Source organism: Lissotriton vulgaris, chromosome 1_2 (assembly GCF_964263255.1).
Source record: "Lissotriton vulgaris chromosome 1_2, aLisVul1.2, whole genome shotgun sequence".
In the NCBI taxonomy this organism is placed as follows: domain Eukaryota; kingdom Metazoa; phylum Chordata; class Amphibia; order Caudata; family Salamandridae; genus Lissotriton; species Lissotriton vulgaris.
The window spans coordinates 328,564,971-328,853,328 of record NC_141686.1 but is presented as its reverse complement, the minus strand read 5'-3'; the positions used below and the strand labels follow the sequence as shown (position 1 = coordinate 328,853,328).

At 46.0% G+C, this 288,358-nt stretch overlaps 1 protein-coding gene and 1 pseudogene across 1 annotated transcript; one reads left to right on the top strand and one right to left on the bottom strand.

Annotated features, from left to right (window-relative positions):
- Positions 1 to 56,875: 56,875 nt before the first annotated feature.
- On the top strand, positions 56,876 to 218,594 carry LOC147736652 (collagen alpha-1(XII) chain-like). Its single transcript, XM_086953798.1, has 5 exons — positions 56,876 to 56,945; positions 58,576 to 58,671; positions 64,625 to 64,816; positions 78,823 to 78,969; positions 217,193 to 218,594. Exons 1-5 carry the CDS (start codon positions 56,900 to 56,902, stop codon positions 217,801 to 217,803), a joined length of 1,092 nt encoding a protein of 363 aa, XP_086809924.1. The 5' UTR covers positions 56,876 to 56,899; the 3' UTR covers positions 217,804 to 218,594.
- Positions 163,628 to 165,682, bottom strand: LOC147736653 (18S ribosomal RNA; annotated as a pseudogene).
- Positions 218,595 to 288,358: the final 69,764 nt, after the last annotated feature.

The window sequence follows — 288,358 nt, the reverse complement described above, 5'->3', positions numbered from 1 at the left end:
ACTCCCTCCCCCCAGAGGAACCCCCCCAACATACCAGACCATGACATCGCCTTTGGAGCTCCTAGGAGGATCCTCTGACTGAATTCAAACTTAAACTAGTCTTTTTACAGCGAGTAAAGTGTAGTGCCTAATGATTTCCCTTTTCCCCCTTTATTATTATTATTTTTTTTTTTTGCACCCAACTCTAATATAGGTATCTTGTCTTTCCCTTCACTAATTTTCTTGATTTTCTCTCATTCAACCTAATAGATTATCTACCTCATCAGGCTGTGAGAAGCTGTAGGTCTTATTTTTCCACATAATTCTAAGTAGAGCAGGGAACCTCATCTGCACATGGGCTCCTAGTGATCTCAATTCTGGCATTCTAGTACCGAGCTCCCATTGTCTCTGTGCTGTTCTGGCTCCTAGATCTGACCTGATGAGATAGGGATTAGACCGGTAACGAAGGTCAATTTTTGACAGACATCTCCCTAAGATAAGCTCCTTGACACTGAAAGTTTGAAAATGTACCAATATCTTTCATGGGGCTTTCCTATCTGTGTGTCTCTTGAAGGGGTCTCTATGTACTCTTTGAATTTCCGCCTCAGATCTATATCAGGATGGTCTTTTAAGACTCCTTCCATGAGAAGCTGACAAATAAATCCCTTAATGTCTTCCAGTTCCTCGCCCTCTGGTATCTTCAGGATCCTCAAGTTGTTTCTTCGGGCCTGAGTTTTCAATCTCTCGACATCAGTAACCAGAGATCTATTTAGCGCTCTCAGGGTATCAATATCTTTTGAGTTTCCTTGTTCCGATTTACTTAATGCTACCACTTCCGTTTCCAATTTCCCAGTACGACAAATACCATCGTCTAGCTTGGACTCCAAAAGGTCGAATCTATTGTGTATTGTCTTTTGATTATTCTCAGATATCTCAAATTTAGACATCATGTCTCCCCTTAAAGAATGAAAGAGAAGTCCCAATCAGTCGATATCTTGCTCACTCAATTCTTCTGATCCTCGTCTTGATCTGGAGGTGGCAGGCTCTGGGTTCTTATCTTTATAGGGACCCTGATTCGTGGTTCCTTCTTGAGTTCCTATCAAGCCATTTAGTAAAGGCACGGCTGTTACTAGAGGTTTCTTAGGTCTGGTGTCTTGTGTATCTGATACTTTGTCACTGGCCTGAGTCTTATGGGAAGGGATTGGGGGAGGGAGAGGTAAGGAGGTGGAGGAGGAAGTAGAAAGTGGGGGGGATGCCTTGGAGCTTATATGTTCTGGGTGTTTTAATTCAACCTGTTGATGCTCTGAATCTGATGTTACCAAAGTCTCTATACCCCCAACCTCTTCACTTATTGCCCCTCCGTTTAACTAATCTGGCTGCCCGGCGTCTTCCATGTTAGATAGGCTTTCCAAGGGCCCAAACCGATTTTTTAAGGGCAATATAATAGCACTTCCCTCTATTTGTGTAGTAGAGCTCATAGACTGAGCCCTAACTTTAAAGTAGGTTTTGAGCGAGGGAGTGTTCTTCACCACCTGCTTGTCTATGTTAGACCCTTTAGGCTTTTTTACAGTAGTCGCCCTTTTGTTTTTTCCTTTTTCCTTTGCAGGGGGTGAATGGCATGGGTCTCTCTCTCTCTTCGAAGTCCAGAGCCCCTCCCTCCTTCAGCTCTTGCCGAGATCTCAGCTGATATCTGTTCTTCCTTGGAGGGGGGGTAGTTCTTGTTTTGAATAGTTTTGTTTTCAGGCTTGAGTTTAAAGCGCCTAATGCAGTTACCGCAGTTGCTGTGGCTGAGGCTGATTTAACAGACTGGTTGCCTCTGCTCTTGCCCCAATACAATGTCTGGCTCTAAGGGATTCTCCACAGTTTTTGAAGCCTCTTTAACACAATTACTCTTAACAGGGACCTCTGTTAATGCTAGCTCCATATAACCCTGCCTCGAAGAAAAAGCCAGGGGACTTTTTGTTGTTAATCCCCCCTTTACACCCCACCTTACCGTAGGAGTATAATTGTCCTGTTCTCCGGGTAAGACATTCCGTGATCCCTCACACACTGGTCCTCTGAGCCGGAGTTGAATAAGCGCGAAGCGCGACCTGACCCATAAGCTCCGCCGGCGTTCTCTCGCGCTCCGTAGTGAAGGTAATTCCTCCCTCGTCATGCGGGTCCGGGTATTCGCTGGTCCTAGCGCCGCCTGCTACAGCCCCCGCTCAAACTGCCGTTATATTCCGGGATCTTAGCGACTAGACTTGCGAAGATAATAAAATCTATAATCCCCACTGATCAAAGGGGCTTTATCCCAGGGAGACAACTAAATGAATTAACTTTTCCAAGTGATAGGAGCTATAGATTACGCTAAAGATAAAGGCATCCCGTTAGCCTTGGTCGTGATAGACGCGGCCAAGGCCTTCGATCAGGTCAATTGGAACTATCTTTGGGCCACAATGACTGCATTTGGGTTCCCCCCAGTGTTTGTAAGGGGTATTAAATCACTGTATCACAACCCAAAGGCAAAAGTATTGGTTAACGGGGCATTATCTGACTGGTTTGACATATCTCGAGGAACTCAACAGGGTTGCCCCTTATCTCCTCTTTTGTTCGATATTTTTATGGAGTTTTTTTTGTGGCATTAGAAGGGATAATGTTATTCAACCTTTTAGGATGTCTAACTTGGAGTTAAAAACTGCCCTATATGCTGATGATCTCCTCTTATATACCTCTAATCATACAGAAGCTATACCCAGGCTATTCTACCTGGCAGAGGAATTCGGAAAACTGTCAGGTTACCAGATCAACAAGGAGAAGACAGAGATAATGGGGTGGAATAATATCACTCCCATACAGGGGGTGAAACAAAAAATGCGATATTTGGGAATTTACTTAACTCAAGATCTATAGGATATACCGATAATTAGCTGGCAGACTGTTGTTAAAGACATCACTAAAACATTAACAAGATGGGGCAACCTACCATTAAATATATATGGACGAGTTAATCTCATTAAAATGACCATACTCCCCAAATTGACCTTTCTTTATAATTTCATCCCTTTACCTTTCCCGTTAAAAGATATTACTAACCTCCAGGGTAAGATTGAGTCTTTTATCTGGGCCTGTAATTCCTCCAGGATAGCCTGGAAAAAATTGAGTAGGGCTTCAAAATTGGAGGTCTGGCCTTACCGGACTTACTATTATATTGTCATGCTTTCCATTTTAAAAACTTCAGGCTACTTGCTAACACACTAGATGCATCTTCACAGGGCCGTCTGTTCCAGGCTTTATTGCACGATCTACCATATGGCCATGACTTTTTTTTATTTAAGTTTGGCGACCAGAATTTTTTTTAATAAAGTTCGTCTTAAGATCTTACAGACCGCAAAAGGTATTGGGAACTCCCTATTATCATACGTACACTCCAATCTGGGATTCACCGGGCACTCCTGCGTGTTTTCAGGATCAGCTTTCACTTCCCTTGAGAACAGCTGGAATATTGAAATGGGGGGACTTATGGGTAGACTCAGGCCTTATGTACTGGAACTCCCTAACATTACTTACAAACGGGCTACTGACGAGATTTAAATTGTACCAATTATCTGCTTGGTGGTCAAGCCAGACTTTACAGCGGGAAAAAGATACTGGACTTCTGGATGCAATTCATAGATGGGGGGATGGATTAGAGAAGTTTCGATCTGGTATAAATTGTTTACTACTGATGAAAAGAATAATTTACATCTGAACCGACAAGCCTCTGGGGGAACGTAATAGCTGAATTCCCCGAAGAGCGCAGTAAAATCTGGTCAGACTGTTTTTCTTTATCCCAGAAATTAATCAAACCAGCTAATCTAAGGCGGAATCATTTATTCACGGCCTACAGAGTTTATTGGACCCCGGCTAATTTATATAAGATAACGCAGAACAATTACTACTGCCCCCGCTGTAAACTCATAGCTGCAGATGATATTCATATATTTTTGGAATGCCCGGAGATTCAGGAGTACTGGAGAGCGATAGCTGGCTTCCTGGGTGAGGTACTATCAACAACCATTTTATGATCACCCAGGTTAGTATTTTTCGGTTTATCTCATGACTACAATATCAATAATTTACATTCACAGTTTATCTTCTATGTGGTGGTTATTGCCAGAAGAGAAATATGTAAAGAATGGAATTCAGCCGCCCCTCCCAGATTTGCAGAGTGTCTAAAAAATATAATGGAAGTCTGTAGGATGGACATGGTCGGTCGCGATGGAAACACTGAGAATGTATGGTCAAAACTGGAGGTCTGGTCGAACAAGTAAACGGTCCGATGATTATGCCAGAGGTTGTGTTGGTCCTGTCCTCCCCTGGCCTGAAGTATACCACCATAAGTCAGGGGAGTTGGATAAGGAAACAACCTACCTCTGGGACATTCCTGTCCGCTAGATACTGACCCCGGGCTGATACAGAAATGTCAGTATAAAAGGCAACAGTGAGACCCATCTAGAGCATACACAATCTGGTGGCCTTTATGAGGACAAAAAAAAAAAAAGAATGTATCTCTTTTTCACGCAAACCCTCCTCGATTCCTACTCTCATTCATAAATTCACTGTCAAACTTTTCTTATCCTCTAACCCTCCCCCCCTGCGAATATTGCTGATTTCCTCTCATCCACTATTTGGCATAATAAATACCTTTTAATCCGAGGTAAACCCATTTACTGGAATTCTTGGAGATCCAAGGGATTGCTCTGGATATTGCAGCTCTTCTCACAATCGACCTTTATGCCTTTCCATACCCTATGTTCTACCTTTGCTTTGCCCTCCTCCTTTGCTCCTAAATATCTTCTCCTCAAAGCAGCGGTCATGGAGGTCTATGCGAGACTCTTGCAGGCGACCCCTTCTCCTATTTCACCTGACCTTACTCTCCAACTTCGTTCTATCCTACAAGCTCTTCCCAAAGCTTCTGTTATTTACAAGCACCTTCATGCACCTATACTCCCCAGACCCAAGTCCAAGGTGGAGGAGCATTGGAAAAATGATCTCTCTACATCAATATTTATTTACAACAAGGGGTGGTGAGGGACAGAGTCTCTGAATTAAGCAGAAAGCTCTCACCCAGTCAAGAGATCAGGGCTAGATCCAACACCGTTTTTTAGCTCACTGCACCATCCCAGTTTCAGAACCCGGCTGTATGCAAATTAGTCTGTTCCTGTCCCAGTGCATGATGGGAACAGGGCAAACCAAACTACAAAAGCCAATTCTTACACTGGGAAGGAAACAAGCTCCCGGGGACCGGTTTCTGGCATTACAGCCGTCTTCGGCCCGGTTTGCTTGAATCCTGATGGTGCAATGAGCAAGGGTCTCACATCTGAGAATACCCTTCCACGCTTAGGGTGGACAAAAATATTTACAACAAGGGGTGGTGAGGGACAGAGTCTCTGAATTAAGCAGAAAGCTCTCACCCAGTCAAGAGATCAGGGCTAGATCCAACACCGTTTTTTAGCTCACTGCACCATCCCAGTTTCAGAACCCGGCTGTATGCAAATTAGTCTGTTCCTGTCCCAGTGCATGATGGGAACAGGGCAAACCAAACTACAAAAGCCAATTCTTACACTGGGAAGGAAACAAGCTCCCGGGGACCGGTTTCTGGCATTACAACCGTCTTCGGCCCGGTTTGCTTGAATCCTGATGGTGCAATGAGCAAGGGTCTCACATCTGAGAATACCCTTCCACGCTTAGGGTGGACAAAAATATTTACATCAAGGGGTGGTGAGGGACAGAGTCTCTGAATTAAGCATAAAGCTCTCACCCAGTCAAGAGATCAGGGCTAGATCCAACACCGTTTTTTAGCTCACTGCACCATCCCAGTTTCAGAACCCGGCTGTATGCAAATTAGTCTGTTCCTGTCCCAGTGCATGATGGGAACAGGGCAAACCAAACTACAAAAGCCAATTCTTACACTGGGAAGGAAACAAGCTCCCGGGGACCGGTTTCTGGCATTACAGCCGTCTTCGGCCCGGTTTGCTTGAATCCTGATGGTGCAATGAGCAAGGGTCTCACATCTGAGAATACCCTTCCACGCTTAGGGTGGACAAAAATATTTACAACAAGGGGTGGTGAGGGACAGAGTCTCTGAATTAAGCAGAAAGCTCTCTGGTTCTGAGCTGGGATGGGGCAGTGAGATAAATAACGGTGATGGATCAAGCCCGGATCTTTGGACTGGGTAAGAGTGGTCTGCTTAATTCAGACACTCTGTTCATCACCACCCCCTTTCTGTATCGTTTTTGGCCACTATAGGTGTGGCAGGGTCTACTCAGACATGAGTCCCTTTCTCACTGCTCCATCAGGATTCAAGCAAGCCGGGCCGAAGAGGCTGAAATGCCAGAAACCGGTCCCCGGTAGCTTGTCTCCTTTCTGGTGAAGAATTGGCTTGGTAGTTTGGTCTGCCCTGTTCCCATGATGCACTGGGCCAGGGACAGACTAATTTGCATATAGCCAGGTTCTGAGCTGGGATGTGGCAGTGAGATAAATAACGGTGATGGATCAAGCCCGGATCTTTGGACTGGGTAAGAGTGGTCTGCTTAATTCAGACACTCTGTTCATCACCACCCCATTTCTGTATCGTTTTTGGCCACTATAGGTGTGGCAGGGTATACTCAGACGTGAGTCACTTTCTCACTGCTCCATCAGGATTCAAGCAAGCCGGGCCGAAGAGGCTGAAATGCCAGAAACCGGTCCCCGGTAGCTTGTCTCCTTTCTGGTGAAGAATTGGCTTGGTAGTTTGGTCTGCCCTGTTCCCATGATGCACTGGGCCAGGGACAGACTAATTTGCATATAGCCAGGTTCTGAGCTGGGATGGGGCAGTGAGATAAATAACGGTGATGGATCAAGCCCGCATCTTTGGACTGGGTAAGAGTGGTCTGCTTAATTCAGACACTCTGTTCATCACCACCCCCTTTCTGTATCGTTTTTGGCCACTATAGGTGTGGCAGGGTATACTCAGACATGAGTCCCTTTCTCACTGCTCCATCAGGATTCAAGCAAGCCGGGCCGAAGAGGCTGAAATGCCAGAAGCCGGTCCCCGGTAGCTTGTCTCCTTTCTGGTGAAGAATTGGCTTGGTAGTTTGGTCTGCCCTGTTCCCATGATGCACTGGGCCAGGGACAGACTAATTTGCATATAGCCAGGTTCTGAGCTGGGATGGGGCAGTGAGATAAATAACGGTGATGGATCAAGCCCGGATCTTTGGACTGGGTAAGAGTGGTCTGCTTAATTCAGACACTCTGTTCATCACCACCCCCTTTCTGTATCGTTTTTGGCCACTATAGGTGTGGCAGGGTATACTCAGACATGAGTCCCTTTCTCACTGCTCCATCAGGATTCAAGCAAGCCGGGCCGAAGAGGCTGAAATGCCAGAAACCGGTCCCCGGTAGCTTGTCTCCTTTCTGGTGAAGAATTGGCTTGGTAGTTTGGTCTGCCCTGTTCCCATGATGCACTGGGCCAGGGACAGACTAATTTGCATATAGCCAGGTTCTCAGCTGGGATGGGGCAGTGAGATAAATAACGGTGATGGATCAAGCCCGGATCTTTGGACTGGGTAAGAGTGGTCTGCTTAATTCAGACACTCTGTTCATCACCACCCCCTTTCTGTATCATCCTCTCTACATCAAGGCCAGTATCTCTGTGGGACAAGATTTGGACAAAAGTTCGTAAAACATCTAGGGCGGTGTCCTTGACGCAATCTATATTTTTCATATATAACCGATTGCTTCAGACTCCTTCTACCCTCCACAAGCGATTCCCTGCCACCCCAGATGTATGTTGGTCTTGCTCCTTACCCAATTCCACTCTGTTTCATATGTTGTTCCTCTGCAAGAATGTACATGCCTTTTTAGTTACAGGTTTGGCCACAAATTAATGTTATTTTTCACACTTGTATTCCCTTCTCTCCCACCCATATCTTTTTGGGAAGTCTTTCTCCTTGTTGGGACGAGACTGATCTCTATGTTCGTATTGTTGATTTACTAGTAGCTGTTGCGTTTCAACAAGTTACTATTAATTGGAAGTATTCCTCTACCATTACTTTCAAAGCATGGTGGTATAATGTTTGCCACAATCATAGGCTTGATACTGCTTTTGTTTTTCCTGCCCAGATGGCAGCTAAACGTGCAGATTTATGGCTTCCTTTTACGATGTATTCGGATAATTGTACGACTCGTTCCTTTTGCCCGCGACCTGCTCAACAGGAGGTTTCCAAACCCCCTTGATGCCCTTTTTTCATTCCCCTTTCTTTGTTAACATAATTACCTGCATAACCTTATTTGCATTTATTTTTATTGTATAATTACTGTACCCTTTCTTTTTGCTTTCTAATGCCCATGATATCAATCAAAGCATTTATATAGCGCACTACTCACCCAGAGGGTCTCAAGGCGCTAAGGTAGGGGGGTCCGCTACTGCTCGAACAGCCAGGTCTTGAGTTGCTTAGAGATGCGGTGGCGGGGGGCGTGGCCCGAAGGCGGGGAGGCTCAGTGAGGCTGAGAGTAGGGGCAGGGGGGGGCACACGTGACAGCTGGTGGCCGTGCGGGTCGGGGGTGTCCTATGAAAAGTTTATTGTCGTTCCTTCAACTCTAAATTTATTCTGATTTTTCTTCCTACACTTTCCCTTCCCCCTCCCGTTCTTCCCCATATTTCTTTTACTGTATTATGTATTCATACCTTATATTATGATTAATAAACTTTTATTGAACTTTAAGAAGAAAGTGTCTGTTTTTGCTCCTGTAAATGGCGTCAACACCATTGTTCTACCTTTCAGGAACAGGCAGACTGTTGTGGCATTTTACTGGGAGATTGCCAATTTTTCCTATTTTTTGTGCTTTCAACCTCCTTCCAGTTTGTGGTGGAAACGGATGTTAAACCCATAATGGATCGGAAAACACTATACATTTCTGTAAACTAGAAAACATTCCATATTTAGAAAGGGGTCATTTGTGTACATTCTTCAAGGTTTGTCCTAAGAAGCTAAGGGGCATATTTACAACAGAATGGGGAAGCTTGGCGTTAAGCAAAAATTGCTATGGCCACGCTTTGTCACTCTGAAAACGCAGAGGTTTGCCGTATTCACAAGAATGCGGAGCACCCCTGCATTTCCCCTAGCGCTGGAGCTTCATTTAGCTGCCTAGCACCAACGCAGGCACCCTTGCACCCTACTGCAAGGGTGTCTGCGTTGGGGGAATAATTGTTTGTCTGCAGGAAGTTTACCCTTCCTGCACATAAACAATCCAGAATGGCAATTTGAAGCTCCTATGTCAGCTGCAGTGTGCATCACACATCGAAGTTGCAAATCCTCCATTTTTTAATGATTGTTTATGTTCACAAAGGACACCTTCCTTCACATAAACAATCATTCATGGTGTTTTGCTGTTTCTATGTGTGCAGCACAATGCAGCATGCAAGGACACAGCAAAAACAAGGAGAAATTAACCATTTCTCCTCACTTTGCCATGTTAAGTCCATGTTTTCCCTGGTCTTAATTTTGGGGCTGCCTCCTATTTATGCCACCTTTGTAAATAGAGGGCAGTGTCAACACCAATGTGTGTTGCGGCCGAACGACCACAGCAACACCCAATGCTAAGTGTAGCGTGAAAAGAGCCTTATTTACATGGCGGCGTTAAGACAGGTTAAGTGACTTAACATTGCCTTGTCAATAAGGCAAAGGGGTTTATCATCACAGGAATGTCAAAAAAAGTGACGTTCCTGTGCCGATAGGGGCTTGTAAATATTTGCAAAAAGTGTTGAAATAAAAAACATATTAAATATTAGTAGGCCAAAACAGTCATTTGTGACAACGGTTTCATTTGTAACTTCTTGTCACAATGACCGGTTTAATAAAGCAATATATCATTACATGTGTGAGGCCATTCTGGTTGCCGGGATATACATATAGAGCTTGTGGGCTTTCAAAGAACTTTAGGAATCCAGAGCCAATAGCTGAACAACACCTTGCAATGGATTTTCAATGTGTACTCGGTAAAGAGCAATTCATGGGGTAAAATTTATAGGTGAAAAAAAGCTATCAAGGCAACCTATATATTTCTGAAATGGGCACAAGATATGGAGTTTAGGGGCAGTGGTTATTTGCACATCTTGGAATTTCTGGGTTCCCGTACTAGCAGGTGAATTGTAGGGTATTTCACAAAATGTTTTCTTTCTTACACACTAGCTTACATTCGGAAGGCAGAAACACAGAGAAATAGAATAGGTAATAACACCTGTTTTACTACCCTGTGTTCCCCATAGTCTCTCCATACAAATGGTATCTCATTTGTGGCGGTAGGGCAAGTACCCGGGACAGGAAAGGCACCAAAATGCAAAATCAACATATCACATTTTTTCACTGAAAAAGTATAATTTTTTTCCAAAGTACCTAGCTGTGGATTTTGGGCCCTAGCTCAGCCAGCACCTACGGAGACCTAGCACACCTGTATACTTTGGAAACTAGATACCTGTGGGAAACCAGGATGGGGTGACTTGCATGGCTCTCACCAAGTTGTTTCACACAGCATGCCTTGCAAACCTCAAACTTTCACTAAAAAACACACACCTTATATTTCTGTGATGGAAAGTTCTGGAATCTGTGGGTAGCCACAAAGTACCTTCCACACAGCAGTGCCATACCTCTTCTGATAAAAATGATACCTCACTTGTGTGGGTGAGACCTAGTGCCCACGACTGGAAATGGCCCAAAATGCATCATGGAAACATCATATTTTTCCACTCAAAACTGATAAAATTTTTGCAAAGTGTTTGATGTGTAGATTTTGGGTCCTAGCTCAGCCAGTACCTAGTAAAACTTAGCAAACCTGTACATTGTTAAACAACTTGACAACTAGGGAAATACAGGATGGGGTGACTTGTGTGGCTTGTTACTTGAGTGAACCTGGCTTGTGTCTGTTTCTGAGGTCATTGTCAAAATGATCAACTTCGATGTATCATAATCATATGGCTGAGATACCCGCCACCCCCTCTCAACACGATCCCCAAAAGAAGGGAAACCGGAAACAGTTCTTCAAAGTTTTTTGGATGTGGGAGGGAGTGACCCTCCCGCGGCCGTATTTATTAAAACAAAAAATTAAACATTAAACGTTTCATATTATGTACAATTTCATTATCACATTTGCGATGTTTGGCTAATCTTAACATATTCTCTAATACAGAGGTTCTCCTAGCCGAACTAGCATCCTACAGAAACATTCTCTATAAACACTGAAATTGTACATCCTAACGTTTAAGGGCCAACGGCAAGGTCATAACCGGTGTCAAGATCCCTAACCAGACTTACCCCTCCCACTTGGGAAGGGCGACAGCACAGAGGCTTACCTCAAGTGCAACTACTAACAATTTCCCTTGACTTGTCGGGGGCACTTAAGACTCGACGCCATTTAAAGGTCGTTCGAATACTTGTGTGTGGTATCTAGAAGGTATCGTGGACCTCCCCCCACCCCACACAACTTACCGCATCTGCCGTCGCAGATGACCCTGGCCCCGGGAAATTCCTCAGGAGGGGGCTGTAACCCCTCCTACACAGGAAGGGGCCTTGACCGCCTTTCCTTAACTTCCGGCGACCCGCCCTTAGACGGGACCGCCTCCCCATTGAGGGGCCAATGGCCACCTCCCCCGAGCGCTCCCATCCGTGTTGGGTGACGCCCACTCATAGGGATCTACCAATTAGTGCTCACCGATCATGACCTTACCGCCTACCAAAAATAAATACGACAATTCGAACTTATGAAAACATTGGTCGCTACGACCGAAAGAGCATGCTCAAAAAGCAACACTACATCAAGTCCTTTTAATCGTAACAACCTAAATGATATTCACCATACTTTATTATGAAAAAACAACAAAACTGATACTTTCACAACCTGTAAACGAAAAAGGAAGAACATACTTAGAAAATCCACTTTATTGCACAACAACTTGCTGTCCTCAGGGGCTGGTGGGTGGGTCAAAATTGGCTCTTTGTTCTGTCCCGAGCTCACGTGTAGCGAGGAGGTGCAGCTTCGGAGCACAAGAACAAGAGGACGTCTTCTGGCCTTGCGTCTCCTTTTATCCGTCTTCAGGGCGGGCGTAAACCCGCCCCTGCCCGTCCCGAGGGCGTGGCTGGCTGCGTCAGTGTCTAGGCCAGCCCACTCTAGGGCGGGAACAGGCGCGCCCCGGCTACGCCGCTTCGGGCATACCAGCCGAGACGCGCCTCCCGCCCAAAAATGGCTTCCCGGGGGGATCGAGGCACTCCGCCATACGTTCGGGGGGACCGAGTGGTCGCCCCTTTCCATATGGCTGAGATACCCGCCACCCCCTCTCAACACGATCCCCAAAAGAAGGGAAACCGGAAACAGTTCTTCAAAGTTTTTTGGATGTGGGAGGGAGTGACCCTCCCGCGGCCGTATTTATTAAAACAAAAAATTAAACATTAAACGTTTCATATTATGTACAATTTCATTATCACATTTGCGATGTTTGGCTAATCTTAACATATTCTCTAATACAGAGGTTCTCCTAGCCGAACTAGCATCCTACAGAAACATTCTCTATAAACACTGAAATTGTACATCCTAACGTTTAAGGGCCAACGGCAAGGTCATAACCGGTGTCAAGATCCCTAACCAGACTTACCCCTCCCACTTGGGAAGGGCGACAGCACAGAGGCTTACCTCAAGTGCAACTACTAACAATTTCCCTTGACTTGTCGGGGGCACTTAAGACTCGACGCCATTTAAAGGTCGTTCGAATACTTGTGTGTGGTATCTAGAAGGTATCGTGGACCTCCCCCCACCCCACACAACTTACCGCATCTGCCGTCGCAGATGACCCTGGCCCCGGGAAATTCCTCAGGAGGGGGCTGTAACCCCTCCTACACAGGAAGGGGCCTTGACCGCCTTTCCTTAACTTCCGGCGACCCGCCCTTAGACGGGACCGCCTCCCCATTGAGGGGCCAATGGCCACCTCCCCCGAGCGCTCCCATCCGTGTTGGGTGACGCCCACTCATAGGGATCTACCAATTAGTGCTCACCGATCATGACCTTACCGCCACAGGTCCGGATAGTTGACCGGCTATCCGGACCCCCCACCAAACTCCTACCTAAAGGTCATGTTTTAACGATTTTAACCAAGCTAGGAAGTCACCTATGAGTAACTCGTTGCCCACCCTCGACAAATGCACACCATCCCCCAAATACATACTGTCATCATTAATACAACTATGCGAGATCGAATGCAATGTCTTGGAACGGAACAACCGACTCACTTTGTTATTCAATTTTTTAACGGAATGATTCAAAGCAGGGATCGAGATAGCCCCCCGCCACACTTTTCGTGGGATCATATGAGACCACGCAATTGTACACCCCGGAACTCTCCTTGCTAACCAACTTACCGTGGAAAGCATAGCCTCCAGGAGAAGTCGTCTACCGGTGGTGACTAGATCATTGCCCCCCAAATGTACTATGACTATGGACGGCGGTGACCTCATCCGCTCTAACAAACCCTCAAAAAATGCCTGAAACTGGTCAATACAGAGACCGCCCCTTCCGTAGAAGGACACTCTGTACCCGTATTCCCCAGGTACGTGAATCATATCACCTGCTTTGAATACGTCTGCGGCCCGTCTCACGTATGAGTGGCCTACAACCCACACCTCCTTTCTCTCAGCCGGTGATGTGTGACCGCTGGCCTGGTGTTGGGTCAACTGCACAGTCCGCCCTGCCGCGTAGGCTTGCGCAACTGAAAACAAACAAAAGACAAGAAGCGTGAGTACATGATTACAGCTTCACAACATGTGCAATCGCACATACCTCTTATAACAATTGGAGGACCAACGCCCCACCCGTTTCACTTGTTCTACATTAAGACCCCTGGCTGTAGCTTCTGTGGCAGCCCCTATACGAAAGGAATGGGTCCCAAATTCACCCGGGTCCAAGCCCGCTGCGGCAATGGCCATTGCAAGCACCCGCTGAAACTGAAACCTCGTCAGCGGGGTGGCGTCTACATGCCTCAACAATGTCCCCCCCCATGATGCCACCCTTCGTGCTAGGTAATCTTCTAAGCACTGAACCGGACACATGGATGACTCGGGGATCCTGCGAATGATCGTGCAGTCCCCCCTCCCATCTTGGTCAGTCTTGGACCTGAGAAAGGAGACAATCATCGCATCACCCCTGATCTGAACCTGCTCCCTGCACAAGCCCCCCGTCACATCCCGTTTGTTCCTTGCAACTAGCTCACTAACTCTCATAGCCCCGTGAAATGCCAGCATAAATGCAGTCCGGAACAAACAGGTCTCGAACGGGGACGAGCATGTGTTAGGGAGTGTGGTCAGCAACTGGGACAACCTGTCTAGACCTATCGGTCGTCTTACGTCTACTCTGCGACCCTCCAGACGTTGCCACCCACGCAGCGCTTTCTGTACCGTAAAAGACGCTGTCGGGTCCAGGATGCCATGGGCCCTGGCAACAAAGGAAATGGCGGCACGATGCCTTTGGGCCGTGGCCACCGATTTCCCAGCCCTACGTAAGGACATCAGGAAAAGTACTACCAACTCCTCCTGCCCCCAAAGTCCCCCTCTCTCTGCCCCCAAAAAGGCTAAATAGGCCTGGAACGCCCCTTCATATGCCTTCCTTGTCCTGGGTGCTAGACTCTCTCCCACGAGGTGACGAAGTTCGGGGCACCGAGAGACCAGAGAGCTTCGGGGAAGGGTGCCGGCTCCGGGTCCGCTGAAGGAAGGAAACCCGAGAAAGCCTGCATGTGAAAACGAGACAGTGCATCAGCGGCCTGATTCATCACCCCAGGGACATGTTTTGCTCTGAATACCACGTTCAGTTGCATACACGGTAAGACAATTTCTTTGAGCAGCCTCAAAATCAATTTACAACGGGCTGCCTGACTATTGATGCATTCTACCACGGTCATATTGTCGGACCAGAACACAACAGAATGATCTCTGAACCCTTCTGGCCAGGTTCTCAGGGCCACCAGAATGGGAAATAATTCGAGGAAAGCGATGTTACTTGTCAGCCCCTTCTCGTGCCACCATAGGGGCCACTTCTGTGTCGACCATTTTGTGCCGAAGATGGCGCCAAAACCTACGCTTCCTGCTGAATCTGTCCATAGCCCAAGCTCATCGGAGGACATGACTGGCTTGTTCCAGACAACTCGGCCATTGAAGTCCGCCAAGAATGCTAACCAAATCCGCATGTCCTGGCGGACCTCAGTCGATAACCTTGTGCGATGATGACCCTCCTTCAGGCCAACCATCGCTTGGGCAATTGAGCGGGAAAAGGGGCGAGCCATTGGTATCACTCTCAAGGCAAAGTTCAACTTTCCCACTAACTGTTGCAACTGATGCAGTGTAACCTTGGATGCAGTTAAACATACTTGGAGGGCTGCCCTGAATTTCGACACCTTGCTAGCTGGTAAACGGAAGCACCCCTCCCTTGAGTCCAACTCGATCCCCAGAAACTCGAGGCAAGTCGTGGGACCCATAGTTTTACCCGGTGCCAACGGCACGCCGAGATGACCCATTAACACACAGAATTCGTCTAAAGCCTGGGCACATTCGGGACTACCGGCGGGGCCAAGGAACAGAAAGTCGTCAAGGTAATGCATTACATTTCGGAAACCCGCTGTCTCAGTGAACACCCACTGCAGGAAAGTACTGAATTGCTCAAAGTAAGCACATGAAATAGAGCAACCCATTGGCATACACCTATCCATGTAAAATGACCCCTGGAACCCGAATCCCAAAAGACGCTGATCGTCTGGGTGTACCGGGAGCAACCGGAACGCTGACTCGATATCAGATTTCGCCATCAACGTCCCGTGCCCCAGGCGATTCAAGATGGCTACTGCCTCATCAAAAGATGCGTATCGCACCGAACAAACTTCTGGATCAATTGCGTCGTTCACCGAAAGACCTCGTGGAGCAGACAGATTATGGATCAAACGGAACTCACCCGGGTCCTTCTTGGGGACCACCCCTAACGGAGAACAAACGAAACCTGGTACCGGGGGTTCACTAAACGGGCCGGCGACCCGTCCCCGGCTAACCTCTTTCTGAATTTTCTCTTGCACTACCGATGTATGTTGTAAAACGGAAAGTTGATTTTTGCACGTCCCTACACCCTGAAAGTCCCCTACCGGGATGCGGAAACCATGTGTAAAACCGTTCCGTAGCACCCCGGCAGAAGTACGATCCGGGTATTCGCTGAGCCAGGGAATCATTGCCAAGGTATCAATCGGGGTTGGTAAAGGCGCCCCTCGGCCTAGCTTAGACCTGTTTGGCGCCCCCCTTACCCCCATTCTCACCCGTTCTGGCTCTGCACGATGACTCAGGATGGGACGACCCACACGTACTACACTCATGTTTGAACTTACACGATCCCGGAGGCCTGGTACATTTCCCCTTGTTGAAATTAAAACAGAAACCCTTTTTCCCTGTATTGCCTGCGGGCCTTGACTGGTCGTCGGTGCTCGTACTTGGTCGAAAGGGCGTCCCCACATTTTGGCGGGAGTAATCAACAACATTGCTCCCGACCAATGGCATTCTTAACATTCCTGATTCTTTCATTTTGTCCCAAGTTAACGAATCGTAACAATCCCAAGTCAAACTCTTGTTATGTTCCTTTTCCTTTCTGAACAGATTGTCATAACAAAACCAATGGTTACCTTGATACGTTGTCGAGTAACCCATAATTCGTGATTGGTAAACGGGAAACTCAGGGAGCAACTCGGGCCTACGTTCTCCCAAAATCGATGTGAAAATACCCCATGCATTGCCCCAGTTGCCAATGTTCTCATTAACCTTAAAGGCGGCCATTTTTGCGCGCCAAACACTCGGATGCATCAAGTCCTTCTGACTTTTCACATGCTCCACATCATAATGATCAACAAGCAGGGAAAAAATATTCACGTACTCTCCCGCCCAGATCTTTTCTTTTATAGCTAACGGCACATGTTGTCCCAATCTCTCTCTACGAGAGGGTGCTGACTCGTCTCTCTAGCTGCCTCTTTCTTCTCACGAAGCCCTTTTATCAGCGCCTGTGCCTCGGCAGCCGTGGCGCCATCACCACTATCCCCCAACCACGCTGCTAGCTGTGCTGCCAGCTCGGGGGGCATGTCTTCCTTGGATGTCGGGGAGACGACCCCCGGGATTGGATTCCCCTCTATCGGTACTGGGGTCGGCGCCTCGAGAGGGGCAGAGGGAACCGGGACGTCCCCACCGGCTGGAACCTTTCTCGGCCTCTTAGGTCTCCCTCCAGCCGGCGAAGGGCCCGAACCCTCCTCCCCATCTCGCTCCGCCAACCGTTTCTTTATGTCGGACATATCTTTAAAGAGTGCCCGAACCATCTGGTCAGTCGTCATTCTCTTTTCGCCTTTCCTGGGCATCTTCTTCGACGAAGTATCTGGAAGACAAAGAAAAAGATCAAAAACGCTCAAAATTGGCTCTTTGTTCTGTCCCGAGCTCACGTGTAGCGAGGAGGTGCAGCTTCGGAGCACAAGAACAAGAGGACGTCTTCTGGCCTTGCGTCTCCTTTTATCCGTCTTCAGGGCGGGCGTAAACCCGCCCCTGCCCGTCCCGAGGGCGTGGCTGGCTGCGTCAGTGTCTAGGCCAGCCCACTCTAGGGCGGGAACAGGCGCGCCCCGGCTACGCCGCTTCGGGCATACCAGCCGAGACGCGCCTCCCGCCCAAAAATGGCTTCCCGGGGGGATCGAGGCACTCCGCCATACGTTCGGGGGGACCGAGTGGTCGCCCCTTTCCAGTACTTCAATTGACCAATATGAATAATTTTGTAATATGTTTCTGAGTCATATGGCCTGATTTCATAGCTTTTTGGGCATCTTTCTGGGACTCTGCTAACTTTGTATGGTGCTCTACATTTTTTCTTTGTTATTCCTTAGGCTTTTCCCGCTCCCCCAATTATGCTAATTATTTTTTGGTTTCTTAAGAACCTTTGTCCATCTCATGATGTACATCTCTGTCAAAGTCTACACCCTTATTTTTTTTTTCAAACGGTACATCTATTGGAGATATCTCCTTTGCTTTCAGCTTCTCTTATCTTCTCTGCTGACGATGCACATATGTATTTGTGTACCGTCAGCACAGAGATAAAGAGAAGCCGATAACTTTTCTAAATGAAGTCTCACGTTCAAATTTTCAGAAAATAGCCTGAAGTAAGATTACTTTACTTAACTGTGAACACCATAACTACCCAATGCCCTCTAATATCAATATGTCAATGTGGATTTTTTACTAGTTTATCTAGTATGGTTGATGCAATTTGTGCATTTAGTATGTTTATCAGGCAGACTAACTACCAATTGCTCCAGCGTCATTTTAGTGCCTTATGCACTTGGGCGTTATATACACATTTCCTATAATTATATTAATCCTAAATTATCAATGGTAGCTGGCTTCATTTATCTTAAGTAAGAGCCACACAAATATCTGAAATGTATCACTTTGTTTATTGATGCTAACTGTACTTGTTTGGAATCCATTTTGATGCAAGTTAGCCTAAAGTTTAAAAAGGCCAGAGCAACATCAATTTCATTTTATTAAGTGTCTTGCCAGTGCCTTCTTTTTTCTCTACTCTGCAGGTGTCTTATCATTGCATTCATTAACCCTTTCTCTACTCGGCCTTTCCCCCCTCCCCCCAGTGCTCAGCCTAAATTTGGCTTTTGAGAATAGTTCACTCTTAGGCCTTCCAAACTTGTTTTCACAAAGGCTATCCATGCCGAATTGGTGTCCTTCTTTGTCAACATCCTGGGGACTCTAATGAATAGCCAAACGATAGTTACATTTTGGTAAAATGGTAAAAAAAGAAAACGCAGCAGAAAAAAGTGTCTAGTTTTTCTTTTGCCAATGGCATCAGCGAATATTTTGTGGTGCTAGAATCACAATCTTTACAGATTTCAGGAACAAGCAAACGTGTATATAAAAAACTATTTTTTACCAAAATGTTTTCTTTCTTACACACTAGCTTACATTCGGAGGAAGACACACAGAGAAAAAGAATAGGAAATAACACCTGTTCTACTACTCTGTGTTCCCCTGAGTCTCTCGATACAAATGGTACCTCATTTGTGTCGGTAGGGCTAGTACCTGCAACAGGAAAGGCACCAAAATGCACCATCAACATATCACATTTTTTCACTGAAAAAGTATCATTTTTTTCCAAAGTACCTAGCTGTGGATTTTGGGCCCTAGCTCAGCCGGCATACAGGGAGACCTAGGAAACCTGTACATTTTGGAAACTCAACTCCTGTGGGAATCCAGGATGGGGTGCCTTGCATGGCTCTCCCCAAGTTGTTTCACCCAGCATCCCTTGCAAACCTCAAACATTGACTAAAGAAACACATCTTATATTTCTGTGATGGAAAGTTCTGGAATCTGTGGGTAGCCACAAAGTACCTTCCACACAGCAGTGCCCTACCTCTTCTGATAACAATGATACCTCACTTGTGTGGGTGAGACCTAGTGCCCACAACTGGAAATGGCCCAAAATGCATGATGAAAACATCATATTTTTCCACTCAAAACTGATCAAATTTTTGCAAAGTGTTTGATGTGTAGATTTTTGGCTCTAGCTCAGCCAGTACCTAGGAAAACTTAGCAAACCTGTACATTGTTGAAAACTTGACAAGTAGGGAAATACAGGATGGGGTGACCTGTGTGGCTTGTTACTTGAGTGAACCAGGCTTGTGTCTGTTTCTGAGGTCATTGTCAAAATGATCAACTTCGATGTTTCAATTGACCAATATGAATAATTTTTATATATATTTCTGAGTCATATGGCCAGTTTTCATAGCTTTTGGAGCATCTTTCTATGACTCTGCTAACTTTGTATGGTGCTCTATATTTTTTTCTCTGTTATTCCTTACGCTTTTCCCGCTCCCCCCAATTATGCTAATTATTTTTTGGTTTCTTAAGAACCTTTGTCCATCTCATGATGTACATCACTGTCAAAGTCTACACCCTTATTTTTTCTTTCAAACAGTACATCTATTGGAGATATCTCCTTTGCTTTCAGCTTCTCTTATCCTCTCTGCTGACGATGCACATATGTATTTGTGTATCGTCAGCACAGATATAAAGAGAAGATGATAACTTTTCTAAATGAAGTTAAAGTCTCACGTTCAAATTTTCAGAAAATAGCCTGAAGTAATATTAATTTACTTAACTGTGAACACCATAACTACCCAATGTCTTCTAATATCAATATGTTAATGTGGATTGTTTACTAGTTTATCAAGTATGGTTGATGCAATTTGTGCATTTAGTATGTTTATTAGACAGACTAACTACCAATTGCTCCAGCGTCATTTTAGTGCCTTATGCACTTGGGCTTTATATACACATTTCCTATAATCATATTAATCCTTAAATTATCAATGATAGGTGGCTTAATTTATCTTAAGTAAGAGCCACACATATATCTGAAATGTATCACTTTGTTTATTGATACTAACTGTACTTGTTTGGAATCTGTTTTGCTGCAAGTTAGCCTAAAGTTTAACAAGTCCAGAGTAACATCAATTTCATTTTATTAAGTGTCTTGCCAGTGCCTTATTTTTTCTCTACTCTGCAGGTGTCTTATCATTGCATTCATTAACCCTTTCTCTACTAGACCTTTTCCCCTCCCCCCAGTGCTCAGCCTAAGTTTGGCTTTTGAAAATAGTTCACTCTTAGGCCTTCCAAACTTTTTTTCACATAGGCTGTCCATGACGAATTGGTGTCCTTCTTTGTTAACATCCTGGGGATTCTAATGAATAGCCAAACTATAGCTACATTTTGGTAAAATGGTAAATAAAAAACGCAGCAGAAAAAAGTGTCTAGTTTTTCTCTTACAAATGGCATCAGCGAATATTTTGTGGTGCTAAAATCACCATCCTTCCAGCTATCAGGAACGGGCAAACTTGTATATAAAAAACAATTTTTTACCAAAATTGTTTCTTTCTTACACACTAGCTTACATTCGGAAGGCAGAAACACAGGGAAAAAGAATAGGCAATAACACCTATTCTACTACTCTGTGTTCCCCTACGTCTCTCGATACAAATGGTACCTCATTTGTGTCAATAGGGCGACAGGAAATGCACCAAAATGCACCATCAACATATCACATTTTTTCACTGAAAAAGTATCATTTTTTTCCAAAGTACCTAGCTGTGGATTTTGGGCCCTAGCTCAGCCAGCACCTATGGAGACCTAGCAAATCTGTACATTTTGGAAACTAGACACCTGTGGGAATCCAGGATGGGGTGCCTTGCATGGTTTTCACCAAGCTTACTGTGATGTATCTAGGTTCCATCCTTTATATTCCAACATGGAACATGGGACATAGTAGTTCTAAACAGTGACAGTTGAAGCTGGCTTGTCGATGGATGAGGTTGTACATTAAAGATCTCCAACTTTAATCTTTTTTTGAGTCAGTGTCACTTTGTTACACTGGCGACGTTCGCGTGAAGACACGACAAATTCAACAATTGATGAAAGTGTTAATACAACAACCTCTACATCGGAAAGGAAAGGTGTGGAGTAAAAGGAAAATTATTGGAAAATACCTCAGGCCGTAAATATGACGGAGATCAAGGATTGAAGATCGTCGGAAGACAGCATTTGGCTTGTAAGATGATTGCGGTGATATCCTGTCGATTTACAGGTTGCTGGTAGGTGGAATCCGATACTTGAACGCAAGGCCTGCATGCGTTTCATATCTCTGTGTGACAAGAACTGTAAGGCCTGAATGCGTGTCACGCCTCGTTTTGGTTTGCTGTTGGAGCAATTTCCTGTGGAAGAGAAACTCTCTGCGTGGAGCTGCTGCTGGGTAAAAATGTGCCCAAGTTCCTGATGAAAGTGGATCGAATGCTGAACAAGGTCAACTTCCTTTTGTAAACAGTCCTTTTGCTCTCAAACTCAAACTTCGACTAAAAAAGCACATCTTATATTTCTGTGATGGAAATTTCTGGAATCAGAGCGCAATGACTCCCCTTTATTAGATGCTCTCCTGTTGGTAGTGAATCGTCAAATGAAAAACCTAGGGTCTTCCTTATCTCACTTTTTGGCATGCAAAGAGGTGTTGAGGGCTCTGCCAAACAATTTATGAATTCTATTTAAGGGTAGATTTAAGGAAAGTTTATGGACGTAATAGAGGATCATGTTGTGTAATACGGGGAGATGGGGATGTATGTGGGTATATATGTAATTTGGAGTAAATGAACTTATTTTCTTTTGAAAAGACATACATTTTGAATAGTAGCAGAGTTGCGGGGGGCAGACAATGGGGTTATGCTTGACTGCATCTACAGGACCATACGTCCCAAAGCCTTGTTTCAGGGGGGGATGGGGTGGGAGGGGTGGTGTGGTGGGAGGGTGGTTGAAAGGGCAGTGTCACAAGGTGGGGAAAAAAAGGAGAAAAATTCCACAGTTGTTCAAGAAACCAATAAAGAGGATCTCTTGCACGTACAAGAACAATGGGAAATGTATGGTTTAAATTGGTACTATAAGATATTATTGAAAGGAAGGCTAATTGACTAGTATCATGGCAGTTAAGGGGGTAAAAATATGTACGTGGAATGTTTCTGGGCTTAATAATTGGAGTAAAAGAAATTGTGTAGCAGCAGAACTATGTAATATTCAGCCTGAGGTTGTGTATCTCCAAGAGATGCACATACCGTGGCTGCAAAGGGGTTTTGGAAACCTTAGGATATACACTCTTAGTGGCGTCACAACAATCCTGTATGATTAAGGGAGTGGCAATCTTAGTTAAAGATAATAGGGTTACGATGGCTTGCTCACTAGCAAACAAAGATGGGAGATGGGTTATTGCATAATGTAGCTTTGGGGGCTAAGTATACACTAGGTGTTATATATGGATCTAATTTTGATGAAGCTTCCATCTTTTATGAGTTAAAAGTTGAATTAGCCTCATGGGAAGAACCGCTGATTTTATGCGGGGATATGAACATTAATTTAACAAATTCAGATTCACAGAGAGGGCCATGCGGATATCATGGGCGCATACCACGGGTATTTAAAGCCCTGTATAATTTTGTAAATGATCATGGATTGATTGACGTATGGAGCCACTTAAATCCAATGGATCCGGGGTTTACCTATTACTCTTATCCTCACAAAAAATGTGCACCCTTGGATTATTTTTTCGTTTCTGTCTCTTTAAGAGGGGGGTTGCAATTCAGACTTTACTGTGGATTACGTCTGATCACTCTCCGATTGTATTAACATTAAGTACTACCACTCAACATTCCCCCATGAAGATATTTTCATTTGATCGGAAACTCTGCCTAAATGATAATTTTAAAGATCTAGGGCCCGATTCACAGAACTAACTTAAGACAACATCCTAAACTTACTTCTTTTGGTATTCACAGAAGTTAGGATTTTGTCTTAAGTTTGTCTTAAGACAGACTTAAGACAGACTTAAGTCAGGATTTTGTCTTAAGTCTGTCTTAAGACAAACTTAAGACAAAATCCTAACTTCTGTGAATACCAAAAGTAGTAAGTTTAGGATTTTGTTTTAAGTTAATTCTGTGAATCGGGCCACATATGTCAAAGTGGATTAATGAGTTCTTCATTAATAACAGAGATTTGTTTCATTGTGCTACTGTTTGGGATTCATTTAAAGCACGCTTCAGAGGTGAGGTGCTAAGTTTTGTACTTCGACATAATTGGAAGAAAAAGGCAGAGATATAGGATTTGTATGTAAAACCTAAGGATGCTGAGGTTAAGTTAATTCAAGGGGTAAGAGTTAGGGCAACTAATATTCAAGCGCTAGAAGAAGCCATTGAATTGGTAAAGGCTAAAATACAAGGGATCTGGAATACTGAGTACGCCCGTAGATATTTAGCAAATAAAAAACAAATGCATGAATATGGGGAAGCGGTGGGCTGCTGTTTGGCTTGGCGATTACGCAGAAAGGCAGCTATGGGGCGGACTAAAAATGTGAGAGCTAGAGATGGGGTACTACTTCAGGAATCTAAAGGGATCTTATCTATTTTGCACCAAATCTATTCTGATTTATATACCCGACAGGAATCAGATTACAGTTCTTTTACTAAATTATTTAAAGGGGTTACGAAATATCTGGATCCCAGTGACAAGGTATTATTGGACGAGCCTATTTCAATGGAAGAAATAGAAGTTGCCGTGAATAGTTTGGCCATGGGAAAGGCTGCCGGGCCTGACAGTTTGCCCACAGAGATTTATAAACTTTTTTTTATTATGATTAAAATTGATATGTTGAAAACATTTAGGGCTGCACAGGAGGGATGTGTCCTTAAATCCTGGGCAGAGACCACTATAGTAGTGTTTAACAAAAAAGGGTAAGGATCCGGAATTGGTCGGCTCATACCGGCCATTATCGTTATTAAATTGCGATAGTAAAATTTACTTCAAGATATTAGCCACTCGTATATCGAGAGCATTTAGCTCTTTGGTCTCACGAGCCCAACATGGGTTTATTATAGTACGGAATACAACCTCGCATATTAGTAAAGTCGTGACACTGTTCGACATCGCGCATGTTGAAAAGCGGGATCTGGGCCTAATCTCATTAGACGCAGAAAAAGCGTTTGACCGTGTGGAGTGGGCCTACCTGTGGGAGCTAATGCGGCATTTGGGATTTGGTCAACATTTTCTTACAGCCCTCCAGATTTTGTACACTTCGCCGGTCGATAGAGTTTCTGCTATGGGAATGCTATCAGAGATAGTGAATATAACCAGGGGTACTCGACAAGGGTGCCCCTGTTCACCATTGTTGTTTGCATTGTACATCAATCCATTTATTGAACAAATGGGTTCTAATGCTTTGATTAAACCTTGTATGGTATATAATATTCTGTATTCGCATATGCGGACAATGTAGCGATTGCTACCTTGGATCCTTACTTGGCACTAAGAGATAGAACGGTTGGCTAGAATCTTTGGTAAATCATCAGGATATAAATTAAATGCTGCTAAAACGCAAGTGCTAATTTCAGAAACAGTTAATATGGATGATGTCCGAATTGAAAAAGAAGTGACATATTTAGGCATTAAAATTCGATCATCTATGCAGGAAATAGTAGAGGTCAATTGGGCTATGTTAATGCACAATATTCAAGATTCACGATGTAAATGGTCACAACTCCATCTTACATTAATCGGTAGAATCAAGGTCATTAAGATGAACGTATTAGCTAAAATATTATATTTGTTTAGAGCGGTACTAGAATTCACTACCTTTGAATTGCAACATTTACAGTCTATTTGTTCTTAATTTTGTTTGGGCACCGGGCAAACCTAGAAGGGCTATGCGTTTCCTGACTTTACCAATTGAACGTGGTGGATTAGCTATTCCTGACTTTACTTTGTATTTTTACACATGTTTCTTGTTACGAATGCGGATACTTTTGACTGGAGATAATATAGAAAATGATTCGGAGGCCCCGTTAATTTTTCAAATGTTGTTAGGACCAGTGGCACAACAGTGTTAATTTAAAGAAATAGATGGAAGCTATTTTAAGCGGACAAGGTTTAAGGTGCTGATAGCTGCCTTTAATATTTGGAAAAAAATATGCAAGTTAAGTCAAATGTGAAAATTATCCTGGTACACCCCTACTAATGCTACAAAACTTTTACCCTCCATTTTTTGGGATGGTCTAGCTATTGATTGGCGGGCTAGAGGTCTCGCTCAATTGGGCAATTTTGTAGGCACAGATGGTTCCTTATTATCTTTTGTGGATATGTCTCGATTGTATAACTTACCTAAGTCTCATTACTTTAAATATTTGCAAATTCAAGACTTTATGGTAAGGAAAAGGATCATTTTGTCTCATAATCTAGTGGTAAAGGCTGTTCAATGCAAAGTTAAGATAGGGGAGGTCTATCAATCATTACTATCATATAGGAAAGATGATTTAGAGAAACAGGCAAGTAAATGGTCTGACTTTCTGGGGGTCGATAATGTATTGATGAAAGATGTTATCCTAATGTCAAGGGAATCATTACTTTCTGCCAATTTGCGAGTACAATGCTATAAAACTTTTTAATTTGTAATAAACTCCGGCACGCATGTTTAAATGGAGAAAGGGACAAGATGGAAATGTTTTCGATGTGGGGGGGAGAATGCTTACATGTTACACATTTTTTTAGTTGTGGGCCTCTTGCGAATTTCATTGGTGATATAGAAATGTTCTTAAGTAGAATTATTGGAACACCAATTGATATTACGTCTACAATTATGCTTTTGGGCATGGACCCACAATTAGAGAAGGGTGCCCCAATATTTAAACACCACTACTTGATTTTTATTGCTATGCCTGTAGCAAGGCTGTGTTTTGCGACAGATTGGCTTCAGCCCGCAGCTCTTTCTTTTATGTGCTGGAGGACAAAGATGTATATTCTGTTCAATTTAGAGTTTAGTCTGTATTCAGTTAAAGAGGTGAAGAAACGAAAAATTGGCATTGGAATATGGGGATTGTCTGTGGAGTATATATGTGTTTAAAGTGAAATATTGGATGCCTTATTTCTTGGTTTGTTGTTACTATACTGTGGAATAATAAAAAATAAAATTATAAAAAAGGAAAGTTCTGGAAACTGTGGATAGCCACAAAGTACCTTCCACCCAGCAGTACCCTACCTCTTCTAATAAGAATGATAACTCACTTGTGTGGGTGAGACCTAGTGCCTACGACTGGAAATGGCCCAAAAATGCATCGTGGAAACATCATATTTTTCCACTCAAAACTGATCCATTTTTTGCAAAGTGTTTTAGCTGTAGATTTTGGGCCCTAGCTCAGCCAGAACCTAGGAAAACTTAGCAAACCTGTACATTGTTGAAAACTCTACACCTAGGGAAATCCAGAATGTGGTGACTTGTGTGGCTTGTTACTTGAGTGAACCTGGCTTGTGTCTGTTTCTGAGGTCATTGTCAAAATGATCAACTCTGATGTATTATAAACAGTACTTAAATTGGCCAATATCAATAATTTTGTAATATATTTCTGAGTCATATGGCCATTTTTCATAGCTTTTTGGGCATCTTTCTCGAACTCTGCTAACTTTGTATGGTGCTCTATATTTTTTCCCTGTTATACCTTACGCTTTTCCTGCTTCCCCCAATTATGCTAATTATTTTTTGGTTTCTTAAGAACCTTTGTCCATCTCATGATGTTCATCACTGTCAAAGTCGACCCCCTTGTTTTTTCTTTCAAACAGTACCTCCATTGGAGATATCTCCTTTGCTTTCAGCTTCTCTAATCTACTCTGCTGACGATGCACAGATGTATTTGTGTATCGTCAGCACAGAGATAAAGAGAAGCCGATAACTTTTCTAAATGAAGTTAAAGTCTCACATTCAAATTTTCAAAAAAATAGCCTGAAGTAATATTAATTTACTTAACTGTGAACACCATAACTACCCAATGTCTTCTAATATCAATATGTTAATGTGGATGTTTTACTTGTTTATCTAGTATGGTTGATATAATTGTGCATTTAGTATGTTTATTAGACAGACTAACTCCCAATTGCTCCAGCATCATTTTAGTGCCTTATGCACTTGGGAATTATATACACATTTCCAATCATCATTTTAATCCTAAATTATCAATGGTGGCTAGCGTTATTTATCTTATGTAAGAGCCACACATATATTTGAAATGTATCACTTTGTTTATTGATGCTAACTGTACTTGTTTGGAATCCGTTTTGATGGAAGTTAGTCTAAAGTTTGACCAGGGCTGAGTAACATTAATTTCATTTTATTAAGTGTCTTGCCAGTGCCTTCTTTTTTCACTACTCTGCAGGTGTCTTATCATTGCATTCATTAACCCTTTCTCTAATAGGCTTTTTCCCCCGCTCCCTAGTGCTCAGCCTAAATTTGGCTTTTGAGAATAGTTCACTCTTAGGCCTTCCAAACTTGTTTTCACATAAGCTATCTATGCCGAATTGGTGTCCTTCTTTGTCAACATCCTGGGCATCCTAATGAATAGCCAAACTATAGCTACATTTTGGTAAAATGGTAAAAAAATTGCAGCAGAAAAAAGTGTCTAGTTTTTCTCTTGCAAATCATCAGCGAATATTTTGTGGTGCTAAAATCACAATCTTTCCAGCTTTCAGGAACAGGTAATCTTGTATATAAAAAACAACTTTTTACCAAATTGTCTTCTTTCTTACACACTGGCTTACATTCAGAAGGCAGAAACACAGAGAAAAAGAACAGTTAATAACGCCTGTTCTACTATTCTGTATTTCCCTAAGTCTCCCAATGAACATGGTACTCACTTCAGTGGATAGGGCTTCTAGTGGAGAAGTGTGGCTCAATGCTTAGAGTGGCAGACCTTGATGCAGAACGCTGGCCAGGGACCAGGGTTCGATTCCCGCCTTGGCTGGTTTCGGGCTTAAATTCCTCTGACCGGATATTCTCGCCTCAGTGCCGATTCTAAGCATGGGTCCCACGCTGCAACTCTGGGCAATAGCTTGCTTAGTCTCCACAAAGGCCCCCTGATACACAAGGGATGCCTGGTTTCACCATGGGATGCCCAGGAGTGGACACCCCACAAGGAAAAGCCAGGAGGGGTTCCCTTGTGGTAGGAGTACAAGCGCCGGGATGCCTCCGGGTCACTGTTCGCGCTATACAAATACGCCACATTTACATTACATTTACATTTACCCGTGACAGGAAAGGCACCAAAACGCAACATGGACACATCAAATTTTTCCACTGAAAATGTACTGGGTTTTTTCAAAGTTCCTAGCTGTGAATTGTGGGCTCTAGCTCAGCTGACTCCTAGGGAAACCTAGAAAACCTGTACACTGTTTTACATTTTTTAACATTAAACACCTGGGGCAATCCAGGATGGGGTGACTTGTGTGGCTCTCAATGGTTGGTTTTATCAAGAATCCCTTGCAAACCTCAAACCTTTACTAAAAAACACATTTTCCTTACATTTTTGTAATGGAAAGTTGTGGTATCTGTGGGGATTCACAGACTACCTTCCACCCAGCAGACCCCTAAGTCTTCTGATATAAATGGTACTTAACTTGTGTGGGTAGACCTCCTAGCCGCAACATGAAAACACCCAAAATGCAACATGGATACATCACATTTTTCCACTAAAAAATCATCTTCTCTGATCATCTGTGCTGACGATGTGCAGATGTATTTGTGTATCTTCAGCACAGAGATGAAGAGAAGCTGATAACATTCTAAATAAAGTTAAAGTCTCACATACAAAATTTAGAAAGAAGCCTGAAGTAATTCTCATTTACTTAACTGTGATCACCAGGACTCTCTAAGGCCCTCTAATATCAATATGATGATGTGGATTTTATACTTGTGTATCCAGTAAAGTTGATGTAATTTGTGCATTTAGTCTGTTTATTTGACAGACGAACTAACAATTGGTCCAGAGTCATTTTAGTTCCGAATGCGTTTGTGCGCTATATTCATGTTATACGCTAATCATATTAATCAATGTATTCATTTATGAACAGTAGGTGGCTTTACTTATCTTAAATAAGAGCCACACATATATCTGAAAGGTATCACTTTGTTTATTGATGCAAACTGTACTTGTTTGGAATCCATTTTGATGCAAGTTAGCTGAACGTTTATCCAGGCCTGAGTAACATGAATTTCACTTCATTAAGTATGTTGCCAATGCCTCCTTTTTTCTCTCTTCTGCAGGTGTCTTGTCATTGCATCCATTAAATGCTAGGCATCCACCCAGTGCTAAGCCTTTTTTTGTCTTTTAGGATTAGTTCAAGTTTAAGCCTCCATAACATTTTTCACATAGGCGATGTAGGAAACTGGGTAATTGTAAATGTAGTCACCTCACTTTTGTGCCTGGTTTTTGATGCAACTTTGACTGCAGTGCACTGGGTCCCTGCTAGCCAGGTTCCCAGTGCCAGCGTTCTTCATATAAAATCTGAACCTTTTGTTTCCCATTTGGCACAGCTTCATTGCACCATGTAAGTCCCTACTTGATGGTACCCCTGGTACCTATGGCATTGGCATTGAAGAGGGACACCAAGGGCTGCAGTATGAATATTCCCACTGTAGAGGCCCCTCCCCAAGGCCCTGCACTCTTCCATTGCAGCCTGCATGCCTTGGGTACAGACAAAATGGTAGAGTTGACTTGGCATCCATCCCTGAGTGCCATGCCCACAGACGCTGCATGGGATATAGGTAAGATACCCCTCTAGCAGGCCTTAGCCCCAAGGCAGAGAGCACTATATCCTGCCAGGACATATCTGCATAAGCAGATATACCCCTGTAATATCCATGTCAATTCCTGGATATTGTAAATAAACATGGAAGCCATTGTGAGTGCATGGGCTGGACACTCATCAAGACGAGTTCCCCAGCTCCACGATGAATTCACTGAATTATGTAATGTTTGGGGCCAAACATCTTGTTGTGCTGCACTGATTCCAGTGTCCGATTTATAAAATGTTGCATGAACAGGACACCTTAGAGGGGTCCCCTGAAACTTACCAACCCACTAGTGTGCGTCTGACTAGTCCCCACCAGCCTGCCATCTCTAGATATGTTGCTGACCCCTTTAGGTGAGAGTCTCGTGTTGTGGGTCAGAAACCAAGCCTGCTCTGGGCAAAGGTGCTTCACACCTCCCCTCTGCAGGTACAGCATGGTAAGGCAGCGAGCCTCAAAGGCTTCCCATCCTCTGTTATGTGACCACTGGCAACTCCAGCTAGTGGAGTTGCCTGCCCCTTGTCCATGCCACTCTTTTTGATGGCAAGAAAGGCGGGTAAAATAGTGAGAACAAGAGGTGGGTCCACTCCCAGCCGTTGCCACACCTAAGGTGCGCTGAACTGAAATTAACCCCCTATTTCCCTTCCTTCAATCTTGAACTGCGGGCAAATAGCCAACCAGGGTCAGAGATATGCCCACCCTCCATGTGGGGGTGAACACCTAGAGAGTGTAGTCACCCTTAAGATCAGTAGTCCATTGGCTACTACATGGCACTCCCTTTGAATGCCCCTAAATGTAGTATTTAGGTGGCTCCCCTGAGCCCCGAACTTCAGTTCCTGATCACCTAAGATTATCCGTACACCAAGAAGTTGCACAAGCAGAGAAGACTGCAGAGAACCACTGACTTGGCCCAGGTCCTACCGGCTTGTCTGCAGCCCTCAATGATCCTGCACCAAAAAATTACTTGTCCTGCAGCCCAGCGTCTTCCAAAGCCTTGTCAGAACTGCCTACCTTCTATAAAGATCAAGATATCCCCAGAACAGCAGACCTGTTCAAAAGGAACCATCTTCATACAAAGACTCTGTGACCTGATGAACCGCAAAACCCTCCTCCTGGTTCCACCTCTGCACCCTATGCCTCTGGCCTGAGTCCAAGTGACTCACTCGTCCCAGTGAGGTTTCCCAGTGCTCCAGAGCCTGAGTCCACTGTGGGTTCACCCCTTCCGGACTCCTCGATGTCGCCTGCAGCCTCTGCCCGGAGACCCCCTCAACCACGATCTGCTCCAGTAAGCCGTATCCAATGCCAAAAAGTCACCCCTGCGCCCATCAGCCCTGGGCCTTGGTGAAAAAGACGAAAAGGTCTATACATCCCGAGCATCGCAACATACCTTTACAGTTATTGGTTTCTTCTGACCAGCCTCCTGGGCTGAGCTTGCAGCCCTTTTCTGAATTGTCCTTTCTACATTGCTTAACACCGGGGACCCGACGCTGTTTTGGCACCTTGAACCCGGACAACCCTATGCCAACAGTGGTGTAGTGTTGGTGCTGCTTTGGGCCCCATCCACTGCTTTCTTCACCCACTGGAGGCTGGCCCCCCAAAGTGCTGCTACATACCAGTCTCTGTCCGATTGCCTCATTCTTCATTGAGTTGTATAGGGCGCCCAACATCATATGTTCACCCTGCAACCGGCCACCCCTGTGCCATTGGTGTTGTAGTGTTGGTGCTGATCTCAACCTTGCCCAATTCTGACTTAACTCCCACAGACTGGTCTTGTAAGTCCATGCTACCTATATGTATGCTGAATGATTTCTTCTCCTCTAGGTTAACATTGCAAAATCTGAAAATTCTATGTCAGGACCGGAGGCTCCGATTATGCTTCTCATTTCTTTACTATAGAAATCTCAGCAGCCAATCAGATAACAGTAAAAGAAATAAACTCTACAATACCCATGAACACACCCTGGGTATCACATGACAACCATAGAGAATCCGCTATAAAAGGTCCATAAGAGAATACCATATCCTCTTTCTTTGCTGCTCCACAGCCAGTTACGTTTTTTACCATTGCACTTACATTATTTCATGCTTTGTTTGCATTGTGTTGATGTTGCGTTATTGCTTGCTTTGTTTGCTCTTTTCTTTGTTGTTCGCCGTGTGGTGCTTTCAGCGCATTGCGCTTGTTTCATTTAGACGCTTCAGTTCTCCGATTTCATTTCCTTTTGGGAGCGTGTGTTACATCCCTGGTTCAGGTGTTTTGCGCCCACGCTTATTTCTTTGTTGTGGAGTGGGAGTGCGGGGCTGGAGGACGCGCATATTCTTAGCGTGTTGTCCTCTTTCTATTGCGCTCAGGCGGTCGTTACCGCGTATAAGCTGCGGGCATTTTCTGTATATTTATGGCGTTTTTGCCAGATTTACAATTTCTTTAGCGTTGGTGCAGCACTGTTTATGCTCTTTTGCCCTCTAGCCTGTCGCAGCCTCAGTTTTTCGTCCAAACGTCCCCCATTACGAGTTTGGGCAGAATAATTGTGCATAGGCATTGCCTATAGTGGCTCTTGACAAGTCCTCCCCCCACGCTTAATTGGTATTGTTTCACAGTTACTTTGTATCTGTGTTGTTGGCTTGCCTGGGATATATCCACTCCCCCTTATTTTGCCTTCTGGCAATACACTTGGTTGCAGTGTTTACACTTCCTCCTGTGGGCATTATTTACACTTCTAGTGTTACTATGGCTCAATATTATGATGAGGAAGGTTATTACTATGATGAAGGGGCCTCTGGGTTCATGGTGCAAGAGATGGTTGATGCACTTGATGTGGGTGTCCAGCATTCTGTTAATAAAGCTCTGGTATACGCTATTGAGCCTTTAAAACACCATCTGTGTTTGCATGCTTTGTAGCAGGGCTGACTGCCTAACTCTTCTGGTCGTTCTTCCTCGACCACTGCAAAGGTCGCGAATCCTCATAAGTCTGACTTTGCTAAGTTAGCCAAGGCTCTCTCTAATGACCATTCCTATGGTTATTCTTCCAAAGATGCTCCGGTCTCACATTCTCGCCAGACGGACGATGGGGACACTTCTTCTGGTACGTCTTCGGACCATGAAGCTTCTTCTCCTCCTGCTAAGAAGGCTCGTAAAGAGCATTTTGTTGATGTACCTACACATCCACAACTCCTTACTTTTGATCCTACAGAAATTGTGCACCCTAATTTGTCTTTCTGGCTCCCGTCCGCGGAGGTAGCGGATTATGTCCAGTCCCATATTCGACAACCTTTTACCAAAGATCTGAGGACGCATCTGTGTTCTGAATGTCCTCGGCCAGATCTAGCTGATAAATTGGCGGAAATGCCCGAGGTCGATCCCTCCATGATGACTTACCTCAAGAAGTACGCCAAAGACCCAAAAAGGAAATTGATAGAGCATGGCGTTCTTGTCAGGAAAGTTGTTAGACTTGTTTGGTCCCCTCACAAAAATGTTGGAGCTGGTTTTAAAGCTAAGGAGTCCGCCTCCTCCATTGACCCAGATGAGTTGATTGGGTGGACTCAGAGAGCCATCTGTCAATTGGATGACGCCAATTGTGCCATGTTGTGTGAATGCAGATTATCTATTCTATTGAAGTTGGACCCAAAGTTAGCGGAATTGTCCTCTTCTGGGTCTGGGCCATTGGCTCAGGGTTTACTGTTTGGTCAGCCTTTTCTCAAAGAACTGACCAAATTTGTTGCCACTTTCAGTGGTCTAGATAAAGCTCAGTCCTCCCTTGGATGAGCTTTTTGCCCAGTTTTTGGACGATATAGGGGATGATCGCTTGGCCGTGGTTTTAACCAGGGCCCCCAGCGTGGCTCTCAGTCCCATAGTAAAAGTTATCAGGACTCCGGATATAACTACAACTCCTCCTTCTATCCCACTCGCAGAGCACGCAACAAGCTCAGGAAAGGACGGTATGGTGGAAATCAAGGGGGACATCACAATTCCTTGGCTTCAGGTGAGCTTGATCGCAGCTTCAGAAGTTTTGTTGGGGGGGCAGAATTTAATTTTTTCTCCCGAGTTGGCAGCAGATCTAAAGTGATGAAAGGATCTTAGACACTGTGAAGGGTTACAAGATAGAGTTCTTCAGTTTTCCCATTCAGACTCTGCCTCCATCGCCCCTAGGTTTTTCCCTTCAGGATCAGGCTGTCATTTCCATGGAAATAGATTCTCTTCTGCAAAAAAGGGCCATAATTCAGACCATCCGTCATCCTCAAGGCTTCACCATCAACATTTTTCTGGTTCAAAAGAAAGGGGGTGGGTCCAGACTAGTTCTCAACCTCAGGGACTTCAATGGCCGGGTTGTTTGTCGACACTTCAAGATGGAGGGCATCCATCTTCTTCGGTACCTTCTTCAGGAAGGGGACTGGATGGTCCATCTAGATCTGAAGGATGCATATGTGTCAGTTCCCATTTACGGTCATCATCGTCGGTTTCTGCAATTCCAATGGCAGGTAGTTTGGTTCGAGTACAAGGTTCTCCCTTTTACCCTCTCGTCGGCATCTTGGTGCTTCACGAACCTTCTGAGGCCTGTTGTGGAGTCTCTGAGAGCCTGGGGTGTTCATCTAATAATTTATTTGGACGACATTCTCATCATGGCTCATTGCCCTCTTCTGTTAATGACTCATTTGGAGTGGTCAATAGATCTTTTACAGTCTCTCAGATTTCTAGTGAATCCACAGAAGTCAGTTTTTGTCCTGTCTCAATCAATGGAGTTCCTGGGCTTTGATAATGATAATGAAATTTATAAAGCGCACAAATACCAAAAATGGTGTCTCGGCGCTAGAACCATGAGCAAAACCCCAACCAACACCCCTCACTGAAACAACCAGGTTTTAAGATTTTTTCTAAAGCTCATAAGAGAGCTGGCCTTCCTGATTTCTAGTGGCAGCAGATTCCACAGCTTAGAAGTGCCGTTCTGGAAACTTCATCCTCCCCAATGCAAAGTCCAAATTTTTGGCACTGTTAGAAGTTTTGCACCTGAAGAACGGAGTGATCTGCCTGGCTGGTACCACGCAAAGAGCTCCCGCATGAACAGCGGACCCTTTTGTGTCAGAGCTTTGAAGGCCACACAGAGCACCTTAAATTTGATCCGTTGCATCACTGGGAGCCAATGTAGCTTCCGAATCTCTTCTGAGATGGATTTATGCCAGGGTAGGCTCAGCAAAAGGCGGGCCGCCGAGTTTTGAACAGCCTGAAGTTTTCTCAGGCACTGTGTCTGGGCATTCAGATAAAGCCCATTACAGTAATTCAACTAAGCCTGTATCAGGGAGGTGATGACCACTTTCCTGGTTTCCTCCGTGATATGGGGAAGTACCTTCCTGATTTTTTTTATCAGGAAGTGAGAGGCAGACACAATGGCATTTGTTTGAGGGATAAACGTCAGCCTGTTGTCTATCAAAATGCCCAGATGTATTGTCTTTGCCGTAGGGATGGGCGGCTGTCATGAAAACTGATCATTGATTTGTTACATTGACTAATTTCACTTGAAATACACTCTGATTAGCATTCGAAAGAACGATTGGTTTTAGAAATGCTTGTTGGGGTTTCAGCGGTTGTTGCCTGCTTTGGAACTGTTGTCAGGTTATGAATATTCATGAGGGACACGGTGAGCAGGTGCACTGAACTGACGCTGCCTCACACGTGCAATGAAGCCTATAAAAGGCTTACAGACTGGAGGTTAAACGCTTCGCTTCAGAGCAGACAGAGCGTCACGTCAAGAGCTCCAGATTCCTCTCTCGCCCAGCCCTGCCCTTCGGCTTCCATTCGGAGCTTCAGCCTGGGAGCCTCCGTCCAACTACTCCTCACCTGCTTCACATTTAAGGATCCTCCGAGCCTCGGGGGACAGCGACCGGAGACCTTTTTCTTCCTTGTGCTTTCCGGCTTGCTTCGAGTCCTTTCCACAGTGAATCTCCTGACTTCCGGTTTCCGACGGAACGTTTTTCTTGTCGGACCAATCGGTCCTACGCCCTTTCCGGTCCCCGAATCTTAAGCGTCTTCGCCCAGGACCAAGTAAGACTATTTAATATTGACTTCGGAAGGTGAAAACAAACCTTGTCAAAAACAATTGAAGTGAATGCATAATATTGTTGAAGATTTCTTTTAATGCCAAAAACGAAATACAATTGTGAACTCGTTTGATTATAATCAAGGAATAGCAATAGCAGTGACTAAAACTGCAGGGTCTGTTAAATATATGTTATTTAAGGATTTACACGTAGAAGTGCCTAGGAGAGTAGATTGGGTTCTTGTTTGTGTTTTTCTTCTCATTTAAATCTACAGAACCCAGTGTACAGATTCAAGTTTAACAAAACAAGGTAAGGCAGAAGTTCTGCATGCAAGTTTTAGCTGTGTGATACTAACCAGTTGAAACTAGTTAAAGAAGTAAGAATCAGAGTCCTGAGAAGTGAATTGTTTAATTTGATTTCTTACTTGATTAGGATGTTCAGAAGCACAGTACACAAAGAAGTGCCATAATCCTTGCATATAGAAGTATAGGAGTGGGCTTGGCTCTTGGTTGGTATGTATACTCATAATCCAGTGGTGACTTAATAGGGAGTCTGATAACCAGGTGCCTACAACCAGGATTTTTATGATTGTTGTTGTATTTTTCTGAATACTGTTTAGCCTTTCACTGAGACTTCGCAACTCATCACAAAGCCCAGAATACTTCAGGAGAAACAGACAAGCATCTCAAGAAGAGATCCAGTGTTGTGTTTCTCTCTCACTTTCCTACCCCAATCCACTACCCTTTCCCTTCCCCACTTCCCTGTCCCTTTGGGGGCCAACTGGTTGTGTCAAGTGTCCTAATTCCTTGCCACGCTAGTTGGGTCTTAGAGGTATTGGGATTAGTCATCGTCAAGAAGGAAACTCCTGGACTCTTGCTGTGGCACTCCTGACAGAAAGCGAAGCCAATACAACTGTCCAAGTTTTCTCTTGTAGTTGACTAATCCCATGGAGGACATGGATGCCGCGCAGTTGGTAGATCTAGTGCGTAAAATGAATGATGAGATTCAAGACCTGCGTCTAGAAAACCAATCCCTTAGACAAGAGTTAGATCACACCAGGGGGGAACTGGAAAGCACTAGGGAGGGGTTTACGTCTTGGAGGGACTCCAAAAGACCTATTCTATCTCCACCTAAATTTGGGGCTCCATTTCAAGCTCAGAGCTCAACATCGTGTTTAGGTCAAGGTCAGTCTGCCCAAATCACTGTTGTTTCTCCACAGCCAGTCCCTTTAGCCAATCCATAGCAAACCTCATGTGTTTACTTCAGACACTACTAAGGTAGCCTTTATCATCTCCTACTTAGGAGGTTTAGCGGCTAATTGGGCTATGCCTTTGGTTGATAAAAATGATCCGTTATTGCACAACCTCACTCGTTTCAAGAATGCTATGTCTAGTTTATTTGCTAAGCATGTTTTCTTGCAAGCCTCTTGCAAGCCTCAGATAATGAGTTATTAGGCTTACGTCAAGGCGCTAAGGATTTAATTTCTTACGTGACTACCTTTAATCGATTTCTAGCAGAGACACAGTGGCCTGAAGATAAAAGGATATCCCTGTTTTATCGAGGGCTTAGGGACGAGTTGAAAGACTCTTTAGCACACATAGTAAACTTACCCGATGACTTTACTGAGTTCCAAGATCTAGTGATCAAGTTAGATCATAGGTTAGGAGAAAGAAGGTCAGAGAAGCCTAAGTCAGATTTCAGAACCTTACATTTTAAGACAGAAAAGAAAAGCTATGAAGATAAAAACTCTCTGGTTGAACCCATGCAGATTGGAGGCATCAAAGGACCTTTGTCCCAAGACAAAAAAGATAGGAGGAGAAAAGCTAATTTGTGTCTTTACTGTGGAAAGGCAGGCCATTTTGCAAAAGAGTGTCCTTCTAGACCTGCTAAAAAGAAACTCATGGCCACTTTGCAAGACATACCTCAGGAATCGGAAAACTAAATTTCTCGAGGAAAGGAGAGATTGTTTCCTCGGGAGATACCAAGATCAAGATCTCACAGTATCTAACTAGTATTATTAATCATGTGCCACGACACTTCACCATTAGAGTGGTTTTAATACTTACTAACCAGAAACACAGTATTCCGGTACTGATTGACTCAGGGGCTACTGGGAATTTCTTTGACCTAGAATTCGCTAGAAAATTAAATCTCACAAAAGTTCCCAAGAAAGAACCAGAACCAGTACGAGCAGTAGATGGATCAGCACTTTCGTCTGGTCTTATCAGATTTCATACACAACCTCTGCTTCTACTATCAGAAAACGGTCATACTGAATTGACTGTTTTTGATCTCATTGACACACCGGCTTTTGGGGTCATTCTGGGTATTCCTTGGTTAGAACTCCACAACCCAAAAATAGATTGGGTGAAACGCACAGTAACTCTAGACTCAACATTTTGCAAAACAAATTGCTATCAAGAGCACAGAGACCCCAAGCAACCGCTGTTCTGTGCTGCCTCTCAGTCTGTTCCAATAGACTTGCCACAGGAATTTCAAGAATTTTCAGATGTGTTTGACCCTGTAAAAGCCACCAAGTTACCACCCCACAGGGTTTATGACTGCAGGATTGATTTAATTCCGGGAGCGGTCCTACCCTGCAGTCGTATATATGCGTTGACTGAACCTGAAAATAAGTATCTACGAACATATCTAGATGAGCTTTTGGAATTGGGTTTTATTCGCCATTCCACTTCTCCAGTCTCATCTCCATTATTTTTTATAGCAAAAAAGACAGGAGATTTGAGAATCTGTATCAACTATCGTGCAGTGAATAAGGCTACCATTAAGAACCGATATCCACTACCATTAATACCGGTGCTTTTAAACCAGGTAAAAGGGTCGACTATTTACCCCAAACTAGATCTCCGTGGAGCATATAACTTAATTCAGGTAAAGGAGGGCGATGAATGGAAGACTGCCTTCCGCACTAAATTTGGACTCTTCGAGTACACAGTGATGCCCTTCGGCCTTTGCAATGCTCCAGCAGCATTTCAATATTTTATTAATGAAGTGTTGCACGATCTCTTAGACATCTGTGTCATTGCATATATAGATGACATTTTGATTTTTTCTAAAAATCCAGAGGAACATGTGTTGCATGTCAGATCAGTCCTACAAAAACTTCGGGATAACTCTCTATTTGTCAAACTGGAGAAATGTGTGATTAACACTTCCAAGGTCGAGTTTTTAGGTTACTGGTTATCCCCTGAAGGTATTGTTATGGACCCAAAAAAGGTTAAGGCAATTTTGGACTGGCCAACTCCTACAACTATCAAGGAGGTACAGAGAATGCTAGGATTTGCCAACTTCTACAGGAGGTTTATTTCTAGGTTCTCAGAAATCGTTGTACCTATTACCAGTCTTTTACAAAAAGGAAAAAGGTTTCAGTGGAATGCAGAAGCAGAAGGTGCGTTTGATATTCTGAAAAAGGCCCTCACCTCTGCGCCCATATTGAAACACCCAGATCCAGATAGGCCATTCTTTGTGGAGGCAGATGCATCAGAGACAGCGATTGGAGGAGTGCTATTGCAAAAAGATGTAGACTCTGAAAATTTCCATCCATTGGCTTTTTATTCTAGGAAGCTATTACCTCCAGAACAGAACTACACAATTGCTGAACGTGAACTTCTGGCTATCAAGGCGGTGTTCCAGGAGTGGAGACACCATCTTCTGGGAGCAAAACATACAATCACAATCTTTTCTGACCTTAAAAATCTGCAATTCTACTCCACAGTAAAAGCTTTCACACCCCGACAAATGCGATGGTTACAATTCTTTAGTGAATTTGACTTTGTTATCACTTACCGACCTGGAACAAAACAATTACTATCTGATACTCTTTCACGTTTGGTTTGTGATAAACACCAAGAGTTGGGTAGAGGTGAACAGAGTATTATTCCTGAGGGAAAAATATGCGCTGAAATTTCTCAGGGAGATTTTTTATCCGTTCTCAAGGATCTGACAAAAGACTTGGATCATAATGAATGGCTTGCTCGAAAACACACTACGATCTCTGATGGATTATTTTATCTTAAAGGTAAATTATTCATTCCAACAGAAGATTTGAGAAAACAAGTCATTAAATGGAATCACGATCTGGTTATTGCAGCCCATCCAGGCATTACTAAGACAGAAGAATTATGTCAAAGGTATTTTTGGTGGCAGGGTATGAATTCTGATATTCAACAATATGTTCAAGCTTGTCCCGTGTGTGCTCGACAAAAGTCTTCCCATTCTTCCCCTATGGGGTTATTGCAACCTTTGGAAGTACCTCCAACGCCTTGGCACACTATCAGTCTAGATTTCATAACTGATTTACCAAAATCTTCTGGTATGACTACTATTTTAGTAGTGGTAGATGGGGCATTTCATTCCTTTACCAAAACTTCCTTCAGCAGTAGAGTTCAGCAATATATTTCTGACCAACGTAGTTAAATTACATGGTTTACCACAAAAAATCATCTCAGACAGGGGCCCACAATTTCTGTCTAAATTCTGGAAACAATTGAGTGGGTTGTTGGGAATCGATTTGGCTCTATCATCGGCCTTTCACCCTCAAACAGATGGTAAAACGGAAAAGGTTAACCAGTATCTGGAACAAAGTTTGCGCTGTTTGACCACAACTCTATCCTCAGAATGGATAGAAGCCTTGCCCTTAGCTGAATTTACTTATAACAACACTGTACACTCAGCCTTAGGCTGTTCTCCATTCTATTTCCTCACTGGCCAACACCCCAGAACTCTACCGGTAATTTTCCCAGAAAAAAGGTCGGAGATGCCAGCAGTATCTGAAAGATTGGCTAGTTTACAGAAATTCTAAGAAAACGTCAAAAAGACTCTGATAAAACAAAAAGCTAGAATGAAAGGTTTTGCAGATCAGCGTAGGAAACCAGCACCCGATTATAAACCAGGAGATCGGGTTTGGCTGTCAACCAGGAACATACAATTAGAGGGACCAAGGAAATTGAAACCTCGTTTCATTGGCCCCTTTTCCATAGACAAAATTATAAATCCAGTCTCTGTGAAGTTACATCTTCCTCAAGAATATAAAATCCATCCAGTCTTCCATGTATCTCTACTCAAACCTGTACATCCAGGCACTCGTCCTGATACACCACCCCCTCCAATTATAATAGGGGATCATGTAGAGTATGAAGTTAAGAAAATCCTAGATTCTAAGCGAATTAGGGGGCGTTTGCATTATCTGATTGATTGGAAGGGTTATGAAAGCTCAGAAAGATCTTGGGAGCCAGAAACCAATGTACATGCTCCTCGGTTAATTTGTTCCTTTCATGCTTTACATCCTGATAAGCCAAGGCCCCTGAGAAGACCTTTGGGGGGGGGGAACTGTCATGAAAACTGATCATTGATTTGTTACATTGACTAATTCCACTTGAAATACACTCTGATTAGCATTCGAAAGAACAATTGGTTTTAGAAATGCTTGTTGGGGTTTCAGCGGTTGTTGCCTGCTTTGGAACTGTTGTCAGGTTATGAATATTCATGAGGGACACGTTGAGCAGGTGCACTGAACTGACGCTGCCTCACACGTGCAATGAAGCCTATAAAAGGCTTACAGACTGGAGGTTAAACGCTTCGCTTCAGAGCAGACAGAGCGTCACGTCAAGAGCTCCAGATTCCTCTCTCGCCCAGCCCCACCCTTCGGCTTCCATTCGGAGCTTCAGCCTGGGAGCCTCCGTCCAACTACTCCTCACCTGCTTCACATTTAAGGATCCTCCGAGCCTCGGGGCACAGCGACCGGAGACCTTTTTCTTCCTTGTGCTTTCTGGCTTGCTTCGAGTCCTTTCCACAGTGAGTCTCCTGACTTCCGGTTTCCGACGGAACGTTTTTCTCGTCGGACCAATCGGTCCCACGCCCTTTCCGGTCCCCGAATCTTATGCGTCTTCGCCCAGGACCAAGTAAGACTATTTAATATTGACTTCGGAAGGTGAAAACAAACCTTGTCAAAAACAATTGAAGCGAATGCATAATATTGTTGAAGATTTCTTTTAATGCCAAAAACGAAATACAATTGTGAACTCGTTTGATTATAATCAAGGAATAGCAGTAGCAGTGACTAAAACTGCAGGGTCTGTTAAATATATGTTATTTAAGGATTTACACGTACAAGTGCCTAGGAGAGTAGATTGGGTTCTTGTTTGTGTTTTTCTTCTCATTTAAATCTACAGAACCCAGTGTACAGATTCAAGTTTAACAAAACAAGGTAAGGCAGAAGTTCTGCATGCAAGTTTTAGCTGTGTGATACTAACCAGTTGAAACTAGTTAAAGAAGTAAGAATCAGAGTCCTGAGAAGTGAATTGTTTAATTTGATTTCTTACTTGATTAGGATGTTCAGAAAGACAGTACACAAAGAAGTGCCATAATCCTTGCATATAGAAGTATAGGAGTGGGCTTGGCTGGTATGTATACTCATAATCCAGTGGTGACTTAATAGGGAGTCTGATAACCAGGTGCCTACAACCAGGATTTTTATGATTGTGGTTGTATTTTTCTGAATACTGTTTAGCCTTTCACTGAGACTTCGCAACTCATCACAAAGCCCAGAATACTTCAGGAGAAACAGACAAGCATCTCAAGAAGAGATCCAGTGTTGTGTTTCTCTCTCACTTTCCTACCCCAATCCACTACCCTTTCCCTTCCCCACTTCCCTGTCCCTTTGGGGGCCAACTGGTTGTGTCAAGTGTCCTAATTCCTTGCCACGCTAGTTGGGTCTTAGAGGTATTGGGATTAGTCATCGTCAAGAAGGAAACTCCTGGACTCTTGCTGTGGCACTCCTGACAGCGGCAGGACCATTTCCACAGGCCACCAGAGATTACTCCAGGAAGGTTGCACATTGCCAAAAATCAGCACTTCCGTCTTCTCAGAGTTTAATTTAAGGCAGTGACTGCTCATCCGGATGTTAATGGTGGCCATGCAGTTATAAAACTGCACCGCTGGGGAGCTCTGTTTTTTATGGGCTGCAACCACAATCTGCGAGTCATCTGCGTACGATGTTAATGAGAAGCCGTAATCCCTGACCAGTGATGCGAGTTCCGTGACATAGACATTGAACAGCAATGGGCTCAATGATCTTCCCTGCAGAACTCCACAAGGCAGCAAATAGGGTTCCGAATTAAACCCGTCGAGTGACACAGTTGATCTCCTCTCCTGCAAAAAGGAGGACAGCAGGGCCAACACCATGCCATCCACACCTAATGTTTTTAATCGGTGGGTCAGGAGAGTATGATCAACGGTGTCAAACGCGGCGGAGAGGTCGAGTAAGATTAATGCCACAGTACCTCCACCGTCCATAACTGCTCTAATTTCTTCAGTCACCCTAATGAGTGCTTTCTCGGTACTATGTTCCTTGCGGAAGCCAAACTGAGAGTGGTCCAGCAACCCATTGTCATCAATAAACTGGGTCAATTGGATGTTCATAATTTTGACCACAATTTTGGCTGACAGAGGAAGGCGTGCAAGGGGGCGATAGTTTGATGTCATAGATGCATCTAAGGAGGGTTTCTTAAGAAGCGGGAGAACAGAGGTCTCTTTCCAAATAGTGGGAAAGCTTCCTGAGGAAACATCTTGTTGAAGATGTCTGCCAGCACGGGACTCACTAGATCTGCCAGCTCCATCAAAAAAGCTGATGAACATGACGAACATGGGTCCAAAGGAAAGCCCGATTTAGAGGCCAAAATATAGTGGTTCTCTGTATCAGATGACACAGGGGAAAACTCTAAGAAACTGCTCATGCCGGCAGCTGTCACCTGCGTGCTAGGAGCCGGCAGAGCACCAAGGCTGTCTGTGAAATTGCGGACAATATCCAATACCTTGCTTTTAAAATTGGACGCCATGTCGTCCACAAACTGTTGACTGCCCAGTTTATTCAGAGCCTTAGGGACCTTTAGTTTGTTTATAACTGCAAATAATTCTTTGGAATAGTATTTCGCTGAATCAATCTGGGCTTTAAAGTATTTGGTTTTCTCTGTGATCACTAATGCTTTATAAGACCTAAGCATAGTCCTAGAAGTCTGTTAGTCGGAATCATAGTACTTCAGACGCCAACACCGTTCCATACGGCGACAGTTCTGTTTCTCATTTCGAAGAAGATCTGAGAACCAGGGTGCGGATGGCCCACCCGGTTACCCGAGATGTGCTTGATAGGAACTGGTACGTTAATGGCATCGGATATCCAGCTATTGTAGTTATTAACTGCATTGTCCACATTGCCCGAACTCAGGGGGACGGAACAAACCAGTTTAGTTCGAAGTGCAGTTTTATCCACTTTACTCCAGGCTCTACAAGGGGCTGCCTGAGGCGTGGCTTTGTAACCCTTTCTGATCAATTCCCTCAGTTGCCAGCTCCTTTTACCCAATCAGAAGATCAGATCTATCAAGAGGGAATTGAGATTGATTTTACACAAACAGATTGTATGATTGAGATCCGTAGCCCGGATAGTCGGCCTGCTAGCTTCCTCAATCCAAGCAATAATCCTTGGTCCTCTCCACTACCGAGCACTTCAGCGACTCAAAATCTGCCATCTACAGAAAGGCCTCAAATATTCAGATCAGATTCTCGGAGGAGGCGAGGTGGGAGATGTTGTGGTGGTTAGAACACATGGAGTCTTGGAATGGTCGAGCCCTGTTCGGAGTGTCTCAGGAAGTGGGGATAGAGTCGGATGCCAGTCGGTGGGGATGGGGAGTCCATTGCGGTCAGGTAACTACAGGGGGCTGGTGGTCCCAGGACGAATTGTCTCTCCATAATAATTGTCTGGAGCTCCTGGCAGGGTCATTTGCGATTTGTTGTCTTTCACCACACACAATGAATTGTTGCATTCTTCTCCGCATGGACAATGTGTCAGCGGTACGGCATGTGAACAAATTGGGGTGGATGAAATCAAAGATTTTAGCTGAAATCACAAAGGATTTCTGGCACTTTTGTCTTCAGAGGAAAATCACAGTGATTGCGAAGTATCTTCAGGGGTGCAACAATCTGATTGCCGATTGGAATTCTCATCATCTCGGAGATTTCAGCGATTGGAGGCTTAGTCCTAGTTTATTCAGGTCTCTAAATTGACTTTGAGGTCCGTGCCAGATCTGGGGGTCTCTAGTTGGCAATGATATTCACCTTCGTCCAAATAGGGAGTCTTACTTCTGAGTCAGGATAAGGGGATTACACTCCTTAATAACCCATGCTTACCCCCTTGGTAGCTTGGCACGAGCAGACAGGCTTATCTCAGAGGCAGTGTGTTAAGCATTTGTGAATATACACAGTAATACAGTGAAAACACTACAGATGGACACAACACAGGTTTGATAACAATAAGTATTCTTTATATAGACTTAACACAAGACCACAAACAACAAAAATCCACAATACTATACTTAAGATTGCCTTAAGATGATGATAAAATATTGCTTAGTTCAAGTTGACGATCAATGTGACACAGTTCTCAACAAAGTACCTGGATGCGTAACACAAAGTAAACAAAAGGCTCGCAAAAGGGGAGATGTGTCGGTTCCTAGATGAGGCGTCATGATGTGATACAATGATCCGGTTGCGATATTAGAAGATGGCGCCCTTGACTCAGCGTTGCGATGACGATGCGTAGATGCCCTGGAAGCCTTCTGATGACTGTACTTTGGAACCGCGACAGGCCCTGCGACACGCTTCTCCGGTGATGCGATGGCAACTCTCTCAATGACGTCACGCTTCTCCGGTGATGCAACAGCAGCAGCTTTCACTAAGACATGCTTTCTGGGAGATGCGTCGGCTGCACGCTTCTCCGGTGGTGGGACGATTTCAGCTGCAGCAGCGACACGCTTCTTCTCGTTGCGTCACACTTCCAGCTTCCACGCACATGTGTGGAGTTGAGAACTGCCAGCAAGGAAATTCAGAGGGGAACTGGAAATGTAGTATTTTGTTCCTGAGACTTCGGCAGGAGGCAAGCACAGTTCAAGCCCCTAGAGAATAGTCTGTAAATGATGAAAATCCTTAAAAAGTTCCTTCTCCTATCCTTGGCAATGAAGCAACCATTGAAGGCCAACCCAGCAAACAGCACACTGGCAGAGGGGCAGTAAAACTCCTGCAGATTCCTTGGTTCTTCTCCTTGGCAAAAGGTTTCTTGTTCCAGAAGTGATCTAAAGTTCCTGGGACTGGGTAAGATAAGATTCCTTCTCTCCTTTCACAGTTTAGGGCAGAGACATCAGACAAGCCACAGCAGGTGGTGCCAGCATCGTAGAGGGAAGGCCCAGCCCTATTCAGGTCCCAGGTGCAACTCCCCACTCCCATCAAGATGCAGATGTCTCTATTCACCACCAGGCTGCCCCATCCTGTCTCCTGGAATCCCCCAGCCCTGTCACTCACAAACACAGAAAAGGAATACACAAACCTAGCAGAGGCAGGCCTGGACAGTTAGGAAAGAAAATACCTACATTCTAAAAGTGGTATATTCAAACACAGAATATTAACACCAACTTTACTAAAAGATGTATTTTATCATTCTGAGTTCAGGTATATTAGATTCGAATTTCTACCATGTTCCCTGAGTCAGTTAGGATTATAACAATGTACATAATCAACCTCCCATTCTAGCCCATGGAGAACAGGTAGCCTTGCAATAGTGAAAAATGAAAATTGCTGTAATTCAATATTAGGACATGCTACGCACATCAGAGTATGCCCTACCTTATACTTACAAGGCACCCTGCCCTAGGGGTGTCTAATATGAAGCAAAGGGAAGGTTTAGGGACTCGCAAGTGGGTGTACTTGCCAAGACTACGTGGCAGTACTAGACTGCACACAGGACTTGCAATGGCAGGTCTGAGACACACTTTACAAGCTGCTTCTGTGGGTGGCAGAACCAGTGCTGCAAGTCCAGCAGCAGCATTTGTTTTACACGCCCGGGCACACATGGTGCACTGTACTAGGGGCTGACAGGTAAATCAAATAACCTAATAATGAAATCACCAATTAGTACATCAATTTAACATAGGGAGCACTTGCACTGTGGCACTGATTAGCAGTGGCACAGTTCCCAAAGCATATAACCAGCAAAAACATATCAAAACAGAGGAGGCAAAACATCAAAAATGGAAGGGAGACTTACGCCAATTATGCCACGTCTAACAGTGATACATTTTTATTATTGATCATTGATTTATGTTTAACAAAAGAGTTAGCATCATGTTTTATGTTGTCCGGAAAGCCCGGGGAAAAGAATAGCAGGTGGTGACAGAAGCCACACTGCAGTGAGGTTACTCATCTTTTGGAATAATACTAAGAAGCTACACAAGGACTGGCAGTATTAAACTAGGGAGTGTTTCATATAGAAGTCGAGTGTGAATGACAGCAGAGAGTTCGCTGGTGAAACGTTGGTCTTATTTCTAAGTAAAGTAACACTGAAGGATTAGCAGGTTCTTCCTAGCTTGAATGAAGTGGAAACAGAGATCTTTTACTCGCAGTGGAAGAGGAGCAATTCTGGGAATCCAGAAAGAGTTGAAATTCTATCCTATGTTTTAGTGGAACAGGCAGAGTAGTGAATGTCTTTACGTTGCTACTAATGGATTTTTTGAAGAGAAAAGTAAAGAAATACGTTTTAGTATTCACTTGTGAAGTGAAGGGACAGTCAGTCGTCGGAGTGTGCTGATGTCACAGAGAGCCATTCTAGGACTCGTTGAAACAGTGGGCGTAAGACAGTAGCAGCTTGTAAAGGAGGGGTCATTAGTAAGGAGTAAAACTGAGGTCACAAAAGGCCGCACAGACATCAGTCAGACCATGAGCGTGAGCCTGGTTGGTTGTTAGATAGAAGCCTTGTTAGCATTGGTTAAGAAGAAATTGTATGTTGGATTGTGATTTGATTGCTGGTGTGAGTCGCACAGATAGTAGAGTTCAATGTTTTACAGAATATTCTTTTATATATGTATGGAGAAAAGAAAAAAATGTTGCTAATAAAGAAAATTAAGAATTTCTTCAAGAAAGATAAGCCTGTATTGACTAAAGAGGGAATTCCTATTCCGCTACCAAAAAAACCTGCTTCACTTATGATGATGGAAAGAGGATATCATACTTGTGTATGGTTGGAGAATTGGATGGAATGTACAAAAGGTGATGGAGGTCTAGCTTTTCCAGAACATGGTACGGTTAATGGGAGAATTCTTCAGAATTTGAGAATGAGAATGAATGATTTAGAACCGAGACCTAGGTTAACTCAGTACGAGGCTTTGGAAGAGTGGGAGACAGAGTCATTTGAATTTGGAAAATGCAGAGGTGGGAAATATAGACAATTTTTTTTCTCCAGATATTTACGAGTCACGCAAAGGTCAGATGAAGCAATGGAGAAGAGCTATGGTATCAGAAGGTTTATGCCCAGTATTAATGGCTGAGGAACAGTCAGGAAGCAAGTGTAAGAAGAAAACAAAACACATGAATTTGACAGGCTATGATGAATTTGTTGGAGGATATCTTAACTAAAAACCCTCCACTGTATCAAGAAGGACCCAGTAGAGTTACCCCAAGTGCAATGGTAATGGGAATATCTTTAATTCCTCAAATGTTACATGATACATCAGTTAATAGGGTGTTTCTAGATAAAGAAAGAGAAGCATTAAATAGAACTAAAGAGGAAATGGTACAAAAAATAAGTCAATTGAATTTGAATTCTGAAGCTTTGACAGTACCAGTGACTATAGGTCCTGTTAGCCCATTATATGGAGATAAAGTGAGTTGCCCAAAACCTCAATCTGTAGCAATTCTTTTGAATAATCCCAGAAAAGAGATAGTAATATCTGATGATCAAGCTAGTGAGTATGATTCAGTCACTTCCTTAATGGATCTTCCGATAAGGGAACCTTTAATGGAAACTCCGAAAAGAATAACACCTGGAAATTCGAAAGAGAAAGGGTCTGTGCTACCTTTAGGAACCAGAAGCTCGACAGCCGTAACTCCAGAAGATTTAGAAAAATGGGCACAGGGAATAGAACAACAAAGCTCAACACCAAAGATGTTATATATTTACAGATTGAAAGTGGAGTTGGAAGAAATGATAGCTGTAAATGTAGGAATATAAAGGTTGAATCTTTACAATGATGAGTAGATGAGTAGTTGTTATTTGTATGTAGGAATATAACCAGAAATAGAAAATTGTTTCATGAGAGATTGACAGAGCTTGCTTCAGAGATAGGAGTCGATATAGGGAGATCAACATTATTACAGAAACCATATCGAGTGGAGTTTACTGACAAGGATTTGGAGAATATTAATGTGTCTGGTAAAAGACTACAGATAAAAGAGTTAATAAACACTTTGCAGAAATGGGGAAACATTGACAAGTGAAGGACTAGGTGGACAAGAAAGAAGGAGGAAGCACAAGCAAAGGAAGCATCATCTGCCTTCTTACTAAAAGAATCAGAAAAGGCAGAGAGATTGTGTCTTATGAGAGAGGTTCCTGGAGGTAGGTATTTTCATGTTCCATGGAGCAGACAGGATATTTTGTTATTTACAAATGATTGTCCTAGGTTGAGAGAGAAACCTGTTGAATGGTATAAACAGGTCGAAAGATTAGTGAAAGTTTCAAAGGTTCTATTGAAAGACTTGGATAGTTTGTTTGATATTGTGGTACCTGCTGATTTATGGAATGTAAGCTCACAGTTGATTGGCCAAATGAGGAGTACCCCAGAGACTTGAAGACAGGTGCACCATCAGAGGAGGTGATGAAGAAATATCACCAAGTAATAACTTTCCTGAAAGGGAAAATCCCTCCTAAAGAAACAGATTGGGTAAAGATAGATAGAACAACTCAGGAGCCAAATGAGTCTGTACAAGCACATTATGAACGGTTGTTACAAGTGCTTAAACAGTATTGTGGTTTTGAGACCATTGGAGATAAAGATATGAGACATTTTGTGTATCGGTTTGTGTATGGTTTAAAACGGGAGATTTGTCAGATGATTCAGCAGCACATGTTGTGCTGTCTAGGAAAAATGATCAGCGACATTTTGAAATATGCCAAGTATTGCGGAGAGGAAATTGAGGCATGGCATAGAAAGTTAAAAGAAAAAATGATGTGGGCACAAGTAAAATTGGCAGAACAGCAGGAGAATAAATTAAATGCCCAGACTGATAGTCTGATAGGTGAAAGAGCAGAATCAGAATGATCAAGTAAGGAATGGTGGTAGAGTAAGAGGTGGAGTGAATGGAGAGGAAGCAAAAAAGAAGTTTCCTTGTCATGCGTGCGGAAAGCTTGGGCATTGGAGGAATGAGTGTAAGAATATTCAGCCTAATAATGGGCCAAATCAAAATTTAAATCCACAGATGCAGAATGAAGTGATTATTACTCAGCCGCAGCGGATAGTTACTCCACAGTATCAGGTGCCCCAGCTCCCATGCCAAACTTTTTGAACCCTCAAAAATACGGTGTGGACGCTGGATTTCCAGGAGGAAGTGGTAAGAAAAATACTGTGGTTACACAACATTTTTTACATAATGATAATGACGAGACAGATTATGTACAATGACGGTGCCGGAGGGGGGAGGAAGAGGAGTGTGTTCTTGGTGCATCCTTGCCGGTAGATCAGTCAGGTCCATTTATTGATGGGAAAGTGGAAGTAGTATTTTGTTCATGCATAGCAGTGATTAGGATAGTGTAGCTTAGTTCTGATTTGTGCATGCCCGTCTGCAGTGTTAGTGTTCCGTCTCTCATCAGGGGTGATTCCAGCTTCAAGGAGGAGCCTGCGTATCACTCTTCACAGAGAGCCCAAGGTTGAAGGTTGTCACTCACTATATTTTCTTCAGGGTCATACTGTGCCAGTCCATGCAAGTACCTATAGAGAACCCATTAAGAAAAAGATTTAAAACATTTAAGTGGTACAGAACGTATTATTTTTAAAAATATATATTTTATTAGATTTTATTCGTTACCCGGTACGGTCCATTAAATACAGTGTACAATAAGCATTAAAAGCATAAAAACCACTATATGTGTATCAAGGCAATAAAGAGAAAAAGAAAACACAATACAGATGTATCAACTGTGTATAATATCATAATTCATTTCACTGTTTACTGCTAGAGTGTAGCAATAGGGCTATATGCGGGAGTCTCTCCAGATTTTTAGTGGGGCCCATAGTTTTAAACCTGATTCTCTAGTTTTCCTGCCTCTTACCCTATAGAGGGCAGACTCTATATTATGGATTCCTAAAAGGCAAGAGAGCCCCATCTGGAAGGATGCGGCCTCACTATCCTTCCAGCTTGCTGCCAGTATAATGCGAAGGATAGCCACAGAGACAAAAACAAACCCTTTTTCGTCCTTATTCAGTTTTAATTTGCTGTCATACCCAAGAATCATAAGTGTAGGGGATAGGCGGATCTCAATACCTAGCAGCCCCTCCCAAAATTTCGGGATACTCATACAGGGCCCAATTCACAGAACTAACTTAAGACAAATTAATAAACTTACTACTTTTGTTATTCACAGAAGTTAGGATTTTGTCTTAAGTTTGTCTTAAGACAGACTAAAGACAGACTTTAGACAAAATCCTAACTTAAGTCTGTCTTAAGTCTGTCTTAAGACAAACTTAAGACAAAATCCTAACTTCTGTGAATAACAAAACTAGTAAGTTTAGGATTTTGTCTTAGGTTAGTTCTGTGAATCGGGCCCTGTGATCTCTGTGAGCTTTACACAATAAAAAAAACATATGTGCTAAATAGGCTGCTTCCTCAATACACCTAGGACATTTACTATCATCCCTCTTACCCCACCCAAATAGCTTAGCTGGGGTGAAATATAAGTTGAATATTGTTTTATAGTGCTGAGCTCTCAGATTTGTAGAGCGGAACCATTTCCCAGCCAAGTCCAGTGCCATTACTAAATCAACCGCCGGATCCCCTAGTTTGACTATCCAAGCTGATTTGATCTTATCAATATCGCTCTGTAGGGTTAACAATAAGCTTTTATAAATCGGATTTTGACCCCCCACCTAGAATATATTCCACCATAATGTTTTTACCCCCTGGGGAGATAGCTGACCTTCTTCTAGTTAGTGTATGTTGTAACTGCAAAAAATGTAATCCCTGAGCAGCGGGAATTTGATATTTATCCTGGATTTCTTCAAAGTTTAGCATTCTCTCTCCAGTATACAAGCCTTCAACTCTTCTAACTCCTAACCCCTCCCACAAACCCCACAGACTATCGCTGCTTAAAAACGGGAACAGGCTAGATTTCCAAAGTGCCGTATAATAATTAATTTTCGGAATTCCCAGAAGTTTCTGAATATTCTTCCAAACCTGCCAGGCACTTTCCAATATCTTGTAGCGTTTTTTGTTATAATAGCGCTTATTGGTTTTGCGTAAGAGTACGCCGGTCGTCTCCTTGCCCAATATCAGCTCGAAGATAGAGGGTGGGTGTGTAACGCCTAGTGGAAGGTCAGATATATTTTGGCACTATCTAACAAGTTGGCCATTTGATTAAAGAGACAACTCAACATATAAAATCCTAAATTATGAGCCTCTAGCCCTCCCTTACCCAATGGTAATGAGAGGTATTTCATAGACCGTTTGATTTTGCCGTATTGCCAGATGACATTAGAAAAAGCTGCTTCCAGGGGACTTAGCACATCCTCACCGACCACCAAGGGGATCGTGCGAAATAGGTACAGTATCTTGGGGAACATGGTCATCTTAATGACATTAACTCTGCCTATTAGCGATGTACAGAATTAGTTCTTTTTAGCTCTGCAGTAACAGTCTTAAGTACTGGTAGATAGTTATTCTTAACAATTGTATCTACCTTAGCGTTAATCCTAACGCCTAGATAGATTGCTGAATCCATATATATGCCATCCTTATTTTGAATATTATTTGAGCAGATTATTAGAGTTTTACATACATTGAGGTGGTAGCCTGAGTATTGGCCGAAGTCTGAGGTGATTTTTAAAAGGGCAGCCATAGCCTGCTCCGGATTGGGGTTGTTATTGCCAAGTCATCTGCATACGCCATAAGCTTGGTTTGGAAACCATTTCTGACCACAGGTTCGATACCCGCACAACCTAGGATCTTCCTAATCAGAGGTTTTATGTATAGGGCAATAATATTGGGGAGCAAGGGCAGCCCTGATGAGTTCCACAAGATATAACTATCTCCTCAGAGCTGTCTCCCATTAATTGGACTCTTGCTACAGGGTTAGCATACATAGCCTTTATAGCTCTCAAGATGTTAGGACCAAAGCCCCTCTGCTCCAATATCCCCCACAAATAGCTCCAAGCAACCCGATCGAAGGCCTTTTCCGCGTTGAGGAGGATCCCCCACGGCAGCCTGGGAGGCGAATAACGCGATCGGCCTCCTGATGTGATCAGCAGTGTCGCGCCCCGGTACGAACTTGTGCTGCCATGGCGAGACTAGACCCCCAATGATCCCCCCCAGCCTCTAGGCCAAGAGCTTCGAGTATATTTTAGTATCTGCATTTATGAGGGATATTGGGCAATAGGAGCCCGGTTCTTCCTTGACCTTCCCCTTTTTATGGAAAACGACGATGTTTGTACTTCTCCAGGAGCTCGGCACTGCACCAGAATAGAATACCCCATTAAAGAGATCCAACATAAATGGTACTAAAACAACCTGAAGGCACTTATATACCTCAATAGGGATATTATCTGGCCATGTAGCCTTTCCTGCAGCCAATTCTTGCAAAGCTTCTTCGACTTCGCTCATAGTCAAATCCGATTCTAGAATTAACTTATCTTGTTCTCCTAGTTTATGGCCAAATTATCAACACCTCCTCCTGTCGTGCCATCCCGCCCAAGTTGTGCAGTCCTATCCTCTTCCGTATACAAGTGCTGGTATAAGTTTTTAAATATTTCTGCTGTTTCCCTGTTTAATTTTAAGAGTCAAGAGCTTCCCATGAGAAACCATGGCGTACCACTCGGAGTCAGTGCCTTACATGCTCTGCACTGTAATCACTGCAGAGTATGTAAGTGTGCCAAGCGTGGTTCACTGCACTATTTTCTTAGCACAAAATGCATTCTCGCATCCATTTTTGGACGCAAGGGTGCATTTTGTGCTAAGAAAATGGTGCCAAATGCCCGTCATGGAATTCAGCGGATTCTCATGGATTTTTAATGTAACTCAGCTGTATCCTGTAGAATTAAACTCTGCCAATTCCTCCAACTTCTACCTCTTAATTAAACTGACACAGTAAATGTGTTATCTTTTTACATCAAAATGAAATACTATTTTATATTTATAATATTTTTTATTATTTGAAGCACTCTTAAATAAAATTAATTTAAGTTTGCCAATAAAATTATATAGAAAGAAACCAGAGGCTCAAAGGCGGCTTATTTTTGCAGGTTCTCATCAATCATATAAGTCAGGACCATAGAGGCAGGTTCTTTGAGGTGGTCTTCTTTAATCAAGGGGTGTGTTCTTTTTAAGGGTGGGATACTAGGGGTATGGATCAGAGTAAATTGTTCTGGTGGATCCAAAGAGTAAGAGGTAAGAGATTGGTCTGATCAGATTACTGGTGCGGTAGAGTGAGCCTGCCTGTGGGCGCGTCTGCTGAGAATGGCTTCAAGAGCAGCTCTTTGGTGTGGACCGACCAATGCTGAGTACAGTAGAAAGGTTCTGACTTCATCTATGGACATCAATTAAGGGTCACAGCGACTCCACTAGCATGCTCGTGGTATCCTGCCCTTGATGCCTCTGTTTAAGGACCTTAAGGTAGCAGCAATTGAAAGTGAATGAGGACAATCTACTTTATTATTCGGATATTAACGTAAACACGTAGATCTTTATGTATGTCAGAAATAAACAAAACTCAAATACATTAGTCATACATCTCACTTACAGGCGTACACTTATTATGTATCTTGCAAGAACTGAGCTTTTGAATAGTAACAGAAATCACAGTACATAAGGTGCCCCAGTTTTGGTGGTGTGCAGACAATAAAGTGTGAGCTGTATGATTGGTAGCTAATTTGAGTAGTATACTTTCTAGATCAACTAGTAAACATATCCAAATCAACATATTGGCTTTAGAGGGCATGAGAGAGTCATTCAATCTCACCACAATTAATAAAACAGAAGCCTCACATACCCGTGGTAAAGACAAGCAACTCTATTATTATGAGCTAAAAATGCATGTAATCATCTCACAAAAGTGAAAATGAGAAGACAGCAACCAGTGAGAGAGGTGATGATTTTGGTGTCCTCACTAACCTAGGGAGAGAACCAAGCAGATGCCTTGAAAAACAAAGAGCACATCATGCTGAACGATTGGTGGTGGTCCCATCCTATTAGGACCACCCCAAGCACAGTTCTGGGCAAAAAATACAATTCCAACCAAAGGCCCTGCAAAGCATTATGGGACACTATTCTAGGGTGCAGTGAATATTATAGTATCCAGTATCAAAACAATCGGCAGGCTCTTGGGCTCAGCTGAGAGCCAATACTATAATATTCACTAAACTCTAGAATCTCGTCCCATAATTCTTTGCTGGGCCTTTGGTTGGCACTGTATTTTTGCCCATAACTTTGCTTGGGGTGGTCGGGACAACCGCCAAATTGTTCAGCATGATATGCACTTTGTGTTCAAGGTATCTGCTTGCCCTCCCCGTAGGTAAGGGGTGACTTCAAAATTATCACCTCTCATTGTCTGATGTTTTTCAAAGTTCACTTTTGTGAATTGGTTATGTTTTTTTTAGCATGTAAAGATAGAGTTGATTTATCAAAGGGTACATTGGGTACAGTGGGTAACTCCATTGCGCAGCAGAGTGGGAATTATTGCATGAATTCCATGTTGCAACTCCCGCTAGCGGAGCGGAGTTCATTGCCCAGGGTTAATTTAAGGATTTCTCATCTGCAGGAAGGAACACTTTCAAAGCAAAAACAAGGAGAAATAAAAGTGTTTCTCCTCGTTGCGCCACTATAGCGCCTGTTTTTCAATGGCATTTGTTTTTGGCGCTGCCTCAGATTTACAGATCCTTGTACATCTGGAGCAGTGTGAAAAGCAATGGTGTTGAGGTGGAACGCCCAAAGCAACACCCATTGCACGCCCCTTTCACGCAGATACCTGTGTGAAAAGGTACCATGTTTACAAAGTGGCGTTAAGCCTCAAAAAGTGTCTAAATGCCTCTTTGTAAATATGGTGCAGGACATTGTGTCACTGGAACATCGGTAAAAGGGACATTCCGATGGTGCAATTCCCTTGTAAATATGTCCCATAGTGTCCCAAGTTAGGTGAACGAGGATTAGCTCAGGGTCCTCTCCAGTCTTTGGAGCATATTTAACTTTTTCTCTATTCAGAGCACTTTCCCTTGCACAAATGCCTCTTTTCACTCTTTCTCTCTATCCGTCCCTCCCTCTTTGCTTCTCTCTCTCTTTCTCTCCCCCACCCACCTCCCTCCTACGCACCACTGAAGATAGGTGTTGGTGATGCTGCCTCTTATCTTGACACTCATCATCTCTCCATCTCAAACAAACTGCAGCAGTAACAAGATTGTATCTGATCCTCAGCACCTCCCTCCCTCCCCCACGTTGCACATCATGGAGAGATGCATCAGCACTTTCTAGGCTGTTTCCTGTGTCTGTATTAGGCAAAAACCACCTGTCTTCAAGCTCTTCTCTTCACAGAGCCCTGTGGATTGCAGAGGATCAAATGGCTTCAACCAGTGCTCCGAGGAGGGGTGAACCTTCACCGTCAGGTAAGGCTGCCCTTCGAGCTGCTATGAGGATACAGTGTGATGGGGTCAGCTTTCAACTCACACTGGGATTGACTCAACAGTCATGGAATACACTGTGTTGTCTCTAACTGATTGTCAGTGTTTCATCTTGGCAGACACTGAGAGCCGAAGCTCTAAATATGGCGCTCACTGAGACTCATAGGCTAGTCATGGAGGTCACTGGGAGTCACTTACCATGAATGATGCACACTGATATTTACTGACTAGTCATGGATACACTGAACTGACCTGCTAGTGTTGTCGCACACTGTTAGTCAGTCTCCCATCTTGGGAATCGCTGAGTCAAAAACCACGTACTCATTGAGACTCAGAAGCTAGTCATGGTGGACACTAGGAGTTGCTGGGTGTGCCTGGTACATGCAGACAATCAGGGACTGGGTTTGGCACAAACAGAGTCACCGGCCAGACTGCAAACACGCTGAGAGTCAATGGTCAATTTTGACACACATTGAAAATTGATAACTAGACCTGTCACACACAAGGAATTGCTGTCTAAGTCAGCACACACTGAGAGCCAGTATTACACTTTGCTATACACCAGCAATCTGTGGTGGTCTTGGCAGACTCGGAAAGTCATTGACCAATGTTGGCACAGATGGGAGGCACTGATTACCCTAGCACACACTAAAATACAGTTGTGGCAAACGCTCAGTGTCTTGTCCTGGTACACACTCACTGTCATTGACTGGGCCTGACACACACACAGGGTCACTGACTAGTCCTGACAAACACACTCAGAGTCATTTACTGGACCTGGAACACACACAGAGTCACTGACTGGACCTGGCACACACAGAGTAACTTACTGGACCTGGCACACACAGGGGCACTTACTGGACCTGGCACACACACAGAATCACTGACTGGACCTGAGACACACACAGTGACTTACTGGACTTGGCACACACACAGTGACTTACTGGACCTGGAACACACACAGAGGCACTTACTAGTCTTGACACACACACTCAGAGTCATTTACTGGACCTGGCACACACACAGAGACACTTACTGGACCTGGCACACACAGAGAGTAACTTACTGGACCTGGCACACACACAGGGTCACTTACTGGACCTGGCACACACTCAGAGTCATTTACTGGACCTGGCACACACACAGAGACACTTGCTGGACCTGGCACACACAGAGTCACTTACTGGACCTGGCACACACACAGGGTCACTTACTGGACTTGGCACACACAGGGGCACTTACTGGACCTGACACACAAACAGAATCACTGACTGGACCTGAGACACACACAGTGACTTACTGGACTTGGCACACACACAGTGACTTACTGGACTTGGCACACACACAGAGTCACTTACTGGACCTGGTGCACACACACAGAGGCACTTGCTAAACCTGGCACACAGAGTCACTTACTGGACCTGGCGCACACAGAGTCACTTACTGGACCTTGCACACACAGCGTCACTGGCTGGACCTTGCACACACACACAGTCACTGGCTGGTCCTGATACACAATCAAGGACACTTGCTATGACAGGGCCGTACATGTTCACTGAGGTTGTACTTCAGGTATTGAAAGGTGAATTATAATCATGTATTATTTTATTTGCAGTTCTCTTAGAGCTCCGTCGCGTGAGGAGACAAGCTATAGCCCTGGGAGTGATGACAGCAGTGTGGACCTTCATAATCATCGTTCTTTACCGTCTGGGTAAGCAGCAGTGATCAGATCTTCATCCCCCGGACTGGTCTATGGCCCACCAATACAGCTACAAACATAGATAGTTTTGTTAGGAGCCGGTAGCAAGGATGTGGAATTGGATATACTATTCCCATTCACAAACTAGGGATGTGCAGTTTCCCACCGACAGGTTTGCGAAAGGAAATGCAATTTTTTTTTTACTGAGAGTTCAATTCATAGTATGACATACATATACAAAATAAAGTGCTTGATGCTTGCAGTGCTCAATATCGGTTGACATCATTACCACATACATAACCCATTTTAGATCAAAAAACATTGTTGAAAAATACATAGAACAGGAAATAACAAAAAGGTAGTCGCAGTTTGCACAATTTCCTTTTAACATTTCTCTTTTTTCTCTCATTCTTTTTCTTTACACAGATTAATTTTCTATGGAATTCCTGTGTTTCTCAAATTATGTAAGAGACCCTGATCTTAAAGCATATCGTCTCTCTAACTCTTTGTCTTTCTGGAGTTTATCTCTCCAAGCTTGAAAGGGGGGTATAATATCGCTGCGCCAATTTTGCTGAATTAATGATCCTGCCTCTAGGGCTGAAATCAGTAAACAATACTCTTGCATTTTATCCATCGATATGTTTGGAGATCATCCCAGGATAAAAAATATAGTAATCAATAGTTAAAACTTGCCCTGCAGTCGTTCTGTGGTACTTCTCAATTTATTACCATAGGTGCTTGATCTTTGGGCAATCTCAGACAATATGAGACCCAGTACCTCCTCCCTCCCTGGAACAACGAAAACACCTCTCCTCAATCTGAGGGTATATATTACGGAGAAGCGCTGGGGTCCTATATATTAACCTTTTTGTGTAAAATTGCATTAATCTAAAACTGGCGCCTCTAATTGTTGTTACATTAAGTTGCTTCATTCTAATCCAGACTGCTCAAGAGATCTGAAGGCCTTATTTTTTCTGCAATACATCTTGACCTTTTCATAAACAATGGAGGATTTATTTTCATTGAAGATTTTCACCCAAGTGCTTACTGACCGCTTATTTGTTTTTTCTTGTAAGGCTTCGCTTAATTCTGTTCTTATTCTTAGCACTCTAAGAATAATACTTTCTAAAAAAAATGCCTGATTTGGATATATGATCACTTGAGCATATCCCTGGAATAAAGCAGCCCAATCTCTGAGTTAAGAAGGTCTCCTACTTGTCTGTACCCCCATTCTTCTCCCATTTATTTAAAACACCAGTTTGCAACAGCCTGTCCTTCCTAATGTATAGGTCGGCCAGTCTTGTAGAACTATTTATCCAAGGGATATCATAACATTTTAACAATTGGGTTTTTTGTTTTAAAAGTCATTGGAGAACCCTGTACCGCATTTTCTTTGGGATCTAAGTTATCCTCATTGGGTCTGTGAATTTATATTCATCTAACATTTTTGCCATAACTGGAGTGTTGAGCAGTGAATATTGTGTGCAAAGTTTGCGTGGTAGTACACCCTTATGTTTGGGAGGGAGAGCCCTCCCTCCCCAGTCGAGTAGTTTAAAGTAGCTAGCACTAGTCTTGGTACCTTGTTGGACCTGGTGCTGCTGCAAACAGAAAATTAATTTATGGTAGGAGTGTCATTGTAGAAGCACCACCCGGCCTATTATTGATATTGAAGTTGATTCCATTTTGCTAGTAAATGATTAACTTTTTGTACCAGGGCAACGTAGTTTAAACTATACAACTCCTCTACTCTTTCCGACACATGTATCCCCAGGTACCTCTTGGGCCGGGAGTGATATATTAGCCTAAAGCTTGATATTAGTGTATCAACCAAGGAATTATATAGCAACATTTCTGTGTTGGCTCCATTTATTTTATAGCCACCTATCGCCTGAAAAAATCCCTAATATTTCCTTCTGGATACTCTCCGTGGGTTTTAGAAATAAAACAATGTCATCGGCGTTTAGTTTTATATTGGTCATGCCCTGTAGGGGAGCAGTATGTAATGCATTATGCCTAATGGCTATTGTCAGAGGATCTATAAATAGGGCAAATAAAATTGGGGATAAGGGGCATCCTTGCCTTGTACCCCTACTTATTTCTTGAATTAATTGTTATTTGTGCCTGCGAGCCCTTATATAAACTTCTATTTGTATAAAACTTTCTGGAAAGCCAAATTTATCAAGAATTAAAAAAGCCATACCTGTGCCGCTATGTTGTTTTTATTAAAATAATCCAATGCTTCTATAAAAAATGTCAGGTTGGCTGATAGTTGTCTACCGGCTACAAAGCCACATTGGTCCATGTGGATCAAGGATCCCACAATTTTATTGAGCCTGTTTGGTGAGAAGCTTTGTAAAAATCTTATAGTCAACATTAAGAAGACTTATTGGCCTATAGGAGTTGATATTTTCCCTATTTTTATCCTTCTTCAGAATGATAACTACCACCGCTGTATGAAAGGAGGCCAGAGGTGTGCCCCCTCTTAGTATGTAGTTAGTTAATTTAAGGAGTTGGGCATTCAATATTGAGGCGAAACTTTTGTATAGTTCTACTGGCAATCCATCCTCCCCAGTCGCTTTGCAGTTGGCCATGGAACTTATTGCTGTTTCTAATTCTTCAATAGTGAATTCTGTCGTTATTGATCCTTTATGTTCTCTGCTCAAGGATGGAATTGATAATTTATCTAGAAAGCTTACAACATGGTCAGGCAGTGTTTGTTGGTCTATCTGATATATTTTCTCATAGTGTCTGAGAAAAGCCTCCCCAATGTCCGAGGACCTGGGTCAATGTGCTTTAGATTCCCCGTCTTTTAGGGATTCAATTCTGTTTGGGACCTGTTTCTCTTTTGCCTGCCATGCAAGTAATCTCCCTTTATATTCACTTTCCTCATACGTCTTTTGGAGGTATGCTATGTTAGCTCTATCACCTAGGTAGTAATAATAATCCTGCATTTCTTGTTTTGCTTGAAACAGCTCTTGTTTTGTTGCTGGGTTTCTAACTTTATTATACTCTCTTTTTGCTCGTGCAAGCCTTAACTCAATCTGTAGTCTTTTTTTCCTTTATGGCCCTGTGTTGGGGGATTTATTTAGATGTAATTATCCCTCGTAGTGCAGCCTTAAAGGCGTCCCATACCATGCCTATCAAGGAGGTATCTGAATTGTTAATAAAAAAGCTTCTAATTTCATTTACCTCTGTGCACCAGTTCTCTCTTTCTAAGTTGATTTTATAAAAAATACCACTTCCTAGGCTTTTTTTCAGGTCCTGCCTCTGCTATTACCATTTTAACTAATGCATGGTCTGAGAACGGGTTAGGGATGTAATCGTGTGTGTGCATTATGAGAACATGTCAAACCAGTAAGAAGTCTAACCTGGAGACCGTGTTATATTTTGCAGAGAAGCATGAGAAGGCATGTTTCCTTGGATTTCTGAGGCGCCACAGGTCCACCAGGTCTAAATCCCTTTTGCAACTGGCCACAGCAATGGTCACCTGAGGCTTATTTTGTTTTCGGGCATTCTTGAAAGAGTCACCTGGTGGATCCTGAAGAAAGTTGAAATTACCCCCCCCCCCCCATGATAGGGCCAGGGATACCAGTTAAAGCCTGTTTAAGCTGGAGTAGAGGTAGAGGGTTATCGAGTACTGGTGCATAAATTGTAGCTAAGGTAAGATTTGACTGATTTAGCCTTCTGTGTACAAAAGCCCATCTCCCTCCTGGATCTGTCTACGTGACTTATACTTGGAATTGCACATGTTTACCTACGTATATTCCCACCCCCTTCTGTCCACAACCGCGTTTGGCGAACAATGGAAGCCAGCCCATTTCTGGAGAACCTTACTCGCATCCAATGGATACCTAAAGCGGGTTTCTTGTAGGAATATAACGTCCGGTAGTGACTTCTGAGCCAGCTTTCTATTTCCCTGGCTTTACATTTATTATTCAGTCTGTTGGCATTAAAAGAGAGCACTGTGAGGTCTTTACCACTTATTACCTACTAGTAATTCAGCTTAAAAAAAAGGGGCGCGCGCTGTTCTGAAAACCAACCTCTCAAAAAGTGCAGTGTGCAAACAAGGCTTCTTGGTATATCTAAAGTCTTTCCAGGTGGAGGATTTAGAGCTCATATTAGCCAGAATGAAGCAATTTGTGCATAGCCTCATCCTTTAGGATACTTTTCATCCAGTGGTATACCGTATCAACTTGGAAAGAGATTTGTGTTAGCAAAAAAAAGTGCATCAGTGTGTATAAAGTGACTCGTGCTCATAAAAACAGGTACTATAATAAAATAGGCCTCTAATCTATTGAAAGATTGTTGCCCTTATACCTCACGTCTCAATTGGGCTGATTCACTGAACTAATCAGAGACAAAATACTAAACTTACTACTTTTGGTATTCACTGAAGGCATTTAGTAGTAGTAAAGTTAGGATTTTGTCTTAAGTTGTGTATAGAGGTGGATATTTAGCGCTTCCTTTAAATTGGAGCACTTCTGGCTGTTATGGGATTGTTGTTCCATATTCTAGATGCATGGGTGGAGAAGGCCTGTTGCCTTGTTGTTGATTTTTCCACCTCTTTGTCTTCAGTCTGATAGTGTCCCTGGTGTAGGTCCACGGGAGATGGTTGGCTTATTAGCTAGATGTGCGGGGTTACCATTCGTTAAGGCTTTGTAGATGACACAGCTGGTTTTGAGGATGCTACATGCTGTGAGGTGCAATCAGTGGAGATCCATCAAGTTTGGGGCTCATTGGTCATAGTTCTTCGGGTCCATCATTAGCCGCCCTGCTGCACTGCTGTGTGAAGAATGCTCCTAAGGAGAAGCTTGTGGAGCAGAGCATTGCAACCAAGCAGATGAATGGTGGGTCTAAAGTTGCTTTCTAGTTAGTCTCAGTTAGTAGAAAGGGCTGGCCTCCGGCCCTCTTAGTTTTCTTGGGAATGTGTTCCATGAAGATGAGATCTGTGTCTAGAATGAGATGGCACCGGGTGTAAATTTGTGTTTAAATCCATCCAGGTTCTTTGTCCTTGAGCCAGGCATGACTAGTTGTGGGATGTTGTTCTTGGGTAACATCAGGATTTCTAGTTTGGTCAGATTAAACTTCAGGTAGGTGCTGTACATCCCGGTCTGGACGAAGTACAAGAAGCACATTAAGAATTGGGTGTTTGTCACAGGGGTGCCCTTCAAATACAGCTGTGGTCATGAGTGTAGTGGTGTCCTTTCATGTTATCTGTGAGTAGAGCCAGAAGGGGCTCCCTGTTGGGGCTGAAGATGATGCAGGACAATATGAAACACTGAGGCACTCCACAGGGGAGCCACATCTTTGGGGACCATCAGGGGCCCATATGAATGAACTCATGTTAGTTGGAACGGCAGGCGGAGAACCAATGAAGGGCGTCTCCATGGAAACCCATTTGAGACTAAAAGGTGTCAATTAGGATGAGGTGCTCACTACTGTGATGGAAGCTGGGAGGTTCAGTAATATCAGGAGGCAACGGTCATCTCTACGGGTAATCAGAAGGACACAGTCAATGATTTTTAGGTTAATTGTCTCCTTGCTGCAGGGCGAACTAATGCCAGATCGATAGTCAGGCAGGGGATGGTTAGTGTTGATCTTGAAGTTGGGCGTAGTCTGCTTTTTCTGTGATCGTGTTACAAAACGATCAAGACATGAATAGTGGCACATCTTAGATGCCCAGGACCAATCAGCATTGTTTGTGATGTGTCTAGTAGTCTAGATCCTAGTTATCATGGTCATTCTCTTGTATTGTTATATCAATTGAGTCAGTCACTTCTCACACTTTACCAAAGTTTACATTGACAGTGTAAAGTGCCTCTTGAGTGCTTGTTGTTATTACTGTAAACAATGTAGACCTATGTCAGTCTTGCTGAAGAGTACCTTTTCTCCTCGTTCAGTCTCACAGCTGTTTATTCTCCCATCCTGTAGTCACTCTGTCTCTCCTGGTCCTTCTGTCTTGCAGTGGAGAGAGAAATATTTTACAATCCCAAAGCGAGAAGCTCTGCTGATCTCCATCCTAATGCAAAGAGCTGTGCTGGTCTTCAACAAGCTGTTCAACATGAGGACCGGTCATTCCAGACTTCTGTAGCCTCTCTTCTGAAACCCACTCAGTGCCTCCGTCCAGCTGAAAAGAATCATATTCTATTTCAAAAAGGTATGCACTGGTAAAGTATCTATAATGAGCTTGCATTACAAGGGAGGGATGCCAGTGTGCACCAGGGATCAGTGCATAACAAGGGAGGGATGTCAGTTTGCCCAGGAATCAGTGGCTTATGAAGGTGTGAGGCGAATCAGTAGAACTGTGGGTTCATGGTAAGTTAGCTGCATACACAACATCAGAACCAACCTGCAATGCAGACATATCATAATCAGATATTACTTTATAATATAGAAACCATAGAAATTAACTGAAAAGAGCAAAGGTTAAAGTGGAGATATAGGTAGGTCTTCTAATGATAACAAAAACTAATGTTAAAAAAACAAAAAAACACTGAGATTCACCAGATATACGTACCTGACATAACTATAACTAAGGCTACGGGACCACTGCCTGCTCTCAAAAATCTCAAAGGGGAAACGGTCCTATGGGGAGCACTTCCAATTTGCGAATGGTTTACCACCTCCTTCAAGGAGCCGGTGAAATATGAATGTTTTCCAACCATAATTTACAAATCATTCAAATATCCCTTTCACACTCAGTATTTGGAAAGGACGATATAAACTTACCCTTCCAAATACCGAATTGCAAACACAAATTGCGATTTGGTAACTTGTCACGGAATCACAATTTGTGTACTGTTCATTTGTAAAAGCATTTTTGCATTCAGAAATGGCCCAATCGATTGTATCCCGTAGCATAAATGCTTCATATTCCTGTATTAGAGGCAAGTGGCTTTTTGTTTTAAGGTAGGGTTTGAGGCGTTCCAGAATCAATGCCCACAGATCTCCCACCAGTTGTTTTAAATTCTGATTGTTCATGCTACTAAGATGATTGTAGGATCCTGGTACAAGTGCAGTGTCAGGCCACCTTTGTTAGCAGTGGGACCTTTCATCCTGGAGGAAGCGTGGATGGGAGAAAGAGTCTTGATTTTGATCTGTAACTTCATAGAGAGCTAAAGGAGTACCTTAATGGCTGCTGATAGAAATTGGGTTTCTGGTTGATTGAGGTGAAAGCGCTGGTCAAACAGTAACCACAATCCTAGTCAGGGAAAGTCACAAACACACCCTAAATTAAACTGTGCTCACCCTCTGCTAGCTTAGCACAGAACTGTCAGGCTTAACTTAGAGGCAATGTGTAAGGTATTTGTGCAACACTTCAAACAGTAAAACAGTGAAAACACCACCGAGAAAAATCCACACAAAATTAGAAAAATAACTCTCAGTTTAATAAATGAAACAAGAACAAAACAATAAAAATTCAAAAGAGTAAAAGCATATCCTGCCTATACACCTCCCCCCACCCCCCAGACGGGCTCCACTGGACCGGCCCCACAAGCATTACTTGTTTCTGATGCTCACAATCATTTGATTCTTTCCATATTGTCCCCCCAAAGTACCATTCATTGTTGGGGTGCAGTTTTCCCCATACTTGGTAAGCCTTCTTATTTGGGACCGGGGCTTTCGCCTCCACTTCTGTCCCCATGCTATACTTCGGGGCTTACGCTGAGTGTTACATGTCTGTCTTGTCAGTGTGTGGTATCTTTGCATGAATCATGCTTAAACTAGTGCGTTCCACACTCACAATATAAGGGCGTTGACGGCCTCAGCATGCACTTGTTCTCAATGCACAGCATGCTATTCTTTGTTCTGTTCAATTTCTTTGTTTTATCTACTCCTTTAGGTCAGTTTTTATCCTGAAGGTATACTGAATACTAGTGTGATATTTTGTAGGGTGCGGCATAACTCACAGACACTCGTCACCGACCCTCACACGAATAGATTAGGGCGCTGGTCCTGATGAATTGGTATGATGTTTTCGACAGTAATCAGGCAAGAAAAACTGTGAGCTTCTCTTAAAACATCACCTTGTGCTTGATCGGGACCGTTGCATCCATTTCTAGCCGGCCTGATTTTAATCATAACAAGGGAGCACAGGTATTAAAATCACCTAGGGTTTTCCAAGTTATTTTTACCTCATCTCTACACCAGTCTACTCACATTATCACACCCACTCTACACCTCACTCTTCACATCGGCAAAAAATAAAAGAACTCCAGCAAACAGCCCCCCTGCTGGGCCCTTTGGGCATTGCAGCACCGGCCGAACGAGGAGCTGCCCGATGATGAAGCATGACACCCCTCGGGCTGTGAGGGCCCATTGGTTATTGCAGCGCCGGCTGAACGAGGAGCTGCCCGATGATGAAGCATGACACCCCTCGGGTGTGAGGGCCCGTTGGGCATTGCAGCACCGGCCGAATGAGAAGCTGCCCGATGATGAAGCATGACACCCCTCGGGTGTGAGGGCCCGTTGGGTATTGCAGCGCCGGCCGAATGAGGAGCTGCCCGATGATGAAGCATGACACCCCTCGGGTGTGAGGGCCCGTTGGGCATTGCAGCGCCGGCTCAACGAGGAGCTGCCCGATGATTAAGCATGACACCCCTCGGAGGGGGTGAGGGCCCGTTGGGCATTGCAGCGCCGGCCCAACGAGGAGCTGCCTGACGATGAAGCATTTATTTATTTATGCGTTTTTATATAGCGCAGACTTTACCCGAAGGTGTCAGAGCGCTTTACAATAGGAACAGAACTGATACATGAGAACATTATAGGTGAACAAATTACAAAAGCAAACGCTAAGTTACATGAGGCAAAAGTGACAATTGTGAGCAAACAAAATACACGAGGTAGCAAACGGTGCATTACAGGAGGAAACAGTGACATGTTTGCAGGTTACAAAAGCGTACAAAACAATTAAGTGAGTGTAATCAGACTATGTGTCGCACTCACTAAGGTGCTATAAGTGTGCAAGGGGGATTTCCTCACCAAGCATACGCTAGCATTTTGCTGCGAGTGTGATACCTGTTGTACCGTCATCAGCCTCCGGATGACGGTACAACAGGTATCCCGCAGGCCCTGACCAAGAATCCCGGTCAAAGCAACTTGCAGCATCACTCCAGGGAGCATTCACAGCAAAACACTAGCGTATGCTTGGTGAGGGAATCCTCCTCGCACACTTATAGCACCTTAACGAGTGCGACACATATTCTGATTACACTCACTTAATTGTTTTTAACCTGCACTTGCACTATCTACGGTCCTGAGGAAAGCCAGCATTACTAAAGGCACTGGCTGAAACATGTCGACCACAACTGGATGTAGGAGGTCTTAATTTTACCACCACAACGTCCACCTGCCTTGTTTTTAACTGCTAACGGAGGCCCAGGTATTAAAATGTAATTCACCCTCGGGTACTGGGACCACCGTCTTAGCCATTTTAACTTCACTTCACACTAAACCACACTGCACTTTCAGTAACATACCTGCTCCGCTGTAATCAGGCATCGAAGCACACCCGGGACACACTAGGTGTCACTGGGTGGGCCCGATGATGAAGCATGCCACCAACCAGGTTGGTGGGTGAGGGCTTTTTTTTTTGTAATTTTTTTTTTTTTTTGTAAAACCTTTGGGTGAGGGCTTTTTAAATACACCCAATGGGTGCCTGCTGATAATACCGTCCAGAGTCCAATAATACGGTCACATTTAGCTAGTCCTTGTTGATAACATATAAATCCCTGGGGATACGGACTAGCTTTCTAGTCCTCTCTCTCTCTATAGATACACATACAAGGCACTTCCATAGTCATGGATAATGGACATTTTCTATACTAAAAGGTCTTCCTTCAGATAATAGAGAGGACAGGAATTAACTCTGGAAGTGTCTTTGAAGGAGGAGAACTTTGAGGTCAGTTTTGAAAGCCTGGGAGGAGGTGGTGGTCCGGAGCTGAGGCGGAAGTGAGTTCCAGATTCTCACTGCGTTGCCTGAAAAGGATTGTGCCATTGATCTTTCCTTCTTGAAAGTGGGAGGTTCAAACATTAGATTTTCTGCATTTCGTGATGGCCAAGAGCCTCCAGAGAGTTTCAGTTTATTCGGCAGGTAGCAAGGAGAGGAGGAGTGCAAGGCTTTGAGGGTAATGCAGGCAGTCTTGTAGATAGATTTTGCCACGATGGGAAGCCAGCGGAGGGTGGATAACATGGGTGTGATGTGGTCACTTCTTTTGGCCCCATAAATGAGACGAGCTGCTGAATGGAGAACAGACTTAATAGGGGAAAGGTGGGATTTGGGGAGGCCAGTAGGAAGAGAATTGCAGCAGTCTGGAGAGGACCATCGATTGGACCAGGGTTTTAACCTCTTCGACGCTGATGACGGAACCGCTCCATCATCAGCCGCGGTGGCGCTGTGCTGATGACGCGCGGTTCCGTCATGGCCCGCCCGACGCGCCTGCGCGCACTGATTTTGTGCCTGCGCGGCGCGTTCTATTGAGCGGGCGGGGCCATGACGGAACCACTCCGTCATCAGCACAGCTCACCCGAGGCTGGTGACGGAGCGGTTCCGTCACCAGCGTGTGAGCGCCGTGCGCCCCCCCGCCCCCTTAGCACTGTGGCGGAATAGCCGCCGCAGCGAAGGTGTTAAGGTCATGCTCCGGGAAGAAGCGACCAATCCCCAAAGAAGGCGGAGTTGGTATCGAGCAGACTTTGCAATTGAATTAATGTGGGACAATAGATTGAGTTTTGTGTCAAGTATGACACTAAGGGATTTTGCGCTGTCGACAATGATGGGTTTATTGTTCAGTAGATTCATCTGGTCCATCCATGATTGAACCGGGGGAGGAGAAAGTGAGGAGGAGAGGAGGAGGAATTCCGTTTTGGATGGATTAAGAATCAGTTGATGCCTTGACATCCAGTTTTGAATGGAGTCCAGAGTAGAGCTTAAGATGGAGCGATCGTGAATAGAGCCAACCTTGAGGTAGATTTGAGTGTGGTCTGCGTAGAGATGATAGTGGACCCCGGATTTACTTAGGAGATTTCCCAGTGGTTCCAAGTAGGGATTGAACAATGTGGGTGCAAGTATAGAGCCTTGAGGAACACCTTGACCCACCGCCAAAGAAGATGAAAGACTGTCCGCTATTTTGATCATTTGGGATCTATCAGAGAGGAAGGAAGCAAACCATTTAAGCACAGTGGCCTCCATGCCCATTCTCTGTTGAAGAGTGTTGAGGAGGGTGTTGTGAGTGACAGTGTCAAAGGCTGCAGAAAGGTCATGGAGAATAAGAAGACAAGACCCCCCCGAATCAAGTATCCGCAGCGCGTCATCAATCCCTTGCAGCAGGGCTGTTTCAGTGCTGCAATTTTGGATGAAGCCAGACTGAAAATTGTCAAGAAGATCATTGTGCCTGATATGACGAGAGAGTTGTTTCGCAACACATCTTTCTGTGATCTTCGCAAGAAAGGGTAGGTTAGTGATGGGACGGAAGTTGTTGAGGTCATTCGCATCAGCAGTGGGTTTTTTCTTAGCAGAGGGGTGACCTGCCCAGTTTTGAATGGAACAGGAAGGGAGCCTTGACAGAGGGAGCGGTTGACCAGAGTGGTACAATAGGGAAGAGAATGGGTATAAAAGTCAATGGCAATGGCAATAGAGATGGGGTTAAGAGAATAGTTGTAGGGCTTTGTTTCGAGGATGCACTTGAGGAGGACTTCTTCAGACATGGGGTCGAAGTTCTGCCAAATGACTAGTGATTTGCGTTCCTGTGGAGGAGTAGTATGAGCGACCTGATCCACAAGTGATTTCACTTTTTCGTCGAAGAATACAGCGAAATCCGCAGCTTTCTTTGTAGAATCTTCCAACTTGGAGGTTGGGGGAGAGCAGTTAGTATTCTTGATGAGATCAAATAGTTTTTTGGGTCTATTTTTGGCTGAGTCAAGGAGGGTTCTGAAGTGGGATGCTTTCCCAAGGAAGATGTGCTTGTCGTACTTGGATCTTGCTGAACGAAGCGTGGCCAAATTATCGGTGAGGGCGCTTGCCTCCATTGTTTCTCCAGGAGTCTTAGAGTGCTTCCTTTCTTTATAGAGGGATTTGTTGAACCAAGGTGCTGAGGGAATGTGCCTTTTCTTTTTGCTTCGGAGAGGAGCGACGTTATTGATTTCCACTGCAAGGACTGAGAGGCATTGGGAGTCGAGAACGTCAACATCTAGGTTTCGGGTCTAGCCTTGGAAGTGACAGCAAAGCTGATTCACAGAGGGAAACTGTGTCAATTTTTTTAGTGTCACAGAACCAGGAGATAGCCCTTTTAGGTTGGCCAAGAGTTATAGAGTAGGTTAAGAGAGAATGGGATGAGGAGGTGGTCAGACCAGTCTACGTGAATAGGGGTAGTGATAGAAAGCATGCCTGCTTTTGGAAATAACAAGGTCCAGGATTGAGCCCTTAGAGTGTGTTGATTCTGTGCAGTGTTGGATAAGATCGTTTGTAGAGAGGAAGGTGGCCAGCAAATTCACGGAAGAGTCTTGCAGAGACCCCCAGTGGATATTGAAGTCACCCACGAAGGTCTTATTGTCACTTTGCGAGTATTGGTCACTGATGAAGTCAGTGAGTTCCTCCATAAACGAAGGGCCACTGCCAGGTGGGCGGTAAATGACATGGAATCTGAGGGGTGAGTGGTGGTGTAGTTGAAGCTCAAGAGATAGACATTCAAAAGAGCGGACGGCGCTGATGGGAGAAGCCTTAAGTTGAAGGGAGTTTCTAAAGATGACTGCAACACCTCCCCCAACTTTGATAGGTCTGTTATTCCTAAAAATAGAATAGCCTGTGGGTAATAGGAGATCAAACATAGAGTGAGAGGTATCGTTGAACCCTTTCTCTGTTAGGAAGAACATGTCACTATTGTGAAGGGTGATGGGGTGGTGAGGGCCCATTGGGCATTGCAGCGCCGGCCCAACGAGGAGCTGCCCGATGATGAAGCATGACACCCCTCGGGGGTGTGAGGGCCCATTGGGCATTGCAGCGTCGGCCCAACGAGGAGCCACTCAGTACAGTACGCTGGAATGTTCTGCGGTCTGTGGGGCCATGGGGCGTGGGTACAGAGGGCAGCCAGTGGCCACTCTCTGAGCCACTCAGTACTGTACGCTGGACTGTTCAGCGGTCTGTGGGCCGTGGGGGGTTCGTACAGAGGGCAGCCAGTGGCCACTCCCGGAGCCACTCAGTACTGTACGCTGGAGTGTTCAGCGGTCTGTGGGGCTATGGGGCGTGGGTACAGAGGGCGGCCAGTGGCCACTTCCGGAGCCACTCAGTACAGTATGCTGGAGTGTTCAGCGGTCTGTGGGGCCATGGGGCATGGGTACAGAGGGCGGCCAGTGGCCACTCCCAGAGCCACTCAGTACTGTACGCTGGAGTATTCAGAGGTCTGTGGAGCCATGGGGCGTGGGTACAGAGGGCGGCCAGTGGCCACTCCCGGAGCCACTCAGTACTGTACGCTGGAGTGTTCATCGGTCTGTGGGGCCATGGGGGGTGGGTACTGAGGGCAGTCAGAGGGCTGTGTGGCTGTTGGTGAGTTGGCACATAGAGCAGCCATGGACAACACCCAGACCCACTGTGCACTGTCCACTGCAGTGTTCAGCAGTCTTTGGGGCTGTGGGGGGTGGGCATAGTGTGTGGGACATTACACGGCTGGTTCTGGAGCCACAGGACAAAGGATCCACCCTGCACCAGAGTGCGATGCGGGATGTACAAAAGGTTGTAATGTGCAAACTTTTTGTTCATTAACTTATTAATATATGAAAATGTATTTCTATCGCACAAAACAGCTGCTTCAAAAGAGAGCGTCTTGGCGCTAGGCAGAGAATTAATAATGACAAGGAAAGCACAGTCAACCCTTCTAGCTATCTATATTCCATTGAAAGGCAGGTTTTGAGGTTAGCCTTGAAGACTGGCTCTATTTCTAGACAGCGAGGCTGGCCCCCAAAGAGTTCCATAATTTAGCTGCCTGGAAAGAGAAAGAACTACCCCTGATCCACTCCTGGATATTGTAGGAATATTAAGTACTATTTTTAGAATATTAATGCACTCTATATAATCTATTTAACAGTCTGATTGGTTGTCCCAAATACTGGACATTTGCATAATCCAGCCTAGAAGTTGCTAGGGCATGTACAATATCTTTCCGTGCATCAGCTGGAAGAAATTGTAGAATCTTTCTCCTCCCCAGTCGGCTAGGACGCCGGCCACGGAGTACCGACGGACAGAGCGGTGCTTCATTTTCCCCTGAGCCACTGCCAGGTGGGGTGAGGCGATTCTACCTTACAGATTAAGTGAACAACACTAACTGTAATGGCATTTGGATCATACAGGTGACTCCTTGCACTTGTTTTACCTTTTCTGTTGTCACTTTATGATTTTTTCACTTTGTGCAGTAGCACTAGCCTTATTTTCCTGGTCCTGATGAAAGCAAGGACGCAATAGTCCATGTTTGCTGAAACATGTCGACCTTACCTCAGACGGTCTACCTAATTTGACTGCCTAAGGTTATGTATTTTTTAATCTTGGTATTGAGAGCATACACAGAATAAAGGTTGTTCCGTGCCCTGATAACCAATTTTAACACATTTTCCTGTTCTGGTTTCTTTTTTCACTCACAGTTATTTGCACTGCACACCCCAGTCCCATATTTTCTCTCCACTCATTAAGATAGAGTGGTAGACCACACTGTATTTGGAACAACAGAGGGGACCTCCTAACCACCAGGTCATCTTTTGATTGTAAAACTAATTTTCCCAGACGGGTGGTCCGGACAAATCCCAAATGATGAAGGGCGGACCCGTATGGTGACTGATGGGTATTTTCCTCATCCCTTGAGAGCCTTTGTGCCGATCAATTTGACCTCTAGTTGAATAAGGCACTGCGGTCTGTTAGGTAGATATCCTACACCTTTGAACTCCTTTTTTTGATCTCAGACCCTCTGGTACCTTTCGTTATAATCGAATCTTTCTTAAGGCCTTTAATGAGGGAAAGCCAACTGCAACAGCAGCTTGCACCTGTGGTTGGAAGAATAGTTCTGCGTCTAGTTTAACCCCCACATTTCTGGCTACTGAGGTTAGCATCAGGGCGACCATCAACTCTATAAGCCACTGACCCCAACACCACCCTCAGAGGAACACTCGTCTACAGACCCCCAGGACCCAGGCCACAGTTCAGCAACACCATCGCCGACCTCGTCAGCACCCACGCACTCGCCTTCATGGACTACATCCTCCTCGGGGACCTGAACTTCCACCTCGAGAACAACAAAGACGCCAACTCCGCCACCCTGATCGACAGCCTCGGCCTCAGACAACTCGTCACTGCTCCTACCCACGCCACCGGCCACACGCTTGACTCCATCTTCTCCACAAGCACCCACGTCTCCTTCGACCGCTCCACCGAACTCCACTGGATGGATCACCACTGCATCCATTACACCTACAGGATGCCCACCACACACCACCACACCCAACAACTGCCCTGCCGCTGCTGGTGCTGGAACAAAGTCACCAAAGACCAGCTGCCCATCACCCTCTCCCAGAACCCACCCACTGACCCCACCAACCCAGACTCCACTGCCCGCAACCTCAGACAGTGGATTAACGACTGCGCCAGCACCCTTGCCCCGCTCAAGAAACCCTCCAACAGCCGCACCAGCAAGAAAGCCACCTGGTTCACCGAAGAACTCCAGACCTCCAAACAAGTATGCCGGAAATTGGAGAAGAAATGGCTCCACGAACAAACACCGGACAGCCACGCAGCCCACAAGGATGCCACCCGCAGACATCACCATCTCATCAGATTAGCCAAGAGATCGTCCTTCAAAACCCGCCTGGACAACAACGCACAGGACAGCAAAGAGCTCTTCAGCATTGTGAAGGAACTCTCCAACCCCAGCGCCAATGCCAACGACATCCAGCCCGCATTGTCTATGCAAATGCAGGGGGGTACCACAGGTACCCACCATGTGCACCCCCCACCTCGCCTTCACCATGACCAAGTATAGACTGCATGCTTTTCCGTGGCGGCATTGCTGCCACGGAAAGGCATCTGACACAGCCCATTCTGATATGGCTGGTAGTGTCTGATAGACACCACCACCATATAAACCCTTTTCTGCCCCGGTCGCAAGGCGACCGGGGCGGAAAAGCAGCGGACGATGTTTCCGTCCGCCGCAGTCCCCCCCGCCATAGTAACATGGCGGGGGAAATGGGTGGCGGACATCCTAAAGGGCCCCTAATTTTCTCCATCCGTTGTACCACACACCACTCTGGCAATCGCCCCATCCCCAGCCCAATACACTAAGTCCTGTCTGGGAGTGTTGTGTGGCCTAAGGCCTGCTTTGCACGCATGTTATGTTCTAGGGGTGCAGAGAGCTTTTGCTGATCCTGATGTGATTTACTCTTACTGAGCGGAAAGGTAATGGGGTCCCCAAACAAGCCTAAGAGACCTTCTTTAGTTTTATAAACATAGTTCTTATATAGGGAGGGTGTAAAAACTAGGCACTATAAGACCCGTTTGCACAATCATTGTAATATGATTTCTCCTTTTGTATTTTATGGAATTGTAACAATGCTGACCATATTATTTCTAATCATGTTGGCTAAGATACTGCAACTGAGATCACGTTGTTAAAATAAATAATTTAACCTTACCCTTGTCTCTAATTTACTCCTGTTGTCGACTGGTATGAGAGTATAACGAAAGAGTGTTCTTACTTCCCACCATTCCTGAGTTTGTTCTAAGTCGCATTTTCTAGGTTGTCTAATCATTGGTTACTTTGCTATATGACGAAGAGCTAATGTGACACTGATGCTAGCTGGTTGGGGTTTTTCTAGGTACTGAGGTGAGTTTCTGGTACACCACAATTCACTGATGTCCTGGGTCTCTGTGCACAGTTCTGTGTATGAGCAGGATCCTTGCAACAGGAGGTGGTCACACCTCTCTGTGACAGGACACCTTTTGTTCTACCTTTCCCGGCTCAAACTCAGCTCAGCAGCTGGAGGGCAGAATCGTGCCTGAGGTCGGCAGCAGCACTAGCTTGCAGTTAGACCCTGAAAGGCTGGTACTAGGAATACAGGGAGACATCCAAGTGGAGCCCCAGTACATGGGATTCTACATCCACACTGGAATTGGTGTTGGGCAGTATTCCAACATGTTTGATACCAAACATGACCAGATTCGTTGCAGCCAGTATATAGTTAGTCATCTTGTATTTGACTTGATGTTCACTATGTATATTAAATGGCGGACCCCACTTACAAAGCCTGGAGAATAGACTCCAAGGATTGTAGGGGATGTCCTGCTCATACAGGGAACCCTCACACTTATAACCTAGCACCCTCCCTTCAGGGCTGAAAGGCCTGCTTTAGGGGTGGCATAGGTTTTTAGTGCATTGACCTCAGATATAAGGAACATTATATCTGTTGTGAGTGGTGCTAGCAGCAACGTACACAGGCTGCAATGGCAGGCCTGTAGTCACAGTTTAGGTGGACTCCCATGGGTGTTGCATTGCTTGCTGCAGCCCAGGGGAGACCCCTGGTGCACCTATGCCCTGGGTACCTCAGTTCCATATACTAGACTTACATGGGTACACCAGTAGTAGCCAACTGGGAAGGTGCCAAAGTACTTACCATTGTCAAATTTAGGGAGGACGCACAGTGGCTGGTGTCTTGATTGGCAGGATCCCAATCAGACTCTTCACAAAACAGAGCAACACCAGCAAAAAGTGGGGGTGACCATGAAAGCAGATCCTACCTTCCTACCAGCAAAGTAGCTGTTCTGGACATATTCTGGTTTCAGACGGGTGTAGATGGGCTTGCCATTGGTGCGCTGTGCTAAGGAGTTCATTTTATGGGTCAAGAAGTTCCAGTAACCCCGCCCCAACTTCAAGAACCAGATCATGTACTGCTCAAATATATCCTGAGGGCATGGCTTATATGTACTGAGACAGTTAATGCTGGTGCATTAATCTCATTAGCTGAAAATGGCAGCTCTGCAAGCAACCTTTTTAAAGTTAAGGTTGTTTTCTTTATTTTGTTTTCTGGAAGTGGGTACATATTTTCATTTATTTAATTTGTATTTAAATACTAGCAGCCCGTCCCGACCTTGTCCGGGAGCAATCAGGCTTCAGGGCTCCCGCCCGCCCCGATCCCCGCCCGCCCAGACATTGTCCGTGGGTCCCCCGGAGTAGCAGCCCGTCCCTACCTTGGCTTCAGGGCCCCCGCCCGCTCCGACATTGTCCGTGGGTCCCCCGGAGCCTTACCTCATCCGCCGCACCTCCCCGCGCTCCTGAGTTCACAGGTCCGCCGCTCCTCCCCGCCTGTCCGCCGCTCCTCTCTGCTCCTCCCAGACTGTCTGCCACTCCTCACCGCTCCTCCCCGCCTGTCCACCGCTCCTCCCCGCGCTCATGTCCGACGCTCCTCCTCCCGCTCCTGGACGCCGCTCCTCCCCGCGCTCCTGATGTCAGCAAGCACGTCGCGGCCGGCGCTACTTCCATGGGACAACTTTTTTTTTTTTCTCGTACATTTTTTAAATAACTTATATTTTTTATTTTATATTGCCTATGTGCATCTGCACACCCTGACAATTACAACGATGTATCGGGTGTGTGGATTGGCGCTTTGGTTCCCGAGTTTACCCGCCTCAAAGGTTCAAAGTTCTTCCTTTATAATAGTAGTATAGATCAGTATTTAATAACCTAAATATCATATAATTAAATAACAAATATGCACTATTCCATATATGTTAACATTAATGTATATTTCATTATATTTGTATCCATTTGAATTCATTTAATATTTTTTCCTATGGGATTTAATTTTCTATGGAAGGGTGTTGCAATACCAGTGGTTGGCCATCAGTAGTGCTGGATATACTTCAAAAGTGTAAGTTACTACAAAAGTGGAAGTTATTACAAAAGTGCAGAGTGTGAATACCACAAAGTAGGTACCTTACTCAAAAGTTCAAACCTACTTAAAAGTAAGTTAACTTTGCGAATCAGTACTGTATTTTGAGAGGGACTCTCTGCCCAGATGAAGAGAGGTGTTGTAGCCGAAGAAGTGTCTTATGGCAAAGATGCACGGCAACAGGACATCTCTACTCTCAATATGATAATAGGGTTAATATTAATATCACCAGAATATCAACTTATACACAAGCAAAAACTGGAATATAATTCTATCTGCTTTGCTGCCGATGTGTGAGGTGTGGACATTGCATCTCACCCCCTCTTTGTCAATGAAAGTTTTCTAAAATTGTAGCCACATTGCTGGTCTTGAATGATGTCCCGGCCTCCTTCACTCTTCCTGTCTATTTCTCTCTCTCTTTATCTCTCTCTTGATTCCTCCATCTCTCTCACTCTTCATCCTCTTTCTCTCTATCTCTATCTCAGCCTCTCTTTCTCTATCTCTTTCGGTCTTTCTAGCTTCTTTTTTTCTCTCATTCTGCCTCTGGTTCTCCTCCACTCTCGTCTTCTTTCTCTCCGAAGTTTCTTCTTCTCTCTTCTTTTTTCAGTTTCAGTCATTAACCTTTTCTCTATCCTTTCCCTTCAACCTTGTGTCTATGGACAATATAGCCAGGATTCAAAAAACACTTTAGGGCTGATTTAAAAAAGCATTTATGAAGAATGGAATTTATAATGGGATAATACTAAAAGAGTAATATTTTACAGTTTTGCTCTCACTCTCTTCCCCCTCTATCTCTCTATTTCTTGATCTACCTGTATCCCTCTTTCTCTTGCTTCCTCTATTTCACCCCTTTCTTTCACTCTATCTGAATTTCACTCATTCTCCCATCTCACTCCCTGTCTGCCCTTTCTCTTGCTCTGTGTCGTTCATGTTCTCCTAGTCTTTCTCTCAACTCTTTGTCTCTCTCTCTCTCTCTCTCTCTCTCTCTCTCTCTCTCTCTCTCTCTCTCTCTCTCTCTCTCTCTCTTGCTCTTTCTCTCTCTCTCTCTCGCTCTCTCTCTCTCTATACTCAGCTTTCCCCTATGGCTCTCTTGCGTTCACCTTAATTTTACTCTCTTTTCTTTTCTCTTTACCGCTCTCTGCCTGTAGCTCTCTTTCTTCCGAGCCCTCTAATTTCTTCTCTCTTTCTCTCACATTCTCTCTCGGTCTCTTCCGCTTTAAATCAGTCCCTCTCCTTTTTCCCCTCTAGCAGTGACCCAGTGTGACCAACATAACAAACAAGGAGGGCCCGGTGGACAGGACCACACCTGTGTAAGACACGAGCCTGGAACTGAAGATTCCTCTTCCTGGATGGGTTTATCCCCCTACCTGAGACAGACACTATGTTTCCATGCAGGTAAGTGGACTTCATTTCAAAATGTTAAATTGTTTGTTGAATTAAAAAATATAGTACCAGAAATTAAACTTTAAGCCCCCTCACAGGAGTGTTATTAGGTTTAGATATATTTTCTTGCCAGGTCGCCTGCCTTTTATATATATCAAAAAACCCATTGAAATGAGAGAAATGTCCAGAACAAAAGATCTCAGAGAAATGTGAGCTAGATGGCAAATAAAAAAAGTAATAAAGAAAGGGAAATATTCCAACTGATTAGAAAACTGATAACATGGCATAACAGAAACCATGAATATCTAATGGTGAAACACTGTAAACCCCTGACTCAGAGATATCCAATGTAGGTCCAAGAGGGCTGGATCCATACCATAGGATAACTACATGAGATACCTTTACATACACTCAAACCATTATACCATAGGATAACTGGATGAGATGAATGTCTGACATAATATCGACAGACAGAATATCGAACTGCAAAAATATCGGAGCAAAAATATCGACAGCAAAAATATCGGAATCCTATCTTCATTAAGGTAAGTACAAAAATATCGAAAAAATAATATCGTAGTACAAAAATATCGGAATCAAAAATATCGTTTTTTAAAATGTATTAATAATAATGTAAAAATAATTTTAAAATACATATAATTTTACAAATAATAAATAAAAATATTAAAACAAAATTAAAACTAATACATATACATTTAAAATAAATAAAACACTTAATAATTTAATGTAATTGTAATTTTTTTCATGTAATTTATTTGATTTAATGTAATATTTTTTTGTTTTTACCCTGTACGCCTGTACCCCAAAAACCCCAAACTGACCCTGAACCCTAAAAATATCCCTGTACCCCAAAAACCCAAAACTGACCCTGAAACCTAAAAATACCCCTATACCCAAAAACTGAAAACTGACCCTGAACCCTAAAAATACCCCTTTACCCATGAACTGAAAACTGACCCAGAACCCTAAAAATACTCCTTTACCCAAAATTAATTAATATTATTTAATTACCAATTAATTATTAATTAACAATAACAATAAAGTAAATATATTAGCACATTTGCTGTAATTAATTTAATTTAATAATTAATATTATTTTTCCCAATTAATTAATTAAGACTAACAATAAATTATATATAAACAAAATTACTATAATTAATGGAAATAAATAATTAATATTAATTAATTACCAACTAATTAATAATTATAAATATGTACAAAATTATATTAATTAATTAACTAATTAATAGAAATGAATTACCAATTAATTATTAATTAAAATATGTACAAACATATATCAATTAATTAAATAATATTAAATTACTTCCCACCCTATTCCCCTATAAACCCATAAGCCGCTACAGAAAATATTTATCAATTAATCAATTAATTAAAAATAATTAAAAATGATTTATCAATTAATTAATTAATAATTCCTACTAATTAATAATTAATTTAACATAATTAAATTACTTCCCACCCTATTCCCCTATAAACCCACAACCCGCTACAGTAGTAAAATACAATATTTAATTAAATTACATTAAAAATAAATAATAAAACATAATAAATACAATATAATATACACTAAATTTATTTAAAAATTGATATTAGTAACATCGAAGTTATTAATTTCGATATTATTGACATCGATATTTACAACTTCAATATTACTGATATCATACTAATATTGATATTAAGACTGTCGATATTACTTATTTATTTATTTATTTATTATAGAGTTTTGTATAGCGCGAACAAGACCCGTGGGTATCAGAGCGCTTAACATGAAATAAGAAAAGGAAACAAGGTTAACATATGTATAAGCAGTTAGCAAGCAATCGCAGTGAGGTAGATGACATATATATACGTAGCACATGTGACATTAGCCTAAGTAAATATGCTGTGATTAAATAATAACAAAACATGTATATATAACAAATATGAGGTAGCACGGTATAAGTTCATGTATGAGGTAGCACGGTATAAGTTCATGAGAGATGCTGTTCTCCTGTTCAAATCAAATCTCCATTCATATTGGCCATTGGATTGTTCCCGTATCGTGGGATACGTATTCCATTATAGAATTATCTGTGCCTCCGATTTTGGTGGCGGACCAGATCTGTAATACGGCAGAATTATAGCAAATCCATGTTTAGTGATCTTCGCTAAGTAATGATGGCGTGCCTGATCTGTACTAGGCATAATTATAGCAAATCCATGTTTAGTGATCTTTGCTAAGTAATGAATCTATTCATCAGCAGGCTCTTCACTTCCCGTTTGAATGTTACCAGATTCTGGATTTTCCTGATGTTCGGAGGGAGTGAGTTCCATATTCTGGGGGCCGCTCCTGAGAACGCTCTGTCATAGGTTTTTTTCTTTCGGAAGAAGGCTGGTCGTAGTAGCAGCTCCCCAGCACTCCTAGTTGGTCGGTTGCTACTGGACAGCTGGATTTTCTTTGCTAGATATCTTGGGGTGTTGTCGTGTAATGCTTTATGTGTGATACATGCTATCTTTATTTGGATTCTTGCTTCATATGGTAGCCAGTTTAATGCTTTCAGGTGCGGGGATATATGGTCATATTTCCTAGTTCCGGTGATAAGTCTTGCTGCAGCGTTAAGGCAGGCCTTCAGTGGTGCTGTGGACATTTTTGGTAATCCAGCCAAGGTAGTGCACCCATATTCAATTCTCGAGATAACTAGGGATTGGATTGCCAATTTGAGGTCTGACTCTGTGAGGAATGGTTTCAATTTTCTTAGGTAGTTCAAGTGAAAGCGGGCACTTTTCGCCATTGAGTTAATGTGGGCTTTCATGTCTAGATTCTCATCTAAGAAGATTCCTAGAGATTTGGCTGAGTTGACAAGGGTAGGGGTGCATTTTAGCGCAGTCACGACTTTCATCCATTCCAATATTTCTGTATTTCTCTTTGGTGGAGAGATTAGTAGGAACTCTGTTTTATGTGCATTCAACTTCAGGTGGTTTGCCGTTAACCATTGAAGTGTCATTTTTAGTGTCTCATTCATTAATTCCAATTCTTTTATGGATCCGATCTTTACGTAAATTTGCGTGTCGTCAGCATACATGTGATAGGATATTTGAGATTTTTGGAGAATTTCTGTGAGTGGCTCGACGTATAGGTTAAACAGATCTGGGGATAATGTCGATCCTTGGGGGACTCCAATTGTGGTAGGGCAAGGAAGGGAGATTGATTGGTTAACCTGGAAGCGCTGTGTTCTGTTCTGTAAAAAGGACTCGAACCATTTCAGCACTATTCCCGAAATTCCCATCCTGTCCCGTAGCCTGGTCAGTAATGCTTCATGATTTACCGTATCAAATGCCGATGACAAGTCAAGGAGAATCAGTAGGCATGCTTGATTTTGGTCAAGGGCCTGTAGTGCGTCATCGGTAATGTGGAGAATCGCTGTTTCAGTGCTGTGCCCTGCTCTGAATCCTGATTGGCATTCATCTAGCAAGGAGAATTTGTTGATGTGTTGGCTCAGTTGGTTCTGCACACATTTCTCGGTCAACTTGGCCAGTAGAGGGATGTTGGTTACTGGGCGAAAGTTATTTGGATCTGAAGTATCTGCTGTGGGTTTTTTGATTATGGGAACGACTTGACCAGTTTTTAGGCAGTCGGGAAGGATCCCTTGTGACAGTGACGCATTTATTATTTCGGTCCATATTGGAATCAGGATATGATTGATTTCTTTTACGCATTTTGCAGGCAGAGGGTCTTGGTGGTGGTTGTTAGGTTTGATTCCTGAGAGCGTCTTGGCAATCGTGTGTTGGTCATACAGTTCGAATCTTTCCCAGCTCGCCTTGTTTTTTGCTATAGTGCAATCCGCTGTAGAGCTGGCATTGTTAATAGACCAGGGTTCGTTGGGAAGGTTCAACGCCGAGTTTTTAAGCTCTATTTCGAGTGCTTTGGCCTTTTCGGTGAAAAATGTGGAGAAATCATCACAGCTTAGGGATGTTTTTGAATTTTCTTGCACTGTTTTGGCTAGTTTGTTTGATTGCTCCTTTAGGATTTCAAATAGTTTTCGTGGCCTGTTTTTGGCATTATCCAGTTCTGCTCTTATAAATTCCTTTTTTGAGTTGATGATCTTCTTATTATATTGTTTCCTTGTTTTTCTAAGGGCTTCCAGTTCAGGAGATGATGGGTGTTGCCTCCATTTTCTTTCGGCCATTCTCAGTTTGCGTCTATCTTCATTTAGTGCTTCGTTAAACCACGGGTTTTTGGTCTTTTCTGAGACTCGTTTCAATTTTAATGGCATGGTGTTATTAACGATATTTTCGACAGTTGTTATGTAGTGTTCCGTCAGATCGTTAACTTTTTCCAGGTTGTTGGGTGGCTTTAAGTCTCTTTCACAGCTTTCGACCAGTAGTTCCATATTCGCTTCTTTTGTGTCTCGAGTCCATTTTTTGGTCTTGACAGGTTGCCTGGTCCTACCTTTTCTCGTTGCGGGTATCATGAAATTTATAGCGTGATGATCAGACCAGTCACATGGTGTTATGGCGTGGATTGTTGCCACTTTGTTTCTTGAGATTATCCAGTCTAACGTCCCTCCTTTAGAATGTGTGGGCAGTGTGCATGCTTGAGTGAGGTTTAGTTCAGTGAGGAAATCTTTAAGCATGTTGACCTGTTTGTCATTGCAGTTCTCCCAATGCAGGTTGAAGTCGCCTAGGAATATGTTATTGGCAGCGTCGTTAGAGTTGGCTGTTATGATCTCCATTAATTCTGCTATAAACTTTGTGTTATCTCCTGGTGGGTGGTAAAAAGTATCCAGGTTGCACCATTGAGTGTTAGTTGATCTTATGTTGAGACCAAGATACTCACAGGATTCAAGTGGGTCGGCCTGAATTTGTTTAACCTCTATGTCAGATCGATGAATACAGGCTATCCCTCCCCCTAGCTTTCCGTGTCTATCCAGTCTCAGAACGTTGAATTGCGGTGGTATCAATAGATCCATGGTTGGGGATGAGGATTCCTTAAGCCAAGTTTCTGTAAGGATTGCCAGGTCGATGTCCTTGTTGAGGATGAGGTCCGCTACGTCCGATGCATGTTTGGTCGCTGATCGGCAGTTGAGTAGTAGACAGGATAGATGTTTTCCTTTTTTACTAGCATTCACATTTTCGGCTTCGTTTGGTGTTAGCTGTATGTGCTGTAAGTTGTGGGGGTTGGATGTTCTCTCGTTTTTTCTCGCTATTCGGTTAACGTCTAGTGGGACTGTTTGTATTCTCTCTTCCTCCTTGTGGTCCGATAGGTCATATGTTCGGATTAAGGCCAGCGTTTCCTCTTTAGATAATGATTCCGTTCTGTCTGGTCGGTTGTCTCTCTGTTTTAATCGCATGTTCATCTCGATACTCTTTCTGTGTGAGGAATGTACAAGATTTTGGATATCTGTGACTTTGGCGTGAATGTTCGCCGTCCTCTCTTCGATTTTTTCTATCGCCTGTGCGGTATTCCTCGTGGCTTGTGTTAGCATGCTCACAAGTTTCTGAAGCCTATTAAAGTCCTTCTTGATCTGGTGGGGTTTCTTTGGGGCGGCCGATCTGTACATCCGCTCAACTCTTCTCCTTTTTGGCATGGTTCTACGTTGCACTGCCATTTTCTCTATCTTCTCTTTTTGATTGTCTATTCCATCTCCATTAGGTGTGTCGTGAGTGTTGGCTATGTTCTGAGTTGGTAGGATCGTGTTAGAGGTTGAGGGTCTGTGAGCCGCTGGTGTTGTATTAGCGTGGAGTGTAGAGAGGTTGGTGTAGTTAGATAAGTCCTGTGTTGATGGGAGTTCGTTTGTTGATGTAGGTGTGTACGAATTTAGTATAGTGCTGGCGAGGGATTGGGATGTAGGAAGGCTGATGTCTTCTGTCTCATCCAATTCCTGGTTGTTGGGTGGCGCTACCCTCATTGTCTCAGCCTCTTCAGTCTCATCCCACTCCTGGTTGTTAGGTGGCGCTACCCTTACTGCCAGTGTATGATCTACTTGAGGGGTCTCATGGTTCAGGATTGGGGGCGATTCTTCTCTAAGGCGCTGATTTTGTTCTTTGTTTGTTTGATAGGTAGACCTCACATTTCTTCTGGTCGTGTTCTCTGGTAGAGGCCTTAGTAGACCCGTTAACTTTACCTGGGTAGTCTCTAGTGTTGACGCCGGTGCATGATGGCTCCTGGTTCTAATTGCGCCTCTGATTGTGATATCATGAGTGTTTAGAGTGTCTTCTGGTGGGGTTAGGAGAAGTTGATTACTCGGGTCGTCTATTGAGTCTTTTATTGCTAGGAAAGTCTTGGCAAATCTCTCCAGATCTCGGTTTGCTGCTTGTATCAGCACAGTTCCAGATTTATATATCGTTATGTTAAGTTCGGCTCTACATCTTGGTGAAGGTGCGGTTGACATTTTTAAGCCGTGAGGAATGTTTTTCATAGTTTTTATGGTAAGCATCCTAGTGAGGGCATTCCGCCATTTAGTTGCTCTGGATGTATAGAATATGAGGTCATTCATTTTCGTACCATTGGTTGCATTAAAGTATAGGTCTGCGAATAGTATGTCCGGGTTTTTCCTCAGGTAGTCGTGTTTAAACTTCTTGGCTGCATTTTTAGTTAAATTATTGGGATATTTTATACTCTGGGCACTCAAGCCAGTGGATTCTAGGTATCTTTCGCTCATTTTTGCTCCGTTCTGTATTTATTATTCCGTTTTATTCCAGGTAGCCCCACTGCTTATGTTATTTATTGCTACTTTTAATCCCAGATCTAGAATTTTTCCATTATAGTTTCATTGAGTAATAATGGATAAGGCTTCTCTTTTCCATAATTATTCCTCATTTACCTCTAATAGTTATACTTTCAGAGTGCTTATTAATTAATTCGCCGGTTGGTATTTGTTCTGCTCTATGCTGGATGTAGAAACTATCCTTGTAAGATGGCTGCCGTTATGTTTGTTATAATATAGGCAGGGAGTCCTTTCTCACTTTCCAGTACTTTCTCTGGTCCAGCTTCTCTCCTTGATTGGTTCACTTTCCCTAGCTTTCCTCTAGTAGGTTATATTTGATTGCTGTTGCCTGTAGACTTGCAGAGATTCCGCTTTTCTGTTGGTTGCCCTTAGTTCAGCTTATCCCACAAGTGTGTGCTACTTAGGTCAGATCCTCTGCGCTATGTAAGTAGCTGTTTATTTGTTATTGTCCGCAATTGGCCGCCATTTTAAGGTCAGGCGGGGCGGACTGTAGACCTTTCTCGTTTTCCCGGTCTGTCTTGAAGCGGCGGGGGGGCGTGGGGGGGGCGATGACTGGGCGCCGTGTCAGCGCGAGTGCCCTCACCTCCTCGTCTCCGCGCTCGATCCTCGCTCCCCGTCCTGGGTCCCGGTGAAGCCGCCTCGTCCCTCTCACTGATCGGACCCGCCTGCACCGCTCCGAGAGTTCTCCGCTCTCCGCCCGCTCCGCCAGCAGTCTCCCAGGCGTCCGCTGATGCTGTCCCCGCCCGGGCGCCTCCGAGTCTCCTCTCGGTCTGGATGATGTCAGGCTGCTACCTCTCCTACGGAGGTAATCATTTTCTTCATTCTGCTTCCGAGTCCTAGGTCGGCAGTCTTGGCAGGTCTTGGTCGGCAGTCTTGGCAGGTCTTGGGCTGTAAAGTCGGGATATACAGGGATTTATGCCCGAATTGGCGATCCCAAATCCCGGAGCCCTTGCCTAGGACTCCTGGTCAGCGGCCATCTTTGCTTAACCTACCTTACCTTCGATATTTTGTCCCATCGATATTGAAACTTCGATATTTTTGTATATCGATATTTAAAAATTGATATTTTGTCTGTGTACCAGATGAGATACTTTTACATACACTCAATCAATTATACCATAGGATAACTACATGAGATACCTTTACATACACTCAAACCATTATACCACAGGATAAATACATGAGATAACTTTACAAACACTCAAACCCTTATGCCACATGATAAATACATGAGATACCTTAATATACACTCAAACAATTCTATCATAGCATAACTACATGAAATACCTTTACATACACTCAAACCCGTATACCTTAGGATAACTACATGAGATACCTTAACATACACTCAAACCATTATACCATAGGATAACTACATGAGATACCATTACATACACTCAAAGAATTCTATCATAGGATAACTACATGAGATAACTTTACATACACTCAAACCCTTATACCACAGGATAACTACATGAGATACCTTAACATACACTCAAACCATTATACCATAGGATAACTACATAAGATACCATTACATACACTCAAACGATTATATCATAAGATAACAACATGAGATACCTTTACATACCCTCAAACTGTTATACCATAGGATAACTACAAGAGATACCTTTACATCAAGATATTCAACAAGATGGCTGCATCATAGGAGCTCAATACGAGAGCTCCTCGGGTTCGGGATAACTTAATATAGTTTAAATCCCGATTAAACCCCCCCCCCCTCAAGGACACTTAGATAACAGCAGAATAACAACTGAAGCAAGGAATAGAAAAATAAAGTTACCACGACCTACCCTGGTAGGAAGACACTGAAGTCCAGCGCGACAGCTCCTCACCGGACTTTGAGACTGCCACGATCATCGAATGCTGAGGCCATCGGAGGACAAGGGAAGGTGACTATCGACTGCTGAGGGCACCGGAGGACACGGGAAGGCGACTACAAAACGTTTCATCCCGGCATGACCGATAGCCTCGCATCAACGTATCCATCGATGTACACAGATGAGCAGATTGCCACGCTGCCCCTGGATGCTCGGCGCCCCCCTTGGGAATACTGCTACAGCCCCTAGATCTCCTCCGCGTCAACGATAAAGCGGAACGAAGAGAGGAGAATGCGCTGTTCACCGACGCGGCACTGAACGGAGGTGAGGGACGGCAAGGAGGCATGGGTGAATGTGAAGCACTTGGGAAGAACTCAAAGGGACCCTGCACCCCCTAAAATAACGCAAGCGGGGGCTGAAAGAAGATCTATCAATACTACTAAAGGATAGTGAGATTGAAGGAAATAATTTTCGAAGCGGCGCACCTGACTTTAAAATGGCGGCCCCTCAGGACAACTTGATTACCCTCCTTAGGAAAGGATAGGTAGCTCTTGCTGATTAAAGAGAGAGCACTACTAAATGGCAACTACTCGGAGGCAGGTACAATAGAAAGAGGACCAACGAATTAATGGACAGCTAGAAAGGACCCTATTCCAAATCCTAAACAGAGGATGAAAAGTGAAAGAAGACAATTCTAAGAGTAGAAAGAGAGAAAGTATTCATCCCAGAGAAGGTCGACTAAAACGGCAGACATCTTGGAAAGGCCATTTTAACACCATAAGTTCACAACTAATGCTAGTTAATCAATTATATAAGGAGAGCCATTTCTAGTGGATTACAGAAGAATCTACATGGAAGAGGAAACTATAAAATTAATCTTTTACAATTACTAAAGATAATTTTATTGCTATAATTCGTGATAGAAGTGTGATAATTACCATTAGTGATGAATGCTAAGAGAATTACAATACCACTAGGAAAAAGGCAGCCTTATTCTACAACGCCAACACATATCCAAGATGGAAGACAATTACCTGGAACGAATAGGCAAGAATGCTTACAACATACTATACCCTTCATATCTCTCCAAAAATGCAGCCAAAAAATGTAAGCATAACCTCATGAGGAGAAACCCTGACACATTGATCTCTGACACTTCCTTTTGTTTGGTTAAAGGGATCATTTTAAAAGATTTGATTTTCTTAACCAGAAGAAGGGCTAAATGGCGCAATACCTTTACAAACCTGCTATACATTAAAGCCACTACCAACATCCCACATGGAACAAAATTCATGACCAGGGTATCACCTAAACTCAGAGCGGACATTTGCATAACCATCTTTAAGAATGGAATAGTATTGATCCAAGCCTCTAACGACGATCTGGAAAAATTTGAGAACATCTTCAATACCATAAAAAGAAATGTGTAGAACATGAAGCCACCCCTTCACCAGAGTAGATCAGAAGACAACCCCGTCCCTCCCGACACTCTCTCTACAAGCAGCTCAACAACTAGAGACCACCAGGAACCGGAGCAAGCCACACAAAGAAAAGACGCTAGGCATTTTCACGCCAGAATCGGTCAACGGACAACCCTTTCTCAGCTAACAATAACCCTATAAGCAGTAGCCTAATCAAAGTCCAAATGGACCCGAAACAAATAAGAGACACTTGGCTGGGACAAGTCCAGAATACGCCAACAGACAAACCAAGCTCAGCCGACACCAACACTATAAACATTACTCCAACCAGAGAACAACAGGAAACAAGACAAACCAACACCCCATCGAATAACCCACGGGATCCAGTCCCTCAACCTAGAGCCATAGACGAAATTGAAAATTCGTTAATCGAGAATAAATCAGAGAGAACACAAATCATAAATATTAACAGTTATAACTGTGGCTCAACAAAACATGATAGAACGACTAACCCAGAAACCAATGAGAGAGATAATAATCGACCGAAGGGAAATATCAAAAAACCAATGATACAGTGCTCTAAACGGAAACTCAGGAACAGAAACAGTGAAAATGGGAACTTAGGAAAAATTATTCATACTATGGCACCCAAGGTCATGAGAAATATATGCGAGACCCAAGCACTAATCAGCAATCTAACAAAGGATATACAAAGCTCCATGATAGGGATAGAAAAACTTTATGATATCACAAAGAATACACAGAATGAAGTAAAACTCATCAGAGAGCTAGTAAATACATCCATAGGGATAAACAACATGAGATCTCTACCTTTGACAGACAGACAAAACAGACCAGATAGGAACCAAAATAATGTAACCGAAGAATACATAACAGCACTACTCCAGGAATATAAATCATCAGACCCCATGAGAGCACAGGAAATCAAAAGAGTAGTGATAGACACTAACAGAACATCCACAAGGAAGGAAAGGAAATCAAACCTCAACAACCTACAACAAATCCAAATAACCACGGAACCGTTAAACATGACCTCAACCAGAACGGAGAAATCTCTAAAATGTCTGTTACTCAACTGTCGATCTGCGGCGAAACATGCTTTGGACATAGCAGACATCATCAGAAAACAAGAAATAGACATAACAATCCTGACTGAAACCTGGTTATCTGAATCCTCATCGCCAGTCCTGGGCCTTCTGGTACCACCGCACTACAACATATCAAAACTAGACAGGCAGATAAAGACAGGGGAGGTATTGCCTGTATCCATAGATCGACTCTAGAAGTTGGCCAATATCAATCTGACCCCCTCGAATCATGCGAATACCTAGGGCTCAACATAAGAGCGGCAAACAAACAGATCTGCAATCTACATGCCCTATATCAACCTCCAGGAAACAATATGAACTTCATTGACCAACTGATGGAGATCATCACTGCTAACGCCAACTCCGACATTAATAATATATTCTTAGGTGATTTCAATCTTCGTTGGAACGACAACAACGACAAACAGGTCAACGCCTTTAAAGAATTTTTAAATGATCTAAAACTATCCCAAGCTTGTCTTTAACCTACTCACTCGAAATGAGCTACACTGGACTGGATTATCTCCAAGAACAAGGACATCGTAACCCTCTCCATTGAATAGTGCGACTGGTCAGATCACCACGCTATAACCTTCCAAATACCTTCACGGGAGAAAATAAAAACATCTCAAACTACCAAAATGAAAAGATGGATTAGAGATACCAGGGACTCAAATTTGGATCTGCTAGCTGAAATTTGCAAGAGAGACTTAAACCCAGCTGAAAACTTAAAAGATGTGAACGATCTAACGAACCACTACAACACCACAGTAACAGAAATAGTCAATGCCACCATATTTAAAAAGAGTTACAGAAAAAAAAAATCCATGGTTCAATGGAATATTGAATGAAGAAAGACGTAATTTGAGAAGAGCAGAAAGAAAATGGAGACAACACCCTTCCTCCCCTACACTGAAATCACTTAGAAAAACCAGAAATGAATATAACAAGAAAATCATCAACACAAAAAAGGAATTTATCAGAACAGAATTGGATAACGCCAAAAACAGGCCACGTAAATTATTCGAAATCATAAAACAACAATCCAACAAGCTGGCAAAATCTGTCCAAAAGGTCACTAAAACACAACTAAGTTGCAATGAATTTTCTACCTTCTTCATTAACAAAGCCAATAAGTTGGAAGAAGAATTTAGGACTGCCGCAGATAACATTAAAGACAACACGCCTCCAGCACTATCTGACCCGAATTATGCAAACAAGTCGACTAAAAACAAAGCACACTGGAACACTTTCAAATTATTAGACCACTGAGGGTGGTGGGTTCTGCTCGTGATCAATGGCCATGCCCGGAAGGTCCCTTTTCATGCATACAGTGTAGATTTCAAGCATCTCATACCGACATTTCCATTGGATGCGCGGTTAGGAAAACACCAGCGTTTAAGGGCTGGAAAAGTTTTCTTCTCAATGTACGCTCACTGGCCAAACACTACCTTGAGATATGGGATCTTATAAACGCAGTTAGTCCTGAAATTTGTTTCTTAACAGAAACTTCGTTAAAACCGCATACCACCCCGGCAATAACATTAGGAATTCCGGTAGGATATAAAATCCTAAGGCTCGACCGCATAATTAAAACCGGAGGCGGAATAGCCATAATATATAAAGAAGATCTGAAAGTCTCCATAATCGAACAGAGTTGCTGCCCATCGATGGAAGTGATGATATTTAAGATAAAGTCAGGCTCTAAAGAAAATTGGAAAGGAGCTCTGATTTATCGTCCGCCTGGGCCAAGTAATGGATTTACCCTATCTCTAACAGAACTATTAGCACAACATCTTAAAGCTAAAGAAAACTTTCTCCTATTAGGCGATTTTAATTTTCATGTTGACATCCCCGACCCCCCTGAAACTCTGTCCCTGCTCTCTGACCTTTCCCTCTTAGGATTTCAGTTACAAAATAATGGATCTACTCATATAGGAGGCCACACTTTAGATCTAAGTTTTTTCTAATGGTCCACGATATGTAGCCGCTCTCCGACTCGAGTTAACTGGTCAGACCATTGCCTGGTTGAATTTACCCTCCCTGGCTTAGAAAAACCTGTTAAAAATGTATCCGCCCCCCCCGATATGGCGCTGACAATGGTATAGGGTTATTCTAGAAGAGATCCAGAAAGTATGGAAAGAACCGCTTATTACAGCAACAGACAATGCGGAGTCAACTCTTTCCAAATATAATACAGCTCTTAAAGAAGCTGTCAACCTCCTAGCTCCGCTGAAACTTATGAAATAATATCCGACATCAAAGCAGGAGGTATGGTACACGGAACAGCTGAGATTAGAAAAGCAGGGTTGTAGGAAATTGGAAAAAGTATGGAGAAAGACCCACACTGAAGAAAGTCGGAAAAACCACTCAGAAGCCTTAACTTCCTACTATTAAAACATCAAGCTAGCTAAAAAGAACTGTTTAACATCACAGCTAGCAGAAGCAGGGAACTCCTCTAGAGAGCTGTTCAGGATCTTACAGACCTTTGTGAAGCCCTTGGCCATTGAGAGTCCTGATGAGTTCTCCCAATCCCTTATGCAATAACATTTCCCTTTTCTTCGAAAATAAAATAGATGCCATTTACCGAAAGATTACAATGGCCAAGAGCTCTAGGGTTAGCACTAAATGCACTCTGACACCTTCCGAATCAAACTAGGCTGACTGGTTTTCCTGAAACCAGTCAAACTGAAATTCTGTCCCTGATAAGTAACATCAAAACTGGCTCCCCGTTAGACCTCATTCCAGCTAAAACAACGGCCTTAATAGGCAATCTATTGTGCCCTATGATACAAACGTTCATCAATCTCTCTCTTAAAAGAGGGACAAATTCCTCAAGACTGGAAAAATGCGGTAGTAAATCCCATCCCTAAAAACACGGCCCTGCCATGGACAGAATTGTCCAACCTACGCCCCATCTCCCTATTACCATTCCTAAGCAAACTGGCCGAGAAGCATGTGAAAACTCATGTGTCAAAATTCATCGAGGCTGCACGGGGTCTGGACCATTCTCAATATGGGTTCAGACCCAACCACAGCACCGGATCCACGCTCCTCTCCGTGGCAGATAACATCAAGATGACACAAGATAGAGGAGGCTCCATGATTCTGGTGCTGTTAGACCTGTCTGCTGCCTTCGACACTGTGTCACATGAGATTCTTCTCGGCCGTTTGCAGAGAGTGGGGATTGGAGGTGTAGCTCTGTCCTGGCTGGAGAGTTTCCTCACCGGCCGCTCACAAAGTAGTGGCTCACTGGTCAGAGGCGGCAGACCCGAGAGCAGAGGACGGCCCGGGACCAGGGTTCGATTCCCGGCGCGGCAGGTTTCTGGACCAGGGTCAGCGGACTCGATAATTCTCTCGCCTCGGTACCCACTCTGATCAGCGATCACACTCGGCAACTCTGGGCATTAGCTTGCCTCATCTTCACTAACGGCCCCACCAGACCGCCGGGGATGCCTGGTCTCACCCTGGAGATACCCATTAAGGGACCATCTCTCAGGGAAGCCAGGAAGGGTTTCGCAGTGGTCGAAGCGCCTAGGGACCCTAGGGGTAAGTAGTGTGCTATATAAATGCCTATACACAAAGTGTCAGCTCGGGCTCCTATCGTTCCATCTGCAGGGAGCTCACCAAGGGGGTTCCACAGGGCTCATGCCTGAGCCCCACAATATTTAATGTGTATGTGGCCCCCCTTGCTGACATTGTGAGAGCATATGAGTTTACCCCAGTGTCGTATGCCGACGACACCCAGCTCTTGTTTCCCTTCCAGACTCTTACCCCAGAAATTAGGAACTCCTTTGCTGAGGGCATGAGAGTGGTATCCAACTGGATGGCTTCCAACTGCCTCCAGTGCAATGTGGGCAAGACAGAAGTCATGCTCTTTGGGAAAGCTAATCTCCTATGGTCACCAGACTGGTGGCCTTTGGAGTTAGGACCCATTCCTTGCCCAAAGCAATCAGTCAAGAATCTGGGAGTGCGACTGGATCAGAACCTGGTTCTAAAAGAACACGTGAACCTGGTGACTAGATCCTGCTTCCGGACAATTGGTCTCCTAAGAAGGGTTTTTCCCTTCCTATCAGATATCTATAGAAAGACCCTAGTCCAGGCCCTTGTAATAAGTCGGTTGGATTACTGCAATGGCCTCCTCATCTCTGCGAATGAACATGTACTCAACCGACTTCAAGTGGCCCAAAACACCGCGGCCAGACTCGTTCTTATTATCCCCTAGAGAACACCATCTAGGCCGCTCTTAGAAGAGCTTCACTGGTTGCCTGTACGCCAGTGAAGCAAGTTCAAGATTTGCTGCATTATAAATAGGAGCCTTTTTGGATCAGGTCCTCATTACTTGACCCAGAAATTTCGAATTCACACACTGGAACGCCTTTTGCGCTCCAGTAGTCAATTTCTACTAAAAATTCCCCTCATTAAGACGGTCAGGCAGGGTGGCCGAGCACTCTCTTACGTAGGGCCTTCCCTCTGGAACACACTCCCTATTGACATGCGACAAAACACCAATCTTCTTTCCTTTAGGAAAGCACTTAAGACACTTTTTTTCCGGGAGGTATACCCTCCTGTCTGCAAGTCCCAAAGGCATTGTTTCCGGCACCCACAGCGAGCCAAGTGCGGAGATACCCCTTCGGGTGTCGAGTCCAGCGCTATAAAACCAAATAAATAAATAAATAAATAAGGAAATTGCTAAAACACTTGCGACCACGAAACCCAACAACCATTTTAACGACCCACTACCATCGAAATGCATGACAGAAATCAGCCATACTATGATTCCAATATGGACAGATATCATAAACGCCTCACTCACACAGGGGTGCCTGCCAGAAAGCCTGAAGACTGGACAGGTAGTCCTGATCATAAAAAAAACCCACAGTAGACCCAACAGATCCAAACATCTATCGCCCATTGACCAACATCCCTTTTCTTGCTAAACTCATAGAGAAATGTGTACAGAATCAGTTGAGTAAACATATCGACAACTTCTCATTGCTAGATGACTGTCAATCGGGATTCAGAGCAAATTCATAACACGGAAACAGCAATCCTACACATTGTCGATGATGCTCTTCAAGCTCTAGATCGCAATCAATCCTGTCTACTCATCCTCCTAGATTTGTCAGCAGCATTTGACACAGTTAACGATGAAAAATTACTGAACAGACTTCACGACTGGATGGGAATTTCTGGCACGGTACTGAAATGGTTTGAATCATTTTTAAAGAACAGAATTCAGAGATTCCTAGTAAACCAAGCACTATCGCCAACATGCCCTAACACGCTCGGAGTACCGCATGGATCCACCTTATCTCCTTCACTGTTTAACTTATACATCGAACCTCTCACAGAAATTCTGCGGAATTTGAAAATATCCTACCACATGTATGCAGATGACATGCAACTTTACATCAAGATTGCTAGCCTGGAAGACATAACCACAATGAATGACGCCCTCAAAATATCGCTAAAATGGTTAACTAACAATCATCTCAAGCTCAACGCTAAAAAAACAGAATTCTTACTCATCACACTATAATAAAATCATTCCTCAGTGAAAGAATGGTCCAAAATGATTACAGCATTAAATTGCATCCCAACTCTAGTTGACTCTGCAAAATCTCTCAGAATCACACCGGATGAGAACCTTGATATGAAAACACACATTTAATCTATGGCAAAAAACGCCCATTTCCACTTGAACTATCTGAGGAAGATGAAATCCTTTTTATCGGAGACGGACTTGAAACTAGCTGTGCAATCACTGGTTGTCTCTAGGATAGAATATGGGTGTACCACACTTGCTGGCCTACCTAAAATCTCTACAGCACCCCTAAAAGCTTGCCTCAATTCACCGTCAAGGCTCATTACAGGGTCAAGGAAATGTGATCATATCTCGCCTCACTTAAAGGCCTTAAACTGATTACCGTACATAGCCAGAGTACAGATGAAAATGGCATGTATCACCCATAAAGCGATTCATCACAATACACCTAAATATCTAGCCCACAAAATAGAAATCTCAGGAAGAAACAGACTTGTCAGGAGTGCCAATTATCTACTCCTGAAACCACCTATCTTTAAGAAGAAAAAAACATATGAGAGGACATTCTCAGGCGTAGCTCCCAGGATATGGAACTCCCTTTCTGCAAACATCAGAAAAATTACAAACACTATAACATTCAAGAAAGAAATCAAGAACTTTCTAATGAGCAAGTTCCTCCCATAACAAGACAAACGCTACCGAAGACTTGTGACTGATTGTATGACCGTATACCCAATATGGGAATAGGATTTGACTGAACTCCAAAGAAAAACTACCTCAGAACATTGTAACTTAAGTCTCAATGAATACCGTCCCTTTATTGTTTACCCCTATATCAGCCTTTTGGATACTAGGTCTAAAAAGCCATTATTAAGTCTGTACGATCTTATTGCTGTATATACATTGTATTTGTAACCCATACCATATGATGTTAAGCGCTCTGATACCCATGGGTCATGTCCGCGCTATAGAAAACTGTAATTAAATAAATAAATAAATAAACCATTATATCATAGGATAAATACATGAGATACCTTTACATACACTCAAACTATTATACCAGAGGATAACTACATGAGATACCTTAACATACACACAAACAATTCCATCATAGAATAACTACATGAGATACCTTAACATATACACAAACAATTCCATCATAGAATAACTACATGAGATACCTTAACATACACAAAAACAATTCCATCATAGAATAACTACATGAGATACCTTTACATACACTCAAACTATTATACCATAGGATAATCCCATGAGATACCTTAACATACACTCAATCAATTCTATCATAGGATAACTATATGAGATCCATTTACATACACTCAAACCATTATAATTTAGGATAACTACATGGGATACCTTAACATACACTCAAACCATTATACCATAGGATAACTACATGGGATACCTTGACATACACTCAAACCATTATACCATAGGATAACTACATGAGATACTTTTACATACACTCAAACCATTATACCACAGGATAAATACATGAGATACCTTTACATACACTCAAACTATTATACCATAGGATAATCCCATGAGATACCTTAACATACACTCAATCAATTCTATCATAGGATAACTATATGAGATCCATTTACATACACTCAAACCATTATAATTTAGGATAACTACATGGGATACCTTAACATACACTCAAACCATTATACCATAGGATAACTACATGGGATACCTTGACATACACTCAAACCATTATACCATAGGATAACTACATGAGATACTTTTACATACACTCAAACCATTATACCATATGATAACTACATGAGATACCTTTACATACACTCAAACAATTCTATCATAGCATAACTACATGAGATACCTTTACATACACTCAAACCATTATGCCACTGGATAAATACATGAGATACCTTAACATACACTCAAACAATTCTATCATAGCATAACTACATGAGATACCTTTACATAGACTCAAACCCTTATACCTTAGGATAACTACATGAGATACCTTAACATACACTCAAACCATTACACCATAGGATAACTACATGAGATACCATTACATACACTGAAAGAATTCTATCATAGGATAAGTACATGAGATGCCTTTACATACACTCAAAACCTTATACCTTAGGATAACTACTTGAGATACCTTAACATACACTCAAACCATTATACCATAGGATAACTACATAAAATACCATTACATACACTCAAACAATTCTATCATAAGATAACGACATGAGATACCTTTACATACACTCAAACTATTATACCATAGGATAACTACATGAGATACCTTTACATACACTCAAACTATTATACCATAGGATAATCCCATGAGATACCTTAACATACACTCAATCAATTCTATCATACGATAACTATATGAGATCCATTTACATACACTCAAACCATTATAATTTAGGATAACTACATGGGATACCTTAACATACACTCAAACCATTATACCATAGGATAACTACATGGGATACCTTAACATACACTCAAACCATTATACCATAGGATAACTACATGAGATACTTTTACATACACTCAAACCATTATACCATAGGATAACTACATGAGATACTTTTACATACACTCAAACCATTATACCACAGGATAACTACATGAGATACTTTTACATACACTCAAACCATTATGCCACTGGATAAATACATGAGATACCTTAACATACAATCAAAAAATTCTATCATAGCATAACTACATGAGATACCTTTACACACACTCAAACCCTTATACCTTAGGATAACTACATGAGATACCTTAACATACACTCAAACCATTACACCATAGGATAACTACATGAGATACCATTACATACACTGAAAGAATTCTATCATAGGATAAGTACATGAGATGCCTTTACATACACTCAAAACCTTATACCTTAGGATAACTACTTGAGATACCTTAACATACACTCAAACCATTATACCATAGGATAACTACATAAAATACCATTACATACACTCAAACAATTCTATCATAAGATAACGACATGAGATACCTTTACATACACTCAAACTATTATACCATAGGATAACTACATGAGATACCTTACCATACACTCAAACCATTTATTTATTTATTTATTTATTTAGCCGATTTTTAAAGCGCGCAAATACCCGTGGGTGTCTCGGCGCTGGGTTGCAGAACTCTCAGTGAATGGAGGTTTAGGCAAGGAATAACCATGTCTTTAGTTTTTTCCTGAAGTTAAGGAGGGTCGGTGCACACTTGATGTGTAAAGGAAGTGTGTTCCATAATTTAGCTGTGGCTACAGAGAAGCATTTGTCGCCCCAGTTGGCCCTCCTTGTGCGGGTGACTATGAGTAAGAGCGCTGAAGATGACCGTAGGGTTCTTGTGTGTTCAAGCGGTCGAAAAGCATTTTTTAGAAATAAAGGGCCGTGATTATGAATAGCTTTGTATGCAATGCATAAAGCTTTGAATTTGACACGGCTCCTCACCGGTAGCCAGTGTAGCTGTCGGATGTAAGGGGAGACCGATGCAAATTTGGGGATGGATAGCAGTGTCCTGGCTGCTGCATTTTGCACTGTTTGCAATTTGTTGAGGACTTTCTGTTGTGCATTGAGTAGCAGTGCATTACAGTAGTCCGTTTTGGAGAACACTAATGTACTGATCAGTGTTTTACCAGCATGTGAAGGTAGATATGGAATCAATTTTTTTATCCTTTTCATTATGTGGAAGGATGAGGAAGCCACCGCATTGGCATGTTGCTGGAATGATAGTTTGTTATCAAAGACAACACCCAGATTGCGTACCTTCGTCACAGGTGCTGGGGTTGTCCCATCAGATGGGGCCACCATTGTGGGGACCATGTAGGTTGCAGCCTCCCGAATGTCATCACTTCTGTCTTATCAGAATTAAGTTTGAGACAGTTGGATGACATCCAGGAGCTTATTGCCCTCATTCCCGCTTGGAAATTGGCTGCCACCGAGATTCCATCGTCGTATATCGACAACACCAGTTGGGTGTCGTCAGCATATGTAGTGAGGGAGATTCCGCAGGATTTTATGACCCTCGCCAAGTCCGACACATAGATGTTAAATAGTGTCGGACTTAACGAGGATCCCTGCGGTACTCCGCATGGCAGAGAGAAGGTATGAGATGTAAAATTGCCCAATTTTACTGTTTGAGGGCGGTTTGACAAAAATGAGGCCAGAAGGTCCTTAGCTTTGTCTGTAATTCCTATGGCCTCGACACGGTCGATCAAGGTGGCATGGTCGACCGTGTCGAAGGCCGCAGACAGATCCAGGAGTACAAGAACTGCGGCTCCTCCCTTATCCATGGTGGACCTGATTTCGTCTGCTGCCTTTAGCAGTGCCGTCTCTGTTCCGTGGCCCTGGCGAAACCCAAATTGGGTGTCATCCAGTAGATTGTTGAGATGGATATAGTTTGACAGCTGGAAGTTCATGATCTTTTCAAAGATTTTTGCAGGGAACGGAAGGCAGGCAATTGGCCTATAGCTGGCAGGAAGGAGAGGGTCTAGATTGGGTTTTTTCAGCAGCGGTTTAATTATGGCTTTTTTCCAAACCGAGGGGTAGACACCGGATGCAAACATTGCATTACAGATGTTAGTTAAAGGTGGAGCAATCACTTCCGGGATGAGGTTAAGAATGGCTGGAGGGCATGGGTCTAAAGGTGAGCCGGATTTGGTTCGAGCTACCAAGGGTTGGATGAGTTCACAGGTAGTGGGTTCGAAAGCTGCGAATATGGGGGCTCTATCAGCAGTGGTGTGCGAGGAGATGCGCGATGCATCAGGTGTGAACGTGTTGAAGATGGCTCTAACTTTGTCCTCGAAAAAATTAGCCAATGCATCAGAGAGGGCTTGTGATCCATCTGACTGGGATGCCAGTGGATTAGATAGGTATGTAACTACTTGGAATAGTTTCCCTGAGGAGTTTTTGGCCTGGTTAATTTGATTAGTATAGTACGTGGTTTTCTCCATTTTTATGAGTTTTTTATAGTTGGAAAGTGCGCTTTTATAAATAATCCTATCAGGAGTGTTGAAATTACGACGCCACTGTCATTCTAAATTTCTGCAGTACTGGCGCTGAAGTCTGAGCGATTCAGAAAACCAAGGGGCTGAAGGAACTTTTCTACTACGGTGGGAGGTTTTGGTCGGTGCTAATATATTGCAGGCTTCGATCAGATTCTCCACGTAGGTATCTGAGGCTGCTGTGGGATCCTGCTCATTAGGCAAAGGACTGTCCTGTATCATCTGGGTGAGACGTTCGAGGTTTATATTTTTCCAGTCTCTGAAATTGGTGGGTTGGGGAGGAGTCAGGAGGGGGGGGGTGGGCTTAATGGAAATAGAGAAGCATACAGCGTAGTGATCTGTCCAGACTAAAGGAATGACCTCGGTAATGGAGATCTCAGGGTTGTTGGTGAAAAGTCCATCCAACGTATGTCCTGCTTTGTGCGTAGGTTCCTTAACAATTTGTGTGAGACCAGCTGTCTCTAAATCTCCAAGTAGTGTGATGGTGTCTAGGTCTTCTGAGACTTCGAGGTGAAAATTGAAATCGCCTAGAACGGTGAACTGTGGCGATCCAATTGACATCTCGATTATATGATCCAAGCGAGAAAGAAATTTAGCTCTGGATCCTGGGGGGCGGTAGATCAACATACCTTTAAATGTAGATTTACTGGAGAGTCCTATCGAGAAAAGGAGTGCCTCGCATTCCAAGTAGGTTGTGTCTGCTGTAGTTATTTTAAGGTGGTTTTTGTAGATAATCGTGATTCCTCCACCCTTCCTTATGGGTCTGTCTAACTTACACACACAGTAGTTGATAGGTGTAGCGTCTCTGAAGTCAGGGCCAGAGGCCTCGTCTCCCCAAGTCTCGGTGATAAATAGTATATCTAACTGATGAGACTCAATGAAATCAGCGATTTCATGTTTGTGTTTTGGCAGGGATCTTACATTTATAAGTGCTGCTGTCACTGGTGGGGAGAGTGTAACCGGAGTAGGTAAAGTCTCTGTGCAAGTGGGGCACTTGAGAGGTCCGATCCTAGGATTTTTATAGTTAAAGTGAGGTAGAGAGTGGGTGAATCTACTTGTTTGCTTGATGCTGTGGAGTTGGGCCGAGGTATACGTTATTAAAGAGGAGCTGGTGACGGGATAAGGGAGTGATGGAACAGGGGGGATGGCCCTATGCCCGGTCTCGGCGCGGACGAGCGCAGACGAGCTTGCCTTATGCGCGCCTTCGGCGCGCATTCGTCGCGCCCGCTGTGCTCGTCCGCTGCGCTTCCGGATCCGGTACATTGTACATAGGAGAGGTTAGGGGGCGTGGCTTGCGCAAGATGGGCGTGGCTTTAGCCCAAGAGCGGCGTTGCTGAGGCAACCCTGGTCCGCGTCAGCTAGGAATCAGCTGGGCGGAAGGGTGCTCGTAGCGGCAGTAAGATTCAGTAAAATCACACAAGTATTACACAGAGTAAAAAGCAATTGTTAAAAGGATAGAATCTCCCGGCTTCCACCTCAGGAGAGAGTTTTGCAACACGCGTTCGTGGTTCAGCGCGCGTTTTTATGCAGCGAGGCTAGGGGGCGTGGCCTGCGCAAGATGGGCGTGGCTTTAGCCGAAGAGCGGCGTTGCTGAGGCAACCCTGGTCCGCGTCAGCTAGGAATCAGCTGGGCGGAAGGGTGCTCGTAGCGGCAGTAAGATTCAGTAAAATCACACAAGTATTACACAGAGTAAAAAGCAATTGTTAAAAGGATAGAATCTCCCGGCTTCCGCCTCAGGAGAGAATTTTGCAACACGCGTTCGTGGTTCTGCGCGCGTTTTTATGCAGCGAGGCTAGGGGGCGTGGCCTGCGCAAGATGGGCGTGGCTTTAGCCAAAGAGCGGCGTTGCTGAGGCAACCCTGGTCCGCGTCAGCTAGGAATCAGCTGGGCGGAAGGGTGCTCGTAGCGGCAGTAAGATTCAGTAAAATCACACAAGTATTACACAGAGTAAAAAGCAATTGTTAAAAGGATAGAATCTCCCGGCTTCCGCCTCAGGAGAGAGTTTTGCAACACGCGTTCGTGGTTCAGCGCGCGTTTTTATGCAGCGAGGCTAGGGGGCGTGGCCTGCGCAAGATGGGCGTGGCTTTAGCCGAAGAGCGGCGTTGCTGAGGCAACCCTGGTCCGCGTCAGCTAGGAATCAGCTGGGCGGAAGGGTGCTCGTAGCGGCAGTAAGATTCAGTAAAATCACACAAGTATTACACAGAGTAAAAAGCAATTGTTAAAAGGATAGAATCTCCCGGCTTCCGCCTCAGGAGAGAGTTTTGCAACCATAGGATACCTATGTGAGATACCTTTACATACACTGAAACCATTATACCATAGGATAACTACATGAGATACCTTTACATACATTGAAACCATTATACCACAGGATAACTACATGAGATAGCTTAACATACACTCAAACAATTCTATCATAGAATAATTACATGAGATACCTTAACATACACTCAAACCATTATACATTAGGATAACTACATGAGATACCTTTACATACACCCAAACCGTTATACCATAGGATAAATACATGAGATACCTTTACATACACTCAAACAATTCTATCATAGGATAACAACATGAGATACCTTTACATACACCCAAACCGTTATACCATAGGATAAATACATGAGATACCTTTACATACACTCAAACAATTCTATCATAGGATAACAACATGAGATACCTTTACATACACTCAAACTATTATACCATAGGATAACTACATGAGATACCTTAACATACACTCAAACCATTATACCATAGGATACCTATGTGAGATACCTTTACATACACTGAAACCATTATACCATAGGATAACTACATGAGATACCTTTACATACATTGAAACCATTATACCACAGGATAACTACATGAGATAGCTTAACATACACTCAAACAATTCTATCATAGGATAATTACATGAGATACCTTAACATACACTCAAACCATTATACCTTAGGATAACTACATGAGATACCTTTACATACACTGAAACCATTATACCGTAGGATAACTACATGAGATACCTTTACATACACTCAAACCATTATACCATAGGATAAAAACATGAGATACCTTTACATACACTCAAACCATCATACCATAGGATAACTACATGAGATACCTTATCATACACTCAAACCATTATACCACAGGATAACTACATTGCATACCTTTACATACGCTCAAACAAATCGATCATAGGATAACTACATGAGATACCTTTACATACACTCACACCATTATACCATCGGATAACTACATGAGATACCTTTGCATACATTGAAACCATTATACCACAGGATAACTACATGAGATAGCTTAACATACACTCAAACAATTCTATTATAGGATAACTACATGAGATACCTTTACGTACACTCAAACCATTATACCATAGAATAACTACATGAGAGACATATACATGCACTCAAACCATTATGCCATAGGATAACTAAATGAGATACCTTAACATACACTCAAACCATTACATCATAGGATAACTACATGAGATGCCTTTACATACACTCAAACCCTTATACCTTTGGAAAACTACATGAGATACCTTAACATACACTCAAACAATTCTATCATAAGAAAACAACATGAGATACCTTTACATGCACTCAAACCATTATACCATAGGATAACTACATAAGATACCTTAACATACACACAAACAATTCTATCATAGAATAACTGCATGAGATACCTTTACATACACTCAAACCATTATACCATAGGATACCTACGTGAGATACCTTAACATACACTCAAACCATTATACCATAGGATACCTACGTGAGATACCTTTACATACACTGAAACCATTATACCATAGGATAACTACATGAGGTACCTTTACAAACATTGAAACCATAATACCTTAGGATAACTACATAAGATACCTTAACATACACTCAAACAATTCTATTATATGAAAACTACATGAGATACCTTTACATACACCGAAACCATTATACCATAGGATTAATCCATGAGATACCTTTACATACACCCAAGCCATTATACCATAGGATAGTTACATGAAATACCTTAACATAAACTCAAACAATTCAATTATAGGATAACTACCTGAGATAACTTTACATATATTCAAACCATTATACCATAGGAAAACTACATGTGATACTTTTACATACACTCAAACCATTATACCATAGGATAACTACATGAGATACCTTAACATACACTCAAATCATTATACCATAGGATAACTACATGAGATATTTTTACATACACTCAAACAATTATACCATAGGATAACTACATGAGATACATTGACATACACGCAAACTTTTATACCATTGGATAACTACATGAGATACCTTTACATGCACCCAAAGCATTATACCATAGGATATCTACATGAGGTACAATTACATACACTCAAACCATTATACCACAGGATAACTACATGAGATACCTTAACATACACTCAAACAATTCTATTATAGGATAACTGCATGAGATATCTTTACATACACTCAAACCAGTATACCATAGGATATTTACTTGAGATACCTTTACATACACCCATACAATGATACCATAGGATAACTACATGAGATACCTTTACATACACTCAAACCATTATACCATAGGATAATTACTTGAGATACCTTTACATACACCCATACAATGATACCATAGGATAACTACATGAAATACTGTAGTGAAGTTCCTAAATTCCCAATAGGCTCTGTGCATTGGAATAATATATGCTATTGAATTGACGTAGGACTTAGGTCGACTAGGTCTCTATTGAATATATTAGACTTAATTGTATGATAGGATAACTACATGAGATACCTTTACATACACTCAAACCATCATTCCATAGTATACCTACATGAGATACCTTTACATGCACCCAAACTATTATACCATAGGATTGCTACATGAGATACCTTAACCTACACTCAAACCATTATACAACAGGGTAACTACATGATATACCTTAACATACATTCAAACTATTATACCATAGGATAATTGCATGAGAAACCTTACATGAGATAACTTTACATATATTCAAACCATTATACCATAGGAAAACTACATGCAATTCTTTTACATACACTCAAACCATTATACCTTAGGATAACTACATGAGATACCTTAACATACACTCAAATCATTATACCATAGGATAACTACATAAGATATTTTTACACACACTCAAACAATTCTATCATAGGATAGCTATGTGAGATACCTTTACATACACTCAAAGCATTATACCATAGGATAACTACATGAGATACCTTGACATGCACCCAAAGCATTATACCATAGGATAACTACATGAAATACCTTTACATACACTCAAACCATTATACCACAGGATAACTGTATGAGATAACTTTACATACACTCAAACCATTATACCATATGATCACTACCTGAGATATCTTTACATACACTCAAACAATGATACCATAGGATAACTACATGAGATACTGTAGTGAAGCTCCTATATTCCCAATAGGCTCTGTGCGTTTGAATAATATATACTATTGAATTGATGTGGGACTTAGGTCAACTAGGTCTCTATCGAATATATTAGACTTAATTGTGAGTGCCAGTTAGCTCAGAGGTCACTAGAAACTTTCTCGAATAAACAAGAACGGATTAGTTTCTGACAACCACATAAACATAACAGCTTTGTTTCCCCAAGATAAAACGTATCTTCAGAGTCGTGGAAACAATAGATTGATATTGTACACAGTCAATCGTGCATGCTGCGTTTCACCAGAGGTGCAGAGAAATAGAAAGATGGGTGTTTTCAATAAAAGATATTTATTGAACAGTCTTCTTTCTCATGCAGAAGAAATGAACCGCTAAAATCGTTATATTGGCTGTAAAGTATAATGCGTACAGCAAGAAGAGTATTATAAAATAATACTGTAAAAGCATGGTATGGTTTCTAAGCCATAAAATACATACATAAATAACAATGACTAAAAAAGCACTCAACTGGTGCTTCTAAATTACGCCTACCGCAATGTACCTAACCTAGGTCTAGTAGGAGGGAAGAAGTGAGGTGTAGCATAGGTTTAGTATTCATTGCTGAGAATCGATCCAAGATTTCTCTTAGGGCCTAATCAGCTCTGTACCTTGGTTTAGAATGAAGGCGGTCTGGTATCTCTCTGTCTCATGACTCGATTTCCCAACACCCCGCAAGGGAATCTTGTAAAAACTGGAGCTGGATTTCTTGGCAAGAGAATAGACAGCGTGTCTCTCAGTGGTTCTGCTGGAGGGTCGGCTTCCTTCGGCACTTGCTGGGGCGAACTGTGTCGGGTAGGTAGAAAGTCGAACTGCTCCAAACCACCGTGTGTTGGCTTGGGCAAGTGTGTGCATATTTATACCTTGAAGGTGCTGAGTTTGACGTAAGGTTGGACATAATAACGTTATCAAAGACTTGCAGTTCTTTGAAAACTCCATGAGTTCTTGGACATATTAATATACAAGCAAGTTTTCCAAGAAATCGTTGTGTATTTTTGGAAATAGTGGAAGTAGCCATGCCGTATTTAGACTGCATGGGCTAAGTCTAAATATTGTTATGATTTCTATGCCTATATAAGGACAAGGGGCCCGATTCACAGAATGAATTTAAGACTCAATCCTAAACTTACTACTATTTTGGTATTCACAAAATGCACTTACTACTTCTGGCATTCACAGAATGAACATACTACTTTTGTATTCACAGAATGAACTTACTACTTTTGGCATTCACAGAATGAACTTACGACTTTTGGTATTCACAGAAGTTAGGATGTTGTCTTAAGTTTGTCTTAAGACAAACTTAAGACAAACTTAAGACAGACATAAGTTAGGATTTTGTCTTAAGTCTGTCTTAAGTCTGTCTTAAGTTTGTCTTAAGTCTGTCTTAAGTCTGTCTTAAGTCTGTCTTAAGTTTGTCCTAAGACAATAATAAGAAGAAATCCTAACTTCTGTGAATACCAAAAGTCGTAAGTTAATTCTGTGAATGCCAAAAATAGTAAGTGCATTTTGTGAATACCAAAATATAAGTAAGTTTAGGATTGAGTCTTAAGTTTATTCTGTGAATCGGGCCCAAGGTGATTTATACCTATATATGGGCATCAATCGGGAAAATTACACTAGGGCCTCTAAAATGCCATACAACTCCCACTCCACTTTATTATTTTTGACATTACTAACTTCTAAGGAATTAAAACATATCTAAAGCATGTGTTTACAATCCCACCAAAAAATACATAAAATGCATTTTAAATGGTTTGCACACGAAAAATGAGCATGTGAACTGAACGCATTTGAAAGCAATGATTTCATCTGAAGCATATATTATGATATAGTAAATGCTAACTAAATGAATCATGAAAATAAATTTATGAAATGGCTCTTAATTACAGGATAAAAGGTCGAGACCATACCATAGCAGAATATATAAACTGTTTTGTTTTGAGGACAAGGTCAAATATTGTCTCTAGTAAGTATTCAAAGAACTTTGTTCTCTAAGAATAGTTCTACTTTAAGCAGATTACTTTGTGCCCCCAAAAAAATTCAATTTTGGGAAAAAGTCAAATCAGATTTGTAGATAAAATAGAGTTCCCAAGTTAGAAGTTTTGTTTTGAAAAACGAAGGTCGAATTCACAGTTGATAGAACGCTGTGTGCTAATTTCAAAAGTTATTCTCGCTGTTAGGAGAAAACATTAAATCTTCTAAGTTGGCGAAGAAATCGTCTACCACAGGAGGTGAAAGTTGGTCTACTATATTAAGTAGATCAATCGTACACGGATGAGAAGCATCGCCGTCAGCGTCATCTGCATTAGGATTGTTCACAGTAGATGGTACCTGTGTGCCTGTTGGACAAGGCATCTTACCCTTAGCTGGAATTGCCGGTGAGACCTCAATGAATGCGGTCATCAGGATTGGTAGCCGTTGGGGACAACATGATGCATGAGCCGTTACAGAACCAAGCAAAGCGTCAACAGCCGTTGGCAGCGCTGATGGAAGTGTCAGACAAACGCCCAACGCGCATTCTTCTCCGCAAAGCAGGCATCGTAGAACAGGTAAGATGCAATCTTGCCAGATTGGTCTGAACGAAAGGAACCAAGTGGTATTCAGATCTCTCAAATGAGCCTAGCCAAGAATCTGTGTAATTCGGTCACGATGCTGCATGGCCAGAGGAGTGTTCTCCATGGTAGTCTGGGTATCGCTGGTGACATGTTTAAGATACGACCTAACATTTCTGCGAAATGTATAGGGCAATTTGTGGATAAAAGGGCATGTATCTCCACAGAAGACCTTGCAACTTGTAGTTCATACGTCTCTTTGGACGAGGTCAGTGGCACCGTTTTTTGTAAAGGAATGGCTTTCATTTTGCTTAAAGTATCAATTCGTATAGAAGAGATGTTCAGTGAAGGCTATAGTGGCGACTCCCCGTCTGTCTTGCTTTTAGGAAACAATACTTGCATACAACAAGTGACCCTGGCTGACACACTAACGAGATAGGCTATTCCTGGCATCATTCCACAACAGCTGTGATCATTCATCATTATGTAGCTACCATTGGATAGCTGCCTAAAAACTGGATCTATCACTGCTGCTGGGGAACCCTGCAGGTGGCAAGAAATGTTGGTCGAAGAACCATTGCATGTTCCATGTAAATTAATACCCTGACACAAAAGTGTACCACTTAGTGCATTTGTGCAATTTTTACCACTAAGAAATACCTCCTTTCCCCCACTCCAACATTTGTGTGTGTATGGTAAATCCCAGGTCGACTTTATGTACTATTTTCCCAACCTTTCATCCAGGTCTGCTGGTATATGTGTTTCAAGCAATACTGAAACTGGAAAATAGTCACTGGTATCGTGATGGTGCCATGTATTATCCATTCCACGACTGGTTTCTCAGAAACAGTTTATGGTAATCTTTTAAGTTTTTCTATACTCAGCACCGTATAGTCTGCTCCCCTCTGTGCCAAAGAGATTTGTTTATCTGTAAGGTTAAACCCAGTAAACAATGACGTGGTGTTGATTAGACACAATGGCATGTAGCCTGAACGGAGATTTTGTAACGTCCAGCCTAGCAGCATTATAGAACGCAATTGAGTCTGTCCATGTTGTACCATGAGCAAGTCCAGTTCTATTATATCTATGGCAGACAATACAATGCTGTCCAAAGAATAAATTCTGGAGGACAGAGTCGTTAACTCATTGTCCACTACAGAGACAACTTTCTCTAAATGAATACAATCAATTTCACGTATTCTTTCTGCAGTTTCCATTTGCATGACTTTTCATGCTTTATTATAAGCGGTGTATCTACCGGCGTATATGAAATGATTATGACGTGGCTTACGAGGTCCTAGTAAGAAGTCTCTCAAATCATCGCCATCTTTAAGTAAAGTTAAGTGTTGTTTTATTTCTGGAAGTGTGGATCTCTGTAGCCACTCAAGGCATAGTTTTCCTACACTGTAAGTTGTTATTATCGCTGGATGTTGTCTCTAGGCATATCTTGGATCTGGCCTATTCACTGTGAAGCCTTTTGTTTTGTTCAGGAATCTATCTTGACAGTTATTCGTGTCTGTGGGCCAGATTAACCATTTTTTCCAAACAGGATTAGTTCTGTTGTAAAATATGTTTTAAGTCTACCTCCTCATCTGTAGTGCCATTACTATCAGGTGTGGGTTTAGGTATTGACAGTTTGTTTAAATCTTTTATCTTAGCTATGCCAAGACAAGAAGTTTGTTGAACAGTGTCATTTAAAAACATTATTCGTTCTTGGATGATGCAGCCTCTAAATAAGGGTTCTAATCTCTGCACCTGCCAGTCTTTTGTGCCCCAGGCAGTTTTTGTCTCAATCTTGTCTCTCCAAAACTCAACACCTAACGTGGACAGCTGAGCATAAAAGGCCGCAGAATAAATGTGCTTGGTATTAGTCAACATACTTTTCATTCCTGTCTTATTCACATGTTTAAAGTAAAACGTCTCTGTATTTGTGACATTAAAACCTGAGAAGGATGGAAACTTTTCATAGAATGTTTTTGAGCTACCCTTCGGTGGCGTTGGACAATGTTCCCATGGATTACAGGAAAAAACATTTCTACGGTTTGCAGATATGTGCAAATAATGATTACCATAATGATTAAAACAATACATTTGTTCATAATCTGATGAACCTTCTAAGTATTCATGTTTTGTGAATTTTGCAGACATTTCAAAGTCTGACATCATATTATTGACAGTCTCAAAGTCCCAATCATCAGAAAATGTGCTGGGTAAAATGAAGTCACTCAAGGAAACCTTGAATTGATGTGGAATCTTCAACATGCAAACACAAAAGGTAATGGACCGAATGTGGATCAATGTCACACACTCATCCCAGTCCATAGATCTGGGCCCAAATCCATCGTTATTTTGCACTCCAGACCACCCTGGGTTAGACAATGGCGATATGCAAATCAGCTCTGACCCTGTGCCTCATGGAAACAGTCCAGTCCGAACTACAAAAGCCATGTCCTTCCCAGAACGGAATCAAGCATCCGAGGACCGGACCGGTTTCGAGGTAACACCTCTCATCAGCCCGGCTAGCTTGACTCCAGTGGTGTGGAGTGCCTGGGACCCACGTCTGGGCATCCCCAGCGCACTTAGGGCGGAATATGCAAACACAACAGGTGATGGACCGAATGTGGATCAATGTCACAAACTCATCCCAGTCCATAGATCTGGGCCCAAATCCATCGTTATTTTGCACTCCAGACCACCCTGGGTTAGACAATGGCGATATGCAAATCAGCTCTGACCCTTTGCCCCATGGGAACAGTCCAGTCCGAACTACAAAAGCCATGTCCTTCCCAGAACGGAATCAAGCATCCGAGGACCGGACCGGTTTCGAGGTAACACCTCTCATCAGCCCGGCTAGCTTGACTCCAGTGGTGTGGAGTGCCTGGGACCCACGTCTGGGCATCCCCAGCGCACTTAGGGCGGAATATGCAAACACAACAGGTGATGGACCGAATGTGGATCAATGTCACACACTCATCCCAGTCCATAGATCTGGGCCCAAATCCATCGTTATTTTGCACTCCAGACCACCCTGGGTTAGACAATGGCGATGTGCAAATCAGCTCTGACCCTGTGCCCCATGGGAACAGTCCAGTCCGAACTACAAAAGCCATGTCCTTCCCAGAATCTTCAACAGCTCAACCAGAACCATAGATGTCATAATCAGTTCTGCCCCATGCTATACCACCTGGTATAGGAACGGCTGTGATGTTTACTGATGACAGGTCTCTTTGTTCATGATGAGAGGATTTGTGTGGCTTCAGGAGCAAGTTGATGTTCTTACTTGCTGTGTCCTTTTTACTATATTTTCCTTCTATCAGTTTTCTCACACTTAAAACAAGAATGAGCCAAAGTAGGAGAAAAATTACCCCTAACACAATCCAAAATTCAACCCATGGTGAAACCAGGTATGTTTTTTCTAGTTGATGAAAGAGTTCTGTTATTTTTTCTTTGAAAGTTTTATTTGCTAACTTTGTTTCAGGCTCACTGGGATCCTCAGAAAACGTATCAAAGTTGATGAAATAGCCAGAGGCAGTTCTGTCAATTGTTGCAAATGCATCCTGATTTTTTTAAATCCCTGGAGCTGCTTCATCCTTTGTCATATTAGTATAGTCAGTTGCTATCTCATTGTAGACAGGTGATTCTTGACAAACTGTTATTTGGGTCTCAAGAGGTATAAGTTCCATGGCATTATTGCATAGTCCTTCTTTTCTTACTGCAAGTTTATCAAAGGTGATGAGTCTTTCAGTTTGAACCTCTTGGATTGTAGAAAGATTTGGTTGTCTACTACATCTTTGGAGCCCACTGGGCCTACTACTTATTATCGGCCACAAGATGTGGTTTTACCAGGTCGATGGATACGGACCGGTTCTCCTTTCTTCCAGCAAGGGGCGGCAGTAACACTTTTCTTAATCCGTGGATTTCTAGAACAGGTACTGGTTTTCTGTGAGAAGGCCCAAATTCCTTCTTGACCGTGATCTTTTCTCTGACTAGATCCCCAACCTTTGGAATCCAGACAGGCCTTGCTGTGACAGGTGGTTGTTCTTCAGTGGTCGTTGGCTTCTGTAGTGTGTTGCTCAGACTTTTTCTTGTTTCATTGAAGTCCTGCAAAACAGCCAAACAGTCTTTGATATCAAAAGGTTTTTGTTCAACCACTGAAGTGTGACGATCAAGATCCTGGACAAGCATTCTAGTACCAAAAAGGATTTCATATGGAGTGATTCCACCAAGAGAATTTCTTGGCAGATTGTGTAGCGGGAATTCCGTTCTCCTACAGAACTGTGCATAGAGACCTTGAACCTCGGTGAATTAGGATGGCCCAAAACTCACCTCAGTACTCAAAATCCCCTTACTGAGCTAGCTAAAGTGTCTCATTGGTCATAACAAACTCCCAATGCTTAGACAGACCAGAACATGAACTTAGATTACCTCAGGTATCGTGGAACACATGAACACTCTTTCGTTATATAATCATTACAAACCAGAACGTGGAGTAAAAAAGGACATGTGCATGTTTGAAATATTTATTTACTAATGCAAGGTTCTTAAACGCAGTATCTTGAATAATACTAGCAAACATATTATAAGCAACAAAGTTATCAGCATAGTTATCAGTCCATAAAAGGTGAATGGTGACAGCCTATTAAGATGCTGTAATGAATAGGAATTAACAATACCTAATTCACACCCTCCCTATTTAGCATAGTATTTTATATCTATGAAGGTCTCATTTGGGTTTAAGCAGGGCGGGCCCATACCTCAAAATCTCAGTGGGAGAGGATCACATCATCTTCCACCAGCTCTCTGCATGCGAAGCACCATCAAGTGTTTTTCGTGTGTGTGCAGCACAACAATATAAAACCCGCCTAGAGCCAGATTTTGGCAGCAGCATGTGTGTTATGTCTATGGACGTGCTAAGATCATTTCTCACAACAACATCGTGTTTAGGTATCCTTTTAGCCTTCAGCACTCACTGTGCAGACAGTGTACCGAGCAAAACAGATATCAGAGCAATAACACATTATTTCTCAAGTAAATCACAAAGCTCTTCTGGGTTGAAAGCTAAATCAACAATTGTGTCGTGTGCAAAATGAGGTAGAAAGGTAAAATGGCGTTTAAGCATTGTAATGAGCTCATGCTAACTTAACACAGTATATAGAAAAGAAGTAGCTATATGACAATTGTTAAGACTATGTTGAACACTTATTAGATGTTTGACCCACCCGTCACCCTAGCCCAATACCCTAGCTGTTATAGATTGCTTTATGTCCCGTTTTCTTCGTTCCACTACCGCATTTCCCTCAGGATGGAATGGACTTGAGAACCGCAATGCAATGCTCAAGCTGGCCATGGCCTCTTTGTAAGCTCGAGAGATAAACTCAGGACCCTGGTCAGAAGGTAGCGTGCTGATTCGGGCAGAAGCTGAGCACTGGGGCCACATCCAAATGAATCTTGAGCAGGAATCCACTTGGACCATGATATATTTATAGTTGCCATCCCTTTTTAGGGGACCACAGTGGTTCAGGTAAACAAACGCTAATGGTTTATCTGAAATTAGAAGGGGCGTCTGCGCCGGACGTTTGACTGTGGAAAACTTCATTTGTTGGCAGATTTCACATTCAAGTACATAGTTTCTAGTTTGTTTCCTCATGCGTGGCCACCAGTATCTCTGTTTTAATAATGATACTGTGGTGGAAACATCTGCGTGTGCAGAGGCGAGCCCTTCATGTGCTGCTAAAATTGGTCCTAATCTATGTTCCATTTTTGGAATTACTCTATCCCCCACTCCAGGGATTCGAGCAAAAGGAACATTATTTGCATCAGTTATATATGAGTACTTGAGTGGAAAGCCTTTTGGGAGTGTTTTACCACTGTCTTTTACTGAAGCAGTGACAGCTTGCATTATTTTGCAATCTTTTTTTATTTTTGAACGAGTGATAGCACAGCTGCCTTCGCGGCTTCATCAGCCAATGAATTCCCTGCAACATGAACGCCATCATGTTGATGACTCAGTGTATGAGTTTTTTGTAGTTCTTTCTGTAATAGAACTACTTGTTCCCAGAGCAACTTATGCTTGATTGTGCCACCTTTTGCGTCTTTGAAACCGTTTTGAACCCAGTTCTGCAAATATTCATTGTAAGATTGAACGCAGTAATATGAATCGCACTCTATGAGTGTGAGGAATTCGCGATCAGTATTTTCAAGCGCCATCTTGAAAGCCTGTAGTTCAGCTCGCTGAGCTGTACAGTCTCCGAGAGATTGAGTTTTTGTGACCATGGGTCGAAATTTTCCATCGCGCCAGCGACCTTTAACAATCGCTGTTGAATTTGGGGGTTTCTGGTTGGCACAGGTCAGAACTTGTGACAAGCAGGGACCCTCTCCTCTAGTCAGGGCAATGGACGTACTCTTTAAAATAACCCCTGCTTACCCTCTAGGTTGCGTGGCGTGAGCAGACAAGGCTAATCTCAGAGTGTTATTGGTTAAGCATTTGTAATCACACACAGTAACTCAGTGACAACACCACACCAGGGTGTGTATCAAAATAAGTATCTTTTATATGTTAAAAGACTTAGCACAAGATCCACATAACGTTTTAAATTAGGCCACTATACTATTTAGGCAAAGGAGATCTTAAAAATGCGTTATTCAATAGTCTGTGCTCGGCGTACTCTTTAGCTCAGCCCAGCGATGAAACCAACAGAGTTAGGTGCGCACGGAGGACGCTTCAGTCCGGTGCGCGTTGAACACAATTCAATTCAATTCAGATAGTTTATATAGCGCGCTATATACCCAGAGGGTCTCAAGGCGCTTGGGGAAGGGTGGGGAATTATTTGTCGAATATCCAGGTTTTAAGTTGCTTTCTGAATGCTAGGTGGTTTTGAGTGAGGCGAAGGTGAATGGGAAGTGAGTTCCAGGTTTTAGCCGCCAGGTAGGAGAAGGATCTTCCTCCCATGGACGTTTTGTTGATGCGAGGTACAGCAGCCAGGGCTTGGTTGGAGGAGCGTAGCTGGCGGGAGGGTGTGTAGAAGGAAAGTCGTGTGTTGAGGCATTCGGGTCCAAGTTCGTAAAGTGCTTTGTGTGCGTGGGTTAGGAGGCGGAATGTTATCCTCTTGTTGACAGGGAGCCAGTGGAGGTTTTTCAGGTGACCAGAAATGTGGTCATTACGCGGGATGTCTAGTATGAGTCTGGCTGAAGCGTTCTGGATGTGTTGGAGTTTTTTCTGAAGTTTTGCGGTGGTACCGGCATATAGGGTGTTTCCGTAGTCCAGTCGGCTTGTAACCAGTGCGTGGGTGACCGTTTTTCTGGTTTCGGTGGGGATCCAACGAAATGTTTTTTTGAGCATGCGAAGAATGTTGAAGGAGGAAGATGAAATGGCGTTGACTTGTCTGGTCATCGAGAGTGAGGAGTCCAGAATAACGCCCAGGTTCCGTGCGTGGTCCGTCGGGATGGGTGCTTTTCCGAGGGACTCTGGCCACCAAGAGTCGTCCCAGGCAGAGGGGGAGGTGCCTAGGATAAGGACTTCTGTTTTGTCGGAATTCAGTTTCAGACGGCTGTGCTTCATCCACTCGGCTACTTCTTTCATTCCTTCATGCAGCTTGGTTATTGCGGTGTTAGGGTCTTTGGTGAGTGAGAGGATCAGTTGAGTGTCATCAGCGTAGGAGATGATGTTGAGGTTGTGTTGGCGTGCGATGGCCGCGAGGGGGCTCATGTATACGTTGAAGAGTGTGGGGCTGAGTGAAGATCCTTGTGGCACGCAGCAAATGACTTCAGTGGCCTCTGACTTGAATGGTGGGAGGCGGACTCTCTGAGTTCTTCCGGCAAGGAACGAGGTGATCCATTCCAGTGCGATTCCGATGTTTCTGAGGCGTTGTAACAGGGTGCTATGACAGACTGTGTTGAAGGCTGCGGAGAGGTCGAGGAGGATGAGGGCGACTGTGTCTCCATTGTCCAGTAGAGTTCGAATGTCGTCTGTTGCTGCGATGAGTGCGGTCTCAGTGCTGTGTTTGGCTCGGAACCGGACTGTGATGAGTCGAGGGATTTGTTGGTTTCAAGGAAGGCGGCGAGCTGGTTGTTGACAGCTTTCTCGATGACTTTGGCCGGGAATGGAAGGAGCGAGATGGGGCGGTAGTTTTTGAGTTCGGTGGGGTCCGCTGTGGGTTTTTTCAGAAGGGCGCTGAGTTGAGCGTGTTTCCAGCTTTTCGGGAAGGTGGCGGAGTTGAGGGAGCAGTTGATGACGTCTCGGAGGTGTGGTGCTATGATGGAATCTGCTTTGTTGAAGATGTGGTGAGGGCAAGGGTCTGTGGGGGATCCTGAGTGGATGGAGTTCATCAGGCGGATGGTGTCCTCAGTGGAGATTGGGTTCCAGTCATTAAGGATGTTCAAGGGGGGTGAAGGTACGGCGGAAGGTTGGGTGGGTTGGTCTCCGGGTTGGTTGTCGAAGCTGTTGTGGATGTCTGCGATTTTGTCGTGGAAGATCAAAGCTAGGGAGTCGCAAAGGGCTTGAGAGGGAGTGATGTCGTTGGAGTTGGCAGTGGGGTTGGTAAACTCTTTGACGATGTTGAATAACTCCTTGCTGTTGTGTGCGTTGTTGTCAAGTCGGTCTTTGAAGGTGGCTTTCTTGGCAGTCCGGATCAGTTGGTGGTGTATGCGGGTGGCGTTTTTGAAGGCGTCCCTGGTGCTGGTGTTTGGGTCTTTTTTCCAGGTCTTCTAAAGGGAGCGACAGAGTTTCTTGGATTTCTTAAGATCATCATTGAACCAGGGGGCGTTTTTGTTGCCTAGTTTGATTTGACGTTTTTTTTTATGTGCTAGGTTGTCGGCGCTGTTGGTTAGCCATTGAGTGAGGTTAATGGCTGCTTGGTTGGCGTTCGAAGAGTGGACAGGGGGGTTTTGAAGAAGCGATGAGGAGATCTGGTTGATGGTGATTTTGTTGCAGTTTCTTCGCAGAGTAAGTTGAGGGTGGTTGTGGGTTGTGGTCTTTTTGTAGACAAAGTGAACGCAGCTGTGGTCCGTCCAATGGAGAACTGTGGTGTGACTGAAGGAGATATGTTTGCTGGAGGTGAAGATGGGGTCGAGTGTGTGACCTGCATTGTGGGTGGGGGTATTAACAAGTTGTTTGAGTCCGAGGTTGGCGAGATTGTCCAGAAGGGTGGTGGTGTTGCTGTTGATGCTCTTTTCCAGGTGAAAATTGAGGTCTCCCAATAGAATGTAGTCCTCAGAGGGGAGGGCTTGTGGGGTGATAAAGTCAGTGATGTCTTCACAGAATTGTGCACAGGGTCCTGGTGGTCTGTAGAGGAGGGTGCCTCTGAGTGTGGTCTTGGGGTCAGTGTGGATCTGAAAGTGAAGGTGTTCGGCGCTAGCAAGGTTGACGTCAGAGGTGGTTGAGATGCGGATGGAATTCTTATGGACGATAGCGATGCCTCCTCCTGTTTTGCTTAGTGCGGTCTTTTCGGATGATTTTGTAGCCTTCCGGGATGGCGATGGTGATGTCTGGGGCTGAGGTGGCGTTCATCCATGTTTCTGGTAGGAAGGCGACGTCTGGAGAGATGGTGTCTAGTAGATTCCAGAGGTCGATGGCGTGTCTGTGTACCGAGCGGGTGTTGAGCAGGATGCATTTTAGGTGGTTGGTGTCAGATCTCTGCCTGGTGTTCGTGGATGGGGAGTTGGTTTTGGTGCTGTCAAACTTGCAGGAGTTGCATGTGAAGGGTCCATGGGTGTGTCCAGGTGCGGCTAGGGCGCAGTTGGGGAGACGGACGGGGTTAAGGGCTAAGAGGGTGGAAACGTCGTATGTAATGCAGGTGGGGTGGATGGTACGGGGGGCAGGGGGTCTGGCGCTGGGCGCGGGCTTGGCGCGGACGGGCGTAGACGGGATTACCTTTGGCGCACCTTTGGCGCGGCCGCAGCGCGTGGACGCTGCACGTTGGGACATCAGTCTTAAATGGAAGGTGGAGGTGGAGGGGCGAGGGAGGGACAGCTGGGAGGCCGAGGGCGGGGTGTAGGTCCGAGCAAGATGGCGCCACAACAAACGTGACGATGCAAATGGCTGCTAGCAGAGTAACCAGGTTGGATTGGACAGTACTACGCTATGCAGGCATGCGTTCACAAACAGACAAATGAATAAATTTATCAAGGCACAATGCGGATTTGCTGACTGCGCGCTTCACCTATGTTAATGTCTGGAGTACGGCAGCAGCAGACAGCAACAAGCGTGTTAGAGTGAAGTTACTTCTATCAACTCGATTCTGCAGCTCACCTGATTAATGGCCGCTTACTTTGAGAGTGCGAGCGATGTGATGAGGGAGCAAGCAATGAAGGCAGCACAGTTCCAAGTTAAGAGCAGTGCAAGGCAGAAACTAATAATGCAGGCGCTACGATGTCAGATCACTAGAAGCGGCACAGGTACAATTTATGAGCAATGCGAGGCACAAACAATTAATTAATGCAGGCGCTACGATGTCAGAGCACTACAAGCAGCACAGTTACAACTTATGAGCAAAGCGAGGCACAAATCAATCTGAAACCCGAGCGCTACGATACCACTGCAGACGGGTGGGGAGCTGCTTGGGGGAGCGGCCGTCTCTGGAAGAATCCGGACGGTCACACAGCGTACGATGCGGGCACAGTTCCTTTTACCTGGGGGATGTCCTCCTTGTTGTGTTGCAAGCCTTGGCTCGTAGGGCTCAAGGTCGCGTTACTGAAAGGGGACGATGCTTTGTTGATTCAGGGGGCACTTCTTTGCGGCGTCCGTGCCGTACCTGGAGAGGGGGCGCCTGAGTACGGTGTGAGGCGGCAGTACGCTTCAGAGGTACGAGATGTACCCAGCTGCTCTACGTGCCGCCGCCTGTTGATGACAGTGGCAGGGGGCGCATCGATCAGGACGATGTGAAGGAGAGAAGCAAAGCCCAAAAGCAGAGTCAGGGCCCTGCGTTGCAAGCTACAGCTCGAGGATGGCAGAATTTGCGTTGCTCGGGCCAGGCAGATCCATTCGTTGCGAGCTACGGCTCTAGGATGGCAGACGTCACGTTGCTCGGGTCAGGCAGGTCCGTTCGTTGCCAGCTACGGCTCGAAGGTGGCAGAAGTCGCGTTGCTCGGGCCAAGCAGCTGGGCTCAGGGTTCTCAGAGTACACAGTGAGTTTTTACGAGGCGCACACAGCTTTCTCCTTCAGCGCTGCAGGGAAGGAGGCGCTCTCAGCAGCTTTTCTCCAGGTAGTTGGGGTCTAATGGTCCTAGGACTCCGTTCAGGGAGCAAGCTCACACACAAGCACTTGGAGATCTTTCAAAAATGCACATGTTGAATAAAGTCACTTTAGTCTTTTCCTCTCCTTTCACAGCAAGGCAACCACTGCAGGCCAATCCCCCAGGTCAGGGACAGTACGACTCCTGGCAGCTTTCCCAGTTCATTCTTGTCGGGCAGATATTCTTCTTGTTTAAGCAAGATCTGCTTTCTTAGGAGCAGGGCTCCTTTATTTATACTGCATTTTTTTTGTTCTTTCAGGCCAGGGGGCCTTTGCCTTGTTCAGTCCAGTTCTTGAGCACTTTGTTGTGGTGACTCTGGCTTGTCTTTTCAGTGTGCAGGGCAGAGACATCAGACGCTCCACAGGAAGTGGAGCCAGCATTGTGGTGCTGAGCACAGCCTTTTCAGAGTTAAGGGGCACTCCTCCCACCCATCCTGGTGTAATCTTCCTATTCACCACCTGGCAGCCTCAGCCTGTCTCCTGGAATTCCCAAGCCCTGTCACTCACAGAAACCAGACAGCAGATACACATCAGAGCAGAGGCGGTCTGAAATGGTTAGGCAAGCAAATACCAACTTTCTAAAAGTGGTATTTGCAAACACAGAACATTACAATAAACTTTACTAAAAGATGTGTTTTATTATTCTGAGTTCAGGCATACCAAACTCAAATTTCTACCATGTTCCCTGAGTCTGTTAGGAATGTGGATTGTGACAATTCCAACAGCCCATTATGAGAACAGGTAGCTTTACAATAGTGAAAAACGAAAATGGCTGTAATTCACTATTAGGACATGCCACACACATCAGGGCTTGTCCTACCTTTTGCTTCCAATGCACCCTTTCATAGGGGTGACTAATATGAAGTTAAGGGAAGGTTTAGGGACTGGCAAGTGGGTGCACTTGCCCAGTCAGCATGCCAGTACCAGACTGCACCCAGGTTCTGCAATGGCAGACCTTAGGCACGTTTTACAGGGCTGCTTCTGTGCGTGGCACAATCAGTGCTGCAAGCCCACTAGAAGCATTTTGATTTAGAAGTCCTAGGCACTCCTGGTGCACTTTACTGGGGTCTGACAGTAAACCAAATAAGCCAATCATGTAAATCAATCAACATATAAATTTTTATTTAGGGAGCACTTGCACTGTGGCACTGATTGGCAGTGGCGCAGTGCTCTGAGCAGCTAACACCAGCAAAAACACATGAGGCACAGTAACAAAAATGGAAGGGAGACCCACGCCAATGGCGCCAGGTCTAACAATCGTGAATGCAGCACTATAAGCTTGTTTGCCCCCAATCACAGGCTGTGCTGATCCGTCTGTATAAATTATACATTCCTACTGTTCTAGAGGCAGAATGTCAATAGGCAGAGGACATTCCTGTTCGTATTGTAGAAATTCCAGTGTTTTCAAGTAAGGGTCAAAAACATATTCAACGTCTGTTGCAGCAAGAGAATTAACCCATTGTATCCATGTTGGATGTAAAGCTTTTGCATATGGAAAGCTCGCTTTTGTCACTGCCTCTAAGGCAGGTACAGGCGTAATGACCATTATGCGTTTTCCCTGTGCGAGGGCTCTCTCGTTTGCTACTGCAGTTTGAACCGCTGTCAGAATTTTTTTTGTTGAGGTGAATTTCATTTCAGCTTGTGTGTACAAGTGTGATTTATAAGCTATTGGTACCTTTTCAACTTCATTAAAGGTCAGGTATGTGAATCCGCATCTCCCTGGGATGATTCGGATTACAACGTTGCGTATGTTTACATGTGTCTGTAAATGTGTTGTTTCCAATATGTCTGTTTGCACTGAACGCAAAATTTTAGGGTGTTTTTGAGTCCAACTAGTTGGTTTGAAATCAGGTTTTGTTAGTTCGTAGAGAGGATTCACCCTTTCTGCGTAATTTAGAATGTAAGAGGCATATTATCAAGGGTGACAATAGGGAATTATCGCCGCTTTAGCGCCCGTTTTCGGCCGCTAAGCACAATAATTCTATTGCCCTATTACCAAGTTGTCGCTAACTGCTGTTAGCGACAGCTTGTAGGAGATAGCAAGCGGTTTGGGGCCCGATTGGCATATCAGCAATATTTATCGCTAATGACATGCAAAGTGGGCATCCCCAGCCTGTTAGAGACAGAAAGCAGTCACTAACCTCGCTATCGCCTATTATCAACACAGGCATAGCTCTGGAAATATTTGTGCTAAGCGCGAATATCTCCAAAAACTAACACCTGCTCAGACCAGTTCTTAGCCATTATATCCAATGGGAGGTGGATATAATGGCTAAGACCCTGTTACCGATAATGCTTGAATATCGCTGTATTCTCAGCGATATTCATGGATTTTGACGCTATCGCCTGGAATTTTATCGCTTTTGAGATAAACATTGCTAAGAGCACGTTATCTCAGCGATAAAATCCAGTGATGCGCGGCAATAAAAAAATTGACGCTAAGCCTAGATAGGGATAAATATCGCTATTTGTTAATAATATGCCCCTTAGTTCTTCCAAAATTCTGGAAACTTAGAATTGACTGTAAGTTTTTCAGCATTTTTGGAGGTTGGAGCAGCGCACACTTTTCTAAAAAGTTGGCTGCCGGGCTTTTGCCTTCACTTGAAAGTTCATATCCTAAGAATAGGACGTTGAGGTGGGCAATTCATGACATCTTAAAATTGAATTTTACCCTTCATAGGCGAACCCAAGTAAGTCATCGTCTGTAAGATAGATGTCATCAACATAAGATAATGCCTCATCATCATACGTTTGTAGTAACTCTGTTACTCTGGCTGAAAATAACCCTGGACTATTTTTGAATCCCTGTGGGAGATGGCTAAATTTACGCTGTGTCCCCATTATTGAGAAAGCGGTCAAGTACCTGCTTTCTGGTGCAATGTTTTGACAGAAGAAACCGTTAGAAATATTTAATGTGGTTTTATATTTTTTACGTACGATGTTATTCATCAGTGCTGCACTATGTGAATTTTGCACTGCAAAGGTTTTGCAACAAGAGCTTAAGTGTCTGTATTCCAAAACTAGACGATATGTATTGTCTGGTTTGGAGACAGGAACAAAGGATTGTTCATGGACGAGGTGCATGTTTCAATCACCCCTTGGTATTCAAGTTGATTTAAGGTCTCCCTGACCTGTTTTTTAGCTTCCTACTTCACAGGATATTGCCTTTGCATTGTTGGTTGAGTTTTTAATTGGATTTTATGGAGAGGAGAGTCCTCATCCCATCCCACATGATTTTTATATAATGCTGGAGCCTGGGCTACTGCCCATTTTCTGGCATATGTGTATTTTTTATGAATTATAACATGATTTGAGAAGGCTGGCATAATGACCTCTTCGCCATGTGGGCACTCCCTTGCAAATTCTGGTGGCCAGTCTTCTTCAGCTAGAAGAATGTCATAACCCTTAGATAGCTTCTCCCAAAAGAGTGTTTTTATTTTCCTAGTTATGTCCTCCTCCATCCGGAGTGTTATTTCATATAACTTATGAGGTACACTAACCCTGGTATCGGCAGTTTCAACTTGAATGCATTCATTCAAGTCCACTGCCTCCAGATGATCATTCAGGATCTTGCGAGCTATGGTAACCTCTGCTGCACTGTCCAGCATTGTCTGCCCACTCACCGTTCTTGAGTTGTGTCCTCAAGATCCTCGGCATGTCTGATTTTTACACTTGCTACCTCCTTCTTGGTGAATTGCTGTTTCTTTTTTTTGGAACGTGTTGATCGTCATTGGACTTCACGCGTTCTTCCTTGTGTTCCTATCGTCGTCTTCTTTCTGATTTCTGTGAGGAAGTCTGAAAGGTACGAGAGGAACATGTATCAGTATCTAGATATCTATCAGGTTTTCTCAAATTATCCCTATTCCTGAGGTTATACCTCTTTAATCGTGTTTTAATCGTCGCGCGGGTCATAAACCCGTTCCGACTGCACAGGTAACGGAGACGCAGGACGAGAACTTTGAGTCCGTTGTTGTTGCTGTTGCTTACCCTGTTTTTATTTTCTAGGCCAATTTTGTTTTATGGACTTGGGCTGAACGTTAGTTTCCGAAACTGGTCCCTGGGGCTACTTTTTCTCCTTAACAGAAAAAATCTGAAGCCCCTTGGCATTGAGACCCACGGTTTTATAAGTCGCCACAATGATCCTCGCTAACTGTCGGGGTTTCTCGGCATCGGGAAGCGCCGCTAACGCGTTAGCCACCTGAAAGTTCACTGCATCTCCCTTGACATTCACAAGGATTAGATCACAAACTACATCAAAGGTGCCACACAGGGGCATGCCCAATTCAACCGCAGACTCCGGTCCGTGATCATCTTGAAAACGTTTAAGGACCGAAGACAGCACAGACATAGATGGGGTGCCATAGCACCGCGCATAGACCGCTGCAAAAGTCTTTCCCCAAGACTCACAGTCAACGAGCTCAGGGGCCAAATCTTTCGGCAAACTTAGCATAAGAATCCGGTGTTTTTCACCCAGAGTCGTCTTAGGAAATATAGGTTCCAGCTGGTCAAATTTCTCGGCAAGCCAGAAAGGAAAATCATCCTTATCCTGGGGCTTCTTGCCCATGACCGAATTCACCATGACAGGACTGATTTTTAAACCGCCATGTCCGGCCGGAAGCGCCGCACCCCCCAGGGCTCAACCCGGAAGATTACCGCCCATGTAATGCACTAAGGCTCTAATCACGGCAATCGCAACTACATGTAGTCGTCTGAGTTCAGCCACGTTACAATTGCCGTGTAGAGGATGAGTGGTAAATCCAGCCAATAAAGGCCAACTAGCGCCTGGAATGGACAAAGGACCTAACCTCGGAGTGTGGGGTAGGGCGCCACCAAACCAAACTCCATGCTGCCAAACATCAATAGGAACTTCCTGTGCCCTGTACGGAGTATACTCATTAGGTACAGCCGTGGGAGTGAACGTGTGGAAAACTGCCGGAAATGTCACCCACGAATAAAACAGTTCATATGGATAAGCATGTTCCGCACTCACCACCATTATCTTAGCCAAACCTTCCAAAGGAACATTATAAGCCCGCAAATGGTCCCGCACCGCAATGCGACTATGATGCGGAATGTCCACGGCTTGGGCCATGACATCACAAGAAATATGAAACTTCGTAGCACAACTGGGTATTAATTCAAAGAAACCGTTTTAGAAAGAATCAAGCTTGAAAAGACCTATTGCAAAAATCGGTAGGTTTTTCCGACACCACAGTTTTCTGGAAACAACAGTGAAGGGGTTAAGGTTTGAATGATATACTACTCGAGCGTCATGATATAAGGCCAACAACGTATGGGCGCCATGTACCGGGAATTCCGTTCTCCTACAGAACTGTGCATAGAGACCTGCAACCTCGGTGAATTAGGATGGCCCAAAACTCACCTCAGTACCCAAAATCCCCTTACTGAGCTAGCTACAGTGTCTCATTGGTCATAACAAACTCCCAATGCTTAGACAGACCAGAACATGAACTTAGATTACCTCAGGTATCGTGGAACACATGAACACTCTTTCGTTATGTAATCATTACAAACCAGAACGTGGAGTAAAAAAGGACACGTGCATGTTTGAAATATTTATTTACTAATGCAAGGTTCTTAAACGCAGTATCTTGAATAATACTAGCAAACATATTATAAGCAACAAAGTTATCAGCATAGTTATCAGTCCATAAAAGGTGAATGGTGACAGCCTATTAAGATGCTGTAATGAATAGGAATTAACAATACCTAATTCACACCCTCCCTATTTAGCATAGTATTTTATATCTATGAAGGTCTCATTGGGGTTTCAGCAGGGCGGGCCCATACCTCAAAATCTCAGTGGGAGAGGATCACATCATCTTCCACCAGCTCTCTGCATGCGAAGCACCATCAAGTGTTTTTCGTGTGTGTGCAGCACAACAATATAAAACCCGCCTAGAGCCAGATTTTGGCAGCAGCATGTGTGTTATGTCTATGGACGTGCTAAGATCATTTCTCACAACAACATCGTGTTTAGGTATCCTTTTAGCCTTCAGCACTCACTGTGCAGACAGTGTACCGAGCAAAACAGATATCAGAGCAATAACACATTATTTCTCAAGTAAATCACAAAACTCTTCTGGGTTGAAAGCTAAATCAACAATTATGTGTCGTGTGCAAAATGAGGTAGAAAGGTAAAATGGCGTTTAAACATTGTAATAAGCTCATGCTAACTTAACGCAGTATATAGAAAAGAAGTAGCTATATGACAATTGTTAAGACTATGTTGAACACTTATTAGATGTTTGACCCACCCGTCACCCTAGCCCAATACCCTAGCTGTTATAGATTGCTTTATGTCCCGGTTTTTTCGTTCCACTACCGCATTTCCCTCAGGATGGAATGGACTTGAGAACCGCAATGCAATGCTCAAGCTGGCTATGGCCTCTTTGTAAGCTCGAGAGATAAACTCAGGACCCTGGTCAGAAGGTAGCGTGCTGATTTGCGTATGTGCCGATAAAGACTCGCAAATCTTTTATAACAGTTCGGGCAGAAGCTGAGCACTGGGGCCACATCCAAATGAATCTTGAGCAGGAATCCACTTGGACCATGATATATTTATAGTTGCCATCCCTTTTTAGGGGACCACAGTGGTCCAGGTAAACAAACGCTAATGTTTTATCTGAAATTAGAAGGGGCGTCTGCGCCGGACGTTTGACTGTGGAAAACTTCATTTGTTGGCAGATTTCACATTCAAGTACATAGTTTCTAGTTTGTTTCCTCATGCGTGGCCACCAGTATCTCTGTTTTAATAACGATACTGTGGTGGAAACATCTGCGTGTGCAGAGGCGAGCCCTTCATGTGCTGCTAAAATTGGTCCTAATCTATGTTCCATTTTTGGAATTACTCTATCCCCCACTCCAGGGATTCGAGCAAAAGGAACATTATTTGTATCAGTTATATATGAGTACTTGAGTGGAAAGCCTTTTGGGAGTGTTTTACCACTGTCTTTTACTGAAGCAGTGACAGCTTGCATTATTTTGCAATCTTTTTTTATTTTTGAACAAGTGATAGCACAGCTGCCTTCGCGGCTTCATCAGCCAATGAATTCCCTGCAACGTGAACGCCATCATGTTGATGACTCAGTGTATGGTTTTTTGTAGTTCTTTCTGTAATAGAACTACTTGTTCCCAGAGCAACTTATGCTTGATTGTGCCGCCTTTTGCGTCTTTGAAACCGTTTTGAACCCAGTTCTGCAAATATTCATTGTAAGATTGAACGCAGTAATATGAATCGCACACTATGAGTGTGAGGAATTCGCGATCAGTATTTTCAAGCGCCATCTTGAAAGCCTGTAGTTCAGCTCGCTGAGCTGTACAGTCTCCGAGAGATATAGTTTTTGTGACCATGGGTCGAAATTTTCCATCGCGCCAGCGACCTTTAACAATCGCTGTTAGATTTGGGGGTTTCTGGTTGGCACAGGTCAGAACTTGTGACAAGCAGGGACCCTCTCCTCTAGTCAGGGCAATGGACTTTCTCTTTAAAATAACCCCTGCTTACCCTCTAGGTTGCGTGGCGTGAGCAGACAAGGCTAATCTCAGAGTGTTATTGGTTAAGCATTTGTAATCACACACAGTAACTCAGTGACAACACCACACCAGGGTGTGTATCAAAATAAGTATCCTTTATATGTTAAAAGACTTAGCACAAGATCCACATAACGTTTTAAATTAGGCCACTATACTATTTAGGCAAAGGAGATCTTAAAAATGCGTTATTCAATAGTCTGTGCTCGGCGTACTCTTTAGCTCAGCCCAGCGATGAAACCAACAGAGTTAGGTGCGCACGGAGGACGCTTCAGTCCGGTGCGCGTTGAACACAATTCAATTCAATTCAGATAGTTTATATAGCGCGCTATATACCCAGAGGGTCTCAAGGCGCTTGGGGAAGGGTGGGGAATTATTTGTCGAATATCCAGGTTTTAAGTTGCTTTCTGAATGCTAGGTGGTTTTGAGTGAGGCGAAGGTGAAAGGGAAGTGAGTTCCAGGTTTTAGCCGCCAGGTAGGAGAAGGATCTTCCTCCCATGGACGTTTTGTTGATGCGAGGTACAGCAGCCAGGGCTTGGTTGGAGGAGCGTAGCTGGCGGGAGGGTGTGTAGAAGGAAAGTCGTGTGTTGAGGCATTCGGGTCCAAGTTCGTAAAGTGCTTTGTGTGCGTGGGTTAGGAGGCGGAATGTTATCCTCTTGTTGACAGGGAGCCAGTGGAGGTTTTTCAAGTGACCAGAAATGTGGTCATTACGCGGGATGTCTAGTATGAGTCTGGCTGAAGCGTTCTGGATGTGTTGGAGTTTTTTCTGAAGTTTTGCGGTGGTACCGGCATATAGGGTGTTTCCGTAGTCCAGTCGGCTTGTAACCAGTGCGTGGGTGACCGTTTTTCTGGTTTCGGTGGGGATCCAACAAAATGTTTTTTTGAGCATGCGAAGAATGTTGAAGGAAGAAGATGAAACGGCGTTGACTTGTCTGGTCATCGAGAGTGAGGAGTCCAGAATAACGCCCAGGTTCCGTGCGTGGTCCGTCGGGATGGGTGCTTTTCCGAGGGACTCTGGCCACCAAGAGTCGTCCCAGGCAGAGGGGGAGGTGCCTAGGATAAGGACTTCTGTTTTGTCGGAATTCAGTTTCAGACGGCTGTGCTTCATCCACTCGGCTACTTCTTTCATTCCTTCATGCAGGTTGGTTATTGCGGTGTTAGGGTCTTTGGTGAGTGAGAGGATCAGTTGAGTGTCATCAGCGTAGGAGATGATGTTGAGGTTGTGTTGGCGTGCGATGGCCGCGAGGGGGCTCATGTATACGTTGAAGAGTGTGGGGCTGAGTGAAGATCCTTGTGGCACGCCGCAAATGACTTCAGTGGCCTCTGACTTGAATGGTGGGAGGCGGACTCTCTGAGTTCTTCCGGCAAGGAACGAGGTGATCCATTCCAGTGCGATTCCGATGTTTCTGAGGCGTTGTAACAGGGTGCTATGACAGACTGTGTCGAAGGCTGCGGAGAGGTCGAGGAGGATGAGGGCGACTGTGTCTCCATTGTCCAGTAGAGTTCGAATGTCGTCTGTTGCTGCGATGAGTGCGGTCTCAGTGCTGTGTTTGGCTCGGAACCGGACTGTGATGAGTCGAGGGATTTGTTGGTTTCAAGGAAGGCGGCGAGCTGGTTGTTGACAGCTTTCTCGATGACTTTGGCCGGGAATGGAAGGAGCGAGATGGGGCGGTAGTTTTTGAGTTCGGTGGGGTCCGCTGTGGGTTTTTTCAGAAGGGCGCTGAGTTCGGCGTGTTTCCAGCTTTTCGGGAAGGTGGCGGAGTTGAGGGAGCAGTTGATGACGTCTCGGAGGTGTGGTGCTATGATGGAATCTGCTTTGTTGAAGATGTGGTGAGGGCATGGGTCTGTGGGGGATCCTGAGTGGATGGAGTTCATCAGGCGGATGGTGTCCTCAGTGGAGATTGGGTTCCAGTCATTAAGGATGTTCAAGGGGGGTGAAGGTACGGCGGAAGGTTGGGTGGGTTGGTCTCCGGGTTGGTTGTCGAAGCTGTTGTGGATGTCTGCGATTTTGTCGTGGAAGAACAAAGCTAGGGAGTCGCAAAGGGCTTGAGAGGGAGTGATGTCGTTGGAGTTGGCAGTGGGGTTGGTAAACTCTTTGACGATGTTGAATAACTCCTTGCTGTTGTGTGCGTTGTTGTCAAGTCGGTCTTTGAAAGCGGCTTTCTTGGCAGTCCGGATCAGTTGGTGGTGTATGCGGGTGGCGTTTTTGAAGGCGTCCCTGGTGCTGGTGTTTGGGTCTTTTTTCCAGGTCTTCTCAAGGGAGCGACAGAGTTTCTTGGATTTCTTAAGATCATCGTTGAACCAGGGGGCGTTTTTGTTGCCTAGTTTGATTTGACGTTTTTTTTTATGTGCTAGGTTGTCGGTGCTGTTGGTTAGCCATTGAGTGAGGTTAATGGCTGCTTGGTTGGCGTTCGAAGAGTGGACAGGGGGGTTTTGAAGAAGCGATGAGGAGATCTGGTCGATGGTGATTTTGTTCCAGTTTCTTCGCAGAGTAAGTTGAGGGTGGTTGTGGGTTGTGGTCTTTTTGTAGATAAAGTGAACGCAGCTGTGGTCCGTCCAATGGAGAACTGTAGTGTGACTGAAGGAGATATGTTTGCTGGAGGTGAAGATGGGGTCGAGTGTGTGACCTGCATTGTGGGTGGGGGTATTAACAAGTTGTTTGAGTCCGAGGTTGGCGAGATTGTCCAGAAGGGTGGTGGTGTTGCTGTTGATGCTCTTTTCCAGGTGAAAATTGAGGTCTCCCAATAGAATGTAGTCCTCGGAGGGGAGGGCGTGTGGGGTGATAAAGTCAGTGATGTCTTCACAGAATTGTGCACGGGGTCCTGGTGGTCTGTAGAGGAGGGTGCCTCTGAGTGTGGTCTTGGGGTCAGTGTGGATCTGGAAGTGAAGGTGTTCGGCGCTAGCAAGGTTGACGTCAGAGGTGGTTGAGATGCGGATGGAATTCTTATGGACGATAGCGATGCCTCCTCCTGTTTGCTTGGTGCGGTCTTTTCGGATGATTTTGTAGCCTTCCGGGATGGCGATGGTGATGTCTGGGGCTGAGGTGGCGTTCATCCATGTTTCTGGTAGGAAGGCGACGTCTGGAGAGATGGTGTCTAGTAGATTCCAGAGGTCGATGGCGTGTCTGTGTACCGAGCGGGTGTTGAGCAGGATGCATTTTAGGTGGTTGGTGTCAGATCTCTGCTTGGTGTTCATGGATGGGGAGTTGGTTTTGGTGCCGTCAAACTTGCAGGAGTTGCATGTGAAGGGTCCATGGGTGTGTCCAGGTGCGGCTAGGGCGCAGTTGGGGAGACGGACGGGGTTAAGGGCTAAGAGGGTGGAAACGGCATATGTAATGCGGGTGGGGTGGATGGTACGGGGGGCAGGGGGTCTGGCGCTGGGCGCGGGCTTGGCGCGGACGGGCGTAGACGGGCTTACCTTTGGCGCACCTTTGGCGCGGCCGCAGCGCGTGGACGTTGCGCGTTGGGACATCAGTCTTAAATGGAAGGTGGAGGTGGAGGGGCGAGGGAGGGACAGCTTGGAGGCCGAGGGCGGGGTGTAGGTCCGAGCAAGGAGGCGCCACAACAAACGTGACGATGCAAATGGCTGCTAGCAGAGTAACCAGGTTGGATTGGACAGTATTACGCTATGCAGGCATGCATTCACAAACAGACAAATAAATAAATTTATCAAGGCACAATGTGGATTTGCTGACTGCGCGCTTCACCTATGTTAATGTCTGGAGTACGGCAGCAGCAGACAGCAACAAGCGTGTTAGAGTGAAGTTACTTCTATCAACTCGATTCTGCAGCTCACCTGATTAATGGCCGCTTACTTTGAGAGTGCGAGCGATCTGATGAGGGAGCAAGCAATGAAGGCAGCACAGTTCCAAGTTAAGAGCAGTGCGAGGCAGAAACTAATAATGCAGGCGCTACGATGTCAGATCACTAGAAGCGGCACAGTTACAATTTATGAGCAATGCGAGGCACAAACAATTAATTAATGCAGGCGCTACGATGTCAGAGCACTACAAGCAGCACAGTTACAACTTATGAGCAAAGCGAGGCACAAATCAATCTGAAACCCAAGTGCTACGATACCACTGCAGACGTGTGGGGAGCTGCTTGGGGGAGCGGCCGTCTCTGGAAGAATCCGGACGGTCACACAGCGTACGATGCGGGCACAGTTCCTTTTACCTGGGGGATGTCCTCCTTGTTGTGTTGCAATCCTTGGCTCGTAGGGCTCAAGGTCGCGTTACTGAAAGGGGACGATGCTTTGTTGATCCGGGGGCACTTCTTTGCGGCGTCCGTGCGGTACCTGGAGAGGGGGCGCCTGAGTGCGATGTGAGGCGGCAGTACGCTTCAGAGGTACGAGATGTACCCAGCTGCTCTACGTGCCGCCGCCTGTTGATGACAGTGGCAGGGGGCGCATCGATCAGGACGATGTGAAGGAGAGAAGCAAAGCCCAAAAGCAGAGTCAGGGCCCTGCGTTGCAAGCTACAGCTCGAGGATGGCAGAATTTGCGTTGCTCGGGCCAGGCAGATCCATTCGTTGCGAGCTACGGCTCTAGGATGGCAGACGTCACGTTGCTCGGGTCAGGCAGGTCCGTTCGTTGCCAGCTACGGCTCGAAGGTGGCAGAAGTCGCGTTGCTCGGGCCAAGCAGCTGGGCTCAGGGTTCTCAGAGTGCACGGTGAGTTTTTACGAGGCGCACAGCTTTCTCCTTCAGCGCTGCAGGGAAGGAGACGAGACGCCTACGGGTATTTGCAAGCGCTCTATAAATATCATTAATAAATAAATAAATAAATAAAATAAGGAGGCGCTCTCAGCAGCGTTTCTCCAGGTAGTTGGGGTCTAATGGTCCTAGGACTCCGTTCAGGGAGCAAGCTCACACACAAGCACTTGGAGATCTTTCAAAAATGCACAAGTTGAATAAAGTCACTTGAGTCTTTTCCTCTCCTTTCACAGCAAGGCAACCACTGCAGGCCAATCCCCCAGGTCAGGGACAGTACGACTCCTCGCAGCTTTCCCAGTTCATTCTTGTCGGGCAGATATTCTTCTTGTTTAAGCAGGATCTGCTTTCTTAGGAGCAGGGCTCCTTTATTTATACTGCATTTTTTTTGTTCTTTCAGGCCAGGGGGCCTTTGCCTTGTTCAGTCCAGTTCTTGAGCACTTTGTTGTGGTGACTCTGGCTTGTCGTTTCAGTGTGCAGGGCAGAGACATCAGACGCTCCACAGGAGGTGGAGCCAGCATTGTGGTGCTGAGCACAGCCTTTTCAGAGTTAAGGGGCACTCCTCCCACCCATCCTGGTGTAATCTTCCTATTCACCACCTGGCAGCCTCAGCCTGTCTCCTGGAATTCCCAAGCCCTGTCACTCACAGAAACCAGACAGCAGATACACATCAGAGCAGAGGCGGTCTGAAATGGTTAGGCAAGCAAATACCAACTTTCTAAAAGTGGTATTTGCAAACACAGAACATTAAAATAAACTTTACTAAAAGATGTGTTTTATTATTCTGAGTTCAGGCATACCAAACTCAAATTTCTACCATGTTCCCTGAGTCTATTAGGAATGTGGATTGTGACAATTCCAACAGCCCATTATGAGAACAGGTAGCTTTACAATAGTGAAAAACGAAAATGGCTGTAATTCACTATTAGGACATGCCACACACATCAGGGCTTGTCCTACCTTTTGCTTCCAATGCACCCTTTCATAAGGGGTGACTAATATGAAGTTAAGGGAAGGTTTAGGGACTGGCAAGTGGGTGCACTTGCCCAGTCAGCATGCCAGTACCAGACTGCACCCAGGTTCTGCAATGGCAGACCTTAGGCACGTTTTACAGGGCTGCTTCTGTGCGTGGCACAATCAGTGCTGCAAGCCCACTAGAAGCATTTTGATTTTGAAGTCCTAGGCACTCCTGGTGCACTTTACTGGGGTCTGACAGTAAACCAAATAAGCCAATCATGTAAATCAATCAACATATACATTTTTATTTAGGGAGCACTTGCACTGTGGCACTGATTGGCAGTGGCGCAGTGCTCTGAGCAGCTAACACCAGCAAAAACACATGAGGCACAGTAACAAAAATGGAAGGGAGACCCACGCCAATGGCGCCAGGTCTAACAATCGTGAATGCAGCACTATAAGCTTGTTTGCCCCCAATCGCGGGCTGTGCTGATCCGTCTGTATAAATTATACATTCCTACTGTTCTAGGGGCAGAATGTCAATAGGCAGAGGACATTCCTGTTCGTATTGTAGAAATTCTTGTGTTTTCAAGTAAGGGTCAAAAACATATTCAACGTCTGTTGCAGCAAGAGAATTAACCCATTGTATCCATCTTGGATGTAAAGCTTTTGCATTTGGAAAGCTCGCTTTTGTCACTGCCTCTAAGGCAGGTACAGGCGTAATGACCATTATGCGTTTTCCCTGTGCGAGGGCTCTCTCGTTTGCTACTGCAGTTTGAACCGCTGTCAGGTGAATTTCATTTCAGCTTGTGTGTACAAGTGTGATTTATAAGCTATTGGTACCTTTTCAACTTCATTAAAGGTCAGGTATGTGAATCCGCATCTCCCTGGGATGATTCGGATTACAACGTTGCGTATGTTTACACGTGTCTGTAAATGTGTTGTTGCCAATATGTCTGTTTGCACTGAACGTAAAATTTTGGGGTGTTTTTGAGTCCAACTAGTTGGTTTGAAATCAGGTTTGGTTAGTTCGTAGAGAGGATTCACCCTTTCTGCGTAATTTAGAATGTAAGAGGCATATTATCAAGGGTGACAATAGGGAATTATCGCCGCTTTAGCGCCCGTTTTCGGCCGCTAAGCACAATAATTCTATTGCCCTATTACCAAGTTGTCGCTAACTGCTGTTAGCGTCAGCTTGTAGGAGATAGCGAGCGGTTTGGGGCCCGATTGGCATATCAGCAATATTTATCGCTAATGACATGCAAAGTGGGCATCCCCAGCCTGTTAGAGACAGAAAGCAGTCACTAATCTCGCTATCGCCTATTATCAACACAGGCATAGCTTTGGAAATATTTGTGCTAAGCGCGAATATCTCCAAAAACTAACACCTGCTCAGACCAGTTCTTAGCCATTATATCCAATGGGAGGTGGATATAATGGCTAAGACCCTGTTACCGATAATGCTTGAATATCGCTGTATTCTCAGCGATATTCACGGATTTTGACGCTATCGCCTGGAATTTTATCGCTTTTGAGATAAACATTGCTAAGAGCACGTTATCTCAGCGATAAAATCCAGTGATGCGCGGCAATAAAAAAATTGACGCTAAGCCTAGATAGGGATAAATATCGCTATTTGTTAATAATATGCCCCTTAGTTCTTCCAAAATCCAGGAAACTTAGAATTGACTGTAAGTTTTTCAGCATTTTTGGAGGTTGGAGCAGCGCACACTTTTCTAAAAAGTTGGCTGCCGGGCTTTTGCCTTCACTTGAAAGTTCATATTCTAAGAATAGGACGTTGAGGTGGGCAATTCATGACATCTTAAAATTGAATGTTACCCTTCATAGGCGAACCCAAGTATAATGGTGTTCACTCTGCTCAAGTACCTGTCCAAGTCATCGTCTGTAAGATAGATGTCATCAACATAAGATAATGCCTCATCATCATACATTTGTAGTAACTCTGTTACTCTGGCTGAAAATAACCCTGGACTATTTTTGAATCCCTGTGGGAGATGGCAAAATTTACGCTGTGTCCCCATTATTGAGAAAGCGGTCAAGTACCTGCTTTCTGGTGCAATGTTTTGACAGAAGAAACCGTTAGAAATATCTAATGTGGTTTTATACTTTTTTATGTACGATGTTATTCATCAGTGCTGCACTATGTGAATTTTGTACTGCAAAGGTTTTGCAACAAGAGCTTAAGTGTCTGTATTCCAAAACTAGACGATATGTATTGTCTGGTTTGGAGACAGGAACAAAGGATTGTTCATGGGCGAGGTCCATGTTTCAATCACCCCTTGGTATTCAAGTTGATTTAAGGTCTCCCTGACCTGTTTTTTAGCTTCCTACTTCACAGGATATTGCCTTTGCATTGTTGGTTTGAGTTTTTAATTGGATTTTATGGAGAGGAGAGTCCTCATCCCATCCCACATGATTTTTATATAATGCTGGAGCCTGGGCTACTGCCCATTTTCTGGCATATGTGTATTTTTTATGAATTATAACATGATTTGAGAAGGCTGGCATAATGACCTCTTAGCCATGTGGGCACTCCCTGACAAATTCTGGTGGCCAGTCTTCTTCAGCTAGAAGAATGTCATAACCCTTAGATAGCTTCTCCCAAAAGAGTGTTTTTATTTTCCTAGTTATGTCCTCCTCCATCCGGAGTGTTATTTCATATAACTTATGAGGTACACTAACCCTGGTATCGGCAGTTTCAACTTGAATGCATTCATTCAAGTCCACTGTCTCCAGATGATCATTCAGAATCTTGCGAGCTATGGTAACCTCTGCTGCGCTGTCCAGCATTGTCTGCCCACTCACCGTTCTTGAGTTATGTCCTCAAGATCCTCGGCATGTCTGATTTTTACACTTGCTACCTCCTTCTTGGTGAATTGCTGTTTCTTTTTTTTGGAACGTGTTGATCGTCATTGGACTTCACGCGTTCTTCCTTGTGTTCTGATCGTCGTCTTCTTTCTGATTTCTGTGAGGAAGCCTGAAAGGTACGAGAGGAACATGTATCAGTATCTAGATATCTATCAGGTTTTCTCAAATTATCCCTATTCCTGAGGTTATACCTCTTTTCAGAGGGCTCCTGTTGAGGAGACCTTCCTCTGGACTGAGAACGTTTATCTTTAGGAAGTGTTTGTTTAGTGCTTTCCCACTTCTTTTTAGGAGTAGTGAGATTATTTTTAATAAACAGCTTTTTAGGATTTTCTCTTTGTTGGAGTTTTACTGGTTTTCCACCCAAACTTTCTCCACCTAGTTCTTCATAGGATTTTTCAATGATTCTTGCAAGTTCATATGGTTGCTCAGTAATATCTTTTAGTTTTTGGCGGATTGCCACGGATGCTGCTTCACCTTTAACGTTAGCTATTAATATCGCCGAGACCTGTTTGAAATCTTTTAGTGATTTCATACTAAGATTCAAGGCAGGTTCTGGTCCGTATTCATTTTGAATCTGTTTCAGGACGTCTGGTATTACCACCATAGATGGAACACCATGAGTTTTTGTGTAGATTGCAGCAAAGACTGTACCCCAAGTGTCACAGTCCTCCAGGTGTGGTGCGATCCCCATTGGTAAACAGATTGTTAGAATCCTGCGTTTCTCATGAGGTGTACTATCGGGAAATACTGCCTCAATTTGAGTAATTTTTTGAGCTAACCAGAACGGAATTTGTTTCCGTTTTGCGGGTAATTTATGAATGACTGATTGTATAGTCTGTGGTGTCATTTTGTTTGTGTTCCCCTGATGAGGGATGTGCTTTGGAATCCTTATAGCAGGTTGGACTGTAAGATTCCGCATGAAATATTGAACCAATTGTCTATGGATTTTGATGAACTGTTTTAGCTGAGCTAACAGTTCTGGACCTGTTATTCTTTCAATGTCAGGATGTGGTGTATAGCTGGATAGTACGGGCCATGTTGCTCCTGATCTACCTAGTGGACCGAGCCGGGTAATGTGATTTTGATGTTGTAGGGCGCCTTTAAACCAGAGCTGATGCTCTTGGTAAGTTAGTGGAATTTCAATATCCTCGAAAGGAATGTATTCCACTGGAGGTTCCTCTACTTTGCAGTAGTGGAACTCATGTGTTACTGGATTTGCTGTAGGAAACAGAATCAATGAATAGAATACCTCTGCCGATATTCAAGTGCCTCTATGACAAATATTACCTTACCACCTCTCGATGATACGCCATTTGTTATAAGCTTTATAGTGATTGTTTTCCTAACGTTTACCGGGATGATTATAGCATCCGGGTCATCTTGTTGGGGACCTGTAACGTCTAAAAGTGGTTGGGCTGCTACTGCAGCTCTATCCCTTTCGTCGTCACTCGTTTTGTTGACCGAAAGTTTTCAGAGCAAGTTTCAAGGAAGCAAAGATAAGGTGCACAATATTTCGGAATACTTTATCCTTCAACGTTGAACAAACAAAAAAACAAATATATAGGATTTTTCGTCCTACTCAGTTATGACGGATATTTAATCCTTTCACCCACTCAGACGTCTATTGGAGTATTTTACTGGAAAAAGGGGACTCTGTGAAAAGCACGACTGAGTTACTCTAGTATCTAGCATTAAATTAGGGCCTTACCAAACGTTTGGCGTCATGTAGAGTAGTTCTTATATTCCTGCGTATTGGAATAATATATAATATAGAATTGACGTTGGACTTAGGTTGACTGGGTCTCTATCGAATATATTAGACTTAATTGTGAGTGCCAGCTAGCTCAGAAGTCACTAGAAACTTTCTTGAATAAACAAGAAGGGATTAGTTTCTGACAACCGCATAAACATGACAACTTTGTTTTCCCAAGATAAAGTGTATCTTCAGAGTCGTGGAAACAATAGATGGATATTTCACTCAGTCAATCATGCATGCTTTGTTTCACCAGAGGTGCAGAGAAATAGAGAGACAGGCATTTTTAATAAAAGGTATTTACTGAACAGTCTTCTTTCTCATGCAGAAGAAATGAGCTGCTGCAATCGTAATACTGGCTGTAAAGTATAATGCGTACAGCAAGAAGAGTATTATAAAATAATACTGTAAAAGCATGGTATGGTTTCTAAGACATAAAATACATAAATAAATAACAATGACTAAAAAAAGTACTCAAAAGGTGCTTCTAAAATACGCCTACACCAATGTACCTAACCTAGGTCTAGTATGAGGGAAGAAGTAAGTGAGGTGTAGCATAGGTTTAGTATTCTTTGCCAAGAATATATCCAAGATTTCTCTTAGGGTCTAATCAGCTCAGTACCTTGGTTTTGAATGAAGGAGTTCTGGTATCTCTCTGTCTCATGACTCGATTTCCCAACACCCCGCAAGGGGAGCTTGGAAACACTGGAGCTGCATTTCTTGGCAAGAAAAAAGACAGCGTCTCTCTCAGTGCGTCTGCTGGAGGGTTGGCTTCCATCAGCACTTGCTGCTGTGAGCTGTGTCGGGTAGGTAGATAGTCGAACTGCTCCAAACCACTGTGTGTTTGCTTGGGCAAGTGTGGGCATATTTATACCTTGAAGGTGCCGACTTTGACGTAAGGTTGGACATAATAATGTCATCAAAGACTCACAGTTCTTTGAAAACTCCATAAGTTCTTGGACAAATTAATATTAAAGCAAGGGGGAAGTCCCTGACTGCTGAAGTCGAGTTTTCCAAGAAATCGTTGTGGATTATCGGAACTAGTGGAAGTAGCCATGTGATATTTGGACTGCATGGGCTAAGTCTAAATATGCTTATGATTTCTATGCCTATATTAGGACAAGGTGATTTATACCTATATATGGGCATGAATCGGGATAATTACTCTAGGCTCCTAAAATGGTATACAACAATACCTTTACATACACTCAAACCATTATACCACAGGATAACTACATGAGATACCTTAACATACACTAAAACAATTCTATCATAGGATAACTACATGAGATACCTTTACATGCACTCTAACCATTATACCATAGGATAACTACATGAGATACCTTTACATACACTCTAACTATTATACAATAGGATAACTACATGAGATGCCGTAATATACACTAATACACTAAAACAATTCTATCATAGGATAACTACATGAGATACCTTTACATACATTCAAACCCTTATACCTTAGGATAACGACATGAGATACCTTAACATACACTCAAATCATTATACCATAGGATAACTACATGAAATTACTTTACATACACTCAAACCCTTATACCATAGGATAACAACATGAGATACCTTTACATGCACACAAACCATTATACCAAAGGATAACTACATGAGATACCTTTACATACACTCAAATCATTATACCTTAGGACAAATACATGAGATATATTAACATACACTCAAACAATTCTATCATAGGATAACTACATGAGATACATTAACATACACTCAAGCAATTCTATCATAGGATAACTACATGAGATACCTGTACGTACACTCAAACCATTATACCGTGGGCTAACTACATGCGATACCTTTACATACACTCAGACCATTATACCATAGGATAACTACATGAGATACCTTAACATACACTCAAATCATTATACATGAGATACCTTTACATGCACTCAAACCATTATACTATAGGATAACTACATGATATAATGGCTTGCGTGTATGTAACGGTATCTCATGTAGTTATCCCATGATATAATGGTGTGAGTGTATGTAATGGTATCTCATGTAGTTATCCTATGTCATAATGGTTTGAGTGTGTGTCAATGTATCTCATGTATCTTATATGTGAGTTCACTTGCCTCTTGTGTGCATAAAAGGACAGGCACAGATCAGAGAAGCTCGTGGTCACAGGAACTGCACAGGGATTGAGCTCGTGAAAGTCAATTGTGCAAAGGCCTCCATCAAGCATCAAAGCTAATTTTCGACAATAGATATGGGGAGAGCGCACACCTACCGAGCCTCGACAAAACACACATTTTTGGGGGTGTTGATTAACTTTACCATCACACCAAAGAGCGCCGGGGTCCCTCGAGTGACCTGTCCATCGATTGGGTAAAGGGCGCGAAGACGGTGCACACACCACTAGTGTGTGTTAGGACGGGGCTTATATGCAAGTTCACATGCCTCTTGTGTGTATAAAAGGACAGGCACAGATCAGAGAAGCTCGTGGTCACAGGAACTGCACAGGGATTGAGCTTGTGAAAGTCAATTATGCAAAGGTCTCCATCAAGCATCAAAGCTAATTTTCGACGATAGATATGGGGAGAGCGCACACCTACCCAGCCTCGACAAAACGCACATTTTTGGGGGTGCTGATTAACTTTGCCATCACACCAAAGAGCGCCGGGGTCCCTCGAGGGACCTGTCCATCAAGTGGGTAAAGGGCGCAAAGACGGTGCACACACCACTAGTGTGTGGGGGCCAAACGGACGGGGCTTATATGCGAGTTCACATGCCTCTTGGGTGTATAAAAGGACAGGCACATATCAGAGAAGCTCGTGGTCACAGGAACTGCACAGGGATTGAGCTCGTGAAAGTCAATTATGCAAAGGCCTCCATCAAGCATCAAAGCTAATTCTCGACGATAGATAAGGGGAGAACACACACCTACCCAGCCTGGACAAAACAGTAAACAGTCACACATCATCCTGCAACTATTTTAGGATGGCGCCGGCAAGCTGCCAGCGCCATCCTAAAATAGTTACTAAATTAGCTTCATCAGGGCACTAATAGATAAAATAAAGCAGGTGCTCGAGCACCTGCTTTATTTTACCTATTAGTGCTTCCTGTTGAAGCTAACTTAGTAACTATTTTAGGATGGCGCTGGCAGCTTGCCGGCGCCATCCTAAAATAGTTAAAAGTTCAACGGGCTTGAACTTTTGCCCCCCAAATCCGCCGCTTGGGGATCTTGCGGATTTTCAGTAAATTCGTGGGAGTTTGCGGATCGCGGATTTACCGAAAATCCGCGAAATCCGCGAGCGGAATGGATTTTCTGATCATCCCTACCAGCAACATCACCATGAATAACTGAGCGCTCTTGCGCAACACACAATGCAGTTTGTGATGATTTTTAGCGCTACTCACGTTATCGGTGGTAAATTATAGTGCAAGCTGCATATTTTACTCCTATTGGCAGAATAAGCTGGAATGTCATGGAGTTTTCTGTAACTCTGCTAGTTGTGCCCCCCTGGGGAGGTGTGGTGCAGCGGTCAGGGCAGCAAACTTAAGAGCAAAGAGCTCACGATACGATCCCTGGCCCAGCACCTTGTGAATCTGGGCAATAGCTCACTTAATTTCCACGACGGACCCCAGCGCCTTTGGACCCATAAGGGTGAGTAGTTTGTGCTTTACAATTACTGGATTCCCGATTTTATTTTACCGCTAATTTGCATACACTGAAACAAAGACCTAGTGGGGATGCAGCTGGGATTCAAGGTATTGGGTTTAACATTTTTACAATAAACATTTTTACATTACACACAATTCCAATTGGTGGAACAGGGCCTTAAATTGATTTGTCCGGAATCACAATTTTTTTTGCTAAAACTGGAATAGGATCATATGTTTCCAGGCTACTATGTCAGAAAGCTAGCCACAAGGTCACATCCCCTCTCCTTAGACACTTTAGGATCACCGTACCTCACACTGGGAGCCTTTCATAACTACTGAAACCAGGGCACCTGTCAAGCTATGACGAGGGGCCCTTGCAGATGTCAGCAGAGACCTGTGAAAAATGGGATAACAAATACAATGACTGGGAAACCCAGCATTTATGGTTACAGGGTGTATTGAATTCTAGGTTTAAAGAAAGCAATGCTTAAATTCTGTAGCGTTTTATATACTGTAGGTTGATAGACATTTATATTTGTGATTAATCTCACCTTTTACCCAGCCTAGTAATCTAGAGTTGATTTAATCTGTACATTTTTCAAACATTTCTTTAAACTTCAATAAAGATGCTTTTACTTTACTATGACTGTATCATTACATTTTGTTCCTAGTTCTGGTTTAGCTGATGACATTGAGAACTAGAAGTTTGAAGAATTTCTAACATTGGTGTCAGATAACATAGCCAAGGACAATGTCGATTCAGAAAAGGGGGTGGTGATGAACAGAGTGTCTGAATTAAGCAGACCACTCTTACCCAGTCCAAAGATCAGGGCTTGATCCATCACCGTTATTTAGCTCACTGCACCATCCCAGCTCAGAACCTGGCTATATGCAAATCAGTCTGTCCCTGGCCCAGTGCATCATGGGAACAGGGCAGACTAAACTACCAAGCCAATTCTTCACCAGAAAGGAGACAAGATGTGAGTCCCTTGCTCATTGCACCATCAGGATTCAAGCAAGCCTGGCCGACGACGGCTGAAATGCCAGAAACCGGTCTCCGGAAGCTTGTTTCCTTCCCAGTATAAGACTTGGCTTGGTAGTTTGGTTTGCCCTGTTCCCATCATGCACTGGGACAGGAACAGACTAATTTGCATGTAGCCAGGTTCTGAGCTGGGATGGTGCAGGGAGCTAAAAAACGGTGATGCATCAAGCCCTGATCTTTGGACTCGGTAAGAGTGGTCTGCTTAATTCAGACACTCTGCTCATCACCACCCCCTTTTTTTGTATCATTTTGCCCACCATAAGCGTGGAAGGGTATACTCAGATGTGAGTCCCTTGCTCATTGCACCATCAGGATTCAAGCAAGCCAGGCCGACGACAGCTGAAATGCCAGAAACTGGTCCCCGGAAGCTTGTTTCCTTCCGAGTATAAGAATTGGCTTGGTAGTTTGGTTTGCCCTGTTCCCATCATGCACTGGGACTGGAACAGACTAATTTGCATGTAGCCAGGTTCTGAGCTGGGATGGTGCAGTGAGCTAAAAAACGGTGATGGATCAAGCCCTGATATTTGGACTGGGTAAGAGTGGTCTGCTTAATTCAGACACTCTGTTCATCACCACCCCCTTTTCTGAATCATTTTATCCACCATAAGCGTGGAAGGGTATACTCAGATGTGCGTCCCTTGCTCATTACACCATCAGGATTCAAGCAAGCCTGGCAGATGACGGCTGAAATGCCAGAAACAGATCCCCCGAAGCTTGTTTCCTTCCCAGTATAAGAATTGGCTTGGTCGTTTGGTTTGCCCTGTTCCCATCATGCACTGGGACAGGAACAGACTAATTTGCATGTAGCCAGGTTCTGAGCAGGGATGGTGCAGTGAGCTAAAAAACGGTGATGGATCAAGCCCTGATCTTTGGACTGGGTAAGAGTGGTCTGCTTAATTCAGACACTCTGTTCATCACCACCCCCTTTTCTGAATCATTTTGTCCACCATAAGCCTGGAAGGGTATACTCAGATGTGAGTCCCTTGCTCATTGCACCATCAGGATTCAAGCAAGCCTGGCCGACGACGGCTGAAATGCCAGAAACCGGTCCCCGGACGCTTTTTTCCTTCCCAGTATAAGAATTGGCTTGATAGTTTGGTTTGCCCTGTTCCCATCATGCACTGGGACAGGAACAGACTAATTTGCATGTAGCCAGGTTCTGAGCTGGGATGGTACAGTGAGCTAAAAAACGGTGATGGATCAAGCCCTGATCTTTGGACTGGGCAAGAGTGGTCTGCTTAATTCAGACACTCTTTTCATCACCACCCCCTTTTCTGAATAATTTTGTCCACCATAAGCGTGGAAGGGTATGCTCAGATGTGAGTCCCTTGCTCATTGCACCATCAGGATTCAAGCTAGCCTGGCCGACGACGGCTGAAATGCCAGAAACCGGTCCCCAGAAGCATGTTTCCTTCCCAGTATAAGAATTGGCTTGGTAGTTTGGTTTGCCCTATTCCAATCATGCACTGGGACAGGAACAGACTAATTTGCATGTAGCCAGGTTCTGAGCTGGGATGGTGCAGTGAGCTAAAAAACGGTGATGGATCAAGCCCTGATCTTTGGACTCGGTAAGAGTGGTCTGCTTAATTCAGACACTCTGTTCATCACCTTCCCCTTGTCTGAATCAAGGACAATGTCAGCATCAAATTATCTTGAAGACTGTAACTAATCGAGCTCTAAACATCACTGAACTTGATGTCAGACCAATAGGAATTCGCTTGATCAGATGTGAGTCCCTTGCTCATTGCACCATCAGGATTCAAGCAAGCCTGGCCGACGACGGCTGAAATGCCAGAAACCGGTCCCCAGAAGCTTGTTTCCTTCCCAGTATAAGAATTGGCTTGGTAGTTTGGTTTGCCCTGTTCCCATCATGCACTGGGACAGGAACAGACTACTTTGCATGTAGCCAGGTTCTGAGCTGGGATGGTGCAGTGAGCTAAAAAATGGTGATGGATCAAGCCCTGATCTTTGGACTGGGTAAGAGTGGTCTGCTTAATTCAGACACTCTGTTCATCACCACCCCCTTTTCTGAATCATTTTATCCACCATAAGCGTGGAAGGGTATACTCAGATGTGAGTCCCTTGCTCATTACACCATCAGGATTCAAGCAAGCCTGGCAGATGACGGCTGAAATGCCAGAAACAGATCCCCGGAAGCTTGTTTCCTTCCCAGTATAAGAATTGGCTTGGTCGTTTGGTTTGCCCTGTTCCCATCATGCACTGGGACAGGAACAGACTAATTTGCATGTAGCCAGGTTCTGAACTGGGATGGTGCAGTGAGCTAAAAAACGGTGATGGATCAAGCCCTGATCTTTGGACTGGGTACGAGCGGTCTGCTTAATTCAGACACTCTGTTCATCACCACCCCCTTTTCTGAATCATTTTGTCCACCATAAGCGTGGAAGGGTATAATCAGATGTGAGTCCCTTGCTCATTGCACCATCAGGATTCAAGCAAGCCTGGCCGACGACGGCTGAAATGCCAGAAACCGGTCCCCAGACGCTTGTTTCCTTCCCAGTATAAGAATTGGCTTGATAGTTTGGTTTGCCCTGTTCCCATCATGCACTGGGACAGGAACAGACTAATTTGCATGTAGCCAGGTTCTGAGCTGGGATGGTACAGTGAGCTAAAAAACGGTGATGGATCAAGCCCTGATCTTTGGACTGGGTAAGAGTGGTCTGCTTAATTCAGACACTCTGTTCATCACCACCCCCTTTTCTGAATCATTTTGTCCACCATAAGCGTGGAAGGGTATACTCAGATGTGAGTCCCTTGCTCATTGCACCATCAGGATTCAAGCTAGCCTGGCCGACGACGGCTGAAATGCCAGAAACCGGTCCCCAGAAGCATGTTTCCTTCCCAGTATAAGAATTGGCTTGGTAGTTTGGTTTGCCCTGTTCCAATCATGCACTGGGACAGGAACAGACTAATTTGCATGTAGCCAGGTTCTGAGCTGGGATGGTGCAGTGAGCTAAAAAACGGTGATGGATCAAGCCCTGATCTTTGGACTCGGTAAGAGTGGTCTGCTTAGTTCAGACACTCTGTTCATCACCACCCCCTTTTCTGAATCATTTTGTCCACCATAAGCGTGGAAGGGTATACTCAGATGTGAGTCCCTTGCTCATTGCTCCATCAGGATTCAAGCAAGCCTGGCCGACGACGGCTGAAATGCCAGAAACCGGTCCCCAGAAGCTTGTTTCCTTCCCAGTATAAGAATTGGCTTGGTAGTTTGGTTTGCCCTGTTCCCATCATGCACTGGGACAGGAACAGACTACTTTGCATGTAGCCAGGTTCTGAGCTGGGATGGTGCATTGAGCTAAAAAATGGTGATGGATCAAGCCCTGATCTTTGGACTGGGTAAGAGTGGTCTGCTTAATTCAGACACTCTGTTCATCACCTTCCCCTTGTCTGAATCAAGGACAATGTCAGCATCAAATTATCTTGAAGACTGTAACTAATCGAGCTCTAAACATCACTGAACTTGATGTCAGACCAATAGGAATTCGCTTGATAAAATGTGGGAGACGACTGGGCCTTGTTCAACAAAGGTAGCATTTCCTGTTTGTTAACTAGGGTATTCCAATCCACCCAGATATCACTATTCAAGCCCCTCAAATCCACACATATCCTGTTGGAGCCATCAGTTTGCACTATACTATGGGAGAAAGCTATTCCAATGCTTCTTTCAATTCAATCGGTCCTATTTTGCCTCACTGGTCAAATTTAACCTTCAGTGATTTGATATAAAAGGTCCTTCTAGACCACAAGTGTTTCCTCAACACAATCCAGAGAAATCTTTCAGGATTCCTAATTAAATTATGATACGCAGGGATTATGTTAATCTAAATCTCCTAACTCTGAACCCGTCAGACTGGAACGATCCGCCTTTGGGCTGCAGTCAATTCCAGAACCGATGTAAAATTAGAACACATATACATCTTCACCTAGTGTTTCCTGTTTTGATCTATATCCTATAAATTAATCAGTAGGTTTTGGAACTCTAGAGAGTTTTCAAATTGGGGGTTTCTAGTTGGCAGAGGTAGGTATCTTTGACCAAATAGGGACCCTTGCTTCTAGTCAAGGAAAGGGGGGTACACTCCTGTATAACCCCTGCTGACCCCCTTTATAGCTTGGCACGAGCAGACAGGTTTACTCCAGAGACAGTGTGTAAAGCATTTGTGAACAAATACAGTAATACAGCGAAAACAGCACAAATGGACTCCACACCAGTTTAGAAAAATAAGTAATCTTTACCAGACTTAACACAAGACCAAACAACAAAAATCCACAATACTTTAATCAGTAGGGGTGGGCAGAAAACTCTGTTCCGCTCCGCGGCCAGCAACCCCGGCTCTTCGGCCCGGTACCTGCTTCTGAAAGCAGCCAGGCCAGGGAGAACTTCCCCAGGCCCCGGTGGACCACCATCCCCAGTGCCTGTACCCTCGGCTGGCTTGCAGGACGGGTGGGCTCCTGCTCCCCGGGGCCCGCCAGACGGAGCTGGAGCCCAGGGCCCAGTCCCAGCTTCGGAACCCTAGCCAGGCCGGGGAAAGCCTCCCCGGGCCCCGGTGGAGGCTTTCCCCAGTGCCTGGACCCTCGGCTGGCTTGCAGGACATGGGATACTGGGATGGAGCACAAGCCCTGGGCCCAGTCCCAGCTTCTGAACCCTAGCCAGGGTGGGAAGAGCCTCCACGGGCCCCAGTAGACCCACTTACCCAGCGCCTGGACCCATGTCTGGCTTGCAGGACAGGGGCTCCGCACCCTGGGACCCTGGGATGGAACACAAGCCCAGGGACCGCCGGACGGAGCTCACGCCCAGGGACCGGTCCCAGCTTCTGAACCCTAGCCAGGCCGAGGAGAGCCTCTCCGGGCCCTGATGAACGCCCGGACCCACGGCTGGCTTGCAGGACAGGGGGCTCCTAAACCCCAGGGCTCCCCGGAAGGAGTTCAATCCCCAGGCCCGGGTCCAGCTTCTGAACCCTAGCCAGGCCGGGGAGAGCCTCCCCGGGCCCCAGTGGACCCCCATCCACAGTGCCCGGACCCTTGGCTGGCTTGCAGGTTGGGGGCTCCCACACCCTGGGACGGAGCACAAGCCCCGGGCTCGGTCCCAGCTTCCAAACCCTAGCCAGGCCAGGGAGAGCCTCCCTGGGACCCGGTGGACCCCATCCCCAGCACCCGCACCCTCGGCTGGCTTGCAGGACAGGGGGCTCCTGCACCCTGGGACCCTGGGATGGAGCACAAGCCTCCGGCCTGGGCCCAGCTTCCGAACCCTAGCCAGGCAGGGGAGAGCCTCACCGTTACCCGGTGGACCCCCTTCCCCAGTGCCTGGACCCTTGGCTGGCTTGCTCCTGCACCCTGGGATGGAGCATGAGCCCAGGGCCCGGTCCAAGGTTTCGAACCCTAGCCAGGCCCAAGTGCAGCTCCCAAACCCTAGCAGGACAGGGGGCTCTCTCACCCCAGGGCCCGCCCGCCGGATGGAGCTTAAGCCACAGGCCCGGGTGCAGCTCCCAAACCCTAGCCAGACCAGGTAGAGCCTCCCTTGGAACCAGTGGACCCCCGTTCCGAGCACCCAGACAATTGGCTGGCTTGCAGGACAGGGGGCTTTCACACCCTGGGACACTGGGATGGAGCACAAGCCCCGGCCCGGGGCCAGCTTCCGAACCCTAGCCAGGACGGGGATAGCCTCCCTGAGACCCGGTGGACCCCCATCCCCAGCGCCCGGACCCTCAGCTGGAACCAAGGAGGGTTAGTTCTAGGCCACATCCTCTCCCCGATGGCCTGCGGGGAACCCATTTTTCTTGACTATTATGTCCCCACGTAGTGGGGATTTACAGAACTTTGGGGACGGACAAAAGTTGAAGTTAGCCCGGCCAGCCGCCAGGCTGGCTATCTGGTCACCCAGCCCGCAGGGCCATCTGGGCACCCAGCCCACTGGGCAATCTGATCACCCAATCCGCAGGGCCATCTGGTCACCTGGCCCGCAGGGCCTTCTGGTCGCTCAGCCAGGTGACCAGATGGCCCGAGATGACCCAGCGCATAGATGACCTGGGAGGGTGCCATACCCAGTCACCCTTGCAGTCCAGCAAGGGGTGGCCAGGCGCACCTAGGCGGCCGCTCGTGAGGCTCCTTCCCCAGGGTTGCTGCTCGCCTCCCTGCCCGACTGAGGCAGGAGCAGCGGGAAGGAGAGGCCAGCTGGCCCAAGCCATCTGGTCACCCTGCCGACCCGCAAGTGATGGTGGCCCCTCATCTCACACCCCGGTGGGGCAGGGACGGGAGGGAGAGGCCCCTGTGCCAGAGGGCACATGGTGGAGACAGCCTCCCACAAACCCGCGTTACCCCCTCCGGCGTGGTGGCAGAGGGACCCACCCGCGGGTGTGGTGGAGGAGGGCGTCGACGGGCGCCCACGCCCGGAGAGACAAAAGCTTGGCACAGAGGATGACTTTCAATAGATCACAGTGAGGTAGCTGCTCTGCTACTTATGAAACCCTGACCCAGAATCAGGTTGTCTACGAATGATTTAGCACCGGATGCCCCACCTACATGTGGTGCATGAAGGAAAATGGAGGCGGCCCCCTTCCATCCTTGCTACATTCCCCAAATGAGTGGCTCTACGCAACGGCCCCCCGAGAAAGGCCACTATCCCAGGCCAACCGAGGCTCCACTGCACTGCGGTATCGTTATGGTTAATGGGGGATTCTGACTTAGAGGCGTTCAGTCATAATCCCACAGATGGTAGCTTCGCCCCATTGGCTCCTCAGCCAAGCACATATATCAAACCGTCTGAACCTGCGGTTCCTCTCTTACTGAGCAGGATTACTATTGGAACAACACATCATTAGTAGGGTAAAACTAACCTGCCTCACGACGGTCTAAACCCAGCTCATGATCCCTATTAGTGGGTGAATAATCCAATGCTTGGTGAATTCTGCTTCACAATGATAGGAAGAGCCAACATTGAAGGATCAAAAAGTGACGTCGCTATGAACGCTTGGTCGCCACCAGTTATCCCTGTGGTAACTTTTCTGCCACCTCCTGCTTGAAAACCCTAGCCAGACCAGGTAGAGCCTCCCTTGGAACCAGTGGTCAGAAGAATCGCGAGGCTCTGCTTTCACGGTCTATATTCATACTGAAAATCGAGATCGCAACACAAAGATTTGCATACAAAGACTTATGGACGCCACGGTCGAATACTCAATAAAGAACGAGCTGCAGATAAATAATAAGAAAACAAAAATTCTAGTGGTCCGTCCAGGAAGACCTAAGAAGCTGACATGGGTCTTAAACTCCGAAAGTATCACAGAATCCAAGTGCCAAAAGTATCTAGGAGGTCTTTTCGATAACAACAACATATCCAAAACTCACCTAGAAGAGCAAAAAAAGAAGGGTGTGGCACTAGCATTCCCACTTAAGTCCATTCACAAGAAGCTTTTTGGCCCAACATTCGCCCCAACTCTGCAGGCAGCACAGGCAAGAGTTATTCCTACACTAACATATGGAAGCGACGTACTAAAAGGGCTCGATAGCGGCCAATTGGACAAAATCATTGTGAAAATCTTCAGGACAGTGTTCCAGCTACCATCCTTTACGTCTCCTGCCCAAATCAGTCTGGAACTGGGCACCTGTATCCAATCATTGGCCAGATTAATGAGTTTACTAATGTGCTGCCACAAACTGAGGTCATCAAAAGAAGGCAGCTTAGCGCAACACCTATGGACAAATTTGCTCATGAAACAATGGCGGGCAGGGAACGATTACTGGGTAAGAGGACTCAAAACACTAAGCCTGAATGAAGTATGGGACTTACAAGTTAGCCAAAACAAATTTAAAAGGCTAGCAAAAATAAGTCTAAAAAGACTCTCCTTTACTAAAAGATAAGGCAAGCATCGCAAGCAGAAGCCATGGCTGGATGACTCTAAGATCGTACGACCAGCTGAAGCCTCAGGGGTATCTAATTCTGCAATTCACCGCACGCACCAAACTGTGCTTTCTTAAACAAAGAATGGGAGTTATTAAATTGTCCAGTCATCTTCCCAAATGGAAAAGAGAACAAGTTCAGCAATTCTGTCGGCTCTGTGGAAACCAAAGGGAAGACATTACACATATCCTTTGCCTGTGTCCAAGCCTGTTGAAGGAAAGAAGGTCCCTTTTACGGAGAGGCTGGATTAACAACAAGGTTAGATCATGCAGAGCCTGCTTCGATCCAGGGGAACATCAGCCTAAACTGTGCCCCCCTAGTAAGGTTTAGGGAACAAGCTGCAACAAAACTAGGGGAGGTAATTTCATCAGCAGCAGCTCCCACCGGAAAAAACCCCGGTAGCAACCCCATGTAGGACAAGAGGGGCTCAGTGCACAGGTCAGCACACTCCGGGACTTGACTTGCTAACACGGTCATCATTCTCAACGAGCCAAAAGGGCCAAACCTAATGTGCTGGCGGAAGTGCAATTTCGATTGTGCAGCCAGCACAAATGGGCGGCATGGGGGCCTATTACCAAGAAAGTGGGTCTACTTTTAATTTTCGGAACTTTACAACATTGCCTCAAAGGGTTACATCTAATGAGTCGGCGAAAGGGCAACTATAATCATGCACTCCGCAAACATGGGCGACACCGAGGTGATTTTTATAACGAACTGAGGTTTTTTTCCTTCTTTTTAAATGTGCAATAATTTTTTATCTTTTGTAACTTGCAAAGGTTTTTCTTAAATCATGCAATAAAGTTATTATTATTATTACATAAGCACCAGTCATATTACAGGAGGTAATGTAATGTAATGATGTCTTGTAAATGAATCACCCCACATGGGGTATCTCAGCGCTGTAGACTGCTGGGGAACCCGTCCTGGCTTTCCCTGTGAGATGGTCCCTACTGGGTATCTCAAAAGTGAAACCAGGCATCCCCGGCGTATGTGGGGGGGGCCGTTGTGGAGATGAGGCAAGCTAATGCCCAGAGTTACCAAGTGTGATCCATGGATAGAGTAGGCACCGAGGCGAGAATTATCGAGTCCGCTGACCCTGGTCCACGACCCTGCCGCGTCGGGAATTGAACCCTGGTCCCGGGCCATCCTCTGCTCCCGGGTATGCCGCCTTTAACCAGTGAGCCACACCACTCCAGGTCTTTTTTAGGCATTGACAGAATGTGCGATTCTCCTAGAATCGCGGAATGTTGAGGCTGAGACTAGAACCTGGTTCTCCAGTTCTCAAGTCGGCAGATCTGGTTCTTACACCACATGTTCTTCATTACAGGCATTTCTACTGAAAAGATCAAGCAAACCTTTGCCATTCTGCTCAGTGGGAGGTTTCTATCCTCCCTGACCTCGCCTTAGGACTCCTGTGTTATCGTTTGACAGGTTTACTGCCCCAGTCAAAGTCTCCACCTGCCATTGTCCCCGGAGCGGTTCGTGCCCAGCGGACGCCAGGCGCTTGGAGCCTAAAGCGAGAGCACCACGGGTCTCGCCTCACCGGGTAAGTGAAAAAACAATAAGAGTAGTGGTATTTCACCGGCGGCCCGAGGGCCTCCCACTTATCCTACAGCTCTCAAGTATCTTCACAGTGCCAGGGGCGTGGCTTGGACGCCGATCGGGATGGCGGCGTGAGCTCGCAGCTCCGCGCGGAATCCCGCTAATTCTCCTGATTTCTGCACCCTGCGCGACCCGTGGTCGACACTCCTGCCCTACGAAGTGTAGGGGGACCACTGGGCGTCGGTAGAAAGTTGCTGGGGGACTGCTGGCCCCGAGGAGACCCTGATGAGCGACGGCTGAGGTGTCGCCGAGAGTGAGAAGAAAATGGCGGCAGAGCGGACGGGCGGCTCCGGACGTCGACATTGAGCGGCCTTGGTGCCGACTGGTGGAGGGCTCTGCAGCCGAGAGATCGAAGCAGTAGGGGCTGTGGCGACAGTCCTGAAGATTGGGGGATAGGGAACCCGGCTCCGCTCGGACTTCGAGGACACTTGCTGGCCGCTATCCCTCCCTTTTCCCTTCCTCCTCCAGGCTCACGAGGGGGCAGGTCGGATGGTGCTCACCCACTTGGCCCTTGGAGCTGCGGGCATCGGCGGTGGCACTCGATCCTGCTCAATATTGGGAAGTTTGCGCCGACCCACGAGTGCCGGGACTGGACGGGTCTCCTGGCCTGTGACGCAGCACCCTAAGATGGTGGCTACGGGAGGGCCGGTGGCCGTGGAACGCGGACAGGGGGACCTGGCAGCGCTGTCCCAGGTGGGCGAGACCCCCCCGCCGGAGTTGGACCAGGAGCAGCGGCTGAATCGACGCTTGGATGCCATACTGGACGCAATTACCTCGACCAAGGAGGCGTTGCAGCAGGACATTGCGCAAGTGGCCACGGGGCTGGGACTATTGCGAGCGGACCATGCGAAGCTGGCGGATAAGGTCAAGGACCATGATCAGCTGCTACTAGACCTGAAACCGTCGGTAGTGACCGCGGAGCATAAGATCACGGACATCCTGGCCCGGTTGGACTCGCTGGAACGACGTGCGGAGGATGCCGAAGGCCGCAATAGGAGGAAAAACGTGCGGGTCGTAGGCCTGCCGGAACGAATTGAGGGGGAGGATGCGGTGGCCTACATGGAGGACTGGTTTCGAACTGTGGTGGCGCCGGAGGGGCTTACTCCTTTCTTTACCCTGGAACGAGCCCACGGTGTGCCAGCTCGCCCGCCAGGGCTTGGCCGCCCCCCCGACTGATGGTGGTGCGGCTCCTCCATTATAAGGACCGGGACCTCCTCATCCAGAGGGCTCGGACGTCGGGCCCGTTTGGGGTAGAGAACAGCAGGGTTACAATCTTCCCGGACTACACCCAGGCGGTCCAAAAGAACAGAGCGTCGTTCCTGGCGGTGAAGAAGGAGCTGCGAGAGGAGGGCATTCAATACTCCTTGCTCTTCCCGGCCAAGCTGCAGCTCATCCTGGATGAGACCACGCACTTCTTTCAGACTCCGGACGAAGCATGGCAGTGGCTGGAGTCGTACAGAGCGGGGACGGATAGGTCGCACAAAAGTAGGCGAGATCGGCCTAAACCGCTTCAGATCAGACAATCGCAACGCATCCGGTCCCGCAATAGGCGCCAGCGGGAGAAACGGGAGGCCCAAATGGCTGCGGAAAAGAGAGATGCGCTCGCAGCGACGGCGGCCATCACGGGGTCGCAGCAGGAAAGTGAACTGGTGGAGACGGACTCTGGCGGCGAGGGCAGCAGGACAGGAGAGGACCTTTCGGAAGCGGAAAGCTCGAAGGGGGCGGTGGTGACCCCCCAGACTTCTGATGGGATATTTCACAGTTGAGGTTGTGTTGGGACTTGGACAAGATCTGATGGTAGGGTGGTATCCTGTTGGCGATGGGTGGGTTGCTGGGTAGGGTGCCACGTGGGCAGGACGGGATGGGAGCGCGGGGCGCGGACTCCGCTAGCTGGGGTCGGCGATAACTCACCCCCCTAGGGCCCTTAAGGCCTTCTGTGGTGGAGACCACAGGTTAGGAGAATGTGTGGTTGGTTTGAGGTTTGGATCGGGGCTGACACTGGGTTTGTAGGCTCTGTCCTGGGGAGTGGGGTTTGGGGTGTTTTTCTTTTCAGAGTTTGTTTCGGGGGGGCAACTGCTTTGGTGGGGATGTGAACTGGCGTTGTTTGACCTGGACTGTTCGCTGCTGGTATGGGGACGTTACCTAGCTTAAAATGCCTAACGTGGAATGTCCGGGGGCTACGAACCATGGTCAAGCGCCACAAGGTGCACGCATATCTGGTGCGAAGGGGGGTCCAGATTGCTATGCTACAAGAGACCCATCTGACAAAAAAGGAATGTGCTGCGTTGCAATAAAGATGGCGGGGCCAGGTGTTCGGCACCACTTACTCAGCATATGCCAGGGGGTATTGATTTGGGTGAGAGCGGGGATACCGTTTCAGGTTCTGAACCAAGTGGTGGACCCTGATGGCAGGTTTGTGGCGGTGGAGGGGCGGTTGTATGGTAGGGATGTGGTCCTCTGTTGTGTGTATGCGCCAAATACTGATCAGGCCCGATTCTTCGATGGCCTTTCCGGGTCCTTGGCCTCTTTCCTAGCGGGCCCGGTGGTACTTGGGGGGGATTTTAACTCGATTACGGATGTGGTCTTGGACAGGTCTCACCCCCCCCTTGTTGATTCCCCGGTACGTAAGTTGGCCATGCACAGGAAGGACTGGCAGGACAGGTGGGGGTTGCTGGATGTGTGGCGGGAACAGCACGGGGACACCAGGGACTATTCCTTTTACTCAGCTCTCCATGCACTACACGTGAGGATAGATTCAGTGCTCTGTGGCGGGTCCCTGGCCCCATTGATCTCACACACGGAATACTTGGCTAGAACCATTTTGGATCATAATCCTCTATTGGTACATATCCAGTGGCAACGGGAGCGCTCGGCGATTCCAACATGGCGGCTCCGGCCAGACACGTTGGAGGACTCAGTGTTTAGTGAAGCTGTCCAACAGGGCATCGATAATTACTTCGGCGAGAACGAGGGTACGGCCTCGTGTAGGTCCACTGAATGGGATGCGATGAAAGTGGTGGTGAGAGGGGTATGCCTGGGTCGGTTTTCGAATGCTCGTACGACTGTGTTGAATGCACTTGCGAAAGCGGAGGAGAATCTGAGAGACTTGGAGCGGCGCAGGCCGGCCAGGCCGGACTTGCAGGCCCGTTTGTTGGAAGCGAAGGAGGTGGTCGCCACCGAAACGGAACGGTTGAGGTGTTACGACTACAGGCAATACACCATCAGAGCGCATGCTGAACGGGATAAGGTGGGCACGCTCTTGGCCAGACTCGCTAACCCTGAACTTAGGGGCTGCCCGGTCCTTATCATCAACAACGCACTGGGGGAGACGGTATATTCTCAGGCAGCGGTGTTGGAGTGCTTTCGTGTGTATTATGAAGAATTGTACCAGAGTCAGTTGGGAGTGGAGGCCCAGGAAATTGCGGAGTACCTAGAGGCGAGGCAACTTCCGGTCCTTGACGAGGAGGACGCAAAAGAGTTGGGCGGTCCGATCACGCTTACTGAAATACGGGCGGCCATTAAAAACATGGCTGGGAATAAAACACCCGGGGTGGACGGGTTACCGATAGAATTTTACCAGCAGTTTGTAGACAGCTTGGCACCCAGACTGCTGGTGGTGTACACGGAGGCTTATGAGTCAGGGGGTTTGCCTGGATCCATGAGGGAGGCTTTGATTCTGCCGCTCCTAAAGCCCGGCAGGGATGCGACGGATGTGAGGTCCTATCGCCCGTTGTCCATGTTGACGGTGGACTATAAAATCCTGAGCCGGATTCTGGCCGCCAGGCTGGCTCCACACATGACGGGCCTGGTACACAGGGATCAGGCGGGGTTTATCCCCACGAGGAGCACGGCGTTGAATATCCGTCGCCTGGTTGGGATAATGGACGCCGTTCTGGACGAAGATGGGACCCAAGCGGTCTTATCAGTGGACATTGAGAAGGCATTCGATAGTTTGGAGTGGGTCTTTCTGGATGGAGTGCTGGAGAGGTTTGGCATAGGTGATGGGTTCCGCCGGTGGACGAGGGTTTTGTACTCCTCGGCGACGGCGGGTACGTTTGGGTGGATTGGTGTCTGCGGCATACCCGGTGGGTAGGGGCACGAGACAGGGGTGCTCCCTTTCCCCCCTCCTGTTCGCTCTGGCGATGGAACCCTTGGCGGTCCACGCTAGGTCGTGCGACAGATACGCGGGGATAAATAGCGGCGGGCGGCTACATCACATCTCGCTATATGCGGATGACCTGTTGCTGTATTTAGACGATACGGAGCGGGCCCTGGAAGGAGCGATGGACCTGTTGTCGGAGTTTTGCCAGTTGTCGGGCCTTAAGGTCAACTGGGCGAAGACCTGTGTGTTCCCGCTGAGAGCGGAGTCGCCCTGCCCTGCTCGTGACTTAGGAGAGGTCTGGGAGCCATCTTGCTTCACTTATCTGGGAGTCCGTATTCACCATGTGACCACGGACCTATTAGAAGGCAATATTGGTCAGTGCGTTCGGGCGCTGAGGGGCAGCGTGTCCTTCTGGTCGACCCTCCCGCTGACGGTACTAGGTAGGATTGCTCTCTTGAAAATGGTGGCGCTCCCCCGACTCCTGTACTACTTCCGGACGCTACCCATTTGGATTCCTCAGAGGATCTTTAGGGACCTGAGGACGATGATTATTGGTTTCCTGTGGGGGCATGGCCGCCGTAGAGTGGCTCTGAGTACGTTGCTACGCCCCAAGATTGAGAGGGGGATGGCTGTTCCTGATTTTGAACTGTATTACTTGGCGGCGCAACTCCAGGTTCTCACGCAACATGTGGCCCGGGTGTTTAGGGGACCGGAGTGTGATCGAGAGTTGGGGATACAGCGCCATGTGCTGTCTTATATCGTTATGCAGGAGAGGCTGGAGCTGCGGGGCCTCACTATGGAGGAACGGACGCTCAGGCTGTGCTGGCAGAGGAGTCTTAGGAGGGCGAGGGCGACTCGGCCTTATGCGCCGGAAATTCCGATTGGCATGCTGACGCCCCTACCACACGGGGGCGATTGGACCCCTTTGCTGGAATGGGAGGAGGCGGGACTTCAGGTGGTGGGAGACCTGTATATCGATGGGACTTTGGTGCCCTTCGGAGTACTTCAGGAACAGTTCGGGCTGTCTGACGGGGGTTATCTCTTGCATGCGGCGGTGGTAGCGGCTATACAGAAGCACTGGAAGGGAGGGCTCATGGAACCGGACACAACCATGGCGTGCCAGTATGTGGTGATGGCAGCGGTCACCTTTAAGGCTGTGACCTGCCTCCATAACAGGATGTTGCACGAGGGACTGGAACCGCTTCAGGGGCTCAAAGCTAAATGGGAGGAGAGTGTGGGCAGGCCCATTCCGGACACGGTATGGAGCCATATCTTACGGCGCACGTGGAAAGGCACGAGGAATGCGCGTTTCCAACAAGTGCATTTCTTTGTGTTACATAGGGCCTATCTGACTCCGGAAAAAATACGGCGGTACTTCCAGGTGCAGGACGCACGGTGCCCGAGGTGTTCGTCTCCGGAGGCGGACATGGATCATTTGTTTTGGGGTTGTCCGCATTTGGAGGCCTATTGGTCAGAGGTGGGGGACCTCCTAAACGATGTGACCGTCAGGGAGGTGGACTTCGACATGGCGGCGTGTCTGTTGCTCTGGTTCCCGCACACCAAACACACTAAGGTGACGAGCAAATTTATTGACCTGGGTTTGATACTGGCACAAAGAGAGATCTCATGGCATTGGAAGTCCAGGGGCTGGCCGTCAGTGAGGAGGTGGAAGAATGAATTGCTGCGGTGGTCGGAATGTGAGAGTGTGCTCCGAATGAAGCAGGCTGTCAAGCTTGGTAATGAGAAAGCCTTGGATACAGCGCGTGCGTGGGAATTGGTGGTGCAAGCCTTGCGTGATGCGTTAGTGGAAGATGAGGACTGAGTGGATGGGACCTGTGGACACTGCGAGGCATACTAACTCAGAGTTGTCATTGACACTGTAGCAGGATACATACTACACTTAAGAACAGGACACACACCATTAGCAGTTGCCGGGGAGGGGTCACTGGGGGGCTGTTTAGTGGGAGTTCGGGGTTGGCCGGAAGCCAGGGGGTTGGTTGACCGCGATGGCGACTCTGAGCTGAGAAGGGCCTGTGGGGCGTAGGCGATGAGCGGGAGGTGGCAGAGGGGCGCGGGTCAGATACAGTAGGCCCTCAGAGCGCGGGGCGGGTTTGGAGGCGGCTAGTAGCATTGACCTGCATAAGTGGGATGGCTGACGCTGTTATTTGTTGTGGGTGGGGGGGTAAAATGCAGATACGTAAATTGTTCTTTCGACCATTGTCCCAAAGGGACACTCACCGTGATGCCTTCCTGCTAATTAAGGTACTACGCCGCCCGGCCTCCGGGATGCGGGCTGAATGGCTGTGTATGGAATACGTTTTAATGATTGAACGGGGGGACATTACGAGTGGACTGGTTGAGCCATTGTATTCTGTGGTTTCTAATTCTGCAATAAAAACTAATAAAAAAAAAAAAAACGTATCTTCACAGTGCCAGACTAGAGTCAAGCTCAACAGGGACTACTTTCCCTGCTGATTCTGTCAAGCTGGTTCCCTTGGCTGTGGTTTCGCTACATAGTAGATAGGGACAGTGGAAATCTCATTCATCCATTCATGCACGTCACTAATTAGAAAACGAGGCATTTGGGTATTTCTGTACCACCTCGCGGTGGCTCATTCTGGGTTATTATGCTGCCCATCATCGTCAAATCGGTTTTGCTTCCAACAATACAACATTCTTTCGCTCCGGAGTACAGCCACACTGAACGCTGTCCTTACTGGGAAAGGGATCACATGTAGGCCAGAGATAGTACTCCCTGCAGAACTATTCCAACAATTTAAAATTGTCTACGAACAGTCCGGAGAAATTGAGGTATGATTAGCAGGACATCAATAATCAATGTGTGGTAATTATGTGTATGTAATTCTTTGAGACCTATTCATAATTCAAGACATTTCAATAAGTATGATGTACACATTTATATCTAAATTGATATAAGCACACATCTATAAAAAATACACATCTACAATTTGCACATCTAACTAGAAAATGGACATCTATAAAATTCTAAAAATTCACATCTATAACATTCACATCTATACTCAATCTTGTGTCAACTATAAACTAATATGTTAAAACAGTATGCTTTATAAGGGTGACATGTGTGCTGCAATAAAGTGTACATCTCAGTATAACCTTGATACTCAATTGTCCATAAACACTTGGCACATTTTAAGAGTGTCATTAAAGTAGTCAGGCAAACATTTTTCTTGAATGGGAATGACATTTGCAGACCTAGATCAGCTGGGACAACATCATTACATTGAGGCCAAAGACCACGACATCCTATGATAAAGCCATGACATTTTACAGGGGTGCATTTTGTGAGATCTTTGATTTGCTGTGCCAGATCCTGATAGTATTCAACTTTACTCTCAAACGCTAATTCAAGAGAATTCTGTGAGTTTTCATAACAAATTGAAACATCAATCACTACAGCTGTATCATTTAGGTAAACACTACATCTGGTTTTCGTAGTTCACCTTGATTATTCTTAACATAAGGTTCCCTATATGCCATCCAACCACACCTTTTTGCTCTATCAATGAGCAATTACAGAATTTTATTATGTCTTTTTATCCTAATAATGTCCTTGGTTTTAGGACATGGTTTTAGGGCATGCGCCTGAAATATGTGGAATTGTTTCGCAAACATCATTACAATACCCACATGTAGCAAATGTACGATTTCTTCCACTAGTGATGGTTTCTCTAGTATAATAAACATTTGCTCTTAACATCAGCGCAGCTATGTACTGATTTTCTTTCATTTTGTTATGCCTGCTGATCCAGAGGTTTGAGGTTAGATTACTTTCTGAGCATTTTATACCATCACCTTGGACAGGGAGATTTGCCCATTGCTCAAATTCTTCTTTTCTCCGATCAAATGTTGCTAACAAATTCATTGACATTGATCCACATTCGGTCCAACACCTGTTGTTTTTGCAAATACCGCTATAAGTGTACTGGGGATGCCCAGACGTGGGTCCCAGGCACTCCACACCACTGGAGTCAAGCTAGCCGGGCTGATGAGAGGTGTTACCTCGAAACCGGTCCGGTCCTCGGATGCTTGATTCCGTTCTGGGAAAGACATGGCTTTTGTAGTTCGGACTGGACTGTTCCCATGGGGCACAGGGTCAGAGCTGATTTGCATATCGCCATTGTCTAACCCGGGGTGGTGTGGAGTGCAAAAAAATGATGGATTAGGACCCAGATCTTTTGACTGGGTTGAATGTGTGACATTGATCCACATTCGGTCCATCACCTGTTGTTTTGGCAAATACCGCTATAAGTGTACTGGGGATGCCCAGACGTGGGTCCCAGGCACTCCACACCACTGGAGTCAAGCTAGCCGGGCTGATGAGAGGTGTTACCTCAAAACCGGTCCAGTCCTCGGATGCTTGATTCCGTTCTGGGAAAGACATGGCTTTTGTAGTTCGGACTGGACTGTTCCCATGGGGCACAGGGTCAGAGCTGATTTGCGTATCGCCATTGTCTAACCCGAGGTGGTGTGGAGTGCAAAAAAACGATGGATTAGGACCCAGATCTTTTGACTGGGTTGAATGTGTGACATTGATCCACATTCGGTCCATCACCTGTTGTTTTTGCAAATACCGCTATAAGTGTACTGGGGATGCCCAGACGTGGGTCCCAGGCACTCCACACCACTGGAGTCAAGCTAGCCGGGCTGATGAGAGGTGTTACCTCGAAACCGGTCCGGTCCTCGGATGCTTGATTCCGTTCTGGGAAAGACATGGCTTTTGTAGTTCGGACTGGACTGTTCCCATGGGGTACAGGGTCAGAGCTGATTTGCATATCGCCATTGTCTAACCCGGGGTGGTGTGGAGTGCAAAAAAATGATGGATTAGGACCCAGATCTTTTGACTGGGTTGAATGTGTGACATTGATCCACATTCGGTCCATCACCTGTTGTTTTGGCAAATACCGCTATAAGTGTACTGGGGATGCCCAGACGTGGGTCCCAGGCACTCCACACCACTGGAGTCAAGCTAGCCGGGCTGATGAGAGGTGTTACCTCGAAACCGGTCCGGTCCTCGGATGCTTGATTCCGTTCTGGGAAAGACATGGCTTTTGTAGTTCGGACTGGACTGTTCCCATGGGGCACAGGGTCAGAGCTGATTTGCATATCGCCATTGTCTAACCCGGGGTGGTGTGGAGTGCAAAAAAACGATGGATTAGGACCCAGATCTTTTGACTGGGTTGAATGTGTGACATTGATCCACATTCGGTCCATCACCTGTTGTTTTTGCAAATACCGCTAACAAATTCAAAGCATAACTCAGAAACCTACTGTCTCAAATGTTGAGTTTGTGCGTTTTGATGATGTTATCAGTTTTTTCATTTATTACTTCTCCTGTATACATGAATGAATGAGCTATGTACAGATCTGGAGATGCCCTGAGACCCCAATAAACCGTTGACTTTATTTAGACCAATTGTTGTACATAGTTTGGTATACTGAGGCCCCCAAATTATCTTTTCAAATATAGGAGACCATCACATGTGTATGCAGGAAGGTGTAGAAAATGTATGACATACTTTTTTATTGTTTGATCCAGAACATATAAAGTTTTAGCTTCTGTTCCAGTCATTTCCAATTTAAATGACAGTTTAGGGACCAAGTACTGACACAAAATTGCTATTATGTGCGTGGGCTTCAGTGGTAGATTATCAAGTTTTCGAGCCCAATTGACAAGAGCCTCATTAATTTTGTTGTTGCTTGCATGGCCAGTGTGTGGATCAAAGAGAGTCATAGTTACTCCTGCTGTTTACCCGCACTTCATTTAATTTCTTCACTTTGACATTCAGAGCACTGGGCAGAAATCACATTGGATCAACACCCCCCTCGGGCCTTCGCGATGCTTTGTTTTAATTAAACAGTCGGATTCCCCTGGTCTGAACCAGTTCTAAGTCAGCTGCTGTGCGCTGGCCGAGGCAGACTGCCGGCCCCACGCCCCTGCTGCAAATAGTGGAACGGCCCGGCGTGAGATTTACACCATCTCTCCCGGATTTCAAGGACCAGAGAGCTCAACGGACGCCACTGGAACCGCAAGGTTTTCTAAGGCTCGGGTCCCTCTCTCGGGGCAAACCCATTCCAGGGTGCCCGGCCCTTCACCAAGAAAAGAGAACTCTCCCCGGGGCTCCCGCCGGCTTCTCCGGGATCGTTTGCATTACCACATTGGACACGCAAGGGCGTCTGTCTCCGCCACTCTGGGTTAGGTGATCTGAACCTGACTCCCTTTCGATTGGCTGAGGGCAACAGAGGCAATCGCCTGTCCCTTCTGAACGGCGCTCGCCCAGGCAACAGAGGCCATCGCCTGTCCCTTCTGAACGGCGCTCGCCCATCTCTTAGGACCTATGTTCAACTGCTGTTCATATGGAACCCTTCTCCACTTCGGCCTTCAAAGTTCTCATTTGAATATTTGCTACTACCACCAAGATCTACACCTGCGGTGTCGCTACCCAGGCCCTCGCCCCGGGCTACTGTTCATCGCTGCGGCCCTCCTTCTCATCGCGGCTTAGCTACTGCGGCTCTCAGCGACGGCGACAACTGAGTTTCGGCCCGACGCTCCTGCGCCATCCATTTACAGGGCTAGTTGATTCGGCAGGTGAGTTGTTACACACTCCTTAGCAGATTGAGACTTCCACGGCCACTGTCCTGCTATCTATTTCAACCAACACCTTTTCTGGGGTCTGATGAACCCGGCGTTCTGTTCATCCCGCAGCGCCAATCCTCCTTATCAAAAGTGGCCCACTAGGCACTCACATTACATGGCCGGCTCCACGCCAGCAAGCCGGGCTTCTTACCCATTTAAAGTTTGAGAATAGGTTGAGATCGTTTCGGCCCCAAGACGTCTAACCATTCTCTTTACCAGATAAAACTGGGGGCTCTGATTTGCACATCAGCTGTCCGTCGCCGAATGGCCTGAGCTGTGCCAGCTGGCTGGCGATCAGCCCACCACCACATTTGCCCGGGTCAGAGGCACTGGAAGGGAATAGCCAGGCGGCTCCCTATCCTGCACACCTCACACCGAGAGGAGCCGGGCTCCCCTTGCAGGGCCTCGGCCCCTTCTCTTCCAGGCCGCCCTGCCGCATGAGAAGGGCCGCTCCTCGGTCGTCCGGAACCCGGACAGGCCGGGACTTGGGTTCAGGAGGGCCCAGCCGGTGCCAGGGCCATTTCGAGGGAGGGGCGGTACCAGCACGGGGATGCACTGCCATTCAGTTTCCCCCCACCGCTGGGGGGTTGTGCCGATTGAGCTTGGGTTCCGTCTCAGTCATGCATCAGTCGAGCATTGGTTGAGCCTTCCCGAAGTCCCGGTCCTCACCCGAGCACCCCATGCAGCCGCGGTCCGCTCTGCCGGCCGGGGCGCTGCAGGGCAGGGCGGGGCCCTATGCCTAGGAGGCGGCTGAGGGCTTCAGGCTGGTGCCGTCAGTTGCTCCGCCGTTAATGACCCTTCCGCAAGTTCACCTATGGAAACCTTGTTATGACTTTCACTTCCTCTACATAGTCAAGTTTGATCGTCATTTGGCGCTCCGGTTGGCTGTTGCCGACCCCGACGGGGCCGAACCGAGGACCTCACTAAACCATCCAATCGGTAGTAGCAACAGGCAGTGTGTACAAAGGGCAGGGACTTAATCAACGCAAGCTTATGACCCGCACTTACTGGGAGTTTCTCGTTCATGGGAAATAATTGCAATCCCCAATCCTTATCACAAACGGGGTTCAGCGGGTTTCCCTTACCTGTCGGCGAAGGGTAGACACACGCTGATCCATTCAGTGTAGTGCGCGTGCAGCCCCGGGCATCTAAGGACATTACATACCTGTTATTGCTCGATCTTTTGTGGCTAAACGCCACTTGTCCCTCTAAGAAGTTGGACACCAACTGCTGGGGGTCGCGTAACTAGTTAGCATGGAGGAGTCTCGCTTGTTATCGGAATTAACCATACAAATCGCTCCACCAACTAGTAAGAATGGCTATGCACCACCACCCACAGAATCGAGAAAAAGCTATCAATCTGTCAATCCTTTCCGTGTCCGGGCCAGGGGATGTTTCCAGTGTTGAGTCAAATTAAGCCGCAGGCTCCACCCCTGGTGGTGCCCTTCCGTCAATTCCTTTATGTTTCAGCTTTGCAACCGTACTCCCCACAGAACCCAAAGACTTTGGTTTCCCGGAAGCTGCTGGTCATGGGGATAACTTTGCCAGGTAGCTGGTCGGCATTGTTTATGGTCGGAACTACGACGGTATCTGATCGTCTTTGAACTTCCAACTTTCGTTCTTGATTAATGAAAACATTCTTGACAAATGCTTTCGCTTTGGTTCGTCTTGCGTCGGTCCAAGAATTTCACCTCTATCGGCACAATACGAATGCCCCCGGCCGTCCCTCTTAATCATGGCCCCAGTTACGAAAACCAACAAAATAGAACCGGAGTCCTATTCCATTATTCCCAGCTGAAGTATTCAGGCAACCGGCCTGCTCTGAACACTCTAATTGTAAACGATTCGGACCCCCAGGACACTCAGGGACTGATTCAAAGAACTAACTTAAGACAAAATCCTAAACTTACTACTTTTGGTATTCACAGAAGTTAGGATTTTGTCATAAGTTTGTCTTAAGACAAACTTAAGACAGACTTAAGACAGACTTAAGTTAGGATTTTGTCTTAAGTCTGTCTTGAGTTTGTCTTAGGACAAACTTAAGACAAAATCCTAACTTCTGTGAATACCAAAAGTAGTAAGTTTAGGATTTTGTCTTAAATTAGTTCTGTGAATCGGCCCCATAGTCAAGAGCATCAAGGGGCGCCAAGAGGTACGGGCTGGGACAGGCGGTAGCTCACCTCGCGGCGGACCGCCAGCTCGATCCCAAAATCCAACTACAAACTTTTTAACAGCAGCAACTTTAATATACACTATTGGATCTGGAATTACCATGTCTACTGGCACCCGGCTTGCCAGCCAATAGATCCTCGTTAAAGGATTTAAAGTGTAGTCATTCCAATTACAGGGTCTCCAAAGAGTTTTGTTATTTTTCGTCACTACTTCCCCAAGTCGGGAGTGTGTAATTTGCGCACCTGCTGCCTTCCTTGGATGTGGTAGCCATTTCTCAGGCTCCCTCTCCGGAATCGAACCGTGATTCCCCGTTACCCTTGGTCACCATGGTGGGCACAGAAAGTACCATCGAACATTGATAGGGCAGACATCCAAATGTACTGTCACAGGGACGTGCGATCGGCCTGAGACTATCTAGAGTCACCATAGCGGACGTGCAAGCCCGGATTGGTCTTGGTCTGATAAATGCACGCATCCCAGGAGGTCAGCACTCGTCGTCATTTGTTAGTTCTAGAATTACCACAGTTTTTGAAGTAAATGATGGAGCGATCAAAAGAACCATAACTGATTTAATGAGCCATTCACAGTTTCACTGTACCGGCCGTGTGTACTTAAACCAGCATGGCTTAATCTTTGAGAAAAGCATATGCTACTGGCAGGATCAACCAGGTAGCCGCACCTGCTGACGGGCTGGGGCTGCGTGCCCATCTCCCTGACCGGCAACCTTAACGCACCTCTCCCTCTCTGGAGCCTGCTAGTGGAGAGGTGCTGTCGCATGGGCACGGGCAGGCCCAGCAGTCTCCCCCGGGAGGGTGAGGCAGGCCGAGTCACAGTGTAGGAACTGAGTTCACCAGGTCCCCTGTGGGTAGCTTGGCCCGAGCAGGAAGGCACCCGAAGCATAGGTGTTAAGTGACTACACAGCACACACAACCGCTGAGACAATAAATGCACGCAAAGACTGAGACCACACCAATATACTTGATTCAAATAAATACGTTTTATCTAAGATCAAGATCAGGGCAATCAAAAATCACAGTAGTAATAACTCATTACCTTTTCTTAAAAACGCATGTTTTTCATTACTTGGCCATAAATACATAATTAAATAAATATTAAATAGTAAATAACTGTAGGCCCTTCTTATAATACTGTAATAGACAGGATCAAAACATTTCATTAGGTAATAGCAATCCATGGCTTAGCAATACACATTTCCTTGTGTCAGAAATCCGCAGGCTATTAAACAAGAACTTAACCCTTCATGTGGCTAGAGTAAAACAGTTCATTAATTAGCAGTAAACCACTTTGAGTAGAACTCAGCACTTCCTCAGGCCAGGGTAAACATCTCTTTAACCACGGAGAACATCACATCAATAATAACCAGCGCAGCAGGTAAGGATAAACGCTGCTTTACCCTTCACTAAACCTCTTATGAGGCCCTGATAATCAAGGCATCCAGCACCGTTGAGCATTTCATCTTATTCAAACTAAGCCAGGCAAAAGGCTAACGTGACTGGCACTTTACTGTACTCTAAGCAGGGGTTAACTCTTTTACCATAGGGCCCTCACAGTGTCTAGGGGCCCTGGCCCCGGTCCAGCACTCCAGAGGGGCCAAATAGGGTCAACGGGGCCCAGTCTTAAGTTTTCCCCAGGGAGGGGCGAACTCTGTGCCTCCACCGGCCTTCCGCCCTCCTCCCCGGGGGTTTACCTCACTCTTTGGCCCACTCCGGGCCCTTGAGACGATTCTGGCCGGCCTCGGGAGGGAGGGGGGCCGATCCAAAGGGGCCCACCCGGTTCCGCCGCTCCACCCGAGGCTGATGGGGGTTCTCGCTCTCTTCGGGCTTTCCTGGGCCTGGCTGCACCCGTGGACCGATGGGGGCGTGCCGCCAGCTGCCAATCAGAGCGCGGCGGGGGCAGAGTCACTTCCGACGCCCCCATCACGTGAGGATAGCAGGATGGCTTCAGGCCTAGTAGGGCCTAGCGCGGCCCAGTGCAACAATGTGGCTGCCCTCTCCTGGCTCCCGGGGGCCGCTGTGGGGGGTGATGAGGTCGGCGCTTCAGAAGCAGCCGCGACCAGCGTTTGGGGCTCCGGTGAGGCGGCAAGGGCCACAGCGGTGAGTGAGGCCGCTAGTGCTCTTCAGGCATAGCGAGGGGGGGGGGTATTGCAAGGTTCCGAGGCCCACCACAGTGCGGTGCCAGCAACAGGCTGACGATCGTAGCGCCGTGAGGAGCAGAGCGCTCGAAGGGTAGTAGCGCTTCAGCGGCATCAGGATACCGGGAGCCAGCGCTTAGCAGAGATAGCGCTTGGGGCCACAGCTCTTCAGGGCACAATAGTCTCTAGCACCCCAGCGCTTCAGGACATCGCGCTTCAGGACAGCAAGGGCACTGGACTCACAGCGCTTCTCAGCAATGGCGCTTCAGGGGTATAGCGCTTTGGGGGCAGCCACTGTCTCTAGCTTCCCAGCGCTTCACAGTTCAGGCAGTATAGACAAGGCAGGACAGCAGAGGGGATGAGACAGGACAGTGCAGGGGCCCAGGTTGAGGTAGAGGGGCGCAAAGTGGACCCAGCCCTGTACCTGGTTGATCCCCAGTAGTCCTGTGGCAGTCAGGTGGGTTTCTTCTTTGGCGCGAGATGGTTCCTGCGCCCTTGTGCAGTAGATTCTTGGTTTCCTGAGGAGGGGGGAGGGTTTGAGGTGAAGGCTTCCCTCAGCAGGTCACTTCAGATGTTCCCTGGGTTCCCCTCCCGCTGGGCCAGATCAGTTGGCTAGTTCAGTGTTCCTTGGTGGGCAGTGTCTAAACCCTATCACCCCCAGTGGTGTAGGTTTCTGACTAGGCCCTACCGCCTAAATCTCCTGCGTAGGGTCCCCCAGGTCAGTGATGACCCAACTGACTAGAAAGTTTTCCCTCCCGTTCCTTTTATAGTGGCAGTTGGCAGTTGGTGACCACTCCCCTATTATGGGCAGACAGGCAGGCTGGCATTGAAATGAAATTAAATTAAATGAAAAGAAGATTTATTAAGCGCTACAGCTGCCCTGAGGCGTCCAGGCGCTACAATGTTTAGGGGTTCCAGCCAGCTCCTGGCTACTAGAGTGCGTCTAACAAGACCACGCTGCGGTAGCAGGGGTCAGTGTCAGCCATGTTGGGGGAAGAGAGCACCTGCACCTTAGCATTGGTTGGCAATGGGAAGGTGCCCAGAGACCTAAGGCCAACAAAAAGAGGGCGGAAAAAAACCAGGGAAAGACCACCCTAGGGCTGACAGGTCTAACACACAGCCATAGTGAGACACAGGGGTGCCGGAGCCTGGCATTGACTGTACCACGTGGTACAGTCGTTCTGAGCTTCTGTGGAAATGTGCTGGGCAGAGAGGGGTGACGGCATGGCACGTGAGGCCTACGGACCTGCTGGACAGCAGCATCCATGGGCCTGGCACCACCCGACCCCTTCCGCTCAAGTCAGACCACTGGGGGGCCTGAGCTGCCGGGGCCGCTCGGCCTTCGCTCTGTCCATGCGGGGTGTAAGCACTTTGCTTGAAAGAACTGCCGAGGCTAGCCAAGCAGTCCATCCCTAAACAGACCGGGAGTGCCCAATCGATCAGAGTATGGCTGGGGCATCCCCTTGGCAGGCCACCATGCTCAGGGTGTATGCTGGCTAAGCATCCCTGCATGTTCCAAGGGCAAGCAGACTTGGAGAAAAAGGACCATCGGGAAGGGGCTGAGAGGCAGGTGTGTACCCGGGCCCCAGGGGGCCCGGGTGCTGCCTTCCCCTGTCTCAGCATCGCCGGACCTCACGGAGGTCTGACTGAGGAAACTCGGAGAAAAAGGAACATCGGAAAGGGGTTGAGAGGCAGGTGCATTCCCGGGCCCTTGGGGGCCCCGGCGGGTGGGCCCAGGTTCTGCCTTCCCCTGCTTCAGAATCGTCGGACCTCATGGAGGTATGATTCACCCTCTCTCTAGTAATCATGAGGAAAATTACCCCCCTTTCTTGTAATCCATGCACACGAGGTGACAGAGGGGACCCAAGATGAGAAAGTACCCGATCTTCAGAGCACCCGACCCGGGACCCAGCTGGGGCTCCGAGGCAGGAAGGCACAGGGGAAGCCTCCCCAGGCCTGCCCAAAACCATCCCAGGCACCCTGCCACGCAGCTGGACTGAGGACGAAGCCCGGGGCCACAGGGCGCCCCGGAACCCAGTCGAGTAAGGGGAGGCTCCCCGGGCATGATGGAACCCTGCCCGGGGCCTTTGGCAGGGCAGCAGACCAGGGGACGGCCCAGTCCTAGTAATCAAAAATAAGTCTTTAAAATAGTAGAAAATAGCTTAGTTCAATGTAGATGGTAAATGCAAAACTTTACTCTCAAAGTACCTTTGGTGTGTCATGCAATGCAAACAAAAGGGTCAATGGGAAGTTGATGCCTGGTTCCTTACATTCAGAGGAGTCGATGCGTTGGTTCCTTGCTGCTGCGCAAGGGAGGTGATGCGTTGCTGTATTACTGTGTGAGGAGTTGATGCGTCATTTCTTACTGCGGCCCAGTGGCGATGCGACAAGATGGCGCCTCGATGTGATGCGACGATCCGGTGCGATGCGACAAAATGGCGTCTTTGATGTGATGAGACAACGTTGGAATGCAATGCGTGCACACCCCACGGCCGTGCGGCGAATTCGGTAACTTCTGAGCCACGACAGGCCCTGTGAAACGCTTCTCTTGTAATGCGACGGCCACATCTGCGATGACACGCTTCTCCGGTGATGCGACACGCTCCATCTCTAATGCAACATGCACAGCTGTGGCAACGGCATGCTGCTTCGGCAATGCAATGGCAACTGCTGCGGCAGCGACATGCTTCTCCTCATTATGTCGCTCTTCCAGCTCCCAGCGACCCACAGTCTTCTCAGAGGGCCCAAACAACAGTAGGCACCTCTCTGCAGGTAGAATTCCCAGCAAGGAAATTCAGGGGAGCTGGTGGTGAGTCTTGTATTCCTGAGACTTTTGGCAGGAGGCAAACACACTTCAAGCCCTTGGAGATTCTTCTTCAGGATGGTGAAAAGTTCACAAAAGTTCTCTTCCCCTTTCCTTGGCAAATGAAGTAACCACTGCAGGCCAACCCCAGAAATAGCAAACAGCACAAGGGCAGTCTCCTCCTTCAGCTTACTTGGTTCTTCTCCGTGGCTAAGGTTCGTCTTAGTTCCCAGGCTGTGATGTCTAAGCCAGGCTTTTCTGACTTTCCCCAGCTGACCTTGGAAGAGATTAACCGCCTCCTTGATAACACCAAATCCAGCTCTCCTTTGGATCCCTGTCCACTGAAAAGGCCTGTAGGGAGGTGGTTATTCCTCCGTTACTGGAGGTGATGAACTTGGCTATTACCGAGGGAGTATTCCCCACTCCTTGGAAAATATTGGTCGTCAAACCACTGTTGAAGAAGGCCGCTCTGGACCCTGGGGTGCTAAAAAACTTTCGCCCCATCTCCCAGTTACCGGCCCCTGCCAAAATTTTAGAGGCCCATCTCAACCGCCATCTTACAACCTTTCTGGAGGAATCAAATTCATTAGACATCTCACAACATGGCTTCCGAAAGGCTCATAGTACAGAGTCTGCTTTGACTGTTGTTATCAACAACATTTGGTCCATGGTTGATAAGGGCCATACCACACTTCTGGTCCTGCTCGACCTGACAGCAGCCTTTGACACTCTGTCCCCCTCAGTCTTGGTCACTAGGTTTCGGGAGATTGGTGTTGGAGGCTCTGCCCTCAGTTTACTGGCCTCCTTTCTCCATCAAAGGGTACAGAGAGTTAAGTTGGGCGACTTTCTTTCCTCCCTCCAGCCAGTGCACTGTGGGGTTCTTCAGGGTTCTTCGTTAAGTCCCCTACTCTTTAATATCTATGTAACCGCACTGGCTAAGGTGGTGGGATCCTTTGGATTTGAAGTGTTGTCGTATGGCGATTTTAATATCCACATGGATAATGTTCGAGATCCAGATACTATAAAATTGTATGAATCTTTGAACATTTTTAACCTAATCCTGTGTCTTAATTTACCCACGCACGATAAAGGACACACTCTAGACCAGGTCTTCTCCTCTATGAAGATTGAAATTGAGGCCCCCCTTGCATAAACGTGGTCAGAACATTATTTAATACATTTCAATATGAGGAAGGAACTGGGTAAATCGTGCCCTTCGAGAAAATTTCTTTCCCGTAGTAGTTTTAAACCTTTCCACCTGATTTCACCGGAGGCAATACAGAGTGCTCTGCGGCAATACCCTATCCATCTTAGTAGCCAGCCCGAACAGGATGAACTCTCTCTAGAGGATTGGCTAAATCAACAGGTGCAGGAACTTGCCCCTGGAATATGAAAGAAGCTAAATTTACCAGAGTCTCAGCTCCTTGGTTTATGCCTACTCTAAAAACGAACAAAGGTGCATGTAAACATCTGGAACGAGTATGTCGAAGGCATTATAGTCCTTCAGATGAAGCCATTTATAAATCAAGCTCTAAAAGAACATTATAAGAAAGTTCGCAAGGAGAAAAAATTGTTTCTTGCCACCAAAATAGAACAGGCAGCTAATAAAAGACGAGAACTTTTCACCATTGTTAAAAGTTTCTCATCTCCCTCATCTATTAGCCACCCGTTTATCACAGCGGGCGAATGAACCAAGTGGGTGACCAGCTTCTTCCACGAAAAAAATCTCGGTATTCAGGACTTCTTTAAGACTAAACACTCAGAGGTGGAGGTAGTTGGCCATAGTTGGGACATCCGTCTTATGCAATTTCCAAATATTAGTATCAATCAATCTCTTTCTTGTATGAAAAATATTAAGTCTGGTTCGCCCTCTGACCCTTGTCCGGCTAAAGTTTTGTTGTCCATCGCGCAAGTGAATAATTCAATTCAATTCTAAACACCATATTGTGGGAGGGCCTCATGCCTCAAATTTGGAAAAACACCAATATCCTTCCTCTTTTAAAAAACCTACGGCAGACCCTGAGGTGATTAGTAATTATAGGCCCATCTCCCTCCTGCCCTTTTTCTCCAAAGTATTGGAGAAATATGTGAATAAAGTCATTACGAATTTTGCTGAGGCCAATAATCTCCTTAACCCCAGTCAATCGGGCTTTAGAGCCAACTTCAGCACAGAAACTGCCCTGCTGGAGGTTGCTGAGACGATTAAAGCCACGTTAGATAGAAGCAGGTGCGCGGTTCTGGTGCTACTCGACTATTCCACTGCCTTCGATACCGTCTCTCACAAGCGACTTGAGGAGGGCTGGTTTGGAGGCTCGGTATTGAAATGGTTGACATCCTTTCTCAGTAACTGCTCCCAAACAGTCTGGGCACCACCCTTTCCAGCAGAAATTCCACCCATGAATGTGAGGGTCCCGCAGGGATCGACTCTCAGTCCCACGCTGCTTAATTTGTACATGGCCCCTCTTGCCCTTCTAGCCGAGAAGCATGGCGCTATAATAGTGTCATATGCGGACGACACTCAATTGTTGTTCATGTGTGAGAAGGGCTCTGATTTTGATGGGACCTGCATAAAGAACAGCCTCTGAGATCTTCTCATGGTTTAACTGTAATCAATTAAAATGCAACTCTGATAAATCAGAGTTCATTTTTTTGGCTCCCACCCACATGAAGCCTGGCACTCTGGGTGGCCTCAAGACATGTTGTCCCCCCTTGTCTGAGGTCACTACTGTAAAAAATCTGGGCGTCAAATTGGATTCTGCACTCTCTATGAAGGTGCAAGTCCAAGCAGTGACAGGTACATGTTTTGGGACTTTGAAAATGCTGAAAAACTTCCTCCCACTTTTACCAGTCTCTCACCTTAAAAGAGTTGTCCAGGCCAATTCTTTATATCTAGGACTCCCTGAGTATATACTGGGTCGTTGTTTGCAGATCATTCAGAATATGGCAGCCAGGGCCATTTTTCTACCTAGGCCCAGAACACATACCTCTCATCTCTTGTCCTCACTTCACTGGCTTCAGTGCAATTTTTTTTTATTTCAAAGCCTTAGTTCTGGTTTTCAAGGCATTCCATGGGATCGGCCCCCATATCGAAGGGAAAGATTTCAGCCATATATGCCTCAGCGTTCTTTAAGATCTTCTACCCAGTGCCTGATCTAGACTCCAAGGATCCAGCTCTCACGGATAGGAGGAAGATCTTTCCAGGTAGGTGCATCCCGACTCTGGAATAACCTCCCTCCCTTGCTGCGACAGATCCCGAACCTTCTGACTTTTAGGTGAAATCTGAAGACGTGGCTTTTCCAGCAATAGGATTTTCTTGCACAGTGATTCAGGGTATATGTTTGTTAGTAGTTATGGTGGTCTTTTCCTAGCGCCACAACACTCTTTGGAGTAGCCGCACGCTCCACAAATTCCAGATAACATAACATAACAAAACCTGTTGCTCATGGCTGCCTTGGGATCCAGAGGCCCCACAATGTCAATGCCCACCCTTTCAAACCGGGTGCTGACCACAGGGAAAGGCTGGAGAGGAGCCTTGTGCTTCTTCCTACTCTTACCACTTGCCTGGCAAGATTGACAGGTCCTGCAACCAATCTCCTGAACTGTTGTGCATTAGGGGCCAATAAAAGTGGGTGACAAGCCTTTCGAAGGGCTTGTCCTGCCCCAAATGTCCTGCTAAAGGTACACCGTGAGCGAAAACCAGTAGGGAAGCTCTGAAGCACTGGGTACCACCAGCACACAGGATGACCCAGGCTCAGCAAACTTAGGCTCACTATACAGGAGACCATTCTCCCAGTAGATCCAATGTGATCCAGACTGATCACCTGCTGCCTGGTTTGCGGCCTATTTCCGCAAACCCTCAAGAGAACAACACTTTTTCTGCTTCTCACAGAACTCTTCCCTGGAGGGCCCTCCTGCTTGATGCCAAAGGGTCAGCTCAGATAGGTCTCCCAGTTCAGCAATTATCTCCCCTGTAGGTTCCAGGGCATTCCCCTCAAGGTCTGCATCCTCCTGGACTATGTGAACTTTAGGAACTGGTTTCCCGTGCCCCGTACCTCTTTTCTTTACGGCAGGTACCTGGGCCCCTCTCTCAGGCTCCAGGTCCTCTTGAACACCATTACTGGCTGCCATTGACCGAGTGGTAACCCATGTCCACTCAGGCAGACCCAACATTTCCTAATGAGACTTTCTCTCCACCTTAGCCCACGGGCAGTTTTCCAAGTTGTTGCCTAACAGACAGTCAACAGGCATGGCTGACCTCACAGCTACTTGAAGGGTACCTGAGACCCCCCCCCTCTCAAAGGGAACCTGGGCCACCTTACAGTGGCTCTTTGAGTTGTCAGCTGCAACTACAGGGAAGTACGCATCGGGAATTACCTGCTCCTTATACACCAGCTGACAACTGACAGCTCTCACACTGGCTCCGGTGTCTCTCAGAGCCTCCACCATCTGCCCATTGATGGTCACCCACTGCCGTTATTTTTTAGTGTTTTCAGGCAGCTGGGTCCTGGGGACCACCTCACAATCTCCTAAAGCAACCAGGGACATTTTTGTGGGACCTCACCCACCTTGGGCACCTATCTCCTCACCCAGGGCTACACTAGCCATCTGCCAGGCGGTGCACCAGTGGGTGCTGGTTTTTTTTTTTCAGTGGTCACTTGGGATCCTAGAAACAGTGGCCCACCTCACCACATTTAAAACATTTTGGGCGTCCCTTATAAACAGGTTTATCTGTCTGGCTTCTTCACAGGAGAAGGCTGGGAACCCTTCCCTTTGGGATTACTTTGGGGCCCTTTTCTGGAAGTCCCTCTGTTTACCCTTGTCCCCCCACTCTTCTGCTGGGCACCCTGCCCACCTTTGGCAAAGTCTTTACATGACCCTTGTTGAACCGGGTGCTCACCCAGAAGTCCGCCTCCTCAACAAGCTTCCTATCAGCCTACTATCAATCAGGTGCTGGCGTAGCTTTGGAAAACAATTATTGGACAAGTGCTCCCAAGCAAGCAAATCATAGAGTGCCTCAAAATTATCCACTTTGCTACCCTTCACCCAACCATCCAATGCTCTGCAAAAGAAAGACACATATTCCACCCATGTGGTAGACTCCAGTTTCTTGCAATTTCTAAATCTTTGTCTGTACAACCCTGGGGTCAAAGCATCTCTGGATATTAGGGCTCCCTTTGTGTGGCCATAGGACACGCGATCCTCTGTAGGTAAATCTAACAAGGTGTGCCGCCCATCACTAACAAAGCAGCCCCATAACCACACACCCCAATCCTTCTCAGTGACCCATTGAGCCAACATTGCAGCTTCATATGCCCTGAATCATTAATCAATATCCTCATGTTTGTGGAAATTCTTAACTACTTATTTGGGGATGTAGGCCCTTGTTTCTACAGGCACCAGTGGTGCGCTGCCACCAGAGGGAGGAACCTCTAAACTTTTCCAATTCCCTCAACACTCTCATGTTCAAAATGCATTTTCTTTTCCTCTAGGACTAACTTCTTCATTTCTAATTCCATCCCAACTTCTATTTTCTTGCCTTCTATGTCCTTCTGACCATCTAATTTGAGCATGGCTAGCTCCAACTTATGCACTTTCTCCCTCTCCGTGTCCTCCAGCCCTCAAGGGGACAGGCCTTTGGAAGAAACAGCTGCCCACCCTGGAAGGTACTTTCTCCCCGGTGGGCCCAATGGCCCCTCCAGCTGCCCATCTAAATTCTCTGCCCCCCACCAGCTCTTCAGGATGCTCACTGGCATTCCTAGATTCTATCTAAACAACAAGGAGCTATAGAGGGGCACATTTAAGCCAGATCACCCTGCACCCATCAATTATTCAAACACAAGAATCCGGCTATCAGGGCACTCCTCACACCTTTTAGTAGGACAGAAGTCAGGGGGTATTTACCTCAACCCAACACCTGTTTCAATAATTACACAGTCTAGTACGTCCTCTATGCCCAGAATAATAGGTTAACTTAAAAACAGGTGTATGTCAGACCACTCACAACAACACATCCAATTGACATTAGAATATGTGTCCCACCAAAAATGTGTGTGAAAAAGAGAAAGTGCCTCACATGTGCACCACCGGAGGAGCTACTGGCAGGTTCTCACCAGCTTGCCCATATATTCATCATCATCGGCAACTTTCTCATATAGAGTGAAAAAGATGTATAGTGTCCAATATTCAATTCAAATTCAAAAAATCTTTATTTGGTTTCCATAATTGTTATAAACCATAAAAGTACATAAAATCATTACAGACATATTTCATGTTGTGATTCGATGATGGCTACACTTAATTGACAAATTAATCAGATATTCAGACATTTAAAAAATTTAATTATCATCTGGTTAAAATGGAACCTCTAAATCATTATTTAGGCCAAATTGGGACGGTGATTTACACAGAATTTCAGGAAACATGCTATCGCTTTTGCGCCTATTTCATTATCCAGAAACTGTAGCTAGAAAAGCTGAGCGACAGCCACGAATGACCATCAATCTCAATAATGGGACAATCTAACGTTTACGGGGTACAATATAAAATTTACAAAAGAACAATATATGGATTGACGATTGGGAGGAAGCATCATCACATGGACACAAAGGTACATTTGTGGACCAATAACTTTGCTCTGGGAAAGAACCCAACCTATGAAAAATATCGAATCTAAAACAGGTCAGTAAGAACTTTTCATGCATGTTAAAACTATATGTTAAATACGGTTGTAATGCAGAGATAGTCTGAATAGACAATAAATGCTGCACTGAACTTTTTCCTATTTCTTTTGAGAGACGGAGCTCACCTAGATGTGCTAATGATCTCTTTTTTATTTATTTTGTAGGGAGCTCAGATATAAGTGACGGATTAGTAAAATGTCTCTAAAGGTCCAGATCTCTCAATTTTTTTTTTACATACAGTAGCCACTTTATTTTATCCATGTTGTCAAGAGACAGGCAGTCGTGAACTAAAGATTGAGTTAGCTCACTTTGGTCTATCTACCAAATTTTATGCCATAACATGATGGGTTGGATTCATATGATATCTGTTATATAATGCAGGCCTAGCTCCAAGTGACATCTATTGGTAGAAGTACTCCTGGGGACTGCAAGAAGGTATCTCAGAAAAGTGTTCTCGGTTTTCTGTAAATTTTCCACTTTAGCATAGACCCATACCCCTGAACCATAGATTGCAACACTTGTACATTTGGCCGTGTATATCTTCAACATTTCTAGAGGGGCTCTCTTGCCATTTTCTGTGAAAATGCCACTAAGGCAGTAGTAGCCCTCAGAAATAATAAATTCCCGGAGTTAATGGCCTGTGTCCACTTAGATTTATTGTCTATCAAAATTCCTAAATAAGTATAGGATATAGTACTTTCTGATACGGTATTATTCACGTATATGTCCTTTGTTTTCCTCGGTCTAGGCCCTGCATGCGTTGTATAAGTTTTCTTTATGTTTAACCTTAAGATTCAAACTATTCATAAAACTACAGTATTTATTTAAGGTACGCTGTAACTGAATAGGAGTTCTGGCTAGAATCACTGCGTCGTCGGCATACAACAACACTGGGATTGGCCGACTTTCGATTGTTGGGAGATCTTTCGAGCCTTCCAGCATGGCTAATTCTAGCCCGTTGGTGTACAGTGTAAATAGGAAGGGGGCCGGAACACATCCCTGTCTGACCCCCCTCCCTATCCGGAATGATTCAGTGAGTTCTCCCTCTGTCCCATATCTAACTTTGGCAGTTGTTCACGAGTACAGCTCACGCAGAAATTTCACCAGTGTAGGGTCCACTCCCATATCTAGGATGATTGACCACAGCTTTGTATGGCTAACGCAGTCAAAAGCTGCTGTCAGATCAACGTGTACCATGTGGAGGTACCCCCGCTTTGCTTGGACGTATTTTCCCATAAGGAGTGTTAAATTCAATGCCTGATCAACTGTGCCCAGCCCTTCACGAAACCCATATTGTAGGTCTGAGATTATTTTGTGGTCAACAGACCAGTTGTGTAGTCGCTCTAATAATATACGATCCACGATCTTACCAAATGAATCTAAAAGCGAGATTGGACGATAACATACTGGGCTTTGTCTATCGCCTTTTTTAAAAATTGGGACTAGAATTGAAGTGGACCAGGATTCAATTAGTCCCACGTTTTTTGCTGCTTCACGCTATTGTAAGGACGGGGGACCATAGGTCAAGATTATGCTTAAAATCATCAACGGGAACCCCGTCGGGGCCCGGTGCTTTTCCTGATTTTGAGGCTTTTATAGCATTTGTTACCTCTATATGGGTGAAAGTTAGTTGGAGGGGGTAAATCGCTTCTCGAAGGGATATTTCCCTCATGGGACACTCTGAATGCTCTATATTCACTTCAGGGTTCTGACTAAATATCTTGGAGAAGTGATTAACCCATGTTTGGCATCTATGGCAACATCCAGCTTTGGGATGTTATTTTGTTGTGCTAAAAAGGGTGTTTTAACTACTTTCCAGAAGGTGGAGCTATCTTTCATTGTACAGCTATTATGTAGCTGAGTCCATCAATCATTCGTTAACTCATTTTTCAGTTTTTTTAAGGCTGCATCATAAACTTTTCTTAGGTTGGTAATCTCTTTTTTTCCCTATTACGATTACTTAATGCAATTTTCAACGCAGAATAGGCTTTAGTACATTCATGATTAAACCATCCCTTTGCGAAGTTTTTATTCTTTGAAATTTTGCGATATAGCTCTTCTTCGATAATTTTAGTAATATTTTTATAGCGAGTCAAAATTACCTGGGGTCTAAGCAGATTTCTAATGGGGGTAGAGCACGTTTGACTATTTTTGTAGTCATTAATTCTTGGTCTATTTTACCCCACTTTAGTACGTAACTATTGAGCCTATCTAGTTTCACATTTTATTGGTACAATAGGTCTAGATAGACAGGCTCCTCTATTTTATTTGGGGTATTAATGGTTATACTAATTGGGGAGTGATCACTTATTATTTAATTATTGGACCCACGCTGATTGTGCCTTTTAATTAACTGCTTTAAACGTCGCTGGCATATTTGCTTGTACTGCCATTCATTTACTTGTTGTATGCTCGCTAGCTTATTTGCACTGCCATTTAACGTAATTAATTGTTGAACCTCGCCGCTTGCCTGCCGGTTTCACTGTACTGAACTGCATTGCTTCACTGTGCCTGCATTGTGTGATCCTCGCCTGCTTGCACCATCGTTTTCTTGCCAAAGTCATAGCGCGATACCCCCCAGCGCCCTGCTCGACTCCCCCCTCCATTTTGGAGCTGTTGTTGTTGTGCTTCGTGTTGACCCGAGCCCGCCCCGCCTCCCAGCAGCCCCTCCCACGCTCCGCCCCCCTCCACTATCTATATATGACAGAAGCTTTCACGCGCAGCGTCCACGCGCAGCGTTCGCGCCCCAGTTGCGCCGAAGGTGCGCCAAAGGTAAGCCCGTCTACGCCCGTCCGCACCTGGACCGCGCCCAGCGCCAGACCCCCTGTCCCTCGCGCTGCCCAGCCCCCCCGCGTCACCTACGATGCCGCCACCCTCCTAGCCCTCAACCCCGGCCGTCCCCCCAACTGCGTCCAAGCCGCTCCTGGACACACCCATGGACCTTTCTCCTGCTACTCCTGCAAATTCAGCGGCACCTACAACATCTCCGCTACGACCACAACACAGATTCCCGACCCCAACCACATAAAATGCATCCTTCTCAACACCCGCTCGGTCCACAGGCACGCCATTGACCTTTGGAACCTACTAGACACCATCTCTCCTGACGTCGCCTTCCTAACGGAAACATGGATGAACGCTTCCTCCGCCCCTGACATCGCCATCGCTATCCCTGACGACTATAAGATCACACGCAAGGACCGCACCGACCATACAGGAGGTGGAATCGCTATCGTCCATAAATCAATCCGCATCTCAACCAGCTCGGACGCCAACCTCGCCAACTCCGAACACCTTCACTTCCAGATCCACATCGACCCCAAGACCACACTCAGAGGCACCCTCCTCTACAGACCACCAGGACCCCGCGCAAAATTCAGTGAAGACATCACGGACTTCATCACCCCACACGCGCTCCCCTCCAAAGACTACATCCTTCTGGGAGACCTCAACTTCCACCTTGAAAAGATCAACGACCACAACACCGCCACCCTCTTGGACAACCTAGCCAACCTCGGACTTAAACAACTGGTCACTTCCCCCACCCACATCGCAGGCCACACACTCGACCCCATCTTCACCTCCAGCAATCATGTCTCCTTCAGCCACACTACGGATCTCCTCTGGACTGACCACAGCTGCGTTCACTTCACCTACAACAAGCCGAAACCCATCATCCACCTCCAACCAACTCTACAAAGAAACTGGAACAAAATCACCACGGAGCAGATCTCCACATCGCTCCTTCAAAGCTCCCCAGCCCTCTCTTCTAACGCCAACGAAGCTGCCTCCAACCTCACCCTTTGGTTATCCAACACCGCCGACACCTTAGCACCACTGAAAAAACGTCAACACAAACTTGGCATCAAGAAGGCCTCATGGTTCAACGATGACCTCAAGAAGTCCAAGAAACTGTGCCGCTCCCTTGAAAAGGCCTGGAAAAAAGACCCATCCACCAGCAACAAGGACGCCTTCAAAAGCGCCATCCGTACTCACCACCAACTGATCCGAAAAGCCAAGAAAACAGCATTCAAGGATCGACTTGACAACAACGCCCACAACAGCAAGGAACTTTTCAACATCGTCAAGGAATTTTCCAACCCCTCGGCCAACTCCAACGACATCACCCCCTCTCAAACCCTCTGCGATTCCCTAGCCTCTTTTTTCCACAACAAGATTGCTGACATCCACAACAGCTTTGACAACCAACCCGGAAGCCAACCCACCCTACCATCAGCTGACCATCTTCCCCCCGTTAACACCCTTAACGCCTGGAACCCAATCTCCACTGAGGACACCATCCGCCTGATGAATTCCATCCACTCTGGATCCCCCACAGACCCATGCCCTCACCACATCTTCAACAAAGCAGACTCCGTCATAGCTCCGCACCTCCGAGACGTCATCAACTGCTCCTTCAACTCCGCTACCTTCCCAGAAGACTGGAAACACGCTGAACTCACCGCCCTTCTGAAAAAACCAACAGCAGACCCCACCGAACTCAAAAACTACTGCCCCATCTCGCTTCTTCCATTCCCGGCCAAAGTCATCGAGAAAGCTGTCAACAACCAGCTCGCCGCCTTCCTCGAAGCCAACAAATCACTCGACCCCTCACAATCTGGCTTCCGAGCCAAACACAGCACTGAGACCGCCCTCATCGCAGCAACAGACGACATTCGAACTCTACTGGACAATGGAGACACAGTCGCCCTCATCCTCCTCGACCTCTCTGCAGCCTTCGACACAGTCTGCCACAGCACCCTTTTACAACGCCTCAGAAACATCGGAATCCAAGGAAAGGCACTGGAATGGATCACCTCGTTCCTCACCGGAAGAACCCAGAGAGTCCGCCTCCCACCATTCAAGTCCGAGGCCTCTGAAATCATCTGCGGCGTACCACAAGGATCCTCACTCAGTCCCACCCTCTTCAACGTATACATGAGCCCCCTCGCGGCCATCGCACGCCAACACAACCTCAACATCATCTCTTATGCGGATGACACTCAACTGATCCTTTCTCTCACCAATGACCCCAGCACCGCCAAAACTAACCTACACGAAGGAATGAAAGAAGTCGCCGAATGGATGAAACAAAGCCGTCTGAAACTGAACTCAGACAAAACAGAAGTCCTCATCTTAGGTAAATCCCCCTCTGCATGGGACGACTCCTGGTGGCCGGAAGCCCTCGGAAATGCACCCATCCCGACAAACCACGCACGGAACCTTGGCGTCATCCTGGATTCTTCACTCTCAATGAACAGACAAGTCAGCGCCGTATCCTCTTCCTGCTTTAACATTCTTTGCATGCTCAGAAAAACATTTCGCTGGATCCCCACCGAAACAAGGAAAACAGTCACCCACGCTCTAGTCACGAGCCGACTGGACTACGGAAACACCCTCTACGCAGGTACCACCGCTAAACTCCAGAAGAAACTACAACGAATCCAAAACGCCTCAGCCAGGCTCATATTAGACATCCCACGCAACGAACACATCTCTGGTCACCTTAAAGACCTCCACTGGCTACCCGTCAATAAGAGGATTACTTTCCGACTGCTTACCCACGCACACAAATCACTCTACGACATCAGACCAGATTGCCTCAACTCTCGACTGTCCTTCTACACCCCCTCCCGCCAACTTCGCTCTTCCAGCCAAGCCTTCGCTACTGTACCTCGCATCAACAAGACCACCATGGGAGGCAGATCCTTCTCATACCTAGCTGCCAAAATATGGAACTCACTCCCCGCTTACCTTCGCCTCACCCAGAATCACCTAGCGTTCAGAAAGCAGCTTAAAACGTGGATATTTGACAAATAATCCTCCTCCCCTTCCTAAGCGCCTTGAAACCCTCTGGGTATGTAGTGCGCTATATAAATTTTATGACTTGACTTGACTTATTGCGTTGTTAACTGTTTCAAACTTTTTTAATGTTGGTGCTAAACTCTCTGAAATGAGTATAAAATCAATTGTACTTTCTAGCCCCCTCCCATGAAAGGTAGGAGAAAAATTTACTGGTGGGGTTACCAACTCATTTGCCAACCCTAGTTCCATTCCAAATATGATTTAATTCATGCTGTTTCCCGTTTTATTGTGTAAGAAATGCGTTAAATTTGTTCCCTCATCATCCTGAACACCACATATTTTTGTGGAGTTTTTTTTACAAAGGAATACATTGAAATCACCGCCCCAAATCAATTTGAAGGAATTATTTATATGCTTTGTACGTACTTCCTGCAATAAAAAGGAAACCTTATTAAAAAGTTCAATTAAGTCGTTTGAGTTCAAATTATTATAAAAATGTACTAAAAAGTGGAAAGTTAATTTACTTAATTTTAGCATTAAAATTTGGTAATTACTTTCCAGGCTTAAGGTGACTAAGGGCCCGATGTAGGTAAAAGGGATTTTCCGATTTCAAAATACCGAGGCGGGCCGAATCGGTATTCTGAAATCGGAAAACGAGATGTAGCAAAAAAACAGCTAAATGATACCGATTCGGTCGGCATCGGTAATGTGAATCGCTACGTACCGATTCGGCATGGACCGATTGGGAAAGTACCGAATCGGCTACCACCGAATCGGAAATAGCCGAATCGGCTACCACCGAATCGGAAATAGCCGAATCGGCTACCACCGAATCGGAAATAGCCGAATCGGTATAATCCGATTCGGCAATTACCGAATCGGAAGTATGAAAACACACCCATGGGCAAAAAGCCCATAGGAATGCATTGAAGAAACCGAATCGGTAAAATCCGAATCGGATTTTACCGATTCGTGAAAATCCGATTCGGTAAATCCGATTCGGTAAAAGCCGATTCGGTAAAAGCCGATTCAGCCAATGAGGTGGATCCCCCCTCCCCCACCCAAACAGGGAGTGGCAACCCTGGCAGGTGCAGCTAATTAAGAACTTTCTGGAGAGCCAGCCTGAGCTGAACACTCAAAGTTAGCAGCAGTGGGAGTAGGAGGTAGAGAACTGTTCAGAGCAAGATGGCAAACGCAAACCCCAGTGAGAGCCAGAAGTCCAGCCAGAAGAGGAAGCCAAAGTTCAGCAGCATCGAGCTGCAGGTCTTGGTTGAGGAGGTGGTGAGGGTGCACAGGCAGCTATTCGGGAAGCTGTCCCTCAATGTGCCGGACAGCACCAAGAGGAGGCTCTGGAGTGAAATCGCCCAAAAGGTCAATGCTGTAGGTGTCACCCCCAGGTCCCTTGATGAGCTGAAGAAGCGCTTCTATGATATCCGCAGCCTGACCAAACGTAAGATGGCAGAGATCCAGAGGCAAGCAGAAGCAACAGGTGGAGGCAGGAACCCGGCGCCACCCCTCACCGAGCTGGAGGAACTGGTGTCCAGCACCATCGAGAGGGAGAGCGTGACCGGAATTGGGACCCTGGACAGCTCAGCCAGAGCCACAGCTACAGGTAAGAAGCATGCGCATCATGACACACCCTACCAGACACCTCCCCATTAGACACAATGCACAGCCAAACCCCAGCCCAGTACTGTAACCAACATACAAGAGAAAAGCATCATGGTATATGTAGTCAGCAGAAGGTAGCAAAATATGGCAGTGCAGAATCACAAGATAGGAAACAGTGGAACACATTCTTAGGAGATGCAAGGACATGTGGAATGCTTTAATTGTACTGACTGTAATACATCGGCACACAATTTACAAATGCTTCTTTGTACCTAGGGGCACCATCAGGCGGAGAACCACAGACAACAGAGGCAGCAGCACCAACTACCAGTGCAGTCGCAGGGCCGAGCACGAGTCAGGCTGCCGAGGAGGAGGAGGACAACACCATAGGGCTGGGCATTGAGGGAGACCTGGCAATAGACTATGATTTACTTCCCTCCCCACAAATGCCGACCACACCCCCCTTGCTGTTCTCCCCAGAGAACTCCCCGACAAGGGACCTCCATCCACCTACACCAGCTCCTGCCACGATTATGGCTGTGGCTCCAGTAAACCCTGTCCTGGGAGCAGGGGCTCAGGCCCCGGCCAGCACCACACCCCCACCAGTGGCACCCCAGGCCACTCAGCAGGCAGGCCAGCAGCAGTACCCGGCGCCGTGCCATTCCCAGCACTGCAGCGCCAGCACCGGAGGGCAGTGTCTTCCTGGGCCTTGAAGGGAATATGGTGAAAATCCAAAGGCAGCAGGCGAAGTCCATCATGGCCTGCCAACGCCAGCTCCTGCAGCACAACCTGCAGATGGGGGAAATGGTGAAAGGTTTTAAGGCCTTTGTAGATACCAACAAGGAGGTAGCAGCAGGTCTAGGCAGGCTAACCACTGCCATTACCCAGTTATGCGGCAGACTAGAGGAGCATGAGCTGTCGCGCAGGCGGGATGCCCGCGTCCAAAACCGCTCCATAAGCCGCCTTGCTGCTGCAACGGCGCAACTCTGTCAGCGCGGTGCCAACATGGAGTCAAGTCTCACCCAAAATACCGCCGAGATAACAAGGGGAATGGCCCGCATCACTACAGCAATGGAGGCCATGATTATCTCAAACACTGCCGCAAATCCTGCCCTGGACCTGGGGGATGCTGGGGACAGCAGCAGCCGCAGCAGCCCGGCCAGCGCTGCGTCAGAGCCACGCAGGAGCACCAGGCGCTCCGCAGAAGCCGCAGGACATTCTGAAGGGGGTGAGGGACACCCCAGTGGGGCTGCCAAGCGCTCAAAGAAGTAGGCTTGCAAGGGCGGGTGAAGCAACCTGGACCTTAGACTTTTGTTTTCTTTGCTATTACACTTTTTGTTTGTTGCACATCAGTGCAGTAACTGTATTGCAACAGTATTAAAATTTGCTTTTCACCACAACCATTTACCTGTCTGTGCATCTGTACTCACTCAGAAATAGTTTTCTGTAATCTCCTCACGTCTGTATCTGCCATCACTTGGCGTAGACACCCCAGCTGGCTGTGTTAGTGGCACAGCTTCGTCGTCGTCATGGTCCTCGTAGTCAGACAACTCCACCTCAGTGCCCTTCTTCACCGCAAGGTTGTGTAACATTGCACATACAGCTATGATCTTGCAGCAGGTGATGGGGGTATACTGCCTTGCACCTCCACTCTTGTGCAGGCATCTGAATCTACTTTTCCAGATGCCAAAGGTCCGTTCGACGACATTCCTTGTGCTTTTGTGGGCCCGGTTATACCTCCTTTGGCTGGGTGTGGAGGGGTTGAGGTAGGGGGTGAGTATGAATGAGCGGAGGGCATATGCACTGTCGCCTGGAAGGGAAAGGGGTAACATTACACACATGCATACATGTATTACACCTAGCTACTTTGTGTTATGGGGGTCTGATGATGTGTCTCACCTAGGAGGTATCCTTCACCAAATTCGCCAGCCATCAGCCGTGCATAGATGCCGCTCTGTTGGAAAATATAGGAGTCGTGGGTACTCCCTGGGAATTTTGCTACCAGGTCTGTGATGGTGCACTTCGCATTGCAGATCACCTGCACGTTGATGGTGTGCGTAGACTTCCGATTGCGGTATATGTATTCTGTGTCCGCTGGTGGGCAAATCGGAATGTGCGTGCCATCTATGCAGCCAATGATTTGGGGAAATTGTGCCATCTGGTAGAAGTCAGCTTTAGTTTGTAGCAGTTCTGCGTGGGTTGCAGGAAAAGAGATGTATTGGTCCATCCTGTGTATCAGGGCGTCAAGGAATGTGTGGAAGAACCTTGACAGGCTGCTCTGGGTCACCCCTCCTGCCGCTGCAACTCCACTTTGATAGCTGCCAGACGCAAGCAGGTGTAGGATGCATAGCACCTGGACGTGTGCTGGGATGGCGTGTGCCCTTGGGGTGGGGTGGTCCAACAATGGTTTGAGGTCCCTGATGAGCTCAAGTATGGTGTCAGAGTCCAGCCTGTATCTCTGTAGGATCTCTGCCTCAGTGAGCATGAACAGGGTTATCCTCTGTCTGTAGACCTGTTCATTTCTTTGCCATTCCCTCTGTCCTTCCTGCTGTAGCCGTAGCCGCCTCGCAATGACATAAAAAGCTGCCATCCTGCAAGTTGCAATGCATTTTGGGGCTGTTTTTATGGGTTGGAGTTGGTTACCACCTGATTGTAATCCATGGTAAATACCGAGTGAATTCTACCGATTTTGAGCCGAAATCGGTGTTTCTGTGCCTCCCTACATCTCCCCATCTGTCCGATTCGGGGAATTTCCCGATCGGTGATTCTAACGAATCGGTAGGTTCTCCGATTCGGCTTATGTCCGAATCGGTGTATCTACCGATTCGGTACATGGACCGAATCGGCTTCATTCCGATTCGGTGTCACTACCGATTCGGTACATGGACCGATTCGGATAATTTCCGATTCGGTGTCACTACCGATTCGGTACATGGACCGAATCGGATAATTTCCGAATCGGTGTCACTACCGATTCGGCACATGGACCGAATCGGTTATTTTCCGAATCGGTGTCACTACCGATTCGGTACATGGACCGAATCGGTGTTTGCATCCGATTCGGTGTGTTACCGATTTGTTACATATCCGATTTTCGCTATGTACGTATCGGATTCTTTTCCATTCGGTACTCATTCCGAATCGGTTTTCGCTCTGATTTTGACTTTTTTCTTTGCCCTACATGTCGATGGCTGTATACCGATCGGTAAGGGCCCAAAATCGGTATTTTCGGCCGTTACCGATCGGTAACGGCCTACCTACATCTGGCCCCATATCTTTTAGAACCAGGGTATTTGAGACATATATCGTTAAACCCCCCCTTCCTTCTCCCAGAGGATGATGGAAAAGCCTGAGAGAAGTAGGTCTTAAAGCCCTCCAAGTGAATTGGGGACTGAGCCAGGTCTCTTGGAGACATATAATATTATGTGCCCTCACCTCATTCAACCACTTATCGTTCGTACTCTTTGAGAGTTGGCCCGCTATATTCCAAAAAACTATGTTAAGTTTCTGGAGTTTCGGGTATTTCGATTCATGACTGGTTGTAGTAGATCGTAAAGGTAGTTCAAAATTAAATAAATGGGTTGTTCGGGCACCCCCTGACAGATTTACATTTAGTTGGGGAACCTCCAGATCTATTATATGTATAGGGTCTAAACTACCTACATGTTGGCCAACAGATTTGGATAGCTGTGATAGGTGATCGTTCACAGCCTCTCCATTCAGATTGCCCAGTCGTTCTACCTTTTTACTACTGTCTGATTCCTGCTCCAGTCATTCGTTGTCATCAAGTCCCGAGAGGATATTCAATGTATTGTGAGTAGGTATGTAATTGGGTACCCACTGGTCTTTTTCTCCAATTAATATGGGGGTTTCTGAATCTTTTAGGAGGGTAAAAAAATCCTAATGGTAATATATTTATCCCTATAGCATCCACTGTTGTATTAGCCCCCACTCTCAGTATCTCGTTGACCAGCGGTGGTGAACTAAATGTCAGGACTATACAATCTCCTGTCAGGACCTTTTCTGGCGACCCCATCCAGCGTACACGCCTTACCATCTTAAAGTTCTGAAATAGATCTCTGTGGAGTTCCACCCTACTGCTCAGCCAATTTAGTGACTTATTCTTAAGTGATGTCCATGTTTCCTCAGTGGGTGGTTCATTGTTGGGGACATTACCCAAAACGATAATATAAGGGGTAGCGTGTGGGGGCAGGTCTAAATGCATACCCGGTGCCGATATATCATCCTTTAGAGCCTTCGGAGTTTAAGCTCGCTTGGGCTCAGACAGAATGTGTGCGGATTGAAGGATGCGTGGATTTGCTTGTGGGGTGGCTATCTTTTTACTAGTAGTACTTTTCGCTGCTTCTAAAAAGGACTGGGTCTTTTTTCCTATTGAGGGTTTATTTACTGAAATAGTCTGTGAAACAGTATCTGGGTAAGAAGGTATGCTTTTAGTTATTCCTTTTCTGAGTAAAGGATCTGTAATTTCTATGTGTGTTGACAAATTAGTAGGATACTCAGAGTTATTTATGTTTGAACCTAATGTTTTATGTAAAATACTCAAGGTACTTTCTATATTTTACATTCTTGATGTTAACTGATCCAGCGGTTGTGTGGGGGAATCGTTGGTGATCTGTTCTAGGTCATCGGATTCAAGTTGGATACAGCCATTAACTTGGAGTGATTTTTCCCCCCTGAGGTCAATGAGTGTGTTGTCTCTTTTATGGGCGGATCTTGACTAAGTCTTGATGATGCCCCTCCAATTGACTCCTCTACAGATAATATCTGTTTGTCTAAAACACCCACAGCGCCTGCTAGGCAGTCTAATATGGTTTGCTGGGTATTTAGGCTACTCTTCGTGCCCTTTGGGCTTACTAATTTCCTTTTACCCATATTTTCTTATAGGTAATCTTTGTCTTACAATATGCTATGTTCCTAAATGGGAAACCTAAATGGAAAGCCAAGAGAGTGAGCCCAGACCAGCCTCCTCCGGGCTGCGACGGGCACGGACGGGCCCGCCCTTGGCCCGGGCTTTGCCTGGGCAAGCACGCACGCGTCCCGTGCCGCGGTGGTCTGCGACAGATTATGAAGGGCGGGGGGCGTGTCTCTGGCCTCTCGCGAGACTGCGCTGCCCACTGGGATGGGAAGTCCTGGGCAGCGCGCGGTCCGCGCGGCAGAAAAAACGAGACACGGAAGATGGAGCAACACCACAGTCCAAAATCCCACAAACAGGCCAGCCAAAGTTCCTCAGGACTTTAAAGGGCAGTAAAATCACCTCCTGCGATCTTCAGTGTTATTTAGCGTCCTGCTCCGCGGTGGTCTGCGGCTGATTATGTTGAGCCGGGGGCGTGTCTCTGGCCTCTCGCGAGACCGCGCTGCCCGCTGGGATGGGAAGTCCTGGGCAGCGTGCAGTCCGCGGAGCAGAAAAAACGAGACACGGAAGATGGAGCAACACCACAGTCCAAAATCCCACAAACAGGTCAGCCAAAGTTCCTCAGTACTTTAAAGGACAGTAAAATCACCTCCTGCAATCTTCAGTGTTATTTAGTGTCCAGTAAAATAAATGTGTAGAGGTGTGGTTAACCCTTTCCATGCTGATGACGAGCTCAGCTCGTCATGATGCACGGTTGAGCTGTGCTGATGACGAGCTGAGCTCGTCATGAAAGGTGCAAAATCACTCTTTCCAGCACAGGAGGGGAAAACACCTAGCAGCGAAGGGGTTAATGAGAGAATCACTAATAGAAAAAAGAAAACAAGACCCAGTGAAGTGCAAGAGACCAAATTGTCTCAAACAAGATAAAAATGAGCTAAGACTCACATACACAATTAGACCCTTTAATCCAAAATTGTAAGCTTGCCCAATATTAAAAAAAAAGCATGTTATATACCCGTTCTAAGTAGGACAACATGTTTAATTGCCTTTATTTCTATACGGCAAATTAGTCAGGGCTCCGAGGTCATACATCTCCTCACTGTACATCTGTCTGTATACATAGAGTGACAAGTGGGAGCCACGGGCCCGCGTACCCGCGTACCAGCTCCCACGATGTCAGGGGATGTGTATTTCTTACACTATATCCCATTTCAAAGACAGCACAACCGTTGCTTATATGTATTTATTGCGATTCCACAGCTATCTTACATTTGGTAACAGCGAAGAATGAATGCTAGTGTGTATTTGGTGACAGTGCAGTGTGGATGCTGGCGTGTATTTGGTAACAGTGCAGTATGGATGCTTGTGTGTATTTGGTCACAGTGCAGCATGACTGCTGGGATATATTTGGTAACAGCGGAGTATGGATTAATTAATTAATTAATTAATTACAAGTTTATATAGCGCTAGGATCGACTCCCGGAGGAGTATCTCCGCGCTTCGACCGCTGCGAAACCCTTCCTGGCTTCCCTGAGAGATGGTCCCTTAATGGGTATCTCCAGGGTGAGACCAGGCATCCCCGGCGGTCTGGTGGGGCCGTTAGTGAAGATGAGGCAAGCTAGTGCCCAGAGTTGCCGAGTGCGATCGCTGATCAGAGTGGGCACCGAGGCGAGAGAATTATCGAGTCCGCTGACCCTGGTCCAGAAACCTGCCGCGTCGGGAATCGAACCCTGGTCCCGGGCCGTCCTCTGCTCTCGGGTCTGCCGCCTCTAACCAGTGAGCCACACTACTTCACATGCTGGTATGTATTTGGTATCAGCACAGTATGGATGCTGGCATATTTGTAACAGCACAGTATGGATGCTGGTGTGTATTTGGTAACAGCGCAGTATGGATGCTTGCGTATTTGTAACTGCAGTATGGATGCTGGTGTGTATTTGGTGACAACGCAGTATGGATACTGGTGTATATTTGGTATTAGCGCAGTATGGATTCTGGTGTGCATTTGGTAACAGCGGAGAATGGATGCTGGTGTGCATTTGGTAACAGCGCAGTATGGATGTTGGTGTGTATTTGGTAACAGCGCAGTAAAGATGCTGGTGTGTATTTGGTAACAGTGTATTATGGATGCTGGTGTGTATTTGGTAACAGCGCAGTGTAGATGCTGGTGTGTATTTAGTAACAGAGCAGTATGGATGTTGGTGTGTATTTGGTAACAGCGCAGTATGGATGTTGGCGTGTATTTGGTAACAGCGCAGAATGATGCTGGCGTGTATTTAGAAACAGCGCAGTATGGATACGGATGTGTATTTGGTAACAGCGCAGTATAGATGCTGGTGTGTATTTGGTAACAGAGCAGTATGGATGTTGGTGTGTGTTTGGTAACAGCGCAGTATGGATGCTGGCGTGTATTTGGTAACAGCGCATTATGGATGCCGGTGTGTATCTGGTAACAGTGCAGTATGGATACTGATGCGTATTTACTAACAGCGCAGTATGGATGCTATCGTGTATTTGGTACCATTGCAGTATGGATGCTGGTGTGTATTTGGTAACAGCGCAGTATGGATGCTGGTGCGTATTTGTTAACAGCGCAGTATGGATGCTGGCATGTATTTGTTAACAGCGCAGTTTGGATGCTGGTGTGTATTTGGTAACAGTGCAGTGTGGATGCTGGTGTGTATTTGTAACAGCGCAGTATGGATGCTGGCATGTATTTGGTAACAGCACAGTTTGGATGCTCGTGTGTATTTGGTAAAGCGGAGTATGGATGCTGGTATGAATTTGGTAACAGTACTGTATGGATACTGATGTGTATTTAGTAACAGCGCAGTATGGATGCTGGTGCGTATTTGGTAACAGCGGAGTATGGATGCTTGTATGTATTTGGTAACAGCGAAGTGTGGATGCTGGTGTGTATTTCGTCACAGCAGAGTATGGATGCTTGTATGTATTTGGTAACAGTACAGCATGGATACTAATGTGTATTTAGTAACAGCGCAGTATGGATGCTGGTGTGTATTTGGTAACAGCGAAGTGTGGATGCTGGTGTGTATTTCGTCACAGCAGAGTATGGATGCTTGTATGTATTTGGTAACAGTACAGCATGTATACTAATGTGTATTTAGTAACAGCGCAGTATGGATGCTGGTGTGTATTTGGTAACAGCGCACTGTGGATGCTGGCGTGTATTTGGTAAAAGCGCAGTACGGATGCTGACGTGTATTTGGTAACAGCGCAGTATGGATGCTGGCGTGTATTTGGTAACAGTACAGCATGTATACTAATTTGTATTTAGTAACAGCGCAGTGTGGATGCTGGTGTATATTTGGTAGCAGCGCAGTATGGATGCTGGCGTGTATTTGGTAACAGCGGAGTATGGATGCTTGTATGTATTTAGTAACAGTACAGCATGTATACTAATTTGTATTTAGTAACAGCGAAGTATGGATGCTGGTGTGTAAATGGGAACAGCACAGTATAGATGCTGGTGTGTATTTGGTAACAGCGCAGTATGGATGCTGGTGTGTATTTGGCAACAGCGGAGTATGGATGCTTTTATGTATTTGTAACAGCGCAGTGTGGATGCTGGCGTGTATTTGGGTACAGCGCAGTGTGGATGCTGTTGTGTATTTAGTAACAGCGCAGTGTGGATGCTGGTGTGTATTTGGTAACAGTGCAGTGTGGATACTGGCATGTATTTGGTAACAGCGCAGTGTGGATGCTGGCGTGTATTTGGTAATAGCGCAGTGTGGATGCTGGCGTGTATTTGTAACAGCGCAGTGTGGATGCTGGCGTGTTTTTGTAACAGCACAGTACGGATGCTGGTGTGTATTTGGGTACAGCGCAGTGTGGATACTGGCGTGTATTTGGGTACAGCGCAGTGTGGATGCTGGTGTGTATTTGATATCAGTGCAGTGTGGATACTGGCGTGTATTTGGTAATAGTGCAGTGTGGATGCTGGCGTGTATTTGGTAACAGCGCAGTGTGGATGCTGGTCTGTTTTTGTAACAGCGCAGTACGGATGCTGGTGTGTATTTGGTAACAGTGCAGAGTGGATGCTGGTGTGTATTTGTGTACAGCACAGTGTGGATGCTGGCGTGTATTTGGTAATAGCGCAGTGTGGATGCTGGCGTGTATTTGTAACAGCGCAGTGTGGATGCTGGCGTGTTTTTGTAACAGCACAGTACGGATGCTGGTGTGTATTTGGGTACAGCGCAGTGTGGATACTGGCGTGTATTTGGGTACAGCGCAGTGTGGATGCTGGTGTGTATTTGGTATCAGTGCAGTGTGGATACTGGCGTGTATTTGGTAATAGTGCAGTGTGGATGCTGGCGTGTATTTGGTAACAGCGCAGTGTGGATGCTGGTCTGTTTTTGTAACAGCGCAGTACGGATGCTGGTGTGTATTTGGTAACAGTGCAGTGTGGATGCTGGTGTGTATTTGGGTACAGCGCAGTGTGGATGCTGGCGTGTATTTGGGTACAGCGCAGTGCGGATGCTGGTGTGTATTTGTGTACAGCACAGTGTGGATGCTGGCGTGTATTTGGGTACAGCGCAGTGTAGATGCTGGTGTGTATTTGGGTACAGCACAGTGCAGATGCTGATGTGTATTTGGGTAGAGCGCAGTAAGGATGCTGATGTGTATTTGGGTACAGCGCAGTACGGATGCTGGTGTGTATTTGGGTACAGCGCTGTGTGGATGCTGGTGTGCATTTGGTTACAGCTCAGTGTAGATGCTGGTGTGTATTTGGGTACAGCGCAGTGTGGATGCTGGTGTGTATTTGGTATAAGCACAGTGTGGATACTGGTGTGTATTTGGTAATAGCGCAGTGTGGATGCTGGCCTGTATTTGTAACAGTGCAGTGTGGATGCTGGCTTGTTTTAGTAACAGCGCAGTACGGATGCTGGTGTGTATTTGGGTACAGCGCAGTGTGGTTGCTGGTGTGTATTTGGGTACAGCGCAGTGTGGATGCTGGTGTGTATTTGGGTACAGCGCAGTGTGGATGCTGGTGTGTATTTGGGTACATCACAGTACAGATGCTGGTGTGTATTTGGGTACAGCGCAGTGTGGATGCTGATGTGTATTTGGGTACAGCACAGTACGGATGCTGGTGTGTATTTGGGTACAGTGCAGTGTGGATGCTGGCGTGTATTCGTAACATCGCAGTTTGGATGCTGGTGTGTATTTGTAACAGTGCAGTGTGGATACTGGTGTGTATTTGGGTACAGCGCAGTGTGGATGCTAGTGTGTATCTGAGTACTGCGCAATATGGATGCTGGTGTGTATTTGGGTACAGTGCAGTGTGGATGCTGGTGTGTTGTTGTAACAGCGCAGTGTGGATGCTAGTGTGTATTTATTACAGCGCAGTGTGGATGCTGGTGTGTATTTGGGTACAGCGCAGTGTGGATGCTGGTGTGTATTTGGGTACAGCGCAGTGTGGATGCTGGTGTGTATTTGGGTACAGCGCAGTGTGGATGCTGGCGTGTATTTGTAACAGCGCAGTGTGGATGCGGGTGTGTATTCGGGAACAGCGCAGTGTGGATGCTGGCGTGTATTTGGTAACAGCGCAGTGTGGATGCTGGCGTGTATTTGGTAATAGCGCAGTGTGGATGCTGGCGTGTATTTGTAACAGCGCAGTGTGGATACTGGCGTGTTTTTGTAACAGCGCAGTACGGATGCTGGTGTGTATTTGGGTACAGCGCATTGTGGATACTGGCGTGTATTTGGTATAGCGCAGTGTGGATGCTGGTGTGTATTTGATACCAGTGCAGTGTGGATGCTGGTGTGTATTTGTAACAGCGCAGTATGGATGCTGGTGTGTATTTGGTAACCGTGCAGTGTGGATGCTGGTGTGTATTTGGTAACAGCGCAGTAAGGATGCTGCTGTGTATTTGGGTACAGCGCAGTGTGGATACTGGCGTGTATTTGGCATAGCACAGTGTGGATGCTGGTGTGTATTTGGTAGCAGTGTGGATGCTGGTGTGTATTTGTAACTGCGCAGTGTGGATGCTGGCGTGTATTTGTAACAGTGCAGTGTGGATGCTGGTGTGTATTTATTACAGCGCAGTGTGGATGCTGGTGTGTATTTGGTTACAGCGCGGTGTGGATGCTGGTGTGTATTTGGGTACAGCGCAGTGTGGATGCTGGTGTGTAATTGGTATCAGCACAGTGTGGATACTGGCGTGTATTTGGTAACAGTGCAGTGTGGATGCTGGCGTATATTTGTAACAGCGCAGTGTGAATGCTGGCATGCTTTTGTAACAGTGCAGTACAGATGCTGGTGTGTATTTGGGTACAGCGCAGTGTGGTTGCTGGTGTGTATTTGGGTACAGCGCAGTGTGGATGGTGGCGTGTATTTGGGTACAGCGCAGTGTGGATGCTGGTGTGTATTTGGGTACAGCGAAGTGTGGATGCTGGCGTGTATTTGGGTACAGTGCAGTGTGGATGCTGGTGTGTATTTGGGCACAGCACAGTGTGGATCCTGATGTGTACTTGGGTAGAGCGCAGTGTGGATGCTGACGTGTATTTGGGTACAGCGCAGTGTGGATGCTGGTGTGTATTTGGTATCAGAACATTGTGGATACTGGCGTGTATTTGGTAATAGTGCAGTGTGGATGCCGGCCTGTATTTGTAACAGCGAAGTGTGGATGCTGGCGTGTTTTTGTAACAGCGCAGTACGGATGCTGGTGTGTATTTTGGTACAACGCAGTGTGGTTGCTGGTGAGTATTTGAGTACAGCGCAGTGTGGATGCTGGTGTGTATTTGGGTACAGCGCAGTGTGGATGCTGGTGTGTATTTGGGTACATCACAGTACGGATGCTGGTGTGTATTTGGGTACAGCGCAGTGTGGATGCTGGTGTGTATTTGGGTACAGCACAGTGTGGATGCTGATGTGTATTTTGGTACAGCGCAGTACGGATGCTGGTGTGTATTTGGGTACAGCGCAGTGTGGATGCTGGCGTGTATTTGTAACAGCGCAGTTTGGATGCTGGTGTGTATTTGTAACAGTGCAGTGTGGATACTGGTGTGTATTTGGGTACAGCCCAGTGTTGATGCTAGTGTGTATCTGAGTACAGCGCAGCATGGATGCTGGTGTGTATTTGGGTACAGCGCAGTGTGGATGCTGGTGTGTTGTTGTAACAGCGCAGTGTGGATGCTGGTGTGTATTTATTACAGCGCAGTGTGGATGCTGATGTGTATTTGTAACAGCGCAGTGTGGATGCTGGCATGTTTTTGTAACAGCGCAGTACAGATGCTGGTGTGTATTTGGGTACAGCGCAGTGTGGATGCTGGTGTGTATTTGGGTACAGCGCAGTGTGGATGCTGTTGTGTATTTGGGTACAGCACAGTGTGGATGCTGGTGTGTATTTGGGTACAGCACAGTGTGCATGCAGGTGTGTATTTGGGTACAGCGCAGTGTGGATGCTGGTTTGTATTTGGGTACAGCGCAGTGTGGATGCTGGTGTGTATTTGGGTACAGCGCAGTGTGGATGCTGGCGTGTATTTGGTAATAGCGCAGTGTGGATACTGGCGTGTATTTGGCATAGCACAGTGTGGATGCTGGTGTGTATTTGGTAACAGTGCAGTGTGGATGCTGGTGTGTATTTGTAACTGCGCAGTGTGGATGCTGGCGTGTATTTGTAACAGTGCAGTGTGGATGCTGGTGTGTATTTATTACAGCGCAGTGTGGATGCTGGTGTGTATTTGGTTACAGCGCAGTGTGGATGCTGGTGTGTATTTGGGTACAGCGCAGTGTGGATGCTGGTGTGTAATTGGTATCAGCACAGTGTGGATACTGGCGTGTATTTGGTAACAGTGCAGTGTGGATGCTGGCGTATATTTGTAACAGCGCAGTGTGAATGCTGGCATGCTTTTGTAACAGTGCAGTACAGATGCTGGTGTGTATTTAGGTACAGCGCAGTGTGGTTGCTGGTGTGTATTTGGGTACAGCGCAGTGTGGATGGTGGCGTGTATTTGGGTACAGCGCAGTGTGGATGCTGGTGTGTATTTGGGTACAGCGCAGTGTGGATGCTGGTGTGTATTTGGGTACAGCGCAGTGTGGATGCTGTTGTGTATTTGGGTACAGCACAGTGTGGATGCTGGTGTGTATTTGGGTACAGCACAGTGTGCATGCAGGTGTGTATTTGGGTACAGCGCAGTGTGGATGCTGGCGTGTTTTTGTAACAGCTCAGTACGGATGCTGGTGTGTATTTTGGTACAACACAGTGTGGTTGCTGGTGAGTATTTGGGTACAGCGCAGTGTGGATGCTGGTGTGTATTTGGGTACAGCGCAGTGTGGATGCTGGTGTGTATTTGGGTACATCACAGTACGGATGCTGGTGTGTATTTGGGTACAGCGCAGTGTGGATGCTGGTGTGTATTAGGGTACAGCACAGTGTGGATGCTGATGTGTATTTTGGTACAGCGCAGTGTGGATGCTGGTGTGTATTTGTAACAGCGCAGTGTGGATGCTGGCGTGTTTTTGTAACAGCGCAGTTTGGATGCTGGTGTGTATTTGTAACAGTGCAGTGTGGATACTGGTGTGAATTTGGGTACAGCCCAGTGTTGATGCTAGTGTGTATCTGAGTACAGCGCAGCATGGATGCTGGTGTGTATTTGGGTACAGCGCAGTGTGGATGCTGGTGTGTTGTTGTAACAGCGCAGTGTGGATGCTGGTGTGTATTTATTACAGCGCAGTGTGGATGCTGGTGTGTATTTGTAACAGCGCAGTGTGGATGCTGGCGTGTTTTTGTAACAGCGCAGTACAGATGCTGGTGTGTATTTGGGCACAGCGCAGTGTGGATGCTGGTGTGTATTTGGGTACAGCGCAGTGTGGATGCTGTTGTGTATTTGGGTACAGCACAGTGTGGATGCTGGTGTGTATTTGGGTACAGCACAGTGTGCATGCAGGTGTGTATTTGGGTACAGCGCAGTGTGGATGCTGGTTTGTATTTGGGTACAGCGCAGTGTGGATGCTGGTGTGTATTTGGGTACAGCGCAGTGTGGATGCTGGCGTGTATTTGTAACAGCGCAGTGTGGATGCTGGTGTGTATTTGGGAACAGCGCAGTGTGGATGTTGGCGTGTATTTGGTGACAGTGCAGTGTGGATGCTGGTGTGTTGTAACAGCGCAGTGTGGATGCTAGTGTGTATTTATTACAGCGCAGTGTGGATGCTGGTGTGTATTTGGGTACAGCGCAGTTTGCATGCAGGTGTGTATTTGGGTACAGCGCAGTGTGGATGCTGGTGTGTATTTGGGTACAGCGCAGTGTGGATGCTGGTGTGTATTTGGGTACAGCGCAGTGTGGATGCTGGTGTGTATTTGGGTACAGCGCAGTGTGGATGCTGGCGTGTATTTGTAACAGCGCAGTTTGGATGCGGGTGTGTATTCGGGAACAGCGCAGTGTGGATGCTGGCGTGTATTTGGTAACAGCGCAGTGTGGATGCTGGTGTGTATTTGGGTACAGCGCAGTGTGGATGCTGGCGTGTATTTGTAACAGCGCAGTGTGGATGCGGGTGTGTATTCGGGAACAGCGCAGTGTGGATGCTGGCGTGTATTTGGTAACAGCGCAGTGTGGATGCTGGTGTGTATTTGGGTACAGCGCAGTGTGGATGCTGGTGTGTATTTGGGTACAGCGCAGTGTGGATGCTGGTGTGTATTTGGGTACAGCGCAGTGTGGATGCTGGCGTGTATTTGTAACAGCGCAGTGTGGATGCGGGTGTGTATTCGGGAACAGCGCAGTGTGGATGCTGGCGTGTATTTGGTAACAGCGCAGTGTGGATGCTGGCGTGTATTTGGTAATAGCGCAGTGTGGATGCTGGCGGGTATTTGTAACAGCGCAGTGTGGATACTGGCGTGTTTTTGTAACAGCGCAGTACGGATGCTGGTGTGTATTTGGGTACAGCGCATTGTGGATACTGGCGTGTATTTGGTATAGCGCAGTGTGGATGCTGGTGTGTATTTGATACCAGTGCAGTGTGGATGCTGGTGTGTATTTGTAACAGCGCAGTATGGATGCTGGTGTGTATTTGGTAACCGTGCAGTGTGGATGCTGGTGTGTATTTGGTAACAGCGCAGTAAGGATGCTGGTGTGTATTTGGGTACAGCGCAGTGTGGATACTGGTGTGTATTTGGCATAGCACAGTGTGGATGCTGGTGTGTATTTGGTAGCAGTGTGGATGCTGGTGTGTATTTGTAACTGCGCAGTGTGGATGCTGGCGTGTATTTGTAACAGTGCAGTGTGGATGCTGGTGTGTATTTATTACAGCGCAGTGTGGATGCTGGTGTGTATTTGGTTACAGCGCGGTGTGGATGCTGGTGTGTATTTGGGTACAGCGCAGTGTGGATGCTGGTGTGTAATTGGTATCAGCACAGTGTGGTTACTGGCGTGTATTTGGTAACAGTGCAGTGTGGATGCTGGCGTATATTTGTAACAGCGCAGTGTGAATGCTGGCATGCTTTTGTAACAGTGCAGTACAGATGCTGGTGTGTATTTGGGTACAGCGCAGTGTGGTTGCTGGTGTGTATTTGGGTACAGCGCAGTGTGGATGGTGGCGTGCATTTGGGTACAGCGCAGTGTGGATGCTGGTGTGTATTTGGGTACAGCGAAGTGTGGATGCTGGTGTGTATTTGGGTACAGCGCAGTGTGGATGCTGGCGTGTATTTGTAACAGCGCAGTGTGGATGCGGGTGTGTATTCGGGAACAGCGCAGTGTGGATGCTGGCGTGTATTTGGGTACAGCACAGTGCGGATGCTGATGTGTATTTGGGTAGAGCGCAGTGTGGATGCTGATGTGTATTTGGGTACAGCGCAGTACGGATGCTGGTGTGTATTTGGGTACAGCGCTGTGTGGATGCTGGTGTGCATTTGGTTACAGCTCAGTGTAGATGCTGGTGTGTATTTGGGTACAGCGCAGTGTGGATGCTGGTGTGTATTTGGTATAAGCAAAGTGTGGATACTGGTGTGTATTTGGTAATAGCGCAGTGTGGATGCTGGCCTGTATTTGTAACAGTGCAGTGTGGATGCTGGCTTGTTTTAGTAACAGCGCAGTACGGATGCTGGTGTGTATTTGGGTACAGCGCAGTGTGGTTGCTGGTGTGTATTTGGGTACAGCGCAGTGTGGATGCTGGTGTGTATTTGGGTACAGCGCAGTGTGGATGCTGGTGTGTATTTGGGTACATCACAGTACAGATGCTGGTGTGTATTTGGGTACAGCGCAGTGTGGATGCTGATGTGTATTTGGGTACAGCACAGTACGGATGCTGGTGTGTATTTGGGTACAGCGCAGTGTGGATGCTGGCGTGTATTCGTAACATCGCAGTTTGGATGCTGGTGTGTATTTGTAACAGTGCAGTGTGGATACTGGTGTGTATTTGGGTACAGTGCAGTGTGGATGCTAGTGTGTATCTGAGTACTGCGCAGTATGGATGCCGGTGTGTATTTGGGTACAGTGCAGTGTGGATGCTGGTGTGTTGTTGTAACAGCGCAGTGTGGATGCTAGTGTGTATTTATTACAGCGCAGTGTGGATGCTGGTGTGTATTTGGGTACAGCGCAGTTTGCATGCAGGTGTGTATTTGGGTACAGCGCAGTGTGGATGCTGGTGTGTATTTGGGTACAGCGCAGTGTGGATGCTGGTGTGTATTTGGGTACAGCGCAGTGTGGATGCTGGTGTGTATTTGGGTACAGCGCAGTGTGGATGCTGGCGTGTATTTGTAACAGCGCAGTGTGGATGCGGGTGTGTATTCGGGAACAGCGCAGTGTGGATGCTGGCGTGTATTTGGTAACAGCGCAGTGTGGATGCTGGCGTGTATTTGGTAATAGCGCAGTGTGGATGCTGGCGTGTATTTGTAACAGCGCAGTGTGGATACTGGCGTGTTTTTGTAACAGCGCAGTATGGATGCTGGTGTGTATTTGGGTACAGCGCATTGTGGATACTGGCGTGTATTTGGTATAGCGCAGTGTGGATGCTGGTGTGTATTTGATACCAGTGCAGTGTGGATGCTGGTGTGTATTTGTAACAGCGCAGTATGGATGCTGGTGTGTATTTGGTAACCGTGCAGTGTGGATGCTGGTGTGTATTTGGTAACAGCGCAGTAAGGATGCTGGTGTGTATTTGGGTACAGCGCAGTGTGGATACTGGCGTGTATTTGGCATAGCACAGTGTGGATGCTGGTGTGTATTTGGTAGCAGTGTGGATGCTGGTGTGTATTTGTAACTGCGCAGTGTGGATGCTGGCGTGTATTTGTAACAGTGCAGTGTGGATGCTGGTGTGTATTTATTACAGCGCAGTGTGGATGCTGGTGTGTATTTGGTTACAGCGCGGTGTGGATGCTGGTGTGTATTTGGGTACAGCGCAGTGTGGATGCTGGTGTGTAATTGGTATCAGCACAGTGTGGATACTGGCGTGTATTTGGTAACAGTGCAGTGTGGATGCTGGCGTATATTTGTAACAGCGCAGTGTGAATGCTGGCATGCTTTTGTAACAGTGCAGTACAGATGCTGGTGTGTATTTGGGTACAGCGCAGTGTGGTTGCTGGTGTGTATTTGGGTACAGCGCAGTGTGGATGGTGGCGTGTATTTGGGTACAGCACAGTGTGGATGCTGGTGTGTATTTGGGTACAGCGAAGTGTGGATGCTGGCGTGTATTTGGGTACAGTGCAGTGTGGATGCTGGTGTGTATTTGGGCACAGCACAGTGTGGATCCTGATGTGTACTTGGGTAGAGCGCAGTGTGGATGCTGACGTGTATTTGGGTACAGCGCAGTGTGGATGCTGGTGTGTATTTGGTATCAGAACATTGTGGATACTGGCGTGTATTTGGTAATAGTGCAGTGTGGATGCCGGCCTGTATTTGTAACAGCGAAGTGTGGATGCTGGCGTGTTTTTGTAACAGCAAAGTACGGATGCTGGTGTGTATTTTGGTACAACGCATTGTGGTTGCTGGTGAGTATTTGAGTACAGCGCAGTGTGGATGCTGGTGTGTATTTGGGTACAGCGCAGTGTGGATGCTGGTGTGTATTTGGGTACATCACAGTACGGATGCTGGTGTGTATTTGGGTACAGCGCAGTGTGGATGCTGGTGTGTATTTGGGTACAGCACAGTGTGGATGCTGATGTGTATTTTGGTACAGCGCAGTACGGATGCTGGTGTGTATTTGGGTACAGCGCAGTGTGGATGCTGGTGTGTATTTGTAACAGCGCAGTTTGGATGCTGGTGTGTATTTGTAACAGTGCAGTGTGGATACTGGTGTGTATTTGGGTACAGCCCAGTGTTGATGCTAGTGTGTATCTGAGTACAGCGCAGCATGGATGCTGGTGTGTATTTGGGTACAGCGCAGTGTGGATGCTGGTGTGTTGTTGTAACAGCGCAGTGTGGATGCTGGTGTGTATTTATTACAGCGCAGTGTGGATGCTGATGTGTATTTGTAACAGCGCAGTGTGGATGCTGGCATGTTTTTGTAACAGCGCAGTACAGATGCTGGTGTGTATTTGGGTACAGCGCAGTGTGGATGCTGGTGTGTATTTGGGTACAGCGCAGTGTGGATGCTGTTGTGTATTTGGGTACAGCACAGTGTGGATGCTGGTGTGTATTTGGGTACAGCACAGTGTGCATGCAGGTGTGTATTTGGGTACAGCGCAGTGTGGATGCTGGTTTGTATTTGGGTACAGCGCAGTGTGGATGCTGGTGTGTATTTGGGTACAGCGCAGTGTGGATGCTGGCGTGTATTTGGTAATAGCGCAGTGTGGATACTGGCGTGTATTTGGCATAGCACAGTCTGGATGCTGGTGTGTATTTGGTAACAGTGCAGTGTGGATGCTGGTGTGTATTTGTAACTGCGCAGTGTGGATGCTGGCGTGTATTTGTAACAGTGCAGTGTGGATGCTGGTGTGTATTTATTACAGCGCAGTGTGGATGATGGTGTGTATTTGGTTACAGCGCAGTGTGGATGCTGGTGTGTATTTGGGTACAGCGCAGTGTGGATGCTGGTGTGTAATTGGTATCAGCACAGTGTGGATACTGGCGTGTATTTGGTAACAGTGCAGTGTGGATGCTGGCGTATATTTGTAACAGCGCAGTGTGAATGCTGGCATGCTTTTGTAACAGTGCAGTACAGATGCTGGTGTGTATTTAGGTACAGCGCAGTGTGGTTGCTGGTGTGTATTTGGGTACAGCGCAGTGTGGATGGTGGCGTGTATTTGGGTACAGCGCAGTGTGGATGCTGGTGTGTATTTGGGTACAGCGCAGTGTGGATGCTGGTGTGTATTTGGGTACAGCGCAGTGTGGATGCTGTTGTGTATTTGGGTACAGCACAGTGTGGATGCTGGTGTGTATTTGGGTACAGCACAGTGTGCATGCAGGTGTGTATTTGGGTACAGCGCAGTGTGGATGCTGGCGTGTTTTTGTAACAGCGCAGTACGGATGCTGGTGTGTATTTTGGTACAACACAGTGTGGTTGCTGGTGAGTATTTGGGTACAGCGCAGTGTGGATGCTGGTGTGTATTTGGGTACAGCGCAGTGTGGATGCTGGTGTGTATTTGGGTACATCACAGTACGGATGCTGGTGTGTATTTGGGTACAGCGCAGTGTGGATGCTGGTGTGTATTAGGGTACAGCACAGTGTGGATGCTGATGTGTATTTTGGTACAGCGCAGTGTGGATGCTGGTGTGTATTTGTAACAGCGCAGTGTGGATGCTGGCGTGTTTTTGTAACAGCGCAGTTTGGATGCTGGTGTGTATTTGTAACAGTGCAGTCTGGATACTGGTGTGAATTTGGGTACAGCCCAGTGTTGATGCTAGTGTGTATCTGAGTACAGCGCAGCATGGATGCTGGTGTGTATTTGGGTACAGCGCAGTGTGGATGCTGGTGTGTTGTTGTAACAGCGCAGTGTGGATGCTGGTGTGTATTTATTACAGCGCAGTGTGGATGCTGGTGTGTATTTGTAACAGCGCAGTGTGGATGCTGGCGTGTTTTTGTAACAGCGCAGTACAGATGCTGGTGTGTATTTGGGCACAGCGCAGTGTGGATGCTGGTGTGTATTTGGGTACAGCGCAGTGTGGATGCTGTTGTGTATTTGGGTACAGCACAGTGTGGATGCTGGTGTGTATTTGGGTACAGCACAGTGTGCATGCAGGTGTGTATTTGGGTACAGCGCAATGTGGATGCTGGTTTGTATTTGGGTACAGCGCAGTGTGGATGCTGGTGTGTATTTGGGTACAGCGCAGTGTGGATGCTGGCGTGTATTTGTAACAGCGCAGTGTGGATGCTGGTGTGTATTTGGGAACAGCGCAGTGTGGATGTTGGCGTGTATTTGGTGACAGTGCAGTGTGGATGCTGGCGTGTATTTGGTAATAGCGCAGTGTGGATGCTGGCGTGTGTTAGACCCGGGACCCTGGCCGGCCAAGACTCGCGTCGAGGTCAGTCAGGGATCGCCAGTTCTAGGTGTCAGGGCAAGGGAGTTACACGCCAAGATAACCCCTACTCGCCCTCTAGGTAACGTGGCGCGAGCAGCAAGGCTAAACTTGGAGGCGATATGAGTTAAGTATTTGCGCACGCACCCCAGCAACAACACCCAAGGCCCACCACAAAGGAAACTCCACACAAGGTTATATATAAAAATAGCCTTTGTATTACACCAAAATACATTAGATAAAACACACACCTTACATTGTGCCAGGGGCACGGGCAGAATTTACAGGGGATATGTACAAGACAGGGCCACCTGGACCACTGTCAGGAATCAGCACTTTTAGAAGTAACACTTCTTAGAAATAGCACTTAGAATGTAAAATTACATTAGCACAAAATAACATACAACCAGTCACTACTGGCACCAGGTGAGCACCACCTATGCAACCCTCACTATCTTAGGAGATTACACTAGGGAACCTGGGCTCTGCTAGCACCACCTGTACTAGCAAGAAGGAAACAACCACCTACATATTACACTACCTGTAGGGGTGTAAGAACATAACACATGATGCAATGCATAACATTCATTCAGCGGTGTAAGGAGGAAAACACATGATGCATCAACAATACATTCAGAGGTGCAGAAAATGAACAATTGCGCCAAACTCACGTAGGTCACCACCTGTGACTGTCCCTAGGCCAACTGGCCTCTCTGGGGCTAGGACGCCCTGTGTCCAGTGTCCAGGGTCCTAAACGTAGCAGTTGCCCACAAAGTGCTGGGCAACTGTGCAGACAATACTGTGGCCAACGTGGGAGCCTCTCTAGGCTCAAGCACACAAATTGCCCCCTGAGCCTCTCAGGGGTTCTAACACAGCAATGGGGGCCAGGAGCCTCTCTGGGCTCTGAATTAGCAATGGGGGCACTCAGGAACCTCTCAGGGCTTGTAGATAAAGGTGCCCCTTCGAGCCTCCGTGGTTCTGCCAACAGATCGGGCGCCTTGAGCCTCTTGTGGGCAGGAAACAAAATGCCCTCGCGGCCCTCCCAGGGCTCGTCACCACTTTGCCACCTGAGCCCCACTGGGCTCTAATTAAAGAAATGCCCCGTCGTTGGAGCCTCGCAGGGCTCTGAACACTGCCCCCGGATGGAGCCTCTCAGGCTCTAAAGAAGAAATGCCCCCGGGGCCCCACTCACCGGCTCCCTCCTGGCGGGCGGGCGGGGCGCTCCTCCTCACACGGGAGCCTCGCTCCCTGCAGCACTTCTCCGGCGGTCGCTCTGGGGCCGCGGGCGGGGCTCCTCTCACTCTCCTGGGCTCTCCTGCCCTGGGGAACCTCGCGCCCAGCCTCACTCTTCTTGCTGCAGGTCCTGGTACCGGAGCGCAGGGTGGGCTCCTGTCGACTTCCGGTTGTCCCACCTGTTCCGCCTGACTTCCGGTTCGGGGCCGCCAATGGCAGCGCGGCCCTGAGGGTGTGGAGGCGGGACTTCCGGGTCGCCGTAGGCAGCGCGGCGGCCCGGCCGTGTTCCTGGGCTGCGTCGGTGATTTCCACACGGGGTGAGCTCCCGATAATTTAAATAAGGCGAGGTGGGCTCTCGCTATGGCCACGAAAATAGCGGCACGGTCCCTGGCGAGGTGGGCACTCGCCAGGGGCTTCAAAATCAGCAAATTAGGCGGGCACACGCCGGGTGGGCACCGGCTGTAGCAGGCACAGCGCTCTCAAGCGCTACAGCCCGAATAAAGCGCTGTTAGGCGCTAGAAGGAAAACGAAGCACTCTCAAGCGCCAAAAGGCAATCCAAAGCGCTCCCAGGCGCTAGGGGCCAACAAGCCCAGCAAAAGTCCTTCTAGGCAGGTAGGGGGGGCAAGGCTGGGCCCAGAGCCAGCTCACTGGGTCTCCAGGCAGGGAGACAGTCCAAGTGGCGGTCCTCTGGCCCAGCAAACGCAGCAGCCCCCTCAGGCAGGATCCTGGCAGAGAACATTTTCTGTGGGGACACAGCCCCATTTTTATACACCTCATTCCTTTGTCTAAGGTGCAGGGTGGGGGAGAAACCAGTTGCAGCTGGTTCTTGAGTACCCTTGATGGCCCAACCACCCCTTTCTTTCACTGGCAGGGCTAGGGACATCAGTCACACCACAGGGGGGCGGAGCCAGCATTGTGTGGGGAAAACCCAGCCCATCCAGGACACAGGTACACTCCTCCCACACATCACTCATGCTAATCTCCCACTCACCACCGGGCAGACCCATCCAGACTTCCTGGAGCCTGGCATGCCAGCCAGCTCCAGCCAATCACGCTCCAGCACCCTCACTGCACACATATCTCAATGTCCAGAAGTGGCGCTTCCCTACTAGACACATACATGCTGCATACACCATCTCGCAGCATTCACTCTCACGAGTTCACACATACCAGACTCAAGCCTGTACACCCCACGCATCAGGAACTACCAGGGACACATACATTCCCCATGCATTCCTATGGGCGGGCAGGCCTAGCTCAGCACATGCACTCAGAGTGCGCACGCACTTTCCACTGGGACACAGTGAAAGTGCGCAGAACCCAAAAATCACCATCACCAGGTCACCATTACAAGCAAAAAGTCTAGGGGTGAACCTGCCCTAAGGGCCAAGTCCAACACAACCCCCTTCCAGCCAAAACGCAGGGGAGAACAATCACCACCGTGATGGACTTCCCTGCTTGGGGCGATAGAACACGGACGCAGGCCCGCCACTGCCGGGACACCCTCCTGTTCTATGCCACGGTGAACCCCTAGGGTTCCTTCTCAAACCACTGTCTGGACCAACTGGGCTACCCCACTGGTACTCCCAAGCTGTCCGCGGCCAGGACCAGGCCCTGGGCCACCCAGGTGCCACCGGTCCTTGCCAATTCGCAGAGCGGGGGGTAGTAACCCCTGGCACATAGTATCCATTCTCCACTCTCCCTGTCTGCAAGACAGGACTAGACTGCCACTGGTTCACCAGCCTTTGGTCTACAACCTCAGGCGGACCAGGAGTCTCAGGGAAGGCTCTCCTCCCCCTACCTCTTCTTCTAGGGTTCCTCCTCCTCCTGCGCGGGGTACCCTTACAGCGCCACTCCAACCCAGGGTTTAACCCCTCCGGCTGCACCGGGGTCAGAGGTGGGCTCTCCCACCCTCTGCACCCCCTTCCAGAGGTCTGCCCTCTCCCAACTGGAGAAGTTCCTCTGGAAGAAGAACCGGTCAGGACACTGGTTACAGTCGTCCTACCCTTCAGGTCAGGCTGATCCTGAACCTGGCCTTCCAACCTCTGGTCTAAAACCTTCGGGGGAACAATTGCCTGGCACTCCAGGACTTCTGGGGATTCACACACCATCCCCCTGAGGCTAACAAATGACACATATGTTGTGTGACTGTCTGCCTGGCGCAGATCTCCCGCCTCCTGTCCACCTGACAGTGCGCAAAGATCCCCCAGCACAGAAGTGGTGTCACCATGGTCACTACACGGGATCCTAGCCCAACTGGGTAGTCCCTGACCCACTGGTTCTTCCACTGGGGAACTCCCCCAATCACTCCTCACGCTGGACTCCTGTACCCTCCCTACCGGAGCGGTACTGCCAGACTCTAGAACCACAGGAGCTCTGGTTACAGACGCTCCAGGTCCTCTACTCACTAGGAGATCTTCCTCAAATGGACTAACAGGACAGCCTAGGTCCCCAACCTGGTGTTCCCTACAGAAACCATCCAAGTCCTGAGGCAGGGCTTCGGGCGTCTGGGGAACCTCGGTCTCCCCCTCACTCCTGCTCCACTGAGCCAGGCAGTGAGCCCCTACACTCTCCTCGCTATCCTGGGACCTAGCTGGGCTACACTGAGCCTCCTCCACCACGCTGGGCTGGAGGATACCTGAACCACTACTTTTGGAGTCACTCACCAATGACTCTAGAGAACCTCTAGCACTTTCCCAGCGCTCTGCTTCCTCAGCAAGCGCCCAAGGACTAAAGTGCTCAGACTTCAACAGGTGCTGGCGCAACTCTGGACAAACAACACTGAGCAACTGCTCTTTGAGGAACATATCCAGTACTCCGTCCCTCTCCTCATCCGAGCTAGCCGCCAGCCAATCCCACATTGCATCAGAACAGTCATCCACAAAAAACCCCCACTTCTGTTGAGGCGGTTTCCTACTGCCCCTGAACTTTAACCTTAACTCCTCCTCTTGGGAACAAGGGACCATACGTTGGGCACGGGGTAGGGGACTGTCTGCACTGAAGTCTAAATAGCTGCCACCACTGGACTCAACCCTCCCTGGGGAATCCAGACAATCAACACTGCGCGCAGGGGATAGTCTACCCTCCAGAGCTACTTTGCCTCTGGTGGAGGCCCTCTTAGCCTCCTCCATCCTTTCCTGCGCTAAGACCCTCTCAGTCTCTAGCTGTTGCTTCTTAAGCTCCAGCTGCGCCATAGCCTGGGCATGCTCTAACCTGAGCTTCTCTAAGGCCAGCTGGTGCTCCCTTTCTCTCCTCCTATCTTCCAGCTCCTCTGGGGACAGGGAAAGGGATGAGGCGCTGCCTCCTGCGCTGGACCCAGCAAGGGACTCCCTATCTATGGGGTCCTCACTATCTGCTGGCGTCCCTGTGCTATCATTTTCTTCCTCCTCTTCTGAATCTTCAGGGCTCCCCACAGACCCACCACCCTCCTGGTGTGAGGCCCGGGCCCTTTCCTCACTGCGCTCAAGATCCCTTTGTTCCTTACACCATCGGACCAGGTAGCTCCTAAGTTCGTACTTAGTATCTGATCCATCCACCCCTATGTCTCTCTCTCTACAGAACCCTTCCAACTCCTGCGTATTATACCAAACTAGATCACTGAGATCAAACACAAGCTCCATCTTGGCAGGACGTTCTAGAGACAAGATCACACAGGGAACCTAGGGGTCTGAGCTAACACAGGAGTACACAATTCACAAAGGTTCAGCAAGTTCCCTCTCCCAGAGAACTCACACTCACTTGCCTAGTGCCATACACCATTCATTCACACACAACCCCCCCCTCGGACTGGTAAGGCAGTTTCTACCACCCCTGATTCCTCAACCTGACCACATGTGACACAGGTACCAAACTCTGGGCGCGGGGCAGGGGAACAAATGTACTGGACACAATTGCACAATGATACCTTCAGGAGAAGAAAATAATGGAACTTCAAAAACAATAATCCCCTAAAATGTGGTCATCTAAAATGCAGAGTTTTGTAGTGTGGCCAGTTGTCACTGTGGTACAACGCAAGCACAAATTCTCATCCTCACCGCTTGCCGCCAATGTTAGACCCGGGACCCTGGCCGGCCAAGACTCGCGTCGAGGTCAGTCAGGGATCGCCAGTTCTAAGTGTCAGGGCAAGGGAGTTACACGCCAAGATAACCCCTACTCGCCCTCTAGGTAACGTGGCGCGAGCAGCAAGGCTAAACTTGGAGGCGATATGAGTTAAGTATTTGCGCACGCACCCCAGCAACAACACCCAAGGCCCACCACAAAGGAAACTCCACACAAGGTTATATATAAAAATAGCCTTTGTATTACACCAAAATACATTAGATAAAACACACACCTTACATTGTGCCAGGGGCACGGGCAGAATTTACAGGGGATATGTACAAGACAGGGCCACCTGGACCACTGTCAGGAATCAGCACTTTTAGAAGTAACACTTCTTAGAAATAGCACTTAGAATGTAAAATTACATTAGCACAAAATAACATACAACCAGTCACTACTGGCACCAGGTGAGCACCACCTATGCAACCCTCACTATCTTAGGAGATTACACTAGGGAACCTGGGCTCTGCTAGCACCACCTGTACTAGCAAGAAGGAAACAACCACCTACATATTACACTACCTGTAGGGGTGTAAGAACATAACACATGATGCAATGCATAACATTCATTCAGCGGTGTAAGGAGGAAAACACATGATGCATCAACAATACATTCAGAGGTGCAGAAAATGAACAATTGCGCCAAACTCACGTAGGTCACCACCTGTGACTGTCCCTAGGCCAACTGGCCTCTCTGGGGCTAGGACGCCCTGTGTCCAGTGTCCAGGGTCCTAAACGTAGCAGTTGCCCACAAAGTGCTGGGCAACTGTGCAGACAATACTGTGGCCAACGTGGGAGCCTCTCTAGGCTCAAGCACACAAATTGCCCCCTGAGCCTCTCAGGGGTTCTAACACAGCAATGGGGGCCAGGAGCCTCTCTGGGCTCTGAATTAGCAATGGGGGCACTCAGGAACCTCTCAGGGCTTGTAGATAAAGGTGCCCCTTCGAGCCTCCGTGGTTCTGCCAACAGATCGGGCGCCTTGAGCCTCTTGTGGGCAGGAAACAAAATGCCCTCGCGGCCCTCCCAGGGCTCGTCACCACTTTGCCACCTGAGCCCCACTGGGCTCTAATTAAAGAAATGCCCCGTCGTTGGAGCCTCGCAGGGCTCTGAACACTGCCCCCGGATGGAGCCTCTCAGGCTCTAAAGAAGAAATGCCCCCGGGGCCCCACTCACCGGCTCCCTCCTGGCGGGCGGGCGGGGCGCTCCTCCTCACACGGGAGCCTCGCTCCCTGCAGCACTTCTCCGGCGGTCGCTCTGGGGCCGCGGGCGGGGCTCCTCTCACTCTCCTGGGCTCTCCTGCCCGGGGGAACCTCGCGCCCAGCCTCACTCTTCTTGCTGCAGGTCCTGGTACCGGAGCGCAGGGTGGGCTCCTGTCGACTTCCGGTTGTCCCACCTGTTCCGCCTGACTTCCGGTTCGGGGCCGCCAATGGCAGCGCGGCCCTGAGGGTGTGGAGGCGGGACTTCCGGGTCGCCGTAGGCAGCGCGGCGGCCCGGCCGTGTTCCTGGGCTGCGTCGGTGATTTCCACACGGGGTGAGCTCCCGATAATTTAAATAAGGCGAGGTGGGCTCTCGCTATGGCCACGAAAATAGCGGCACGGTCCCTGGCGAGGTGGGCACTCGCCAGGGGCTTCAAAATCAGCAAATTAGGCGGGCACACGCCGGGTGGGCACCGGCTGTAGCAGGCACAGCGCTCTCAAGCGCTACAGCCCGAATAAAGCGCTGTTAGGCGCTAGAAGGAAAACGAAGCACTCTCAAGCGCCAAAAGGCAATCCAAAGCGCTCCCAGGCGCTAGGGGCCAACAAGCCCAGCAAAAGTCCTTCTAGGCAGGTAGGGGGGGCAAGGCTGGGCCCAGAGCCAGCTCACTGGGTCTCCAGGCAGGGAGACAGTCCAAGTGGCGGTCCTCTGGCCCAGCAAACGCAGCAGCCCCCTCAGGCAGGATCCTGGCAGAGAACATTTTCTGTGGGGACACAGCCCCATTTTTATACACCTCATTCCTTTGTCTAAGGTGCAGGGTGGGGGAGAAACCAGTTGCAGCTGGTTCTTGAGTACCCTTGATGGCCCAACCACCCCTTTCTTTCACTGGCAGGGCTAGGGACATCAGTCACACCACAGGGGGGCGGAGCCAGCATTGTGTGGGGAAAACCCAGCCCATCCAGGACACAGGTACACTCCTCCCACACATCACTCATGCTAATCTCCCACTCACCACCGGGCAGACCCATCCAGACTTCCTGGAGCCTGGCATGCCAGCCAGCTCCAGCCAATCACGCTCCAGCACCCTCACTGCACACATATCTCAATGTCCAGAAGTGGCGCTTCCCTACTAGACACATACATGCTGCATACACCATCTCGCAGCATTCACTCTCACGAGTTCACACATACCAGACTCAAGCCTGTACACCCCACGCATCAGGAACTACCAGGGACACATACATTCCCCATGCATTCCTATGGGCGGGCAGGCCTAGCTCAGCACATGCACTCAGAGTGCGCACGCACTTTCCACTGGGACACAGTGAAAGTGCGCAGAACCCAAAAATCACCATCACCAGGTCACCATTACAAGCAAAAAGTCTAGGGGTGAACCTGCCCTAAGGGCCAAGTCCAACAGCGTGTATTTTTAACAGCGCAGTGTGGATGCTGGCGTGTTTTTGTAACAGCGCAATACGGATGCTGGTGTGTATTTGGGTACAGCGCAGTGTGGATACTGGCGTGTATTTGGTATAGCGCAGTGTGGATGCTGGTGCGTATTTGGTAACAGTGCAGTGTGGATGCTGGTGTGTATTTTTAACAGCGCAGTATGGATGCTGGTGTGTATTTGGTAACAGTGCAGTGTGGATGCTTGTGTGTATTTGGTAACAGCGCAGAAAGGATGCTGGTGTGTATTTGGGTACAGCGCAGTGTGGATACTGGCGTGTATTTGGCATAGCGCAGTGTGGATGCTGGTGTGTATTTGGTAACAGTGCAGTGTGGATGCTGGTGTATATTTGTAACTGAGCAGTGTGGATGCTGGTGTGTATTTGGGTACACTGCAGTGTGGATGCTGGCGTGTATTTGGTAACAGTGCAGTGTGGATGCTGGTGTGTATTTGTAACTGCGCAGTATGGATGCTGGCGTGTATTTGTAACAGTGCAGTGTGGATGCTGGTGTGTATTTATTACAGCGCAGTGTGGATGCTGGTGTGTTTTTGTAACAGCGCAGTGTGGATGCTGGTGTGTATTTGGGTACAGCGCAGTGTGGATGCTGGTGTGTATTTGGGTACAGCACAGTGTGGATGCTGGTGTGTATTTGGGTACAGCGCAGTGTGGATGGTGGTGTGTATTTGGGTACAGCGCAGTGTGGATGCTGGTATGTATTTGTAACAGCGCAGTGTGGATGCTGGCGTGTATTTGGGTACAGCGCAGTGTGGATACTGGCGTGTATTTGGCATAGCGCAGTGTGGATGCTGGTGTGTATTTGGTAACAGTGCAGTGTGGATGCTGGTGTGTATTTGTAACTGCGCAGTGTGGATGCTGGTGTGTATTTGGGTAAACTGCAGTGTGGATGCTGGCGTGTATTTGGTAACAGTGCAGTGTGGATGCTGGTGTGTATTTGGTAACAGTGCAGTGTGGATGCTGGTGTGTATTTGTAACTGCGCAGTGTGGATGCTGGCGTGTATTTGTAACAGTGCAGTGTGGATGCTGGTGTGTATTTATTACAGCGCAGTGTGGATGCTGGTGTGTATTTGTAACAGCGCAGTGTGGATGCTGGCATGTTTTTGTAACAGCGCAGTACAGATGCTGGTGTGTATTTGGGTACAGTGCAGTGTGGATGCTGGTGTGTATTTGGGTACAGCACAGTGTGGATGCTGGTGTGTATTTGGGTACAGCGCAGTGTGCATGCAGGTGTGTATTTGGGTACAGCGCAGTGTGGATGCTGGTGTGTATTAGGGTACAGCACAGTGTGGATGCTGATGTGTATTTTGGTACAGCGCAGTACGGATGCTGGTGTGTATTTGGGTACAGCGCAGTGTGGATGCTGGCGTGTATTTGTAACAGCGCAGTTTGGATGCTGGTGTGTATTTGTAACAGTGCAGTGTGGATACTGGTGTGTATTTGGGTACAGCCCAGTGTTGATGCTAGTGTGTATCTGAGTACAGCGCAGCATGGATGCTGGTGTGTATTTGGGTACAGCGCAGTGTGGATGCTGGTGTGTTGTTGTAACAGCGCAGTGTGGATGCTGGTGTGTATTTATTACTGCGCAGTGTGGATGCTGGTGTGTATTTGTAACAGCGCAGTGTGGATGCTGGCGTGTTTTTGGTAACAGCGCAGAAAGGATGCTGGTGTGTATTTGGGTACAGCGCAGTGTGGATACTGGCGTGTATTTGGCATAGCGCAGTGTGGATGCTGGTGTGTATTTGGTAACAGTGCAGTGTGGATGCTGGTGTGTATTTGTAACTGAGCAGTGTGGTTGCTGGTGTGTATTTGGGTACACTGCAGTGTGGATGCTGGCGTGTATTTGGTAACAGTGCAGTGTGGATGCTGGTGTGTATTTGGTAACAGTGCAGTGTGGATGCTGGTGTGTATTTGTAACTGCGCAGTGTGGATGCTGGCGTGTATTTGTAACAGTGCAGTGTGGATGCTGGTGTATATTTATTACAGCGCAGTGTGGATGCTGGTGTGTATTTGTAACAGCGCAGTGTGGATGCTGGCGTGTTTTTGTAACAGCGCAGTACAGATGCTGGTGTGTATTTGGGTACAGCGCAGTGTGGATGCTGGTGTGTATTTGGGTACAGGGTAGAGCGCAGTGTGGATACTGGCGTGTATTTGGCATAGTGCAGTGTGGATGCTGGTGTGTATTTGGTAACAGTGCAGTGTGGATGCTGGTGTGTATTTGTAACTGCGCAGTGTGGATGCTGGTGTGTATTTGGGTAAACTGCAGTGTGGATGCTGGCGTGTATTTGGTAACAGTGCAGTGTGGATGCTGGCGTGTATTTGGTAACAGTGCAGTGTGGATGCTGGTGTGTATTTGTAACAGCGCAGTGTGGATGCTGGCATGTATTTGTAACAGTGCAGTGTGGATGCTGGTGTGTATTTATTACAGCGCAGTGTGGATGCTGGTGTGTATTTGTAACAGCGCAGTGTGGATGCTGGCGTGTTTTTGTAACAGCGCTGTACAGATGCTGGTGTGTATTTGGGTACAGCGCAGTGTGGATACTGGCGTGTATTTGGTATAGCGCAGTGTGGATGCTGGTGCGTATTTGGTAACAGTGCAGTGTGGATGCTGGTGTGTATTTGTAACTGAGCAGTGTGGATGCTGGTGTGTATTTGGGTACACTGCAGTGTGGATGCTGGCGTGTATTTGGTAACAGTGCAGTGTGGATGCTGGTGTGTATTTGGTAACAGCGCAGTGTGGATGCTGGCGTGTTTTTGTAACAGCGCAGTACAGATGCTGGTGTGTATTTGGGTACAGCGCAGTGTGGATGCTGGTGTGTATTTGGGTACAGCACAGTGTGGATGCTGGTGTGTATTTGGGTACAGCGCAGTGTGCATGCAGGTGTGTATTTGGGTACAGCGCAGTGTGGATGGTGGTGTGTATTTGGGTACAGCGCAGTGTGGATGCTTGTGTGTATTTGTAACAGCGCAGTGTGGATGCTGGCGTGTATTTGGGTACAGCGCAGTGTGGATACTGGCGTGTATTTGGCATAGCGCAGTGTGGATGCTGGTGTGTATTTGGTAACAGTGCAGTGTGGATGCTGGTGTGTATTTGTAACTGCGCAGTGTGGATGCTGGTGTGTATTTGGGTAAACTGCAGTGTGGATGCTGACGTGTATTTGGTAACAGTGCAGTGTGGATGCTGGTGTGTATTTGGTAACAGTGCAGTGTGGATGCTGGTGTGTATTTGTAACTGCGCAGTGTGGATGCTGGCGTGTATTTGCAACAGTGCAGTTTGGATGCTGGTGTGTATTTATTACAGCACAGTGTGGATGCTGGTGTGTATTTGTAACAGCGCAGTGTGGATGCTGGCGTGTTTTTGTAACAGCGCAGTACAGATGCTGGTGTGTATTTGGGTACAGCGCAGTGTGGATGCTGGTGTGTATTTGGGTACAGCACAGTGTGGATGCTGGTGTGTATTTGGGTACAGCGCAGTGTGCATGCAGGTGTGTATTTGGGTACAGCGCAGTGTGGATGGTGGTGTGTATTTGGGTACAGCTCAGTGTGGATGCTGGTGTGTATTTGTAACAGCGCAGTGTGGATGCTGGCGTGTATTTGTAACAGCGCAGTGTGGATGCTGGCGTGTATTTGGTAATAGCGCAGTGCGGATGCTGGCGTGTATTTGTAACAGCGCAGTGTGGATGCTGGTGTGTATTTGTAACAGCGCAGTATGGATGCTGTTATGTATTTGGTAACAGTGCAGTGTGGATACTGGTGTGTATTTGTAACAGCGCAGTGGATGCTGATGTGTATTTGGTTACAGTGCAGTGTGGATACTGGTGTGTATTTGTAACAGCGCAGTGTGGATGCTGTTGTGTATTTGGTAGCAGTGCAGTGTGGATACTGATGTGTATTTGTAACAGCGCAGTGTGGATGCTGGTGTGTATTTGTTAACAGCTCAGCATGGATGCTGGTGTTGCATTTGGTAACAGTGCAGTGTGGATACTGGTGTGTATTTGTAACAGCGCAGTGTGGATGCTGGTGTGTATTTGTAACAGCGCAGTGTGGATGCTGTTGTGTATTTGGTAACAGTGCAGTGTGGATACTGGTGTGTATTTGTAACAGCGCAGTGTGGATGCTGGTGTGTATTTGTAACAGCGCAGTGTGGATGCTGTTGTGTATTTGGTAACAGTGCAGTGTGGATACTGGTGTGTATTTATAATAGCGCAGTGTGGATGCTGTTGTGTATTTGTTAACAGCTCAGCATGGATGCTGTTGTGTATTTGTTAACAGCTCAGCATGGATGCTGTTGTGTATTTGGTAACAGTGCAGTGTGGATGCTGGTGTGTATTTGGTAACAGCGCAGTGTGGATGCTGGTGTGTATTTGGTAACAGTGCAGTGTGGATACTGGTGTGTATTTGTAACAGCGCAGTGTGGATGCTGGTGTGGATTTGGTAACAGTGCAGTGTGGATACTGGTGTTTATTTGGTAACAGCGCAGTGTGTATGTTGTTGTGTATTTGGTAACAGCGCAGTGTGGATGATGCTGGTGTGTATTTGGTAACAGTGCAGTGTGGATACTGGTGTGTATTTGTAAACAGCGCAGTGTGGATGCTGGTGTGTATTTGGTAACAGTGCAGTGTGGATGCTGGTGTGTATTTGTAACAGCGCAGTGTGGATACTGTTGTGTATTTGTAACAGCGCAGTGTGGATGCTGCGTGTATTTATTGTATTCATGCGCACAGGTTGTGCAGTGACTGTTTTCACAGGTTGATATTTTGTGAGGCAGAATCCCGGCTCCCCCAGCCTCATCCCTGTCTTCCTTTGCACATGTTGTCTGCTCTTCTCTGACATGTCTCTGTTTTTCTTTCCACAGAATGCTCTGGTCGGATGGATATAAAGGCAGATGTGGTGCTTTTAGTCCATACTTTTTTTATTGCTGAGATTTTGAGCCCCCACCTCCTGAGGCCCTTCGTGGAGGTGGAGAGAAGCTTCCACGTGTCCCGGGACTCGGTGCGGTTCAGCCTGGTCCAGTTCAGCGGTGATGCTCAGATAATGGTCCCCTTCAGCGACTCCCACAACGTCAGTGTCCTGTTTGACTCTCTGCGGACCTTGGAACTGAGGGACCGTCGTGCTAATACTGGTCGAGCCCTCTCCTTCGTCAGAGAGGAGGTGCTGTTCGAGAGCGGGGGGGCCAGAGCCCACGTGCCCAGGGTCCTGGTCCTCTTCTCAGCTTCGGGGTCAGAGGATGATGTCACAGGTCCGGCCCTAGAGCTCCGGCGCGCTGGGGTGGAGGTCTTTGCTGTTGGTGGGTGGGATGCGAGCCGCACTCAGCTGGAGGCCATCGCCAGCCCCCCGGCTGCGGCCCACGTGTTCACAAGGAATTACTATGAAGAGTTTCAGCAAATCCTGCCGGAGCTGACAGAGTCCATCTGCCTCAGGGTCCAGTACAAACTGAAAACAATACAACACAACCTGCTGGTATAAAAGGGAGACACTCCCGCTTCTTTCAAGGGACACAAGGTGGGTGTCCAGGTACAGCTCTGTAGTTTAGAACAAAAGTCATTGAACACATTTCACAGCTAATATTTACCCTTTCATGACGAGGCGCAGGGAGAAGGGTAAATCACACTAGTCTCCCTTGGGTGTCTTTCACTTTCTCCACCGCCGGAAATCCCACCCTCCTACTTCCGGCAGTGGGAAAGGAGGCAGGTGGTGGTGCCAGAAGGAATAATGGAAGGCAGTTGTCTCTCACTGCCCCACTCACAAGAGAATACAAACGGTGCACTTGTGAAGTCAAAACACAGGCGTCAACATCTGTTCCAAGATTATTTCTTTTTGTTCAATCAATCTTTTAAAACTGACACACAGCCAACATGTTTCATTCCCGATTTTGCTAGAGGGAACTTCGTCAGGGCTGTAACATTATAGACAGGAGAAAACAACAATAACACAACAAACAACATAAAAAAGGACATAGATAATATCAGACAACCCACAAAGAAACTTACAGAAATGTGCAAAATCCAAAAAATGGAAAATAGTATTTTACAAATACATAATCTAATTAATATGTACAAGGTGACAGATCCTTTTGTCTAAAAGATAGCATAACATAAAAACATTACCATATCTAAAAAAGTACCGTACAAACCAAATCTATACAATACAATGACACTTCCTCCACATGAAACAAAGAGAAGTAATTGTGTGGTAGTTGTTATTAAAGGATAACTTTTTGGAGTTAGTAACCCGTTCAGATAATAAATGGTTCGGTTATCTGCAACTCATGCCTTGTTTTGATTATATTTTCAACATTAAGTGTAGACATTGGAAAGTAATGGCTAGCAAATGTCATATTGGGCAAGACTATGGAAAGGTACACAAAAGAGGAGCAAAATCAATGAGAAGCTAAGTCTCCCCATCTATCTGTTCAGCTGGTCAGTAGCAGAAAGAATATGGATATATGACGGAATTTCGACACCACAAGGCAAGGGGTCAGCCTTAATATCAGCATAGTCGATACATTCTGAGACAGAAAAGGCAGAAAAGAAGAAAAGGTTTCATACGTAGTACGATCGAAATAAGAATAAGGTCCAAGAGTCACTTTGTCCGTCAGAGAACTTTATGTATGTAACATAATGCTGTATGAGCTGTTAAAGAAATGACGAATATCAGAGGTGGCCCCAGATGTTATGCTACATCTACAGATGAATAGCTAAAAGGTGCATCCATCGAAGAAACGACCAATACACGAGGTATGGATGGCATAAATAAGCCACAATAACTGCAATCATCCATAGTGATTAAAAAACAATATGCGTGTGTGTGTTTTAAAAGGGATCTTGGCAACTATTTAAAATTTCAGGGACTCTGAAGAACATTAAAGGGTTTAGGATTAGACTTTAGGATGGGAATCTATGTAAGACTACATGTATCTTCTAGAAGAGAGAATCAGCACTTCCCTTTATCTCATAACCCAACATGCTTTCATCTCACGTCCCAGCATACCTGCATCTCATGTCCCAGCATGCCTTCATCTCATGTCCCAGCATGCCTTCATCTCATGTCCCCGCATGCCTTCATCTCATGTCTCAGCATGCCTTCATCTCATGTCCCAGCATGCCTTCATCTCATGTCCCAGCATGCCTTCATCTCATGTCCCAGCATGCCTTCATCTCATGTCTCAGCATGCCTTCATCTCATGTCCCAGCATGCCTTCATCTCATGTCTCAGCATGCCTTCATCTCATGTCCAAGCATGCCTTAATCTCATGTCCCAGCATGCCTTCATCTCATGTCCCAGCATGTCTTCATCTCATGTCCGAGTGTGCCTTCATCTCATGTCCCAGCATGCCTTCATCTCATGTCCCAGCATGCCTTCATCTCATGTCCCAGCATGCCTTCATTACAGCATGCCTTAATCTTATGTCCCAGCATGCCTTCATCTCATGTCCCAGCATGCCTTCATCTCATGTCCCAGCATGCCTTCATCTCATGTCCCAGCATGCCTTCATCTCATGTCCCAGCATGCCTTCATCTCATGTCCCAGCATGCCTTCATCTCATGTCTCAGCATGCCTTCATCTCATGTCCAAGCATGCCTTAATCTCATGTCCCAGCATGCCTTCATCTCATGTCCCAGCATGTCTTCATCTCATGTCCGAGTGTGCCTTCATCTCATGTCCCAGCATGCCTTCATCTCATGTCCCAGCATGCCTTCATCTCATGTCCCAGCATGCCTTCATTACAGCATGCCTTAATCTTATGTCCCAGCATGCCTTCATCTCATGTCCCAGCATGCCTTCATCTCATGTCCCAGTGTGCCTTCATCTCATGTCCCAGCATGCCTTCATCTTACGTCCCTGCATGTCTTTATCTCATGTCCCAGCATGCCTTCATCTCATGTCCCAGCATGCCTTCATCTAATTTCCCAGCATGCCTATCTCATGTCCCATCATGCTTTCATCTCATGTCCCAGCATCCCTTCATCTCATGTCTCAGCATGCCTTCATCTCATGTCCCAGCATGCCTTCATCTCATGTCCCAGCATGCCTTAATCTCATGTCCCAGCATGCCTTAATCTCATGTCCCAGCATGTCTTCATCTCATGTCCCAGTGTGCCTTCATCTCATGTCCCAGCATGCCTTCATTTCATGTCCCAGCATGCCTTCATCTCACGTCCCAGCATGCCTTCATCTCATGTCCCAGCATGCCTTCATCTCACGTCCCAGTGTGCCTTCATCTCATGCCCCAGCATGCCTTCATCTCATGTCCAAACATGCTTTCTTCTCATGTCCCAGCATGCCTTTATCTCATGTCCCAGCATGCCTCCATCTCATGTCCCAGCATGCCTCCATCTCATGTCCCAGCATGCCTTCATCTCATGTCCCAGCATGCCTTCATCTCATGTCCCAGCATGCCTTCATCTCATGTCCCAGCATGCCTTCATTACAGCATGCCTTAATCTCATGTCCCAGCATGCCTTCATCACAAGTCCCAGCATGCTTTCATCTCATGTCCCAGCATGCCTTCATCTCACGTGCCAGCATGCTTTCATCTCATGTCCCAGCATGTCTTCATCTCATGTTCCAGTATGCCTTAATCAAGTGTTTAAACATGAGATGTGTCTAAATATTCTATTTTCCAATGTCTTCCTGCAATCGTTACATCAAACATCAGCGACCGATCCCACGGCCGGTAGAACATGCCCCCTGCTGTTCAACTGCTGCAGCTACACCACCCATGCCATTGTGGCGTATATTGGTGACTCTACAGATGGTTCATACATGTTCTGACACATTTGAAGAACATCTACCCTGAAAGTCTGCACATTGGTGAAGGCAAAGAGTTCATCGTAAAAAGAACATTGTGTATAAAGAAAGAAAGCGTCTCATTGACTCTGAGGGAGGTATAAACACCTCTCGTGCATCTGTCCCCAGGCCCTGAATGGACATTCAAGTGTGGGGGCTCAGTGACAGGTCAGAGGAATCAGGAGTCAATGACAACCCTCTCAAGATGAGGGAAACAATGGAAGCAGGTGGGCTCTGGGGTTCCACCATCGGCCCATCACAGGGAATGGAGCGCAGTGACAGTGAGACATCGCCTCAAGTGTGTAGGGGAGACTACTGAACAGCAGCAGCTGTCACAGAAGAGTGGACCTCAGCAGGCAGGAGAGAGTGTGTGCTTGATGGCATCAAAGGTCTGCACTCTCCATACTTGAGTGTAAGAAGTCCAACTTGAGTCTCTAAACTCCTAATACAAACCAAGGTGTCCCCATGGAACAAGTAATGTTCACGTTTCAGGTCCCTTGAGAAAAGACCACCTCTACTGTCGAAAAATGGTAAAATGGGTAAATTGGAAGTACCAGGATTTCTCCTGGTCAAAGGCAAAAATAGTACGGATGTGCCATGTAATATCCATGCCCCGTGCCTTCTCAGTTCCCACTACCTGTGGGCTGTTAGGCCACGCCTGCGCCCCAATCACGTGTATCTTCAAAGGCCCCCGATGTATCTTGGTTCGGGTGTGTGCTCACCGGATTGTCAATCTTGGCGCCTCCCTCTACAAGCAGTACAAAGGACTCACAAGACCCCCTACTTGGCCGCTGAGTGACAAACCAAAATGCCGAGAGTGTGTTGCTCATGGGATAGGGTGAGCCTCGCCCAAGATTGTGTCGTCACAAAGGGGGTCTTACAGGTGTGTGTAATTTTGCATAATCCTTTGGAAATTTTAGGTAAAAAAGTGTGACTAGGCTGCATGGAGCTACGCCCATCCCTAATGTCAGCACAGAGAATAGAAAGTGAAACTTAGTCAGAACAACCTAACTTGGCACCCTACCTATGACCCTAATAGAGATTGTCCAATCCGAAACCAGAATCTTCTGACTCATCAACTGCATCTCCTGATTTGTGCTCCTTGTTGTTTACCAGCAGATAATGCCCCCTCCTTACTCCCCCCACTGACAAATTGGTATAGAACAAAATGGCCCAATTTAGGATTTTAAGTGCCTTTGACAAAATGGGCTATCTGGAGGCCGAACAAGTTTACCACCCTGTTATGTCTTGTTTCCTGATTGGTAGCGTATTCTACTTCTTTGTAATTTACCTTTGAGTTTACCACTCTCATTCTTGTAGTGCTTCTGCCATTTTATATTGTTTTGCAATCCACCTATATTTCTGCTTTGTTGCATGCCAGTGTCTATTTCTAAATATGCGCCAGCTGAAGGGTGTTTAATAAAGAATTAAGCACAATCTTCATATATCCGTGTTTAATATGAATTGGTAATACCTATGGTTATTTACATGCACCTAAAGTTCTGATGCATTTATTTTCTTCTTTACATGTTTTATGTCACTTCACAGCGAGTGGGTAACTATCTGGAGATATACGAGTTTTCTCTGGTGACATTTTATTCACTCTTCGCATTCTCCATGGGATTGTAGGCCTTAGTCAGGCAGTTCCATGGGATTATGGACCTTGGTCATGAAGTTCCATGGGATTGTAGGCCTTGGTCATGGAGTTCCATAGGATTGTGGGCCTTGGTCATGGAGTTCCATGGGATTCTGGGCCTTGGTCATGGAGTTCCATGGGATTGTAGGCCTTGGTCATGGAGTTCCATGGGATTCTGGGCCTTGGTCATGCAGTTCCATGGGATTGTGGGCCTTGGTCATGGAGTTCCATGGGATTCTGGGCCTTGGTCATGCAGTTCCATGGGATTGTGGGCCTTGGTCAAGTAGTCCCATGGGATTGTAGGTTTTAATGTTCCATGAGATTTTGGGATTTGGTCAAGTAGTTCCATGGGATTATGGGCCTTAGTCATGGAGTTCCATGGGATTGTAGGCCTTGGTCATGGAGTTCCATGGGATTGTTGGCCTTGGTCATGGAGTTCCATGGGATTCTGTGCCTTGGTCATGCAGTTCCATGGGATTGTGGGCCTTGGTCATGGAGTTCCATGGGATTCTGGGCCTTGGTCATGCAGTTCCATGGGATTGTGGGCCTTGGTCAAGTAGTCCCATGGGATTGTAGGTTTTAATGTTCCATGAGATTTTGGGATTTGGTCAAGTAGTTCCATGGGATTATGGGCCTTAGTCATGCAGTTCCATGGGATTATGGACCTTGGTCATGCAGTTCCATAGGATTGTAGGCCTTGGTCATGGAGTTCCATGGGATTGTAGGCCTTGGTCATGGAGTTCCATGGTATTGTAGGCCTTGGTCATGGAGCTCCATGGGATTCTGGGCCTTGGTCATGGAGTTCCATGGGATTGTAGGCCTTGGTCATGGAGTTCCATGGGATTGTAGGCCTTGGTCATGGAGTTCAATGGGATTCTGGGCCTTGGTCATGCAGTTCCATGGGATTCTGGGCCTTGGTCGTGCATTTCCATGGGATTGTGGGCCTTGGTCATGCAGATCCATGGGATTGTGGGACTTGGACATGCAGTTCCATGGGATTGTGGGTTTTACAGTTCCGTGGGATTGTTGGTCTTGATCATGTAGCTCCATGGAATTGTTGGTCTTGATCATGTAGTTCCATTCGATTGTGGGCCTTGGTCATGTAGTTCCATGGGATTGTGATCCTTGGCCATGTAGCTCCATGGGATAATGGGCCTTGGTCATGTATCTTCATGGAATTGTGGGCCTTTGTCATGTATCTTCATGGGATTGTGGGCCTTTGACATATAGCTCCATTGGATTGTGGGCCTTGGTCATGCCGTTCCATGGGATTGTGGGTTTTGGACATGTAGTTCCATGGGATTGTGGGCCATAGTCATGCAGTTCCATGGGATTATGGGCCTTGGTCATGCAGTTCCATGGGATTGTGGGTTTTACAGTTCCGTGCGATTGTTGGATTTGGTCTTGTAGTTCAATGGGATTGTAGGATTTGGTCATGTATTTCCATGGGTTTGCGGTCCTTGGTCATGTAGTTCCATTGGATTGTGGGCCTTGGTCATGCAGTTCCATGAGATTGTGGGCATTGGTCACGTAGTTCCATTCGATTGTGGGCCTTGGTCATGCAGTTCCATGGAATTATGGGCCTTCGACATGTAGCTCCATTGGATTGTGGGCCTTGGTCAAGTAGTCCGATGGGATTGTAGGTTTTACTGTTGCATGGGATTTGGGGATTTGGTCTTGTAGTTCCGTGGGATTGTAGGATTTGGTCTTGTAGTTCCATGGGATTGTAGGATTTGGTCATGTAGTTCCATGGGATTGTGAGCCTTGGTCATGGAGCTCCATGGGATTATGGGCCTTGGACATGTAGCTTTATGGGATTGTGGGCCTTGGTCAAGTAGTCCGATGGGATTGTAGGTTTTACTGTTGCATGGGATTGTAGGATTTGGTCATGTAGTTCCATGGGATTGTGGGCCTTGGTCATGCAGATCCATGGGATTGTTGGCCTTGGTCATGCAGTTCCGTGGGATTGTTGGTCTTGATCATGTAGCTCCAAGGGATTGTGGGCATTGGTCACATAGTTCCATTCGATTGTGGGCCTTGGTCATGCATTTCCATGGGATTGGAGGATTTAGTCTTGAAGTTCCATGGGATTGTAGGCCTTGGTCATGTAGTTCCATGGGATTGTGAGCCTTGGTCGTATAGCTCCATGGGATTATGGGCCTTGGTCATGTAGCTCCATGGGATTGTGGGTCTTTGACATGTAGCTCCATGGGATTTTGGGCCTTGGTCATGCTGTTCCATGGGATTCTGGATTTTGGACATGTAGTTCTGTGGGATTGTGGGCCTTAGTGATGCAGTTCCAAGGGATTGTGGACCTTGGTCATGCAGTTCCATGGTGGAGTGGTGTGGCTCACTGGTTAGAGGTGGCAGACCCGGAAGCTGAGAACGGCCCGGGACCAGGGTTCAATTCCCGACGCGGCAGGGTCGTGGACCAGGGTCAGCGGACTCGATAATTCTCGCCTCGGTGCCTACTCTAACCAGGGATCACACTCGGCAACTCTGGGCATTAGCTTGCCTCATCTCTACAACGGCCCCCCACATTCGCCGGGAATGCCTGGTTTCACCTTGGAGATACCCAGTAGGGTCCATCTCACAGGGATAGCCAGGACGGGTTCCCCAGCGGTCTACAGCGCCACAACGCCTCAGGGCAGCAGTGCGCTTTACAAGAACACATACATTACACATTCATTACATTACATTGGATTGTGGGTCTTGCAGTTCCATAGGATTGTGGATCTTGGTCATGTAGTCCCATGGGATTGTGGGTCTTGGTCATGCAGTTCCATGGGATTGTAGGTCTTACTGTTGCATGGGATTGTGGGCTTGGTCATTTAGTTCCATGGGATTGTGATGCTTGGTCATGCAGTTCCATGGGATTGTGGGTTTTGCAGTACTATGGGATTGTGGGTCTTGATCATGTAGCTCCATGGGATTGTGAACCTTGGCCATGTAGTTCCATGGGATTGCAGGCTTTGGTCTTGTAGTTCCATGGGATTTTAGGCCTTGGTCATGTAGCTCCATGGGATTGTGGGCCTTGGTCATGTAGCTCCATGGGATTGTGGGCCATTGTCATGTAGCTCAATGGGATTGAGGTCCTTGGTCATGCTGTTCCATGGGATTGTGGGTTTTGGACATGTAGTTCCATGGGATTGTGAGCCCTAGTCATGCATTTCCATGTTATTGTGGACCTTGGTCATGCCGTTCCATGGGATTGTGGACCTTGGTCAAGTAGTCCCATGGGATTTTGGGATTAGGTCATGCAGTTCCATGGGATTGTACGTTTTACTGTTGCATGAGGTTGTGGGCTTGGTCATGTAGTTCCATGGAATTGTGGGCCTTGGTCATGCAGTTCCATGGGATTTTGGGCCTTGGTCATGCAGATCCATGGGATTGTGGGTTTTACAGTTCCGTGGGATTGTTGGTCTTGATCAGGTAGCTCCAAGGGATTGTGGGCCTTGGTCACGTAGTTCCATTCGATTGTGGGCCTTGGTCATGCATTTCAATGGGATTGTAGGCTTTGGTCTTGTAGTTCCATGGGATTGTAGGCCTTGGACATGTAGCTCCATGGGATTGTGGGCCTTTGTCATGTAGCTACAGGGGATTGTGGGCCTTGCTCATGCTGTTCCATGGGATTGTGGGTTTTGGAATTGTAGTTCCATGGGATTGTGGGCCTTAGTCATGCAGGTTCATGGGATTGTGGACCTTGTTCATGCAGTTCCATTGGATTGTGGATCTTGCAGTTCCATGGGATTGTGGGTCTTGGTCATGTATTATTTATTATTATTATTTAAGAAGCTTATAAAGCGCGCAGCTACCCCCAAAGGGGGTGTCCCGGCGCTACAGAGTACATGTCAATCATGAAACGGAGCTGCCGAGTACGTGTCAATCATAACACGGAGCTACGGAGTACATCCCCAAAAGAAAGTTGTTTTAAGGACTAGTAAACAGCCAGGTCTTGAGTTTTCGACGGAATACTTGCTCTGACTCAATGAACCTAAGGTCCAGAGGGAGGCTGTTCCAAAACTTGGCAGCAGCCACTCCGAACGTTCTGCCCCCACTCCTGGCACGACGAAATCTGGGTGCCACCAAGAGACGTAGGCTGTTTGATCTCAATGATCTGACAGATACAGATAGTTTGAGTCTTTTACTCAAATAAGCAGGGCCTAATCTGTTAATGGCACGAAAGGCAAGGATCAGAACTTTAAACTGGATGCGACGGGAGACTGGGAGCCAGTGCAGTTCTTTCCAATAAGCTGCTACAGAGTTACGAACAGGGATATTTCCGATAAGTCTGGCAGCCGCATTCTGAACAACTTGTAACATTTCAATAAGGTAGAGGGGGGCGCCGGCATAAAGACTGTTGGCATAGTCTAAATGTGCTGTGATAAGAGCATGGACAATAGTCTTGAGAGAGTCCAAAGGGAGATAGGGAAAGATTTTCCTGATCATGCGCAGTTTGCCGAAGGAGGCAGAAGTAACTTTATTGACCTGGGCTTTACAGGACATGGAGTTATCAAATAGGAAGCCCAGATTGCGAGCTGACTGGACTGGATTTGGAGGGGGGTTCAGAACGGTAGGCCACCACAGGGTGGCGGGAGGGGCAGATTTTTGGCTAAAGAAAAGAACCTCCGTTTTGTCAGTATTCAAAACCAGGTGGTTGGAAGCCATCCAAGAGCAGATGTTGCCAAGGCAGTTGCAAAAGTTGGAAAAGTGAGAGTCAGAGTGGTCTCTAAAAGAAAAAACAAGCTGAGTATCATCAGCGTAAGAGACCACCCTGACCCCCATGACTCAACTACCCTGGCAAGCGGGCCTAGTTAAACATTAAACAAAAGAGGGCTCAAGGCCGAGCCCTGGGGCACACCACACAGGAGCGGTTTGTCCTCTGATTCAAAGGGTCGAAGAAGTACCTTCTGAGTCCTCCCTGTGAGGAAAGATTTAATCCAGTTCAGTACAGTGCCTCCAATACCCAGCTGCTGCAGACGAACCAGTAGTATATCATGGGACACCGTATCGAAAGCAGCGGACAGGTCAAGGAGGACCAACATGGCCTCCTCACCCCTGTCCACACACTCTCGAATTGTCTCCGATACCTCCAGCAGTGCAGTCTCAGTGCTGAAGCCGGTTCTAAATCCCGACTGGAAGTCGTGCAGCAGCTGGTTAGTTTCTAAATAATAGGCCAATTGCCTCGGAACAACCTTTTCTAGGATCTTAGCAGGTTTAGGAAGAAGGGATATCGGGCGATAGTTACAGAATTGTGTGGGATCCGCATCTGGCTTTTTTAGGATGGGGAGCAGCATAGCCTGTTTCCACACTGAAGGGAACTGACCCTGGGTTAAGGAGGAATTCCATATGGAAAGGAGAGGACAAATTAAAACTAGGGCAAGATTTCCTATCACTTTGGCGGGGACTGGATCCAGTGGTGACCCTGATTTAACCTGACTGATTAGTTTCGTGGCTGTATCAAGCGTGAGCTCTTCAAAAAAATTAAACAAGCATTGCTGGGAGTCTGGCTCAGCAGTCCAGGGGCGTGATAAAGCTGGTTCAAATGAAGAAGAAAGCTTGATAATTTTATCCTGAAAGAAATCAGAAAGCCCATTGCATAGGGCCTGAGTGGGAGAGCTCTGGGTCTTCATGGCAGGGGGATTCACAAAATCCTTCACTATCTTGAAGAGTGTTTTGGTAGAATTCTCAGCCATTTTAATTAGCTGTGAGAAGTAGCTTCTCATCGTGGACCGTTTTAGTTTTTGAAATTTATTCAAGGCAGACTTATATACTGTTTTGGCCTCGGGATCATAAGACTGCCGCCATTTACGTTCAAGCTGTTTGCATCGACTCTTTTCCTCTCGCAACGTGGGGGAACCAAGGAGGGGAAATAACATCCAGTGCGGAGATGAGAGCGGAATTATATCTGACAACTTCCTCATTAAAATCTACATAAGGATTGAACTGATAAAAGAAACAAGGGTCAATGGTGTCACAGGTAACTTTAGACCATTTTCGTCCATTTTCTCTATTGAGAGAGGAAGGAAGGGGAAGGGGAGGGATAGTAATTTCAAAAGGAAGGAGAACATGGTCAGACCAAGTAAGGGGCAGGGCAGAAAGAGAGGTAACACCAGGGTGATTTGTGAATATAAGATCAAGGGTATGCCCAGCTATGTGTGTTGGGTCCTTAACTAATTGGGACAAAGTTAATCCTTGCAGGGTCCAAGAGCTGGAGCACTACCCTGCCTTCCCCCAAGATGGCGGTTTAGCGTTCTCCCAGCCGGCGTCAGCGCTGCAATAGGCTGCGCCGGGGGTGAGAGCCCAGTATCAGGAACCCTACGACGAAGTAATCTCGTCGGATCCATCAAGTAAGCAGTATCACAATTATTAAAAATGACCAGATAAAATATGTACAGTTTTTAAAAAGCACTCGAAATCACGGCAGAATAGTAGGCAATGAGGGATAGGAGAGAGATGCCCCCGGCTTCCGCCTCAGGGGAGAAAGACACGTAATCTGTCTAATGTTAAGCCAAACACACCTTAAGTAGCAAGGGAGGACGGGAGGCGTCCAAGAGCTGGTGCGCTACCCTGCCTCCCCCCAAGATGGCGGTTTAGCGTTCTCCCAGCCGGCGTCAGCGCTGCAATAGGCTGCGCCGGGGGTGAGAGCCCAGTATCAGGAACCCTACGACGAAGTAATCTCGTCGGATCAATCAAGTAAGCAGTATCACAATTATTAAAAATGACCAGCTAAAATATGCACAGTTTTTAAAAAGCACTCGAAATCACGGCAGAATAGTAGGCAATGAGGGATAGGAGAGATATGCCCCCGGCTTCCGCCTCAGGGGAGAAAGACACGTAATCTGTCTAATGCTAAGCCAAACACACCTTAAGTAGCAAGGGAGGGCGGGAGGCGTCCAAGAGCTGGAGCGCCACCCTGCCTCCCCCCAAGATGGCGGTTTAGCGTTCTCCCAGCCGGCGTCAGCGCTGCAATAGGCTGCGCCGGGGGTGAGAGCCCAGTATCAGGAACCCTACGACGAAGTAATCTCGTCGGATCAATCAAGTAAGCAGTATCACAATTATTAAAAATGACCAGCTAAAATATGCACAGTTTTTAAAAAGCACTCGAAATCACGGCAGAATAGTAGGCAATGAGGGATAGGAGAGAGATGCCCCCGGCTTCCGCCTCAGGGGAGAAAGACACGTAATCTGTCTAATGCTAAGCCAAACACACCTTAAGTAGCAAGGGAGGGCGGGAGGCGTCCAAGAGCTGGAGCGCCACCCTGCCTCCCCCCAAGATGGCGGTTTAGCGTTCTCCCAGCCGGCGTCAGCGCTGCAATAGGCTGCGCCGGGGGTGAGAGCCCAGTATCAGGAACCCTACGACAAAGTAATCTCGTCGGATCAATCAAGTAAGCAGTATCACAATTATTAAAAATGACCAGCTAAAATATGTACAGTTTTTAAAAAGCACTCGAAATCACGGCAGAATAGTAGGCAATGAGGGATAGGAGAGAGATGCCCCCGGCTTCCGCCTCAGGGGAGAAAGACACGTAATCTGTAATCTGTAATCTGTAATCATGTAGCTCCATGGGATTGTGTGCCTTGATCATGTAGTCCCATGGGATTGTGGGATTTGGTCATGTGATGTCATGAGTGATGTCACTGACCATGTCATGAGTAATGTAATATGTGGCATCATCAGCAGTGCATTGCAGGCGCGCAAGTTATAGTGAGTCCAACTACCTATAACGCGGGAATTTCAATGGTTTTATGTCAGTAAAATTCCCAGGTAACTATAACTGGTGTGAAAACTATGGTGTTTTCAGTGAATTTAATAGGTTTTTTAAATGCTAATTCCTAAATATAGCTGGTGTGAAACCTATGGTTTTTTCAGTGCATATATATATATATATATATATATATATATATATATATATATATATATATTACCTACTGGCGGTCGCCAGTAGGTAGTTATAGTTAGGATTTTTTTCAATGTTAAATCTGAAAATTCTATTTGGAATAACTTTGGCGCCGGTTGACGAATCTGCCTGAAAATTTCCTCAAAATGGCCTTGCGGCGTTCCGTTCCTTCCCTGAAAGTTTGGGGGGGATTCGTCAAGCGGGGGCCGAGATAAAAGGGGGGTCCCAAAACGCGTTTTCCCCATGTTAATTTCCATAGGGCGGTCGATTTCACTTTTAGCCCGAACGGCTGAATGGATTTCCACCAAACTTGGCAAAATTGTAGGGACTGGTAGCCCGATGTGCCTTTGCTATGTCTCAAGATATGTGTTCCAGTGGATTTTGAGTAATTAAGGTTCAAAAAAATATATATATCTATAGCCGCGCTCCGGTACGCGCACCGGTACGCGCACCGGGCGCTTACCGCGACTTGCGCGCAGAAAGCTGATTGGCTCTGGGATGTCTGTAAACATTCTAAACAGTCCGGAGCGGCCGCCATCTTGTGTCTCGGTAGGATCGAGACACGAGAGGTGGCCAAAACAAAGAGGGAAATGACCATAAGGGGGCAGAGTAGACCACCCTTGACCTCCTAGGTTTGATGTGAGGGCCATAAAAGGGCCCCGCGGAGCAAAAAAAAAATTTAAAAAATTTTTGATTTTCGCGGGGTGAGCGCCCGGTACGCGCACCGGTACGCGCACCGGTAAGCGTACCGGGGAGCGTACCATGGGGAAAAAGAATGACAGTTTTAAAAGTAGCTGTTTAAAAAAAAAATGTTTTGTTGTTTTTTTTTATGCATACACATACATATATATATAAATGCATATGCATATATATATATGCATATATGTGTATATGTGTGCGAAGTAGAGAGAGGTAGAGAGGTAGAGGTGTAGAGGTAGAGAGGTAGAGAGGTAGCGGTAGAGAGGTAGAGATTAGTAGAGAGAGAAGAAGAGAGAGGTAGAGAGGTAGAGAGTAGAGAGTGAGTAATAGAGAGTAGAGAGTGAGTAGTAGAGAGTAGTAGAGAGCAGTAGAGAGAGTAGCAGAGAGTGAGTAGTAGAGAGTAGTAGAGTGAATAGTAGAGTGAGTAGTAGAGAGTAGTAGAGAGTGAGTAGTAGAGAGTGAGTAGTAGACAGTAGTAGAGAGTAAGTAGTAGAGTTAGTAGTAGAGAGCAGTAGAAAGTGAGTAGTAGAGAGTAGTAAAGAGTGAGTAGTAGAGAGTGAGTAGTAGAGAGTGAGTAGTAGAGAGTAGTAGAGAATGAGTAGCAGAGAGAATAGTAGTGAGTAGTAGAGAGTGAGTAGTAGAGTGAGTAGTAGAGACTAGTAGAGAGAGAGTAGTAGAGAGTGAGTAGTAGACAGTAGTAGAGAGTGAGAAGTAGAGAGTGAGTAGTAGACAGTAGTAGAGAGTGAGAAGTAGGGAGTGAGTAGTAGAGAGTAGTAGTGAGTAGTAAAGAGTGACTAGTAGAGAGAGTAGTAGAGAGTGAGTAGTAGAGAGTAGTAGATAGTGAGTAGTAGGGAGTAGTGAGTAGCGAGTAGTAGGGAGTGAGTAGTAGAGAGAGAGTAGTAGAGAGTAGTAGAGTAGTAGAGAATGAGTAGTAGACAGTGAGTATTTGAGAGTAGGAGAGAGTAAGTAGTAGAGAGTAGTGGAGAATATTCCAAAGTTTGGCACAGCACCACTTTCACAATGAGTCCAATCAAATCATATCACTTAGAGTCCTTATTGAAGCGCTGAATCTTGGTGTATATTCAAATGCTTTTATTTTCCTTAAGTTTATGTACCACAGCCAGCCGAAAGGTTTCGTTCTGTACAACAGAACTTCTTCAGGGCGTTCTTATTTCCTTCAAGTTATGTCGGTATCCAGTTGTCATATAACTAGATATTTCTTCCAAATGTTAGACGAGACATAAGTATATTCTTATTCAAAGTGACTAGGTATCAATTTTACCCACACAATTCGGGCAGACTTGAGTAATTTATAGCATCCTCAAAGTCAGTCTTTCAAAAATTCCAAAGTATAGGACATGATAATCCAAATCCAAATGTTTCTCAAGAAAAGTAATTTACAATCGTTCGGAATATCGGTGTTTGGGCAGATATGATCCAGGGACCCCCAGTATGCAAGGGGAATTAGTCCCCCCTCTACAAACGCGCCAGTGGCCTGCATTGCAGAGAGGTGTAACAAGGGTGTGGCCTCATTACACTTCTCTGCAATGCAGCTCCCTCGCGCATACTGGAGGCTCCTGGTGGACCAGTTGACCCCAGGGACCCCCAGTATGCAAGGGGAATTAGTTCCTCCTCTGCAAACGCGGCAGTGGGCTGCGTTGCAGAGAGGTGTAACAAGGGGCATAGTCTCATTACACCTCTGCAATGCAGCCCCTGGCGCATACTGGAGGTTCCAGGTGGGCTAATTGGCCCCCAGGGGCCCCCAGTATGCAAGGGGAATTAGTTCCCCCTCTTCAAACATGCACGGGGGCTGCGTTGCAGAGAGGTGTAAAAAGGGTTGTGGCTTCATTACACCTCTCTGCAATGCAGTCCCCTGGCGCATACTGGAGATTCCTGGTGGGCTTTCAGGTCTTATATAGTTAGGAATTAGCATTAAAAAAACCTTTGAAATTCACTGAAAAAACCATAGGTTTCACACCAGTTATAGTTAGGAATTAGCATTTAAAAAACCTTTGAAATTCACTGAAAAAACCATAGGTTTCACACCAGTTATAGTTAGGAATTAGCATTTAAAAAACCTATTAAATTCACTGACAAAACCATAGATTTCACACCATTTATAGTTAGCTGGAAATTTTACTGACATAAAACCATTGAAATTCCCACGTTATAGTTAGTTGGACTCACTATAACTTGCGCGCCTGTAATGCACTGCTGATGACGTCACATATTACATCACTCATGACATGGTCAGTGACATCACTCATGACATCACTGATGACACCATCCAGTGAATGTGTGTCTTTCTGAAAAATGGAAGACTTGAATATAAAAAACAACTTTTTACCAAAAAGTCTTCTTTCTTACACACTGGCTTACATTCAGAAGACATAAAAACAGAGAAAAAGAATAGGTACTAACACCTGTTCTACTATTCTGTATTACCCTAAGTCTCTCAATAAAAATGGTACCTCACTTGAGTGGGTAGGGCCAGTACCCGTGACAGGAAAGGCACCAAAACGCAACATGGACACATCACATTTTTCCACTCAAAAATCATCTTCTCTTATCATCTGTGCTGACGATGTACAGATGTACAGATGTATTTGTGTATCATCAGCACAGAGATGAAGAGAAGCCGATAACTTTTCTAAACGAAGTCTCACATACAAAATTTAGAAAGAAGCCTGAAGTAATTCTCATTTACTTAACTGTGATCACCAGGACTCTCTTAGACCCTATAATATCAATATGATGATGTGCATTTTATACTTGTGTATCCAGTAAAGTTGATGTAATTTGAGCATTTTGTCTGTTTATTTGACAGACTAACTAACAATTGGTCCAGAGTCATTTTAGCGCCGAATGCACTTGTGCGCTATATTCACGTTATATGCTAATCATATTAATCAATGTATTCATTTATGAACAGTAGGTGGCTTCACTTATCTCAAATAAGAGCCACACATATATCTGAAAGGTATCACTTTGTTTATTGATGCAAACTGAATCCATTTTGATGCAATTTAGCTGAACGTTTATTCAGGCCTGAGTAACATGAATTTCACTTCATTAAGTGTGTTCCCAGTGTCTCCTTTTTTCTCTCCTCTGCAGGTGTCTTATCAGTGCATCCATTAACTGCTAGGCATCCCCCCAGTGCTAAGCTTTTTTTTGGTCTTTTAGGATTATTTCAAATTCAGACCTCCATAACATTTTTCACATAAACAATGTGGGAAACTGGGTTTTTGTAGCAGTAGTCACCACAGTAGTCACCACACTTTTGTGCCTGGTTTTTTATGCAACTTTGACTGCAGTGCACTGGGTCCCTGCTAACCAGGGTCCCAGTGCCAGTGTTCTTTATCTAAGATATGTACCTTTTGTTTCCTATTTGGCACAACTTCAGTGCACCTTGTAAGTCCCTACTTGATGGTACCCCTGGTGCCTAGGGCATTGGCATTGAAGAGGCACACCAAGGGCTGCTGTATGAATTTTCCCACTGTAGCATCCCCTCACCAAGGCCCGGCACTCTTCCATTGCAGCCTGCGTGCCTTGGGTGCAGACAAAATGGTAGAGTCGACATGGCATACATCCCTGTGTGCCATGTCCACAGAGGCTGCATGGGATATAGGTAAGACACCCCTCTTGCAGGCCTTAGCCCCAAGGCAGAGAGCACTATATCCTGTAATGACATATCTGCATAAGCAGATATACCCATGTAATATCCATGTCAATTCCTGGATATTGTAAGTAAACAGGGAAGCCATAGTGAGTGCATGGGCTGGACACTCATCAAGACGAGTTCCCTAGATCCATGATGGCTTCACTGAATTTTTGGTGCCAAACATCTTGTTGTAATAAACTGATTCCAGTGTCAGATTTATTAAAGTTTGCGTGAACAGGACACCTTAGAGGGGACCCCTGAAACGTACCAACCCACTAGTGTGTGCTTGACTAGTCCCCGCTAGCCTGCCATCTCTAGATATGTTGCTGACCCCTTGAGATGAGAGTCTTCTGCTCTTGTGGGTCAGAAAAAAAGCCTGCTCTGGGCAAAGGTGCTTCACACCTGCCCTCTGCAGGTACAGCATAGTAGGGCGGTGAGCCTCAAAGGCATCCTGTCTTCTATTATGCGACCACTGGCAACCTCCAGCTAGTGGAGTTTCCTGCCTCCTGTCCATGCCCCACTTTTTGGTGGGAAGAAAGGAGGGACAAATAGTGAGAACAAGAGGTGTGTCCTTTCCCAGCCTGTGCCACCCCAAAGGTGCTCTTAACTGAAATAGACCCCCTATTTCACTTCCCTCCATCTTGAATTGAGGGCAACTAGCCAACCAGGAGCAGGGATATGCCCACCCTCCATGTGTGGTGAACATTTAAAGAGTGTAGTCACCCTTAAGATAAGTAGCACATTGGCTATTACCTGGCACTCCCTTTGAACGCCCCTAAATGTAGTATTTTGTGGCCCTCCTGAGCCCTGAACTTCAGTTCCTGATCACCTAAGAAGAGCCGGACATCAAGGAGTAGCACCAGCAGAGAAGACTGCAGAGAACCACTGACTTGGCCCCAGGCGACTCGTCCTGCAGCCCAGCATCTTCCAAAGCCTTGTGAGAACTATGTGCCTTTGATAAAGATCAAGATCTCCCCAGAACAGGAGACCTGTTCAAAAGCAACCGTCTTCAAACAAAGATTCTGTGACCTTAAGAACCGCAAAACCATGCTCCTGGTTCCACCTCTGAACCTGATGCCTCTGGCCCGAGTCCAACTGACCCACCGGTCTCAGTGAGGTTCTCCAGTGCTCCAGAGCCCGAGTCTAAAGTGGGTTGACCCCTTCCAGACTCCTCGATGTCACCTGCAGCCTCTACACCAAGACCCCCTCAACCACGATCTGCTCGGGTAAGCTGTACCAAATGCCTAAAGACACCCCAGCGCCCATCAGCCCAGGACCTTGGTAAAAAAGACCAAAAGTGTCTATACATCCTGAGCATCGCAACATACCTTTACAGTTATTGGTTTCTTCTGATCGGCCTCTTGGGCTGAGCGTGCAGACCTTTTCCTAATTGGCCTTTCTCCATTGCTTAACACTGGGGACCCGACAATGTGTTGACACCTTGCACCCGGGGGCCCCTATGCCACCAGTGGTGTAGTATTGGTGCTGCTTTGGGTGACGTCCAGTGCTTTCTTCAACTAGAGGAGTCAAGCCCCCCCAAAGTGCTGCTACTTACCTGTTAGCAGCCTCTGTCTGATTGCATAATTCTACATTGAGTTGTGTAGGGTGCCCAACATCATATTTGCACCCTGCACCCGGCCACCCCTCCGCCATTGGTGGTGTAGTGTTGTTGCTGAACTGAACCTTGCCCAATACTGACCTTAACTGCCACAGACTGGTCTTGTAAGTCCATGCTACCTATATGCATTCTGAGTGTTTTCTTCCTCCCTAGGTGAACATTGCAAAGTCTGAAAATTGCACTGAGTGTCCACTTTGTATATTGAAAAGTATTTCTATTGCAAAACGTATTTACCTAAGATGAAGTTTTGTGGTTCTGTAAAAAAAACAATATAACCAAGTATTACTTTTTATAAATTGGCCTTGGATTTAGTCATTGAAACCAGATTGCTGCTCAGGGGAGTCCTCTTTCTATGGCGACTTCAGTGAAACACCGACAGACGTCAGGAACTCTGAACTCGATCGTCTGTGGTTGCTGCTGCCGCTGCTGCTGTAGATTAACCCCCCCCCCGATAGCTCAGCGAGGCCGCAAACCGGAGGGCAGGAGGTCAGAATCAGAGCACGGAGTCAGCTATGGGACCCGGGACCCGGGACATTGGTCTGCCCGCGCAAGGAACACTGACCCGCCCCACAGAGGGCCCACAGAGGGCTACCCCGGGCTACCTGGCCACTCCCGGCTGCTGGCAACATCCAGGAGTGGCGAGGGCGCAGGACGCAGCGGGACATTCGAACTGCCCGCGAAAGAGCACCGATCCAGACGGGCTACACCTGGCACACCTGGCAGCGAGGGTGGCTAGAGCCGGGACGCTGTGTAGCATCTGGTTAGGAGCACCGAGCCGCCCCATAGACGGGCTACACAGACCTGCTGCAACACGGGAACTGCCCCACCGCGAGCACACCACAGAGCCCACAGCGCTTCACGGCGCAATTTGAGAGCTTGAAAGCCGCGTGGGCCACACAGCGCCGCGTTTGGTACTTGAAGTGGACTTGTTACGGTGGCATAGCAGCATTTCATAGAACCATGAGGCCCCCCTAGAGCGCCCCCTGCCGCCCCTTGCCACCCCCTAGAGTGTCCCCCGCCGTCCACAGCCCCGATTCACGGAGGAGAGATGGAGGAGAGACAAGAGTGCCACACAGTTCCCCACAGCACAGGAGGCACAGGAGACACAGTATAGGAGGTGCCGCAAATTTGCGGCAGCAACACAGGCAGCGGCGCCAGCAGAGGTAAGAGCTGCAAGTCGCAAGAGCGATAAGAACGCCGCAGGGGGCACAGAAGACATTGGGGATAATGGTAACAGAGGCAAGACTGCAAGCAGCAGCTAGGACAAGGGGAACTCGGCTACTTGGAGCCAAAACGTGCTCAGAAGGGGTCAAACACACAAGAGGCACGAAGTTCTCACGCCTACAAAAGAAGAGGCGGCAGCTTGGCACACCAGAAAAGTCCTTGCGAACAGTCACAGCCCCAGTCTGAGTAGAGAACTGGGGACATGCGGTCAGGAAAAGTTCGCCAGGCCCCCACTTATAAAAACAGAAGAAGAGTGACAATAAAAGATCAAAATAAATCTGCAAACAAATCCGCTAGCAAAAGCAAAACAAAAGAGCACCCCAATTTGCAAAAAAAGAGCTTGATTCCAATTGCAACACCAGAACCATTTAAATTTGGGGGAATCCATACGAACCGCAAATTTCAATTTTTAAAGGACCCGATGGCGGCAATCTATGCAACAACAGAAGAAGAGGCACAAAGCCTACAAAGCCCAATAAAACCAATGCATTCAATAACACCAAAAAAATTGGAAGAAAACAGCCGGGCACAACGGGAAATAGATTCAAGACATCTACAACAGTCGCCACAAAAAGGAGTAAATGGAACAGAAGGCAACAAAGGAATACTGGCTCAAGAGAAACTAGCAATAAAAAAATGGCTATTAAAAACAACAGCACAGATACGTGTACCTATATCCCAACTCACGAACACGCCGGATAAAAGAAAGGAAGAAATAACAGGACAAAGTCATATATCAAGAAAGGATCAAAGTGAACGTGGAGGTCAAGCAAACCCACAAGGAAACACCGAAAAGATAGACTGGTCAACATCTTTTTCAATTACTGAGGAGGACAATCTCATCAAGGTGCTAGAATTCAACACGCATAGGGAGGAGGAACCAGGGGCAAATAGACAAGGGAAATATAAAAAAACGGGCCCTCCGGAAAAGAGGGAAAAGGGAGTAGAAAGCGGCGCTGTCTCAACCCCCATCAAGCGCACCCCCAGCCCCAATCATTGGAAAGAAATAAACAATGAGCAAAGGGGTTTATCAGAAGGAAACATAAAAACACAGTCGCCAATCACTATTTCATAAGTAAGCCGATTCGACTCCATATCAGGGATTTTAATACAACCGAAAAACACAGAGCGGTTACCTGGAGCGAATCGCTATTAAGAAACCTACAGCAAGCAATTGCCGTCTTAAACTTACAATCGGATGAATTAAACGTCCAGGTAGACTTAATGAATTTGATAGCAACACACATAGCGGGAATTAATACCAAGCTTGATAAAATCACAGAACAATTAACTAAAGGAATAAATAAAGACAAGCAAATCATTAGTTCAAAGTTGTGGTTGTGGCAAAATAATAGATAAACTGGCATCCCTACCGGAAATATTGACCAAAATTCTACGCGTGGCACAGATAGCAAGAGTAACAGAAGAAATACTGGTCCAAGAAAATAATGTCGAAATTATAGGGTCTGAAAAACAAAGGAACATGAGGCGAAGCATCGAATCCACAGACACTATAAATACAACGGAAGTAAACATAACAAACGATAAGGGAAACAGGCCCAACGGAAACAACGCCCTTGCCTCACCAAGCGTGTCTGAGAACCAAACCAAAAGACAACGCAAACGAGCACGGAAAGAAAGGAAGAACGCCTTCTTAAAAACCAAGCAGGAAAAAAGACAAAATGATGCCATATTTACACAAAAAGGCAATCAAAGTGTGTTACAACGGGCACATGACATTCCAAAAGCAGAAGTAAACACCCAAGAAATAAGTACATCAGATAATCCAGGGCCTTTTGACATTTCCAGGCAAAGCAACCAGTGGTCTCCAGAAAACGCCCAACCTAAAACAAAAAGAGGACAGATGGTAGAAGAAAAAGTAATAAACAATATAATCAATCTAGTGGACGAAACAGAAAATAGGAAAAAAAGGGGGAGAAACAAATCAGTAACGGAAATACAGGAAAGTGAAAAAAGATCGTTGGAATAAGTACCCGAAGCAAAAACCAAGGATTGCTCAAAAGACTGGAACCAGGTAACAACAACCATAAGGAGAACTGACGAAGATAAATCTGATTGGCCTAAACGGGTAAAGAGCCCTGGATTACAGGGGGAATGTCTCTTGAGTATGGAGACCCAATTACAAATCACCCTGGATAACAAAGGCAGGACCTGCAATGCACATTCAGGGAAGATCCCCAAGGAAATCGCTGGCCCAGTTAGAACAAGGGAGGCCAAAAGAGCTCAAATTGACGTGATGAACTCAATGGCAAATTCGACCTTAAAAGAGAAGCCATTCATAGAGCCCCTGAACAAAACTAAGGCCGGGGAATCGATAAGGGAAATATGCGAACAAAAGCATACCCAGGAACCTCTATCGGACTCGGAAGAGACAGGCTGTAAACTAATCTTCAGGCCAGAATACCAAACAAAAGGAAAAAGGGATACACTAAACAGGGGAAACATAATGCGACTGTTCAGAGAAATTCCCAAATTAAGGGAAATACCGTCATCGGAACTTTTGGCGGTGGAATTTGTCCAAACAAACAAGGCAACAGATTTGGAAGTAAGCAGAACAACATGGGCATCAAAAGAGACAATGGAACAGATCTTCTCTACAAGGGTGGTGTTTGCAACCTGGGGTATAACACTATCTTACCCAACTCAAATAAAATACCCATATCCGCTACTAAACAACGAGGCCCTCCGGTTGCCAAACACAAACGGAAAGACAACCTCCGTATTTAAGGCTGCGAGAAGTATGTCCACAACCCAACAAACATCCAGGGATATTTGCCCAACAAACAAAACTCTTAGACAAAAGATCACCCAGTCAGAAGGAAATCAAGATTGGTCCTGGATACCCCATACGCTGAATCTACACCGATCCTGATGAAAGCAACATAACTAGTGGGGAACAAAATAAGAAGGTCACAAAGCAATACAACGGGAAAATAACTATCTGCTCCTGGAACGTCCACGGATTTAAAGAAATGGAACAAGACCAAGAGACCATCAACTTCTTGAGTAAATATAACATCATCTGGCTACAAGAACTGTGGAACGTAACACCAAAGCACATAGCAGGATACAAAGAATTTCACATAATGGCAGAAAAAAACGCCAAGTACGGCCAAGAGGGGGTCTTTCCATATACACAACATCAGATTACGTCTGGAAAATAGAGGAAATGGATTCCGGAGAAAACTGGATCCAAATTGTAAAACTGGAATGGAACCACCCCACAAACGGAGTGGGGAGGAAGCTAATGGTTCTAAACATATACATTCATCCTGAAAAGAATAAGAACATGGAAAAACTGTCAAACCTGACAAGTATAATAAAAACGTTACAAGTTACACACCAAAATCATGAGATGATAATCTCAGGCGATTTCAACTGCAACCTAACAGGGGGTAAAGACAATAAGAATAAAATGCAAAGAATGTGGAACGAGCTGAAAGTTCTAGGCCTCGGCATACTAAATGGAAACACGAAGGGAGACCAACCAGCAGGTATTACCTTTTCATGCGGAAATAAACATTTAACAATAGATTATACAGTAATCAGTAAAGACCTGGCACCCCAGGTCGACCACTTCCGTATCATAACAAGACCAGAGAGCAACCATTTCCCTCAAGAAACAGTCCTACGCCTAAACATTCTACAAAGAGAGGGGGTAGCATCGCTAGTCACATTACCCGAAACCTATAACTTAAAGAAACTCAAATGGAGAGGAATAATAATTGATGAGATAATGGACATGGTGAAAAAACACTTAGAGAATGTCGAGGTGTCTGGAGTGCACCCATCAGTAAAAGACTGGGAAAAGTTAAACATGTCACTACTGGACAAATTTCCAATAAAACTAGGAAGCAATGGCACGTATAGGGCAAATAAAGAGCAGCGGTATACAATTCAGTTACGAAACAAAAAAAGAAACATCCCCAAGGAGATAAGACAAACAGCGGGATCATTTGGAAAAGGAAGAGTCAGCGACAATGGTAAGATCCAAAAATTGAGAAAAGAATACAAGGAAGAGTGCAGAGTGGAAAAAAGGAAACACATAGAAAAGATATGGGAAGACCTGCTGTGGGCAAGTAAACTACCGAACAGCAGGGAATTTTGGGGTTTAATCAATAAGTTAATTAAAGGAAATGGAACCCTACGCAATGTAGGAATAAGTGAAACAACGTGGCTGGATTACATAGACAAATTGTACAACCCCAAAGCAGGACCACAAATGTGTGAAGAAGAAAGTATAGACGAAGTAATAGGAACGGCACTAGACCCAGAAGCACCCGGATCCAAAATGGAGGGAGTGAAAGACCGAACCAGCGGGGAAGCCAACGATCAGACATCATTTACAACAGTGAAATATACAAAATTCCTGATAAAAAAACTAAAAGCCGAAGGCGCTGCAGGACCAAATGGACTGCCAAACGCCTTGTTTAAACGAGATCCGTAAGTCTGAGCCAAATACCTCACACCCCTTTTCAATCAATTATTTTGTGACAACAAGATGCCATGGTCTTGGAGCGGTAATCTCTTTCATCCAATCTACAAGAACGGTAGCAGAATAGAACCCGGTAACTACAGGCTAATCGCCCTTACCGATGTAGAGGCTAAACTTTTTGCATCGTGTATCCTACGACACCTGCAAGAGTGGACAGAGGATAATGATATCATCCCAAAATTCCAAACGGGCTTTAGACAAGGCATGGGTACCATCTGAAAAACCTATCAGCATTAACGATCTTGATGGAAAAAGCAGAAAAGAAAAAGGGAGTACTATTGGCCTGTTACATCGACCTGAAATCTGCTTTCAATAGTGTGCCACACGATCACCTGTGGATGAAACTGAAAGCTTGGGGACTCCCACAACCACTGATTGATGCAATACCATCATTATACAGAGAAACATGGGCTACCGTAAAGAAAGGAGACGGAAGAAAAGTATCGTAAAAAAAAATATAATAAAAAGAGAATAAAACAAGGCTGCATAGTCTCACCATGTCTATTTAACCTATACTTGGCAGATCTAAATAACTACCTGCAACAAGTAAACGGACACCCGCCAAAATTGGCAAATGAGCCAATCCAATTTCTGCAATATGCAGATGATATCGTGGGGGTGAGCCAAACCCCAATAGGACAGCAAAGGACCATAAATAAACTAATAGACTACCTGGATGCACAAGGCCTGGAACTCAATAAATCCAAAACCAAGGTGGTAAGACTGGCGGGCCCGAGGCCAAGAAAAAACAAATGGTACGCAAAGAACTCACAAATAGAGGAAATAAGTGCTTATAAATACTTGGGCATCAAACTGGCAAGAAATCTGTCCCGGGTGGATCAGAAAAGGGAGAACACAGCAAAAGCCCATTCATTAACCTTTGCCTATTAACAACTGTACAAGAAATTGGAATGCCCTTCTTATGGACACCACCTAAAAATAATGGCAGCAAAATTGCTCCCAACCTTATCGTATGGATTGGAAACATGGCATGGCCAAGAAAATGAGATTCAAAAAAAATTACAAATCAAGGTCTATAAATCAGTATTCAATCTTTTTAAAGGTTCCTCGCCTGCACAAATACGTTTGGAATTTGGGCTCCAGAACCAAGAATTCCAAAGGAAAGCAATCTTGGTAAAATGATGCTGGAAACTCAGAGCAGCAGAAATTGAAACTTTGAATAACCTATGCTGGACTGAAATAAAATTACAATATGAGCAAAGAAACCCAAACACCTGGGGTGATCACTTGCGAATCGCCCTGGAGGAACTAGAGTTGGAAGAAGCATGGAACAGCAAGCTGGAAAGATCCTCATTCAACAAAGTCTGTAACAACAGAGCAAAGGTATTATAATTTGTGGAAGACAAAAGGAGATTGGTTAATAGTCGCCCGCATGGGTCGTAATAAACTCATAATTAAGTTTAAAACCACAACCCTACCTAGTAGCACACTTCCGACTGTCATTAAAAGGAGGTTTATGGCATTTAGATTTGGTGATCACAACTCAAAGGACTTTGGGGCAGATGTATCATGTGTTTTGCATGTCGCAAAAGCTGCGATTCTCTATTTTACAGCGTTTGCGACATGCAAAAACGAAAATGGCATGTATGAAAGAAATCGCATCGCACATTAGGAATTCGCATGTTAGCGAATTCCTAATGTGCGAGAAATGAAAAATCGCAGAATATTTTGCTAATCGCGATTTTGCATTCGCGCAAAATTGCGAAATTCGCATGGATATGTAAGAAAAATTCGCAAATTGCGATTTTGCCATTTTCGCATAATAAGGAATCGCAATTAACACCAGGTACAAGCAGGTGGTAAAAAAAAAATATATAAAAGAACACCCAGAATGCATTTTCACTTTTTCCAAAATGGCGGGACTGTACCTGATTGCCAGGAGGATGCGCATCCAAGCTCTTGGCCAGAGAAGACAACGTCAAGAAAGGATATTCCGAATACGCATTACGCTGTTCCAGCAGACACAGGAGGAGATATATGAAAAATACAAGCTACATCCTCACAGCATTCTGGACCTCATTACTGAATTGAAGCCATTTTTGACACGCCCAACTGCCAGAACACAATCCATACCAACACATGTGCAGGTATTGTGCTCACTGCACCTTTTGGCTTCTGGCTCCTTTCAAACAGTAATAGCAGAGGTTGGTGGAGTCTCACAGAGTGCCCTATCGCGTTTTTTCCATGTCTTCTTGGATGCAATGATCAGTAGACTTCAACATCATATATATTTTTCAAATACACAGCAAGCCATACAGGAAGCCAAGTTGGATTTCTATCAAATAGCAAGATTTCCACATGTGATTGGATGCATAGATGGAACCCATATTGCCATCACCCCACCAGCAGCCATTGAATATGTTTTCCGCAACAGAAAACACTACCACTCACTGAACATCCGGGTCATATGCAACGCTAAATACATAATACAGGACATTGTGGCAAAGTTTCCAGGGAGTACACATGACTCTTACATCTTCAGACATAGTGCAATACATAGACGTCTCAGTGCTGGTCAGTTTGGAGATGGATACCTGCTAGGTAAGTAATACTCATCCATCCTCCCTTCCACCCAACCAATGTAATGGAACTCTGAGTCACTTTTCCCTCTCTAACTTGCAGGTGATAGTGCTTATGCAGTGCGTGATTTCATACTCACACCATACTTGAATCCTGCTAATGCAAGTGAAAGACGCTACAACAGGGCACACCGGTCCACACGTGGGGTAATAGAACGTACATTTGGAATTCTGAAAAGCCGTTTCAGACGCATACACAAAAGTGGAGGTGCATTGCAATACAATCCAGAGACATGTTGCAAAATAGTGACAGCATGTGCAATGCTGCATAACATAGCAATCCGCAAAGGCACAGAAATTGAAGTGAGTGACTCAGACACATCTGATGATGAAGATGATAACCCTCCCCCAAGAATGGCAGTGGCAGGAGTAGGAGCCATGGCTGGTCGGCAAAGGAGGGCAGAGATTACACGTAACTATTTTTAGGTGAGAAAAAAATACAGAAAACCATTTTCACTTTGCTATTGTTCTTTAATTCAGAACATGAAAACAGTGCTATATGTATGTTAAATTATATGTAATCATTGTGATTTCACATATCCATACTACAAAAAAAAATTAAAAAGGATCTATGCATGACTGCTGCATGGGTACTTCATGGGTACTTGGACAAGGTAAGTCATTTTTTGCGCTGGCGACTGCCAGCAGGTTGCTCAAGTGGAGGCATAGCCTCTTGCTCTGCTCCAGTAGTGGAACGCCTTCCACTCCTGCGGTGCACTATGATGTTTGTTGGTGTGGGGTTGTTGCTACTCCTACTGGAGTTGTCCTCGCTTTCTCCCGAGCACAGGAGGGCCCTTGCACCTGATTGGTTTGTTTGCATACTTTCCAGTACCAATGTCATATTGTTCACACTCTGTCCAACTGAACGTGTACAATCACTCAATTCACGCTGCATGTTCACACTGCGACGTGTGAAGTTGCTGGTGACTGCACATAGCCTGTTGATGGCTTTGGTGTAGGTGTGCATTGTGTCCTGCGCAGCCTGTGCAGCACTGTTCCGTGCCTCCTCTGTGTTCACAAGTGTCAGGCAAAGTTTATCAATGGCATCAGCCATGCGTTCCTGGTTCTTGTTGGATTTCACTAGCTGCCTATTGATGGATCTGAGTGCCTTATGTTGAAGGCGTTGTACCTCAAGCATGTTTTTCTCAAGGCCTGCAAACACTGTCACAACTTCACTCTGTCCTGTGTTATTTACAGATGGCTCAATACGGAATGCACGTGCCCTCCGTGGACTTTGTGAAGGCTGTTGTGCATCTTGGCTGGACACAGTGACTGTCTCATTGGACACTGCTTCAACATCTGAGATTTCATCCTCTTCCATTGGTTGTAGAGGTAGAACGCGTCGGCGCTTCCTCTGTATGGTCACAGGGGCATTACTGACTTCATTGTCTATATCTGACATCACATGGGGAGGTGACAATTCAACATCATTGTCAGTCCTGTCCTCACTGGTATGTCCTGTGAATGTAGAGTGCAAAATATGAATTTGTGTTTATTACAAAATAAACATTTCTCATGGCACTGTATTACTTGTACTGCACTGTTTCAGCATTACGTAGTCCCACATTAAGAAGTTATATAAGTGACTGTGATTGTGAGTGTTACTATGGCAATGGGACTACAACTCCCATAATGCATTGCTGTGGTCTTGTTTCACAGTGTTCATGGACTAATGGTAATCTCAAATGCAGTGCACACACACACACACACACACACACAGACACACATTCTTTGTACACACACATGGATGCACTTTCATATCCTCTTACCTTGTGCTGTTGCTGTGGGTTCTGAGCTGTCTATGTTGGTCACTCCACTCACACTTTCAGTTGTCAGTGTGGATTCTATCAGTTCCTCATGGGGTGTGGGTTTGTCCACCATGGAACTTCCACCACCTGTCATGTTGCTATCTTTGAGCCTCTCCGCAAGTTTTTCCTTGGATCTCAGTCTCATGTCATACCACCTTTTTTTGATTTCATCAATGGAGCGAGTGGTGACTTATACTGAGTTGACTTTTTCCTGGATCTCCAGCCATATTTTTCTCTTCCTGGAGTCAGGTACCTTTAAAGATTTTTTCCCAAAGAGGTCCTCATGGTTACACACCATTTCTTCTATTAGCACTTCTTGCTCCTTTTCTGAAAACTTCTGCTTTCTTTTTTTCTTCTCAATTGGCTGCTCCTCCTGTGCCTTCTGTGCCTCCATAGCTGAACAAACAGGTCTGCTCTGCCTCAGCACACTCTTCCAACTGCCACTGGGTGTGGCTCTGGGTAGCAGGTGCAAGCAATCACTGGTACTTCCTGCTTGTGATGTCATCAACTTGTGCCAGCATTGCATGATTCCCGTTTTTGCGATTTCCTTAAATGCGAAAATCGCAATTATGCGATTCGCACATTTATCGCAATATTTTCTGCGACTTTTATGGAATCGCTATTTTCTCGCAATTTTCATGTTACATACCATTTTGCAATTCCGAAATTGCGATTCGCAACGAATCGCAATTACGGACTCGCAAAATGGTTTTTTGATACATCTGCCCCTTGGTCCCCTCCTGGAAAAATAAACAGCAAACAAAGGCATGTCGTTTATGTGGGTACCATACAGAGTCCTTAAGTCGCCTAATGTGCGTCTGTACATCAGTAAAAGTAGAAAGAAGGACCTTGTTGAAATCTGTCTTTGTTGACTTAAACATTCGCACATGTAGACATGTGGTAACAAATTGGATGGGCGCTTCATCAAATATTTTAACATGTCGGTCGGTAAAATTCATGATATTAGTAGAAAATGTACTCACGAAAGCTGGGAAAGACTAAAGGCTTAGGGAAAGAAAATACCCTTTTTTTACAGAAAGTGTAAATATTTTAACGGACTTGAAACACGCTTCGCTTTTAATCTTTTTATGTAATAAATTGTGATTTATATGTTTTATGGTTATGACAAACCAAATAAAGTTATTTCTTGATTGACTGACTGACTGACTGTCTCATTTATTGCCACTGTGTGCACCATAACTGCTTAACACTACCCCTGATAAGCCTAACTGATCCTCCACACTACCACAAAAGAGAGCATTAGTATTATCTACTTTAGCCTCTGTTACGCCCCTGGGGATCCACTGGACTCTCTGCACACTATACCTATATAGTATATAGAGAGACAGCTTCCGACACTGGAGATGCAGCAGTGGGGTATACGACTCTGTGTTTTCTGAACCACTCTGACAGTAAATTATCACAGGAATGAATCCAAAAATTGTCTTTAGCTAAATTGCATTTTTGTAAATTGACTATTTTTGAAAATGTTAATATATATATCAGGGCCATGATTAGGTCCCTTATGTACAACTGTTTTAAAAGTCCATTCTTAATTGTTGTTGGGAAACCAGTATTTGTAGGTTCTTTTTCCTCTTCAAAAAGGTTCCCAACCTAGTAAACCATAGTGAGTACTGGAAGCAGTACCTCAGAGGAGCTGGTACAGGTGGATGAACTCGACCTCACACCTTACCTGGACTTAAACATGAAACAGCTTGGAGGCTTGTGGAAAACCTCCAGCCTCAAGACTGGGTGAAACCCTACCAAATCCCAGCTCCAGGAGCTTTTAGCAGAGTATGAAAAAGAGCGTCCAGACGACGACTCTGATTCCACAGAGGATCAACATACAGTAAACGGAAGTGATGGACAACACCACAAGGCAGAGAAACACTTTCCGATGAAGAGCTTTCTCTGGAAAGACTAGCCAGGAGGGCAACTATAGAAGGACAACTCCTAGCTCTAAAGCGAGAGAGAAAAGAGTTGTGTCTAGGGCCCATCTCTGGTGGCAGCACAATAATAACTAGGGAGAAAGTAGATTCTTTTGACCTTAAAATCCCCAAAGGTATTGTCCTCAAATTCTTTGATGGTGATGATATCACCAAGTGGTTCATTGAATTTAGGAGGACCTGTTTTAGCAGACAGGTCTACAGTAATTTTCAGTGTGCTATCCGGTGGAGAATGTTCCCAGGAAAGTGCAGGGTTAGACTCCTAACACTGAATGAGAAAAAGGCTGCATCAGATGATGTCATGAAGGGTACCCTGATAGAGGCCTTTGGATTCAACACTGAAGAGTAGAGAATCCGTTTCATGGAGGCTTGAAAAACCCAGAGCCAGACCTTGATGGATTTGGTAGACTACTCTGTGAAATCACTAGCAAGTTGGTTAGCTGGGAACAATGTGCATGACTTTGAAGGGCTTTATAATTTTATAATGAAGGAGCATCTTTTAAGAAATTGTTACCAAGAGAAGTTGCATCAATTCCTAGTAGACCTGGGGCCAATCTCTCCCCAAGAGTTGGGGAACAAGGCTGACCATTGGGTTAGAACCAGAGAGCCCAAAACTAGATATAGTGGGGGGTGACCAAAAGAAAGACACCAAAAAGACCCCCCCAGAAGAGACAGAGGATCACTTTAAAAAAAATAAAAGTAAGGAGTGCCCTTGTTAGATTAGGCCCATTGCTATGCGTATAACGCTATGTATAAGTTAGCATTCGCAACACCATTTTCTGTTCTCCTCCATTTTGTATGATGATCAAAACTAAACCTTTTGCTTGTTTCGAGAAATTCCCTTTGCTAAGTTTTGTTTGTGCAATAATGAACAGCTAGTGCCAGCACCTAGCTTTCCCACTAGATAGAGGGCCTCTCCCTCCTCTCTGGTACTTTGATCGTAGCACAGGGTGAAACGGCCTTTGACTGGGTCGAGGTGTGCAAGATATGGGAGCAAAAACCTTTTTTTGTGTGTCTTTCACTTTTTAGCTGCAGCTGCCTGCAAAATTCCATTGCGGGCGTTTTCTTGACTAAAAATTACATGTATAATGTATCCATACTTGTGATTGTTCAGTTCCCTCTGTAGCACTCTGTTATATCCTAGCTATGTTGTGGTTTGTATCATCCATCTCTCCACCTGTGGAATCCTGTAAGGATGATGTAACAGAAACCTGACGAAGACGTGTTTGGCAAAATCAAGAACAGAGCACCCACAATAGAAATGATGCATGACCAAACCTAAAATGGCCGCTCGCTGTTTAAGTCAAGCTGAGTGGCTCTTGCCATATTTGCACCTCAGAACGTCCTTCAATAGCACAGAAGATCGTGGAGTCCACAGCGTCGGAACCAGGAGGAGAAAGCGACGTCAGCGCGGTTGGAAAAGTGCGCAGGCATCAGGTCTCAGGTTAGATCAAAACCAGAGGAAAAAAAAGTGTTTTACATGACTTTTGCCGAATTTGTTCGTAAGAGACACAAGCACCACCTCACACTTGTAGTTAAACTCCCAACCACAGCATGAGGCGACACAACGATGAAAACCTTTGAAGACAGTACGTGTCTCGAAGTTTGGGGTACCAGAAGCATACTAAGACACAGTGCAGGCACGTCCCACATGGGCACACAGGAACAGATTGTAAGCGTCAGCGTAATAAAAATAAATGACTTACAGCACTTGCAGGCTCACTCTGCGCAGCATCGATGTTGAGAAGCTTTGTTCCAATGCAGGCAGTACTCAAACACATAATCTGTGCAGCATCAATTAAGTGAAAGAAAAGGCTTACTTTACTGGAAGGCTTAATGTGCATTGAAACCTTGACGTAGATTGTTGTAGTAGCCAGTAAAAATCTGGTTAGAGTAGATGCAGCTACAGAAAAGCCATGAGTTGTAGCATGAACAGACGCTGTAGGGACAGCAAAGAACAGACCTTTTGAGATTCTGTAAGATCAACAGGCAGAGACTAGAGCTGCATAGAGACTGGAACTGGCACTTTTGAGTTGAGGGCGACCGGTGGAAGGTCACTGGTGGGGCTGATGTGCCAGTAGTTACAGAAGTTGCTTTAGCTTAAGAGTTGGTACTCCAGACTTGAAATTGACGGTCTTGAAATGTACACACGTGTGGTTCTTTGAGGTCCTCATCGCCATAGAATTGTAGTAATCAGGTCCACGCAGGTAGATGTGGTTCAAGAGGATTTATTCAGATTAGTTACAAGATCAGTAATACAACCCCACCAGGAGCAGCCAGCAAGGCGCTTAGCCCTTCTCCAACTGTGGTTTTCATTCACCAACATTCCAAGTTACATCATCCTTACAAGATTCCACTGGTGGAGAGATGAATGATACAAACTACAACATAGCTAGGATATAACATATCCTCTTTTCTTCCAAACAGAAAAAGGAGCAGCCAGCAAGGTGCTCAGCCCTTCTCCAACTGTGGTTTTCATTCACCAACATTCCATGTTACATCATCCTTACAGGATTCCACTGGTGGAGAGATGGATGATACAAACTACCACATAGCTAGGATATAACACACTCTTTTGAGACTATACAGTCGGGCCCCCCTTTGAGCATATCTGAATAAACAATTATTGGTATATATTTTTCACTGTCACTCCGACTCTTCATTTGGTCAGGAAGGCTGGGAGGTGGTCGGTGGTGACCCAGGGAGCCATAAATGGGCCACTTCCTTCAGTTGACGCCCGAACAGGAACTCCTTCAGGTTATGACTCATCCCTTTTCCACAGATGAAAGGGAGGACAAGCACATCATTAGGTCAGACTGAAGTCTCAGGGATCCCTGCACGAAGAGCTTGATACTCGCAGTTTCTGCCTATGTCCCACCGGAGGGTGCCTCGCCCAGTGGTCATCCTAACTGTGGTCCTGAATGGTGAACCCTTGATCTGACTGTTTGGTCCGAAGAGTCAGCAGTTGAGAACTGATGTATCTGTGCCTTTGATATCAGGTGAGTCTGTTTTTGTTCTATGTGAATGTGGTACCATTGTGATTTGGTTTTGTTTCAGTCCAATGACTTTTTTGGTGAAAAATGTTTGCAAATACTTTGCCAGGTCAAATAATGATTTTCTTTTCTTTCCCTTTGCAATGCCTGGCTTTAGTAAGATTTAGAGTGTGTGTTGTGGTTGCTACTCTACAGATATGCCGATAGCAGAATCTCAGCCTGTGCCTCCTGAGGGTCCCCTAATTATGATATTTATATAAAACATGGCCTTGGCCCTATTATGTTTAGTACCTTATGGCACAAATATACACAGGACAATGCTGAGTTACAGTGACCTTTGACAGGTTCTTTTGAAAAAGAAAGGTCAGGTTCCTCCAGGATTGACAAATTAAGCACTGAGAATTCTACTGTTTTGGGGTCATCCTAATCCCAGGGCTTTAGCCCACCCACACAAGTGAGGTATCATTTTACTCGTGAGATCAAGGGGAACGCTGGGTGGTAGGACATTTGTGCCGGCACAGACATCCCCCGCAAAAATGTATGGAAAAGTTTTTGTTTTTAAGCTAAATTTAAGGTTTGCAGGGATTTCTGGGTAGGAAAACATTGGGGGACCCACGCATGCCATACCTCCCTGGACCCCCCCGGGTGTCTAGATTTCAGAACTGTTTGGGTTTGGTAGTTTGCAAAGATGCCCGCCGAGCCCCGGGACAAAGCTCAGGTGACCCCCCCAAAAATAAGGTAGTTTTGATAATGGTAATTTTTAAGTCTCCTCCGTACGATTTGGGCCTTTTCCTGTTGCCGCCACTATGCCTACCCTTGCAAGTGAGGTACAATTTTTATCGGGAGACCTGGGGGAACGCTGGGTGGGAGGAAATTTGTGTGAGCCCAGTGATGCCACGCTTTCCCACACAAAAATGTGTGAAAAAACTGATTCTTTCAGCTAAAATTGAGGTTTGCAAGGGATTCTGGGTAAAGGGACATTGGAGGATCCACGCAAGCCATACCTCCCCGGAAGCCCCCGGGTGTCTACTTTTCAGAAATGTGTGGGTTTGGTAGGTTTACCTAGATGGCCGTCTAGGAGGCGGCCAAAAACCCAGGTAACCCCCCTTGCAAAAGCTGGTGGTTTTCACATAGGCAAATTGCCTATGTCAAAAACCATCCAGCTCATGCGTGGGTCCCCCAATGTTTTCCTACCCAGAAATCCCTGTAAACCTTAAATTTAGCTTAAAAAAACACTTTTCCATAAATTTTTGCGTGGGATCTCCGTGCTGGCACAAATGACCTACCACCCAGCGTTTCCCTTGATCTCACGAGTAAAATGATACCTCACTTGTGTGGGTGGGCCAAAGGCCTGTGACTAGGATGACCCCAAACAGTAGAATTCTCTGTGCTTAATTTGTCAATCCTGAATGCTACAATTTCTTAAAAATACAATTTTGGCCTGTTGTGCTTTGGCCCACCCACACAAGTGAGGTATCATTTTACTCGGGAGAACAAGGGGAACGCTGGGTGGTAGGACATTTGTGCCGGCATGGAGATCTCACGCAAAAAAGTTTGGAAAAGTGATTTTTTTACCTAGTTTTAAGGTTTGCAAGGAATTCTGGGTAGGAAAACATTGGGAGACCCACACATGCTATACCTCCCTGGACTCCCCCGGGTGTCTAGTTTTTAGAACTGTTTGGGTTTGGAAGTTTCACAAGTTTGCCGCCGAGCCCCGGGACAAAAAACTCAGGTCCTCCCCCCAGAAAAGAAGGTAGTTTTACAAAAGGGTATTTTAAAGTCTCCACTGTATGATTTGGGCCTTTTCCTGTTGCAGCCACTATGCCTACCCACGCAAGTGAGGAACCATTTTTTTTGGAAGACCAGGGGGAAAGCTGGGTGGGTGGAAATGTGTTGATTCAGGCAGATTCCAGAACTTTCCACCACAGGAATGTGAAGAAAATGCATATTTTTGTCAATTCTTTAGCTTTGCAATTGATTCTGGGTAACAGAACCTGGTGGGAGGCAGTCGAGTCACCCCATCTTTAATTCCCCTGAGTGTCTAGTTTTTAAAAATGTATAGGTTTGCTAGGCAGAGCTAGGGTTCAAAAACGAAAGGTAGGCTCTGTGCCAAAAAAGGGCACGTTTTCACTGCGAAATTGAGGTGCGACCACATTGCATTTTGCAGGCACTAGGCAGACCCAGGCAAGTGAGGTACCTTTTTTTTGGGAGACCTGGGGGAACACTGGGTGGGTGGAAATTTGTTGATCCACGCAGATTCCAGAACTTTCCACCACAGAAATGTGAGGAAAATGTGTTTTTTTGTCAATTTTGTAGGTTTGCAAGGGATTCTGGGTAACAGAACCTGATGGGAGGCCGTCGAGTCACCCCATCCTGAATTCCCCTGGTTATCTCATTTTAAAAAATATGTAGGTTTGCTAGGTTTCCCTAGGTGCCAACAGAGCTTGGGTTCACAAACGAAAGGTAGGCACTTTGCCAAAAAAGGGCCCGTTTTCACTGCAAAATTGCGGTGCGAACACCTTGCGTTTTGCGCTGTTTCCTGTCGCAGGCACTAGGCAGACCCAGGCAAGTGAGGTACCATTTTTTTGGGGAGACCTGGGGGAATGCGGGGTGGGTGGAAACTTGTGTGAGCCCAGTGATGCCACACATTTAAACACAAAAATGTTTGAAAAAACATTTTTTTCAGCTACATTTTAAAGTTTGCTAGGGATTCTGGGAAAAGGAACGTTGGAGGATCCATGCAAGCCATACCCCCTTGAAAGCCCACGGATGTCTACTTTCCAAAAAAGTGTGGGTATGCTAGGTTTCCCTTGATGACAAACCCATGTGACCCCCCTAGCTAAACCAATTAGTTTTTACAAAATTAGTTGTTTACTTGTGCAGCGTGACAATTTGGGCGAAATATTGAAAAGAAAATTAGGACGGACATTGTGACTTTTGCAGGATTTTGTGGATACAATTAATTGTTAGATTTCACCAAAGAGACATCACCATGAAGTCCCATGGGTTTTCAACAATATCTACAATTGGCAGGTTATTCGTAAGCGGAATGTACCCCTTGGCACAGAGACTAAGAAAAACAAGATCCCTACACAGCCATCTATTCCTCAAACACACACACATACTGGTTGGATTTGGCATGAGGGCGAGTGATGGTTCAGTATATATAATTTTATTAACAAGAGATTTCACAAAAATGAAATAGACTGTCAATTACATGGTCAAAAAAACTGAACCAATGACTCGCGGCTCGTGAGCTGTAATGCCACTTTAAGGCACCAACCGCTTTACAGGCCATTCACACACCTTTCAAACATGACACACAGAAGACCATTCACACCACCAGGCACAAAAGCAAGACATCCAAACATTTACAAATAAAGTGACAAGGTGCGTCCTGCTTCAAAGAAATAAAAAAACAAAATAAAAACTACACAGATATCAAGTTTTCAAACACACACACATACTAGTTGGATTTGGCACGATGGTGAGTGATGGTTCAGTATATACCATTGTATTAGCAAATGATTTCACAAAAAATGAAATACACTGTTAATAATGGAAAGGACAAGATACTGAACCATTGACTCACAGCTGGTGAGCTGTAAATCCACGACAAGGCGCCAACCGCTTTACAGGCCATTCAAACACCTTTCATACATGTGACACATACAAAACATTCACACCGCCAGCCACGGACCCATCACATTACTACACTTCCACCAGCAGACAACGCCAATCAAGGGCCCATCACTTTCACACGCCCACATTCCTGACACAGCAACTACACAAACTCATGCATTACATGGAGTGGAGCTCAACTAGCACTGTGTGTAGTAACCAGCATTAAGTCACTTCCCACACACCGCCAGCCAAGCACCAGTCCACGCACACCACCAGCCAAGCACAAGACCACACACACCGCCAGTCAAGCACCAGACCACGCACACCGCCAGCCAAGTACCAGTCCACACACACAACACCATGAAAGCACCAGTCCACAGACACCGCCAGGCAAGCACCAGTCCACACACACCACCAGGACAGCACTACTCCACACACACAGCCAGCCAAGCACCAATCCAGGCACACCACCAGCCAAGCACCAATCCAAACACACCAACAGGCAAGCGCAAGACCATGCACACTGCCAACCAAAATACCAGACCACACACACCACCAGCCAAACACCAGTCCACACACACCACCAGGCAAGCACCACTCCACACACACCGCCAGCCAAGCTCCAGCCCAGGCACACCACCAACCAAGCACCAATCCCAACACACCACCAGGTAAGCGCAAAACCATGCACATCACCAACCAAACACCAGACCACGCACACTGCCAGCCAAGCACCAGTCCACAGACACCGCCAGACAAGCCCCAGTCCACAGACACCTCCAGCCAAGCTAATACACAACAATGGTCCTAGTTCTCATGGCAATATTCATTTGCTGGACTGTAAACATTCATGGTCGAAATTCGTTACCCACGGGATCTCTTAAGTCTAAAGAAAATCCTAAGATGTTTCAATCTATTGCCCTTTTAAAATAACAACCACTCTGATTAATACAAACAGGACAGCACAGACAGAAAATGTGTGAGAAAGCGAGATGGCACCTCACGGGCGCACCACCAATGGGGCCCCTGGTTGGACAACCAGGGGCCCCTGGTTGGACAACCAGGGGCCCCATTGGTGGTGCGCCCGTGAGGTGCCATCTCGCTTTCTCACACATTTTCTGTCTGTGCTGTCCTGTTTGTATTAATCAGAGTGGTTGTTATTTTAAAAGGGCAATAGATTGAAACATCTTAGGATTTTCTTTAGACTTAAGAGATCCCGTGGGTAACGAATATCGACCATGAATGTTTACAGTCCAGCAAATGAATATTGCCATGAGAACTAGGACCATTGTTGTGTATTAGCTTTCAGAGTGGAGGGCGTCCTAGTTCTGTTTGTCCTTCCCTCTAGACTCCTATTTGTGTAGTACCTCCAGCCAAGCGCCAAACCATGCACACCATCACACAATGGACACTACACGCAAACCAACATCCTACTTAAGTTCTTGTTCAAAACAAATGAAAAACAAAAACAAATTGCAAATTGATACAAATCTACTAACACAACAACTAAATTTAAATACCCTACACAAATGCCAACTTTGAAACTGAACAATAATAGAGACCAGCCAGTTCACTTTACCACTCATGGTTGCTCCCAAAAATTATTTTGCGTGTGGTACATTCTAAAACAAGCAGGTACACACAGCCCAGGGTTTGAAGGACAGTCGGGGCAGTATATACAAACGTCCTTCCGCAAACCTCTTCGCCATCAGACTCTAAATCTCTGACTGGGAAAGTCTTTTGAGGTTGTAGGAGGAATTTGAACAGGAAAGTGGCGATCTTTCAATCTGGCAACATCCTCCACCACTCCAACTCTAGGAACACTTGCCTGTTCCACTAAAACAAGGCTGCCTATTACAGACTCCTGAAACTTTACAAAAGTCATCTTTGACTGGGGACAAGAATTCTGGAACACAACAAAAGCATTAAAGGTTGCCAAGTGGAAAAGATGGGTAGCCAACTTCTTGTACCAAATGTAAGCCTTACGAAGAGCAGCATACGGTCCAACCTCTGATCTACTCTGTCAACACCACCCATGTGCCTATTATAGTCTAAAATGCACACAGGATTGTGCGCTTCTGCAACCTGACCCCAAACAGTCACCGGTTCAGTGCTTCCACCATGTATGGAAGTCAACATGTAGACATCTCTCCTGTCTGAAAACTTCACAGCTAGAAGCTCCTCACAATTCCCTGAACAACCGCACACCAGTGTAGAAGTTATCTACATATAAATGATGGCCTTTGTTAAAAAATCCACGATCAAGTTCCCACACAATTATCTCAGGCACTCCAAAAGTCGACGGACAACCAGGAGGGTTAATCCTGGATTCCTTACCGGTCTACACCCTGAAATTAGAGACATATCCAGTCAGACTGTCACACAGCATATAAAGCTTAATTCCATAGCTTGCCCTCTTACTAGGAATGTATTGCCGAAATACCAAGCGGCCCTTGAACAACAGCAAAGACTCATCCACTGCAATTTCTTTCCCAGGATAAAAGATCTCAGGAAATTGATCAAAGAAATGATCAATGACAGGCCCAATCTTGAAAAGACGGTCACAATCAGGGTGATCTCGTGCCAAAGCAGAACTATTGTCAACAAAATGCATCATCCGAAGCAGAAGCAAATACCTATCACAACTCATGACTGCCGGAAATATAGCTGTTGCCATCAAGGGACTAGTATACCAATATGAAGCCATTAATGGTTTCCTAAGCAAGCCCATCAAAAAAGTTAAACCCAAAAACATTTTCATCTCCTCCAAATTTGTGGGAGTCCACCGGGTAGCTCTAGCGTGGGTCTTAAGGCTAGCACTGTTCACCCTCAAAAAACTTTCTGCATACAAATTAGTCTGCTCTACAATCTCTGCCAATAACACATCATCCATAAACAACTTGAAAAAGTCAATTGGCAAAAAGTTTTCAGTGTTCACCCTACACCCTGGAACACCAGTAAATTCAGGCAATGCCGGCTGCACCATGCCTGGTGCAAACCAGAGGTCAGAACTTTCAACGTCAAGTCTTGCAGCCGCAGGCTGCCCCCCAGCTGCCTCTTGTCTCACTACACCAACTGGAAGTCTAGTAGCCCCAGGCTGCAGCCCAGCCTAGGAGGACTATTGGCACAGCAATGTCCTCCGCAACCACTGGCACTTCATCCACACCAAAAGTAGCTTAATCAGCACTCAGAGTATCTTCATCATCAGATGAAGCCATGTGTAGAGAAAACTCACTACCTGAATCTTCACCTCCCACCTCTGGCTCCGAATCAGAGTCAGTCTCTGGACCATGGTCAGAGGAAGAATCAGAAAGCATTCCAACAACTTGCTGAGCAGTAATCCGGCGGCTAGCCATTATCCTTACAAATAAAGGAGTCTGCACAAACAACTCAACAACTCCAACACTGTGCAAAAGTAAGTAAAAAACATGTAAGCTGAAGTACTGGGTTTTTAAGAACCCAGCGGTGCCAGGGAACACACCCGAAGACTTCGAGTCCTTCCTGTTTCAGACTACAGAAACACAGAATCTTCTAGGTGAAGTCAAAGATCGTATTTATTGGCTGCAGCCAGTAACAGGTATCCTAGAAGTACAACACGGTGTACGTTCTCAGGAGACTGCTCAATCTTACAAAGCCAGCCTTCTCTTTTTATACAAAATATTACGCTTTAGGCAAACATTCCTTATTTTACAGTTGACCATTCACATATTTTCACTACAAAGAAAAAGCAGAGTCATGATGACAAGCCCATATTTCAGTTTGTTCAGCCCACAATCAATTATCCGGCAAGGCCCAGTATTTTCATCAGATATCGACGGACCCCCAATAAAAACGGGCACCTCCTCCTCGTAAAACAAGTCATAAAGAAAGAAACAGGGACAGGTGTGTGTAAGATTAGGCATGGTTTGTATGTGATGAAAGGTTTATGACATGTTGTGCTTCGATGCTAATCTCATTTGGCCACTGGGAAAGGAACTGGCCAAACAGGTTTGGCTTCAGGCAGTGGACTCAGCTCGCCCAGGTCACAGAGGAGTCAGCAAAGGGGTACGTGTCCTTCCAACTCGTTTTTGGCTTTAGTCATTTGGCCTAGGTGAGGGCAATCACAAAATGGCTGCCGTTCACAAAATTCAGGATTGGGTTCAGGATGGAAACTCTGATTTCAGGGTGATGTCGTCACCCGAATATGACGGAAATGCTTGTACCTAATATCTTAATCATTACCGGTCTGCTGATACTAAAATCGTCATGATTCGACAATGTTTATAACACGGGTCCAGAATTTTCAGTACCACAGACCTCCTTTTGCCCTTACATAGGCAATAACCTATACTCACGCTAATCTGAGTCCAGGTCTAAATTCATAAAGTCATTGAGATGTTGCTGTAGCATCATCCTATTACTTAGCTCATTTCTTGATACAGGTTTCCTTACACACGATGTAGCACAGAGGCCACATATTGCAGGAGCACACTGTACACACAGACAGAACAGGAAAAGAATTGCTAAGGTCATCCCAATGAGATCTTATGCAGTTTGGAAATGGCCTGGTAAACTGTCGGAGCGTTATCTGGGATGAAAATACAGCAACTTGATTGAATCACTTTACATACCCCACATCGGTCTGCAAGTATGACGTCTAATGTGACCCTATTCTGAAGAGTCATAAGGCGATCCGACTGGACCTCAGCCGTCAAATTACTAAGGGCATCGGCAGTTTCAACTACGGTGGATTCAACCACCCTTGTCAATTGCCTTATGTTCCTGCTGTTAACCATAGGTCCCCAAAACGGCAGAAAACCCTTTACGAAATCTATAAATTCTTGTCCTGCAGTGTCTTCTTTACTAATGACACCTCTAACTATCCTTGTCTTATGGTAATCTGCCGCGGCCGTGTAGGTGGGAGGCAACAGGAACGAAACAAAACATGTGCCAGAGAAGTCAGGGGGCAACCATGTATAGGCTCTATCATGGCAGATGAAATAGGTACCCTTAGCTGCTAGAAACGAAGGGGAAGTCTGAGACGAAAAAACTTATGTTTCAGTGCAGATACTTTTCCCTAGCTGAGCTCTGGGATTCTTGCCATTACCTTGCAGACATAGGTGACCCTGATGAGGTACATTCCAAATCGAGGAGGATCTCTTTGCTCGCTGGTTCTCACTCAGAGTAACTCCATATCTTGTTACATTCCATCTATCGTAGGCTTGCAGCTCATCTCTGGGAATCGTTCTATACGAGTCAATTGTTCTGCTCATATTTGCAATTCCCACTACCAATGCCTTATTGCTCGAGTTACTTCTCATGGAACGTGGGGGATATGGTTCGATGGCATATATGAACATCGTCTGAAACGCCCACAAAGAACCATTGTAGCTAAATGATAAGACCAAGTATGGGATACCCTTATCTGTTGTATGTGGCATAAGACCACACACCCAACAATTAGTTGTGTTCACTACTAATTGGTGTTGGTGCAAAAGCTGGATGAAGGAGTTATTAATAAACTCTAATCTTCTAGTGGACTCATGCTCTGGCAGAGGGTGAAAAAAATGCAAAGAAACAGTAGAAGGAGGTATGGGCTATGTAGTGGGTGCAAAGGTCAATTGAAAAGAGAATAAAACATATCCTATTAAAAACGTCATTACACTAAGCAACATGAAAATGCATAATATCAAAAATCGTTTCTTTGTCATCAATATACACATACTGGTTTTAAAGTTCATCTGTTTGGCAGGTCTCTCCATCTCGAAAAACTCCATCCTCTCTAAATTGCTGCCCGCGGCGGTAGTGTGTTCTATGCTAAGGAATGCTTCTGTCAGTCCAGTTCAACTCCCTTAGACCGACCAGAACTGTCGACCTAACGTCTTCAGCTGCACTCCAAAGACTTAAGCAACCGCGACCCTAGCAGCTGAACCCGGATGGCGGTTCGAAAAGCAAAAATGAGCAAGTTTCTCAAATGAGAGAGCTGCACTTTCAAAAATAGGAAAAATTATTTTTATTTGTCCATAGTTCTCAGCCTCAAATTATAACAGCTTTTTCCAGGTACTGTCTGGTTCTGAAACAAGAGTTCAGGCTCTGTAGTGTTCAATCGAATTGACGGTGGCACAGCTTCTTGCAAAATATTGTCGTTTTCTTGTTCAGAAATTGTTCCTTTTACACGTGCATCGCTAAAAGGCAGAAAACCAGGCACAGTCTCAGTTTTAGAGTCAGCGATCCCCTCCTGGACCCTACGGTCGTACGGAAGAGGCAGAGGGACCCTCTTACAGTGTACGCCGTGGATCCAGTGCTTTTTCCTTTCTACTCGAACAGCTGATCTTGTTGAGAGAAGGACAAGGTGGGGTCCGGTCCAACGGGGCTGGTCATTCTTTGTCCGCTGGTAGTTCCTGATCAGCACCCAAGATCCAGGATCAATAGGATGTCCTGGAGCTTCAGAGACCGGAGGCAAAGTATTGTGAACCTATTAGTGTAAAACACACAATTTAGCCGTCAATTCATACAAATAATCAAGCAGTACAGCGTGTTCGAGTTCACTGAATTTTGTCGGCCTTGGCACTCCCCATATGTTGGCCGGACGGCCAAACACAATTTCATAGGGACTAAGTCCCACTCGCGAATGCACAGTCATTCTCATTGATAGGAGTGCCAAAAGCAGAGCGTCAGGCCATTTAAGACCAGCACTTGCTTGGATCTTGGCCAATTTCAGTTTTAGTGTGCCATTATAGCACTCTACTAATCCAGCTGATTGGGGGTGATTTGCAGCGTGGAATTTTTGTTGGATACCTAGCCCCTCACATACTTTCTTCATCACTCGACCCACAAATTCACTCCCATTATCACTCCAGACCATTCTCGGCATTCCAAACCTAGGGAAGAATTCTTTGACAAGAGCTTTAGCTGTGGATATGGCAGTGTTGTCTTTTAAGGGATATGCTTCTACCCATCTCGAAAACGCACAAACAACAACTAGTACGTATTTCAAATTGTTGCACCTTTCCATATGGATGAAATCTAGCTGCAAAACCTCGAACGGATACGTTGGAGGCGCAAAATGACCAGCTGGAGTTGGAGTTCCCCTACCAGGACTGTATTTCAGACACACCATACAGTTATTCACCAAGTTCTCTGCACATTTTGGAATTCCCGCATTCTGCCTAACCAGAGCCAACAACTTGCAAATCCCTTTCACAATAATATGTGCCATTCCATGAGCCATTGTCACCACTGCAAGCACATACGCATCAGGTAACAACCATCTCTGATGCTCTGACAAATCAGTCCAACAACCATTCGAATCCAATCTACCCTTACTTTCTCTCCATTCATTCAACTCTTTCTCTGTAGCTTCAGCTTGAATGGATTTCACACTCTCAATCGTATCTTCACACATTCCAACGACACCAACCCATCTTGCAGGGCCTGCAACATACATTCGATTCATTACATCTTTTGCTGTTTCTTTTGCGATTTCGTCAGGAAATGCATTTCCACGACCAACATCATCAGTAACCTTTTTGTGTGCACTGCATTTCACAATCGCAACTTGTAACGGCAAAGTAAGAGATTCAAGAAGTTCATTCACCAACTGTCCATGCTGGATCTTCATCCCATGCGAAGTTAAAAATCCACGTTCACGCCACAAACGTCCAAAGCTATGAGCCACGCCAAAGGCATATTGGCTGTCAGTATATATGGTCACTCTCATTCCTTTCGACAACACGCACGCTCTCGTAAGTGCAATCAATTCTGCTGCTTGTGCTGAATTATGTGGAATACGTGCAGTTTCAACAATCGTATGCAAAGTCGTAACAGCATATGCCGCAGTCGTATCACCATTCGGCAACTTAAAGCACGAACCATCAACCCACAAAGTACCATCACATTCAGGAATAGGAGTGTCCCTAAGGTCTATTCTCACTTTCGTCTCTTCTTCAGTTCTCAGAAAACAGTCATGCTGTTCTTCACTATCATCATCTGTCTCAACTGAAATCGGCAACAACGTGGCTGGATTCAACGTGTTGCATCGTTTAATGTGCACATGCCTCGCTAACAACGCCAACTCGTAACCCGACAACCGAGCACTAGTTAGGTGCTGTGTCTTCGTATGGTTCAACAAGGTATCCACTGCACGTGGAACCATGACCACTAACGTGTTATCCATAACCAAACCAGCAGACTGTCGAATTGAAACAGCCGCTGCCGCCGTAGCTCTCAAGCAACTCGGCAACGCTCTAGCTACCAGATCTAAAGTCGTCGAAAAGTACGCACATGGACGCTGCTTATCGCCAAACTGCTGAGTCAAAACTGACAATGCACATCCCTCTCTCTCGTGGACATACAATGTGAAAGGCTTACTGTAGTCGGGAGTACCCAACACAGGAGCCGAACACAACGCATTGCGTAATTCAGAAAAGCTCGTTTGACATTCGTCAGTCCAAGGAATAGGATTTGGAGTATCCTTAACAGTAAGAGCTATCAAAGGCTTCACTAACAAAGAAAAATTACGGATCCACTGTCTACAGTACGACGTAATACCCAAAAACGCACGTACTTCTCTCTGTGTCGTAGGCACACTCATTTTCGCGATAGCTCGAATTTTTTCTGGGGTCAATTTCCTTCCCTCCTTCGATAAGAGGCGACCTAAGTAGGTTACTTCCTGTCGACAAAATTGCAACTTGGAGAGAGAAACTTTGTGATGACAATCAGAAAATTGGTCTAGTAACAACAAAGTGGCTTCCCTGCAAATCTCCTCAGTATCAGCGGCAACTAGCAAATCATCGACGTATTGAATAAGGGCTGCACCATCAGGTAAAATTAACAGATCAAGTTGTGTCTTCAAAGCTTGGCTATAGATCGATGGACTCTCACAATAGCCTTGAGGAGCGCATTTAAAGCAAAAACTGCGACCTCCTAAAGAGAATCCAAAAATGTCCCTACTCTCCATGGCAATCGGGATGCTGAAGAAAGCATTCTTCAAGTCAATCACCGAAAACCAGGTGGCAGTAGCCGGAATCAGAGTCAGCAAGGCTGTAATGTCAGGCACAACAGGAAATTGTGGAACAACAATCTTGTTCACTTCGCGAAGATCGATGACAAACCTATATACAGGAGGCTGTGAAGGATCAGTTCTCTTCAGAACAGGCAAAACAGGACTATTGCACACATTACCTCTCGTTTCCTCAATGACACCCTTTTTGATCAGATCATAAATGATTGCTAACAGTGCACGCTCACCATCACTCGAGATACGATATTGTGGAATTCGCGGTAACTTAGTATTCGCCTTCAGTGTCACGACATATGGAGGAATGTCCAATAGACCCACATCATTTGGACCAGTAGCCCACAATGAATCTGGTAAGAGAGACAATTCAGATGGAAGACTATCTTTCGACACGTACATCGGAGAGATCACTCTCTTACCTGAAGTAAGATGTACTCCTAATGGAGAACAATACAATGTTGCATAGAATCTCTTTAACAAATCCAATCCCAACAAATTCTCATTACAACCTGTAGTCAAAAGAAGGGGTGCTTCGAACTTACGAGGACCGACAGAAATAGACAATGGAGCAGAAAACGAATTCGTAACGGGGGCGCCAGAAAAACCTACAGAAACATTATCAAAGCCAGACAAAGGTGCGCCAGGGAGTTTAGAATGCATAATAGAACTCTTTGTAGCACCAGTATCTAACAGAAAAGGTTCTGACACACTTGATGCAATCACTTCAACATAAGGTCCACTCTGATCTACTGGAACTGAAACAACTCCCTCTCTTTGTCCATGGCTGTCCTAACAATCATTACCATTTGCTTCGTCACCTTCAACATAGTAATCATCCACGTAGTATTGTGCTGTTCTACCAGACGAACTCTGCTGTTGATCAAAACTATTCATCGAGTTCTGCGGAGGCAAAGGACGTACATTCTGTCCGCGACCTCTACCTCTAGGCGCCTGTTGAGCACCTCTACCTCTCACACCAGAAGCACCATTCGTGCGTTGTAACAAAACCGGACAACTATTCTTGAAATGACCCTCTTCTTTGCAATATGCACACTGATTAGGCCCATACGGAAAACGCTGTTGAGAAGACTTGTTTCCATTGCGAGTTTCTCGAATACTACTGAGGTTGCTAATAGTCGCGCTGACTAGTAATACGGGGTAGATAAGCTTGCTGTAGAAGAACTTTAGTCTTCAATTCCTTAGTCTTCTTATCCACTTTCTCTAACTCATCTTTGCGCCTATTTTCATAGTACTGGGCAGTGGCCAAAATATGTGCTGACGTGGAAACAGCCCAAGCACTTTCAGAATCCTTCAACTTATTGCACAATTTAGGAAGCAAATTATGTACAAATTTGTCAACAAACAATCTCTGACCACCCTCGGTAGCCATATCCTGACCACTATGATCGACGAAGGTCTCTTTGAACCTCGTGAAAAAGTCAGACACCGTTTCGTCTTTCTTCTGCTTACATGCAGACAACTTGTCCCAATTGACACGCAATTAGGGCATTAGAGTCTTCATATACGTAATACTCCTATCAGGAAGTTCAGTAATCAAATCCTCAGGCTTAGCACCACCTACTTGTCTATTGTCGGCGTCTCTAAGATTAACCCATGTATCACCCAATTCAACCGCATGATCCGTATGACGAATCTTACTCCAAATAGGTTGTGGAACAACATTGCCAAACAACATGTCGATGTCCGCCAAATTCATAATACACAAACTCACAGTCTGAGTCAACTCTTTATAGTACCCTGCTGGATTTTTGCGTGGATCGGGCAAAGACTGCTTAATAGCTAAAACATCAGCACGTTTCCATGGAACATGTACCCAGACACGCTGAAAATGAGCCGGTACAGCTGGCAGATTATTAACTGCTGTCAATAAAATGTTCCCCTTTGGGTGAACTTAGAAGTAAACCACAGTTTTATACTAAATATACAAAAGATTCATCCACATAAACACAGTAAGGAGCAGTAAATAATTAACATGAATCAGTCATAAAAAAACCTTGTACATTTTATTTGGATAAATTAAAAACAGTTTAAAAAACAATACATTGTGACAAATCAAATAGAACACTCATTACATAAAAAATGGGACAGTACATAAGGAAAATGATTCCAATTTAATAGGGGAGAAGAAGACCACCAGTGTTCAATGATTTGATTAGATTACTCCAAGTTGTATGTTCAATTCCACAATTGTAGGAGTATCTTGTCTCTATTAGTTAGTGCTTCTCCACCAAATAGAGCATCGACGCGTTTCGGTTATGGCAAATAACTGTTCAAAGCCAAAAAACCTTCCTCAGGAAATAAAATAATAATATCCTACTTCAACACAATGTCTGCAAATAAAAATACACAAAATAAGATATACAAAAATATGACTGTCTGAATTTAACATAACAACATGTAATACAGTACTACTCCTCAGCAAACAAAATTACAATCACTGCATACATCTGTAGTATAAAACTGTGGTTTACTTCTAAGTTCACCCAAAGGGGAAAATGTTATTGACAGCCTTGTCTTTTGGTACCCTACTCCTTTGGTTTCTTGGGTCCCTCTCTTTTGTTGGAGAGATTATTACCTGCACCAGCAACCACTGCTTCTTTCCACACCGGAGGAACTTCTCTCATCGGATATTGTCGTGCCTTTCTTCCAACTGAAGAATCAGGCCCAAACAATTGTCGAGAAGGAGACTCACTCCTAAATTACAACAACATCGCAACCGCTTTCCCAACATTAGATGGACTCACAATCGATCCCTTCGCAAATTCGGAACGTATGCTATACAACTTGTCAGGAGCTTGCCCTACTTCCTCATCCCATTTTTCAACAAGAAAAGCACACATCGTATCGAAAACGTAACGTTGCTTTGGTGCTTCACATTGAAGGAAAACATGCATAACACCCTCAAGATCATACTGCGTATCGTACATAATCCATTTACGCGCCATGTCGTCCAAAATCGTATGCTCATCCATATTTGGCAACTGACTACGTGACTGTCTACGCTCAGTAACATGGGACATACCCAATTGTCCCAACAAGAAACCAGTAACTGCAGTAGTCATCCGTTGTCTAGCAGAAGAAGAAGGCGAAAGAATAAGGGAAGACGGAACAATAGCAGAAGAATTCAAAGTCAGAATGGAGGGAACATTAAGAACAGGCGTAGAAGTAGCAGACGAAGAAGAAGGCAAAGGTGGCGGCCCCTGAGGAGGCTGCGCCAAAGGAATAGTAGCCAATGGAAAAGGAGCTGGCTGTGGTGGAATCACAGGTGGCACAACAACTGGGGGTTGTGCAATCACAGCTGGTGGCGGTGGTGCCATAGCATTTTGTGCATAAGGGGGTGGCGAACTCAAGAGATGCAACATTAAAGGATCATTCTCAAGATCTTTCCTTTCTTCCTGTTCTTTACGTGGCAAAACTGGGTAGCATCTATCTACCGCTAACTTCTTCACCCTAAGCATCTGTACGCTTTCTTGCTCTTCCTCTTTATCCCTAAACGCAACAGCAGCTTTTACCATTGACATACCTCGTTTTCGTTTATTTTTCTTCGCTAATTTCATTTCTCTCTGTTTGGCTTCTTTGCGCCATATGCGGAAAGAGTCAAACATTGCCGGCCGGGCTTTCTTCTTAAAAGGTTGAACCTCCAGATTATCCAAAATCTCCATGTCAAAACTACCATATTGGGGCCATTTTAAAACACCATCTTTCCTGGTGTATCGGATCCATACTTCATTATATGCGATGGGACCTACGCCATGTTTCACATAGAGTTCGTAGGTTGGAGTTCCAATCGGAGGTACCGGACACGAGTCCTCCAATCGGGAATCCCTATTACAACTAATACAAAACAGATTTACAAGTCTGCTAAGACCAGGCATCTTCGCTCTCTAGTCTAGCTTCAAACTTCAAAGGATTATCGAATACGATAGTCTCGTGAATACACGAGTCCCTCGGCTTTGGTACTTGCAAGTTCCAAATCAAAGCGATCCCAAGGGGATACCACAACTAAGAGCCAAACTAAGGACTGGGAGACGCTCCACTCATACTTAACTGAGGTATGGATGACGTCACCAGAAGACTCGTCTAACGTTTCGCTCTACCAATCATCAAGGGTCCAAAACAGGGCGATAGTCAGGGCAGCAGTCCTTCGTAGCCGTCGGGAAGCGGAGAACCTCGCAGCAAAGACTTTCGGACCACGTCGACATACAGGGGTCGATGAAGTGGCGGCCTTCCTCCAGAATTTTCTCACAAGCTCCTCACGAACCTCTGGCTTGGACCGGCACCGCTGAAATCGCCCCACATTGGGCGCCAACTGAAGTACTGGGTTTTTAAGAACCCAGCGGTGCCAGGGAACACACCCGAAGACTTCGAGTCCTTCCTGTTTCAGACTACAGAAACACAGAGTCTTCTAGGTGACGTCAAAGATCGTATTTATTGGCTGCAGCCAGTAACAGGTATCCTAGAAGTACAACACGGTGTATGTTCTCAGGAGACTGCTCAATCTTACAAAGCCAGCCTTCTCTTTTTATAAAAAATATTACGCTTTAGGCAAACATTCCTTATTTTACAGTTGACCATTCACATATTTTCACTACAAAGAAAAAGCAGAGTCATGATGACAAGCCCATATTTCAGTTTGTTCAGCCCACAATCAATTATCCGGCAAGGCCCAGTATTTTCATCAGATATCGACGGACCCCCAATAAAAACGGGCACCTCCTCCTCGTAAAGCAAGTCATAAAGAAAGAAACAGGGACAGGTGTGTGTAAGATTAGGCATGATTTGTGTGCGATGAAAGGTTTATGACATGTTGTGCTTCAATGCTAATCTCATTCGGCCACTGGGAAAGGAACTGGCCGAACAGGTTTGGCTTCAGGCAGTGGACTCAGCTCGCCAAGGTCACAGAGGAGTCAGCAAAGGTGTACGTGTCCTTCCGACTCGTTTTTGGCTTTAGTCATTTGGCCTAGGTGAGGGTAATCACAAAATGGCTGCCGTTCACAAAATGGAACCCGAGGGTTCAGGACGGAAACTCTGATTTCAGGGTGATGTCGTCACCCGAATATGACGGGAATGCTTGTACCTAATATCTTAATCATTACCGGTCTGCTGATACCAAAATCGTCATGATACGACGATGTTTATAACACGGGTCCAGAATTTTCAGTACCACAAAGCCTTTTTCGCAAATATCTATATATTGAAAAAATATACCATTCACTTACAAGAGACAGCTACACTCACCAGTACCCACTCTGCAAAGACACAGCAAATAGGTAACGATATCCCACTAGAAAGAAGAAAAAAAAACTTACATCTACAGAAGTACACATCGAGAACAAATGCAAAACATGTTTTACAATCACAAAAAAGAAAAAGAAAACATACTCGTATTATTACACACTTTGCAAAAAAAAATTACATTACAATTGAACAAAAAAGGACTCTTACCAAACACATGCAACTACATAAACAGCAGAACAGCAGAACCACAAGTAACGGAACCACACACTGCAACAATCTAAAGAGAAAATAAAACAATACACATTAGAAGAAACAAAAACAACACACATTACAACAGGCTATGTCACAGGGTATGTCACAAATGGGGTGTCTTTCCCCATAGGGGGCAGAATATATATCTTTATAAATGTGGGCCCCCTGGAAGCAACCCTACAGAGGGCAGAGAGACCAAATTAAGACACTAATCTGCCCCCAGAGGGGGCAGAACATATTTTTGAAAACAAATGGGCCCAAGGAAGCGACCCTTGGCCAAGGGGTCGCTTCCTATAAAAAAAAATCCCTGATGTCTAGTGGGCTTTTCTACCCCCCTGGGTCCAGAAACGGTAAAACATAACAGCCGATATGCCCCCAGGGGGGGCAGAACAGTCTAAAATATTTATATTGCCCCCTGGAAGCAACCCTTGCCCAAGGGGTCGCTTCCTTTATAAAAAAAAAACAAATCCCTGGTGTCTAGTGGGCTAATTTACCCCCCCTGGGTCCAGATTCAGCCCAAAAGCGGCCGATCTGTCCCCAGTGGGGGCAGAAAAGTCTAAAAAAATTGTTTTGCTCCCTGGAATTGACCCTTGCCCAAGGGGTCACTTCCTTTATATAAAAAGAACAATCCCTGGTGTCTAGCGGCCAGGGGGGCGGGGGGGGGGGGGGCAGAAAAGTCTGGAAATTGAATTGCCCCCAAAGGAAGCGATCCTTGCCCAAGGGGTCTCTTCCTGCACACAAACTTAAGTCAAAAAAACAATCCCTGGTGTCTAGTGGGGCATTCCTGGTGCACGATTGCGACGCTGTGCACCGAGAAACGGGCTCCCCGCCCCACCGGAGCAACAAAAACTCAACATTTCTCTGGACGCGCAGGAAATAAATGGCTTCCAGCGCGTCAAGCGCTTCCTCATGATGTCGGCGTGTGCTGTGCGCGCTGACGTCACCAGGAAGCGTGGGGGGAAAGCGGGTGGCAGCGGAAAGTCTTCCGCTGCGACCCCAGCTGAAATCCTCACGATCGATGCCCCAGGAGGGGAGCGCCAGCGCTCCCCCGGAGGGCTGTGCCGATGACGGAGCGCTTCCGTCATCAGCACAGCCCAACCGACGCTGATGACGGAACCGCTCCGTCATCAGCGTCGAAGGGGTTAAACAGCCATGTCTTTAGCTCCTTCCTAAAAGTTAGCAGGGTGGGAAGGTCTCTGTTATGGGGAGGAAGACTGTTCCAGAGCTTGGTTGTTCCTGTGATAAAGCTTCTTCCTCCCGAGTTCAACTTACGGAATCTGGGGACAACCAGTTTCTTGGCTTCAGGGAAGAACAGATGTCTGCTGGGTTTATACTACTTAAAGCTGTGCTTCAGGAACTTTCCGGCAGTGTTATTAAGAACCTTGTGGGTAATGCAAAATGCCTTGGAAGCCAGTGTTACTTGATTTCTGTTCAATATCAAAGTGTCTAAAAGGCCCATTGAAAACTCCATTATTAGTGATTAATAAACCAAAACCTTTTTCAACTGTAGCCAATGGAAGTTAAGGTGCCCAGATTGTCTCTTACGCCGATGACACCCAGCTTCTCTTCACCTGTGGCAAGAACAAGGACTTCGACGGTGATCTCATTAAGAGCTGTCTAGGGTGCTGTTTTTTGCTCGTTTCAACAAAACCAGCTGAAATGCAACTCTGACAAATCGGAGGTTCTCTTCTTTGGCTGTCCACCGGACCCCTGTTGGAAGTCCTGGTGGCCAGCGGCTATGTACCCTCCCTCTGCCGACACCAGGTTGGCTAAGAATCTTGGAGTTAAGATCGACAATGGCTTGACTCTTAAACCTCAGATTCTAGGCCTGGTTGGACAGTGCTTTGGGATACTAAAAATGCTCAGGAAATTTCTCCCCATTTTATCCATTGCCCACAGGAAGTGGGATCTAGGCTTGATTAGGCTAACGTCCTCTACCTTGGTCTTCCTGAGTATCTCCTATCGCGCTTGCAGGTGGTGCAGAATTCGGCTGCCCGAGCAATCTTTGGCCTAGGCCGGAGGGCCCATGCTGCAGGACTGCTGAAATCCCTCCATTGGTTACCGATTCGGAAACGTATAGAGTTTAAGGCCTTGACCACTGCTTTCACGGCACTCCATGGCACAGGCGCTGGTTATTTCAGGATGAGGATGGGATTTCATTATCCGTCCAGAGCCTTAAGTTCGGCGTCTTTGTCCCTGGCCACTGTCCCGGCAATTAGGCGTGCTCAGATCGGGGGTCGTTCTTTCAAATATCTTGCACCACGGGCCTGGAATGCACTGCCGTTGTCACTAAGAAAGAGTGAGAATTTACTGTCTTTCAGGAAAGACCTTAAAACATGGCTGTTCAGCAAATGTGGTGAGTCTGATAGCGCAGGGACACTCTGCATGAGTAGCTGAGCGCTCAATAAAACTCCAATTAACATAACATAACATAGCATAACATAACAAGTTCAACACAGGAAAAACACAGCTATCCTGGAGAGCCTCCAAACGCGGGTGTACAAAATTGTATTTTCTTTACAACACAACTCCTCACCGGCACAGGTCCCGTTGGAATTTGGGCTGCAACATCTATACAGAAGATTTGCATGAATAAAAACCTGGTATAAAATCTGGAGCAACCAAGAAAATTAGGTTAATAAAGGCGCTCTGGAATGCATTACAAGGTGACCCTCAGTCCGCCTACGTCACAGGAGGGGGCGAAGCTTGAGGTGAACTCAGCCCAGTTAAAGTAACAGTGTTCGTTTTCGTCGTCTGGTATGAAGCACGGAGTGTCAGCCCTGCTCCAGGTTCCGATTGCTGCATAAAGAGAGGGGAGAGAGGTCCATTCACATGGCTAGAGGTGGTATTCATGCTCGCCTTGGTCCTGGCCTGACTCCCCCGTCACAATCAATCAATCAATCAGGCAAATTTATAAAGCGCGCTACTCACCCGCTAGGGTCTCAAGGCGCTGGGAGGGGGGGGGATCCGCTACTGCTCGAATAGCCAGGTCTTGAGTTGTTTCCTGAAGGAGAGATGGTCCTGGGTCAGCCGTAGGTGTATGGGGAGGGAGTTCCATGTCTTGGCCGCCAGGTAGGAGAAGGATCTTCCTCCGGCGGAGGCTCTGCGAGTGCGTGGGACGGTTGCGAGGGCGAGTCTGGTCGAGCGGAGCTGGCGGGTGGGTGTGTAGAATGTGAGGCGGTTGTTAAGGTACTTGGGGCCCAGGTCGTGGAGAGCCTTGTGTGCGTGGGTGAGGAGTCTGAACGTGATTCTCTTGCTGACGAGGAGCCAGTGCAGGCCTCGCAGGTGGGTAGAGATGTGGTCATGGTGGGGGATGTCCAGGATGAGTCGTGCGGAGGCGTTCTGTATGCGCCCGAGTATTTTCTGTATTTTGGCTGTGGTTCCCACGTAGAGGGTTTTCCCGTAGTCCAGTTGGCTGGTGACGAGGGCCTGGGTGACCGTCTTCCTGGTTTCGGTGGCATGCGCAGGATGTTGAAACAGGATGATGAGACGGCGTTGACTTGTTTGGTCATCTTGAGGGAGGAGTCCAGGATGAACCCCAGGTTGCGTGCGTGATTTGTTGGCTTGGGGGCAGTGCCCGGGGCAGGGGGCCACCAGGAGTCGTCCCAGGCAGAGGGGGATGATCCCAGGATGAGGACTTCCATCTTGTCTGAGTTCAGTTTCAGGCGACTGGTCTTCATCCACTTTGCAACGTCTTTCATTCTTTCCTGTAGGCTGGCTCTGGTGGTGGCGGGGTCGTTGGTGAAGGAGATGATCAGCTGGGTGTCGTCGGCATAGGAAATGATGTTTAGGTTGTGTTGGCGTGCGATGGCTGCGAGGGGACTCATGCAGACGTTGAAGAGGGTGGGGCTGAGCGAGGATCCTTGAGGTACACCGCAGATGACTTCAGTGGCTGCGGATCGGAACGGGGGATGCAGACTCTCTGGGCTCTTCCGGCAAGAAACAAGATGATTCACTCCAGTGCTTTCCCTTGGATTCCGGTGATGCTGAGGCGCTGTATTAGTGTGCGGTGGCATACTGTGTTGAATGCTGCTGAGAGATCCAGGAGGATGAGGGCAGCTGTTTCCCCGTTGTCAAGCAGGGATCTGATGTCGTCGGTGGCTGCGATGAGGGCGGTCTTGGTGCTGTGGTTAGCTCGGAAACCGGACTGCGAGGGGTCGAGGGATCCGTTTGTCTCTAGGAAGGTGGCAAGTTGTTTGTTGACGATCTTCTCGATGACTTTGGCAGGGAAAGGGAGGAGCGAGATGGGGCAGAAGTTCTTGAGGTCCGTGGGGTCCGCGGTGGGTTTCTTCATGAGGGCGCTGAGCTCAGCATGTTTCTAGCTCTCCGGAAAGATGGCGGTGGCGAAGGAGATGTTGATGATGTCCCGGAGTTGGGGTGCAATGATGGAGTCGACCTTGTTGAAGACGTGGTGAGGGCAAGGGTCGGTTGGGGAGCCGGAGTGGATAGTGTTCATCGTGTGGGTGGTGTCTTCGGTGTTGACCGGGGTCCAGTTGCATAGGGTGGTAGTGGGGGGCGCCGGTTCGGTGGTTGGGTGCGTGGTCTGTGCGCCGAAGCTGGTGTGTTTATCGGCGATTTTGCGGTGGAAGAACGAGGCGAGTGAGTCGCAGAGGTCTTCCGAGGGTATGATGTCGTTGTTGCAGGCGCTGGGGTTGGAGAGCTCTTTAACGATGCTGTAGAGTTCCTTGCTCTTGTGGGTATTGTTGTCCAGTCATTGAATGTTGTCCTTTTGGTGGTGCGGATCAGCTGGTGGTGTATGCGGGTGGCGTTTTTGAGGGCTGTCATGTTTTCTGTAGTCTGGTTGTGGCGCCAGGTTTTCTCGAGGGTGCAGCAGTTTTTCTTGGAGGTTTTGAGTTTGTTGGTGAACCACGAGGCTTTCTTGCTGCCGGGTCTGCTGGAGGGTTCTTCAGTGGAGCGAGGTTATCGGCGCAGTTGGTGAACCACGGTGTCAGGTTGCGGGCTGCATCGTTGGGGTCCGTTGTGTTGGCGGGAGGGTTCTGGCTGAGTGAGGTGGTGAGCTGGTCGGCGGTGATCTTGCTCCAGCTTCTGCGGGGAACCTGTTGAGGGTGGTGATGGGTCGTGGTTCTCCTGAAGTTGAAGTGGACGCAGCTGTGATCAGTCCAGTGTAGTCCGGTGGAGTGGCTGAAAGAGATGTGTCTGCTGGAGGAGAAGACGGGGTCAAGCGTGTGGCCGGCGTAGTGGGTGGGGGTGTTCACCAGTTGCTTGAGTCCGAGGTTGGCGAGGTTGTCCATCAGGGTGGTGGTGTTGTTGTTGTTGTTGTTCTCCAGGTGAAAGTTGAGGTCCCCTAGGAGGATGTAGTCAGAGGAGGCGAGGGCGTGCGGGCTGATGAAGTCTGCGATGGCTTCGCTGAATTCTGTGCGTGGTCCCGGGGGTCTGCAGATGAGAGTGCCTCTGAGGGTGGTCTTGGGGTCGGTGTGTATCTGGAAGTGGAGGTGCTCGGCGGCGATGAGGGTGTCTTCGGAGTTGGTCGTAATGCGGATGGTATTTCTGTGGACGACGGCGATGCCTCCTCCGGTTTGGTTGACGCGGTCCCTCCTGGTGATCTTGTAGCCCTCCGGGATGGCTATGGCAATGTCGGGGGCTGAGGAGGTGTTCATCCAGGTTTCTGTGAGGAAGGCGAGGTCTGGTGATTTTGTGTCGAGGAGGTTCCAGAGTTCAACGGCGTGCCTGTGGACGAAGCGGGTGTTGAGCAGGATGCACTTGAGGTGAGTGTTGCCGGTGCCCGGCCTTGCGGGTGCGGTGCAGGTCTGGAGGCAGGTGAACTTGCAGGATTGGCAGGTGAAGGGTCCGTGGGTGCGTTTCGGGGTGGCTCGGTAGCAGGCGTGGTTCCGGCCTGGGTTGAGTGCGTGGAGGGTCACACAGTAGGTGGCTTTATTTATATTAAGGAAGAGCCACACATAAATCTGACATGTATCCCTTTGTGCATTGATGCTAACTGTACTTAAATTAATTTTGATGCAAGTTAGATTAATGTTTACCCAGGCCTGAGTAACATGAATTTCCTTTTAATAAATGTCTTGCCAGTGCCTTGTTTTTGCTCTCCTCTGCAGGTGTTTTATCACATTCATTAACCCTTTCGCTGCTAGACCTCCCTCAGTACTGAGTTTTTTTGGAATTGTTAACGCTTAGGCCTAGATAACATTGTTTCATATGGGCTATCCAGGCCATATTTGCATCCTTCATTTCCAACATGCTGGGTAATCTGAAGGTATGAAGGGTTTATGGATTTCCTCTGTGGGGAATGATACATTTGCCAAAATATAGAAAAAAATAGTTTTTTCTGGATAAAATGGTAAAAAAGCACAGCAGAAGAAGGAGTCTGTTTTTTCTCCCTCAAATGGTCTCATCAAATGTTGTGCTGTGCTAAAATCACAATCTTTCTAGCTTACAAGAACATGCAGACTGGTGTGGCATTTACTGGGAGATAGCCCATTTTTCCTATGTTTTGTGCTTTCAGCCTCCTTCCAGTTTGTGGTGGAAATGGAAGTTAAACCCATATTGGATCGGAAAACGCTATACATTTCTGTAAACTAGAAAACATTCCATATTCAGTAAGGGGTCATTTGTATACATCCTTCAAGGTTTTTCCTAAGAAACTAAGGGGCAGATTTACAACAGAATGCGGAAGCGTTGCATTAAGCAAAAATTGCTAAGGCCACGCTTAGTCATTCTGAAAACGCAGAGGTTCGCTGAATTCACAAGAATTCGGAGCACCCCTGCATTTCCCCTAGCGCTGGAGCTTCATTTAGCTGCCTAGCTCCAACGCAGGCACCCTTGCACCCTACTGCAAGGGTGTCTGCGTTGGGGGAATTATTGTTTATGTGCAGGAAGGTTCCCCTTCCTGCACATAAACAATCCAGAATGGAGATTTGTAACTCCTATGTCAGCTGCATTGTGCAGCACACATAGAAGTTGCAAATCCTCCATTTTTTAATGATTGTTTATGTGCACAAAGGGACACCTTCCTGCACATAAACAATCATTCATGGCATTTTGCTGTTTCTCTGTGTGCGGCACAATGCAGCACGCAAGGACACAGCAAAAACAAGGAGAAATTAACCATTTCTCCTCACTTTGCCATGTTAAGTCCATGTTTTCCCCGGTCTTAATTTTGGCGCTGCCTTCTATTTATGCCACGTTTGTAAATAGGGGGCAGTGTCAACATCAATGGGTGTTGCAGCCGAACGCCTAAAACAACACCCATTGCACACACCTTTTATGCTAAGTGTAGCATGAAAGGAGCATTATTTGCAAGGCAGCGTTAAGCCAGGTTAAGTGACTTAACGCTGCCTTGTCAATAAGGCAAAGGGTTTATCATCACAGGTATGTCATAAAAAGTGACGTCCCTGTGGCGATAGGGGCTTGTAACTATGAGCCAAAGTGTTGAAATAAAAAAATATTGAAAATTTATAGGCCATAACAGTCATTTGTGACAACGGTTTCATTTGTAACTTCTTGTTTCAATAGCTAATTTAATAAAGCAAAATATCATTACATGTGTGAGACCATTCTGATTGCTGGGATATACATGTAGGGCGTATGGGAATTCAAAGAATCCTGGGCCAATAACTGAACAGCCCCTTGCAATGGTTTTTCATTGTGTACTGGGTATAGAGCAATTCATGTGGTAAAATATATAGGTGAAAAATATCTATCAAGGCAACTTATATATTTCTGAAATGGGCACAAGATATGGAGTTTAGGAGCAGTGGTTATTTGCACATCTTGGAATTTCTGGGTTCCCATACTAGCAGGTGAATTGTAAGGTATTTCACAAACTGTTTTCTCTCTTACACCCAACTTACATTTGGAAGGCAGAAACACAGAAAAATAGAATAGGTAATAACACCTGTTCTACTACCCTGTGTTCCCCTACGTTTCTCCGTACAAATTGTACCTCATTTGTGGTGGTAGGGCTAGTACCCACGACAGGAAAGGCACCAAAATGCAACATCAACATATCACATTTTTTCACTGAAAAAGTATAATTTTTTTTCCAAAGTACCTAGCTGTGGATTTTGGGCCCTAGTTTAGCCAGCACCTATGGAGACCTAGCGACCCTGTATACTTTGGAAACTAGATACCTGTGGGAAACCAGGATGGGGTGACTTGCATGGCTCCCACCAAGTTGTTTCACCCAGCATCCCTTGCAAACCTCAAACCTTGACTAAGAAAACACATCTTATATTTCTGTGATGGAAAGTTCTGGAATCTGTGGGTAGCCACAAAGTACCTTCCACACAGCAGTGCCCCTACGTCTTCTGATAAAAATGATATCTCACTTGTGTGGTTGAGACCTAGTGCCCACGACAGGAAATGGCCCAAATTGCATCATGGAAACATCCTATTTTTCCACTCAAAACTGATCAGTTTTTTGCAAAGTGTTTTAGCTGTAGATTTAGGGCCCTAGCTCAGCCTGTACCTAGGGAAACTTAGCAAACCTGTACATCGTTGAAAACTCAACACCACGGGAAATCGCGGATGGGGTGACTTGTGTGGCTTGTTACTAGAGTGAACCTGGCTTGTGTCTGTTTCTGAGGTCATTGTGAAAATGATCAACTTCGATGTATCATAATCAGTACTTCAATTGGCCACTATGAAGAATGTTTAGTATATTTCTGGGTCATATGGTTTTCATAGCTTTTTGGGCATCTTTCCAGGACTTTGCTATGGAGGTCTATATTTTATTATCTGTTATTTCTTACGTTTTTCCTCCTTCCTTGTATTATGCTAATTATTTTTATGTTTTTTTATGTACCTTAGTGTGTCCTATGATATTCTTCACTCTCAAAGTCTACCCCTTGCCGGTTGAAGTTCTTCGGGTGGCGTTTCAGTTTTTTCTCTTTCAAAAACTACATCCATTGGAGTCATCTCCTTTGTTTTCAGCTTCTCTTATCATCTCTGATGACGATGCACATATGTATTTGTGTATTATCAGCACAGAGATAAAGAGAAGACGATAACTTTTCTAAATGAAGTTAAAGTCTCACATTAAAATTTTAGAAAATAGCCTGAACAAATATTAATTTACTTAACTGTGAACACCAGGACTCCCCAATGCCCTCTAATATCAATTGCTCCAGCGTCATTTTAGTGCCTTATGCACTTCGGCGTTATATACACATTTCCTATAATCATATTAATCCTAACTTATCAATGGTAGGTGGCTTAATTTATCTTAAGTAAGAGCCATACATATATCTGAAATGTATCACTGTGTTTATTGATAGCCTAAAGTTTAACCAGGCCCAAGTAACATCAATTTCATTTTATTAAGTGTCTTGCCAGTGCCTTCTTTTTTCTCTACTCTGCAGGTGTCGTATCATTGCATTCATTAACCCGTTCGCTGCTATGCCTTTTCCCCCTCCCCCCCCAGTGCTCAGCCTAAATTTGGATTTTCAGGATAGTTCACGCTTAGGCCGCCAAAACTTGTTTTCACATAGGCTATCCATGCCGAACTGGTGTCCTTCTTTGTGAACATCCTGGGGATTCTAATGGTATGCAAGATTTGTGGATTCCCCTTGAGGGGACCAAGAAAAAAGCCAAAATATAGCTACATTTTGGTAAAAATTGTAAAAAAACGCAGCAGAAAAGTGTCTGCTTTTTCTCTTGCAAATGGCATCAGTGAATATTTTTGGGTGCTAAAATCACAATCTTTCCAGCTTTCAGGAACAGGCAGACTTGAATGGAAACACAGAGAAAAAGAATTGATCATAAAATGTGTTCTGCTATTCTGTATTTATAAAAATGGTACCTCACACGAGTGGGTAGGGCTAGTACCCATGACAGGAAAGGCAACATGGACACATCACATTTTTCCACTGAAAATACACTAGGATTTTTTCAAAGTTCCTAGCTGTGAATTGTGGGCTCTAGCTCAGCCGACACCTAGGGAAACCTAGAAAACCTGTCCATTTTTTAATTTTTTTTAACATTAGACACCAGGGGAAATCCAGGATGGGTGACATGTGTGGCTCTCAATGGTTGGTTTTATCCAGAATCCCTTGCAAACCTCAAACCTTTACTAAAAACACATTTTCCTTACATTTTTGTAATGGAAAGTTGTGGAATCTGTGGGGATCCACAGACTACCTTCCACCCAGCAGTCCCGTAAGTCTTCTGATACAAATGGTACTTCACTTGTGTGGGTAGACCTAGTGCCCGTAACATGAAAACTGCACGAAACGCAAAATGGATACATCACATTTTTCAACTTAAAAATCATCTTCTCTTATCATCTGTGCTGACGATGTACAGATGTGTTTGTGTATCGTCAGCATAGAGATCAAGCGAAGCCGATAACTTTTCTAAATGAAGTCTCACATACAAAATTTAGAAAGAAGCCTGAAGTATTTCTCATTTACTGAACTGTGAACACCATGACTCTCTAAAGCCCTTTAATATCAATATGATGATGTGGATTTTATACTTGTGTATCTAGTAAAGTTGATGCAATTTGTACATTTATTCTGTTTATTAGACAGACTAATTAACAATTGGTCCAGAGTCATTTTAGTGCCTTATGCACTTGCGTGTTTTATACACATTATACGCTAATCATATTAATCCATGTGCATTGTATTTATTTATCAACAGTAGGTTGCCTCACTTATCTTACGTAAGAGCCACACATATATCTGAAATATATCACTTTGTTTATTGATGCTAACTGTACTTGTTTGGAATTCATTTTGATGCATGTTAGCTGAACGGATATCCAGGCCTGAGTAACGTGAATTTCACTTCATTAAGTGTGTTCCCAGTGCCTCTTTTTTTCTCTCCTCTGCAGGAGTCTTATCATTGCATACATTAATTGCTAGGCATCACCCCAAAGCGAAGCCTTTTTTTTTACTTTTAGGATTAGTTCAAGTTTAGGCCTCTGTTAGATTTGGGGGTCTCTAGCTGGCAGAGGTAGGATCCTTTGACCAAATAGGGACCTTTGCGTCTAGTAAGGGTAAGGGGGTACACTGCTAAAATCCCTACTCACCCCCTTGGTAGCTTGGTAGCTTGGCATGAGCAGGCAAGCTTATATCAGAGGCAGTGTGTAAAGCATTTGTGAACACATACAGTAACCCAGTGACAACACTACAGATGGACACCACACATGTTGTATATCAAAAATAAGTATCTTTATATAGACTTAACACAAGACCACAAACAACACAAAACCACAATACTCTACTTTAAAAATGGTAGAAATAGCTTTGTTTTCTTTAGATGATAAGTGCAACACTTTATACTCAATGTACCTTTGGATGTGTAACGCTATACAACAAAAGTGTTGCAGGGAAGGTGATGCGGCGGTTCCTTACATGCAAGAACGGTGATGCGTTGGTTCCCTTCTGCTGCGTAAGGGACGGTGAGGCGTTGGTTCTTCTCGGCGTGGGGAGGTGATGCGTCCGTTTCTTACTGCGCTTCCGTGGCGATGCGACCAGCAGGGCCGTGATGCGTGAAGATCCAGTGCAATTAAACCAAATGGTGTCTTCTTCTTGATGCCACAACGATGCGTGCACGCCCGACTGCCGTGTGGCGACTCAACAAACGTTCTGAGCCACAACAGGCCCTGAGACATACTTCTCCCGTGATGCGACAGCATCTGCAGCGATGGCGACACTCTTCTCCGGTTATTCGAGGCGCTTTGGGTGATGCGGTGGTGACAGCAGCATCGGCGATATGCATCTCCGGTGAAGCAACGCCGTCTGCTGCAACGGTGACACTCTTCTCCTGTGATGCGACGACAACGGCTGCGACCCGCTTCTTTTTCTTGAGTCGCGAGTCCAGCTCGCAGCGACACGCAGTCTCTCAGAAGGCCCAGTTCAACAGCAGGCACTTCAATTCCCAGCAAGGGAAGGCAGGGGAGCTGGTTGGTGAAGTCTGTTGTCCCTGAGACTTCAGAAGGAGGCAAGCTCTAGCTCAAGGCCTTGGAGATTCTTTACAAGTTGATTTGAAAGTAGCGCAAAGTTCCTTTCTTCTTTCTTTGGCAGTCAAGCAACCACTACAGGACAATACTCCAAACAGCACTGAGCTTAGGGATAGTCTCCTCCTCAGTTTCTCTGGTTCCTCTCCTCAGCAAAGAATCTTCCTTTTTCCCAAAGTGATCTAAAATTCTGGAGTCCGGGTCCCCATATTTACTAGCAACTCCTTTGTCCTCTGAAGGTAGAGGGTCCTGTATTCAGTCCAAACCAGTTCTGTGCAGTCCTGGAGCACTTTGTTGAAAAGACTCCTTCTTTCCTTTGACAGTGTGGGACAGGGACATCAGACGCACCACAAGAGGTGGAGCCTGAAATGTGGAAGGCAGGCCCAGCCCTATTCAAGTCCCAGGTGCAACTCCTCCCACCCATCTACATGCAGATAGCTCTATTCAGCCCTGTGCTGACTCACCCTGTCTCCTGGAATCCCCTAGCCCCTGTCACTCAGATTCCAGACAAGGAATACACAACCTAGCAGAGGCAGACTTGGATAGTTAGGCAAGAAAATACCTACTTTTTAAAAGTGGTATTTTCAAACACAGAATGTTAAAACCAACCTCACTAAAAGATGGATTTAATTATTCTAATTTCAGGCATACTTAACTTGAATTTCTACCTAGTTCCCTGAGTCAGTTAGGATTATAAGATGCTATAAACAAACTGCCCTTTCTGGCCTATGGGTAACAGATAGCCTTGCAACAGTGAAAAACGAAAATGGCTGTAACACATATCAGGGCATGTCCTACCTTTTACCTACAATGCACCCTGCCCTTGAGCTTACCATAGGGGTCACAAATATACAGATAAGGGAAGGTTTAGGGACGGGCAAGTGGGTGCACTTGCCCAGTCAACATGGCAGTACCAGACTGCACACTGGATCTGCAATGGCAGGCCTGAGACACACTTTACAGGCTGCTCCTGTAGGTGGCACAACCAGTGCTGCAAGCCCACCAGCAGCATTTGATTTACAAGCCCTGGGCCCTCGCAGTACATTGTACTAGGGTCTGACAAGTAAACCTAACCAGCCAATCATGTAGTCACTAATCCGTACATCAATTTACAATAGGGAGAGCATTTGCACCTTAGCACTGTTCAGCAGTGGTGAGGGGGTGAATGCAATGTAAAAATGAGCATTCTCGCATTCTAATACCTCAGGGCTCCTACCTGAGCCCCTCTCTTTTAAATGTTTATATGGCTCCTCTGGTGGACATCGTCGTCCCCTTTGGGATCCACATTGTGTTTTACACGGATGACACGCAGCTGGTCGTGGCATTGAATCAAGCTGACCAGTCGCATACTGACCTCCACGCATTGTTTGGAGGATGTGGCTAAGTGGATGAGTCTTTCCCATCTTAAACTCAACTGTGACAAAACCGAGCTGATGATGCTTGGTAACCACTTAAGTGTCAACCTGAATGCCCTCTGGCCTGCCTGTATGGGTATGGCCCGGTCCCAAAATCTGAAATGAAAAGCTGGGGCATTTGGATTGACCAAGACCGCTCCTTCAGAACCCAAGCCCGGAAGACGGTCGCCTCATGCTAAGGGCTGCTCAAAATGATTCGTAAAGTACTCCCGCTACTTCCATTCCTAGAAAAAAGCTAATGATACAGGCCCTGATCTTATCCAGGATTGATTTTGGCAACGCCCTATATCAGGGGGCACCTAATGCAGTGATCACCAGACTTCAGATTGTTCAGAACTTGGGGGCAAGTCTGCTAACTGGAACCGGCTATTGCTGTTCCTGCAAAGCCCGCACTGCGCTTCCTGTACTGCTTCCAGTGCAGGAGAGAATAAATTTCAAGGCCCTCTGCATGGCCCACAAGTCTCTGGAAGGGAACAGACCACCCATCATTAAAGACCTGATCCTGTCCTTATAAAGCCCCCAGAAACCTTCGCTCCGATACGCTCCATCTGCCTGAAGTACCCAGAATCGGGGGCAGGCTTTTCTCATATAATGTTGCTAAACTGTGGAACACCCTGCTACTTCACCTCCGTAGGGAACCTAATCACAATACATTCCAAAAGGATCTGAAGACCTGGCTCTTCCCATAAACTCAGGTCAATCACTCTGGCTCCGCTCAGTGCTGGGATGCTCCCAGGTAGCCATGCGCTTTACAAGATCCCATTTCATTTCATTAGTTTCATTTCAAAGTGCCCAGAGACATAAAACAGCCAACAACAGGTACAAAAAAAAAGAGGAGGAAGGCAAAAAGTTCAGGGCCAAGTCCAACAGCCTCCATAACATTTTTCACATAGGCAATAAGGAAACTGGGTTTTTGTAGCAGTAGTCCCCTCGCTTTTGTGCCTGGTTTTTGATGCAACTTTGACTGCAGTGCACTGGGTCCCTGCTAACCAGGTTTCCAGTGCCAGTGTTTTTTATCTAAAATCTGTACCTTTTATTTCCCATCTGGTACAACTTCAGTGCACCGTGTAAGTCCCTACTTGATGGTTACCCTGGGACCTAGGGCATTGGCATTGAAGAGGGACACCAAGGACTGCAGTATGAATTTTCTCACTTTAGGGTCCCCTCACCAAGGCCCTGCACTCTTCCATTGAAGATTGCGTGCCTTGTGTGCAGACAAAACCATAGCATTCATCCCTATGTACCATGCCTACATACGCTGCATGGGATATAGGTAAGACAACCGTCTAGCAGAGCACTATATCCTGTGAGGACATATCTGCATAAGCAGATATACCCCTGTAATATCAATGTCAATTCCTGGACATGAAGTCATACTGGGACATGAGATGAAGGGATGCTGGGACATGAGATGAAAGCATTTTGTGACATGAGATGGAGTCATGCTGGGACATGACATGAAGGCATGCTGTGACGTGAGATGAAGGCATGCTGGGACATGAGATGAAAGCATTTTGGGACATGAGATGGAGTCATGCTGGGACATGACATGAAGGCATGCTGGGACGTGAGATGAAGGCATGCTGGGACATGAGATGAAAGCATTTTGGGACATGACATGAAGGCATGCTGGGACGCCAGATGAAGGCATGCTGGGACATGAGATGAAGGCATGCTGGGACATAAGATGAAGGCATGCTGGGACATGGGATGAAGGCATGCTGGGACATGGGATGAAGGCATGCTGGGACATGAGATGAAGGCATGCTGGGACATGAGATGAAGGCATGGCAGGACGTGAGATGAAGGCATGCTGTGACGTGAGATGAAGGCATGCTGGGACATGAGATGAAAGCATTTTGGGACATGAGATGAAGGCATGCTGGGACATGAGATGAAGGCATGCTGGGACATGAGATGAAGGCATGCTGGGACATAAGATGAAGGCATGCTGGGACATGGGATGAAGGCATGCTGGGACATGGGATGAAGGCATGCTGGGACATGAGATGAAGGCATGCTGGGACATGAGATGAAGGCATGGCAGGACGTGAGATGAAGGCATGCTGTGACGTGAGATGAAGGCATGCTGGGACATGAGATGAAAGCATTTTGGGACATGAGATGAAGGCATGCTGGGACATGAGATGAAGGCATGCTGGGACATGAGATGAAGGCATGGCAGGACGTGAGATGAAGTCATACTGGGACATGAGATGAAGGGATGCTGGGACATGAGATGAAAGCATTTTGTGACATGAGATGGAGTCATGCTGGGACATGACATGAAGGCATGCTGTGACGTGAGATGAAGGCATGCTGGGACATGAGATTAAAGCATTTTGGGACATGAGATGGAGTCATGCTGGGACATGACATGAAGGCATGCTGGGACGTGAGATGAAGGCATGCTGGGACATGGGATGAAAGCATTTTGGGACATGAGATGGAGTCATGCTGGGACATGACATGAAGGCATGCTGGGAGTGGGACGCGAGATGAAGGCATGCTGGGACATGAGATGAAGGCATGGCAGGACGTGAGATGAAGGCATGCTGGGACATGAGATGAAGGCATATTGGGACATGAGATGAAGGCATGGCAGGACGTGAGATGAAGGCATGCTGGGACGTGAGATGAAGGCATGCTGGGACATGAGATGAAGGCATGCTGGGACATGAGATGAAGGCATGCTGGGACATCAGATGAAGGCATGCTGGGACATGAGATGAAGGCATGCTGGGACATGAGATGAAGGCATGCTGGGACATCAGATGAAGGCATGCTGGGACATGAGATGAAGGCATGCTGGGACGTGAGATGAAGGCATGCTGGGACATGAGGTGAAGGCATGCTGGGACGAGACATGAAAGAAATAAATATAGATCAAAATTGGTATCTATATTTTCTGTCCAGCCGGACAGGGTTTAATAACATATATCATAGTATGGTCAGTTGTCTGTACAATATCAAGTGGGACACGGCCTGTGTCCTACTACCACATAAAGACAGGTGTGACATACAAAAAAGGTGTCAGGCAAGAGAAGGCAATTTGCACATAATCAAAGTTTTGCAGATTAATGATTCAAAAAATACACTATTGTGACTTTCCATATAATACAGTCAAAACATATAGTGTACGGTGTCAAAGGCGTTTTGATCCCCATTCTAGCATAAAGGGATCATCTTCAAAACATTGTGATTCATGCCTTATTCATATTACTAAAAGGATGCAAGCCCAAACATTTAGAGGGAAAACACATTACAATTTATGTAAAACAAGGGGAGAAAACGGGGTGGGTAATGCGAGGAAACAGGGATATATACAAGGGTTATAGTACATTCTACAATAAACATATAGTTCAAACATGTCTAACCAAAGAGTTCTATCACAATGATCGGAGTGACTGTTGGTTGCTATAAAAACTCTCGGGTGGCAAAGTGTTGTACACATGCACGCAAGAATTAAAATGGCAGAAGTTGCAATGTGATTGCCATGCTGTGCTGAGTCGGCGCAGCGAAATTTAGAAGTGACTAAGGACTGATGTAAAAATTACAAGGCATGGTGTAGTACGTACATGAACATGAATTGGAAGGAAAAACAGAAGAAATTCAATGGGTCGATCATGCTGTGCAGGGTCGGTGCAGCAAATAAGGATTTGTGGTCTAAACGGGACTGAGAATAGTGAAGTTGAGTGATGTTGCGAAATTTATTGTGGGCGCTGGTGCGTCGAGAGGCAAGACGTGCTTGTGGTGAATTAAGTAAAGGGAGGAAGAGTGTCGGTCATGGTGTCACGTTGGAGGTGGCAGTAAGGTAATAGAGGCTTACCTCGAGAATATTATGAGGTATTAGGTCAAGATAAAAACGACCGAGATATTAACGCGCTTGGAAAAAACTGTGGGCGAAAGAATTGAGTGAAAACAGGCTCTGTATAAACGGGCATGTGAAGTAAAAGGTATAAAAAAGGCGAGGACCTTACCGCAGTGGAAATCTTGCTGCGATATGGGAGACAGGGAGATGAAGTGCCTATGAGAAGGGAGAAGTCAAGGGGGTTAAGCTTATGAAAGCTTGCACGGTGCTAGAGGTGTGGGGTAGTGAGCCTGCCATAAACGGGCATGTATATAAGGTTATATAATACTTAAGTACCTCTCTTGATACTCCTACATAACCTGTGATCCGCTCACCTTCTTCCCCACTCAATTCCACTATGTAGGTAGGCCTACAGGTTTATTGCATCAGTCTGGCTAGCGTCCTACCAGGCCGTTCACCCTCCCCATACTGCCGAGCGACTGCGTATTTAACTAGAAAATGTGTCTCCCGTTCTGCAGATTTGCAGAATTCTGCCAAGAGAGCTGCATGACTTTTCAAGTCGGGGGATTGGCATTTACTGCACCACGATCCAGCTCCACAAGCTGTGCCTCTATCTGCGCGAACGAGTAAGTGGTGCAGGTCCCTAAGTAATCCCAGCATTTTCTGAGATGCACAACCCCCTTGCATAGGCCTTGAAGGCCTCCCACAGGGTAGCCTTTGAGTTCACCGACCCCACATTAATCGTAAATTATTCAACTATCGCTTCCCCTGCTCCGTGGCTAAGACAATATCCCTCAAGGCCATATCCGGGAATCGCCCCGCTCTAGGAATATGCAAGTTTACCATCACAGGAGAGTGATCTGATAAAGTACACGGGAAATGTAACTGTGTCAATCCATACTGCCACCCCAGCAGACAAGCACCAATAGTCCAACAGCATCCATGTATTATGGGGCACGGAGTAATGAGTATACCCCTCTCGGTCCGTGCAGTGACAGCTCCATGCATCCATGAACCCAAATTGTTCAATAGTGTCCAGCACCACGCGCCTCACCCTCGGTTTTGTGGCTATTGTATGTGCTGTCCAGGGGAGTGACGAAGTGCACACCTACTTTTTCGTTGATTTATCCATTTTGTGTTTATTCGCGTGCTGGCCCAGAATCGTGGTCTGCCCGGAGCCACGACATTATGAATGAACATCAGGAACTATGGGGCAAATTCTTACCCCATATCTGGACGCACAGCGGTAATGAAAGCATGCCAATTATGCACCATTTCAAATCAAGTTAGTTCCAAAGTTTATTCAAAAAGTTAATCCAAACTGATCATTGT

Bases quoted from the DNA above. Each gene is read 5' to 3' on its own strand.
- LOC147736652 (XM_086953798.1), top strand. From the start codon at position 56,900: ATGGCTTCAACCAGTGCTCCGAGGAGGGGTGAACCTTCACCGTCAG. The intron at 58,672-64,624 runs GTAAGCAGCAGT...TCTGTCTTGCAG, and splicing joins CATCGTTCTTTACCGTCTGG to TGGAGAGAGAAATATTTTAC. The intron at 64,817-78,822 runs GTATGCACTGGT...TTTCCCCTCTAG, and splicing joins TCATATTCTATTTCAAAAAG to CAGTGACCCAGTGTGACCAA.